The 288358-nt window shown below is 39.9% G+C and overlaps 6 protein-coding genes across 6 annotated transcripts; 4 read left to right on the forward strand and 2 right to left on the reverse strand.

Moving 5' to 3' along the window:
* Positions 1 to 9867: 9867 nt before the first annotated feature.
* On the forward strand, positions 9868 to 14791 carry prdm8b (PR domain containing 8b). The gene is made up of 4 exons (XM_052125671.1): positions 9868 to 10042; positions 11821 to 12045; positions 12382 to 12613; positions 12958 to 14791. The coding sequence occupies exons 2-4, from the start codon at positions 11824 to 11826 to the stop codon at positions 14208 to 14210; spliced, it is 1707 nt and encodes a 568-aa protein (XP_051981631.1). The 5' UTR covers positions 9868 to 10042; positions 11821 to 11823; the 3' UTR covers positions 14211 to 14791.
* Positions 14792 to 30284: 15493 nt separating this feature from the next.
* fgf5 (fibroblast growth factor 5) lies at positions 30285 to 47384 on the forward strand. Its single transcript, XM_052113833.1, has 3 exons — positions 30285 to 30501; positions 32677 to 32780; positions 47022 to 47384. Exons 1-3 carry the CDS (start codon positions 30285 to 30287, stop codon positions 47382 to 47384), a joined length of 684 nt encoding a protein of 227 aa, XP_051969793.1.
* A 7343-nt stretch (positions 47385 to 54727) lies between these two features.
* cfap299 (cilia and flagella associated protein 299) lies at positions 54728 to 216495 on the forward strand. Its single transcript, XM_052123982.1, is given in 8 exon segments — positions 54728 to 54838; positions 56367 to 56491; positions 97812 to 97815; positions 110850 to 110936; positions 196971 to 197021; positions 197023 to 197117; positions 214271 to 214436; positions 216484 to 216495. Coding segments are annotated over 8 exon segments (651 nt in total).
* A 2654-nt stretch (positions 216496 to 219149) lies between these two features.
* bmp3 (bone morphogenetic protein 3) lies at positions 219150 to 226395 on the forward strand. The gene is made up of 3 exons (XM_052122245.1): positions 219150 to 219804; positions 220706 to 221598; positions 222813 to 226395. The coding sequence occupies exons 1-3, from the start codon at positions 219537 to 219539 to the stop codon at positions 223002 to 223004; spliced, it is 1353 nt and encodes a 450-aa protein (XP_051978205.1). The 5' UTR covers positions 219150 to 219536; the 3' UTR covers positions 223005 to 226395.
* A 701-nt stretch (positions 226396 to 227096) lies between these two features.
* Positions 227097 to 243458, reverse strand: prkg2 (protein kinase cGMP-dependent 2). The gene is made up of 19 exons (XM_052125356.1): positions 243309 to 243458; positions 241640 to 242128; positions 240280 to 240446; positions 237725 to 237838; positions 235931 to 236036; positions 235277 to 235340; positions 233566 to 233643; positions 231502 to 231596; positions 231158 to 231226; positions 230981 to 231079; positions 230310 to 230463; positions 230055 to 230191; positions 229523 to 229612; positions 229196 to 229337; positions 228927 to 229090; positions 228648 to 228770; positions 228425 to 228487; positions 227544 to 227610; positions 227097 to 227396 (listed from the first exon to the last, which is right to left on the reverse strand). Exons 2-19 carry the CDS (start codon positions 242119 to 242121, stop codon positions 227301 to 227303), a joined length of 2310 nt encoding a protein of 769 aa, XP_051981316.1. The 5' UTR covers positions 242122 to 242128; positions 243309 to 243458; the 3' UTR covers positions 227097 to 227300.
* Positions 243459 to 248945: 5487 nt separating this feature from the next.
* Positions 248946 to 279430, reverse strand: rasgef1ba (RasGEF domain family, member 1Ba). Its single transcript, XM_052113808.1, has 14 exons — positions 279145 to 279430; positions 274698 to 274880; positions 274340 to 274462; positions 274007 to 274144; positions 267379 to 267591; positions 267158 to 267232; positions 266142 to 266237; positions 265792 to 265894; positions 260357 to 260436; positions 257918 to 258013; positions 253701 to 253796; positions 253310 to 253433; positions 252783 to 252855; positions 248946 to 250433 (listed from the first exon to the last, which is right to left on the reverse strand). Exons 2-14 carry the CDS (start codon positions 274872 to 274874, stop codon positions 250409 to 250411), a joined length of 1419 nt encoding a protein of 472 aa, XP_051969768.1. The 5' UTR covers positions 274875 to 274880; positions 279145 to 279430; the 3' UTR covers positions 248946 to 250408.
* Between the last annotated feature and the right edge of the window lie 8928 nt (positions 279431 to 288358).

Here is a 288358-nt window from a genome sequence, read left to right on the forward strand (position 1 = left end):
CCCAGTACATTCAAGTGTCCATGTTTCAAAACCAGCAGAGAAGGACTACATCGCTTTTGAGCACTGTCTTCCTATTTACCTCCCTATTAAACTGCCCACTTAGAGAAAGAATCTTCCTGTGAAGTCACTAATCGTCCATTAAATCACTTTGACAATAATAGACAATGCGGATGTGTGTTCCAGAGCACCTAAACAAGATTAAATGTGAACACTTATGATACCAGTAAGCACAGGCCAATCTCAGCAATATTTAGCTGGACATTGAGCTGCACAACCACAGCCTCAACCCATATTAGCCTAATATAAAGTGCCACACTCTCTTCCGTTTTCTCATGGATGGTGGAACGGACGTCATGGTTCAGTAGAACTTTGATCAAGCTTAGGACCAATCACTCACAAACACAGCAGTCGATTACAGTTCGAGGAGTGTGGTAGGCCTGTATCTCATTGTAAGCAGGATTCTTGATGATGTAAAATCAGGCTAATTCCTTGAGGCTAAATTCATGGGAGCAATGAGTATGGGAGGACAAGCCTGCCATTGATTCTAGCTGGTCTCCTGGTAACATGTTGTGTACTCTGCTTGGTGTGTTCTGTTTTTATTTTTCTTCCCACAGAATTTCTTCAAGCACTATAGCTCAAAGATGGTTCAAGAGAAGTCAGAGCTGAACTATTTTAAAGACAAACAAATATGCACACTCTTTTAGGGATAGATCTGTTGTTTTTGGCTAAATGAAACACTATTATGATGTTTTTGCTGTTGAACAAAGTTAGGTTTGGGCTTTAGGGGTTTAGGTTGTAATAGTATGGTAATAAAAACATTGTTTGTTAGTTTTTTTAGGAGTAAAGTCATAAAGTTTTGTTCAAGCTAACTCAATTTCTTACGATTTTGTAAAGTGTCATGAGATCGGGTTGGTTACATTCTTTGCACATAGCACAACCAACAATGTGGAAAGATACTTTTTTTTACATTGCATACACAAATTCATTTTAGGTTTGACCTCTATCATTTAACAATGCATTCCTCTGTTATTATGATTAAATGGATAAACCATTCATACTCACCATTCAATTTCACTCTATGGAAAAGGTGCAATGAAAGTGAATGGTAACTAAAAATAACAACAAAAATATAGATCTCCTTTTGTGTTCCATGTGAGAAAGAAAGTTGTATGAGTTTTGAACAGCATGCGGATAAGTAAATGATGACAGGGTTTTAATTTTGGGGTGAAGTATTTCTTTGAACAAATATATAATAAAGAAATATCTCAAAACATCAACTAACGATTAAGCCACTGTGTGGGCATTGCTTTGTTTCCACATCCCTCTCACCTACCCTCTACTCATTGTTATATTGCCAGATTTTTTTCCCGGAGTTCCACTACACAATCCCCATGCTGGGAATCAGAAATGCAGAGGTGACACACAGCACAGATACAGAACACTTGCCATAAAACTATCTCAAAAACACTGCTGATCTGGGGGCCGGCCTGGAGAGTCCCACTGTTCCGTGGATTTGCTGTCTGTCTTTGATTTGCTCTGCCACAGTCAGCATAGGCCAACAGGGTTTCAGAGGTAACTGGCTGTGCTGACAGCTTCTCCTCAAGGCATTCACTATCAACTTACAATCTCTGCCCTCACCTACAACATCAAACGCACACCTTCCCAAAAAATAAAAATAAAAAATAAATAAATAACAGCATCAAATGTCAATACCCCTGAGTGTGCTGCTGTTATCATGGCAGAGTTTAATTTATGGAGAACAACAGCTGCATTCAAACTTTAGTTAGCTCTCAGAAAAATAGAAAAACAGTCCAAAATCGCATGACAAATACTAAGCAAATAGAGAAAAAAATATACTTCTTTAATGTACTAATATGATTTTAAAACCATACTAGTTGTTCCAAGAAACTTCAGAATACAAGAAACTAAAGTGAAGACTTAATTAAATGGTGTACTGTATATTAAACACAACTTAGTCTCATAAAAACAAGCTACAACACCTACATAAAAAAAAATAATTTTACATGGCTCGTTCTACCTATACAGTAGCAGCCATTTCCTAATGAAATTAACACTAGATGTGTTGGAACAACAAGGAATTTTATTCCCTTTGCAAATCGCAAGTAAATGGCTGATTATCTGTTCATTAAATATTTCCACGTATACTATAGCACATGACCTGCAAGTATAGATTGATTATCACGGTCAGGTCACCTTGTCAGGTTTAAGTTCTACCTGATAGGACCTTGCCAGTATTGGCCAGCCTTAGTGTTTTAGGTTCCCCCCTTTGTGATCTCCGGTGATGTCATTCTGTCAACCGGTCAGGTTGTGTTTTGTCTGACGAGGACCATGACATCTTCATCCCCTGTCTGTCTTTTGTTTCGTATTCATGTTTCACGGGTCTGGCAGTGGGTTATCGCTGTATGCGATTTGGCGCCGTGTGCCCTCCAGTGATGTCACGTCATGGCACCTTGCCATGTTGTGTGTAGGAGTGGTGGTGGTGTAGTGGGCTAAAGCACATAACTGTTAATCAGAAGGTGGCTGTTTCGATCCCCACAGCCACCACCATTGTGTCCTTGAGCAAGGCACTTAACTCCAAGTTGCTCCAGGGGGATTGTCCCTGTAATAAGTGCACTGTAAGACGCTTTGGATAAAAGTGTGTTTACATTTTGCCCTTATGTGTTTCAGGTGTCGCTGTCATGCTGTATCAGTGTTTCTATGGGAACCCTGATTGTTTCCATGGGAATGCTGATCATTACAACCTTCAGCTGCAAGCTACACCTGCCCCATGTTTGCTTCTCCTAAATGTCATGTCTGCTGTCGGATCATTGTAACTGTTCTTAACATACATCTATATTTTTCCTCTGCGTTTGGGTCCTGTTCCCCAGCACTGTGACACTGATATATAGGCCAGGCCAATTAATAGGCCAAAATTTTGCCATTTTGCAATTATTGTATAGGTCGATAGCCCTGTTTGCTTAACCGATTTCCAGAAGTGTTAACTTTCCCTCGTATCATTGACTTTCCTTGTCAAGTTTATGCAAATATGAGTAAATATTGCATAAAATAAGTGTTTGTCTTTACTTTAGAAACTTTGAGCACATCTGAATTGCTGTTGTTAAATTGTATAATTTTCATTGGCATTTATATCGGCCATTCTGCTCTCTAAATATCTGTATTGCATCGGCCATTGACATATTGATCGACCACTACTTGCAAAGCGATAATTTTTAACATTTGCATATACAATCATATTCTTTTACAAGCATTTTTGAGCATGAACAAACTGCACAGTAGCTTCACGGATTGCGCATGGCATCTGCGATGCAATGAGTGCAAAAGATACAACTTGTACAACTTGTACAGGGACAAGTCCTGAAGAGCACGAGTCAACACGGCAGCTAAAAGTATGAAATAGCACCTCAAAATGATATGGTTGATTCCGCAATTGCATTTTTCATGTCACATTTGCATAACATATATGACAAATTTGTACTGTGTACGGTTTAGGTTTAAGGTTTGTTGATTTAAAACTGGAAAGATAATTTTTCTTAAAAACCTTGTCTGTTAGAGAGAGAATGTATCACGCTTTTAGAGCCACTATCTGCACATTTCACCTCAGAAGTGCTGCAGTATGTGTCATTTCATTTTGCAAAAATGTTGCCAAAATCACGTAATTTTCATGAAATTAGACTCATTATAGAACAGTTAGTTCTTGTCCTCTGATAATCAGATTGGATAAGCAGAGTTCCAGAAGTACTGATATTTCATATAGCAGTACTGGGATGCATCACTGTTCCCAGTACCGCCGCTCCCTATAAGCAGTCTGCATAGGGCACCAACTCCCTAGGGGGGCACCATCTTACCCTAGGAGGGCACCAGAAAGTCCACCGGCTGCCCTTACTTGCACGTTATATGTTATTCAAGGACCCGAAAGCAGTTGCGGAACACAGATGATTGTTTCACGCGTCCACCTGGAACTCTGCGTAGGGCATCAATTTGGCTAGCGGTGGCCCTGACTGTATCACATCGCTTGTGTGTGTTTGCTGCATTTCAGACAGGCAGACAGTCTGTGTGTTGCTCCATTATAAATAATTGTTGATTCTGTTTTGCTTTTTTTGGCAAAAAGAGACAAAATCATATTGAAAATGTAAATGAAAATGTAAGCTTTAACAGCAGTTAATCACAATTTCACAATTTCACCCTTCAACTAGACTCATCAATGATTACACCATCCACCACAGCCAGAAATCTTGTTCGACGATCAGTTGAACTTCTCGGACCACATTGCAAGGACTGCCGGATCATGCAGGTTTGCTTTCTACAATATTAGGAAGATCAGACCCTTTCTACACAACAAGATCAGACATGCTACACAACTCCTTGTCCAGACTCTTGTTTTATCCAGGCTGGATAACTGGAATGCTTGCAGGTCTTCCAGCATGCAATCAAACCTCTGCAATTGATCCAGAATGTTGAGGCACAATTGGTCTTCAGAACTGACTGTGGGGTCCACCCAAAACCAGGAACATTAAAACTTGAACCCCTGAAGCTATGAACCACGAGCTAGTCTGGCGGCTTGGCTACGAATGAGGATGTGGGCCTGCAGTCAGAGCCAGGGCTGGGCACAGTTTTGCACTCTGAACAGGTACAGTGGATAACAACCAGCATCAAAATCTCCAGAAATATGGATTGAGGGAGGCCTAAAAAGGGGCCACTGAGGAGAAGAGTACACTGTGAGGTCCAACATTTCAGTTAATCATAAAATCAGATTAGAGGGACTACACATGGATGCTCTGGATGCCAAACCAATATTTGCTCCCTTTTAACGTGCATCAAATTTCTCCTCCTCTTCTGAGCAGAGTAGAAAGAACACAAACTCTGAAAGGTCTAAACATTGAGTAAGTGCCGAGAATGGGAGGGGGAGTGAAGGATGAGTCCCCATCAGTTTTTCTGTATGCCCAAATGTTCTCTCCAGCATTCGCTAACTCGTTCTTGATTGTGCAGTGGGAGTTGCAGAAGGACATCAGTGCACTTGTCTGAGGCAATGAAGATCCCCCCCACCCACCACCCCCCCTTCTCTCGCTCTCTCTGCACAGCCCTCGCTGTGTTTTTGGCAGTCACAACTGACCATCACGAGCCGTGGTGCCAATTTTAGTGAAAACTGGCACATATGGCAGCTGAAGTGCCATATGCCATAACAGAATATTTTTGGCGGTTTCCTCCATTTGTATAATCACTGGAACCGATATAAAAGTGATTCATTATTAATTATTCCTTTTACCATTTTGTACCCCTTTAAAAGAACCGTTTTATGCAAGTGCATCTCGGTTTCATATAAATGGTCGTATTTTGTGATCTAGAAAGTGATTGAAGGGGATGTATTTGAAATTACATCCCCTTATTACTTTTGTTAAGTATTGCTAAGGCATCTGAGTTTGCAGAGAGAGAGAGAGCGAGAGAGAGAGAGAACTCAAAGCATGTTTTCCTCTGCTCTAAACACTTGGGCTGCTGTTTGCCTTCCTCTTTCCAGGGTTTAGACTCCTTTCTTTTCCTCTTCTGCCCTCCATTGGAATGACCAAGTTAAGTCATCAGTATAATGCTCAGTTCTTTCTTTCTTTCTTTCTTTCTTTCTTTCTTTCTTTCTTTCTTTCTTTCTAAATGGCTAACTGTATGCCTGTCTGTCTGTCTTTCCTTTTACATTTACATTTACATTTACATTTATGCATTTGGCAGACGCTTTTATCCAAAGCGACTTACAGAGTTCTTATTACAGGGACAATCCCTGTAACCTGGCAGTTGAGTGGAGTAACCTGGAGTTAAGTGCCTTGCTCAAGGACACAATGGTGGTGGCTGTGGGGCTTGAACCAGCATCCTTCTGATTACTAGATTACCAGTTATGTGCTTAGACCACTACACCACCACCACAACACTCACCACAACACATTTAAGTTACACAACCACATCTTCGCAAAATAAATTTTGTAGATAAACTATAAATAAAATGTAGTTAAATGTTTCACTGACTGCTGGCGAAATGAACAGTCAGTGATGAGCTTTGTAGTTTATAAAGTTGAAATCTGTGTCCTCCTGCCAATATGACAATGCCACACCAGATGTATTAATCAAAACACTGATAAATATAAACCTTGTTCCTCCAACAGCCCAGGACTGATCCCTATTGATATATGTTGTCATCCTTAATTTCTAGAAAGAAAATAAGTGTAACACTAAAATGCTAAATAAAAACAGACCCTGGTTATTTTAATTGTGACATCTTTTTGTAGTGTGTTAATGTTTCTCCCTCTCTCCGCTTGTAATTAAGTTGTGTCATTCTAGTTTAGCACACAGCATGAGTATCTACAATAGAGTCATTCTTAAGCTCTTAAAACAGTTTACAATTCAAGACCACAATCTTTCCTTTCTCCTTAAACATAGGATTATTTTCTAACAAACAGATATTAAAGACTCTTTAAAACAAATGAATAACTTAAACTCTAGCAAGTCCCTGTTAACATCAATAGAAAAAAGTATTTGTATCAAAACTTTGCAACACTCTTGTTGCATTTGACATCAGCACACAATAATTAGCATCAGTAAGAGTATATAATAGAGAATTCTGCTCTGTGCTTTATTTTAGACAGAGATAAGGCCATTTGCCCTTGTAATGCACTGGTATTAACAGGGCCTTTATGTATTAGGACAATAAAAAGAGGAGTAGACATTCATTCTGTCTGCCGCACAGCCTCTGCTAGCAACCATGAGCCTGCAGTTCATGAGCTAAGCAGATGGCTACTGATTGAGCAAGCATGCAGAACACTGTATGGGAAAAAGAGACCTTATCAGCTTAGCTGGGCAAGTGTTAAGGGCAAGAAGACATTTACAGTTAAGAGAGTGTACATTTTAATGTCAAAGTCCTGGGAATAGAAAAAAAAAAATTACAAGCAGGATAAGGTGGGAAAGTTCTATAATTTGAAATGCAAAATGTAAATTGCACTGTTTTCTATAAAGAGCCTATTTTGGAAAATAACTGTTTTGAATGCTCAAAATTCTGTGTGAACATGATTATACTGTATGTGCATCTCTAAAACAAAACAAGAACAAAATACATCATGAGAAGAAACAAAAAATAATTTAAGGTATTGTTGATGCTTGAGAATTAGCCTACTATTTTGCATAATTTACAATGTAGGCCTAGATCTTTTGGAAATAATATGAAACCATAGATTGTTATAATTTCACGTCAGTCCTCTCTTTATCAGTATAAGGAGGTAAAAGACAATATCATATATATTAATATATTTATATAATATACATACAATATAGTATTTTGTGTTAAAGAGTAAACATGTCCTTGAAAGATCTTGAAAGAGAGGAGATATTTGTTGATATTCTGTCTAAATGATGGCACTGATAACCTAAGAGACATTTTCTTAGCAAACGTTATGATAACTGATAACTTTTTATTTTTTTATAACTCCACTTTTACAACCCTTTTTTTTTACTGCCACTATATTTAAATATGAATGTATTTGGAAATTTAAAAGCATCAAACACAAAAATGATGGCATTGTCCTCAAAGAGGACTATATTCAAATCTTTTGATAATGGAGCTGATGCAGAGAGTGTTTTTATTTAGGAAATAGCTTTGTAATTTTGCCCATAGGGACTTTATATATTTATACTGTATATTTGATTTAAAAATGTTTATTTGAATGCATTTGACTGTATATAATAAATTAAGTGAATAATTTTTTGTGTGAAATAAAGTACTGGAGATGATGATGTCATGATTTTACCTTTGCAATGCGACCCACAGTCACCCACTTGTGCTCATGTAACCATAGCCCGTAATTTCCTTTTAATATCTTAAACAAATTCCTATGCATTATCAAAAATGTCATAGACTAATGGAATAAAAGAAAATCCTGACCAGCAGATTGAAGTAAACTGATTTTATTTACTAAATGGGCTAATTGTTCTTAACCCTCTTTTTTTATATATGGAATATATATATATCGATTATGAACTCTTATTAATTCGCAAGATCAAGGTTATGAGTTTGCGCCCTGCTGGACACCGTCCAAAGCATGTACCAATTATGGCGTCCCGGTCACTTATAGACCCATAGAGAAATCTATAGATTTTGTGGAGTTCAGTAAATCCTCAAATTGTTAAATGTTTTAACACATACTGTACTGTCATGAAACGGTTAAAAAGATGTGGTGATTTAATTGGGGATTTATCGTACTGTGTGTGTGTAGGCAGAGTTCCAGGTGGACGCGTGAAACACTCATCTGTGTTCCGCAACTGCTTTCGGGTGCTTGAATAACATATAACGTGCAAAAACTTATGTTTTTTGAAAAGGTAAAAATGCAGAAAGTTTTCTGTGAGGGGTAGGTTTAGGGGTAGGGTTAGGTTTAGGGGATAGAATATAAAGTTTGTATAGTATAAAAACCATTATGTCTATGGAAAGTCCCCATAAAACATGGAAACACAACGTGTGTGTGTGTGTGTGTGTGTGTGTGTGTGTGTGTGTGTGTGTGTGTGTGTGTGTGTGTGTGTAGGCAGGTTTAAGTGGTCTATGAGTACTGTTTTTAGGTTACGAACTGGTAATTACAAGAGTAATATGCTATAAATGTGGTTTATAAGGACATTTCTAGTGTCCCCATATTTCAAATCCCTTAAAAGCATACTAAACGATGTTTTTTTTTTATGTAAAAATGCAGAAAGTTTTTGTGAGGGTTAGGTTTAGGGGATAGAATATATTGTTCATACAGTATAAAAATAATTATGTCTATGGAGAGTCCTCATAACGTGTGTGTGTGTGTGTGCGCGTGTGTGCGTGAACTCGCTGCTGTCTCCCACAGATGTTAATACAGACATCATAAATCCAGCCGTGTTGAGGTCATTTTCAGCACGCGGGGCTCTCGCGCTGCTCTCTCTTCGTGCTGGAGAGACACAGCAGGTGTTCACGCGACAAGCCTGCTGCGAGCATTCGCCGTCTCTCAAGCAGCTGGGAAACATTCTGAAGATGCCGATACGTATCAATAGGCTACAGCAAAGTGATAATTATCATAATTCAGACAAAACAGCACTGTGAAGATTTACGAGGATTTTAATAAAAACAATATAATTTACAGTCGGGTGACGTTTCAAGTGCGACATGTTGTGCGTTCATAAGTCCACGTAAAGACAGCAGTCGTCCTTGATTTTATGAAAGCTGTTGAACAAAGAGACTCAATGTACAGTATCCTACCTGAGCTAGTCCGTGGAAAAAAGACGGACATCTACTTTACATTAGTTTATAAGCAGGCCTTGAAAACAGTCAAGGGCTTTTAGTCAAGAGGCTTTTTGTCTGGTAATTAGGCCTACTAAACCTTAAAAAAAAAAGAAAAGAAAAGAATATTAATAATGCTTTATGCTGAAAGCCATCTTAAGAAACAACAAATTCATCACCATAATTTATCATAGGTGTATTCACGTTTTAAGGGATCTCTTCTTGAATTTGAACATTAGCCCTATATATTCTATATAGTCCTATATATATATTCATATATAGCTACGCACACACACATCTGTCAATTAAAAATAAAAAATATTATAGGCTATATAATTTGGTTTTATATAGTCCTATAGGCCTATATATATATAGCCTAGTATTTTCTCAATTTGACAGATGTTTTAGTGGACTTTATAATGTTTCAGCTTTGACTCTATAGCCTACAAGTAAATCGCATCTACTAACTGTCGGCGACCGAAGAGTTAAAGGGAGGAGACGAAGAGCGTCACGCCTCATTGGGCAGATTATGTGCAGCAAACAAAAAGTGTGTATCTGGGTGCCACTCAGTCAGTGAATCGGCCCCATCTGCACGCCTCTCTATACGCTCGAGCATCATAAGACGGTCGGCAACACTGTCACTTTCAACAGAAGGGGAAATGTACTGACTGCACGCACATCACTGGAGACACTGAACACATACTTGAAGATATATTGACAGCAATTTCGAAACCTTGTGGATTATTTTACCGTTGTACCGTGGTAAGTAAACTCAATTTTGCAATATAGCCTACACAGCCGGAGGCTATAAATCGTGGAGTTATGTAGACCGCAAACAGCATCATTGCAGCAATGTAAAAACCACGCAGATGGGAGACGAGAGCGCGCTGACATACAAGTCCTGTCATTGAAGTAGGGAAACGGGTTCAAACGTGATTACACTCCCATAAAGTTGGAATAACAACAAAACCGTTGGTAACAAAGAGCTATACATTTTAATCAGGAGGTTCGTCTCTGTTTTAGAAATGCGCATAGATTCGTGGCTCGATTGTAGTATTTAGTTGAAATGCATATTCATTAGTCCCTTTGTGTGATTCTCAGTAGTGAGAGTGCGACCTCACAGCTACAAAAGGAGAGGATCGTAAAAGGAAGGGCAAACTACACACTAATTCACGCTTTTTATGCATGCAGGGAACTTTAAGCATCTGTGTCCTGAGCCAGACGTGTCTGTTTAAAAAAAAAGCATCCTTAACACAAATAAATTAGGATATTAATTATCAGCGGAATATAATTAAATTCTCTCTCTCGCTCTCTCTCTCTCTCTCTCTCTCTCTCTCTCTCTCTCATCATGCTTTTGGGTATATTTCATGTTATGTGCTTCTATTGATTCAGTTAGCAGATAAATGCGAAATAAAATTAGGATGAACCAGCTTCATAAACTTGGTTTTCAAGTTGCCTGAAAACTGGAAAATATTTCTTTTTAAATTGATATATTTAATAGGCCTATGTGTTGGCAGAAATAACAAACTTGGTACAACAATGTTAAACATTTTCGAAATCACAGTAGGCCTAGCTGTTTAACCTCCAGCTTTAGTTAGCCTTTAATTTTCTCCCAGTGTTGTCGTTATATAGAAATACTGTTTCACTGGACTTTCATTCTTTGACCTCGTCAAAAAGCTGAAGTATCGTTAGAAAAACCCTAGCAATAGTGCGGCACAATATCTATTCCAATTACCTACAGTAAAAACAGGCATTGGCAATACTGGCAAGTAAATAATCAATGTTTTGCATATCAGTATAGCCAGTTTTATATATATAGGCCTATATATATATGTTGCTAAAACGTACTTATCAAGTTGCACGTGTAAACTGCAATTTACGCCTAACAAGATAAGAGAGATTCGCTTCATTTGTAAATGTGCATTAGGCATGACATGAAATCAGTGACTTTGACAGTGCTTTTGAAATCCATTCGATAAGCTCCCAGATTGTAAATAGACCAAACGGTCTCGTAAGGCCGGATTTTCAACTCATATCAAAGCCATATAAAAAAAAATTCGACTTCGCTTCCAAAAGCACGCAAGATATATATATATATATATTTTTTTTGCCGCACATTAAGAGTTATTAGGCTACTTGTAAATTTCTCACAGTCACGCGGGTAAATCGAATCAATGCAACGAATAAGAAATACTCCCTTTTCTTCGACTTTCCTTTTCTTTTCTTTTTTCTTTTTTTAACTACGAAATTACCGAAATGGTCTTTTACAGTTACATTTTGTCATATTGATTATATCTTAAATAATATCCATATTAACCTATATGTCAATAATAGGAAACGAAATAACAGACACAGGCCTAAATGTAATATCAGCATTTGTTACAACTACATGCACTGTGCACAAAAAAAATAAAAAAAATAAAAATCAAATAAAAAAATATATATAGGCCTATCCTTATTTGTCATATAAATGTGGCATAAATTAACTGACTCTATATAAATTCAATCTCATTAATTCACTCACATGTTTTGTTTTACAGCAAATGATGGAAGAATCCAGTTCTCATAAACTGGCCTGGGATGGCGAAGCAAAGGCGATGCAGCAGTGTTTAACGGACATATTTACCAGCGTTTACACCACCTGTGACATTCCGGAAAATGCCATTTTTGGCCCGTGTGTTCTGAGCCACACTTCTCTGTATGACAGCATCGCCTTTATTGCTCTGAAGTCCACGGACAAGCGAACGGCGCCATACATATTCAGGGTATAACCGATATGTGTTGTTTATTATTATTATTATTAGTTGTTGTAGTTGTGGTAGTAGGTAGTAATAGTAGTAGTAATGCTAGTTACCAAGAAATCCCAACAATTTGAAATGTTATAAGTTCAGGTAGCCTATGGACCTAATACATTTAGTAACTTGCGTAATCTCATATAGGCACATTTTCTATATGGAAATTGATTGCTGATAATTATTGTTTATAGATCTGAGAACCACACATGTGTGTTTCTACAGTGATGTTTCAGCTTAATGTTTAAAATAGATAGATGGATTAGAATCCAAGGTCACCTGATGTTCTAACTGCTTTACTGGTTACAGGTGGACACATCAGCTGCCAACAGCTCCTCAGAAGGCCTGATGTGGCTGAGGCTGGTCCAATCGGCGAGAGACAGGGATGAACAGAATTTAGAGGCCTATGTGAAGAACGGACAGCTTTTCTACAGGTCACTGAGAAGAATAGAGAAGGATGAAGAGCTCCTGGTGTGGTATGGCAAGGACCTTATTGAGCTGCTGCTTCTGAGCTCAGGCAGAAACCAATTCAAAAGTAAAGGTACAGTTTGAAGAAGATCAATATACTGTCAAAAATGTCTGTGATTAAATTGTAGGCTAAATGGTTATATAGTTGTTTGACTGTAGGAATAAATTATATAACTGATATATAATAATCTAAAGTAACATCATTAAAGGTCTCACTACGCGTAACGTAAATACTATTTGACAGACAGGAAATTACTTACATTATACATTAATTAAATTAAAGATTTGAAACCTTTTGAATACAAATTATCACTCATTTACTGTATCTAGTATCATTGTGTACCAGTTTGTGGACACTTTTATCTTATCTTATTTCTTTCTTCTTCTTTTTTTTGTTTGTACAATTATCTGTTGCAGGAGCGTCACCCTTTTTGTGCCCAGACTGTAGCCAGCGATTCCAGTTCGAGTTTCCCTTTTTGGCTCATCTTAGATTCCGTTGCACTAAGAGACTACAAAGTATGGCCAGTCCAGAGGAGGAGGCCAAGGATGCCAGTGGCCAGGCTAGTCTACCTCCTGCCAGGTCTAGTCCCAAACTGGGCCGCTCTGATGGCTTCTCCAGCCCACAGGATGGAAAACCATCCACAGACTTCCATAATCTTGCCAGGGATTTGGAGAATAATAGAACCAGTCCACCAAGTGACAAAGAAGCTGAGATCCTCAGTGAAAACTCTGGAAAGCGTAGGTTCTCTGACATGGAGGGCAGCAGGAATAGTGGATTATCTCAGCCTCTGAAATCCAAAGAGGAGTTGGCCAACTCAGCACAGCATTACCGTGGAGCATACGGTCTGGATGAGAGCAGACGGGCTTTCTCTCCTTCTGTTTCAGAGTCAACAGAAACCAAAAGAAGCGCCTTTACAGAGGTCAAGAAGTCACCTCTGAGTTTGAAACACAGCAGCAAAAACTCTAGCTCAAACTCTGAGAACATGGAGGTTGGCCGTCCCACCAGCAACCCGACTGAAAAACATCTAAACATCAGACAGGTTCTCAGCGAGACTCAGCCCCCGCAGTCCCGAATGGAGACCTCGTCAATTGGCAGTGCTTTCACTTCAGTGCCCCAGCAGGGTGGTGGAGGCTCGGAGAGAAAGAGTGCCTTTAGCCAGCCGTCTCGCACCTTCTCACAGCTATCACCTCTTGTCATGGCACCCAAGCTTCTTCCTGCAGTAGACTGCCATCCCGCAGTGGGTGATACCGTCTCTTCCAGTAGACTCTACCAGGCAGACCACCTGGCCGCAAAGCTCCAAGGCTCAGAACTAGGCAGCAACTGCCCTGTGCCAGGTGGGATTGCAAAACAAAACCCTTTTATGTACGCCACAACCTTCTGGCCCAAGACATCAGGCCCCATCCAGTTGCAGATGCCCTCTGCTCTTACACTACTGCCACCTTCATTCACTTCTCTTTGTCTACCTGCTCAGAACTGGTGTGCCAAGTGCAATGCCTCCTTCCGCATGACCTCTGACCTAGTCTACCACATGCGCTCACACCACAAAAAGGAGTATGCCATGGAACCTCTTGTTAAAAGAAGGAGAGAAGAAAAGTTAAAGTGTCCAATCTGTAATGAGTCTTTTAGGGAGCGGCACCACCTTTCCCGGCACATGACCTCTCACAACTGAGTTTTTGAGGATTTATTTGGCATTCTTTCCTCCTTTCTTTTTACTTGCAAAAGGAGAATTTTTTTTTTAATCAATAGGGAATATGGTTAATCTGGAGGAGTAATGGCAATATATTTGCTCTCACGTTCAAAAGACGTTGTTGTTTAAATGGTTTGATTTCTTCAAATGTCAAGTTTTTGTGTATGAAAACGCATTTGACTTAAAAACCTAAAATCTATTTATATGAAGCACTTAGTATTTGAAAAAAGGGACAATTATAATGTAAGTGTACTTTGAATTTGGTATATATTCATGTAAAATGTATATAAATTATGTTAAGATGCAGATCCATTTCATTGAGAGTTATTCAATGAGATGTTATTATGTCTATATGCATAAGGATATTGAAAATTGGGAATATGACGTTGAATTGTATTTAAGAGTGCATGTAAATTATAGTTATTTGTTTAAGATGCAGTCTATTTGAAAATGTAAATACATGTTTTGTTTGAATACAAAGTGTATTATTTTGTGTCTGTGAGGAATAGATACAGTGTTTCTTCATTTTGCTGAAATTTACTATTTGATAGTTTATCTAATCATGTTGAATGCTTTGACAATAAAATAGCTTTATTTTTAATTGACTGTGTGATTAATTCTGCTTGACTATTTAATTATAGGAAATAATTCGGGTAGATATTCAAGATGCATGCAGTGATGCTTTACAGTGGCTAATCTTTTTGAACAAGAGCTAAACAAGCCCTCTTTTAGAATTTCGCAAATAAGCACATGCACTGCTTTAGGATACAGTTTCGCAGACTACAATTACTAATAAAAATCTTTAAAGAGATGTTTTATGGTTAAAAACGCGTCTCGAATAAATGAGCCGTAGGCCTACCAATTGGCAATGTTGCTGAAAATTAAAACGTGTAGAATAAGCGGCAGTCTAATAGACCTACAGCATTAGACAGGATATTCAAATATTAAATGCACAATCCATCATTCTTAAACTTTAATCTATTGTAAAACGTTTACTAAAATCCTTGTATCTATCGGACCCGATAATATTGCCGGAGAATACCGTCGTATCGCATAGGCCTACATATTGTAAGGTTAACTAATTATACTCATTATTTGCTATATCATAATAGAAAAAAAAAAACCATAATAATAATCATGAATAATAATAACGACATTTTATTTATAACATTAGGCTACAATAACATTTTATATATTTAAAACAAATTATATATATAGGCCTATGGGAAAAGTAGGTATATTTAATCAATATGAAATAGCGAGACGCCTTCAGTAAACAGGATCTCTGCAGTAGTTTTTTTTTTAATTATTATTATTCTCAGACGATAAACAGTAGCATATAATAATAATAGTTTTTATTATTTAAAAAAATTCTTAAACATTAAAATACAAAATAATAATAAATCATACGCCGGTGCTACTTTAGACCTTGGACTGAATGGGCACTTGTTAATTCGAAATGACTCTGTAGTGTCACAATACAATACAATAGAGTCAATTGTTTCATTTAATTCACTGTTTGTGTTCGTTTCGTCATCGTGTAAAGTGCACAATTTAGGTAATCGACAAGGGTTAATAGCTACTAGGCCTATTTGATTACAGCCTCATCATTCGTTGCTAAGGTAAACAAGACTATAATAAACTACGGAAAAACTGAAAACACTTTAGCTTGAATGTAGTGGCTTGAATGTAGTGGCTAGGCTAACTGTAATTTTACATAGGTCTACAAAAAAATACAAACGCCCTCTAATAATTAAACATATACAATTACAAATTAGCAATTTATTACTTATCTATCATAAGGGCCACACGTATGACAATAAAACACAAGCATTACAACCTTTGCTCTGTCAGTTTATAGATTACCTGTCACAATCAACTGTGCAGCGATTGTTTTATCATAATAGACAATAAAAATACCATATGATTGTTTTCCTTGCTTTATATCACATAGATATTTATTTATCAAGCATAAATTAATATAATAACTTATACCCTGGCGCCCAAAACAAGGGAGCTGAGGGAGTTACAAGCTGCACTAATAGCTCAACAGTGACACCAAGCGTTTGTGATGAAAACTTCAACCAAATCAGGATTTTTAAAAATTAATTGTGATGTCTTGCCAGAAAAGAGTCTTAGTGCGCCTCCTATTGATCGATAAGTCAACACAGTCAAAGTTAATTCAGCTCCAGCATTCGTTGAATGTATAAAATGTAGCCCATTGTTTTCAAATTAATTTGGTCACGCCCCCTTTGAAACAACACCCCCCCCCACCCCTTAAAAAATAAAAATATATAAAAAAAGAATCGAAAGTGATCAAAATGTTAAAAAAAAAAAATAACAGCATTTAAAAATAAAAAGTCTTATTTAAAAATACTATGAAAACTGAATGTAAAGTTACACTTCACTGAAAAAGAATCTGAATGAAAGAACATTTGTCACAATGCAAACATTGTTCTGTTATTTAGTGTATAATTTCTGTATTACATAAGTGCATAAAACATTTTAATTGTACACTTTCAAACCATACAAAAACAGATAATAAAAAGTAATAATGCTGCAGGATCAACCCCTGGGCATGAACACATTGCAAACCGAATCCTCCATTAATCTTTATTTAAAGGGGTCATATAATGGTACATGCACTTTTTCAAGTTGATTGTACTGAAATGTGTGTTGGCTGTGCCTGTACACAATCATCCTATTATGATAAAAATCCATCCAGTGTTTTTGTTTTAATCTCCTTATATATTTTCCCCTGCCTCAAATCGAGCCGTTCGACCGTGTGACATCACACGGTCGGACGCCCCTCCCAGGATTGTTGATTGACAGCAGTGTTTCAACACAGACTCGCCCTCGCTCGTGAGCGAGCTGTCAATCATAGTCCGTCATCATTGTTGATACACTGGAGCAGAATGTGCGATTGTGGTGTTCTGTTCTTCGGTGTAATAACGAACACAGCAGTCATTTTGATGTTCCTAAATCTGAACCGCTGAAGACGCAGTGGCTGAGTTTTGTTTACGATTGGAATATTCCCCACGAGCAACGTCAATGCGTTCATGTTTGCGCGAATAATTTTTCACCAGACTGCTTTATAAACGAGGGTCAGTATAAAGCTGGTTTTGCTAAGAAGCTGCTGCTGAAAAAAGATTCGGTACCAACTATTTATATTCCCTCTGCACCTCCTGAAGAAGTAAGTGTAACTTTTTATTAACCTTTATATTAATCTTTGCAAATCGCTTGCACGCTTCACAATGAATGTGGCTAATGTTTACACTCAGGGTACATTACGGCATGTTTTCCATAACGTTACGACGTTCTCAATATAATTCATAATCCCACGTTTATAATGAACAACGCGTTATGGTTATTGTGTTATTAAAAACTGTGTACGCAGGTGTTACAGTTAACATGGTAACACTAAGTTACACCTGGTTTACTTGTATGTTACTGATTAAGAAGTAACGTCAAAAAAACAGTTATACGGAGAATAACTCCAGAACGGAGGGGCGGGGTGACCAAAGCTCATTATCATTTAAAGTCATATGCTCTGAAACGGCGTGCTGAAATCAGAGCTGTTTTTGAGCTGGTAAAATTAGTGTTTTCTTAAAATACTAATGAGAATTTTTAATAAAAGTATATTGCAAAGTTTTCATTTAGACCCTAAAGATTCATATTAACTTGTACAAAAATGGCATTATATGACCCCTTTAAATAGCACAACGTTTTTCTCTCAATGGAGTTATTTACACTACATCCTTTTTTTGTTTGTTTTGTTTTTAAAGATAATAATAATAATAATTTGCAAGGATTCACACCTGCCGCCATTGGTGTATGAGTGTGAGTGTGAATGGGTGATTGGGACACAGTGTAAAGCGCTTTGCTAACCTCTAAGGCTAAAAAAAGTGCTATATAAGTGCAGACCATTTACCATTTACCATGAATGTTAATCCACCCCAGTAGTATCTATAAAAGCATTTTTAAACCCCAGCAAATGTCCAGTAAGAATGAACAACTGTGATTGGCCCATCTTGGCCAACGTTGAGAAAAGTAACAGGCATTACTTGTCAGCTATAAGACTAAGGGATGAGAGGATGTGATAGGCTGTCCAAGTTCCAAAAGCACCATACAAGTCGTACTTATCTCTTGTGCCTTATATATCAATTCTTCTGAAGCCATTTGATAGTGTTGTGTTAGGGACCGACCAAAATATCAGTATTAATTCAACATTCCCCCCATTTGAAACTGGTGCATGAGACATCTTTGTTTACATAAGCACAGTTGAGAGCACACCTGATACTATTACATGCTTTGTGCAGTTCGCTGCACACTTATAATGCTACATTTTCTAACCATATATAGAAATCAAAGATCTCAGTTCAAACTATAAAGTTATCAACTGGAAGATGATGGTAGTCACTTATACTTAGAGAGATATTTATTGTCTGACACATGTTTTGTGACTGGAGTCATCCGTCCCTTCATAAGCTCCAGTTACATTTGTCAATCTATCACTCAGCACGCAGGCTCAGTTTACCCTTTTCACATGTGGCCAATGTGGTCACCCTTGGCTAACCTAGCTGGCCCGCTTCTCATACCTTACGTGTGGTTGTATCCTTTGGTGAACCTCTTTTCCCTATATCTGTCCCTTCACTTCATCTTCCTGTTGTTCCATAACTTCTTGGCAACAGGGCCCTTGCATCAAAATAGGTCTGCGTGATCTTCGGAAACACAACGCTCTGAAAGAGATATTGTACGAGAGAGGTTATTTATAGGTTATTCACACTAACAAGGCTGTGACACCTGAGACCATGTCAGAAAGGATGAGAAAGCCAAATGCATTATTTATAACTGATTTACTGTCTGTAGACTATTGTATATTGTAAATCTATCTATCTATCTATCTATCTATCTATCTATCTATCTATCTATCTATCTATCTATCTATCTATCTATCTATCTATCTATCTATCTATCGGCCTATATATACTGTCAAAGTATACATAAATATTACATTTGCTAGAGATTAATTATCAATTGCAAATAAGCATATATGTTTTCAATTTATTAAATTAATCTCTAGCAATTGTTATTCTATTTCAAAGACCATGTTTATTCCATGGATTAAACTTAATTGTCACAGTATTGAGTGAATCTTGCCATCTTTAAACAACAAAGATGAGACAGTCTGCTTAAGTTATTTTAAAGGACTACACACTCAATCTTCCTCTGTGCGGACATGGACAAATTTACACTTAGTGTTCACTTCAGAGATGAATAGATCTGCTTTATAGGCATGCTATTGCACTTAGCAAGCTCTCTATCATCCTCAACTGTTTGTACCTGTCTAATGTGTGTCTCCTTAAAAATTATAAGCATTGCTGAGAGTAATAGACAGATCTGAGAGCAGGCAAGTATTTAGGCTGCACCTGTCTCCCTTCTTCAAAGATCTGTCCTTCATGGGTCATACACTAAAACCTTTAGTAAATAGAAACAATTTATCAAGTGATTTTAACTATCTCAAGATCTTCTGTTGACCACAGCTCTCTGATTTTGGTTATATACTTTGAATACACCTTATAGAGTTAATATATTTTTATACAATAACCATAAGAAATGTTTTTTGTAGCAAGTAGTTTATTCCTGGTACATCTGAAAAGGAGATGCAATTTTAATAAATTGAATTCTCAAGGTAACTGGAACTTTGATGCCTGTGAGACTTTACTTGCTTTTTTTGAAACCATACAAGTAAATGTGTCTTTTGCATGCAAATGAAATCAAAGCAAACAACTCTTGTTCACATTCCATAGTTATAGTTATACTGAGCATGCAGGTGTCAGTAGCTCAGCTACTAACAATGTCAGATACAGTTGTTGTTCACTGTACTAATACTACAAGGTGAAGTACAATCAAACATAAATTATAATACTGCACAAGAAATTTACCAGTCATTCATGAATTACTGTAAATATAGACACCAGCACCACGTAATCATTGTTGTGTCATGCCATGCCATGACATGACATGTTTATACTGAATGTCATGCCTGCTTTCCTAAATCAGTGTACTGGTTTCAAATTTTATCATGACTGCCATCAGGTTTGTTGTTGTTTCCAGTTATAGGTCTTTTGTCACAGTGCAAAGGGTGCTTCTTTCATTTACTTCAAAAGAGAGGCTGTTCTATGCCAGAGATAAAATATTGGCCTTTAGAAATCCACTGTAAAACTATACGGAACTAATCTTTCAATGCTATGCAGGCATTTTGAGTGTCCAGCTCTGATTACTGCGCCTCTGAGCCAGTGCAGTCAGGTAGGCCTGAAGGTGGATTTATGCCACGGGAAGTGCACAGGAAACTCTGTTGATTGGTGAAAGGGGGAAATTGGTGACTGTTTGTTGATTTTACTAGATAGGAATAAGGACTAGAGAGGGAGAAGATAGGGGGGAGGATGGGAACACTTCAAAAGATGCATTTATTTTATCCGCAGTGAGGGATATTGTCCTACATCAGAGAGTCCAGCCATTTCTGTAGCCTCAAATCTGACCTTGAGGAATGAAAGCTAGAGCAAAAGCATAGCACTCAAATGAAGATGTATAGAGTCCGAAGAGGAGCAGATGTGGATAATGTATTGGAACAGGACTGTTGAACATTAGAAGTTTTTCAGAGGCTAGGAGGCCATCGAGAGACAAGCAAAAAAACAATAAAAGGCAATCAAGTCGCACAGATACGTACATGCTACACTGTTCTACTGCATCATGACCTCCAACAAAAATGGATGATGTTTTTTTTCATGATAAGCTCCAATAACCTAAATATTTTAAATTTCTTGGCTGTCTTATGCATATAATTATGCATAAGAATACACATTGAGGTGACAACAACCTGAATAGCCAGCATTCTCAAGTTATGCTTCGAAAATACCAGTGGATGATTCATTTAATCATCCATAATCAAATGATACAGTTGAGCATCTCGCATCAAGGTAAACTTCACTGATGACAATTATTTTTGTATTATTTAACATTTAATATATATCACCATATTCTATATAACCCAATCTAGTTACAGCATGGGTTTAGTATTAGATTATCATTGTAAAAAGCAGTAAATTGTAGTTATTGTCTTAAAAATATATTTTTACCTGATCTATAAATGAAAAGCAATTAAAGGGAATGGTGACTCAGAGTAACATAATGCTCCTATTGTGTTCCACAAGAAGAAAATATGAAGGAAAGGAATTATGAAAGAATTTAAATTTTTCATTTCAAAATGTTAAATTATTAATTAAAAATGACTTGTTATGTTGCAATCATTGGTGCAACTTGTCAGGTTGATTCAGTCATATAAATTAATAGTTTTGACATGAATAAAAACTGTTTATTTAGATTTTACCACATAAAGCACATAGAATTGCAGATAATATATAACAGACAATTATATAAAATGTATTTGAGTGTTTTTTGTTTAGTTTAAGAATTTATTTTAATTAATTGTTTCATTTGAAGTTTATTTTGACATAAATGGATGACATGCTATTTTATGTATTGAATGGATTACCTGACGAAGACCTAAGCGGTCGAAACGTTGTACATATTAAATTCTGTATGATTTTGTTTAGATCAGCAGTGTGCGGTCCATATTTTATTGTTTTCTTCATTGATTTTTGATCTTGTACCTGCGTAAAATATTTTGGATGTGCACATGCTACTCTGGAAAAATATGCCCTTACTAACATAAAAATGAAATCAACACTAGTGGAAAATAATTCTCTTAATAAAAAAGTTATTTTTTGACACTGATTGGCACTTTTTTAAGAGTACATCAGTAGCCTTTTATTTACCTCTGACTGGGCTGTCTCAGGCGAGAGGAGAGGCAGAACTTTCCCTGCTTGATTTTACCCTTTGCCAAAATCTGTCAGTAGGCACTGATCACTCTCCACTTACAGTGTCTTGTCAGTAGTTGCAGTGCTCACTGACAGGCAGCTCTATCTGTAACAAGTGAACAGGTGCTTCTTTGTTCCTTACCAAATGCCCTCGGACAGTTTGCAAAAACACAGCACTGGCTTTCTCATATATGAATGGGGGACAATGTTGTCCAAAGCAAATGTTTAGATCTGTGCACAGATGAAATGCTTGGCTGATCCATGGGCTGTTTTGAAAAGACATGTTTGAAATGTGTGGCCATTTTCATGCTGCCTCATGCTCCGACTCTCAGGAATGGGAGGAGGGAAAAGGATGAGAATCTTTGACCCATGAGCAGAGATTAAAAATATCTCTCTGGTTTAAAGAAAGCTCTAACTAGCAAGCAAAAATACTTACTCTCCTGTTCCGCCTTGCAGTGGAGAAATGTTTTCGATGCATGTTTGCAAGGACTAATGGAGTGGTGGTGGTGTAGTGGGCTAAAGCACATAACTGTTAATCAGAAGGTCGCTGGTTGGAGCCCCACAGCCATCACCATTGTGTCCTTGAGCAAGGCACTTAAAGCCAGGTTGCTCCAGGGGGATTGTCCCTGTAATAAGTGCACTGTAAGTCGCTTTGTATAAAAGTGTCTGCCAAATGCATAAATGTAAAATATAAATGTAAAGCTGAGAAGAGATTCTGGGGTGACAGCACATCAACAACTTGATTGTAGCAATTGTGGAACATACAAATATCATAAGAGAAACACTCTCAAGTCAATGGATGCTATGGGCTAGTAAATACACTCCAAAAAATTAACTTTCTCATGTTCAAATTACTCAAAAAATTAATGTAGCCAAGGGAACTTAAATTAACTGAGTTGATCTAACAAAAAATATGTCTTGTCAGCTTTACTTATTCCATTTGCGTTGGGACTACATAAATGTTTTTTGTTTGGTTAACTGAATCTGGGTAGAGTTCTAGTTCCCTTCATGATTTGTGTAACGTGTGTAAATATGTTAATATGTTAAATTACTGCATACATAGGGACAGCGCCATCTATACGGTGAATGATGGTATTTGAGGAGTGGAATAGGGATCTCCCACAGTAGAGCTAATGAGACATGCTGTGGAACGGATTCATTCTCTGTGCAGCGAAACCCTCATTTCCATTTTGCATTTCCATTATGCAGTGAGCCACACACAGTAAATAGACCCGCCTGGGCAAGACTGTCACATTGGTGCCATGAAGTTGTGATGACGTCGTGTTGCCATGTCTTCAAGCAAGTTGATAGAGATTGCCATGCTGCTAATAAGGGTCATGAAACAGCCGTCATTGTCTGAACAGCTCGTCATCAGTCCAAAGTCTTTCAAATTTAAATAATTCATCGGCTTTATCCTTTTCCATTTATGGGAGTTTTTACTCTGATCATTGACATTGGGTTTATGTTTATATGGGTGCTTATGCCTGTTGCACATTTCTTAGCCCATAATGAGTGATATTTACCTAGATATTTACCTAATCAATCCACTCCTGATTGAGCAGGCAGAGGAAGAGGGGTTTTAGGTTTTCCAATTCACTTCTCAATGAATAGCCCCAATGCTAGTGGTAATGATAGCAGACCTGGCATTGCAAGAGAGGCATGTCCTGTAAGAGTGCCTTATACGGCAGACATGCAGTCAGATGTCAATCATAATTCTAGAGTGGCCAGCACGTCAACCCCAAATGCTGAATATGGTACACCTGATATGCTAAGGCAAATTAGCTCAATTGTCCATCAGCAATTGGCAGACAGCATTATGTCTCATTTTAGTCTATATGGTTTGGGCGCTGATACGTCAAATAGACAATGCCCTGACGATTACAAAGCCGATAGCCCTTCGAACATGGTAAATCTGCCAAGAAACCAAGTTGTCCAACACAGAAAAGTCAAGGAGCCACCTTCATTTACAGGGAATGGTAAGATCTAATGAGAACAAAGGCAGACATGAATGTTGAATAACATGTGGATGAAATCCTTGTACACCTGCAAGGTAAAGCAAAAGATGTAGTAAAATTCTGCAACTTATGCTTAAACTCTGTCATCAGCCTGCTTTGCAAACATTTCAGTTGTAATCATTACTCACCTCTCCCTCTTACTGATTTTTACACTACCTTGCCCGAAGAGGATGATAATCCATATGACTACTGGCTGAGACTCAACAGAGCAGCAGATGTTGCTTCTGAATGCTTGCAAGGGCACAGCGTGGAATTAGTTTGCATATTTATCAGACATTGCCCAAGTAAAATCTAGCCCTGACTTTCAGATCTAAACCGATTGACATGTGGTCAGCACATGAGGTGCAGGCTGTACTTAATGCCTATCAATCTGATTTGAGTTTCAAAGCTACAAACACAGTGAATTGCAACCAAAGTTAAAGAGTTTATGTCAACAAGATTGATATTAATACAGTTCCGGTGTCCACTCCTACGGTGTGCGAACAACAACAGAAATGTGCAGATTACTCTGCTCTTGAAAAATGAATTGACATGTTAGAAAATGTCCTGCTGACTAATGCTAACAGACCTCAGCTTCATCTGAAATGCCAGCCTAATAAAAAACTCCCCAGGATTGAAGGTCTTGATGCTCTGCCTTGTGCTATCTGCAATGATGCTGCTCACTCTGCCTACACACATTGTCATGAACACCAACTTTGTTTCCAGTGTCAGTCACTAGGTCCCTCCAGACATTTCTGCCCTAGGTGGAGAAACCACTAACCTCAATCCAGTCAGGAAAATTATGTGTGTAAGGGAGGTTAGTACATAGCAGATTGACAACCCTCCCATCTATGACACACAAGATTATGAGTCTGTATATGAGCAGTACAAAGTCAGTGTCTCACATAATAAAACCATTGTCTTTCAAGGCACACAATGAGCTCCTAGAGCTGATTCATTAATGGCCCCTCTTTCAAGGCATTACTCGACGGTGGCTCAATGGCCTGCATTCTCAGTGAGGCAGCTGAAGCTAGTTTTTTGGCCAGTGCTCCAACGTTGACAAAGTGCCCTGACGATGGTGTTGTGGTTATTGGATGTGGTGGCCACCAATTCACACCAAAAGCAATGTATGATCTGACAGTCTATGTTTATGGATGCAAAATGATAATTCTTGTGCTGATTGTTCCAGGCCAGACAGATGAGATGATCTTGGGCAGTAATGCCATAAAATGCCTACTGAATCTCTTGAATAATACCAATGACTACTGGAAATTGATCTTATTACCTGCCGGTGATGGAGAGAACGAGACTTTAGAGTCCATGTCCTTACTGCCAATACACAGAGATGGAGAGGTGACCACATTCCTGGAAAAGTAGGTACTATTAAGCTCAAGCACTCTGTGACACTTCAACCTCAGAGTGAACGACTTATCTGGGGCAAACTTCCTGTAAACACGAAATGTCTGTGGGTAGTACAGTGCTTGTGGAATCTACCCAGTCCAAATGTGGTGCTAAACAGATCATGGTAGGCCGAGTCAGTACACCTCCGTGGGGCGATAGTTTGGTACCTGTGAAAGTAATCAATCCCACAAACAACATGTTGACACTAAAAGCAAATGCAAAAATTTACAAAGTTTTTTCCATTCATTGTTGTGGAAGATCTTCCAGAGAGTGTCCATATTAGGTCTAAAGTCCAACACTGTCAGCACAGAGATAGTTGTCAGAGGTCTGAGGACGAGATGGGGAAAATCTTGGAGGACCTGGGATTGAGAGACCAGGATCTGAAAGCGTGCAAATTGTCTTCGGAATGGAAGAACAAATGACTCCATATCATTGAGAAATACAAGTCCATATTCGTAATAAACTAGATGGACCGTGGCGAAACCCTTTCATCTCCCCTACCATCATATACCTCCAAGCCATTATGAAAAGCTGAGAGTAGCAATTCACTGGGTTATGCAATCTGATCAGTATAACTGCCTTGATAATGGCAGTGACTCAGTTGCATTGTCTGGAGCTCAGTGTTCTTTAGAAGTGCAGAGTTCCAATTTGAATGCAGACTCTGATACCTGTAACTTTGATACCTTTAGAGAGAAGTGACATTCCACGTATATTGTTGAATGTAGAAATAACTCCCAGGGATGAGTTTTATTGGAGCTCCTCACAGCACCCATTGATTATGACAGATTTTACCATGCTCTATTGTAACCAATAATACAGTTCCGGATACAGTTGACCCAGTAATTTGCAATCAACCAGAATGCTTTCAAACAGACACAGTCAGAACTAGGCCTGGTAGAACCGTTAAACCTCCACATAGATTGATCTGTGAGATGATTAACCAGACTGTACATGATTCATCACCATCTGTGATTTCTCTTTTTGATTTGGTGATATGTCTTCTTAATGGGTAAACCAGAATTTGTATTTTGACATTGTGAGTTGACATTTTGACTTTTAAAGAAGCCTGATTTTTACTCTTTGAATTGTGTATGTTAAGAGAGGTGTCTAGGGCATCTCTTTAGTTTATGCTCAGTTTGGATTTTGGTACCAGTCCATACTTTCGTACTTCCTATGGAGGAATTTTGTAATTGATATTTACACTAAAATGTGTCAAGGGCATTCACACTATGTCACCTATTGTTTTTTTTTTTTTCATTTTCCTAGTTTTGCATGTTCTCAAGCTTTTCTATTGTTCTAGTGCTTCCCCGATTTAGCATAATTTAAGTGGGGTGTATGTTACGGTGTGTAAATATGTTAAATGTTAAAATGGGGACAGCGCCATCTATATGGCAGTAGAGCAGCACTGCAGAGCTAAGGAGACATGCTGTGGGACTGATTCATTCTCTGTGCCACGGAACACTTATTTCCATTTTTGTACCTCCATTATGCAGTGAGCCACACACAGTAAATAGACCACCTTGGCCAGACCGTCACATTGCATGGGACTCAACAGGGAGAATTAATGTTAAAATTGTATGTGTCTCTGTGCAAGATTAATTTAAAGGGGGAGATATGTTGGTATTTAATGTTTTGTTATGTTATGTTGAGATATAGAAGAATTGATGTTATGTTGTAGTTTTAGGGGTTACCATCATGGTGAAGAGTGGAGCTTGAGCATAGATTGAGGACCAATACATTTTGAGTGATCTGCATTTTGCTTTATCCATTAAGCAATACTTACACTTTCTGTCACTAGCTTGACTGTCACAATTTTTTTTTTTTACATATTACATTTTGTTGAGTTTACTTGATTCAGGTAAGTTCGGTCTACATTAAGTATTTAAGTTTATATTACATTGTAATTTTAATTTAAGAAAACCAATTTCAGACATGCAGAGCCATTACTTTTTTGAGTGAAAGAGCAAGTAAAGATAAATTGCTAAAAGTGCTAAGAAAGAACTGGAATGCCAAAAAGTATGACAAGTAATACATTTCAAATATTTGGCTGTTTGTAATAACTATTGCAGTTACACTGACATTTGATATACAATATACAAGCATAATCTCTCAAGAAAGACACAGCACAATGACAGTACATGCCTGTGCTTCTGTGAGCGAACAACCTTCACCCAGCAGACAAAATTATTGAGTAGCAATCGTTAAATGGGTCAGACAGTTTTAACACTGTCCAGACACTGTCATTTGTGGCAGTACCTGAACATTCACCTCTTCCCCTTTTCCAATTAAGTTTAATTCACAGATAATGATTGCTTTTGCCAAAACAATAATAAATGATTGTTCCCAGGAAAGAAAGATGTGTATGATACTACAAAGTTGGTAAAAGCCAGGATCGTTGATGAATCATTCAGGATCATCAGTGTTTATACACATCTGGGGGATTACCTCACTGCAGTTACTGGAGGGTCCAACATGAACAAATGGCCTTAACAATTTGGGAGGTAAACAGTTCTGCACTGTTTATTTTAAAGTGATCAATCCATATTGTGCAGCAAATAAAACAAAGTGGAGAATACTTCACAGACCTCCACGTCTCAGTCATTTATCTAGTGATTAAGACCATACTGTTTTCAGGACACATTCCTTGGAAACTACTGGAGGCTGCCATAACATCTTAAAGATAACTTAAGATACTGCTTGAGCAAAAAATTTCAGGTCAAAGATCTGAAAATGATGGCCTAAAATCATGCAAATCAGGCCAATGTCACAATATAACACAGAATCACTCAAGTCTTACTACACTCATGTCGTTTCACACCTGTATGAATTTGTTTCTTATGCAAACCGCAAAAGGATATACTGTACAATGGCAAAGTGCAGTGCCTCATTTAAAGCTTAAAAAGTATCATAAAAGTAGTCAATGTGGCTCATGCGTCATTCCAAGTCTGAAGGCATACAATGTGAACAAGCTTCTCTCATGCACTCAAATACACATAAAGATTTTTACTGAAACATGACACATTTTGGGTGAACAAAGCATATTGTATCATCTACAGAAGTCTTGGAATATGATGCACAAATTGCATTTTTTAATACATTTGGGTTCTTTTTTAAGCTTTCAAGTGAGGCACCATCATCTGCCATTGTATTGAATAGATGGACCAAGATATTCATTAAAACATATTCTGTGTTGTGCATATGAAAGAAAGTCATATACGTTTGGAACAAGACGAGGGTGAGTATATTATGATAGAATTATATTTTTGGATGAATTATGCCTTTTTCTTCAAAATTAGAAAAATATTCTCTGTATATTTCAAAGTGTATCTCTAAATGTGCATTGATCTGATTAGCTTTATGGTAAGAATGTTTGATTAATCTATTAATGTAAGTTATCATAAAATGTTACTGAGGAAATCTAGTTTTTTTTTTATATTGGGGTCCCTGTGTTGGATGAGATTCTGGATGGGGTTTGTAAAGATGGAAAATCCCTGCCTTAAAACAATGCTTAAAATTAATTATATCTGTAGGACATAGCAAAACATCCCCAGATATTTCTTTAAACTCCAGTTATCTTGTATTTTGATTTTCTCTCTTTTAAAAGTGAATAATTGTCCACATGATGTTGAGGAACACCACTGTGCCACTATTGTTCCTTTTGCTATACTTTTTCCCCATACATGGACTGCAAAAACGGCAAAGTATTCCTTTTCCATTTTTTGTGAAGGCATGGTTGAGCAGACACAGGCAAGTGTAACTTTGTCTAACTATCCAACTAAATGTGTGCAAATGATTCATTTCATATGTAACATGCATTTAAAAAGGAACAGTGAAATTCCTGCTCTATCATTTAAACAGTATCCCGTACTGCTTTCCACTTATTCATGGCTCACCAGGTAGCTGTACTGAAACAAATAGCCTGGAAACCACTTATTGTTGAATTATTATAAAGAAAATGAAAAATGTATAGAGGCATTCTAAAACCCACGTGAATTTGAAACATGTTGTTCATTTAAATAATGCATTTTTATTCGTTCTTTGCTGTCATTATTATGTGCAAATAAATAAAACTGCATTGCTTGACATTGTTCCAAAGAAGCAAATAGAAAAAAAAACTTAACATTATTCAGTATTCGTATTATTATTGGTTATGATGTAGGCTATTTCTAATATTGAACCGAGGGAAAAATAAAAGTAAGGATTGTTCGTCTTTTCTAAAACAGTCAGTATTTAAGCTCTATTCGGTGAAGGTGTCATGAACAGTGCTTGCTGAATAGATTAAAACTAATTCTGGACAGAAAGTCTCGACTATCATTTCTCAGTCATACATCGGAGTCTATTTGCACCCCGGTATCATAAATTGTTTGCTTGCCCATCCAAATAGAATACATGGCCCACAGCGCGTAAAACGCAGCAAGAGCTTTTATAAAATGCTATGCTATTTATATTTAAATCTAAAAAAGTATGAATGTATGCAACTTCACTCGTGCCCCTGGTGCAAGGTGTGTTAATTTAGTACTAGCAACATCTGTAGTCGTTTAGATTGTTTCGTCCGATATAAATTCGGGATGAGAGTGCGCGTCCTTCAGAACACAGGCACGCATCAACCAGTGAGATCATTTGTGTTATAAATATCTCTTAGCCAGCAGATCCGCTCCTGCTGCTGCTGCCGAGGGTAATGCCCACCAAGGTTGTAATAGCGAGTTACCTCTGCGAGCGCTGGAACGGGCGCAAAATGCTGGAAGTGTCCTAACGCGCGCACAACCAGTTCTCTGGAAAGAATGAACGTTCCTCTCCTGCTTTTACTCTTCTCTCAGTTGCTTCGCTGTGCAGCCCTAACGGGATCTCAACACGTTTCTTTGGAGCACCAACTTGTCGGCGAGGAGCGCATATCAGGGCGCAGGACTGGCAGACTGTACTGTAGAGTTGGAATAGGTTTCCACCTTCAGATTCACCCCGATGGAAGAGTCAACGGGAGTCACGAACAGAATCGGTTAAGTAAGTTATCATTTATGCATGTTTACATAGTTAAAGGCATTTGGTTATGCTGAGAGTTAATTTGAAATCCTATCCCCCTGCTTGACCAAGGAAAATGCTTGTTGAGGCTGCATATTATCTACAGACATTTATTTTAATATGCAATATGTTCAGTATAAACGACAATGATCCAGCAGATCAAAATGCTTTAAAGGCATTCATGTTTGAAGAACCTCATAAGTGTTTGCTTTCAAGGAGAATCTATTGAGGAGCTATTGATGAGCTGTGCTAAAATGCTTGTGTTCTGATGTGCCTGAAACTGGCTAAGTTAACTTTCAATTCCACAGTGAACTGACTCTTCATTGATTGGTAAATTGTAGGGCTGCCTCTGGTCTTGTCTGGAGCTTTTGACATTGTGCAGTTTTTTTATTTACAGGTATGGGGAACAGGTGCAACAGCTAAGATCAGAATGCTGGTGGTTGGAAGATGAAGTGTGTGGCATCATTAACATGCCATGCACTAGATTTCTGTTAATGGTTGAATCGCTTAATGCATACCATAGTACACGTTCTATTTAGAGGGTCTACTGTGAAACAGATGATGTTGCTGAAAATTAGATTAACCTAAAAAGGATTTTAATGAGCTGCAAATTTGGCCATGGGTGTTAAAGAATATTCCTGGTTTAATAAAAGTTACGCTCAATTAACAGCATTTGTGGCATAATGTTGATTACCAAAAAAATTAATAAAAATAATTTCGACTGATCCCTCCATTTCTATTTATATATAAACAAAAATCGAGGGTACAGTGAGGCACTTATAATGGAAGTGAATGGGGATTTGAAGGGATTAAAAGGCAGAAATGTGAAGCATATAATTTTATAAAAGCACTTAAATGGGGCCTGGGTAGCTCAGCGAGTATTGACGCTGACTACCACCTGTGGAGTTGCAAGTTCGAATCCAGGGTGTGCTGAGTGACTCCAACCAGGTCTCCTAAGCAACAAAATTGGCATGTGGCTAGGGAGGGTAGAGTCGAATGGGGTAACCTCATAAGTTGTGCATGGATTGCGGAGATTAGCATGAGCCTCCAGTGCTGTGAGTCTCTGTGGTGTCATGCATAATGAGCCACGTGATACGATGTGCAGATTGACTGTTTCAGAAGCGGAGGCAACTGAGACTTGTCCTTCGCCACCCGGATTGAGGTGAGTAACCGTGCTACCACGGGGACCTACTAAGTAGTAGGAATTGGGCATTCCATTGGGGATAATATATATATATATATATATATATATATATTAAATCACACTAAAATCATAATACGCATATTGGTTACATCTTGTGGCTATACTTTTGATACAATGAGCATTTCAACATTTACGGACAAGCCCCATTCATTTCCATTTTAAGTGCCTCACTGAAACACAGATTTTTTTGCTTCTTTTAAACTAAAAGAGGGAGAAATTACTTAGAGTTGTAATCAACATTATACCATAAATGCTGTCGATTGAGCTTAACTTGTATAAAACTCAGAATATTCCTTTAAGTCCAGAAGCCAGGCAGAATTTAAAACAAGCAAACAACATTCACCTGCAATTGTCACTCTTAACGAAAACACCCTACCAGTCCCTTTAACAATATCAACAAACAGTAACAATAAATAACAAAAACAAAGAATTAATTAACTATAAAAAGATGAGCATTACATCCAAATGTCAATCAGAGTTTATATCAAACAGTAAACTCTTATGTGGCATTATGGCATTGTATACTACACAAGAATATAACCATTATCATTTACAGTAACAAACATGGAATCTTTCAAATCAGTAAAGAAACTATTTGTGGAACCTATGACGACAGAATTTATGCTCACTAAGAAAACCCCAAACCTGGAGGATTTACACTAAGAAAATATTGTTGACTAAACATACAGTATGGTAGTAAATTAATTTTTCACTCTGGATTACTGTAATAAACATATTTTTAGTATGTGCTTGTACTTATTTGTGGTTAATGTTTTTGTATATTGTTTAAATACATATTGAACTAATCTATTAGGCTAGATACTTTGAAATAGCCAATATCCTGTCTAATCAATATGAATATGAAATATTATAAAGACCATTTGAACCTTGACATTTCTGACATAAAGGTCATAAGTCATTGCTTAGATCAGTATGTCTTTCTCTATGTGAAGGTGTGCTGGAGCTGTTTGCCATGTCTCAAGGGGTCATAGGGATCCGGGGAGTTTTCAGCCATCGATTTCTAGCCATGAACAAGAGGGGGAGGCTTTATGCAACTGTAAGTCTGATCCAGTACTTTTTAACATACCATAAATTCATACATTCACTTAAAAAATGTGTTACTGTGAATGCACAAGCAGCAAACCAACTCAAATGTGTTAACATTCAGACATTAGAGAGATATATTAGCTAATTTTCTCTACAAAGAAGTGCAGCACACAGCAGTGGAGCGCCACACTGCAGTTTCAGAGCAATCGGGCTTTGTAGGTGTCTCAGTTGTCTGTTAGAATGCAGAGCTTATTAGCATGTGTTAATGGGAAGAGCAGATTAAAACGAGTCTGGGGTAGTTGATAATCTTGCAAGAAGGCGAAAGGAAATCAATATGTGTGTAAACAAAGTCGGGCAGCTCTAGGGGTACTCAGCATGCAAACAGCAAAATAGGGACTTTGTGTCAACACCAAACACACACACACACACACACACACACACACACACACACACACACACACACACACACACAAACATAAACTCATACATTTAGAATCTGTCGTCATTTTAGTAGTGGGTTTGGTTAAAATGCAATGAGAATTGTTAACTCCCATAACAGTTCTGCAAGTAAGAATAGAAACTGCTTTTTTTGTGTCCTGACAACTTTATCTTGAACATGAGGAAAAAACATTAAATACAGGACTGGTCTACTCCAGGAAACACTATCAGCTACTTTTATTTAACTAGTAAATGAACACTCTGCTTTCAGCTCATGTGGATTACATATTTTTCTCTCTGGCAGGCACGAGTACATTTTCTCTCAGTTATGCTGGGTCATAAAGTCACTTTGGAAAGGATGTATCTGCCCCCCAAAAAAACAAAAAACAAACAAAACACCATAATAATACAATTATTATTACAGTCAGGTAACCAAAAATGTGCTTTATGTGGTAACATCTTAATGAACTATTCAAGTCCAAAATACAATTTAATATGACTGCATCAATCTGCCTACATTATACCAACAAACAAAAAACTTTAAGTATTGCATGCTACCAACTTTTTTTTTTGTGCTCTACTGCACAAATATTTTTAGAAAAATCCCCCACAAGAGCATAAGGGATAAATGACAAACACACAAAAAAAGTCCTCAGATAAATCTGAGGATTAGCCTCCAAACTGCTGCAGACATCATCTGTAATTAAAGCAGCTGCAGAGGCTCTGTCAGAGTTGAATTGGGTTTCATTTCCTCAGAGGAACTACAGTTGCACAGGCTTATTTAATAGGCCTGTCAGACTTGGTTTTAAACCCCAAGCCCTCACTCCATAGACAAGGCGGCCTAACCAAAGGAGTATCAAATGACTTTGTGTCTGATTTAGTTTCACTGTCATTTTTAATATTTAGATATTTTCATAGTGGCAATTTATTGCTGTAATAATGGCAAGGAAGACAGATGTACATTACGCGTTGTGACCTAACCAGCAAGCCATTACTAACATAATCTTTTCATAGCTTAAGAGGTCACTGCAATTATTGTGAAAACAATGTGAGTGAGAACCAAGAGAGAAAAAGAGACATAACCATCTCCTATTCATGCAGATGCACCTTTGAATAGCAACATTCTACACTTAATTGTTGGGATCAAATTTGCAGTGCCATGATGTAATTACTGTAAATATTCTAGTATTATACCACTGCGTGGTGCAAGGCAAAGACAGTACCACAGTATGGGAAATCTTGAGTGAGAATTATTTGTGGATAATATTCAGAAAGAAAGCTGTCAGACATCAGACACAGGTCAAGCAGCTGTGGAAGTTCATGACAATAAAATGTAGTCTACTGCTCTCAAATAATGAACATGCAGACAAAAGTGATTCCTTCTTTCACATTTCCTCTTCAAAGCTGGTGGAATGATCTTACCCATACCCATACAGCCCTTGCTAAATTAAAAAAAAATTAAAGTAAAATAGAAATAAAACATTAATCAATTAAAATATAAAATTAAACTATTCTTTCACCATTGTCTTACTGGATCTCGCATTCATCTCTGTTCTAACTTGCATTTTTCAGAGCAATTTTGCAACTTTGTGGCAGCACTTCCCATTTTAATATTTCTACCTCATCTAATCCATAATATTTGTTGATGGTGTAACCTAATGTATATAGGTTGATCAGTGATGTAAAAGGAACGATCTGGGTTCAATGGAAGCGCAGCGTAGTTCTAGTGGGAAGACTAGCAGCTGTACATCATCACATCATTAGCTGGGTAATTCCTAGCCAATCGCATGTAAGCCATTGCTTTATTGTTCACAATCTATCACATTGCTGTTTCAGTGTGCTAACACTGCAAATAGACACGTTTCGACCTCTCCAGGCCACAGGAGAAACAGTGCACAGAACATCTCTGGAAGCCCGCCTTCCCTTTCCAACGACGTCATCACTTCATCTCAACTTCTGCCAACAACAAACCCATGGGGAGTAAACAACCAGCAAACCTTATCTTCACCCATATATCATTCATTCAGGAGATCTCTCTCAATCAGTGTTTATTGTACGGGGTCCCATTACACCATTCAGTAAGATATCCCCGTTTTGCTGGTCGCCTTCGCCCAAATCACATAATGGTTGCTTTCCAATACAATTTATCATCCCTATGCCCTACTTACTAGGGAAGACAAAGCCCATGATGTGGGCATTCCGAGGGAGCATGGCATCACAGTTTAACCCGTCGATGTGCGATGTGCCCCTTTTTCAGTACAAACCATGAAAATGACATACCTGAACTTAAATGGTTGTATTTACTGGAGCCTTTGGAGTATGGACACAGTTGTAGTATCATTTGAAAGAAGACACTTTGGGCTTTATTTCCCAAGTTTCAGAATTAATATATGTTGTTATTTTTTTATTTAAAGTTGGAGAACTATGAATTTATAGTAATGGAAATATTGTTTTTATATAAACTAATAAAGCTGTTTCTGGAGGATTGCTATCACGCAACAGAGATCGGATATCAATGTTGAACTGTCAGACCTTTGAAAATATGTATAATTGGTTCACATTAATTACATATATAGATGGTAAATTATATATTAAATGTAAGCGTACTTCCACGTTCTCATCGCAAGCACGACAACGCACCTCTGACACCGGGGATCTTCAAGCACTCTGGGCTTTATCCATGTTCCAAATTTCAAAGCCCAGAGTCTAACAGTCATGTCAGCCCAACTACATTACTTTTAAGTATCAAAGCATCTCGATTTGAGTCGTTCCCTTTTAATGGTCAGGGACGTTACATTTTAGTAGCAGGTAAGTAGGTCTGTCAATCACTGGATAAATCCTGTGCCGAGTCAAGCTCATTAATATAATCTGTTACCGTTAAAGGAGACCTAATAAGTCCCAGACATCTCCAGAATGTGTCTGCAAAGTCTCAGCTCAAAATACTCCACGGATAATTTACTATACCATGTTATAAATGTATCTAGTGTATTTAGGGTGGAATCAAAACACGCTGATTTTGTGCATGTCTCTTTAAATGCAAATGAGCTGCCACTCCCCGCCCCCTTTCCGGAAGAGGGACGTGCCTTTTCAGCCCCCGCTTAAGACACTACAGCAGCAACAAATCAGAACCAATATGATTGACAGCGTAAATACCGGAGTTCAGCCATATACGTATGAATATACATGTATATCCGGTCTCCACGAATGCAGTCAGAGACAATGGTAACCTCAGCGTATTAGCCATGGAATCAGCTATCAAGCATATTCGGAAAGGAGATTTGCTAATATTGACAAAATATAAAGCGCGATACTTGCATATTCAGGACGTAAAGCTGGGAGTCGAACAGTTGGTACTGATCCATGCTTGATAATCACATTTTGAATTTCCAGATTTATATTGACACACATTCACAAAGCAGTCCAGTGTAAAATGATTTGCACAAACATACACACATTTTTATGTTTTGGGGCACATTTCCTTTTCCACTGCGGCTCTGACGCTGGGAGTACATGAGACTCCCCATGTTCACTTTTACAGCCAACAACAAAATTCTTACGAAGCGGAGACATAATTCTTCTCACTCTATTTTGCCCCAGCTCGAAAAAAAAAAGGGGCACCTCTTGAATTTCTAGGCATCACGCTCCATTCTCTAAACATGCATCTATTTACACGTCGTTCTCTGGTCAGTTTGTGCCTCATAAGCAATCTCCAGTCCCTACCAGGCCACCTCAATTTTGACATGCTTATCATTCCACAAGGCCACTCTTTCGTTTCCCACCTCCCCATACTAGCTCATTCCATAGACAACCTCTCCTACCTATCAATCGATGATGGCTGCCGCGTTTCTCCGGATGACATGTGCCTATTGCCACGCAATGTTGCCATTATCGTATGGCTTTAGTTGCCCACCTTCGGCAAAGATACCTCAAACAATTCTTCCCTTGTCGGAGGGTTTTCATATGAAATGTCGTCTTTCAACAAAGATACTGCACAGCAACGCCGGCCTAACGTAGGGCCGCATATCACGCTGCTTGCCTCAGATTCTGCACAACCAGGTGTCTCGACGGAGAGCCCAAAATCACACCCAAAAAAAAAAAAAGAGATATCGCAAATTTCATGTCAATTCTGATGCTCATATCTCTTATTTTCTCCTTCTCCAGAAAGAACACAAGACCTGGTTCGTACCAAACTGGATCATCTTTTTTGGGGGTAGTATACTACTTTCTCTCTTTTTGGGGGTAGGCTCCTCGCCCCTGCCTCCTATCTCCGGCAGGACATGACGGTTCCGGGTACAACTCCCTCGGACCGCCGGTCGGGGCCCATGCCAAAGAGAGAGACATTACTTTTTGTTTTACATTTATCAAATAAATGGAATCTTAAACTTCACTCAAGCCTGCGTGTCTTCCCGATAGAAATACAAGTTAACCTGAATCAACAGCATTTGTGGCATAATGTTGATTACAACAAAAATTTATTTAGACTCATCCCTCCTCATCCCTCCTTTTCTTTTAAAATACAAAATATAAGTAAATGTATTCCACTACAGTTACAATTAAAATCATGGTATTTTGAATACAGTTACATTCAAAAAGTATTTCGATTACTGAAGAGATTACTTTGCATTTTATTGTCATTTGTTTAATTTCATATTTATTCCTTTCTGATGGAAAACATTTATACATATAAATGATGAGATCCAAAGTGCATTTGAACAGTGGTGAAACACTTTCTTATAATGTGTTACATTCATACAAGCAGACAGAGAAATACATTTGAAGTAAGTTTGGAGAAGAAGAAATATAAATAAACCTTGTGTAAACTGTCAGCTTTATGCTAAGCTAATATGCTAATTCATGCCATTATTTAATTCAACATGTTATCAGGCACGATCATATGTTTTTATCAAGAAAATTCACGTTCGATCATAATTTCTTTTATTTATTTTTATTTCTAGTAAGACCTATGATATTAGGGCAAAAGTCATATTTTTGATAATTTTTGTATTATTTTCCAGTAAAAATATCAAAAAATCCTTCAAACAAGATCAATTAGATTTAACTTGTTCTAGAAACAACACTGCATAAGATATTTAGGTTTTTCAGAGAATGTATTTTTAACATGTGCATTTTGTCTTACTGTAGCCTACTGGCAGAGTTTTTATAGTCAAAACAAGTGAAAAAATCTACCAGTGCTTAAGATGTAATCCAAAGTATTTAGAATACATTACTGAATTTGAGTAATCTAACGAAATACGTTTCAAATTACATTTTACACCATGTATTCTGTAATCTGTTGTGGAGTATATTTAAAAATGAATCCTCCCAACCCAGAGTGTACACAAATATTATGCATGCAATTTCTTCCTCAAGGTGGCACTAATGTTTCAGTGATTTGACTTGATTTACATTTGACATAGCTATTTGACGAAGAAACAATATTAAAATAAACTTAGCAAGTACAGCACTATTGTCATTTGGGTGTACTACTAAAATAATGTACGTTGTGCATATATTTAGACTCAATAAGTGCCTGAAAAAATACACATGAGTAACATATGTGTAGTTTATGTGTTCCCCTTCTGTCACTCACTCGTTGTGTCGATTGTAGTGACAGAAGGGGCTTCTTTTGGGAGCTTCAGATACCTCTGAATATGAAAAAGTCCAGGAGAGATGTGCCTCTGTTCAGTCAGATTCTTTCTTCGGAGTGGAGCGGTTGTGTGATCAGCGAGCTGAGACACTCACTACTGTTCCACTCACCTCTAACAGCATTGCTGTTGGATCCATGGCGCATTACCAGTGGCTTCCTCCCTTCTCTGCATGCCATTGCAATCCACGCCCCTGGGCGCTTCGACAGCAGTAGATATCTCTCCGCTTCTGACGGTCATATATGCTGCCTCACATGTATGAGCTGTGATCACACCGAGGCAGCATTTATGAATGGTTCATGTTCTCATTGCAAGAGAGTGACCATGGCAACGTTGTGGCCGTAGCTTTCCTTCCTTAAAGGGAACGCCACTCTAGCCGTTATTCCTACGGGATTGAGGCCAACTCGGATGGCGATGAAGGTGATTTGGGAGTCTGGCGGGCACTGTTTCGCCGGGTATATGCTCACGGACCACCATCCCCCCCTGCACGCTCATTTGCTTCCGTCCGGGCTCGATGTGACACCAGCTCGCCCCACGGCCAGTTTGATGTCTCCATCAGACCCCCTGAGCTGGATGAGAATATCACCGCTACATCGGAGAACGTTGTGGCGTCTGACACTGAGGACTCGTCTGGGCTGCCATCTTTGGGTCTGCTTGCCCACTCCGAGACCGGCACGCAGATGTCCGGCACACTTTCCCGGGCCACCAAGCGTTTGGCTGGAACGGAACTTCCATTCCCCCTCAGCCCTCACGGTTAGACGACTGGTTCCTCGGGTCAAGGTGCCGCTCACAGCCACGCCCCGGAAGTGCATGACGAGCTGACGAAGTCTTGGAGGGCACCTTTTACTGCCCGAAATGACCTCTTCGTTCGTCCGCTCTCAATAACCCCGACGGCAGGGCGGTCCATGGGTACACGGAGGTCCCCTAAGTGGACTAAGTGGTTGCTGTGCGCCTGCAAAACATGGCCACCTGGTGGGATTGCCCAGTATTCCCCTCCAAGGCCTGTAGGATGACTTACACCCTTGCGTCCAAAGCCTACAGCGTCACCACATACACTGTGCATGCCATTGCCCTCCTGCAAACCCACCAGACCAAGGCACTTAAAGAACTGCACTTGGTTAGTCCTGATCCCGATGTGCTGGAGAAACTGTGCTCAGCAACAGATCTCGCCCTCCGGGCCACGAAGGTCACAGTGCAGGCACTCGGACAGGCAATGGCCACCCTTGTGGTCCAGGAATGTCATCTATGGCTGAACTTGGTCGAGATGCAGGAACAAATCCCGCTTTCTCAATGCCCCCATCTCCCAGCTCGTTCTATTCCGTGACACCATTTAAGACTTCGCCCAGCAGTTCTCAGTGGTGAAAAAGCAGAGGCCATCCAACACATCCTACCTCGGCGTCGGTCTACACCCAGCCGAGCCCCGTCTGCTCGCCAAGGGTATCCCCCTGCCAGCATGTAGCTCCACCTATACCAGGACCCAGCTCTCAGCCCCGGTGTAGAGGTACCCACAGGTGCACCCCCCCCCCGGTCTCACGAACCTCCCCAAGGACCCGGAAGGCTCCCATTCTCGAGGGCTGGGAGGAAAATCCTTGGTTTCCATTTTTTCATTTGCCACACCCCCTTCTGGCTGCGGTACCCACTTTTTTAATAAAAGAGCCTCAATCCCTGGGTTGCCTAGCCGGTGCCCAGGACCTCCTCCTCAGTCACTAACCTGCCCCCTAACAGGTACACGGAGGGAGGTAAGTGCCTTGAGTCCCTTCTCAGCACACATGCCTCAATTCACAACTTTGCCTTCCGACGCAACACTACCTGCTCCCCACCACTGCGAAGCCCCACCGGGTATGTCAAAAACGATTGTCCCTTTAGTGCCCCTTGCACAGAGCTTGGCTTACGCTTTCCAACCTTGCGTGTGGAAATCGCTACCCTTTTGCAAAAGAACGCGATAGAGCCTGTCCGTCCAGCCGAGATGGAGAGGGGTTTCTACAGCCCTTCCTTCATCGTACCCAAAAATGGAGGTGGATTAAGGCCAATCTTGGACCTGCGAGTTCTCAACTGGGCTCTGCACAAATTCCCATTCAAGATGCTCACGCATTAAGTTCCGGGCAGTCTCAACACGACAGCAGACACGCTGTCGCAACAGGCTCTGCTCAACGGAGAGTGGAGGCTCCACCCCCAGGTGGTTCAGCTGATCTGGGACCGTTATGGCAAAGCACAGATAGACCTGTTCACTTCTCAAGAGAACTCCCATTGCCCGCTCTGGTACTCCCTCAGGTTGGAAACAAGTCCCCTCGGGACAGCTGTGAGGTACACATTTCCCCCAGTGAGCCTACTTGCACAGGTGCTGTGGTAGGTCAGGGAGGATGGGGAACAAGTCACTCTAGTGGCCCCTTAATGGCCCACCTGGACTTAGATCATGGATCTCACACTCCTTGCAACAGCACCTCCCTGTCAAATCCCCTGAGGAAAGACCTTCATTCTCAGGGACAGGGCACCCTCTGGCATCCTCCACGTCTGGCCCCTGGATGGGATGCAGAAGATCTGAGTTGTCTACCACCAGCTGTCGTAGACACCATCAACCAGGCCAGAGCTCCTCCCACCAGGAAGCTTTATGCCCTAAAGTGGCGCCTGTTCGCAAATTTGTGTTCTTCCCGATCTGAAGACCTGCAGATGTGTGCAGTCGGGTCAGTGCTCTCATTCCTACAGGGAAAGCTGGAGGGGCAACTGACCCCCTCCACCTTGAAGGTATATGCTGCTGCTATAGCGGCCCACCATGACACGGTGGACTGTAAGTTCCTAGGAAAGCTCGACCTGATCATCAGGTTTCTAAGAGGCACCTGGAAGCTGAACCCTCCCAGGCCATGCCTGTTCCCTTCGTGGGATCTCTCCGTTGTCCTTACAGGCTTTCAGAGAACCCCCTTCGAGCCTCTAGAATCAGTTGAGCTAAGTGCCCTCTCCCAAAAGATGGCACTCGCTTTCATTGAGAGGGTCAGAGACCTGCAAGCGTTCTCTGTCAGCGACACTTGTCTGGAGTTCGGTCCGGCAGATACTCATGTCATCCTAAGACCACGACCAGGCTATGTGCCCAAGGTTCCTAAAACCCCTATTAAGGACCAGGTAGTGAACCTGCAAGCGCTGCCCTGGGAGGAGGCGGACACAGCTTTATCGTTGCTGTGTCCTGTATGTGCTTTGAGTACCAATTTGGACAGCACACAGAGCTTTAGACTCTTTGAGCAGCTCTTTGTTTGCTTTGGCGGACAGCTGAAAGGGAACACTGTCTCCAAACAGAGGCTCACCCACTGTGTAGTCGATGCCATTGCATAGGCCTATCGGACCCAGGCCGTGCCCACCCCCTAGCAGGTTTGAGCACACTCTACAAGGAGTGTGGCATCCTCATGGGCACTGGCCAATGGCATCTCTCTAGCAGACATTTGTAGAGATTCTACAATCTCCTGGTTGAGTCTGTTTCATTCCGTGTTTTGTCAGGCCGAGCATGTAGAACTTGGTAACACAGAATGACTAACCGGCTGTACTGCTTGCGCTAGCTCCCTTCCCCTTCACTGAGGCAATCACATGCACTGTTTCTCCCAGGAGAGTCCACTAAACTCACGCTCCCTGGATGTCTTTCCTCCCTAGCCCTCTGGTCCGCGAATTCAGCAGAGGAATTTCCGACAAGACCCACTACGGGTACTAATTACTCTGTACTGGACTAGGTGCTCCACAGGGTTCGCCTTCATGGATTAATCCCCCTGTGTGTATTTTCCACAGTACAGTCACCCTAAGGGCGGACCCTCACCTCCCTTGGGCAGTCCCCTCTGCCCCCCGGTCGCTGAGCTTGTAGCAACTCCTTCCTCTCAGCAGATAGGATCTACCACCACGCCACTTCCACATGTGGCCTATAAACCCATGAGGTATTCGCCACATTTAACATCCCCCAGCCTGGGCAGGATGTGGTCTCCGCAGGATCTTTTCCCCTGAAAGAATAGGAGTTGGAAAAGAACGCCTTCCCCGATACATCTTATAGCTAGATGGCCCCAGCCACACCTAACACTCTATGAGGAGAAACATAGAGAAAAGTCTGTGAGGCCTGCTCCCATGCTTGCCACGTTGCTTGTTAGGCCGGGAACCTAATAAAAACAATATGACGTCTTAGTGGGGTGCCGGGGAGGGTTACGTGCAGTCTGATGCTCATGTGCCTTTGGTACGCTATGGGTGACAAAAGGGGAACATCTAGGTTACTTGTGTAACCCCAGTTCCCTGATGGAGGGAACGAGACGTTGTGTCCCACGTGCCACAACAAGCCGCTGTAATGGCCAAACCTTATTCTCGGCTCCTCAGTGCACAACCTGACTGAAAAGAGGCACATCCCACCTTTTATACCCGTATGTCCGGGGGCGGGACATGCAAATTCTGTTCGCCAATTTGGCATTGGCCTTTTTCTTATATGCGAGGCTTCCGAAAAAGCCCCTTGTTTCACTAGAATCGACACAACGTCTCGTTCTCTCCATCAGGAAACGGGGGTTACACTAGTAACCTAGACGTTATGTGTAGCTCAATATGTGTTTGACAGCCAGTTGCATCTCATGAAATTTTGTGTGTGAAAGTAATGAATCCTGTTCTAGATTTGTCCAGATTTGTTGCAATAGCTCTTTGATTTCGTAAAAATAAAACATCAAAATATATCTGTTATTTATTATTATCATTATTATCTAATTAAATATTTTGAAAATTGTACACTATCTGGGCATTTTGTTCCATTTTTGATAAAAATAATATGTATATACGAGTGTTTGGGAAAATTCCCATGCATTTAAGGGTTAAATAATATCTTTGACTAGAATAAAACCAGTTAATTTAGATGTTACCACATGAAGCACATTTTTTCCCTTGTAAGATGGATCACTTATGTTATATACCTCATTTGTAAGTTGTTTTTGATTAAAAGCACCTGCTAAATTGATTGAAGTGTGAATCACACAGATTAAAACAACACAAATATTAGTCATAAAAGGGTGTATCCTCAACAGTTGACTGCTGCTGTTGAGGTCATCAGCCACTTTCAAAAGACAAAAACCATGTACCCTAATTAAACACACATTCAGATGTATTTGGGGCACATTACAGCATTTAGAGCAGAGTGTCCCTTTGATGTTATGGCAGTTCAAGTGGTGACTGGCATGTTTAGAAAATATTGTAATGGCATCATTTTCTGCTTTGCTGCACTCTTCAGCAAACCAGAACAGTTTTATTATTTCAATGTTTGGGAAATTATGCAAGAACTCTTGCTTGGGATTTGCCCTCATTAAATTCATGATATACTTTCCCACCAAATGTATTTTTAGAAAGTAAGGCCAAATTTCATAATAATGGTGGCCATGTAGGGCTATTGGTATGCAGTCTACAGTTTACATGCTACTTACATAGACTCCTTGACAGTAAATGTTTACATTTACTATATAGATAATTAACTTAGAAAGATATGACAGCACTACAAGATATGACAAGACTAGCAAACAATCAAATAGATGTTAGAGATGAAGTCAAATGGGCATAGCAGCCATGGGGATGTAGGGGAATTGTCCCCAGCACTTTTCAAAAAGGTGATTTTTGTCCCCTCGCTTTCCTAAGCTAAACCCAAACCGAGTCCAAATGGTGGATTTGTATACAGTATTCTTTGCCTTTTGTTACTTCTGGCTGATATGAGCGACCATCCAGCCAATCACAGGTGAGTTTCATGAGCCAAAACAACCCTTAAGTAATAAGCCATCATTCAGACAGTCTAATCAACGTGGCTCCGTTCATTTCTACAAAGCTGCATTTTATTTTTTATTGCCATTGATGTTGATCTAATTAATAATCCAGAGATGTCTCTCAAGAGAGACCCCTAGTGTCGCTTCTCCGACACAACGTCGAGAGAGCGACAGACGGGGAACTAATTTCACACACTCGTTGGTCACCACCTTCTGGCATCACCAAAAATGGTCACTGATTCATTAAATGAATCTGAACGAATGTTGGTGAATGTAGTCAAAACACTGGAGCCGCTACATTTAAATCCCACAATGCACAAGCACAGAGTAAAACATAAAATTGTGCACATGCAAAATTGTAATTGATTAAATATTTTTTTCAGGACCAGCTTATGCTCTGGCTTTTATTGTCATGTGTGGAACATAAGCAAATGCTCCACAAGATGCCCTTTATTTTTGCAATTAATATTTGTGAAATTTAGCAATTATTTAGCAATTCTTGGATCTTTACAATCCTACAAATATTAAAAGTAAATAATGCACATATATATTAATATAATACACATATCATACTTATGTATTAATATATACTATAATATATTAATACTGCACTGTAAGTGTTGGGTCTGTGTGAGCCACTCACTGACAGCTGTGTCCCCCCACTTTTAAAATGATTGCTACACCACTGAACTATACACCTATAGAGTCCAAAGTCACATTCAGAGAGCAGTTTGGTCAAATTATAATGTGCATTAATAGACCATTGATGACCATTGATGAAGAAGCTTTATCTTTATGCTACTTCATGACTGCTTTCATTTTCATTTTTTTTGAATATATCAAATTATTGTGATTGTCTGGACTGACTGTGCTTTGGTCAGATCTTTATTTTTTATTTTTTTAAAGAGATCAAATGGAGCTCTGGTCTTTTCAGGATATAGTTGTATTTGTGAAACCCAACCCAATTAGTACATAACCAAAGATTGCCTACAAAACAGCATCTGTCCTCCTCTGTGTCCCCAGGATGGATAAAGTTATTTCATAGCCTAATGAGTTTTCAGCTCACACAAAGGAAGCTCTGCTTCTGTCAGTCACCGCAGTCTTTGATTGGAAAGTCAGTTTTGATGACTTTGAGCTGGGAGATAAAAGTAAGACTTGCAATTATTCTGTAACCCCCTCAATGCTCTTTTGCGTGGCTCATTTTCTGTAATCTGCATGCTGCTTTTCATTAACTCTCTTTATGAGGTGCTAACTCAATCAGGCCACAAAGTGTTCTCTCTCCAGCAGCTGCTAATGTGGCATCCTACAAAGGATGTGCATGGTAACTACTTATTGTGTGCCCAAATAGTTAATGCTTTATTGATGTGCTGTGACTCTGGCTACTGCTGTGGTAAAATTGAAGCACAATGCAAAAGTGGCTTACCTCCATTTAATTGTTATATAGAGCTTGCTTCTCATTTGTTTTAGTTTAGAGCTTCACAGTATATTTTACAATAGGCTACATACAGTCAAACAGAAAAACAGCTCAAATTTCCTGTTCAGTTTTAAATTTGCTATGGGTGGAATGATCCTGATTTGGAAACAAGTTATTTTTAATTATATTTATTAACATTAGATAACACACCAATTAACATGAACTAAAATTGAAAAACATTTTTACAGCATTTATAATTCTTGGTTTATTTTTTTAATTTATTAATTATAATTTCTACACATTCATTTTTGTATACATTAACATTAGTTAATGGATTATGAACTAGCATAACAATGAACATAGTATTTTTAATAGATTAACATTAACCAAGATTAATAAATGCATGAAATACTGTTTAATGTGAAATTTCATCGTTTATAGTTATTTCATGATACCTAATGCATTAACTAATGTTAACAAGTGAACCTTAATGTAAAGTGTTACCACTATTTTTTGTTTTTTAAGTGTCAGTACTATCATTATCATCCTTGAGATACAGAAAAAACTTCAAAAGGAAAAACCTGTGCAAAATTCATGTCATTTTAAATATTAGATTAAACATTGACCCCAGTTTTTATTATCTCATTACTTGATTGACATAATAAAATGGCGATGAATAGAACTGTAGCATTTCTACTACTGTAATGTAAACTATTTATCTGAACTAAGAGTGTTTAATTTTATATTTAGACTCACAAGATTGCTGAATATCTGATCAAATGTGAAAAAAACATTTGTTTTTAAAAAATAGTAAAAAAAATTAAAATAAATGAAAAATGTAGAGAAACCTTGCACTAAGTAAACTTCATTCCATCTGGGCTCCAGCTGAAGTACACAAAAAGATAATTGAAGGGTTCTTGTGTTGAATGCCAAGACTCAAGACATGTCTTGGTTGATGATTAACATACATATTAGTATCAGGCTGATCTTTACCTCTTTTTCCCCAGGAAAGCTTCACAGATGACTGCAAGTTCAGGGAGAGATTTCAGGAGAACAGCTACAACACGTATGCATCAGTGATCCACAAGAACCACCGTACTGGTAGAGAGTGGTTTGTGGCACTAAACAAGCGAGGTAAAGCAAAAATGGGGTCCAGTCCGAGAGTGAAGTCACAACACGTGTCTACACATTTTCTTCCCAGGATGAGCCTGCATGAAAGGACTGAGCAAGGTTTCACAATAACAGACAAAGAGAAGGACAAAGAACCATCTCCACAGCCATCAAAGCTCTCGATATCAAAAGTCACAGTCAACACTGGAAAGAGGAATCGACAAATAGTCAAGTACTGGCCGAAGTTTAGATTTGGATAGGTTGGTGCCATCTTAAACATGGACTAATATTCAAAAAATGTCAAGCAAGGAAAAGTTGATTGCCTGAAATTGCCAAAGTCTTCTCTTCAAAGTGAATTATTTGCTTAACTCTGACATGAGCATTCCAGTCATTATGTACATCATATTTGAGGGCGATATGACCCAATCATGAGACATTTTCAGATGTGGATAAATGGAATAAACTTCCCATGCATCCCAAAAATAATAAATATTTGAACTATATTTGCTTCACTTCAGCCTAATTTACCTCAATGATTTTATAAAATATATCTACAATTTTATATTATACCTCACTGTATTTATACAATGTATGTCTGTATGTACAAGCTTCTTTGCACAAACAGTTTTCTAACTCCTAAAATTATAATGTTTGTGATGTTTATTTGTAAATATGTTTCAAAATATGTAAAGTCAACAACTATACAAGAAAAACAGCATCAGAATGATTTTTTTTTTTTATGTTTCTAAACTGAAACTGCTTGAGAGGGTCCATATTTGTCCATGTTGAACAATGCCCAAAATCTTGTCTTTGAAAACTGCCTTTCAAAACTATCAGTCTAGCTGTCGCTGAATACATTTTTTGTCAGTCTTGTCAATTCCCAGTGAATTCCACAGAAGATGGATTTCTCACAAGGATACATGTCTTGTGAGACTGCTCTGTGTCTTTAAAGAGCCCTAGTTATAAGTGTATCAAATGGCAGACAGTCGTGGAAAGATCCTTAACAAAATATTTCTATAACCATGTCCAGCAGTACCATCTGAAACTGTGTAGAATCCCTCTGTATTGAAAGCTCCAACAATTAGCTTTAATCTATTTCTAAAAACTCATTTCTAAATGTGATCTGAGGTCCTTATCCACTGTATGTCATGAAACAACAATTAGCCAGTGTGGAACAATCACACCAGTTATAAAGGGAATTACATGGTTCTCAGTAAAGGCTCCTGGGCTTTTGTATTAGGAATGACAATACTTAGGATACACTGAATGCTCCTGAAAACATTAACATTAGGGCCAAAATCTATTGTGCCCCATATTGTGTCTGTACAGTATCGGGAGTGTCAACCTCAATGCCAGTCAATCACAAGTCATGGTCTCATATACACACCACAAGATGGCACCACGAATGAACAAGAAAATTGTGTTTTAATGTCAATTATGGCAAAAACATAAAAATTATAATATATATAAAATATATATATATACTGTATATATACACACGTGTTGTATATTGCAATATACTGTATATTATGTGCAGTGAAAACACGTTTTACAAAACCCAACTCTGTGTTATGCTATGCTATGTGTCACCGCCATCTTGGAAATGACGTAAATGACGCTTCTCGACTTCTCAAGTCAGATTTCAAGTGGCGTTACAGACATTATATTAAAGTAAGAGGTGGGAAAATTCTGAATTCCGAGTTGTCTGGACTCTGTAACACATCATGAGTCTGAAGATTTACCCATTACAATCAGGATTGCAGCAAAACCGATACTGGTATCGCAATCGGGTCAGATACCTCGCTCATGTACTGGTACTCTCACTTGTAAAAATGTTCAGATACCAAAAACTGTTACCATCTGACGTACAAATGTCATAAGTAAACATTCAGAACACAGATTAAAATCATGTCATGTCCTAGTGAGATTATTTATCATCAAAAGCTGCGATTTAATGAGAGAAATAGATAGTTTGCATGTGCAGCGTTTTAAATTTGAGTGCTTGTAAAGGTTTTGAGCCGGTGTTGTGCTGACAAAAAAACACAAAGTGTTCATACCTTTTAGAGATCCTTGGCTCATACACGGAAAACACTATTATGAGCATTGCATACTCTGTAGCAGATGTCAGCAGGCAAATGGCTAAATCACTTTTTAGTGAGTAATATACAGACTACATATTTATTTATTTAAATAGTAGCCTTTTGCGGTTTAATAATTACTTTGAGTCACGTAGTGACTGGCTTTTCCTGATTGGAAATCTGCCATCATTATGTCAGAACTCCTTGAACTAACAACACAGAAACACTTCAAAATAAAAGCTAATTTTAAATAAAAAAGCATTACGGAAATAGATAACAACTGTATAGTTAGCACTTTATTTGACAAATTTAACTCTATTTAGGATTGTGCTGTGAGGTTCTGTATAAAATCACTTAATTTGATAAAAAAATTATAAAATCATGTTGAAAATTAATTGTTACACTTTCATTTGATTAAAGTTTAAATTTATTTATTTAAACACAATTTTGATGATAAAATGTATATAAACTTCTGATATTGAGTTCAGAACAAAAACAGGTATCGGACGGTATCGGCGAGTGCTAAAAAATTAGCGGAACTCGTACTTGCTCTGAAAGAAATGGTATATATAATATCGGATATACCTCATTTCAATGGATGTAATTGCTGGCTTCTGGGATTAATCCATTGAGATGATCCAAGTGGTAAAGTCTGAGTTAGGTGGAGGTCACACATTCCACCAGAAAATGATTTATAAAATTGTCTAAAAAATAAAACAGTTCCTTTAATTTTCTGATTTCTTAATAAACTTAACAAAAATTACAGTTCATTAAAGGCATGTTCTGAGTTCAATACAAGTTAAGCTCAATCGACAGCATTTGTGGCATAATGTTGATTACCACAAACATTAATTTAGACTCATCTCTCCTTTTGTCTTTAAAAAAAAAACCACCATTTTTGGTGGGTTTAAACACAGAAATGTGAAGCTTATAATTTTTATAAAAGCACTTGCATGAATTCTTATGTTAAAACGTAAGTTGTTTAAATTGTGAATTTTACAGTAATTTTAGATTTTGTTGGCTCTAACTTTACACAGAAAAGGTTACAATCATTTTAGCATGTATATTGTTTATGTCTTGTGGTTATATATTTTTAAATATATTTTAGAGTATTTTAACATAAATTTATGATCAATATTATGCCACAAACACTGTCGAGTGAGCTTAACTTGTAATAAGTGATGGGCAATAGCTTCACTACTAATATAGCGAAGCTAATAGCTTAGCTGCATTTCTGTGTAGCAAGGTGTTAGCTTTGCTAGTTTTTAAATCAAGAAGCTTTTCAGCAGAGAAGCTATATTTTTGACTAGGTAGCGGCATAGCGTTGATCAAAGCTACACCGCTACATCATGCCTTGTACCCGGTGTTTACTATCGCCAGTTTTGAATCAAAACTAAAATGTCTGATCACAAATTAATTGCTCATCTGTGTCGGTTCTTTCAAATAAATTGGTCGCACGTGATAGGAAAGCAGTCTGAATCGGTTTGCGACTTCTGCAGGTAAATATATTTTCCAACCAACAAAGTATCAAAACATGTATTAGCCTGGTTGGTGCAGCTATCATTATGAGGACTGTACATAGACATAATGATTTTTATACTGTAAAAACTATAGATTCTATCCCATAACTCTAACCCTGCCCCTAAACCTAAAAAGAAAAAACTTTCTGCATTTTTACATGTTTACATTTTAAATGTATGTTTTTTAAGCAATTTGAATTATGGGGACACTAGAAGTGTCCTCATAAACCACATTTCAAGCATAATAACCTTGTAATTACCAGTATGTAACCTTTAAAAAGTCCTTATAAACCACATAAACCTGCCCACACACACACACACACACAATAATGAAGTAGCTTAAATGTAGCAAGGTGTGTAGCTTGTAGTTTAACTTGCTATTTTCTCTGAAATGTAGCTTTTAGCTTAGCTTAACACATATTTCTGTTGAGTAGTTTGTAGCTTAGCTTGCTAAATTGTTTGAGTAGCATGCCCAACACTGCTTGTAATGAACAAAGAATATTCCTTTAAAGTGCAAAAAGATCGGGAATGGAGTGGGACAAAAAATCAGCCCAGCAGATGTCAATGGTGACACCAGAATAGAAATATTAATAATTCTGCTCATAATTTTGTTTCTCTCTCTCTCTCTCTCTCTCTCTCTCTCTCTCTCTCTCTCTCTCTCTCTCTCTCTATATATATATATATACACACACACACACAGTATCTCACAAAAGTGAGTACACCCTCACATTTTTGTAAATATTTGATTATATCTTTTCATGTGAAAACACTGAAGAAATGACACTTTGCTAGTAGTGAGTGTACAGCTTGTATAACAGTGTACATTTGATGTCCCCTCAAAATAACTTAACACACAGCCATTAACGTCTAAACCTCAAAAGTGAGTACACCCCTAAGTGAAAATGTCCAAATTGGGTCCAAAGTGTCAATATTTTGTGTGGCCATCATTATTTTCCAACACTGCTTTAACCCTCTTGGGCATGGAGTTCACCAGAGCTTCACAGATTGCCACTGGAGTCCTCTTCCACTCCTCCATGACAACATCACAGAGCTGGTGGACGTTAGAGACCTTGTGCTCCTCCACCTTCCATTTGAGGATGCCCCACAGATGCTCAATAGGGTTTAGGTCTGGAGACATGCTTGGCCAGTCCATCACCTTCACCCTCAGCTTCTTTAGCAAGACAGTGGTCGCCTTGGAGGTGTGTTTGGGGTTGTTATCACGCTGGAATACTGACCTCTGGCCCAGTCTCCGAAGGGAGGGGATCATGCTCTGCTTCAGTATGTCACAGTACATGTTGGCATTCATGGTTCCCTCAATGAACTGTAGCTCCCCAGTGCCGGCAGCACTCATGCAGCCCCAGACCATGACACTCCCACCACCATGCTTGACTGTAGACAAGACACACTTGTCTTTGTACTCCTCACCTGGTTTCCGCCACACACGCTTGACACCATCTGAAACAAATAAGTTTATCTTGGTCTCATCAGACCACAAGACATGGTTCCAGTAATCCATGTCCTTAGTCTGCTTGTCTTCAGCAAACTGTTTGCGGGCTTTCTTGTGCATCATCTTTATAAGAGGCTTCCTTCTGGGACGACAGCCATGCAGACCAATTTGATGCAGTGTGCGGCGTATGGTCTGAGCACTGACAGGCTGATCCCCCCCACCCCTTCAACCTCTGCAGCAATGCTAGCAGCACTCATACATTTATTTCCTAAAGACAACCTCTGGATATTATGCTGAGCACGTGCACTCAACTTCTTTGGTCGACCATGGCGAGGGCTGTTCTGAGTGGAACCTGTCCTGTTAAACCACTGTATGATCATGGCCACCCTGCTGCAGCTCAGTGTCAGGGTCTTGGCAATCTTCTTATAGCCTAGGCCATCTTTATTTAGAGCAACAATAATTTTTTTCAGATCCTCAGAGTTTTTTGCCATGAGGTGCCATGTTGAACTTCCAGTGACCAGTTTGAGGGAGTATGAGAGCGATGACACCAAATGTAACACACTTGCTCCCCATTCACACCTAAAACCTTGTAACACTAACGAGTCACATGACACATGGGAGGGAAAACGACTAATTGGGCCCAATTTGGACATTTTCACCTAAGGGTGTACTCACTTTTGTTGCCAGCGGTTTAGACATTAATGGCTGTGTGTTGAGTTATTTTGAGGAGACAGCAAATTTACACTGTTATACAAGCTGTACACTCACTACTTTACATTGTAGCAAAGCGTCATTTCTTCAGTGTTGTCACATGAAAAATATAATCAAATATTTACAAAAATGTGAGGGGTGTACTCACTTTTGTGAGATACTGTATATATATATATATATATATATATATATATATATATATATATATATATATATATATAATGTTAGCGTATGCTCCAGTAAAAAAATATATTCAATATTTACAGACTATACTTTGGCATTGTGAGAACTATCAAATATCAGGACCCCATAGCATTACAATACAATCATCTGTAAACGCAGTGCAGATTTACTCTAGCGCTGAAAAGTCTTATCCTGTTGATCATTACATTACATGCGCTTACATGATAAGGGGAAACCAACCATCTAAACACATTAAAACCAGCACATTTTTACCTCTGAGACATCGGTGTGATATCCATGAAAGCTGCACAACTGATTACACTGAAACTAAAATCGAGGTATGTTGCACGATTACTAAACTGCAAAGCACAGTTAATTTCTTTAAGAGTTAAACTTTTATAATGAGACAAAAAGTACTTGTAGTGCATCTTTAACAAATTTAGACTGAAATTTAAATTTAAAATGGATTGTAGTGGGCTAAAGCACATAACTGGTAATCAGAAGGTTTCTAGTTTCACCTCTACAGCCGCCACCACTGTGTCTTTGAGCAAGGCAGGTTGCTCCAGGTGGATTGTCCCTGTAATAATGCACTGTGAGTCGGTTTGGATAAGAGCATCTGCCAAATGCATACAAATGTGAAAAGAGCTCTGCCATCTAGTGGTTAAGTATGATTAACTTGACCCAAAGTGCACTTTGGGCCTGATTTACCTAAGCGTCTGGTTTACCATCTTATGTTTTAAATATTTTTTTAATAAGGTGAAAAATAACAAAGCAAATACAAGCCACAACAGAAACATTTCCAAGTTCGTAAAATAATATTTCAAGACTGCATATTGAATTATAATAAAATTTATTATTAATGTTTGTTATTAATTATGAATTATGCTCACTGTTTTATAACCATTATGACTCTAGAAGAGGGATTAAGGGATCTTCACAAACCTACAATTCGTAACATCATCAAGTATGATGCAGGTACTCTAAATATAATGTGTGATGTTAAACAAGGAAGCAACTGTATGAAATCTACAGTTCCTTTAGAAGGACATGTTTCTGTTTATTGGATGGAAATGCTACACCAGATTTTAGTGTCAGACCACATGAAGCAATTGAAAGCAAGGCTACATGTTGAAAACAGATGGGCATCCATTCTTATAGCACTTGCAATGCTTCCCCTCAAATTATTGTAAACTAATATGTAAAAAAAATATTATAATAATATATGCAGTGCTACCTCTTCTGTAGCTCAATAAATTAAATCATAATAATAATAAAGTTGTGGGAAAATAAGCTTTAAATATTTGTTAAGAGATATTTTAAAGAGACAAATGAATGTTGTTATATGTCGTTAAACTAATGTTGCTAAAGACTAGTTGATTAACAGAAGTAACATTTGTTCCTTTGTAGACACAGAAAACAGTCTTTGGGTTGCATGAGACTAGAGATGAAATACATTTTTTTTAAATAAATAATACTTTAACCTCTGTGAAACAACATTGTAGTCAAACTACAAACAAACTTACAGTTTGGGCACCTTTATCCGGGATTTTAATGATGGGCGATTAGTGATTTACATTGGATTATGATTGGTTTACAGCCGAGAAGAATAGGTACAATTCCATCACATTCCTTCTGTTACCATGGAAGCTTATCATGTTAACAATATGGAGAAATACATCAGCGCAACCTTTCCGGGTAAAATCGTGGAAGAATTTCGCACTTATGAGGACTTCTTGGGTTCTCAAATGAATCCTTCGGATCAATATTACCTTGGGGTGACGTAGCGCAAATTATTGAAATACAACCCACCCAACCATAAACTTTATGTTGTAACGTAAACCAACTGATTCGTTCAACGATTAAATTCCATATGACGTTGTGAAATTCAACTTAAATGCAAAACGTGACCATTTGACCTGTTATGGGAAAATAGTTTATTTACGCTTTTGACCGGTAAAGATAAACATTGTGGGATGTAATGTGCTTGAGAAACTTATATGAGCATCTTTTTATGAGAAGGTTTCAATATTCTGCAGTGTGGGGGAAAAAAAGGCTTAATGTTTACAGACAGACAACAGGGGAAATAGTGCATATGTAGCAGTGCAACGGTAGAGGGCGATGTGGTGCTTCTGTCCTGCTTGTCAGCATCACGGTTTAACACGCATGCTTAAATAATACCAAATAAAACATAGTGCTGTCTACAGTAAATGTGGGAAATCATGGTTTTGCTAGAATGGGAAGTGTTTATTGTATTTATTTATGTATTTTATAATAACATTTTTAGAGATGTGTGCTACACAATGAGTTATAGAATTGATTGAGAAGTCATGGAACAAATATTTTTTGTTAAATAGACCTATAGACCTAAGAAGGTTTTTAAACTAAGTGCTTGCTTACTTGGGATTTGTTAATACAGTTCTCAGAAGATGTTTTCAATAAGCAAACCCATGGTTTCGATTTTGATATCGCCCTGCAGACTATGAGAGAAGAAAAAAAATATATATATATATTATTTATTTATTTTACTCCACATTTTAAATTTTCTTTGACTTTCTGTTTGTATTTGTAAATGTACTCCTATTTTTTCATAATTTACTCACCAATATGTTGTTCTAAACCCCTATGACTTTTCTACGGAACAAATAAGATGTTACTGTTCAATTCCATTGTATGGAAAAATATGCAATGAATGTGAATAGCCAATGAAGCTGTCAGTCCCTAATTTTCTTCGTAACTGTGTTCCACAAAAGAATGAAAGTCATACAGGATGGGCACCACATGAGCGTGAGTCAATTTTGACAGAATTTAAATTTTTGGTTGAACTATTCCTTTTTACAGTGAGTTTAACCCTACACTAATTGATTTTGCCTTTAAGGCAAAAAAATACCTTCCATGCTTTTTCTAGAAAGCAACTCTCTACAAACTCAAAGCCATATTGCCACATGAAAGCAGTTCCTACTTTTCAGGGCATAAAGAATCTCATTAAATCATGTGAAAATTGTGCTATCAACTAACTAGGCTGCAGTGATATCCAAGAAAAATCCTTGATCCTAGGAGCCATGAAACTGTCAGTATGGTTCAAGTCATTTTGTCATATAAATGGCATGATTATTCAAATCAGATGGATACAAATGGAACCTGATCACATAAATGGCACAAATGTTTCATAAATACACTGGCCTGTTCATACAGAAATGCCACAGCAGATTGTTGAACTGCAAATATTTTTATTTTGTTCAGTTAGTTTCAACCACATTGTCGCTCTCTATCCAGCTCAGCAGATCTGTGTTATTGCTTCTCCAGGGTCAGGATCTGGCCCGCCAGCTGGTGGAGCTGGGCCACAAGGGCAGCAGTTTGGAGAGAGAGGAATTTGAGACAACGAAAGCAGCTGCTGAAGCCTCCAGGCTTGCTACAATGAGCCAACAGATGTAAGGTTCTGTGTAGTGACCATGAAAAGGGGACAGATTTCACACCAGCATGTGATCATGAGGATGTGAATTAGCATTTTTCAGTAAATGCATTGGACCCTGGTCATAAAATATGAGAAGAATTAATTTTTGTCTAAATTGTTTATAAAACCATTTTTGCATACAGAACATTGTCTCATGCAATTCAATAGCGAGTCACATGGTAATAGGTTCTTCTTGTGTTTCATGAATGACACCCATTGAGTTTGAAAAATGAATAAATTAATGATGCACTCTCATCATAAATGTCAAAGACATTCAGTGAATGTTACACCATGTCCTAACCAGACGTGATACAATAAGATTACAACAAGCAATGTGTCTGTCCAAGTCTGAGAAGCTCAATTTTGGACCAGTGAGAGTTCACAGTGGGAGGGACAATGTCCCTTTTAAGGCAAGTCAGTCCACTCAACGGCCATCTTTGCAATGCTCTTGGGCAGGCTGGGCAGCTATTTTCTATGTAAACACGTTTTCGTGTTAGCCAACAGGTCGTCTAAAAGGTAATTGGCTCCTTTATTTTTTAATAAGCCCTTTATTATCAGATTTGTGATCACAAATTGACATGCAGTTACAGCCTTGCTAAATTGTGAAATGAAAAAACAAAACAAAAACCTTTTTTGTTTTTATTTACAGAGCAAGGAAAAGTTCCACGGATATCAAAACTATGCACATTATTGGAAACACATTGTTCAGGGAAGTGTGAGTAGCTCTTTTACCTGGAAGGCAGGACATTCTTTTTACTTCAGTTGACCGTTCTGCGTTCCAGTTTCTCCCATTCATTTTATTACCAGTGGTCTTTCTCAGCCTATATAGTCTCTGGTGGGGCTTCCTGGTGCAAAGCCACAGAATAGAAAACAAGCGATCGTCAGGTTATCCTGTCATATATCGTGATTGTAGCTGGTTAGGACATGGAGTAAGATGGTACAAATAATCTTGGATTGAAAGTCCAAGGACACACCAGCCTCTTTTAAGAGTTAAGTTGGCTGAAAGCCCTACTAATATTTGGATGTTGTAAATGCTCTTTATAGATGTACCTGATGGCTCATGTGTTCCCTAAACATATGGCCTAGAGTTGGATATAGTCTTTCATTGCCTTTCCAGTGAAAGAGGCAAAAGTTGTGTTTATGTATGTTTTTGGGATGCTTGTAAACTTGGACTCTATCTTGGACGACGATTGCATAGTTGGTCTGGCGAGGCGAGACATTTTTGGAGAACTATATTTGGGTTTTCTCGGGCTGGTTGTGGCAGCTCCACTGTCTAACCACCTGCAGACGTGTCTTTGTGGCGTTCAGTGCTTGTCAAAATGGTCAGAGATTCTGGGTCTCAGTACAAGTAAAATAAGAAGCAAAAAAGTTTGAAATATAGAAAGGAAATACTTATTTCAGATGAAAATACAGTAAAATAAGAAGTTAGAAAACAACCCTTTAAGCATGTCATTTGATGTAGCCTTTGTAATGTAAATATCTATCAGAGCCAATTTTGATTCCTTCCTGCCAACTATTTTAATGAGCAATCTTATCAACCTTATCAGCGCTTAATGACATGTAAGAAAACCTCATTCAACACTAATACAAAACAAATCGACCAACCTTGAACAGGCTAATAAATAACATAATATGTACTGGTGCTCTTAGTGTATCTTTTTTAGAAAGAGGCTCATATTGTAAAGGCCTTAATTGCACATCAGAGGATTAAGACCTCAAAGGTTTAAAGATTAATTTAAGCTTCCTTGGCTTACTAGTTCTCAAAAGAGAATACCATGTACATGTATGTCTAAATGTATCTGGTAATGTTTCCACATACCCTTTTATGTCTTTTAACTGTGGCTCCCTGTTACTATGTCCATGCTAGTGAAATATGATTCAAAATAAATTTGTGGTTGTCACATCCAACTTTCTCATTTACTAGGTCATCCACACAAGGGCCCTATCACTTCAGTTCTGATCATAGATTACCATATGCACACCCATGGTTATTATACCTATCATGTCCAACTCTGTTAGCTGCACGCAACAAAGTCCTAGTGTTTCTTTTGGAAATTCTGAACAGACTTCTGTAATTGTGGTTTAGGCCTATGCCTGTTTTCTGTATGTCCCTTCATGTTATTTTTTATTTTATTTTTTCAAATTTGATATTTAGATTTATTGGGATCCTCAATCATTAACCTTGGACTTAATAATTGACCAGGGTCACAATACATTTTTAACTATGTATTTGAATCTAAATGGTGCTTTAGATAATGTTGGTAAAAAAAAAAAAAAAAAAACACTTAACGGTAGTACACACACTGAGGGCAAATTCAAAATGTCATTTTTGCAACCTTGAAGACCATTGTGGGGAGGAGTCACAATTTGATGGTTTATTTCAAATGGAATTGAAAAATGGAATCCCTTCACGAAGATATCTTTTCACAGGGATATTAGTGTAGTACCAGACGATTGTCACTTTAAGGAAAACCTTTTACAATTTATGATCACATGATCCTGGATGGGTGTTAGGCTAGGCCATATGATTTTGTTAGATTTGGGATTTTGTTAAGAACGTCAAATTTTCGGCAAAGAAATTTTGGCAGCATAGAAAGATAAAAGACTATTCGATGGCTGAAATACATGAATACTGATTTTGCTAGCCAAGTATGTTGACTTATCCTCGTAGAGCACACTGTTCATTTACCACTCCCTCTGTTGATCAGTTAGAACAATGTGAATTCACAATAGTGTATGTAATGGGGGAAAATCAATAAAGCAGTGCAAAGTAGTTCATGCAGCTTGTGTGTCATATTCCAAGTCTTCCGATGGCATAAGAGAACTTGAGTTGTTTAGTGCTGGAAACAATGCAATTTCTCGTATAAACACATGTGCCATAGTTCTCATAACAGCACAATGGATATCCTAATTTTAATTGAATAATTGCATATATTTCAGATTGTTTCCCTCAAAAACCTATCATATTCCTTTAGACGACTTGGACAATATCGCATGAGTCACATGGATCACTTTTATGGTAATTTTAGGTGCTTTTTTAAGCTTTGAAGTGAGTCGCTCTCAACTGCCATTTTATTGAATAGACTGGAATATTCATCAAAATGTTCCTTTTGTGTTTTGCATAAGAAGAAACTCATACAGGTGTCACAATCCCCTGTTGTCTGCCCCGTGTTTCACTTGTCAACTGTCATAAACTACACTTCCCATAATTCCCTGCCCTCATCACTGCCCATGCACTTCATTGTTCTCACCTGCATATGTTATTATGTTCTGTGCTAGGTTTCTGTTGCTTTTCATTGTCCTGAGTTTTCCTGTTTTTATTAATAAAATCTGCATTTAGATCCACATTCTCTGTCTACCTTCGTCACAGAAGAACTAACCTCAGATGGATCTAGCAGCAATCTTCCTCCAGTTGAGCCGGGCGAACCTCCCTTTAATTGAATACTCACGTATGTTTTGCACCATTGCCAGATCGGCCTCCTTGCCCAAGGATGGGAGGAGTTGCCGGAGACTGGTGAGTACACTTGGATGGCGTACGTGGATATGATTTTGGAGAGGTTTGCTCCTGAGGGTACTCTCAAGGAGCCAACGCTCACGCCTGCCACGGCCAACAAGCCAACGGCCACGCCTGCCACGGCCAACAAGCTGGAAGTCTCGTCCGTCCCAGAGCCAGGGTTGCCAGCCTCGTCCGTCCCAGATCCAGTGTTGCCAGCTTCGTCCGCCCAGAGGAGGAAGAGAGGAGGAAAGGCTTCTGCTCCCCAGTCTTTTGTTTTTGTGGGTTTTCTCTTGTTTTTTTTTCAGGAGTGTCTGGAAGCCGCTCCTTTGAGGGGGTTATGTCACGATCCCCTGTTGTCTGCCCCGTGTTTCACTTATCAACTTCATCACTTCATAACTTATCACGTCATAAACTACACTTCCCATAATTCCCTGCCCTCATCACTGCCCATGAACTACATTGTTCTCACCTGCATATGTTATTATGTTCTGTGCTCGGTTTCCATTGCTTTTCTTTGTCCTGAGTTTTCCTGTTTTTATTAATAAAAGCTGCATTTAGATCCACATTCTCTGTCTACCTTCGTCACAACAGGTTTGAAATGACATGATGATGAGTAAATTATGTCAATTACTTTTTTGGATGAACAATCCTTTAATATATTGCTATTGTTAATATTTGGTAGATTTACTTATTACAATGCACTGCTTTAAAAAAATCCTCAAATCCAATGTTAAAATGTTCAGTGCTCATGTTAGAGTGGGAAGGTGACTTACATTTTTATAATTCAAAATCTCTAATTGGATTGCTGTTGCCTATAGCTGAGCAAAACAAACATTGAATCTCATCCCTGTAGTGGCTCCCTCTCAGTTTCCAAAGTATGCTCTCTCTCTCTTTTCAGCCCTCCTTGTGCTCTCTACAACCTTTAGTTCCTGCAGGTGTATAAATAAAGATGTTTTCAATTAGGACGTGCTTTGCCTGTAGCATGCATTTTATGAATGAATGCCCCTGCACCTGTGGTAATAAAATACCAAAGGTTGAGGGAGATTGTACCATGAACACTAATCAGATGTTGCCCTTTTGTTGCCCTGTTATAGGCTAGTAAATACCATGCTTCATTTGACAGGTAGACATAGTAGTATCCTGCCAACAAATCGCAGTTGTACAAATGAAGGGATTTTGCACTGAGGGGACTTGTGTGAAACTCGAGACTCGACGCAATGGGAAAAACCTGAATGAAAGAGATGGCTGACTGAAAGGTGGCCATTGTGGTGAAAAGAGGCTCTGTTGATAGATTAACAGTAAACGTAAGGTTCTCTTTATGTACCACCTCGGTAGAGTGGTGGTGGTGTAGTGGGCTAATACACATAACTGGTAATCAGAAGGTCACTGGTTCGATCCCCTCAGCCACCACCATTGTGTCCTTGAGCAAGGCACTTAACTCCAGGTCCCTCCGGGAGGATTGTCCCTGTAATAAGTGCGCTGTAATTCACTTTGGATAAAAGTGTCTGCCAAATGTATAAATGTAAATGTAAAATGTAGACCATGGACTGTCTGAATGCCTCCCCTTCCTTTACTCAACATCTCTCTCCTTCTCATTCGCTCTTTCTCTCTGCATCTGTGAATTCTTGAAGATGAATGTGAATTAAACAGATGAGTGAAAGCATTACTTTTCCTTATACATCCTTAGACAACTAATAAATCAGGCACTTAAATCTGAACATGCAGATTGCGCACACACACATGCAAAAAGTTTAGCATTGAGGCTATGTAGAAAGCCAGCTCATGCCCTCTCAGCAAGTTTACAATTCACAGTGTCCTTAAAAATGCTGCACCACTAGGCCTGGATCAAAAGCATAAGGTCATGCAGGTTACGAGCATTCTAGTGTGAGTTTCAGAGAGAGACTAAGGAGCCTGGTGGCTTTACGCAGGCCTGATATGAGGCCCTGGCAGGAACCCTGCAGCCTGGCCTGAGCCCAACAGTAAATGTCAGCAGATGTCCTGACCTTGCATGCTTATGACAGGCTCTGGAGTCTCAAACTAACCTCACCACCAACTCACCTCTTCCCTTGACCCCCAGAACAACCACAGCCATGCTCTTTGTCCATTGTTTGGCTCCTTTGAAAAATGACACTTTCCACAAATTCACCCCTTTTTAAATTGATGGATGGAGCCATTACTCTCTAGCCAAGTAAAACCCTTCTGTGAACACAGACTGTACATATGCACTGGTGTGTTAATCCTTGCTCACTTAGGTTGAAATAAGACCTTTAGCCTTGTTTTTCAGGGCACAGTTGTGTAATATGGGGCTTTTCCACTACATGGTACAACTCGACTCTGCTCGCTTTTTTAGGGTTTTATACTGTGGATAGTACCTGATACTATTTTTTAGTACCACCTTGGTTGAGGTTCAAAGCGAGCCCAGCCGATACTAAATGTGATGTCAAAATCCTGCAGACCACTGATAGGTCAGGGAGAACTGTCACTTCCAGCGTCACTGGATTTCTGACATGCGACATCAACCAGCTAATTTTAAAGTTAGCAACAGCGATAACAGTATAATTTGTTTACGTGACTTTCGAATTGTGAAAAAATAAATGGCTGTCAGCAAAACCACACTGTGGTCAATAAACAAGGTGCAGACGGTCCACCCGTTAGCGATGAGCGAAACGAAACCGTCTCTCAGGAAGTGTCTCAGCTGTTGGCCGCTCACGGCTGCCACCAAACCTACCAACAGTGTAGGGAAAAGGTAAAAAATAAAAGTGACTTCATAATCATCAAGGAAAAGTGGAAGTGGTTTGACCAAATGGACGCTATCTTAACCGTCGAGCAATGGGAGGGAGAGCGCCCTGGACTCCGCCACGATGGAGGATGGTACATTTTCTTATGTTAACTCTATAATCTGCTTGAAAGCTTCACTTTATTTAGTTGACCAGCTTCTGGAAATTTGCTTCTAAAACAACCAGGACATTTTAACTGTTACACTTGTGTAAAATCACCATGCAACAACTGGTATATGCAGCACAATGAGCTATTAGCTAACAGCTAGCGGTTGTGTTATTGTTTTGGTCAGTTTGTTTCGTGTTTAAGATAATGTCACGGCAGTAGATTTGGCGCAACTATGACGATCAGCCTATAATCCCACCCACGTTGAGGGGCACTAAACTGCAGTGGAAATGCAAGCTCTGAAAAGTAAAGCGAGTAGAGTTGAGGCGAGTTTAACCATAACGTGTAGTGGAAAAGTGCCTATGGTAAGCTTGATTGTAGATAACTTGGCCTGTGCTGCTTGTCCCACAAAGACCCCGGAAGATGAGGTGTTAAACGAAGCTAATTGGATAGTTTTATGTAGTCGTATCATTCAGACACACAATAACAGTTCTCAGCAGCCAGCAGCATGCCATTTTAAACACAGAGAATTGTCTAACAATACATCAGCTTTATATATTGTAACAGTGCTGACCCTGACTATTAGCTGCATAGGGCCCCTGCGGCCACCAGGGTCCCCTACCATGGATTCTATATAGCCAAATAATTATTTGCAATACGTTTAATTGGCACTGGGCACACAGTTCTGCTATATTTATGCTAATAGTCTGATAGAACCGGTCAAAACTATTACAAATATTACACACTTTAAAGAAAAGGCATGGAGAGATAAGTATGTGAATTTGACTTTCTCAGCCTAATAACTCATGTTGTGGCATTAGTTGACACCTGAATAATTGCATGGGTGATCCAGGTTCACTATTCTCCCCTTATCAATTCATGTAAGCAAAGACAGTCAGCTGTGTATGCCACAGAAAAGAAATTTCACAAAAGGTGTAAATAAAGCGTCTAAGTTGACTAATAACACTGAAAGTAAATGCGGTGTTCTCATCATGATCGAGGGGCTCACTAAAGGTTCGGCAGTGCAGAGAAGAAGGTGGACTGATGGAACGCATGGTTGGCGGCTTTTTGCAGCGGCTCGGCATCTGGGGCCTGACGAAAAGCAAAGGTCATGAGGCGACTCGGTTACATGCTTGCTGGACCTGAAGAGACTACTCTCTCTATCAATCAATCAATCAATATTTATTTATAGAGCACATTTAAAAACAACCATGGTTGACCAAAGTGCTGTACAAGGTAAAATGTTTACTACAAGAAAATAAAAACATACAAAGTAGACAAAAAATAAAAAGAAGATAAAACCGGTCACAATATTTAAAGAATATTGAAAGCTAAAGAGAAAAATATGTCTATAGAGAAGACTTAAAAGTTGAAATTGAGGGAGATAATCTAATATATAGAGGTAGACTATTCCATAGTTTCGGTCCAGCGACTACAAATGCTCGATCACCAGATCTAGGCAAAGAGAGTAAACCAAAATCTGAAGATCTCAGAGTTCTAGAAGGAATATATGGCTGAAGCAAGTCAAATAATGTGGCGCTTTGTAAACAAACAGTAACATTTTTAAGTCAATTCTGTACTTGACAGGAAGCCAGTGCAAAGCAATTAGAATAGGTGTAACTGACTCGTACTTGCAAGTCCCCATGATAAGTCTGGCAGCAGCATTTTGTACTATCTGCAGACGAGAGAGGGAAGACTGAAAGACACCATAGTAAAGATAATTACAATAATCGAAATAATATGTTACCAAAGTATGAATCACAGTTTGAAAGTTGCGCGTCGATAAAAAAGGTTTTACATTTGTGAGAAGGCGAAGATGATAAAAGCATGACTTTACAACCATACTAATTTGTTTATTAAATTTTAAATTGTTATCAAATTGTACACCCAGGTTTCTGGCGCATTGCGCTTTATATGGGGCAAGAGAACCTAGGTCGCGTTCAGCAGCACAATTTTCCTTAGGCCCAAATAAAATAAATTCTGTTTTACCTTCATTTAGATTCAAGAAGTTATTTGCAAGCCATAGCTTAAACTCTAGTAGACAATCCAACAAGGGTTGTAAGGCTGATTTATCATTATGTTTTAGTGGAAGATAGATCTGAGTGTCGTCAGCATAAAAGTGATAAGCCACTCTGTATTTATTAAAAATAACAGTGAGAGGAAGCATATACAGGGAGAACAACACCGGACCAAGGATTGATCCCTGAGGAAGTCCACATTTGAGAGGTATATTAGAGGAGGAGTGATGGCCAATACGAACACTGAACCACCTATTTGTCAAATAGAAGTGGAACCACTGTAGTACAGTACCACGAAGGCCCACTGCTATCTCCAAGAGAGTCAACAAGATCTCATGGTCGACCAGATCGAATGCAGCACTCAGGTCTAACAGACTAAAACCACAGATTTCCCTGAATCAGTCTCTCTAAAGCCATGCTCAGCAATTAAAGACAACATTGTCAAGGTCCATTACGTGACACATCAGATGTGTTTCTTCCCATTGCCAATGATGTAATTAAGTTCTGTCACATACTACATATGCTGATGTCATTAGATTATATACTGTTTTATTAAACACTAGGGTGCAAATAACCTATGGAACTTTTTACAGTAAGTGTATCATCTACTGTTGCCTACCACACCTTAATTTGGCAAGTTAATTAGAAATTCACAGAATTTCATTAAATATATTTATTAAATTATACATGTTATAGCCTACGTGTCTGTTTTTTTTTTTTTTATACTTCTAAAGAATTTATACCTGTGCTGATAAAGTATAGTTGATTGTTTGGCATTTTTAAGCTTTATCCTTTTGAAATAAATAGACTTGTTTATTTGCTCAATTTAAACTTGCTTAGTTATTGATGTTTGGATTGCTTGGATAGGTGTATTTGTAGGTAGGGGGCCCCATTTTGAAAATCTATTCGGGGGCCCCCAAAATGCTATGGCCGGCCCTGCATTTTAATCTGAATTATTCAGCATAAGCACAGTGAACAGTTCAAGGCCAAGTCCACATTAATATTTTTGGTTGAAAACGGTTTACCCCTGAAAATGTTTGCCTTATACACAGCATTTCAAAAATGTTTTTAATCCATACACAAACACAAAAGATTTACATTCGGCATGCACAAGCCATCCAAAACAGAATGTGTACCATACTCATTACTATGAGTATTACTAATGGAGATGCAAGGAAACTAGAAAGCAAAAATGGCAAAACAAGTCTAAAAAATAGTAGGGTACTACAAAACATTTTTGAATTTCTCTGCAAATTTGCCTTCAAATGCGCATAATTTAGGGCAGTGTTGATGCAAATGAAATGTATTGCACAGGCAAAGTGATCAAGACTGAAAGTCATTTCAGAAATAAAAACTGCAAAAGCAAATTGAAGGCAGGTTTTGATTTGATTTGTGCTGTGCATCATGCTGTCATTGTGGCAAAAATAAACTTTGAGAATGGAGAATACGTGAAAAACCCATTGAAGACACATTAATGTGAAGGTAAATAGTTTCTCATGACAAAACGTTTTATTCAGTTATTTTAGAAATTAATATCATAAATGATAACATTATACAACTCCTATAACTCTTAGATCAAAAAGCCTACTAACAATTAATACCAAAATTATGTTGTTATTTAATGTTTTAAACATTGTTTTTAACTGGCAAAATATTGACAAATATTTTTAATATTGCTTCTATCCAGTGCTCGATTAAAGTGTGTCGGCCAGTGCACACCAGTATGCCGAAAAGGTGTGTCTGTCTCCCGCAAAATGAGCAGCAAGTGCTGGTTCTCTCCCATGCAGCCTCCATGTCTCTTTTGAGCACAACTTTAACATGGTTTGAAATTCAGATTTAGTTTTAGTTTACATTAATGGTGCAATGGCTTAATGTGTAGCTATGATGTTCTTCTTTATGAATTATGAGTAAATGAAAAGAGTGTTGTACATGGTATCCTCATCAACTACTCTTTCTATTGTTAAATAGCAGGGATATTATGATGATATTGCATAATCCTTTAAATAAATGTTTGTATAAATGCCATACTGAATAAAAATAAAATAGTTATTATTATTATTTAGTGAGAGTCGTACTGTAAGAGTGTGAACATTTGGGGTCTTTGTAAATCAGGGCAATTATATCTTATTTGGATACAAGGTAATTTTGCTTCTCTTTGAAATGCATCTTGTTTTAAGGATGTTTAGATATTTTTACTGGAAAACAAGACAAAAATACTGAACATTTGATCGGAGCAACACATAAAACAGATGTTTATTGGGGTCTGTCTTCTGCTAGAGGACCAACCTTTTCTAAGGTCTTTTGTGGTAGTACATGGGATTAAAGAACTCACCTGATGTGTAGTAGCTGGGGCTTTTCTTAGGAGCTAGCTTCAGTCCACGCTGTACCCACATATGCTCCAGAAACATGTTTCACACCATAGAAAACCTGAAGTGATGTACCAAAAAATTAGTTTCCAAAATTTAACATTTGCTCGTTGAACGAGGACTTGACCTGTGCCTGTGGGTCAGCAATCTGTCTGGACTGATTATGTATCTATATCAAGAGTAGAGTCAGAGAAAGAACAACAAGGCAACTTGTGTTACTGTAACCTTTTATAAAATAAGAAGAAATGACTGCTAATGTGTGTGATGGTTGATTTCCACCTATATGAACTCAATTTCACATTGAATATTTTCAAATCAAGTAAAAATCCACACTAGGATTTATAGCCTTTAGCCAGCCAGCAGTAGCCTACTGTATGTCAATGTTAATATGTCTTAGTTAAAGAAGCCTTAGTTTTTATTTTGCAGAATCTTTTGAGTTACCGCAGATGTTATTTCCAAATGATCAGACCCTAGTTTGGTCTTGCAATCACTTATTTTTATGCTCTTGTGATTATTCTCGCCACCACATGACACAACAATGTGGTCAAAACCTTAATGGAGATACATGAATTTGATAATTTAGTCTTCTCTGTAGCTGATTAATATTGAAATCAGCAATAAATTACACAATTAGTCACAGTTACAGCACACCAAATAATTCATACATCAATGGAATATAAATGTAATGTATTTCTCAATTAAGCTTTGTGTATGTTTTTCCTTTTGTGATTAAAGAAACCATCTTTTTTGTTCTGTTCTACTTTTAGCCATTTCCTCTCTGTGTGCTGTTTGTCATGTAGCATCTTTTGTTGATAGGTCCCAATAGGTAGATACCCCCCCAATCTTTTGTTTAAAATAACCTTTTATTATGAGCAGTTACAATGGTTATGGTAACTTTGCGGTGGTGTGAGTTCACCTTTTCCCCATACATCCTTTACCTAAGGCTCTAAGGCCTGTGATGTTTCATGACACATGATTTGGCTTCCAGTATCCTAGTGCAGAGGAGGAAATGTTTTTCACATTATATAGCCCTTTGCCATAAAAATGCTAGACAGTACTGTCATCATCTGCTTTGTAATTTGGCCTCCTCACATGGCGGATGTAAATGATAGATTCCGCAGTTACTTGCAGGTAAATGCTAAATCTATAGTATGTTAATGAGTTTGTCTGTGGTGCAGAGACGGGTTGCACAGGACCACCTTTTGGCTTGTTGACTCCCAAATTAGTGGAAAAGATGGGAAACGTCCCTTCTGCATTATACCTAAAACAATATGAAGGTGCAGTTTTAGAAAAAATAAATAAATATCCAGTTTAAAATTAAATGTTTTTTTTTTCAAGCAAACATTGGCAACAACAAAGGAATTAAAAGAATAGTTCAACCAAAAATGAAAATTGTGTCATCATTCATACTCACCCTTAGGTAATTCCAGTGGCGGATTTAGGCATGAATGACATGGGCAGCCACCCGGGGCACCCCACCCTGTGGCTGAAGGGGGGGGGGGGGGGGCTTGTTCTGCCAAGGTGCCGTATAAGCTAGAACTGCCACTGGGTAATTTCAAACCCGTATTACTTTTTTTCTTCCATGAAACACAAAAGGAGATGATAGCAAGAATTGCATTATTCATTTTTGTGTGAACTATGCATTAAAGATTAATGGAGGGCAGAACTAACTGTAATACAAAGGCTGTGGACAGTTACACAATGGACATTACAAAAACTGTTCTAAGCAGCTAATTTCCACTGGTCACAACATGTGAGATAGAGTCCATATGTTTTTAAAGTCTCTCTGTGTTTAATAGCCGCTTTAGCTTGCTGTATGATTAGAAGGTCTTAAAGACTGATGAGGTTAGAACCACAAGCATAACATGTGCAAAGCAGATTAATCTAATACACCACAGTGCTTTGTAATGGAGGGGTCCTGCAGAATTTCAGAGTGAGATGAAACAACTTGTTCCATTTGGCATATAAAACGACAAATTTAATTTAATTACCATTTCCACATTTTGTACAGCAATGTTGCATGTAAATATCCGAAATGAAGGAAAAACTGTTAGCAGCTGAGACCTGAATCTACTGTTTGTGCAATGCAAAACATTATATGGAACATTATTTTCAAGTTATTAAGCTTAGGCTCTGGATGTTGAGGGTTTTAATATGAAAATTATCTTTTCCACAATAAATTGGTTAATATTAGTCCATAAATGTATAATCGACTAAATGTAATCAATTTTAAAGGACAAAACAACTCTCTAGCATTGAAGCAAATAAATAAAAATGTATTGTTCGATTTTCAGGCTGCCTTGACAGCACAATATATTTGAAATGTAACATTTTGGTGTCTTATTAAATATATCCTCTGTGTAATTTAATGATGCTGCATGTTATATTTATAGGCCTACTTCTACCACAAATGTCAATGGTTAACAATGAGAGGCCTCTGTAAAATAGAGACTATAGCATGTGTAACTGAGTAATGTGTAACATTTTACTCAATATAATCAGAGGTGACAGAGAATTTCTTTAAAAAAGGAGTTAAGTAAATTGTCATGCTTGGTGGAATTTCCCTTGATGTTCAACAGCCCAAAATAATATTTTCCATAAGATTCTTTTTCTCCAAGTACCCTCAGGAAAAAAACACTGTTTTATTGAAAGTTGCCATCTGCCAAGACATAGAGAATATGTTTATTTATTTTTTTATTTGAGAATAATGTTAAGCAACGGAAAGCCTAAGTTCTTAACACAACATCTGTTGTTCTTAGAGCTATATTTATATCTTTTTCAAGGATCCTTTATTGAGGATAATTCACCCAATTGCTGAGTATTTTTGTAAAACGTGGACTAAGCCAAGAATTTGTGATGAATGTCAAAGCTCTTCTTTCCAGCTAAAGTTTTTTAATGACATTCCATCAATAATGGTCAAAATTATTTTGAGTTGAAGACAAAACATCAGCCATTTAATGATAATTAGAAACTGGTACAGATCAAATTAGTTTGGCAGTCGAAAGTCAGAATTAATGTGTGTAGCACTGTTCTGAATGGGATTTTTTTTTATTGTATCCCAGGCGTTAAAGGCTGCCTCTCCTTTCAGCTGTACAAACAGATAGTAAAATTGAGCTTGTTAGCAGCTAGAAGATAAATCATTATTCGAAGCGTTGGTCAGTACATAGTTAAGCGAGTACCACTGGGAGCACTTTGTGTCCTGTGGTTGATAAAAAGCTTTTTATTTTGCAGGGCAGCTTAAGTCCCAGACATATTTTGAGGGAGAGTTCACCAAAAAATTTAAATTCTTTCATAATTTACTCACCCTCATGCCATCCCAGATGTATATGACTTTCTTTCTTCTGCAGAACACAAATTATGATTTTTAGAAGAATATTTCAGCCCTGTAGGTCCATACAATGCAAGTGAATGGGTATTAAAATTGTAAGGCACCAAAAAGCACATAAAGGCAGCATAAAAGTAATCCATATGACTCCAGTGTTTTAATCCATAGCTTTAGAAGTGTTATGATAGGTGAGAAACAGATCAATATTTAAGTCCTTTTCTACTATATATTATTCTCCCTGCCCAGTAGGGGGCGATAACACAAGAAGAATGTGTCTGAAAACATTGATTTAACCGCTGGAGTCTTATGGATTACTTTTATAATGACCAGCAGTGGTTTTAAAAACCACGAAAACCACGCAATTGCGTGGGGCCCCACCCATGCTTACGGGGTGACATGTTGTTTTGGGTACACGAATACACTGTTGTCAGCACTCTTAGTGCGTTTCACGTTAGAGGTCCACTGGGTATTCAAGACTTTGAGTTTGGGATTTAAATTTATGAGAAAAAAATACAGTACTTCCTAACTTGTTTCGCCCACGTGCTCTCAATCACATACTGGATAATGGATATTAATAATGGATGTTTTAGGGGCCGTTCACACCGAACGTGTTTTTGCGTGTGTCTGCTCTGTTTTTCCATTGTTTTCCTTTGTAAACACATGCTGGATGAATGTCCATTCTTTGTCTCACGCAGGACACATTTTTATAATCTGTGCCAAGTTAAAAAGAACGTTAGGTCTCAAAAAAGCATGTCGAGAAACCTGTGTTCTGTTTCATTTGTTGTGTTGCATCTAGATAGTTTTAAGCACAGGTGCCACAAAGATTTAACATTTATAATAATTTTTTTTTAAGCAAACATTTTCTTAATTGGGGCCCCGGACTAGTTGGTTGCTTGGGACCTCAGAAATCGTAAATACGCCCCTGATAATGACTTGTGTTCTTCAAAATTTTGGCACCCATTCAATTGCATTGTATGGACCAAAACATGGATCTTTGGACTATTCTTGCCAGTGGTCATCTGTCCAAAGCAAGCAGCTCCCTCTGAATATTGTTTAAATGGTAAATGGTCTGCACTTATATAGCACCTTTTTAAGCCTTAACGGTATTCAAAGTGCTTTACACCGCATCTCATTCACCCATACACACACACGTTCATACACCAATGGCAGCAGAACTGCTTTGTAAGGTATGTAAGCTAGCCTGCCATTGGGAGCAACTTGGGGTTCAGTGTCTTGCCCAAGTACACTTTGGCATGTGGAGTCGTGTGTGCCAGGATTCGAACCACCAATCCTGCGTTAGTGGCCAACCCACTCTACCAACTGAGCCACAGCTGCCCCTCGTGCTTTCATGCAAGAACAGGAGTGAAAGAGGGAGAGGTGGAGGTGAAGATATGACAGAGAAAGTTGAAAATCTCATGTTAGATCACTCCAAGACACACAAAGTAAAGTCTTTGTGAATTTAACCATGTATGCTGTTGTTCATTTTCTTGCAGAAGTTTTTTTGCGCAAAATAACTCTCTTGTGGAATTTTCAAAACTTTCAATTTTTTTTTTTACATTTCCAAGAAGAAACATTGTCTTTTTAAGAAATTATAATAACACTGAGATTAAAAACATTCAAGTTAAAAAAGAGCTTGCACAGCTCTTGTCATCTGACGCACAAGTGCTTTTGCAATGCAACCACTGTTATGCAGCCCAGTGTTGTACATCAGGGTTGCCAAACCATTCACAGAATAAATTGTTTAAAATATTACGCAAGCCAGACCCATGGATCTGTCTGGGTCCCCATCACTTTGAGTATCTTTCATTAGTAGAGTGTTTACACTGCTGTAAACACACTCAGAGATACTGTAGTTTGTAGATCTTCTGTTTGCTGTGTTAGATCATTTACCCCCAGTAGAGATTCAAGCTCTCTGTGGAGGTCCATGTGAGAACAATTCTTTCTTTTGGCATACTGTATTTTTGGCAGATTTTAAGGTAAAATGTAGGGCTGAAAACCGCTGAACAAGTACTGTAAAGTAAAACTTACATTTCAGAAAACTATTGGTTTCTTTACCTTTTGAGCTAGCCAAAATCATGATCGCAGAACCCTGACACAGTGTTAAAGAAAAAGTTCCCCAAAAATGAAAACACAAGTTTCATGTCTTACTGCACCTGATCAATAGCTACAACAATTGCTGTGTTAATTTAAGAGGCCACATTAATTCTTTCAAATGAGGCCTAATGAAGAGTCATGTCAGACTGATGGAGAACGTTCCATTTGGCACCATTTGTGGGGGTAGTTCTCACTCTCCATTTGTGACTTTTGGTGTTTCTCTAGCTACTGGATTGGGGTTACACCATTTACTTGCCTCCTCAACACCTGTGTTTACATTGGGGCCTCTGCCCCCATGACCTAGCAGCAGTCTCTCTCTCACAGCGAAGATGAAGTGGGCTCCCTGCTCTCAAATATGTGCTGCTCCTGCACTTTCACCACTATGCAATTCCTCTAAGAGTTTCATTGTGGGCATCAGCAATAGAGTGGTATAGGTTACATTCCTCCTTCACACTGGAGTTTATTTGAACACGGAGGGGGTGAAAACAAAGACAACCTGCACCATATTATTGCAATGTGAGTGTGGGAAAAGGCTTCTTTTATTCCTCTCTTTGTGTTTGACCACCCCTACAGGTTGGAGCACACAAACTTTGAATATTGCATTAAAAAAGGAGCTGTTTGTGGGGGTGATGTAAGAATTAAAAAAAGAAAGCATAGAAACAGCACAGTTGTCTATGGATGTATCAGTGGATTTAAATTCATTTAATTCCATTTCAGTTCAACATGCTTCAGTACAGCTTGTTTTCTGCAGATTTAATTCTTCCATCGTTGTTGTCTAATCAAGGGTCAAACGGCAAGTTTACAGAACTTACTTCTCAATGATGATTAGTCTAAGAGATATTTCAGCAGTTCCTGAGACATAAAATATTCATTATGTAGATGGAGAAATCAGCGGTGTTCTGTCACTATCCGTAAACTTGTCATGGAAGCTACACTCTTATGCATGGTGAGAAGTAGTGATAGACCATTTCAAGGACTGTTCCTCTGGTAAGGGATGTGATATCTTTGTCCCTTGAACATTTTTGGCTAGTTGTCAAACTCATTCAAAACAACAGTGGGAGTCACTTCATTCATAGTGACTTTAACAAGATTAACCTTATTAACATTAATGTGATTGTAACAGAATGTCATTATTAAAATGTGGACCATGTTGTTTGGTGACTGGATGCTCCCTGGATGCCTGGATTGAAAGAGCAATCACAAATGGATGCATGAACCGTTGCAATGAAGTGAGATGGCTGGATATGTACAGTATTAACATCTGTAGCAAACATCTTATCTCAGACAGGTGAACAACATTTTTACTAACTTATAGTAAATTTGATAGGTAGAGTTTAGCTGAATATTTAAGTCATTGTATTTCTTTATGGGCTCTAAAAGTGACTATAGATCACTCCATTTTGTAACGAATGAAGCTGCGCAAGTCGTTTAGCAGACACTTTTATCCAAAGTGACTTACCAATGAGGAACATAAGCAATTTGTTACACAAAAGTAAACAATATCTGCAGGAGTATGTGGCAGGGTGGAGGGTGGGGCCGGGTCGTGATTCTACACACCCGGTCCCTTAGCAGGCTAATCAAGCCTCCGAGAGGGATAAAGGCCGACTGCAACGGATTGTACGGGAGAGAGAGAGATAGTTTACGGACATGTCCGTCATGTGTGTGTTTGTGTCTTCTGTTTAAGTTTATTATTAAAATATTATTTATATCGTCTAGCTGGTTCTTGCCTCCTCCTTTCCATTGAATGTTTTACAGAGTAGTATTAAAGTTTCAGCACAATGGAGACACACAAATAAAGTTTTTTTTTATAATAATAAAAAAGGGTAAAAAAAACTGTGCGCTTACACTGTTAACTGCTTAATTGATTATAATAGGAGCCATCCAATATTCCAAACCTAGCTGCTGAGGAAATAATTGTCAGCATCTAAACTACGATACACTTTTATCACCCTTTATAGCACCTCTCTCTGAATATTGTTTACCTTGTGTTTTGATGCAAGAACAGGATTAAAAGAGGTGAATATAAAGTTAGGTGACCATAGATGAAAAATCTCATTATAGATCACTCCAAGACACACAAATTAAAGTCTTTGTGACTTACAGTATGCTGTTGTTCATTTTCTTGCAGAAGTTTATTTATTTGATTTGATTTCTTCTCGCAATATAACTCTCTACTGCCCCATGTGGAATATTACGATATCATCATGTTGTTATTTTCGGTACCATAATAAGGTATCCTGCCATTAGCAAAATGCAATGTAATGTGAGAGTTTTGAGATGAAATCAAAGACCATTTGAAAATAATAATAAAAAAGTCTCGATATGGCCAAGTGTGATTATTAAACAGCAGAAGGATGTAATTTAAAGAAAAAATATAGTCACATGTGTCTCACAGAACAAATGAGAGGCTCTGTCCTGCTCTGTCATCTCCTTCACACACCCACAAGCAGGTGCACACACAATGCTTGGTTTTAAGATCGTGAGTCGCTGGAAGCTTGATCTAACGAACCCTTCTCAAACAGGAAGAAATTCAAATGTCTTTCAAAATAAAAGTCCAGCTGAAATAAGAGCTCTATTCAACCAAATAAGTGAAACTGAACACATTATGACAAGAAAAAATTAGTACTGTATAAAAGCATATTATTAAAAGGTAGTTACAATAATACTCATAATAACAATAATATAATATTAAATTGTTTTATTATTATTATGCAATATCACAAAAGCAAGTACTGCACTGAATATCTGCATGTTGTGATTCAGCCTTGGCAGCCTTTTGCCTCAGGTAATTAGATTGTTTTCATTTAATGTTGTCATTAATACTGTAAAGCTCTGTTGTGGCTCTTTTTTTGTTTTATACCAAAAATTATATATATATTATTATTGGCTCTATATTGTTGAAAATTGTATTTAAGGTGTACAGTATGTATTTCAATAAACACAATTTCATCATAACATTTAATATATATATATATATATATATATATATATATATATATATATATATATATATATATTTTTTTTTTTTTACATGGAATCCAGAAAAGAAAAGGCATAATTTGTATCTATAAGACTTCATGCAAGTAATTTTCTGTGTACCAAGGTACCTGGGCTGGTTTTGTACAGAAGCCAAAATTTTGGTATTGGAATAACAGCTCAGTGTAGTACATTAGGATTGCCAAACCATTCACAGAATAAATTGTTTAAAATATTATTACACAAACCAGGTCCACTTTTATTGCCTCTCTCGCATTCATAGTTTTCAGTCACGTGATTGGTGCGGAGACCTGGAGGGCAAAACATCGTTCCAACATGGCAGCCAACACTGGAAACTCCATAGAACTGCAGCACAGGCCTGCCAATTTTCCATCTGTTCCAAGCCACGAATATTTAGTTGACCTCTCAAAAGAAGAAAAACAAAGATATGTGAATAAACTAAAAGTTTTGAACACTTGCGATCCATATACAGCACTCACCGCAGTATTTCATTCAGTAAAAATAGTGAAGTCCCTGCCAGAGCTCCACTTTGGCAATGTTTACATATATATAACAGTTATACATATTTTCGATCAGGATGGGTGAATAATGCTGGCATTTGGGACATAAATGACAATAAATTCTTCATTGTCAGAGCAAAGGTGAGTGCTAATTAGCTAACGTTTGTGATATCATTACTGCAGACTGGTAAAACCCTATCTCCCTTCCAACAACTGCTGTTAACTCTTCAGACTGAAAACGAACCTTCCCCTTAACTAGATAACTTATTATTGTGCTAGCGTTACCTAACTTTAATGTAACCATTTCCTGACTCAGGAATCAGTTCCGCTAGCAAGCGTAACTCGCCAAGGCCACTGAAGTTGGTTGCGTCGCTCCTCTAAAAAAACTAACCTGTCTGAATGATTATGTAAAGATAGAATGACTAAAAATAGAACAATTAAAATACTCTGTGTTAACTTGAGCTTACCTTTGATTACATTTTCACTGCAAAGACGTGTGTACTTTGATGGTTGCCATTCTTTGTCCTCCCCAGGGACAGATGCACGTCTAATAGCACAAATCCACAGTCTCCTCTCCTCTTTGGATATCGCACTCGATATCCAAAATTGTTTTTAGAGAAAAGTTCTGTTGACTCAAAGTCTTATTTAAATGTTCCAGTAATGACACCTCTTTATTTATTTTCAGTATTTGCACATATGCTGTTTGTCCTGTTTTAACTAGACTCTAAAAGTATGTGCTAGTAATTTTATTTGACAGTTCTGGATTATAAAAATGCAGCTACCGGAAATGATTCAGGGCAAGACATGCACAGTAGCTTTGTAATTCCTTTGTTATTGTTTACGACATTGAATTATCTATATTTGCCAGACCGATATATCAGCCTAACCGATTACTATACTTGGCCAATTAACAGAAATGTTAGCTCCCTTTGTGTCATTTCCAAAATCAGCCTCATCAGTAAATGAAGAACAATTTATTTTAGGGTGGAGGGGGATTTTGAATAAACATTTTGCTAAATAAGTGGACACTTTCTTTCAGAAAATGTGTACATCACAGTTCAATTGTATTTAATAAATATCGGTATTATATTGATCACCATCAGCCACCATGCTCTCTACATTTCTGTACTTTTTGTTTGTGTTACACTTGTGATATAAGATTAAATGATTCTCTTGTCATTCAATTAAATTTGGACTCTTTCACAATGAAAAGTTGTTATGTATGGTTTTCTTCTCTTTAACTTGCCTTGGTATTGACATAGTTACACTTGGGTGCTGTGTATCAAGAATAAAGACCATCTGCACTTCATTTTGGGAAAGATCTTTTTTTTTTATCCTTCACTGTGATTAATTACTACTGTGGGCGCAGGCTAGTCCAAATGATTCCCCTCTTTTGTGGTCATGAATTCAAGTTGACCAACGCATACTGTATGTGCTCACTCATGCAATATAGCACAATATTGCAAATGCTTTACAGGCAAAACATATATTTTTTTTAATACTTATTGAATTAACAGTCAACATACATTAACTCTACAGTGCTTTTTAAGCTTCCAAAAATAGCATAAAGGTGAACACACTACAATGAATTTGAAAACGTTTGACACACACACACACTTGACACACATTGTGCTCTTACTCTTTGACTTGATGTCGAGCAGCTGAGTGTCATGCCTTATGTCCAAATTACTCTTAAATTCAATGTAAAAAAAAAAAAACTCTGTGCATCAACACCATATTTCAAGGGCACTTAGTCTTGTTCTCTAAGGGCCATTTATCATAGTCCAATAAAAATGGGGCTCCGTTTCTTTGAGACTGTGGGTCTAGGCTCCTGAAGCCAAGAGAAACCATTCTTCTCTAAATCCTTTTGGCAGTCCATCCATATTCAAAATAAAAAGACACATGTTTTCCTATATTTTTACTATACAATAATATCCCACACTTCACATGATTTTTTTAACTTTGCACATAAATCTGTCCTGACAACTTTGTGTGAGATTGAGTTGGAATCACAGTTAGATGCTGGGATACAGCCTCTGTCCTCACAGCACATGCCTCTGCCAGAAATGTGCAAATTTTAAACGTATGCCGGATATAGGAAGCTTGTGTGGTAAATTTTGTTGGACGCAATGTATGTTTTCTCAAACTTTTTTAATGTGTGGCATCTGGCAAAGTAGTATATGTGTACTTTCCAATTAGCTATGTTAAAATGTTATTGAGACACATCTGTTTGACAGTCACGCTCACACCAAATCCAGATAACACACAGCTGTAAGATTGTCTCTTTTCTTCATAAGTATGATACCAATTGAAATGCCTAGTGTTATTACAGTGAATTCTTGAGTAATTTGCTGGTGTTCAGGAAATATAGACTTACTGCTTAATAACCCATCAGCAGCAGTGCTCTTAGCTGCATTCAATATGTGACCTGCTCCATCATTTTGAGTATTAATATAGATTTTCCAATTCTATTGTGATTCACAAGCTCTCGATTCGATTTGTTTCTGATTTCAATTTAATTCAATATAGAATCATAGGGGTATATTTAAATTATAATGTCCCTTTTGCTTACGTATGAAATAAATTATTTTCCAGCTATTGATGTTAGTTATACAGGGGACCTTCTAACTAGGTTTATTTCAAATAAATAAGTAAATTAATACTAAATATATTTTATTTGTTTTTCATCAGTTTGTTCACATTTTGGCTTTTTAAAATCCATGTATGCAATCAATAAATAACATATTATATTTCATATATATTTTTTTGTTATATTGCTTTGTTTAATTGCATAATTCGTAAAGTTTTTACATTGAATTGTTGAACACGTGCTAAAACCGGTACTGTCTCTTTAAAAAAAAATGCTATTTCTGTTAAGTTCATCTGTAAATTATCACATATAAACAAGAGAGACTCAGATGGCTTTATCTCATCTGTGGTATGCCTGATTGATGATTATTTTTAATCAGAGTGTAGAGAACAGAAAGTGTATGTAGCAGCGGGGGCGTGGTCGAGCACAAGTCCGGAGAGAGAAAGCGGTAAGTACGCTTAAACCTAAGCTAAATTTATGTCTAACACCTGTCTCTAATTCCAGCGAGCATGAGTAGAGCGGCATTTAAATGGCCACACCACCGTCAGACGGGAGAGAGAGAATGACACGAGTGACCAGTTACTGGCGTGTCTTGTTATTGTGAAGCTGAAGACTCAGAAAAGTTTATGTTGACAAAGTACCTGTTGTGAAGCTGAAGTGTGGAAGGCAGAGAAATAAAGAGCCTTCCTTGACTGCATCACTGCTCTCCATCTCCTCCCTTCCATCTCCGAGCTTGAACGTGTTACACTGGTGCCAAAACCCGAGATCTGGAAGTACGCCCCATGGAGTCCTCCCAGATTGCCGAGATCATCCAGTCCTTTGTCGGCCTACATCAGAGCCACCAACAATCCCTGCTTGAGCTGCGCCAAGACCAGGATCGCCGGTTCTTTGAGATCCTGCGAGCTCAAGCAAAGGACAGGCATGTGATCCACCCACACTCTTGAAAATAGGGGCCTTCCTCGATCTGTTTGAATGGACCGCCGAGATCTGAGGCCGGCCGCGTGACCAGTGGGTGGCCAGGCTCCTTCCATTGTTGTCCGGGGAACCCCAGCTTGCTGCCCGACAATTGCCGGTCACCTAACCTCCTGGCCTTTGACGACCTGAAGAAGGCCATCCTGCAGCGGGTGGGTTGTAGTCTGGAGCAATATCACTGGAGCGGGGAACCGTGGGAGTGCTCGACCAGGTTGTACTGGAGCAGCTAATCCTTTGTCTGTCAAAAGGAACACTGGAATGGGTCCAGTGCCACCGCCCGGCGTCGCTGGAGGAAGCTGTCCAACTCACAGAGGACCATATGGTGGCGTACCCAAGGACGGAAGAGCTTGTGGGGATCCAGGACACTTCCGGGATCAGTGCCCTGTGATGGAGCTGGGGACAGTGGTGCAGATCCCTGACACCCTGACTGGGCCGGAGCATACCAGATACCGGTAAGGATCAAGGGGGGTACTCACCAATCATTGGTGGACACAGGTTGTAATCAAACCACGGTCCACCAATGCCTGGTTCAACATGAGGCATTGGGCACAGCTAAAACAGTGAGGGTGAAGTGTGTGCATGGGGATATTCACAAGTACCCTATGGTGAAGGACCCTGGTGATTAAATTTCGGGGGAACAAAACATGGAGTAGAGGCCGCAGTTAGTTCCCGCCTCACCCATCCGCTGATTTTGGAGACTAATTGGCCTGCTTAAAAGCAATGAGATGTGATTTGTGTGATGCTCTGGCAGGGAAGGTGGAGCCGGGGCTGTTTTCCTCAGCTCCACATCAAGATGACATGAGGGGGGAAAGGCTGCGGCCACTCCCATCCTCTGGGGATTTCTCGAAGGGGCTTTCCCTTTGGAGCAGTCGAGAGATTAAACCCTTAAGCACACCTTCGACCAAGTGAGAGTGATTGATGGTCAACAACTCTGGCCAAGTGTCACACTTTCATATCCCTATTTTATGTGTGATGCTGGATGCTCAAACAAAAGAAGACACAGCCCAGCTTTTAATACAGCAGGTGCTGTACATCAGCTGTAAACTCTTCATGAGGGAGACAAAGTACAGCACTGTGGAAAAGGAGTGTCTGGCCATCAAGTGGGCGGTCCTCACTCTCCGGTACTACCTGCTGTGGTAAGGGCCTTCCTCTGCTCGGATCATGCCCCACTCCAATGGCTCCACCGCATGAAGGATACCAACACGTGGATCACCCGGTGGTATTTGGTTCTCCAGCCCTTTAAATTCAAGGTGGTCCACAGACCAGGGGCGAGGATGGCTGTTGCCAGCTTAGTTTTTCCAGAAATGGGAGTGGGGGGGTGGTAGGCAGGCCGGATGATCCCCCGGATTGAGTCGGGAGGTGAGGATATGTGGCATCGGGGGCGTGGTCGAGTGGCCATCCAGAGCGAGAAAGCGGTTAGGGCGCTTGCACCTGAGCTAAATTATGTCTAACACATGTCTCTATTCCAGTGAGAATGGGGAGAGCGGCATATAAATGGCCATGCCACCGCCAGATAGGAAGAGAGAACGACACGAGTGACCAGTGACTGGCATGTCTTATTGAGGGTTTTATGTTATTGTGAAGCTGAAGACTCAGAGAAGTTTATGTTGACAAATTTTGTGTTACACTGATCTGATTAAACTGAGAAAAGCACAGAGAAGAGTGCACGCAGATTGTTGAAGTCAGAAAAATAAAGAGCCTTACTGGACTGCATCACTGCTCTCCGTCTCCTCCCTTCCATCTCTGAGCTTGAACGTGTTCAATTAAAAATGGGTTGTGTGGATCTTGTCTTTGGACATGCATTACACAGAACAACTTTTACTTTTAACATGCAGTGAAGGATCTTGCTGCTGAATACTGCACCTCTACACTACACAATCACTGGTGAGTGAAATCTGAACATTTACTAGCCAGTGGCCAAATATATAAATTTTAGCCATATACATGTAGCACACAATTTGGTTGCAAATGCGAGCAATTTCATATCATTTTAGTAATTAAAGGGTTGCGCAGAGAGTAAAAGATCGATCTTGAGATTTCAGAATCAATATAGAGATTGTTCATTTGAAGATCATGATATTTTTAGAATCTATATTTTTACTCATCCCTAATTTTGAGACACTTTGTAATGGGGCCAAATTTTGAGTTTTACTGAAGTAAAAAGGAAAGCATCTAAATTATTATATCAGCCAATATTTAAATGATTAAATGTTAATTATATAATTAGAAAGCTTAGACGTACCTTACTAGAGTGAATTAAATATGTTAATATTTTTCTGGGTCAAAGGGACTCAAATGGTGCAGGTCACATATTCAACATACACATTTATAACAACAAAAACTATATGTTGTTCTATTTATCAGTATCAATAATAATAAATCATAATACATAATGTAATAATGCTCAGTAAAAAACAAACTGGAATAATGTTAGTCACATAAAGTACTCTTCTTCAGAAAGCAGAACAATGATTGAAACGCAATGCAAGTGTGTTGAGATGCGTTTATAAAAATGTAAGTTTCATTTTGACACGGATTTCTTTTTTCTTTTGATTAAAATTTTTTACTTAATACAATTGGAATACATGTCCTTGACTTTGTTCACATATGGTAAAAAAAATAATAATAATTATTTGTTTTGTTTTATTTCACTTCATTGCACTTATGTTCTCTCTCAAAAATTAACGACCATTGGAAATGAATGGATTAGACTACAAAATACAGAAATATTAAGTGTTCAGGAACTTCCCAATTCTTTAGATGAGCACATATGTGGTCCTTGGACATGTGCACATACACAACACACACACAACACACACACACACACACTTACTGACTTTCTTTTATTGCAATTAAATTGCATACTTTACCGTGCACATTTTTTACACTGATCATTGCAACAATCTCAATCCAATGGTGATCAGAAACCACCTCAACAACAAACAATTGAACCAAGTCATGGCATCCGCTCATATTATCATTTTGTGCATTGCATGCCACATTTACTATAGCTTCTTCCATCAGCAGTGAGGGATTCACATGTGATAAATTTAAGGAATTAGTCTGGCAACGGAGAAGGTTAATGAGTTTGAGACACACATCCAAAGGCTAGTGGAGGTCAGTGAGATATAGAAGCCAGTAGATACTGTTTAGGATGCGGGTAGTACAGCGAGCAACATCCACACTTTGTTTCTGGTTGTAGAGTCCCCACAGCAGGACATTTGGGTGACGTCAAGGCAGCATACTCGTACGGCAAAGTGACGCCACTCTCCCATTATCCCATTCTCAATCTATTCTCCCCACTCAGTGATGCACCCACTTAGAATCATGTTGAAAGCGCCTTTGTTATTTGTGACTCTTATATTGAACATAGAAATAGAGAGTCACTATTGTTAAATGCATTTTGAGTGCCAGAGCATCTGATATAAGATCAAATTTACAAGTGCTGGCTAATGCTTATTGTAGATTCAGAAATATTGTTATTTGTGTCAGCACTAATTATGTCCGGCTTCATCAGATGGAGACCACTAAAGATAATGTTAAAGAGGTGAGTGAACTAACAAAAACAATGTCAGACACTGTAATATGCTCTGGCCCCCTCCCAGCTCATTGTGGTGATATGGTTTATAGTAGATTAGTGTCACTGAATGGCTGGATGGTGTCCAGAGAATAGCATAGGATTCATAAACAATTGGAGGAGTTTTTAAGGAAGACCTGACATGCTAATGAGATACAGAATCTATTCCTCTAGGGATGGTGCCATTCCTCTTAAGATTACTTTATTGTCATTGTGCAGACTACAGGTACAGAGCCAATGAAATGCATTTGTTTTCGCATATGCCAACTAAGCTGGGGTCAGAGCGCAGGGTCAACCATGAAACAGCGCCCCTGGAGCAGATAGGGTCAAGGGCCTTGCTCAAGGGCCCAACATAGTCTTAATAGTGGTAGTATTTGACTAACTGGGGCCTAGGTCTATATATATGTCTTACAGTGATCATTATGTAGTTTGATTAAATATGATTGTAAAATGTGTATAGAAATTAAATAATTAAATCATAATTGTATTTAGAAACCCAGTGAGCAAGCTGAAGGTGACTGTGGCAAGAAACACAAAACTCCATAAGATGCTGGTTAATGGAGGAAAATAACCTTGGGAGAAACTAGGCTCACTGTGGGGGCCAGTTCACCTCTGGCTAAACAACATGAATACAATGGCAGTATTAGTTATTTGTATGCAGTGCAAGTCCTGGTTTTAAATTTGTGAAGTAATTAAGAGTTTAGGTCCAGTGTTTTAAAATAAAAATATTTTTTTATGAACTTTAACATTATTGAATAATGTCTTCTGAAGTGATTAGTTTTGGATTAAATGCAGTTGGCATTTCAATTTTATTCAGAGTTACAGATCATGATGGATGTTTCTGGTTCCATCAGACCTAACTAAAGCAGCCTAATTGTGAGTTGATGGATAAATTAGGTTTATGACTGACTAAATAGATGAGTATAGACTTAAACTGAGTCAGTGTGTCTGCATCCCAAACAATGCTAGGGAGACTATTCCATAGTTTAGGCATGAAATATGAAAAGGATCTACCTCCTTTTGTGGATTTTGATATTGTGTGGAAATATTAACAAGCCAGAATTTTGTGATCGTAATGAAATTGATGGAATATAGCGTGTCAGAAAGTCATTTAAGTACTGTGGAGCTAGATTCAAAGATTTGTATGTAGTTAACAGAATTTAAAAAATAATAATAAGTCTAACAGTTAGTCAATGTAACGACCATAAAATTGGGCTAATATGATCATATTTCTTGGTTCTAGTCAGCACTCTGGCAGCTGCATTTTGAACCAATTGAAGTTGATTTATTGAACTTGCTGAGGTCATGAACACACAAATAAATCTTTCAGCAGCAGAAAGCATGTGTCATAATTTAGCAATATTCCTCAGGTGGAAGAATGCTGTTCTACAAACATTGGAGTTTTTTTTTAGGTTTTTGGTCCAATCATTAGTACCATTATTTTGTTCAAACTGAGTAGAAGAAACTTTCTGGCCATCCAATCATTGGTTTCATTGATACACTCAGCTAATTTGGAGAATTGTAAATTGTTCACTGGGTTTAGAAAAATATAAAGTTGGGTATTGTTGGCATAACAGCATGACATTATTCCATGATTCCTGATAATATCTCCAGGGGAAGCATATATAAGGAGAAAAGCGGAGGTCCTAAAAGTGATCCCTGTGGCCCTCTATACTTCATTTGTAATACCTCTATACTATTTGTTTGATTTGACAATTCTTCATTTACACATACAAAGTGGTAGTGGTCTGATAGATAGGACCTAAACCATGCTAATGCTAGTCCACTAATGCTAACATAATTCTCCAGCCTATTCAATAGAATGTTGTGATCTATTGTGTCGAAGGCAGCACTAAGATCTAAAAGCACAGAAGAGAAATGCTGCCACAATCCGATGATAAGAGCAAGTAATTTGTAACTCTGATAAGTGCAGTCTCTGTACTGTGATGGGGCCCACATCCTGACTGAAATTGTTCATATATTCAATTTCTCTGTAGAAATGAACATAGTTATGAGGACACAACATTTTCTAGTATTTTCGAAAAAATGGTAGATTTGAAATCGGTCTGTAATTAGTAAATTTTCTAGGAACAAGCTATGGCTTCTTAAGCAGGTTGATAACTGCCATTTTAAAGTTTTTTGGGACATGTCTTAAGGATAGCAACGAGATAATAATATTAAGAAGAGGTTTTGAGATTACTGGGAATACCTCTTTTAAGAGCTTTTTTTGGTATTGGATCTAACATAATGTTGTGACTTTAGATTTTTTAATATAATTTTATTTTTACCTATGACATCAAAGGATTGAAGTTCCTCATGAGCAAAAATATGTGACACTGTTTTCTGAGGTGCTGTGACAGTTGATTGCATAGTTCCAATTTAATTCCTGATTATTTCAATTTTATCAGTAAAGAAATTCATGAAGTCATTACTATTGTACTGCAATGGAATATCTGGCTCAGTCGATACTTTATTCCTAACAATTAAGCCACAGTACTGTATAAAAGCCTAGGATTGTTGGGGTTATTTTTTTATGAGTTTGCTAAAATATGCTGACCTGGCAAGTGTTAGTGCCTGTCTGTAGCTATTCCATGCACTGCAAAATACCTCTAATTTTGTATTCTTCCACTTGCACTCTCTTGAGAGCATGAGTGTGATAATTTTACCATGGTGCAAGGCTTTTATCTTTAATTGTCTTTAATCTAAGGGGGGCGACACTATTAGGAGTGCTAGAGAAGACTATATTTATAGTTTCTGTTATTCAATCAAGTTCTTCAAGGCTTTTTGGTTTACTGAGTATGTGAGACAATTCTGGAAGATTATTAGTAAAGCTGTTTTTAGTTGTATGAAAGAATAGTTCTACCTGAACGATAGTGTAGATTGAGTGGCATTAGCTGATTGCAAAAAACAAGAGATGAGGTAATGATCTGAGATGTCATCACTCTGCTGCAGAATTTCTATAGTATCAATATCAACTCTATATGACAGAATTAAATCTAGCGTATGATTATGGCGATGAGTTGGTCCTGTCACATTTTGTTTGACTCCAAGAGAGTTGGGAATAGCAATAAATGCTAATCCCAATGTGTCATTTCCATTATCTATGTGAATGTTGAAGTCACCATCAATTACAGGTGATCTATATACTGTAGCATGGGCAAAAGACGGCAGAGATTTTTTATTTATATCTGACGGTGTCATATTAAGCATTATTAATTCAAAAGACTTAAATTGATATTGTGTCCTCTGAGTAACACCACAAACTTCACTGTAAATTGTAGCAACACCTCCTTCTCGACCCTGCAGACGAGGCTCATGTTTATAACAATAACCTTCGGGAGTAGATTCATTTAACCTAATATATTAATCTGGTTTAAACCAGGTTTCAGTCAAACAGATTGCATCCAAACTATGATCTGTCCTCATTTAATTTACAATTAGTGCTTTTTTAGAAAGAGATCTAATTTTTAGTACCCCTACCTTTTATATGGTTTATCTTCAATTTTAAGTTTTTTTTTCCAAGTTTGACCTTAATCAGATTTTTTCTAAATTATTTAGTGAGAGTTTTGTGTTTGGTTGTTCAGAGAACAAACACAGTCTCTATATGATATCTAGGTGATACTGTCTCTCTGTTGTAGTTTATGTGACCTACACTACTATTCAAAAGTTTAGGATCACTTCCTCATTCATTCCTTCTTTTTTCTCTTAATAGAATTATAGTAATGTCATCATAACTATGGAATAATAGAAATGGAAATATGGGAATTATGTTTTGAATAAAAATTCCAAAATACATCAAAACTGTATTATATTTTAGCATATTCAAAGTGGCCACACTTCACCTAGATTTTGCTGAAATGCACTCTTGGCATTTTCTCAACCAACTTCTTGAGGATGCTTTTTAAACAGTATTGAAGGAGTTCCCATCTATATGCTGGGCACTTAATTGCTGCTTTTCTTAATTATTCGGTCCAAGTCATCCATTTCAAAAACTTTTCTTTAATTTTTTTGTAGGGTATTACATATATAATTTAGAGATGTGGACGCACTCAGTTAAAATGGGTATTTACCCACATTTTGCCACCCTAATATGTAGGGTAATTTGCATGCATGCTAAATTTAGGATGGAATTTAGGGTCTCGAAATATGTGAGCTAGGAACTAAATTAAACTGTCCTTATTATGTAAGGAAATGTATAATGGAATTAGTCATGTTCGACAACCATTACAAATTAGATAAATGACAAATAACTAGATTATTTGTCTTAATAGATTCTCCACCATTGAAAACATAATACAACATCTTATTCTAGCAACTCACAATTTCTAATGTAAGGAATTAGCTTTAATAAGTGAATTATGATTAATTCACTTATTGGAGTGATTTTATTCTCATGGCTTACTGAAAATAATATCACATGTATTTAGGTACAGCGTTGAAGCTAAATCTTTTATAAACAGGGATGAGATTATTTGTCAAAATATACCACAGTCAACACATCATTAAAAGGGAAACATGAATAATTAATCATAACTTGTTATAATTAATTATAAACATTTGGATCGGTTAATAGAATCAACTGGAGGTAGCTGAATTAACATTGCAATCAATTTATCTGTCCGTCCAGCAAACACTCAGTATTGATTGTCTATCAATTCTCAGATAGGATATTTTTCGTAGCCACACAAAAATAACTCTTTCTTAGCACGGAACTGAGATTGAATCGTTACATTTATGTTGATTTACAAGCAGACCGGAATCAACTCTAATCTAAACAAAAACATACACACAAATCACTCATACATGGGAAAGGGAAGAATGAAAATAAAATGAAACGGCACATAATAGAGGAATAAAAGTCATTTTGACCATCTGAGAGAACCATTGAGCTCTTAATTTAAAAGCACCTTTGTTACAAAGGGGTTTTCATGTCTTATACTAAACTATGTTCAGTTAGTTACTGGTACGATACTTGCAATTGCCTTGGCTGTTGAGAGACCACATGGATGCAGTCACAGAAGAAAGGCTTGACCAAGGTTCCTTGGGTTGATGGTGTGGAAGTTGCAAACAATTTATTTTGTGTTGAATGAAGAAATTAGGATGAACTCTGGTGTTCATTGACTCTATGTTCCAGGTAGTTGCACATGGCTTGAAGTGTTGAGGCCTGCCACCCTGCAACCTCATGATCAGCACGACCATGCAGCAAGGGGGTCAGGGGAAAAGCTAGGGGAAAGAGAGAGAGTAAGAGGCTGGACTTGTCCTTTTAACTCCCGATGCAGGTCCCTCCTCTCGAGTCTGGCTTGACCAATGAGAAAGGTGCAATTCCCAGGTGGGAAATGTTCCTTTGTTTGGAAGCTGAATCATTTGCATGATTGGGGTTAAGTTGTTAATGTGTGCCCCTTAATACTCTGATTAATATATCATATTCAAATATATACCACTTTGCAGTGTGTCACACAAGGATTAATTTGATAGGAAACATGGCAGAACTAATTGTAAATTATCTGGTAGTTCTGTCATAAGGCATGCATAAAACAGTATACAGTAAAAATAGAACACTTTACAAGACAGTGATGATCCTATACACAATGTCCTGGGGATATACATGTGAAATTATGGACAGTTTGTCTATAATTTAATGAAGAAAGGTCTGTTGTTCTGGCCTTTGTGTCCATTTCTTATAGGGGACAGGAGTGAACCATGCTTTCTGCATTCCTTTGCTGATAGCGATCAGTCGGGGAGCAGACATAACAGAGTCGGCTTGGGCCTACTGGGACCTTTACTTGTTACAGTCTAGAGACATCTGTTGACTTATTTATTAAATAATGAATAATTGTGTGTCTGATTTGTCCAGATGCTACATTTTTATAAAATGTTAGTTTTGTAAGTAAATAAATTTATATGTTGACACAATTATATTTTTGTCTACAAAACCAATGAAATTTTTTTTAAGCATTCAGAAAAAAATGTTTTTAGATCATGAGAAACATTTCAGGCAAGTGACCCCAAACTTGAACGGTAGTGTTTGTGACGTCTCAATGCAGCTGGCAGACATTCAGATTCACCAGTTTGTTTGCTTCCTGACCTGGGGCCCAGTTAGTCAAATACTATCATTATTAAGACTATGAGCCTGGGTAGTTCAGCGAGTATTGACGCTGACAACCACCCCTGGAAGATGCAATTTAAAATCCAGGGTGTGCTGAGTGACTCCAGCCAGGTCAAATTGGCCCGGTTGCTAGGGAGGGTAGAGTCACATGGGGTAACCTCCTCATGATTGGGATTAGTTGTTCTCACTCTCAATGGGAAGTGTGGTAAGTTGTGCGTGGATAGGGAAGAGTAGCATGAGCTTCCACATGCGGAGTCTCCTCGGTGTCATGCACAACGAGTCACATTATAAGATATGTGGATTGACGGCCTCAGAAGCAGAGGCAACTGAGACTTTTCCTCTGCCAACCGGATTTAGGTGAGTAATCGCGCCACCATGAGGACCCTGTGGGAATTATCTCTATTGATCTCCGACTGGTGAAGCCAAACATCATTAATGCTGACATGAATAACAATTTTAGAAATCTAGCATTTAGCATTTTTCAGCACTTGTAAAATTGATCTGATATCAGACACCCAAAATGCATTTAACAATAGTGACTGGAGTTTCTCGTTCCACATTCCTTCCAATAGAATCACTAATTATTAGGGCTCTTTCAACATGATTCTTAGTGCGTGCATCACTGAGTGGGGAGAATTAATTGGAAACCCTAACAGGAATAGGATAGTGGTGTCACTCTGCTGAGCTAGTATGCAGTCGAGACATCACCTAAATTCCCTGCTGCATGGGCTCTTCAGCGAGAACCAAAGTGTGTGTGTTGTACTCACTGTACTACCCGCTGCCGAAACAGAATCTACTGGCTTCTCTTTCTCACTGACCTCCACTAGCATTCGGATGCGTGTCTCTAGCTCATTAACCTTCTCTGTCAGCCAGACTAATTCCTTACATTTATCACATGTAAACACCTCACTGCTGAAGGAAGAAGCTATAGTAAACATGTGGCATGTAATGCAGGAAGCAATGGAATATAGTAGTAATGACTATGAATTTCTATACTGATAAAATCATCAGAAACAAAACTGGAATTATGCATCTGTCTGCCACAGCACCGCAGAAGACTAAAATTATTTCCTATGAGCAACTTCAATCCTTCACTGTTATAGATCAGGAAGAGCTAACAAAGATGATCAAAACATCAAAATCAACAACATGTACCCAATACCGACTAAACTCCTAATGAGGTGTTGCTTGTAATCTCAAAAACTCATCTTAATATTTTCATCTCCTCATTATCCTTAAGGCATGTCCCAAGAAACTTTAAACTGACAGTTATCAAACCATTATCAAGAAACCACAGCTTGATCCACTAACAGTTATCAAACCATTATCAAGAAACCACAGCTTGATCCAGGAGAACTGGATAATTATTGACCGATTTCAAATCTCCAAATTATGGTTGAAAATAATAGAAAAGGTAGTGTCTTCTAAATATGTTCATTTTTTCAGAGAAAATGTATATATGAAGAATTTCAGTCAGGATTGAGGCCCTATTGTTGTACAGAGACTGCACTTCTCAGAGTTACAAATTACTTATCATCTTATCATCTGATCACAGCTGCATTTCTCTTCTAGTGCTTTTAGATCTTATTGCTGCCTTCGACACCATAGATAATAACATTCTCTTGAATAGGCTTGAGAATTATGTTGGCATTTGAGGACAGGCATTAACTTGGTTTAGGTCCTATCTCTCTGACCGCTACCACTTTGTCTGTGTAAATGAAAGATCAAATGAAAGTTAAGTATGGAGTGTCACAGGGATCAGTTTTATGGCCTTTTCTCCCTATTTAGGCTCCTCCTTGGAGACATTATCAGGAACCATATCACTGTTATGCCGACGATACCCAACTTTATATTTCTTTGAAACCTGACAAAATGTCACAATTTTCCAATTTAACAGTATATAAATGATATCAAAAAGTGAACGGCAAGAACCTACTCAATTCTGATAAACAGAAGTTCTAATTATTGGAACAAAAATAAGACACTAAAATATAATCAGACTCTTGATGGATGTAGTGTAACAGCAACTTCTACAGCAAAAAAAAAATTAGGAGTTATATTTGATAGCAATCTAACCTTTGAAAAACAAATTTCTAATATTTGTAGAACTGCATTCCACCTCAGAAATATTGCTAAATTACAACATTCTATCTGTTTCTGATGCCAAAAAATAAATTAATGCATTCATGACCTCAAGACTAGATTATTGTAATGCATTACTAGATGGATGTCCTGCAGGTTTAATAAATATACTGCATTTGGTTCAAAATGCAGCAGCGAGAGTGCTAATTAGAACCAAGAAATACGATCATATCAGCCCCATTTTATCGGTGTTACATTGGCTACCTGTTAAGTTTCAGATTAATTTTATAATTATGTTAATTACTTATAAAGCTTTGGTCTAGCTCCAAAGTATTTAAGTGACCTTCTATCATGCTATAATCCATCGCGCTCACTATGTTTGCAAAACTCAGTCCTGTTAACAATACCGAGAATATCAAAATCCACAAAAAGAGGGAGACCATTTTCATATTTGGCTCCTAAACTATGGAATAATCTTCTTAGCAGTGTTCAGAACTCAGACACACTCTCTTAGTTTATGACTAGACTAAAGACTTAACTGTTCAGCCAGGCATATACATAATTTATCCCTCTATTCATAGTTATGCTTCTGTAATTGGGTCTGCCGGAACCAAAAATACTTCTCGTATTCTTTAACCCTGCTTTAAAGTGAATGGCATCTATAAAAATTGTATTCTATTTCTTTCCCTCTCTAAACCTGGGGATTCTATTTTCTGTTTTCATGTAGACCTGTTGTGAAATGCGCTATAAAAATACATTTGACTTGACTTGTATTGAGCACTTTTTGCATTGTCTTTCCATGCACACTCTTTGAGGAATATTTCAAGATCTAATAATCATATTTTGTTGTGTGTGGGCTCATTTGAATCAGGATCATCTGCTGTAAATTACGATATGTTATTGTCTATGTTATATGTATGTTTCAGGGAGTAGTAAGGGGAAAACGTAACAAAAGACACTCCTGTTTATTAAATGTATGTGTCTGTATGAATTTCATACTCACTGTGTTTTGATCTGGTTGGTCTGCCAGTCTTTTCCTGTGTGTCTGTGTGAGGTTGTTTTCCCTTGCATGTTTCCTGTTGCCACGTGAACGGTGCAATTAACGTTTCTATGGGAATGCTCGTTCACACTTCACGTGCTAATTATCGTCACCTACATCATGTTAACCATGTCTATTTATACCCTCTAGTTTCTCATGTCTAGCACCAGATTGTTCGCTTATTCAGTCTTGCAAGTCAGTTGGTCTTGTCCGGTTTGTTCTTTGTTTTAGTCTTCTGCCAGTTTGTTCCTGTTTTGCTGCTCTCTGTTGGATTATCGCCCCGAGGACTGTCTGTTGGATTTACTCACCTTTGGAATACTTACTGTCATCGCTGTCATCCATTCTCTGCCTGGGTGTCCCAAGCTTGCCATCACTGTCATCATCCTCATCTCTGCCATATTATGCTATTATACTGCCAAACTCCAGTCACCTGCAACCTGAGCTGGAACTCTTTAATGTTTACATTTTTTATACTGTTTTTCAATAAACTATTATTTGTTTCTCTGCATCCCTGTGTCCTTCACTTAGTTTATGACAGACTGCTGTTTGACCTCTGAGTGAAATAAATTTACTCATTGCATTCTACAAATTGAGACCTTTCCAATGATAAATAACATTATGAAAATCTCATCTTTTTATGGTTTAACCAACTTTGAATATACATTTTGTGATAACAAATTTGCAAATGATGAGAATTAAACAGTTCTTATTTGTCAGCCAATTAAAAAGCATTATTTAATAATTAGCTATATGCATTGTAAAGTCCAGTTTCTAAACTTTAAAATGACACCTGTTTTGTTCAGATCAACCAAGTGGTTATTAATTTATGTAATTATTATATAATTAGTTTTTTTTGGCAGAGAGTGCCCCCACTAGCCTGGTATGAGTTCAGTTCAATAAATCCTTCTATCAATACAAATATATGTTTTTTTAAATATGTTCAAAAAAAGAGTAATTTCAATGAAAAAGAAGTTGATAAAAATATCTAATGCAATATCTTTTGACAATATATGCAAAATTAGAGATTTATAAAGGGCCTTGGGGGGGAAGGTCATTTTTGAACAGGAACACAAAATGTGTTATCTCCAAACCAATACAGCACAAGGGCTAAATCATACTTTTAGGATTTTGGGGGTTATTGTATTATGTTGTCATATCAAATCGAGTTGTAAAATTGTCTATAACTTTACACAGAAAAGGTTAGCAAGTGATTTTTTCACGCTAAAATCTTGTTAACATGCATTTTGTTTACATCGTATGGCTATACTTTTAACATGCATATTGTTAACATCTTGTGGCTATACTTTTAAAACAGTGAGCATTTTAATGTTTGTCGATCGGCCCCATTCACTTCCATTGTAAGTGACTCACTGTAACCCAGATTTTGTTTCAACGAAAAGAATGGACAAGTCTAAATAAATGTTTGGGGTTAATTAACATTGTGTCACACATCCTGTCTATTGAACTTTTATTGAACCCATAATATTACTTTAAATGATGGACATGTCCATTCAAGCATTTATTTGTTGCCATAAAAATGTAACAGTCCATTACAGCTGTGCACTAAATGATGCAGGACTAATTTAAAGTACTAGCATTACAACATTAGTCTACAGTGAACAATGGGATCAGTATGGCTTGAGTTACAACCCAGAAGTGTTCCAATTTTCTCCTTATTACATAATAAGAACACACACAGCTATTCCCATATTGCTGCATATCACTGACTATTTTGGTTTGCATTATTAACAAAGACTTGCTTATGGCACTGCTATTCCAACCAATGTGTTCCTAATTCAACACAGCCCTGATTGTTGAAGTACATTGACATGTAGCATATACTCTGTAAGTAAACTCATCCACATGTGTTGAGAAATGGGTGTGTGAAAACTTGGAAGACACTGTGGATTGCATTCTTTTAATGGACAGCTAATGAAGTTATTCCTGAGATATACTCAAACGGTCTGGTAATATTTTAACTCCTTATCTTGTTGATAGCATATGTTGTTTTGATAAGAGCCCACTTGGGGGATCACGTAGATCATCATGTAATGTGTCTTATGCATTTTGGTGGTATGACATGCAGGTTACTTTGTGTGGCGAGATGAAACCGCATTAGACTGGCACTAGGGCCTAACTATTTATAATAGAAATAAATGCAGATTTATGAGAACCGACTATGCCACTCTGATATCACACGGAGAATGATTGATACACTTTATCCAAAGGCACGGAAGTTGGTTGCACTAGTAAGGAACAGAGACGTGAATGTCGTACAAAAATAATTCTTTATAACTAAAAGCACATTAAAATAAACAGAGCGTACCAGGCAAGACACACCGCAACATCTGACAATAAAAAGGGGTTGTTATGTTGTCAGAAGAAATACAGTCATTCAAAAGTCAGTCAATACAAAACAAATATAATAAAACATTACACTCAGAAGCTTTTTTTGGCTGAGGGTTAAAGAACAAGGAATAGTACCACACACACTTTGGAGTAAACTCTTATCACTCACTCAAAATCAGTGCGTCTCAATGCACACAGCACCCAGTGTTCAAACCACCACCAGCACGCGGAGAAAACCAGGGAGGATTCCTGGCTGAAGCCCTCAGCATCTAACAAAAGTCACAATTGCTCACGCACACACAGAAACAACAAAAATCAAAATACAATTGGGTCATAAATCAGAACAATATAAACACCGAAGACAAACAATGATAATAATAATAAATAAAAAAAAACACTAGAATTCCCACAACAAATAATCTCAAACCTAATAAACAAATTAATAACAGTCGTTCAACTCACATATAATAAACCATGCATATAACACACAAAAACGTAGGTGGTAGGACAACCGCGATTCCTCGCATTAAATACTGGCAAAAGGCAAAGAAAGATCTCGAACTCCTTAGAAGGGAAACACAATGGTTAAACGCCCGCACGAATGCCCAATGTTCTCAACCCAATCAGGAAAAGACTTATCCGATGATAGAATCGCGTCAGTCTCAATCACAAACCACCGTTTGTTAATTCGTTTTGATCCTGAAGCGCCGCACTGAACTGTTTTGCCTATGCCTGAAATGAGCTAAAAATCACACCCACTCTCCCAATCAATGCCTAAGGACACAGTACCCGTAACTTCCTATGATGACGACTAACCCGACAATAGAATCAGTCAATCACTCTGAACCGTCAATCTTTTAGATCGCTTGGTCTCATTTTGATCCTGCAGCGTCGCATAAACGGATTTACATATGCCTGAAACAAGCTAAAAATCATACCCACTCGTCAGATTAATGCCCAAACACAGTTTCCACAACTTACTGCAGTAACAGCTTACCAAAAGAAAGATCGCCGTTTCAGAAGCAAGCGAAAGCTGGTGTACAGCCGCAGTCAAATCATCCGCACGTTGGAAACAAATGGGAACCCCCGGGTCAGTCGGAAATTACGGGTCTCGGCAGAAATAGAAATATGCTATTTATAGCCGATCGGAAATGACGTGTCAACGATTAAAGAAAATTTGTAGGCGACGAGCTCTAATTAACTTAATTTATTAGTAGACAACATGGGAGGAGAGCATCCGGTCACATTTGCATACTGCATACTGTTATGGTTCGCGTCTTGTGTTTTCCTCTACTTGTGATGACGTCATGACTCTGTGTTTCTTTTTGTGTGTCTGAGTTTACTGATGGGTCTGCACCTGTGTATCATTATACACCTGCGCCTCGTTGGAGTCGTTTCTGATCCACTATAATAAGGATGCTGAAGCGGAGTATGGCAGAGGAGAGAGAACCAGCAAACAAGCCTTTTTTTGTTTTGTCGTTTCTTTTATTTAAATTACTTTTTGGTCGTCATGTTAATATTTGTTACCGTCATCTTATTTGAAGTTCGTTATTTCTCTTTATTTGTGATACGTGTTTTTTGAGTTCTTGGATGTTTGGGAGTAATAAATGTCATCATGAGCGTACTTCGAGTCTCACGTGTCCTTCTTTATGTTGTGAAACCCTTACGTAGCCACTTTTAACAAAAGGGTTCGTAACATAAATTGGGGGCTCGTCCAGGATTTCGGATTACTTTAATTTTGTTTGATGAGCAGGTAAAGATAGTGGTGCTGGGTGATCTCCGGGTAGGTAGAGTAAACCAGGGGGGCCGTGTTTTGTGCCGGTTCTCACTACGGTTTACTATTTATTGTTTTCTTTATTATTTTAGTTTGTTGTGTTTGGAGGTACTCCGGGGGAGAGGCTTGCCTCTCAACTGGTACCCTCTGAAGACTAGAGAGGTTTTAGTTAGTTTCGGTTAGGTAGGTTTAGTTCCGGAGTCGTTCGGAGCCTACTAATTTATTATGTTTGTGTTTTTGCTCATCAATTTATTATGGCGACGTTTGATTTGGGGCAGTTTATAAGTCAACCTAGCGTTGCAGTTTTAGAAACATGTAGAAAGGACGATTTGTTCCTTATTGCTCGACACTTTGAAATACCTGTTTCTAAAACGTGGCTTAAGAAAGACGTGAAAGCTTGTTTGTTAACTGGTTTAATTAATGTTGGGGTGTTGTCTTCGTTGGTGGATGTTCCAGAAGCAGTTGCAGCTGGTATGGATGAGGAACAACTCCCACTGCATTCTTCGACCTCACTGTGTTCTCTCGCTGGCAATCCAGTTACGCCGGGTGCCGGTGGTGGGGCGAAGGTAGGACCTCAACCTTTTTCTTTGCCTAAATTTGAGCCTTTATCCCTCTCTTCCGAAGAATCACCTGTACATCAGGGAGGTTTTCGGTTAAAAGTACGATTAGCTCGCTTACAACTTGAGACGCAAGATAGAGCTCAAGCATGAAAGGATGAGTTGGAGCATCAGCTTGAATTGCACCGTATTGATGAAAGATGAAAGTTAAAATGCGCCAGTTAGAGTTACAGTCTGTTCGAGATGATTCAAAAAGATCTAAAAAATTTGCATTTGAAGATAGACCTAGTTCGGAGGTTGAAGCTGCTGCATTAGTGTCAAATATTCCTGTGATACCTACAGTTAACTCTCTACCTGTGGTAATGGATTCTCTTGATCATTCGACTTCATTTAATGTAGCGAAAAACATTGTAATTGTTCCACCGTTTCGGGAGAAAGAGGTTGAAGCTTATTTTCAGGCATTTGAAAGAATAGCATCTGCTTTGAGGTGGCCAACAGAGGTTTGGTCATTAATGTTACAATGTAAGTTAACAGGGAAAGTGCAAGAAGTTTGTGCATCTCTTCCGTTAGAGGAAAGTGTTCAATATGAGACAGTAAAAAATGCGATTCTCCGTGCTTATGAGTTAGTACCTGAACATTACCGACAACGCTTTAGCTCAACAAAAAATCTGCTTCTCAGACATATGTCGAATTTGCCCGTGAGAAGGGTATACTTTTTGATCGATGGACAAAGGCGTGTAAAGTCGCAGACTTCCAATCTTTATGTTAACTCTTGCTTATTGAGGAGTTTAAAAATTGTGTTCCTGAGCGTACTGCTTTATATTTAAATGAACAAAAGGTTACTACTGTGCAGCAAGCGGCTGTCTTAGCAGACGAGTATGCGCTCATTCATAAACCTGTGTTTTTAAAGCGTGCGAGTGATTCAGGTTACATTCCGCAAAGAGAGAATGAAATTAATTTTTCTGACTCTAAAGTCAGGCCTGGTCCATCTAGTCCAAAAATGCGTAAAGAGTGTGGCTATTGTCACAAGGTTGGACACGTCATTGCTGAGTGTCGAATTTTAAAATGAAAGCATGAACGTCAGGATTTTTCAGGTCAACCTCGCGGGTCAGTTTTGGTGAAAACTGTGTCTCTACAGACCATGATTTCAGTAGCTCCTGATGAGTGTTTTCAGCCTTTCATGTTCGACGGTTATGTTTCTTTGACTGGTCATGTTGAGGACCAGAAGGCTGTGAAGATTTTACGTTATACGGGAGGATCTCAGTCTTTTATACTGTCTGACACTTTGCCTTTCTGTGCAGGCTCCGAATGTGATACTAGCACTATCGTGCAGGGTATAGAAATGGGTTTCATCACTGTACCTCTTCATCGCGTCTGGGTGACGTCTGAATTAGTTTCTGGATGTTTTAATGTAGCGGCTCGTGCTTCCCTACCTGTGAAAGGTATTAATTTTATTATGGGAAATGATCTGGCTGGAGGGAAAGTAATGCCATTTGTACATGTTACTAATATGCCAGTTACTGATCAACAACCAGATGTACTCGCCCAACATTTTCCAAAAGTTTTTGTTTCTAGTGCAGTTACGACGCGCGCTCAGGCGAAAAGTCTCGCTAAAGAAAATGAAGTGAATTTAGGTGAGTCTATTTTTTCAGAGATGTTTGAGAAAAATGTCTTGACAGAGCATATGGATGTTAATTCGATCCAAGAATCTGTTTGTCCTGATCCTGACGTATTTTTGCCTATTTCGCGCAATGTTCTTACTGCGGCGCATAAAAGTGATCATACGTTAGAAAAATGTCGTTTAAGTGCTGACAGTAAAGGGTCACCTTCGTACAATCATCAGTTCTATTGGAACAACACTGTGTTGATGCGTAGCTGGAATGTTCGTTTATCGAATGATGAAAATTTGGATGACTGGAACGTGGTTCATCAGATTGTGGTGCCCTCGAAATTTTGACAGCATATTTTAAGCTTGGCACATGATCATCCTTGGTCTGGGCATCTTGGTATAAATAAAACTTACCATCGGGTGCTCAAGCATTTCTTCTGGCCTGGGTTGAAAGCTGATGTATCTCAGTATTGTAAGTCTTGTCATATGTGTCAAGTGGTGGGAAAGCCCAATCAGATTGTGCCACCTGTTCCACTCCACCCTATTCCGGCTGTAGGAGATCCGTTTGAACGCGTCTTGGTAGATTGCATTGGGCCGTTGCCACAAACTAAATCTGGTTCACAGTATATTTTAACAATTATGTGTGCGGTCACATGGTTTCCAGAAGCAATTCCGTTACGGAATATAACTGCCAAAAGCGTCACTAAAGCTCTAATAAAGTTCTTCACAACATTCGGATTGCCGAGAACTTTTCAAACAGATCAAGGTACTAATTTCTTGTCTAAAATATTCCGAAATGTGTTGAAAGGTTTGAGTGTGTCACATGTCACATCCAGTGCTTACCATCCTGAATCGCAGGGGGCACTGGAGAGGTGGCACCAGACGTTGAAATCCAGTTTGCGGAAATATTGCCTGGAGGCAGGGAATGAGTGGGATGAGGGAGTCCCTTTGATTTTATTTGCATTGCGTGAAGCGCGATAAGAGTCACTTGGGTTTAGTCCGTCGGAATTGGTTTTTGGACATAATGTACGGGGACCTTTAAAAGTACTAAAAGATGAGTTTCTCTCTACTGGTACATCTGAGAAACATAATGTGCTTGATTTCGTTTCTCGTACCCGCGAACATTTGCGAAATGCTTGTGCTGTTGCAAAAGAAGCTCTTTCTCTTCGCGAGGGAAAAATGAAGCGTTGTTTTGACAAACGCTGGTTGTGCGTAATTTTACGCCTGGCTGAAAAAGTTTTAGTGTTGCTTCCTTTGCCCAGTTCTGCTTTAGCTGAGCGATTTGCTGGTCCGTATGTGATTAAGAGCAAGCTGAGTGATACTGATTATATAATCAATACACCAGAAAGACGACGGAAGACACGTTTGTGTCATGTAAATATGCTGAAGCAATATGTAGCTCGAATTGAGAAGACTGATGAGGTGAATGGGTTGTCCCAGAGTGAGGCACAGTCGGTGTTAAATGTAGAACGAGTATCTTTGCTGTCCAGTACCATGGGTGCTAAAGATGTAGATGATGGATTGAAAATGTCCACGGAGATGTTCAGTGGTGGTCATCTAAAGAATTCAGAGATTTTAAGAGTTTTACCATCTCGTTTGTCCTATTTATCTAGCGAACAGCGTCAGGATGTGATTGATTTAGTAGAAGATTATCCTAACTTGTTTAGTGATGTTCCGATTGGAACCTCTGTCATCCAGCATGATATCGAGGTGGGTAATGCAGTTCCAATAAAACAGCATGCGTATCGTTGTCCAGTGGGTAAACAGGAGATCATGAAATGTGAAGTGAACTATCTGGTTCAACATGGTTTTGCCAAAAAGAGTAATAGCCCGTGGAGTTCACCCTGCATTTTAGTACCTAAAGTTGACGGTTCCTTCCGTTCTGATTTTCGCAAGGTGAATTCTGTTACTGTGCCGGATGCATTTCCGTTGCCTCGAGTAGAGGATTGTATTTACAATCTTGGCACTGCTCGGTACATTACGAAATTAGATCTTTTAAAAGGCTATTGGCAGGTGCCATTAACTGAACGTGCTTCTGAGGTCTCCACATTTGTGACACCCGATTCTTTCTTTCAATATACGCGTATGGCGTTCGGTCTTCGAAATGCGCCTGCTACCTTTCAAAGGTTAATGTCTGCAGTTTTAGGTGATGTTCCGAACTGCAATATTTATCTTGATGATGTCGTTATTTTTTCTTCTACGTGGACAGATCACATCTCTACTTTGCACAATGTTTTTAGCCGATTAGCCGCGCCTCTTTAACTTTAAATCTGACTAAATGCGATTTTGCGAAAGCCTCCGTTACATACTTGGGGAAACAGGATGGAAACGGTCAAGTACGTCCGGTTGATGCAAAAGTGACTGCTATTCTTGCATTCCCTGTGCCCACTACTAGGAGAGAGTTGCGACGATTTTTAGGCATGGCTGGCTATTACAGGTGTTTTTGTAAAAATTTCTCGACTGTAGTTGCTCCTTTAACGAAGATGTGTAGCTCTAAAGTTGTTTTTACTTGGACTGTGGAATGTCAAAGTGCATTTTTGTGTGCAAAGTCTCTCCTTTGCAGTGCTCCGGTGTTGTCTGCTCCTGACCTGGCTCGTCCGTTCAAGCTCGAGGTAGACGCCAGCTCGATCGGAGTTGGAGCTGTCCTGCTTCAGAGTGGTGCTGATGGCATATCCCATCCAGTCTCTTATTTTTTCTCAGCTAAATTTAATTGTCATCAGTTGAATTATTCTACTATCGAAAAAGAGACTCTAGCTATGTTGCTTGCTTTGCAGCACTTCGATGTGTATGTTGGATACAGCTCTACTCCCGTCATCGTCTACACGGACCATAATCCCTTGGTTTTTTTAAATAGAATGTACAATCATAACCAACGGTTGATGCGCTGAGCGCTAATGGCTCAATGTTATAACCTTGAGATCCACCACAAGAAAGGAACTGACAACGTTGTGGCAGATGCCCTTTCTCGGGGCTAGGTAAATGTATAATTTAATTTATATGTAGCCTATGTGTAATGTTACTTTTATTATGGTGTTCTTGTTTGCTTCTACTGGTCGCTTCGTCCAGAACCTGTCTAAAAAGAAGACTGGTTCTTTCTTTAAGTGGGGGAGTGTTACGGTTCGCGTCTTGTGTTTTCCTCTACTTGTGATGACGTCATGACTCTGTGTTTCTTTTTGTGTGTCTGAGTTTACTGATGGGTCTGCACCTGTGTATCATTATACACCTGCGCCTCGTTGGAGTCGTTTCTGATCCACTATTATAAGGATGCTGAAGCGGAGTATGGCAGAGGAGAGAGAGCCAGCAAACAAGCCTTTTTTTTATTTATTTATTTTTTTTTTTACGCTGCTTACTATATAATAGTGATGCTATTATATGGTAAAACTATGGCACATACAATGGTATTTACATGGTCTCAAAAGTAATTATTAATCACCATGATACACCATGGTCCAAGGTAGTTCTGGTAAATGTATCAAACATGGTAATACCATGATACCATGCAAAAACACATGGTAGGAACCAGGGGTGGAAAGATTAAACTTTTTTGCACACATACCATAATTTACATTCCTTTTAATGACTGTTTGCCAGAAAGAATACAAAATATAGGTATTTTATAGGTGTTTGTGACTGACAACTTTTAAAATACTTCACTTATGTATGATAATGTAAACACTACATGAATCTGATTTAAAAAATAAATAAAAGGGCGACATGATTACAGAAATTAAAAGATGAGAAGTTATTTTCAATATCATAATGTATGAAACAATAAAATTAAAATCAGTTCCCCTAATGTCACTCATTCGACGTTGTGTCGATTGTGAGAGCCTCTCCTCCTAAAAGAGTTCATTTCCTCTAAAAGAGTTTGAGTTTCCACTCATAAAAGAGCAATACACTGCAGGTGTTGAACGTCCTTTTCAGGACGCGTCTTTTTCAAGTTGCCCTTCCGCCTCTGTGTAGTTCCTGGATGCGGTCGATTTCTCTCCACTTCTGACGGTTATAAAAAGCTGCCTGGGCTGCGAACACACGCACACAGAATTTTATGAATTTTCATGTTCTCAGTGCGAGAACATAGCCATGGCACCATTTCGGTCGCGTCTTTCTTTTCTCACGAGAGAAAGCCACTTCAGCCGCCCCCTGCGTTTTTCCTTCTTCCTAACGGGATTGAGGAGGACCCGTCTGGCATCGAAGGCGATTCGGGGATGATGACGGGCTAGGTTTCGTTGTGTAAAACCCCACAAACCACCTGCCCCCCGGTACGCTTGCTTGCTTCCGTCCGAGCTCGGTATGAGTGCAGCTCGCCTCGCGTCCAGCCGGCATTCTCCTTCGAGCCCCCCGAATTGGATGACGTTTTCACCGCTGCATCGGAGAGCGTCACAGCGCCGTCTGATGCTGATGACTCGTCTGTGCTGCCACCTTTGGGTCTGCTCGCCCAGTCTGAGCCTGATGCACGGATGTCCACTATGCTTTCCCGGGCCGCCATGAGTGCGAGATGGACAGGAACCTCCCCCCCATGGCTACTTGATCAGTTCCTCTCATAGCATCGCCCAGGCAGCTCCGCTTCAAACGGGCCCAGCTCTCAGCCCCAGCGTCGAGCGCCTCCCCAGGCGGTGTACGACCCGTGAAACTCCTAGGCGCCCCTGAGATGGAAGACCAGGGCAGTCAGATGTTCGCCCTGGAGCTGAACACTAAAAAAGCAGGGTCACTTGGCACAATAGAGGAGATAGATCAGTTGTTTGGTACAGGGGCCACATCGGGCTTTAAAGGGATAGTTCACACAAAATGTAAAATGTTAAATAGTCACCCTTATGCCATCCCGAATGTGTATGCCTTTCTTTCATCAGCAGAACATTAATTTAGATTTTTAGAAGAATATACATGGGTGCCCCCCTGCAACTAAACCAGGCAGCTCCGCTTCAAACGGGCCAAGCTCTCTGCCCCAGCGTCGAGCGCCCCGCAGGCAGTGTACAGCCCCCGTCTTCATGACCCCTCTAGGAAACTCCTACTAGGTGCCCCTGAGATGGGCTCTTTCATCTCTTTTGGTCCATTTTGGGAGCCAGAATGTGGAAGCTCTAAAAATCACTTAAGTCAGCATAAAGGTAGCCTAATCCATGTGACTCCAGTGGTTAAATCCATGTCTTCAGAAGTGATATGATAGGTTGGGTGAGAAACAGATCAATATTTAAGTCAATTTTTGCTAGAAATTATCCTCCCTGCTCAGTTAATCTCCACTTAAACTTTCACTTGCTTCTTCTTTTTTTTTTGGTGATTCACATTCTTCATGCATATCAGTGAGCCCCCTACTGGGCAGTGAGAAAAATTTCCATCAAAAATTTACTTAAATATTTATCTGTTTCTCACCCAACTTATCATATCACTTCTGAAGACATGGATTTAACCAATGGAGTCACACTGATTAGGCTACTTTAATGCTGCCTTTAAGTGCTTTATGGAGCATAAACATTTTGCCATCCATTCACTTCTATTGTATGGACCAGAGCTGAAATATTCTTCTAAAAATCTTAATTTGTGTTCTGAAGAAAGAAAGTCATACATATCTGGGATGGCATGTGGGTGAGTAAATGATGAGAGAATTTTCATTTTTTAGTGAAATAAAAATACCAATACAGCACAAGGGTTAAATCATCATTTTAGGGTTTTGGGGGTTATTGTATTATGTTGTCATGGCAATCGAGTTGTAAAACTGTCTATAACTTTACACAGAAAAGATTAGCAAGTGATTTTATCACGCTAAAATCATGTTAACATGCATTTTGTTTACATCGTATGGCTATACTTTTAACATGCATATTGTTAACATCTTGTGGCTATACTTTTAAAACAGTGAGCATTTTAATATTTGTGGATTGGCCCCATTTACTTCCGTTGTAAAAATTTCTTTATGTAGTACATTGGGGCCACATTGTCCTCCTTTTGAGATACAACGTTCAACATTGATTTAGTTCTTGTATCTTCTCAGCCCAGAAATAGTTGTGTTCTCATTCTAATGCATGATGCACAATTTTCTGAAGTTTGTACATTAACATTACATATTTGTATATACTGTATTTTAATATGTACATTAAATATTACATTAATACTTTTACAGCTACTCAAGTTAATCAGCCAAACGTTTTCTCGTTATTGTTTTTTCATTAATAGCCTTTATATGACATAGCCTACTAGACACTTCATGTCCAACATTTGATATGTCCAACAACATATGTTCACTTTAGACCAAACTAACTGCATTTACATTAATGCCTCATCAAGACAGGCATTGGCAGAATTATAAAGTGTATTTGATAGTTTAGGTGCGAACCTGCATTAGAGCACAAACATTAGCGCCTGTCAATCAAACAACATGCAGTGGCAGACATCAGGGAAAAAAAAGTCAATATTTTATATTTTATCTACAGGTGAAACTCGAAAAATTTGAATATCGTGCAAAAGTTCATTAATTTCAGTAATTCAACTTAAAAGGTGAAACTAATATATTATATAGACTCATTACAAGCAAAGTAAGATATTTCAAGCCTTTATTTGATATAATTTTGATGATTATGGCTTACAGCTTATGAAAACCCCAAATTCAGAATCTCAGAAAATTAGAATATTGTGAAAAGGTTCAGTATTGTAGGCTCAAAGTGTCACACTCTAATCAGCTAATTAATCCAAAACACCTGCAAAGGGTTCCTGAGCCTTTAAATGGTCTCTCAGTCTGGTTCAGTTAAATTCACAATCATGGGGAAGACTGCTGACCTGACAGTTGTGCAGAAAACCATCATTGACACCCTCCACAAGGAGGGAAAGCCTCAAAAGGTAATTGCAAAAGAAGTTGGATGTTCTCAAAGTGCTGTATCAAAGCACATTAATAGAAAGTTAAGTGGAAGGGAAAAGTGTGGAAGAAAAAGGTGCACAAGCAGCAGGGATGACCGTAGCCTGGAGAGGATTGTCAGGAAAAGGCCATTCAAATGTGTGGGGCAGCTTCACAAGGAGTGGACTGAGGCTGGAGTTACTGCATCACGAGCCACCACACACAGACGGGTCCTGGACATGGGCTTCAAATGTCAAATGTCTTACCTGGGCTAAAGAAAAAAAAGAACTGGTCTGTTGCTCAGTGGTCCAAAGTCCTCTTTTCTGATGAGAGCAAATTTTGCATCTCATTTGGAAACCAAGGTCCCAGAGTCTGGAGGAAGAATGGAGAGGCACACAATCCAAGATGCTTGAAGTCCAGTGTGAAGTTTCCACAGTCTGTGTTGGTTTGGGGAGCCATGTCATCGGCTGGTGTTGGTCCACTGTGCTTTATTAAGTCCAGAGTCAACGCAGCCGTCTACCGGGACATTTTAGAGCACTTCATGCTTCCTTCAGCAGACAAGCTTTATGGAGATGCTGACTTCATTTTCCAGCAGGACTTGGCACCTGCCCACACTGCCAAAAGTACCAAAACCTGGTTCAATGACCATGGTATTACTGTGCTTGATTGGCCAGCAAACTCGCCTGACCTGAACCCCATAGAGAATCTATGGGGCATTGCCAAGAGAAAGATGAGAAACATGAGACCAAACAATGCAGAAGAGCTGAAGGCCGCTATTGAAGCATCTTGGTCTTCCATAACACCTCAGCAGTGCCACAGGCTGATAGCATCCATGCCACGCCGCATTGAGGCAGTAATTAATGCAAAAGGGGCCCAAACCAAGTACTGAGTACATATGCATGATTATACTTTTCAGAGGGCCGACATTTCTGTATTTAAAATCCTTTTTTTTATTGATTTCATGTAATATTCTAATTTTCTGAGATTATGAATTTGGGGTTTTCATAAACTGTAAGCCATAATCATCAAAATTATATCAAATAAAGGCTTGAAATATCTTACTTTGCTTGTAATGAGTCTATATAATATATTAGTTTCACCTTTTAAGTTGAATTACTGAAATGAATGAACTTTTGCACGATATTCTAATTTTTCGAGTTTCACCTGTATATCAACCAACCAGTGGTGATTTTGCTACCGTGATTGATGTAATGAACACCCCTGTTATAGATGTGGAATATAGGCCAAGTATAGAAAATTACTCAGATAAACATTAAGATTGTTTTATTGCCCAGCCCTATTGATAACATTACATTAACCTCACAGCAGCCCATTAATCTCAGTGACAGATTAAATTACAGCCTACGTTATAGACACAGAATCTAGTAAACAGAAATATGAAATATGAAATTTACCTTGATATGTTTCTTCAAATTAGAGGCAGGATTAATGCTGATATCTGGCTTGAGCAAGTTAAACTCATGACATAGTCAGGCAATTGGCTTTTTTTACTGCGAAAATCCCTTCCAGGTGTCGAACTGTGCTTGAGGCATCCATAACAGATGCCGCCAAATCTGCAGCTGCCGTTCAAGTTTTTTTTATATGTGATTTGATTAGATGAGAGTCACTAGACACTCCCTAGCCAATCATGTTGACAGATAAATATAAAATCAGGCACAGGGAAGTAGCGAACACAGAGAGTAGGAAAATAGCCCATAAAAGTACAGTTACAGCACTTCAAATGAACTAATGTAAAAGTATAACAATTTTAAACTACTTATAAAAGTGCAATTCTTGGGAAAAAGTAGATAATTACAGCAATGTGAGAATTTGTAATTCATTACTTTATACCCCTGGTAGTAACATTTTATTAAAAACATGATTGTACCATTGTCCCATGTCCAAAAACATGGTAGAATATGGTACATATACAAAAACATGGTGATACTATTTCCAAAAACATGGTAGGTAAACGTAAAGAAAAAAATCATGGTAGTACCGTATTGCCATGTCCAAAAAAATTTATTAACATGGTATGTCAAAAACATATTAATAACACAGTACTGTGTAAAAAATAACACATAGTAGTTCCAAGATAAATGTAAAATAAAATAAAAATAGTACCACGGTACCATGTTCTGAAAACATGGTAGTACCGTACATGAAAAGTACATGGTAGAAGCGTGTCTTATAATTGTGTGATGTTAGCTAAAAATTCAATAACCAGAAGTTTTATTTTCATCTTACGCATTCATGTTTAATGTAATTATGTACACTAAATGGTCTAAACTTTTTTTAATATAGTTTGAGGAGATACAGAGGGGAACCTATCAAAGTAGCTTGCAGAAGTTTTGCCTGATAGTTGACATGAGCACCAGATCACTTCTGACAGTGTTATGGCCCAAGTATTGCATTCACTGAGGAACTGTAACAAGGTCTCTCGTGCTAGTATTACAGTGCCTGGTATCCATCTGGACATTTATGAACACGTTTATGAACAGCTGAGTAGTTGACCAAAATAAATGTCATGTGTGTGTTCCATTTACTTCAAACTTTTCCCCCAGTTTCTTTTCATCAACCAGAATAAACAGAGCATGATCCCAAGTGCATCATGGTCTATTAAATCCTTTCTAGCAGTAAGCCTGTTTGTAAGAGCCCCCCCACCCCCCTCCACCTGCTGCAATAACAGTGCAGGCCTTGAAGGAAGGAGGGGTACAGGGACTAATTAGGAAATTATATCTTAAGGCCAACACAGGTGCATCAATTTTTTAATTCAAAGCTATTTTCATAATGACAAATAAAAAATAGGGAATATTATAAAGGGTCACCCTCAAAAATATGACAACTTGTTTTCCCCTTCTGACACTCACTCGATGTTGTGTCGATTGTAGTGACAAAAGGGGCTTCTTTCGGGAACCTCGGATAAATTGGTGAACAGAATTTGCATGTCCCGCCCCCGGACATACGGGTATAAAAGGCGGGGATTGTGCATCTGTTCAGTCAGATTCTTTATTCGGAGCCGAGCGGTTGTGTGTTCAGCAAGCTGAAGATCTCACCACTGATCCACTCACCTCTAAAGAGAGCTTTGCTACTGGATCTTTTGTCGTCTGGGCTCAACGTGAGACCGGCACGCCTCATGGCCAGTCTGACGTCTCTGTTGCTACCATGGAGCAGGATGATGACGTCTCCGCTGCATCAGTTATCAAGGTAACCCCCTGTGATGTATTTTCCGCGGTACAGTCCCCCTGTCAGGCGGACCCGTGTCTCCCTTGGACAGTGCCCTCTGCCCCAGTCTCCGTGATTGTAGAGCTCCTTCCTAATTAGGCAGGACCTACCACCATGCCACTTCCATGTGTGCCGTAACAGGCCCACGTGACGTATTTGCCACATTTTCACCTCTCCGCGGGGTCTTTTCCCCCTGAAAGAATAGGACTGGAAAAGAACGCCTTCCCCGATGTGTGTTTTAACTAGATGGCCCCGGCCGCATCTAACACTCTATGAGGAGAAACATAGAGAGAAAAAAGGGCTGCGCCCTGCTCCCCTGCTTGTTATGTCTCTTGTTCCCACCTCTCAAGGGAAATCCTTGGTCGGGTGCCGGGAACCTAATAAAAACAATATGACGTCTTAGTGGGGTGTTGGGGAAGGTTACGTGCAGTCTGATGCCTATGCTCAATGGCATGCTACAGCTTGCTGCACCAGCATCAGCAGATCACGTAACACGGTTCAGTGTAGGTAACGCTATTGAATAGGGACCCCTTGTGTCACTACAATCGACACAACGTCGAGTGAGTGATAGAAGGGGAACATCTAGTTTACTAGTATAACCACCATTCCCTGATGGAGGGAACGAGACATTGTGTCCCCCTTGCCACAATACTGTACCAAGCCGCTATAATGGGCGAACATTTTTCTCGGCTCCTCAGTGCAGAACCTGACTGAACAGATGCACGATCCCCACCTTTTATACCCATATGCCTGGGGCCGGGACATGCAAATTCTGTTTGCCAATTTGGCATTGGTCTTTTTCACATTCAGAGGTATCCGAGGCTCCCGAAAAAGCCCCTTGCATCACTACAATCGACACAACATCTCGTTCCCTCCATCAGGGAACAGGGATTTTCACTAGTAACCTAGACGTTTTCCCTATCCCTGTTTCTATGCTAATTGTCATGGTCACAGCCGACTAACTGTAACTTAACTGAACTGTACTTAGCTTTTTTACAGTTAAGTACTTAACTGTAATTACTGTAACTGTTTTACAGTTAAGTCTAGTGTATTTAACTACACAACTGTAAAACTGATTTTTTTAGGAGGCAAGCAGAGTTTGAAAGTGGCCGTGTTATGTTTTTCTATATTATGGGGAGAGGTTACCCTCTGCTGTTCTTAGTTACCCTTTTCACCTGCTGCTGCTCCTGGTAAAACACTGTGCAAACTTGAAGAAATAAGTTCTCAAATACATGTTAACTGGCAAGCAGATGATTCTACAGGTATACTGCAGACATTATGAAATTTGAACAAATTTGAGGTGAATGACAAGGAGTTATTGCTGGTACTGCTCTGTGAGATGTCTGAATGCCAATGAGTGTTAAGTCAGGTGTAGTCTGAATTATGCCAAACCTTTGCTTTCATGTAAACGTGCCAATGAGCAAGGACAAAAAAAAAAACCTTGTGGAATGACAGAGATGATCATTGAAGTGAGCAAAAGGAGTTTTGTTGGGGTGGAGACTTATGAGAGTGTGATTTAATTTTGTGAAGATATCATTTTGTCTATTTAAATCTCATGGGATTATTAAACATTTCAATCATGGAATGTGAAAGTATTTCTGGTTTAATCTGCAACATGGGGTTTTATGAAAAGCAGAAATAATTATTGCACTGTATCATTTTAATTTTGCATTCTTTTTGTCTTTTATTTTCTTAAATTATTTTAAAATGGACAAGCACTTTTATTTATTTCTCGTTATCACTACCATTTAAACCACTTTGAATTACCATTGTGTATGAAATGTGCTATTTAAATAAACTTGAATTGCCTTGCCTATGATACAAGCATGCATGCAGATCAAAAACAGTAAGCTTCAATGTACGTCTGTTAGAACAAATAAACAGAGTACACTTTAGACATGGAAGATATTTTTTAAGGGACATTTCAACTGTTTAAATGTTGTCTTTTCTATGAAGCTGGCAAATGCAGTAAAATAACTCAAAGATAACTTCCTGAGAGCCCTGGCAGAGCAGGAGGAGGCCAACCGCAGTGGGGAAATGACTGCAAGTACATTATTACAGCACTCCATTTGTTACGTAATGGGATTCCCCCAGAATATTTCTGCAATTCCATTAGAACAAGAACAAAATCCACACTGTGTCAAATTCAGGAGGGCAACCCCCCTTCTAACACACACCTTCAAACCTTACCTACCATCTGTACCAGGGTCGATTGAAAGGATAAATTTGTTTTTATATTTGTAAATATGGCATTAAAGCTATAATGTAATTGCCCCCTAAAATCAGTTTTGTCCTGATGTCTGCAGTGTTTTTTTCTTTATTAATAATCTTGCAGGTCAGTTCGGCATAAATTGGCCCAAAACAACTGTACTTTATTAATGCACTTTCTATTTATTTCTTATTGTTATCAGTATATCCGTTTCTCATTCAATACATTTATCATTGTTCAGATGTAATATACAGTATATATATATATACACACACACTGCATTTGCATGTGTGTGTCATTTCCAAGTGGAGGGCACACAGGTAAATTTTACAAATTAAAGGCAAAGAATTGAGAGTGAGTGAGACATAGGAATCAATACAAAAATTTTATTTTATTACAACACTTCAGCATCATTAAAAACATATCTTATAATTATAGATTCTCTCTCTCATGAAACACCATAAGAATTAAATAAAACTAAGAATTCTCCAGGGCCAGGTTTAGCGGGGACAATGCAGGCCAGCCACAACTCGGGAGGTCATCCAAACCCAACTTCTACACACCAAATCGTCAAACACCACACACACCATAAGGAAGTTGTGTCAGCACATGATGACATCAAATGAAGGCAGCTAGTCTCCCCTAATCCCCACAAACACCTCCTGGCTCCTGTAGAGAGAAGATACAAATTAATCCGGGATTACACTAAAATAACACTAAACAATAAATCAAAGAAAGAAAACCAAAATAAATTTCAGACACCGTGATGTGGTGGTACGGATACCACCACATGCAGCAGAGGCGGTTAAACAGTGCCTGAGTAATGCCAGAATGATGAACATCAGTTCCCTCATCAAGAAAGCACAACAGAGGATGTACTTCTTGCGGCAGCTGAAGAAATTCAACCTGCCAAAGACAATGATGGTGCACTTCTACACAGCCATCATCGAGTCCATCCTCACATCCTCCATCACTATCTGGTACACTGCTACTACTGCCAAGGACAAGGGCAGAATGCAGCGTGTCATCCGGTCTGCAGAGAAGGTGATTGGCTGCAATCAGCCGCCGCTCCAGGACCTGTACGCCTCCAGGACCCTGAAGCGTGCTGGAAATATTGTGGCTGATCTCTCTCACCCCGGCCACAATCTCTTTGAGACACTCCCCTGTGGCAGAAGGCTGAGGTCCATCAGGACAAAAACCTCATGCCACAAGAACAGTTTCTTTCCATCCGCCACTTGCCTTATCAACAAGGCCCGGTACCCACCCTGACACTCTCCACACTCCACCTCTGGCTTTACATGCCACTGTAATTTGCTGCTCTTTTATTTTTATTCTTACTTTTAAGATATACTGTGTGGACATATTTATATTAATATTGCTTATATTTTAATACTTGTTTTTTTATATTTAGAGAATGTGTGACACACGCCTACAACACCAAAACAAATTCCTTGTAGGCGTAAAAAACATACTTGGCAATAAAGCTTTTTCTGATTCTGATAAATACCCCCCACAACATGCAACCTCAGATTTTAAGAATATAAAACATACCAGAAAGCGACCTCCACCGCCAACTCACCACAATGCACACACCACAAGCTCCGCTCTAATAAAACTGTACAGAAGCATATTAGCCTTGAGATGTTCACATCATTATGCCGTGAGCAAAGCCTCAACGTACCTGCATGAAAACGGAAATGCCAGGAAGTGAGGAACCCAGAATCACCAGGACACATATACACTCATCAAAATAAGGGTCCTTACATAGTAAGGTAGCGCTCATCTCATTGGTCTGCCAAAACCATATACCAAACAGGCTAATAGGATGGTTAATCACTTAAACTGCCACATAAATATAAAAATAATAAGGTTCAGTTGTTTTCAACTGAAATCCAAATGTTATTGTAACTGCTTATCAGGAGACATGTAAGGAAAAGAAGTATCCAAAATAGCCAGTCCATATAAATGCACTAATCATATGCCTAATTTAACAATATGATGATTATGTGTGGCCTACATATGTGTAATAATGTATGTAATAAGGTTTGTAATATTTTGATATTGAAACTTCTAAAAACATCACCGATAGACATCAGATCACCACATGTGAGACTTTTGTCCAAAAAGGCCTTGTTTAATTTAATAAGTCTGGGATGAAAAGATCTTGTTGGGGGATTTTACCTCCTACGCAGAAGAAATGGTTTATTATAACTGTTTCACAGGTCAAATTTTGGAAGCATTACAGAATTCTAATAAATCTGTGTCAGTGCAACTCAAGACCAGAAAAATAAATGAAAAGTGGAATGTAAACTCAAGTCATATATCTTCTGGCTAGCTGGGGGCTAAATGTTTATCTGTGCTTACCTTGACACAAACAGCTCTAAAACAAAGGTTTTACCTGACCCTCTTGTAGCAACCCCAGTGGGATGTGTGATTTAAGATCAAATGAGGAGCACACGGCAGACTGAGCCAGTGTCTACTGACAGAATTTCCCACAAATGTTTAACTTTGAATCGGGGCTCTAAAAGAGCACTGTTTACAGGGTTATAAACCAGTATAATTACAAGTTGTTCCTTTCGTGGAAAAAAATCTGTAAACAATTTTTTTTTTTTAAATACCCTTTCCTGTGTTCATAAATGAAAAGATATATACATAAACTCAAGACATAAACAGTATGCTGGAACATCATCACACCCCTTTTACTATTTTTTTTCCATTCTCTCTAATATACCACATTTGACAAAAATTACTTTGAAATAGTGTTTATTTTTTCTGCTGTTTAAAAGTAAACCCACCTGCCTAATACTTTTTACTCTTATGAGAAATTAATTAATGAAGCTTTACATTCATGCTACTGTAGGATCTTATGGGCAGAAGAATTAACGATTTCTATGCAAAATTATTCAAATCCTGGATGTAAACTGATATTTTCCTTCCAGGTTATTAACTAAGACACAGAGCTGCTCTGTTGAGTGTCTGAACCATCTTGAGAACAAAGAGAGTTCTGTGGACACACCAAAATGTTCTCCTCGTCCAGGTTGTAAATCAGGAATGCCCTGAACATTAATGGTCATCACATGACTTAAAGACAACTCTTCTGAAGAAACCCACATGTCAGAAATCTAGAAGAAGTCCCTTTGTTTCATTCATTTAGTAACACATGAACACTTAAAAATTTGATATTTTATATGTTTCATGCTAAAACCTAATTACTAAGACACAGAGCTAAAGCAGACTCCCTTATGAGACCCTCATGTTTGCAATAAACAACACAAGTCTAATACTAAGACATCTCATCTTAATCCATGAACATTTCACACACAGTCACAGTATTTTGCTGACTTAACCTTGTAAAATGCATATAACCTACCTTTTTGTACCAAAATATAAGCAATGCTAATTCTGAAAATGATGTTGTTATGACCTGAAATCACTTTGCTAACTGATGAATTGATGATGATAATCTGTAATCTTGTTTTATTAATTTTACTGGAATGGTAAACATTCATGACAAGCACATCACTATCAGTAAGATTTATATATTCAGTTGAATCCAAGATATTTTAAATGTATAAATAAAGCATGTACTTTTGGATCAGCAAACGAGGGTCTTTAAAGACAAAGGCTCATCAATCATCTTCAGAAGTAGGGACAGAAATGACCGTGTGAACCCACAAAAGACACTTCTGACTGGCTCAAGACACTTTTGGTGTGCGGCTAACCACAATAGTACAAATCCTCCCCACCAAGGAAGAACTCTCTCTTACTTCTTACTCTTATGCTCTTCTCTCTGGGCTCTTAGCCCTTCTACGGCCAGGATCCGCACAATGTAAACTCCAGGAAGACTAGGAATGCAAAGTTCAGTGGAAGCTTTTCTCTTCTCTGCGCTACAACTCACAGACGTGATGGGGAGTCACGAGTTTCCCTGGCGGGAGGCCTTGCTCCAAAGCCTCACCTCATCATTCCAATCCATGATCTAAACAGAGGTCCAAAACATTGATGGAGTAACAGAACTTTCTACAAGATCCAAAGAACCAAAGCAATGTAAGGAAACGCAAGTAAATCTCAAGACTTTTGCTGAAAGTGTCTCTTTATTATAATTTGAGTTACCAGATCGCAAATCGAGTTAGACTGAAATAAGTATTAAATGGTTTTCAAGACATTGTCTATAGACTCCATAAAGTTCCATTTCTCTGGACAGATAATTTCATTCACCTTCTGTTACAATTTACTCACCAACCTATTTGTCAGTTTGTCTATATGTATAGATTAGCAATGAAGTCTTGTTTGTATTCAAAATTAATTTGACTGTGGTGTATTTTGATAAATAATCTCATCACTTGATTGTTTAAAAGATCTGTGCTCCAAAGCTTGAACCATATTTAAACATATTTGAGATATTATTTTCAATAGCCATGAGAATAGTATTATTCTAAGTTAATTCCTTACATATAAACTGTGAGTGGATGCAATGAGCCCATTGTATTACATATTAATGGTGGAGAATTTTATTCAGATTTATGATCTGATTATTGTTATTTATTCTTCTTATAATGGTGGTCGAATGTGGCTAAATCCATTATACAATTTCCTACATATTATTGGTGAAGGTAGGCAGGCACTTTAATCCATACTGTGTACATTTATACTACCAAATTTCCCTACATATAATGGTGTAGATATGCAGACAGTTTAATTTAATTCCTTACACATATAAATGTCCTACATATTAATGGTGAAGTAATTAATGGTACACTATGGACTGTAATTTTCTTGTCATCTGCAAACAAATAAAGACTTTTCATGTAAGCATAAATCTTTCAAATTTAAAAGAGTGGTTAGGTGTTATGAAAACTTTATAAAGCATGACTTGTATAATGAGCAACAGCCATTCCAGGAACAGAATTTATGGATGGTAGCAGGTTTATGTTTGTGGCTTCCTGGGTTGTGTCTCAGTTGCAATTTGTAGTATACATAATACACCTACAGTGTAATTGCTACTCTAAACCAGTTTGGTTGCACCAAAGCTTTGAAAGAATAGAATAACCTTGAAAAACGTCATGACAAGGGAACTGCGTCCGGGGAGCCGGGACTGTAGAGTTTTGGTACCGTGAGAACGGCGCACACTGGCTGGATGACCTAGGGTGTGAGGAAATCGCTCTATTGAGAATTTGGGTGCCGCAGCCCGAAGGCGGTGCGACAAATGAAACAAGGATTCTCCTCCCGGCCCTCCACCGGGGTACGGAGTGGTCTTGGTACCACATCCGGAGCGAACGTCTGACTGCCTGGGTCACCCGTCTCAGGATCACATCGGAGCTTTCCTGGTCCTGGAAGGGGTCCTGGAGACGGGGGGCATATGCCGCCTGCGAGGTGCTCGACGCTGGGGCTGAGAGCTGGGCCTGGTTTGAGGCAGAGCTATCTGTTGTTTAGCCGCAAGGTGACGCCCTCGGCGAGCAGGCGGGGCACAGGGCGCGCTGGCTTGGTCCTTAAGTATAACTTGATTTGTATCCAGTATGTTTTAGCCGCCTTGTGTTGTGTTTTAATAACACATGCCAGTTGTGCCAGAGTCCAATTAATGTCTCAACTTGTTTAAAATCTGCCGACGGTCACAAAAATAGTGTTTGGTTTTTTTTTTGTTTTTTTTTTGGTCAAGACCGGTTACAATTGAACTGAAATAAATAAAATAAAAAACACAACAACAACAAAAATATAGGGGCAAAAAATGCTACTGTCATTTAACTTCTTCATCCACTAGAGCTAGATCATTTTTTAGTCTTGTGGTTTGTCTTATCTCTCCAATCAGCTGAGCTCATAAAGCACTGGGCACAGCCTACATTGTACTTCTCATCTGTGTTGCGAAAGTTGCCCTGCTGCAAAAAGTCACACACAAACAAAAGGTGCACCTGGACAGTTTTGGCATTATTTACTCAGGATAGGTCGCACCTGTGCTGGATGCCTGAGGCGCTCCATTGTTGGGTGGTACACATTTTAAACTGAATGCGATCTAACCCCTAACCCCACCCTCCTGTTATTTGTTTTTGCTCTTTCGCCATGATACAATGATGTCATCATTTGTGGCCTCTTCAATTTCACAGCCAGTGGAACTGTTTTTTTTTTTTCACTGTTCTTTCTCTATAGTTTGAATTTCATGATGGCATTAAGTCATCCTTGTCCATCCTGGGTGATTCTGTGAAATAAGCAAGCTCATAGTCATACTGTTGATAGTGTGTGAACATGCATTTACATTTACATTTATGCATTTGGCAGATGCTTTTATCCAAAGCGACTTACAGAGCCCTTATTACAGGGACACTCCCCCGGAGCAACCTGGAGTTAAGTGTTTTGCTCAAGGACACAATGGTGGTGGCTGAGGGGATCGAACCAACAACCTTCTGCTTAACAGTTTAGTGCTTTAGCCCACTACGCCACCACCACTCTAGCTTTAGAGATAATATTTGAATACACAGTCACACATTGTAAATGAGTGTTGTTTTGTGGCATTATTCCTTGTGTAGTTAGTTGTGCAGAGGAGATAGATATCCTAGTCAAAACCTTTTGACTAGTAAGTTTTAAAGCTAAAGTTCTTGTTTTATTGAGATGTTTAGATTCTGATTCATATCAGTCATCTTTAGGATTTAGAAACTTCCAAAAAAACAAAATATTTTAGTTGTAACGAGAATGAAGACCAGGAAAGGGAACATAAAAGTAAATGTGATTCATTTAAGTAGGTAACAACTTCAATCAAAAAGACTGTACTAATTGAGGGTAAAAAAAATAAATAAATAAAATAAAATAAAATAAAAAACTTTGATTAGAGAGAGTGAACTTGCACACTTGTGAATGTTATGTATATTTTCTCATTTTCAGACATACATATTTATAAAAAAATAATTTATTTAAAAAATCATCTTTAGATTATCATCATCTCTTCTCCAAACATAGGTAAATGTATTTTTCAACCCAGTCATATGACAAGTCATTTCAATAGAATGAGACAGCAAAATCGGACGAGTTTGCTCGTACAAAAACTTTCAACATTTTCACCCATGTAAAAAAGTGAACAAACAAACTAACAATGTTAATACAACTTTTCCTAAATTTAAACCCTAACCCAAAACTAAACTTAACCATGAAGTGTAATCTCATGACCAAACTCTAAACCTAACCATGACTGCAATAGGAAAATAGCATTTGTTTACCAACCGAAGAAAGGGGTTTGGAACGAGAGAAGAGAAGTGTATTGCAGGTTCTTGGCTAATATCAACCATTTGTATTGCATTAAATATAGAATGAGTAGCCAAATTGGTATTTTTAATTAGGATTTGTAAACAAATGTACAAAGCAGTTTTTGATATGTTACTTTGATCAGTTTAAACAGTTTGAACACTTAATAGGTAGCACTTAGGTAACATACAACCATTGTGATTTTATCTTCAAATATACACTTTATCTGAGTCTATTTTCACCTCCTAATGAGTCTCTAATTACCTCTGAACAGACGTTGTTTTCTTAAGTAAACATTGCTGGCATTGCTCGGGAGAGATTGGAGAATGTTTTCTCCTTTTGAAAACTGCTATTTCGTAAGATGAAAACATTGTTTCCAAATTCTTCTACTGATTTGTGTTCTACTGAACATTGTGTTTTTTCTTGTACAAAATAGGTGCTTGTCCTCTGTCGACAGACCCAGCAAGTTTTGCATTGATAAGTTGTGTTCATATACGTATAGATGGTAGTGTGGTCAGTCATTCAGTTCAAAGATCACATTAAGCATAGAAATTTCCCAGCTATATACCATTACAGTGAGTGTGTGTCCCAGTCAGTCGACCCTTTTCCTTGTTATGGCCAGTAAAATAACTATAGCATGTTGTTTCAAAGCACTTGACCAGACGTGGAGGTCCCTTAGAAAACAGTCATGCAGAGCTATCACGTGACCTCGCCTTGAAAGCCACACAAAGATTTTCAAAAATGTAATGTTGGGGTATCTGACCCCCCTAAGTATGGACTCATTGATAGAATAAACAAAGTAAAATGAATTTATAGATACTTGGTATTCTGTTAAGGATTTTCCATTTTTATACACTGCTATAAACAAAATACACATAATGCAATTCATATGCAACAGAAACTAAAATAATTGATTGTATTTAAAGGGATAGTTCACCCAAAAATTTAAATTCTGACATCAATTACCAACCCATATGTCTTTCTTCCGTGAAACACATGCTAGGCAGAATTTTTTGGGCTATCAGTCACAACATTTCTGCCTAACACCTCCTTTTGCATTCCAGAGAGTCAGTCATACAGTTTGGTTTGTGAGTTAAATTAGTAAACTGAGTAAATAATAATTTTAGGCTGAAATATCCCTTTAATATCTAAAATCACAGAACAGGCAGAATAATGTCAGTTTTGGTCTGTTAGCCAAACTACAAATGGCATGATGTCTTTTCTGCTAACTGGATGACTGGAAGAACCCTTACTTAATGGTTTCCTGTCGCCAGCCTCTCTAATGAACAGCTGCAAGGGCTTCTGACAGTCTTCTCAAATATGTGCTAGAAGATTTTTAGAGGAGATGAAACGGGATACAGTTAATCTAATTTCAAAATTTTCTGGGCTTTGTTCCTCTGCTTGATGCATTCACCAAAAAGACACTGACACAAGTGTAGTGTTTTTCATCTGGATTCACATTCTAGAAGATATACACTGGCGGCCAAAAGTTTGGAATAATGTACAGAGTTTGCTGTTTTGGAAGGAAATTGGTACTTTAATTCACCAAAGTAGCATTGAACTGATCACAAAGTATAGTCAGGACATTACTAATGTAAAAAACATCATCACTATTTGAAAAAAACTCATATTTGATCAAATCTATACAGGCCCCATATCCAGCAGCCATCACTCCAACACCTCATCCTTGAGTAATCATGCTAAATTGCTAATTTAGTACTAGAAAATCACTTGCTATTACATTAAACACTGCTGAAAGCTATTTGGTTCATTAAATGAAGCTTAACATGGTCTTGGTGTTTGGTTTTGAGTACACAGTATGCAACAGACTGGCATGTCTTAAGGTCAATATTAGACCACAAAATTGCCAAAAAAAAAAAAAGATACAGCTTTCTCTTGAAACTTGTTAAGTTTATGCAATGCTTGAAATTGCCAAAATGCTGAAGATTTCATACAAAAGGTGTACACTACAGTCTTCAAAAGCAAAGGATAACTGGCTCTAACAAGGATAGAAAGAGATGAGGATGTTCAGATGTACAACTAAATAAGAGGGTATTTTTGGTTCATTAAATGAAGCTTAACATGGTCTTGGTGTTTGGTTTTGAGTACACAGTATGCAACAGACTGGCATGTCTTAAGGTCAATATTAGACCACAAAATTGCCAAAAAAAAAAAAAGATACAGCTTTCTCTTGAAACTTGTTAAGTTTATGCAATGCTTGAAATTGCCAAAATGCTGAAGATTTCATACAAAAGGTGTACACTACAGTCTTCAAAAGCAAAGGATAACTGGCTCTAACAAGGATAGAAAGAGATGAGGATGTTCAGATGTACAACTAAATAAGAGGGTATGTACATCAGAGTCTCTAGTTTGAAAAATAGACGCCTCACATGTCCTCAGCTGACAGCTTCATTGAATTCTACCTGCTCAACCCCAGTTTCATGTAAAAAAGTAAAGAGAAGACTCAGGGGTGCAGGCCTTATGGAAACATTGCAAAGAAAAAGCCACTTTTGAAACAGAAAAACAAAACGAAAAGGTTAGAGTGGTCAAAGAAACACAGACATTGGACAACAGTTAATTGGAAACGTTTCGGTTACTGTTGTAACCTCCGTTCCCTAAAGGAGGGAACAAGATGTTGTGTCATTGTAGTGACACTAGGGGTCGCACTTGGGAGCCCCAAACACCTCTGATCTTTGAGAAAATGCCAATGGGATTTGGTGAGTGGAATTTGCATGCCACTCCCCTGGACATTACAGGTATGAAAGGAGCTGGCTTGCAACCACTCATTCAGATTTTGTGCTAAGGAGCCGAGACAGGGTCCTGGATATTTCAGCGTGTAGTACAGCATTGTGGCAAGAGGGACACAACGTCTTGTTCCCTCCATCAGGGAACGGAGGTTACAACAGTAACCGAGACATTCTCTATCTGTCACTCACACGACGTTGTGTCGATGTGCCACTACTAGCTGGACCTTGTTACGTGGATTGCCGGTGCAGGTACAAGCAAGCACGTCTGCACGTAGCATCCCCCAATGCCCCAAGAATGTTGCATAGTTCCTCACACCCTGGGTGACACCTGAGATGTATCTTCTATGAGAACTGGCCGCATCAGCTACAGCCTTTTCTCTTTTCTCACTTTTTTCTCCCCACAGAGTGAAAATGTCAACCGTACTCCTGTTCTTCCAAAATCCACACTTCAATTTAGGCAGCATTGACTCAGTGATGTTACTGATGAGTCTCTGATGCAACACCCTAGACAGGACCTTACAGCAACAGAAAGAAGTGATATGTCCCTACTATTGCCGCAAATGGCCTTGTCACCCCTGTTCTTATAAATGACTACAATGTTTGCAACTCTGCATTGTTATAGGATGTTCTCATCAGTCCAGGCCTTGGTAATGCACTGGTAGAGGGTGCGCATACACATGTACCCTCCTTCCTTTAGTAGCTCAGCAGGTATATTATCTGCACCAGGGGACTTGTTGTTCTTAAGGGAACGGACAGCTGATAGAAACTCCTGGAAGGTTGGTGTTAGACTGAGGTCATGGATGGAAGGATGTACAGGCATTTCGTCCAGGATGGTGGAGTCTTCATCAGAGTCCTGATTAAGCAGGGTGTCAAAGTGTTCAGCCCACCTCAGCAGGATACTATCCTGATCCTTCAGAAGCTTTAGACCATCTGCTGTCTTCAGAGATGTGACGCAGCGATTTCTTGGGCCGTATATGGTTTTGACAGCATTATAAAAATTATGCATGTCATTTTTATCAGCAAAGGACTGGATTTCATGTGCCTTTTCAGTCCACCACTTATTCTGGTTGGCCCGTGTTGTTTTTTTTTACTTTTCTCTGAGCTTCCTGCCAATGCTGCCTGGTGCTGGTGGATGTAGGGTAATCTTAATCTTTATGCATGTCCTTAAGCAAGTTATGGATGGTGTCTGAGTTATCGTCAAGCCAGTCTTGGTGGTTCCTGCTCTTATGGCCGATGGATTGGGCTGCTGCATTGTAGAACTCAGAGCTGATATAGGTCCACTGTTGTTCCATGTTGTTTTCTGGGTTCCAGCTTACTTTGTTTCTCAGCTAAGAGGTGTCAGAACTCACTTCTGGCTTCTTTGCTTCAAGTGGTTGCAATTTAGCTTCTTTTTGTTAAGCTTTTGCAACCACAGAGGGGGATGCACTTTCATAAGGAGCTTGGCCACAATCATACGGTGGTCAGTCCAGCACTCTGCACCCCTCATGGCACAGGTGATGTGAATGTCTTTGATGTCACTACGCCTCACAATGATGAAGTCAATCATGTGCCAATGTTTAGAGCGAGGGTGCATCCACAAAGTCTTATACTTGGCCAGCTGCTGTAAGATGGTGTTGGTTATGGTAAGGTTATGCTCAGAACAAAGATTAAGTAGTCTCATGCCATTTGCATTCACACACACACACACACACACATACACACACTCACACACCTACCTTCCTCTCATGTGTTATAGGCTTATTTTGGTTACCATATCTAATCATGTCACTGTTTATTTTGTAGATGTAAGTCAGAAGTTTATTGACAGCATTGTATTGATTATTAATTGATATTACTGCATCAATAAACTTTGTTATATTTTAAGAGAAGTGTTTTGATGTTCTCCGGACGTCGATTTTCCTAAAAGAACAATCTAATATTGAGACTGTTATACTGTCTGGTTATTAGTCCCTGATTCCAGGGTGGTGCTCCAGCAATGTTAATCCTTATTTATATTCTATTGACTTTGATAATTGTTAATTAGTTTTGATGATTTTGAATTCAATAGGATCAATAAACTAGTGTTAATTCTAATACATTTTCCTCTTTTATCTTTGATAATAATTAATATCCTATTTAATTTGATAATTGATGGTTATCTTTGGTGATGTTGATTTAAAGGATTAAAAAGCTAACATTGATTCTAATCAATGTTCTATTGATTTTAATAATTTATAATTATCTTTGATAATTATTAATTATTGCTAATAACCAAACCCGCTCCTGAATGTAGTGCACTACAAGGGAGACGCTGATCTACCTACAGGAAAACCGTACCGTAGAAAATACATCACAAGGGGTTACCACAGGTAACCAGCCCATGTGGAGCACCTTCCCCAGTAAGGGCATCTTAGCACACGGACTGGGCCCTCTGCCAAATTTGCTAGCCACAGGACTAGGGAGGAAGGACATGCAGGGTCCACGTCTCGTGAACTTGCATGGGGGGAAAGCGTACGTCTTCCCCTCCTGGAGGGGAAAGGCACTGTTCACAAGCTGTACACCCAGCCAGCTGCCACTCATACTTACCTGTTGGCACCTAACAACACACAGGACAAAACTGGCTCAACCCGGAGATTATAAAACCTTGCAAAGGTATTGGGTGTAGCCACTAGAGAGGCGCCATTGGCTAGTGGACAAAAGGATGCCACACTCCTCGTGGAGTGTGCTCGGTATCCCAAAGGGGCAGGCACGCCCTGGACCTGGTATGCCAACGCAATGGCATCCACGATCCAGTGGGCAAAAATTCTGCGTACGATCCAAGTAGATGCGCAAAGCACGCACTGGACACAGCAATGATAAGGATGGGTCTGCATCTTCCTGGGGAAGCACTTGCAGGCTCACCACTTGATCCCTATAAGGGGTCATGGGAACCTTGGGCACATAGCCCCGTCAGGGTCTCAAGACCACGTGAGAGTACTCCGGACCAAAATCCAGGCAGGTGTTGCTGACAGAGAACGCATGCAGGTCCCCAACCCTCTTGATGGACGTGAGCACAGTCAGGAGGGCAGCCTTCAATGAGACCGCCTTTAGCTCAACTGACTCTAGGGACTCAAACGGGGCTCTCTACAGGACCAGGAGGACCATGGAGAGATCCCACAAGGGAAAGAGGTGCGGCCTAGGAGGATTCAGCCTCCTGGCATCTCTCAGGAACCTGATGATCAGGTTGTGCTTCACCGGGGATTTACTGTCCACTGCATCATGGTGCGTCACTATAGCGGCCACATACAACCTCAAGGTGGAGGGGGACAGCCACCCCTCAAGCCTCTCCAGCAGGAAGGAAAGCACTGACCCAACTGCATCTCTGGGGGTCTTCGCTTCGGGAAGTACACCCATCAGCTGTCTCCTCAAAAAACACCATTACGAGCAGTAGCAAGCCACCTTCCCCTGGACATCTGATGAGTTACACCATGAAGCGCACATATACACAGTTGTCATTCACTCTGCTGTGCATAATGGCACCAAAATAACAAAACATAATAAAAAAGTATCATGAGCCGCGTTATGTTCACCATGCGTGTTTGTGATGACATAAGATGAATGCAAATGGACCGGGGTTTGATAGTACTTTTTTGTACACACTTCACATTGCATAGGTTTTTATTGAGCTTTAAGTGAGGAGGAGAAGGAGTGAGATGAAGAGACTTTAGAAGGGAGGTGTTAGCAGCACAGTTTGTTGCATCTCGGATGTTGCTGTTACATATGCAAGAGAGAGTTCAGATGTTAATTCTCATGAGAGCCTTTTGTTTTCTCGAGGAGTAGCCCAGACTCACTGGCATCCATCTTACACCTAACTAAAGCAGCCTAATTGTGAGTTGATGGATAAATTAGGAGAATGCCTGGCTAAATAGATGAGTCTATAGTCTAGACATAAACTGAGTGAGTGTGTCTGCATCTCGAACGATGTTAGGGAGACCATTCTATAGTATAGGAGCCAAATATGAAAAGGATCAACCTCCTTTTGTGGATTTAAATATTCTAGTAACTATTAACAGGCCAGAATTGTGCAATCATAATGAACGTGATGGAAAATAGCGTCACTTAAGTACTGCAGAGCTAGACCATTCAAAGCTTTGTTTGTAGTTAACAGAATTTTAAAATGAATATGAAATTTAACAGGTAGCCAATGTAGAGATGATAAAATGGAGCTAATATGATCATATTTCTTGGTTCTCGTCAGCACTCTGGCTGCTGCATTTTGAACCAATTGAAGTTTATTTATTGATCTTGCTGGACATCCTTCCAGTAATGCATTACAACAATCTAGTCTTGAGGTCATGAACGCATTAATTCGTTTTTCAGCATCAGCAACAGAGAGCATGTGTCGTAATTTGATTTTCAAAGTACAGATTGGTATTAAATATAACACCTAAGTTCTTCGCTGTTGAAAATTATGTAACAGTACATCCATCGAGAGTCAAATTATATTTTAGCGGCTTATTTTTAGAGGTTTTTGGTCCAATAATTATTACCTCTGTTTTGTCGGAATTGAGTAGAAGGACATTTCTGGCCTTCCAGTCTTTTATTTCATTGATACACTCCACTAATTTGGATAATTGAAGAAATATAAAGTTGGTATCGTCGGCATAACAGTGGAAAATGATTACACGATTCCTGATAAATCTCCCTAAAGGCCCTAAAGCCCTAAAACTGATCCCTGTGGCACTCCATATTTATTTTTGTTTGGTTTGATAATTCCTCATTTACATAGACAATGTGGAAGCGGTCTGCTAAATAGGACCTAAACCATGCTAATGCAACTCCACAAATGCCAACATAATTCTCTAGCCTATTCAAGAGAATATCGTGATCTATCTTGTCGAATGCAGCACTAAGATCTAAAAGCACTAGAAGTGAAATGCAGCCGCGATCAGATGATAAGAGCAAGTCATTTGTAACACTGATAAGTGCAGTCTCTGTACTGTGATGAGGCCTAAATCCTGACTGAAATTGTTCATATATACTATTTCTCTGTAGAAATGAACATATTTTGGAGGATACTAACTTTTCTAGTATTTTCGAAATAAACGGGAGATTTTATATCGGTCTATAATCAGCCAGTTCTCCAGGATCAAGTTGTGGCTTCTTAATAAGCAGTTTGATAACTGCCATTTTAATGTTTTTTGGGACATGTCCTAAGGATAGTGAGGAGACAATCATTTTAAGAAGAGGTTCTGAGATTACAGGGAATACCTCTTTTAAGATGGTGTTGGATCTAACAAACTTGTTGTGGCTTTTGATGTTTCGATAAGTTTTGTTAGCTCTTCATGAACTATGACTGCAAAGGATTGATGTTACATGTGAGGAAAATTATGAGACACTGTTTTCTGAGGTGCTATGGCAGATGATTGCATAATTCAAATTTTATTTCTGATTATAAAATTTTTATTAGTAAAAAAATTAATGAAGTCATTGCTCTTGTGTTTCTGCAGAAGGGTCGTGATTTCCGCACGCAGGGATGTATGAACCCGGATGGGTGCCTGGAGAACTGAATCACAGTGCCGAGTCGGATGCTCCTGGCCAGCCAATGCGACGGGTTGTAGAGCACCAGCCATGCCTCGAACCTTGAAGCACTTACCTCCCTCTGCATACCCACCATGGGAACGGTCAGCAATCGGGGAGGAGGGAGACCATCACAACCACCTGGCTGTGGGTGTGAGTGTGCCACGGCCGGCTGCTTGAAGGAGGGAGACCTGCGTTCGTAGCACCCTGGCCACAAGTGTTTGTTGTCCGGCTGTCATGATAACAACGACCATATACACCGGCTGTGTGACCCATGGAGTGAGGAAACCGCCCTTTTTTGAAAATGTGGCTACCGCAGCCCCTTGGACATGCAGCGAAAACGAAACAAAAGTGATCACAGGATTCTCCTCCCGGCCCTCCACCAGGTGAAGGAGTGGTCTGGACACCAGCTCCAGGGTTCCAGCGGACCACTTCTTCGCTGGGTCGTCAGCTTCCTGCGGGGGGCTCAACGCTAGGGCCGAGCGGTCCTTCACTGCTGAGAACTGCTTGGCAAAGTCATCACTGGTGTCACCGAATAGGCCGATTTTGAGATTGGAGCATCAAGGAAGCGGACCTTGTCGGCATGTCCCCAAATCACTGGTAGAAGTGGCTGGAGTGGCTTTCCCCTGGAAGAAGGAAAGCCACATCCGCAACATTGCCATAGTCATGTTCTTGCAGTGAGAACGCGAACCATCCGTGAATGCTGCCTCAACGTGACTACGGTCCAGGTACGTGAGGCAGCGATCTTGCTGGACATCCTTCCAGTAATGCATTACAACAATCTAGTCTTGAGGTCATGAACGCATTAATTCGTTTTTCAGCATCAGCAACAGAGAGCATGTGTCGTAATTTGATTTTCAAAGTACAGATTGGTATTAAATATAACACCTAAGTTCTTCGCTGTTGAAAATTATGTAACAGTACATCCATCGAGAGTCAAATTATATTTTAGCGGCTTATTTTTAGAGGTTTTTGGTCCAATAATTATTACCTCTTGGCTGTCAGAGGCAGAGAGATAGCTACCGCATCCAGGAACTACATGAAGTGCCCAGGGGCGTACACTGCATCAATCGCTCAGAGGGGGAGAAAGCCATTGAAATGTGCCATACATCCAACAGCATACACTTCTCAATGAGGTGAATGGAACAGTAGTGGAACTCGCTGCTTGTGCCGAGTTGCTTGACACAACTCGGTAACAAGAAAAAATCTGAATGAGTGGTTGCGAGCCAGCTCCTTTTATAGGCGTATGTCCAGGGGAGTGGCCTGCAAATTCCACTTGCCAATTCCCACTGGCCTTTTCTCAAAGATCAGAGGTGTTTGGCGATCCCAAGTGCGACCCCAAGTTTCACTACATCAACACAATGTTGAGTGAGTGACAGATAGGGAAAGAGTGTTATGGATCTTAACCCCATTGAGCATTTGTGGGATCAGCTAGACTGTAAGGTGTGTGAGAAGTGCCCGACAAGACAGCCACATCTATGGCAAGTGCTACAGGAAGCGTGGGGTGAAATGTCACCTGTGTATCTGGACAAACTGACAGCTAGAATGCCAAATGTCTGCAAAGCTGACATTGCTGCACATGGAGGATGTTTTGATGAGAACTCTTTGAAGTAGTTTAAAAATCAAATTGTAAAAGTAATTTTTCACGTTATTAATGTCTTTACGATACATTGTGATCAGTTGAATGTCCCTTTGGTGAATAAAAGTACCAATTACTTTCAATAAGAGCAAAATCTGCACATTATTCCAAACTTTTGGCCACCAGTGTACATGACTGATAAGTCCTTCAAGATTTTACTAAAAGTATTTAGGGTCTTGGCTCAGTTCACAATACACATTTCTATTCCACTAATCATAAAGATTTGACTTGTCCCCATATTCTGCATAAAACATCACAAATGGTTATCCTAGGTTCACTGGATATGCTTCACTGATTTTAATGAAATGCAGCATCATGCAGTTTTACAGTTTATGGCTGTATTGCCGTGACAGCGTGATCTAATTCCTACAGCATTATTCAGAAGACTCCTTAAGTGTTTAGCAGCATTATGGAAGACTCATGCCATTTTCAAAAGTTATTTCTATAATTTCCGAAATGCTCCTTTTCACATTCAACAAAGAGCCTCTCCTTGCACCTGTTTATCAGCCATGGCAATGGAATTCTGTCTCATTCACTTTCTGACATTGCGATGTTGTTATTCCTGATACTCCTATCCACAGACATAATTTTTCTGCATGACACATGACATGTGCTCTCTTACTTGTAAGGAACCATTTAACCTCTTTGTGCTGAAGGGTTCTTGGCTCTTCTTTCCAAGGAATGTACACCTGCTCTATCAAGGCCTTCTTTTTCCTTTCCGTAAATTTATAGTGTGCTTGCAACAAATATGAGCTCAACATAAGCTGGACATTGATTCAGTGGTGAAGAATTCTGAACAATAAACATAATAGATGGCATGTGGAATTACTTGGGTGAGAATACTTGGCAGTATTAGTAGTGACTTATTTCACGTTGAGAATTTTGAGAGTACAAGCACTTTCTCATGCTATCACATCCCAGTCATTACATTTACATGCACTTTGAAAGTTTGATGTTAGTCAGACTTAAACAGTATTTCATCTTTTTAAAATGTCATGTTTCGTGTCAATGCTTTAGTCCGACTGAATTTGTAAAAGTCAGATCTATAAAAAATGTGATTGTATCTTGACTTCGTCCAGCATGTATACACGTTTATCAGACCGCAGTTGACCTCAGAGGTAACACATTACATAGATGAACATTCTTGGATACATGGACAGATGGAAAAAGTAATATAATTTTTTTTTTGAAGTTGCCAGAAAACTAGAAGAGTAGATCTGTGTATGTTGGAAGCACCTCAAACAGATCTATGGTAGGGTAAAGAAGATGACTGGAAAGAGCGGAAACAATTCAGTCATGTGCCCACTCATGAAGATTTTGGAGGAGCTTTACTTCCTTAGCTGACGTTCTTCCTTCAAATATTCAATTATGCATTGTATCATGTATATTTGGACAGACAGAAGAAGACTGTAGCTTGTCTACACAAAAACCTGCTGCAGCTTGAATATAACTGTGCATGTAAATATGCTGTGGACGTGTGGCTGAGGCTTTGCGTGAACTTCGGTCGTTGGTAATGGCTGACCATCCAACTGGGAAATGCAATCACACTCGAGCAGGCTTAGGAGCTCACAAAGCACATTCTTTGGAATCGTTTTTGTTTTATCAATACATAGTGGCCTGCTTGGATGTGTATTATTCCACCTGAGAAAATACTGCACACCATTTCTCCCACAAAGCACTCTCTCTCTCTCTCTCTCTCTCTCTCTCTCTCTCTCTCTCTCTCTCTCTCTCTCTCTCTCTCACTCATTCTGTAACCATATGTTAATGTCACTAAATCTTCTAAATCTATGCAATTTTAAAGAAACTAAAGTAATGTTCTTGAAATGCATCTTTGCTGAGTTCTTTCCTTAAAAGGTATTTTGAACTTTGTGTGATGACCTCACAATGAGATATTGGCATGGTACATGTAAAGAGTGATGAATTTAGTTTATTGTAAGACATCTGACATGCCAAATTCTTCCCAAATTTTATTTTGTTGTACTATATATGAGCAGGTGCACCAATGGATTGCAAGCTTCAACTATGCTTTGATAAAGAGTTGTTTCACCTGCCAGAAAGCTGAAGGGTATTAAATTAATGTATTAAACATAATATTTTTTCCAGTGGAACATGGAATTTCTGTACATTCAAATACACCAGGCAGAGGTCAGATGTGGATTTGTTCTTGCAGTCATCACATAAATCATATATTGGATAGCTATAGCCTTGAATGTAGTCACAAATAACAAATCATACTTACATTTAGGCACACGACTGTTTTGTTTTGTTTTTCCTGATTTATTTTGTACCTCTGGCAGGCTATTTAAATTTTGACTAATCTAACATGTCTAAAAAACGATCTGGTGCTACCAGGGGATAATAAGTAAATGATAAGTTCAATGTTTTTTAAAGATATATCATGTTGTGAGTAATTGATGTTTTGTCAGAGCAAAAATAGTGATTATGTTTGATTAAGTTGGCTGCCTTGTTAGTAAAATGTACACTTTGACACAACAATGTATTATGTTGTCATGATAAGTCTCAGTTCACATATTTGGTTTTGGGAAAGACACACTGACCATACCCCCAAAAGTTTTAATTAGACACTTTAGTGTCTACTGTAGTTGTTATTTCACAGTAGTATTTTCAAGTGTCATCAGCCATCTCCAAAATCTATGGATTTTTTATTATTAATTTGAGGGTTGTTCTATAATTCACTCACCTATCCTGTATTCCCCAGATTTAAAATTTCATCATTGTCTTCTTGAATTTCTCCTATCAACTTCCTACTTCCAGCCACCATCTGGCAATGTTGATATCAGCATGCATTCTTGCTCTCATATATCTTCACTCTGTGACAAACTCGAATCTGTTCGTCTTCTTCAGACAGTGGAAGACCTGCAATCTTGTGTAGGAGACTGGCAGGCATTCTAATGTAAACATATTCTGACTGCCTTCACTCTGTGGTGCTCACTCAACAAGAATGTGAGCACAAGGCTCTATAGGATCCCATTTCTTCAGCACCTTGCTCTCTGCCAAAGTACCTTTTGTTTGTTTGCTGTCTGTAAAGGTTTACTTTATTCAGCATGACTTGCAGTATGTAATGAGAATGATGTGGAAAAGAAAGAAAAGATAGAGAAAGTGACAGAGTAGTGTCCAAACAAATGGATATTTGTTGGTGAAGTGTTTTAGAATGATAGGCTGGACTGTGTTTATGCCATGCAGAAATAAATGTGTCATTATACTGATATGATTAAATAGTAGAGGTCAATGTAAATCAATATACAGTACTTCAGAGTATGGCCCTAGTTGATTTCTTTTGCAATACTTTATTGATATTCTCACAACAAATATCAATATTTTTAGATTCATATTTTAGCAAAAAGTCTAAGAGAGGGCAAAACATGATGTGGCTTTGAGGTCAACTTTGGTCAATGCATATTTATTTCTATTAGACCAATCTCAGAAGAAGAGATATATAAAAATATTATTTAGCAAAGCACTGCTCAGATGAATAAGAAATGTCCTGGTTACTTTCGTAACCTCCGTTCCCTGATGGGGAATGTCGATGTAGTGACACTAGGGGTCACTCTTGGGAGCCAGAGATGCCTCTGATCTTTGATAAAAGGCCAATGGGAATTAGCGAGTGGTGGTCGAACAGCCCTTTGGGGATGAGTCAAGTACTCAAAAGGATGGGGACAGGCTTGTCCTAGTCGTGCCTCTTTTCCCTCTTTTTTCTTTTTCTCCCCAGATAAAGAGAATTCGCTAACCTACCGGGACGCCAGTGTCGGGGGGTGTCACTCCCAAGGGGAAGACACCGCGGAGACCACACCCCGCAAAGAGAGGTGGAATTAATTAAGTGGAAATACGTCACATGGTCTTGCGAGTCTAATCGGAAGTATGTCATGTGAAGAAGTCCCATGGTAGGTCCTACCCAATGGGGAGGAAGCTCTACGAGCATGGAGACTGGGGCAGAGGGGTCTCTGCCCAAGGAAGATGCAATTTGCCAACCAGGAAACGTAAGGGGTTGCCTATGGGAAACAAGCCCAAATGGAGCACCTGTCCCAACATGGGGCTTAATTAGCACAAGTACTGTGCTGGCAGTGAGTTTCTCAGCAAACTCATCTGCCACAGGGCTAGGAGGAAATAAAACCTTGCTGGGAATCAGCAACGCACATCTTCAGCTCGAGGGAGGTGAAAGGTGCTAGGTGCAAGCAGTATACCTGGCCGGTCGGTCCGGACTTACCTGTTTGTTCCTGCTAAGAAACAGGACAAGACCGGCTCAACCCGGAGATTGTAGAATCTTGCGAAGGTGTTGGGTGTAGTCCAGCCCCATGCTCTGCAAATGTCAGCTAGAGAGGCACCACTGGTCAGAGCCCAGGAGGCCGCCATGCTCCTGGTGGAATGGGCTTGTAGCCCAGCAGGGGGTGGCACATGCTAGGCCAGGTAGGCAACAGCTATGGCATCGATGACCCAGTGGGCGATCCTCTGTTTGGAGACAGCACTTCCTTTTCGCTGTCCACCAAGGCGGACAAAGAGCTGCTCAGAGATCCTAAAGCTCTGCGTGCAATCCAAATAGATGTGCAAAGCATGCACCGGACACAACGCTAAGGGCCTCCTCTTGGGGCAGCGCTTGCAGGTTCACCACCTGGTCCCTGAAAGGGGTCGTGGGAACCTGGGCACATAGCCCGGTCGGGGTCTCAGGATTATGTGAGAGTAGCCTGGACCGAACTCCAGGCACATTTCGCTGACAGAGAACGCTGGTTCCCAACCCTCTTGATGGAGGTGAGCGCCATCAGGAGGGCAGTCTTCAAGGAGAGTGCCTTAAGCTCTATTGACACTAGGGACTCAAAGGGAGCCCCGAGCAGGCTTTGCAGGACTATAGAGAGGTCCCATGAGGGAACTAGGCGAGGTCTGGAGGGATTCAACCTCCTAGCACCTCTCAAGAACTTGATAATCAGGTCGTGCTTTCCTAAGGACTTGCCGTCCACTGTGTCGTGGTGCGCAGCTATGGCCGCTATTACACCTTCGAGGTGGAGGAGGACAGCCGTCCCTCCATCCTCTCCTGCAGAAAGGAAGCACTGAGCTGACTGCGTATCTTTGGGTGTCTTCATTTTTCGGGAAGAACACCACTTATCGAACAGACGCCGCTTCAAGGCATACGGGCGCCTCATAGATGGGGCCCTAGCCTGAGTGATGGTGTCTACCACGGTAGGTGGTAGGCCACTGAGGTCTTCCGTGTCCCGTCCAATGGCCAGACATGGAGGTTCCAGAGGTCTGGTCGTGGGTGCCAGGCGGTGCCCCATCCCTGAGAAAGAAGGTCCTTCCTCGGGGGGATTTGCCAGGGAGGGGCTGATGCGAGGAGCATGAGGTCCAAGAACCAAGTCTGTGTGGGCCAGTAGGGAGCCACTAGGGTGACCTGCTTCTCATCTGCCCTGACCTTGCACAGGGTCTGTGCAAGTATGCTCACTGGGGGGAACACACACTTGTGTAGTCCAGGTGGCCAGCTGTGTGCCAGCATGTCTATGCCGAAGGGGGCCTCGGTCAGGGCGTACCAGAGCGGGCAATGGTAGGATTCCAGGGAGGCGAACAGGTCTACCTCTGCCTGCCTGTATCGACTGTACCGACGAGTTGTGACATGCGAGGGGAGCGTAACCCGCCTTGGCTGTTGATATATGTGACCATCGGCGTGTTCGCCCAGGGCGAGCAGTATTGCCAGCAACTCGAGGCAGTTGATGTGCCAACGTAGCCATTGCATGTGGCGCCCCAGCCTGTCTTGGAGGGATCGGTTGCAACCACGACACACCAGAACTGAATCGTGTAGCCGAGTCAGAGAGTCCTGGTCAGCCATCGTGACGGGTTGGAAAGCGTGAGCCATGCATCCAAGCTCCAGGCGAGTGAGTGATAGATAGGGAACAAGTGATAAATATTGCTATATTTACTTATTACATTGTGCTCTGGAATGTCAATTGTGGTACTCAGATTTGAAACAAATTTTTAACTCATTGACTGCACATAATCTTTTACATTTATCACAGTTTTGAACTTAAAGAACTGTAAAATTATGTAATTGTGACCCAAATATCAATTGAATATTGCATCACCACAGTGATTCCCATAGGATTTTGTGAGACTGTTGTGAGTGGATCTCGGACCCTCTAGGGGGGTCTGGGTGCATGCTCCACTGTAAAAACATTTTGTACATTTTATACATTTTAAATTTGAATGCATCAATCTGGTGCACTTTGAGAGCAAAATTAAGAAGCTAGATCTATGAAGATCTTTGTGCCCTTGTAAACAATTTTGTGCTCTAGTAGTAATTTAATCAGAAATGGTGATGACATGGAACACCCACAAAGCATGGTAAATGAGACAAATGGTCAAAACACAAAATTGACTAGAGCATACATTTGAGCCAGGCCTCAACATTAAGCATTGTCATGTGCTTGTCCAGTAAATTGGTCATTCACTTGAGTAAGTCTAGTTACTTAAAGTAAAAAAGAGTCAAAACGTTACTTGTCCAGAGAGAAAAAGAACATTTAAGTTACATGCTCAAATGTCAAAGTTTATGTTGTATATTTTTCAAATGCCCAACCTAATCGTGTACATATGCAATCAACTCAATTCTCTGCAACAGAATTTAAACTGCACTGGTAGGAGAGGAGTTTATTGTCATTTGATAATTATTTGATGTTATGTATGGTTGTCAAATAAAGAAAAGCCTACATCACCATCATTTACAGCAGGGGTGCTCATAGTTCTATAGAAAGAGATGTACTTTTTCATCATGTTATTGCAGTCAGATCTACCATGTACATTAAAGGCTATACATTATCACAATACCAGAATTTCAGTAGTCTGCAGTGAAATTTGACAATCCTCAATACCAGCTTCAAAACCACAACAAATAATAACACTAACTAATGTTAATTATGGAAGAATGGTTTCAATGTCTTAAGTAAATATTCAAGACTAGTAAACAGTCAGTAATAAAATTACAATAAAAAAAATTCAGTGCTTTTTAACAGCTTTAAAAAAAATTTAACAGCAGGAGGCTATCAAGTATTCAAGGAAGCAATCAAAATGAAATGCAACATAAAACTACTTCTGGACTTCACTGTATGATTATAATACATTAATACTTTTTAAAGCTTATAAAGTTACCCAGTCAAGAGAAGTGAGTATTTTCTCCTTTCTTGTTCCACTTGTTTGATTATTATTGATTATTATTATATTGATTATATGCCACACTAGACAGCAGCAGGTCTATTAGCTTACATTTATACTTACAAGTCCAACAATTTAATAAAAATCTGTTTTTTCTCCACTGTTTATGTTCACTTTAGACATCACTCTCTGTGCTTACATGAATACCTTATCAAGACGGGCATTTTGACAGAATTTTGAAATGTATTTGACCTTTCAGGTGCACATTAGCGTGAGCATTTTCAGCACACACACATACGCCACTGTAAAGGTAATCAATGGAAAGGAGGAGGCGAGAACCGGCTTGACGATATGTCCTTTAACGATCTCTCTCTCCCGCACGATCCTCTGCAGTCGACCTTTATCCCTCAGAGGCTTGATTAGCCTAATACGGGACCAGGTGTGTAGGATCACGACCCAGCCCTGCCCTCTGCCCTGCCACAGCCACTTTTCAATCAAACAGGGCACAGCTGTTACAAGATCGCTTGCAAATTATAAAATGATGTGCTCTGGATTACTTTCAACAGCAGAATAAGAATATGAACTTCTTAATAAGTGACACAGGCTTAGGCTATCACAAAAATAGCTGGTTATTTTAATTTTATTTTTTTGTTATTGACTTAATATTTTACTGCTCAATATTTTTTCAAGTAGTGCTGAATATTTTATTTAGCCTCTGAAGTATTCAACATAGGATCAGAAAGTGTAGAGAAAACACTAAACCCTCTTCCACATAGTATATCAGAAAAACTCCTATTGGGTCTCATGGGCAGTTTGGAGGGAGCTTCTTCTGGAGGACCAGATTTCCTGGCCAATGTAAACAGTGTCATGTTTGTACACCTATTTCCATTGGGAGTAAGGGGAAAAGGCCTGCAGGACCTCTTAAAGTAGTCGGGCCTTTGATAACAGCCATAGTCTTACATTTATCTTAGTAATGGCTTATGTCACCACTTTGATCCTGCTTTAGAAACATGGTGTTGGAGTGCTGCTGCAAATAACAGTGGTCAGCTTGTGTTGCAAAGTTGGCTCAAAAATTAGAAGAGCCCATAATCCTTGACTTCTCATCCAGCTGGTGTGAGATAAAACGGGGAAACTAATTGGAATATCTTTTTGGACGTTTTCCAGTGTGGGTGAATGCAGCATGCCATTTATTCTCCAACCTCTTGTCAAAATAGTCATAACCCCTCTGCTTAAAGAGGTGCAGGGATACAGCAAAGTCCTGCAAAGTGGTGGGGCAATAATGTTTATAATGGACAGGCTTCTTGCAATGAGGCCAACAACAGCAAAAGGTCTCTTGACTGCTGTCATGGATGAGAGTTCTTAGAATAACACAGTTGCAGAGTTTTGCACCAGAGAAGGTAGAAGGAAATTAGAGAGTTTACCGTGCAAAGTAATATCCTGCTTACTTTGGCATAAATTACAATTAAAGTGTAAGGATAATTAAACATGAGTGAAATATGTCTCGAGTATTTAGCCTGCAAAACCTTTAACTGCGGTTTCAACAGAGTAATTAGCTAAATTAGACATTGCAAATTAAAGTTATGCATGAATTTGCTGTGTATTGAGCAGTTATTTAAACATACTCTGTAATCTGAAAATGCACCTTAATAAGCATACATGTACATATGATCTTGTTTGAACAGATATGTGTTCATTTAACACTATCATACAGAGGAGACCAGGGCTAGTTGTTACTCTTATTACTCAAGTGAATATTTCTCAGGGTAGATATATGTATAAAAGTCAATTTCACGTAACCACACAACAACACCACAAAAACAAAATCTACATCACTCTTTAAATGTATGGCTGCTTTAATATTTTCAGTGAAATTTTGTAAATATTTATGAAGTTATGAAGCACAATACTTCCAGACAACTTAGCCCAGTTTCCATTTTAAACTGAAAAATTACATATTTAAAATATTTACATTTTAAAATATAAAAAATGTATACATGATTCCTGCTTAAAGAGCATGGGAGAGGACATTGAGAAGTGGAATTTTGATAGACAGGACGGGGGCTAGCAACATTAAAGTTCCCATTTAGCACATGATCAGCACAAGGAAACATGTTATATTTACATTGGAATTTACATGATCCTTGGGAAGGAAACTCACACAAGCAGACTACAGAGCATATTTGCTTTGCCCTGTCATATTCAGCTGCTACTTATTCAGATTGAGTCCAGCACTTCATTAGGTCAGGCTCAAGCTGAAAAAAAAAAACTGATAATGAAAAAGATATCATAAAGGGCAATTCATGTTAATAGGTTGTGAAATAGCTTTAAAATGACACTTGTTAAAGGGATACATCTTTTCAGATTTGTTTGGTAATATTTTCTGTGAAGCCTCACCCATAAACATATTTGGAATCTTACAAACTGTTTTGGTCTCAGTAATCAGTATATTGTAATACAAATACAGGAAAAAAAAGTGTGTGCGTGCATGTGTGTGTCTTTTTCAGTTATATCAGACAGATATTTGCTCAAGGATATTGTTACTCATTTGTGTTCCAGGAATGTGTTCTGGCAGCTACTTCATCTTGTATTTAAATTTCAGTCTCTGAATAAATTTGAAGCCAGCAACTAAATAACTAGAGGCTTCACTTATTTCTAAAGTGAAATCAGAAAGCCTGTCACTTTACTTTGAATACAGTCAGCTGCAAGCAGCAGCCCAGTGTGCTTTGATGCTTTTAGAAGCCATTATGGATGAGATGAACAAGATTAGCAATGGAATCATCATAACTTGTAGTTAAATTACCAAGGAAAAAGTTGTTTTGCAGCACCATATACCAGATTGGCACAAGTTATCAACAAATATACATTCTTTAAAGGGATGGTTGACCCAAAAATGAAAATTTGGTCATTATTTACTCAACTTCATATTGTTCCAAACCCATATGACCTTCTTTCTTCTGTGAAACGCAAAAGGAGATTTGGGCTAACATTCTGCCTAACATCTCCTTTTGTGTTCAGCGTAAGGAAGAATGTCATACAAGTTTGGAGCAACTGTGGTTGAGTAAATGACAACAGAATTTTCATTTCTGGATTAACTACTTTTAAAGATTCCATTTCTGCTCTTATTTTAAGTGATAGTTCACCCAAAAATGAAAATTCAATTATTATTTACTCACCCTCATGATATCCCAGGTGTGTATGACTTTCTTTCTTCTGCAGGACACATTTGTAGAAAAATAGAAAAATATCTCAGCTCAGTAGGTGCTTAAAATACAAGTGAATGGTGATCCAATCTTTGAAGCTTCTATACGAATCCAGTGTTTAAATTAATATCATCTAAAGCAACACAAATGCTCATGGTGCAAAAAAAAAGATAAATATTTAAGGACTTTTTAACAATAAACCATCGCTTCCGGCATGTTTCATGAGAGTGCGAGATTTCACGACAGTTCATGTGGTCTCTCAAGTGACAAATGCACACTGGTATGTTATGGATGTAATCTAACATTCTCCTCTCTGATAAGACATCCAGGATGAACACACAAATGCACCATTGTGAGTAAAGAAACATAACTACAGTTCCCCGTCTGTCGCTCTCTTGACGTTGTGTCGGAGAAGCGACACTAGGGGTCTCTCTTGAGCGCCGAATATGCCTCTGATCTATGAAAAAACGCCAATAAGAAGTTGGCAGACAGTATTTGCATACCCCACCCCCGGACATACCAGTATAAAGGCGAGGAAATACCATGAGTTCATTCCGAAATTATCTTCAGAGCCGATGGTTGTGCATGCTGTTTGCTACGAGTCACACCTGTTCCTGTATTCCTCTGACGCTCTGCATGCTGCTGGATTGGCGCCGCATTACAGCGGCTTTCTCCTTCCTTGCACGCAGTGCAATTTGCCCCTGGGCGCTTCGACAGCACAGAGAAAAAACTCTAAAAGAGTTATTAAAAGAGTGATTTTCGTTTAAAGAGTATATTTCACTAAAAGAGCAATACACAGTGGCGTTGAACGTCCTTTTCAGGACGCGTCTTTCTAAAGATGCCTTTCCATCCCGTGTAGTTCCTGGATGCGGTACAGTCCTCTCCGCTTCAGATGGCCACAGGCGTTGTCTCGTGTGCCTGGGCAGCTATCACACCGAGGCTGCGTTTGTGGATGGTTCATGCTCTCACTGCGAGGGCATGACCATGGCAACGTTGCGGTCGCGGCTCACTTTCAATAGAAACTACGAAGCCCCACCGGGTACGTCAAAAATACTCATCCCTTTGGTGCCCCTAGCACAGAGATTGGATGCGTGGCTTTCACTTCCCAACCTGTCACGCTGGCTGGCCCGGACCATCCGACTCTGTTATGCAATTCAGTTTGCCAGGCCCCTGCCCCCCTTCGCAGGCGTCCGCTTCACTGCAGTACAAGTCAAACATGCCAAATCCCTGCGCACGGAAATCGCTACTCTTTTACTCAAAGACGCGATAGAGCCTGTCCCTCCAACCGAAATGAAGAAGGGTTTCTACAGCCCAAACTTCATTGTACCCAAGAAAGGCGGCGGCTTACGACCGATCTTGGACTTGGGAGTTTTCAACCGGGCTTTGCTCAAACTCCCGTTCAAAATGCTCACGCAAAAACACATCTTAACTTGCGTCCGGCATCTAGATTGGTTTGCAGCAGTAGACCTGAAGGACGGGTACTTCCATGCCTCAATTCTGCCTCGACACCGACCCTTTCTGTGGTTCACGTTTGACGGCAAGGCGTATCAGTACAAAGTCCTCCCCTTCGGCATGTCTCTGTCCCCTCGCATCTTCACGAAAGTCGCAGAGGCAGAACTTGCCCCGCTCTGAGAAGCCGACATCCGCATACTCAATTACCTTGACGACTGGCTCATTCTGGCCCACTCATGAGAGTTACTATGCGCTCACAGACACCAGGTGCTCAGGCACCTCAGGCGCTTGGGGCTTCAGGTCAACTGGGAAAAGACCAAGCTCGACCCGGTTCAGAGCATCTCTTTTCTCGGGATGGAGTTAGACTCTGTCTCAATGTCAGCATGCCTCACCAACGAGTTGCGCAGTCGGTGCCGAGATGCCTTGCCAATTTCAGACCAGGCACAACGGTCCCTTTAAAACTCTTCCAGAGGCTCCTGGGGCATATGGCATCATCCACGGCGGTCGCACCGCTGGGGTTGATGCATACGAGACCGCTTCAGCGCTGGCTTCAGACTGGAGTCCCGAGACGGTGGATATCTCTCCACTCCTGACACTGCATCGTGTGTCTGGGCCGCGATCACACTGAGGCAGCATTTGTGGATGGTTCTTGTTCTCACTGCGAGAACATAACCATGGCAACGTTGCGGTCACGGATTTCTTCCTAAAAAGGTACACTCACTCTAGTGGCCCCCTATTGGCCCACGCAGACTTGGTTCTCATATCTGACGCTCCTCGTGACAGCCCCTCCCTGGAAAATTCCCCTGAGGAAGGACCTTCTTTCGTTTTATGGGGTGTTAGGGAAGGGTACGTGCAGTCTGAGGCAGCTTGCTGGGCTGGACTAGGGGTCCATATTCAATCACACCATGCACTGCACCATGCTTCATTCGACACAACGTCGAGTGAGCGACAGACAGGGAACGTCTAGGTTACTGTTGTAACCTCCGTTTCCTGATGGAGGGAACGAGACGTTGTGTCCCCCAGCCACGAACCTTATACTCGGCTCCTCAGTGCAAAACCTGAATGGACAGATGCACGATTCCCTCGTTTTATACCCGTATGTCCGGGGGAGGGACATGCAAATTCTGTCTGCCAATTTCTCATTGGCCTTTTCTCAAGTTCAGAGGTAACCGAGGCCTTCAAGAAAGACCCTTAGTGTCGCCTCCAGGGAACGGAGTTTATAACAGTAACCTAGACGATAATATAATTTATCGTCTAGGTTTTGTTATTTATGTTTTACCATCTACAAAATATGTTAAAAAGTTGTTACTATGCCTTATGTGTGTTTGTTTAATCAGTTGTATTGACTCAAATAGCATTTAACCAAATAGCAAAAGTGATATTGTGTCTTGTGAATTGTGTAGTGTCCTTTTACTAATCATTGTGAATTGAAATTATGTTGTAAATCTTTCTTCTGAACAAAATAGCAATTGTAAATATTCTTAGAATAGACATACAGCATGCATATGCATCATAAAGTTACTGGTCTAAGTCTAGCTGTAGTCCAATATTACTATATGTACATATGTAGTCCTTTGCAGTGGGTGGTGGTGGTAAATCTCTGCTGTGGTTGTGGTGGTGAGGTTTGTCCTGGTTTACCCATTAGTTACGGTGCTTATGAAGTTATGCATATATTTCTGCCTTCTATTAATTGCATTGAACTAATTTTATGCCGTATGGCCCATTAGCCCAGTTGTTTCTTACAATTTACTGTATATGTTTGAAAGTGATTTCTTTCTACTCTGAGGAAGATGCCAAGTTGAATGAAGTAATGGATTCTGTCTTAAAAATAGGGCAAACTTGCCTTCCTGCTTAAGCCTATCATGCTTTTCAAAGGTCTAATCATAACCTCGTCTCTCTACTGTTTATTTTTGTCTTCCCAACCTTTAATTACCAAGCTAAGAATCAATCTTTAACAGGTCTTTAATTTGTTAAATTGTTTTTGACCACTGAAATTATTATCTGTATTTAGCCTCCAATATAATGTTACCACATTTGCAAGCACTTCTGCAGACAAATAAAGTTTATTTTGCTCAGTGAGTCACATGCTTTTGATTTAAATAGTTGCAGTATAGTAAATAATTTATAAAATAACAATGTTTAAATTGAAATAATGAATGGGGCCTCGGTAGCTCAGTTAGTATTGATGCTGACTACCACCCCTGGAGTCACGAGTTAGAGCGCTGAGTGACTCCAGCCAGGTCTCCTAAGCAACCAAATTGAGCCGGTTGCAAGGGAGGGTAGAGTCACATGGGGTTTCCTCCTCGTGGTCGCTATAATTTGTTTCGCTCTCGGTGGGGTATGTGGTGAGTTGTGCGTGGATGCCGTGAAGAATAGTATGAAGCCTCCACGCATGCTATGTGTCCGCGGTAACAGGCTCAACAAGCCATGTGATAAGATGAGCAGATTGATGGTCACTATGCCCCCACGAGGACTTAAAGTGCAGGAGAAATTGGTGAGAAAAAGGGGAGAAAATGTTTTAATAATTAACTTATACTTACATCATTAGTGCCTATGAAACCTGTTCAATATCTACACAGTAGGTGAAATAAATGTCTGCCAGTGTAACTCCTTTTTTGCGGGCAAAATCGGACAAAAACTTTTTAAGGTCCCAAAAGTGGTGGGAGTCACGTGACGCCATGCGAGGAACGGACATGTGAACGGCGAGCTCTGCACACTTTGCAAGTTTTAATACCTTTTAATGACTTAAACCGGTGAGATTCGATACTCTCTACTCCATAACTGTTCTAGGAGGACAATATGTCAAATAATTCAAAATCCTCGGGCTCTGAAGACATTAAAAGACACCTACGTGCTCAGGCTGCAGACCAGGGAGTCGATTTGGTTTGAGAGATGCGGGAAATGCGGCGAGAGATGTTGAACATGTTGTCAATGCTGATAAAGGTCATTGCTGACTTGGAGGATCTTGTGATACGTCGATCGATTACTGCCATGGAGGTGAAATTTATTGATGTGGTCACAAGAGTGTCAAGAAATGGTTCGATTATCTGGAGTCATCGGAGAGGGAATTATCTGCCAATCTGTTAACGACCAAGATGGATTTGGAGAGTGTCTGGGAGAAGTTGGAGCACATGGAAACCCGTAGCCAGCAGAATAACATCCGTATTGTGGGTGTCCCGGAGGGATTGGAGGGACAGGATATGGTGGAATTACTGGACGGGCTCTGGACATAGCAGGCCATAAGCTGGAAATCGAGCAAGCTTGCTCGATTGGTCTTACAGATATTTTGAGGCTTTTGAACCCATCTGGTAGGGACTAAACATTTTTTTCATCAGTCCATAAGATTCATTCTAGAATATATTTTTTATATATATAAGTCCCTCATTTCATCTGTTGTTGATTGCTCAATTGTAAACATTTTAGTCTCAGATCACACCCTGTTGTGTTTAGAGGTTTTGCCACATATTAAGAAAAGGAAATCATGAAGTTGGCGCTTTAAGGTATCCCTCTTGGAAAATCCTGAATACCAACAAATGCTAAAGGCTGAAATCAATGTCTGTATGGAGACCAACTGGTGCTCAGTATCCTCTGTGGGCATGGCTTGGGAGGCACTTAAGGCTGTTCTTAGGGGCCAGATTATTCAGTATGCCACTTTCATCAAAATATCCAAAGCACAAGAACTCATGGAATTGGAAGGGAATTTTAAAAGTGCAAAGGCAGAGCTGAAGCACTGAATGTCATCTAATGGCCACAGAGAATTTACCCGATTTAAATACACATATAATTTTTTCGCGGAAGGTGGAGTTTTTGCTATTCAGGGCAAACAGTCATACTTTGAGTCGAGGGACAAATCAGGAAAACTTCTGGCTAGATATATAAAACAGCGAAAGTCTTTTTCCACCATTCCCTCAGTGAAATCTGCTAGTGGTGAAATTTTTACCTCGGCCACTGATTTTAATAGCCTTTAGAAGTGTTCCACATCTTCATCTACTGAAGAGGATATTAGAAACTTTGTGGAACAATTAGAACTTCCTAAACTGTTGGCTGAGCAAAGAAATTCTCTTGATTCGGAGTTAAACTTGGAGGAGCTTGGTGAGGTGACAAGGCTCTGGGGCAAGACGGCTTTGCCACTGAATATTTTAGATCTTATACTGCAGAACTGGCTCCAGAAAGGAGGATGATTTTCCAGAGGTGATTGCGGGAGGAGTGGAGATGATATTTTATTATTTGTCTCTGACCCCACTAGATCTATCCCTTGCCTCCAGAGAATTATTAATTCCTTTTCTAAGTTCTCAGGATACAGAGTTAATTGGTCTAAATCCAAAGTTTTGGCTCTGACACAATAGTGCCCGGTAACGGCTTTTCAGCCAGGCGCCTTCCAGTGTTCCGAATAGGGCATTCAGTATTTGGGTATTTTATTCCCAGCAAATTTGTGTTATTTAGTTAGTTTTTACCCAAAAAAGGTTTTTTAGTGATGTAGGCAATTGGGCTTCATTACATTTATCTATGATTGGGAAGGTTAATGTTGTTAAAATGAACTGTATTCCAAAATTCATCTACCTGCTACAATCTCTCCCTATAGATGTCCCCTTCTCTTATTTCAAGCAATTTGATAGCATAGTGAAGTCATTCATTTGGAATGATAAATGTCCCAAATCACATTTCAGTGAGATACTTTGGCCTATTGACTAAGGTGGGCTAGTCTTACCCAATATTTTCTTTTATTATTATCCATCCAGTCTCAGACATTTGGCTCATGGTCGCTTCCACTTGAGAGAGCCCCTCCCTGGTTTTGTATTGAACAGGAAGTTCTTACATTTACATTTACATTTATGCATTTGGCAGACGCTTTTATCCAAAGTGACTTACAGTGCAATTATTACAGGGATAATCCCCCCAGAGCAACCTGGAGTTAAGTGCCTTGCTCAACAGCACAATGGTGGTGGTCGTGGCGTTCGAACCAACGACCTTCTGATTAACAGCCCTGTGCTTTAGCCACTATTTTGCAACTTCACTTTCTATCAAACTAACCGGAGAAGTTAAGTTACACCCCGTTATCTCTCATTTGCACTAGGTTTGGACAAAAGTGTCCAGTGTTTAATTATTTATTTAAATTAGCCTTGAGCACATGGCTGAACCCAAAATTATGTCCCCTTTCTACTGGACAGAGTGGATTGAGAGGAAGGTTAATATGCTTGGTGACCTATATGAGATTGGAGTGTTGAGATCCTTTTAAAATATGGTTCAACATTTTGGGATTTCCAGGTCTCAGCTCTTTAGGTATTTACAGCTGTGCCACCTGCACTGTACTATTTTTGGGAGTAGCATACACCCCCCTAAAGCGGCAGATACTCTGGGAGTGGTGATTACTGCTTTTGGAAAAGGTCACGAGGCATCAGTGAATTACTCCCTGCTAATTCAGAGTCTTGGGGACAGAGCTTCAGCTTCTCTCAAGAGATTATAGGAGGAAGATCTAAACTTAATATTGGAGTGTGGTCTAGGATTAAAAAAAATTTGAAGTCTACAGCTAGAGATGCAAGGGTGTGGCTTATTCAGTTTAAGATTTTCATCGATTCTATTGGACCCCTTCTAGATTGTATAGGCTTGGTCTGAAAGACACACCCACCTGCTGGTAATGCCAATCAGAAGATGGAGACACAACCCCTGTTTTTGGGGGTATATTAAGATCCAAGAATTTTAGTTGAGGGTTCAGAGTTTTGTGTGTGACGTGTTGGGAACTCAAATTTAATTTTGCCCCAGACTCTGTATTTTAGGTGATGAGGTGGTTATTAATATAGGGGATAAATATATAACAAATTGGGTCCTAGCAATTGTTATGATTGACAGACAGATTGTTTTTAGGGGATGGAAGTTGGCTGGATCACCCTCATTTCAAGAGTGGTGCACAGAGATGGGTAGGGTAGTGGCCTTCGAGGAAATGTCATGTAGAAGGCTAGGCAAGTTAGATTAATTTAATAAAAAAATCGGGGTGGGGCAGTGGAGAGAGAAGTGTAGTTTTAATTATGTGTAATTATTTTTATTTATTTATTTATTTTCTTTTTCTTTTTTTGTGTATATTCAAGTGTGAACACAGGAATATTTTTTGTGGGTGAGGGTGGGGTTTGTAATTGGGAGGGGGAAAGGGAATAATGGGGGTTAATGCTGATTCTGTGAATATATGTTTTACTTTTCTTTGTCAGTTGTGTGAATGAATAAAAACTGTTAATCAGAGAAAAAAGTTTCCAAATGTGAATAGATTTTGTCCCATTTAAGTAATGAAACTTGCTCATTCAGTGCTCATTACTCAAAGTAAATATTTTCTTTTTCAAAATTGTGTGTCTGCGAAAATGTTAAATCTCATCATATTATTTTTTTGACTAACTCAAAAATTAACATTAACAATATCAAAACTATCAATTGCCAGAAGATTAAGTATTGTCATTTTAATATATTCGTCCCTGCTTCCATGGCTATTTGTAATGTTTGTTTAAAGAAAGCATAATTTCTGCCCTTTCAGAGATGTGAAGACTCATAGAGTAGTATAGCATAAAAGTAACATGTAAGTCTACTGCTACATACACTATCTGCAAATGACGCTATTCAGAGCATGGGTTTGTACTGAGGGTTTGTGCCATACAAGAGGGTATGGGCATTAGTCATCACATGCTGCCCTGCCAGCCTTCACACTGTTATGCCACATGCTCTGTTACACCAAGTAAATATAAATAGCACAACTGACCACATGCAGTCCAGTGAAAGTAAATCTAATGAATTTGAGTTTTATGACAAAAGTCTGCAGATGTGCTGCAAATATACTCAAGATAAGGAGCCTATTCTGACTAAAAGGAAATTCTTGAAACAAACTTTGTCAGTTTGATAAAGGAGAGGTCTAGTGAAAATAATTGATCACACAACATTGAAAACATCCCTGAGGTAATATTATTTCAGGCTGCATTTAAGATTTGGTCATTTGAGCTTAACACTGTTGTATTGGGAGATTAAGAAAATTAATTGAGTAGATTGATTTGGACATTAATAAAAAAAGAAATGAGAATGGGGGAGGGGGGAGGGGGATAAATACAAGATTTTCATTCAGTTGTAGCATGTTGCTAAGTGCAAAGTGTAGTGGATTTCTGCTTAACAACAGAGTAACAGCTCAGAGTTAATTGATATCTACAGAGAATGGCAGTAATGAAAAGGAAAGGATGAAAAAATAAAGGAAATGCATTTGTGCCTACAGCACTATATACTTAGACACTATTTCATACTTTTTCTATGCAGTAGTACCTGAACCAGTATAGAAAGTTGGCTTTTCTAGCACAATTTTGAACTAGTTCAACAACTGTTCAGTGAGGGAAGTTTGAAGCAGGGACTGAAAACATTCCAAGGAACGGAAACGATTATTTTAATTTTTTTTGCAGAACGTGACCAAAGTCCCTTTCAATTGTTCCGAAGTGAAACGTGATTTTGAAATGGTTGTAACCGGTTAAAAACATCCTGGTTACTTCCGTAACCTCCTTTCCCTGATGGATCAGCATTGCGAGACAGGCAGACTACTGTGTGCCACATAGCCAGCACACCAAGCTGGCACGTAACCTCCCCTGACGCTAGTATGAGTGTCAAACAGCCCTTTGGGGATGAGTCGACCACCCAAAGGATAGTGACAGGCTAGCCCAGTCGTGCCTCTTCTCTCTTGAAATATGTGAGCTATAAACTAAATTAAACTGTCCATATTGTACATTATTGGGTAATGAAATGTATAATGGAATTAGTCGTATTCGACAACCATTATAAATTAGACAAATAGCAAATAACTAGAACTATTTGTCTGAATACATTTTTCAGAGTCACACGGTCAAATGTCTTTTCCGACAGTTGATTTATGGTCCTTTGTTTCAGATTCTTACAAATCAACAAAAATAGTGCATATTTAATCATGAACTTTATATCTTAAGAATGGTACAAGAGACATGATATTCGTTGTCATTGGCTTTCTCTTCATACGCTACCGAATGCTTACATACTATACGTGACATTTCTTTCATGGATATTATATGTGCAGGTAATAAAACATGAAAATCCCTGGTTACAAATCATACTGGTTAATTCCTTAGCTATACCACATGGATAAAACATTACACACATTTTAAAGAGGTACATCAGGCTATAATCATTAATTTGTCAGTTATACAAGTTACCAAGTTCAAATACATTTTCAGAATTACTTAGCAAGACTAGGCATTGTGTGTGGGTCCATGCGGTCTTGTATATTTTATATGATTGATTCAGCAAAGTGACTTTGTGTGAGATATTTCTGGATTAAGGAATGTCCTTTTAAGATGCTGTTTGCTGAACAATGATCACGATGTCACGTGATCTGATGAGCCCAAGTGTAGCAAACTAGTTTATATCGGAGGACAGAATCTTGAGTGTCCTGAGTCTCTCGGGAACTTCAAGAGTGTGTGTTCTGTCTTTTATTACTTCAACCTTTGAACTTAGAGCCTCTTTGCCGAGAAGATTTCAAGTCATATGGGATCTAGACAAGTCTCTTTTTTAGTTTTATTGGCCAGATGTGAGATTTACTGGCACCTGAAGTTTTTCATTTATGACGTTGTGGAATTCCAGGATTAAGATTGGGTAAATCCTAGATTCAAATCATGTTGTTTCAATTCTTCTGCATGTATAATCCAACAGATATGTCACATGGTCTTGCCGAGTCTAGTTGGAAGTATGTCATATGGAGGAGTCCCATGGTAGGTCCTACCCAATATGGGAGGAGGCTCTACGAGCATGTTGACTGGGGCAGAGGGGTCTCTGCCCAAGGAAGACGCAGTTTGCCAACAGGGAAATGTTCTCAGTGGAATATATGTCGCAAGGGGTTACCTACGGGGAACCAGTGCTACCAGGGAACACATTTTTGAACACTACTGGGAATTAAGAATGCACATCTTCAGCTCAAGGGATGTGAAAGGTGCTATATGCAAGCGATATAACCGGCCAGGCAACCCAGACTTACCTGTTCATTCCTGCTTAGACATGGGACGAAACCTGCTCAACCTGGAGTTGTAGAATCTCACAAAGGTGTTGGGTGTAGCCCAGCCCAATGCCCTGCAAATGTCTGTTAGAGAGGCACCACTGGTCAGAGCCCAGTCATCCCTACAAACTCTCCTGCAGAAAGGAAAGTACTGAGCCGACTGTGCATCTCTGTGGGTCTTCGCATCTGGAAGAACACCACTTAGCAAACAGACGCCACTTAGGAGCCTCTGAATTAGTTGAGAAGAAGAGCTTGCTCTTTTCCCAGTTGACCCGAAGCCCTAGCCGGCTGATGTCCAGGTCCCTGTGTATCTCAAGAGTGAGATATGATTAGCCAGTCGTCGAGGTAGTTGAGAATGTGAATGCCCACTTCCCTTAACAGGGCAAGAGCGGCCTCTGCGACCATGCAAGGAGACAAGGACAGGTTGAAAGGGAGGACTTTGTACTGGTACTCATGGCACTCGAATTCAAATCGCAGGAAAGGTCTGTGTCGAGGTAGAATCAAGACGTGGAAATACGCGTCCTTCAGGTCTACCGCCACAAACTAATCTTGATGCTGGATGCTCGTTAGAATGTGCCTTTGCGTCAGCGTCTTGAACAGGAGACTGTGTAAAGCCCATAGGTCCAAGATTGGCCGCAACCCACCGCCTTTTTTGGTACAATGAAGTAGGGGCTGTAAAACCCCTTCTTTATTTGGGTTGGAGAGCGCGAGCCACACGTCCATGCTCCGGGCGAGGGGGACAAAGTGGACAATCCCGTCGGACGTACCGGCGGGTGAGGCCTCGCGGTGGAGTGGAGCCAGGGAGGCCACATTGTCGGGGCTTGAGCCCTGTGGCGGTGTTGAGTCGAGAGATATTGAAGCACTAACCAGACTCCTGATACTTACTAGCAGATTGGTCGAGGAGGGGGGAGGAGGTGTTTTGTCCCCACGGTCCATCAAAACCGTCCGGGGTTGAGCATGTTTGTGCCACAGCTTGGTGTGCAGGGGTGGGGAAACCACCGCCGGGGCGCTGAACCTGCCAAAAAGGAATGGTGGACGGTGGTCGTAAAGACGGCCGTACACACCTGTTATGTTACCCAAGGAATATGGAAACAGCTCTTTTGTTAAACTTTTGGGCAGGGGCGTCGGACTGGGGGGGTAAAGGGTACCGAGTACCCAGGGCCCGAGGCAGGGGGGGCCCCTTAGAAGTCAGTGTTCTATACATACATATTTTGTACGGGGGCCCAGCAAGATGGTTTGTACCCAGGGCCCAAAATTTGGTGCTACGCCCCTGCTTTTGGGTACCACAGCTACTTGAGAGTCCCTGGTTTTGTATTTAACAGGAAGTTCTTGCCCCTATTTCGACATTGCAAAGCCTTTCTATCAAACTAACCAGAGTAATTAAGTTACACCTCGTTATCTCACATTTACATTCAGTATGGACAAAAGTGTCCATAAAATATACATATAATTACTACATATACATGCACAGTTAATCCAGATACAAGGAAAAATATTGAGGTAAAGGGTACATTTCTCATTTCTAAATTATTGTTAGATATTATAACGAAGGCAGACGAGGAGTGGGTATCTAAATGCGGTTTATTGAAAATAACTAGACAAACAAGACTGGAACAAACAAAACATCCATGATGGGAAACAAAAGATATAAACAAGGGAAAACATCTACGACGGGCTCAGGCAGGAACACATACCAGAAACTACCAGACTTTAACATAGCATTTTAACATAGCATTTTAACATTGACATTGACATTGACATTGACATTGACATTGACATTCACATTCACATTGACATTCACATTCACATTCACATTCACATTCACATTCACATTCACATTCACATTCACATTCACATTCAAACATACAAACATCTACATTCAACGACCGACCAAGACTGACCAAAAAACCAGGGTTTAAATACAGAGGGATAATGATGATCAAATTAACCACAGGTGAGAGCAATGAAGTTCATAGGCAGTGATGAGGGCAGGGAATTATGGGAAGTGTAGTTTATGACAAGTGAAACATGGGGAAGACAACAGGGGATCGTGACAGATAAGATGCATTAATACAGATTTTGTGCTGCCGAGTTCTGATACAGTATATTTAGCTTGTTATGATTTCTATGCTGATAATTGCACATGTTGGGCCTCATGTATTCAGATACAAGACAAAGGCAGGTCTAACACAGTCGTAAAGCCTGACTGAGGCCTACAAAAACAAAGTCATAAATCTTGCTGATAAAAACCACGCCAAAATCAAACAAAGGGAGTACAAAACCGACTACAAATCCCAAGAAGCCTTGCTCACTTTACAACTGTGTGAAATTCCAAAGGATCAAACTCTCAACTCCTATTGGATGAGGCACTCAACAGAACACACCTCAACTATGATGTCATCAGGATTAGAAATAGAAATCGACAATACCTTGCTTCCAGTGACTTCGCTCGCCATGCATAGACGCAGTCAATCGCTGCTCTCAGGTGTTGCCTCGTTGCACGGACGTAACGTGCAACTTGAAACTGCGGCCATACAATCTCCATCTCGCTGGACGAGTTGAGATTACATTGTGTTCCACCAAACACTTGAAACACAATGTAATCTCAACTCGAAACGCAAGAAAACCGCCGAGCATTCCGCATCTTCATCCATTTGCCTGCAGAAGTGAAGAAAGAAGGATACCCTTCCCCCTTCAATCAAGTTGATGTCGCTGATTTCTCCGCCAAACCTCCGAGAATCAGCAGCCATACCGCCCGCCAACAGAGCGAGGAAACGGCCCCCATCATCACCCGAGACACGAGCAACCGAGTCGGAGTCAAACGATGGATGAACACATGTTCTAAGTAAGAGGTTAACGTCTGGGCAGAGATAGGATATTTAGGTGTGTTATTCTTGTGGATCAAGATTATTGTTTGTATAGTTTACGGACCGTGGAGTCCACTCATTTGTTGCTAATAATACTCAAGCTTTTGATGTAACAAACTGTTGTCACAAAAGAGAGTTTGCTGTGTTGTAATCCAACCATGTTGGACTGTTGTGTATTTACGCCATCGCGGATGAGACTGGCACACTGTGTTTATCCATAACAGTTGCCTTCTCTCCCATGATCGCGAAACCGGCTTCGGTGCCGCCACTTTCACTCTCTCTCTCTCTCTCTGTCGTACTAACCACACACACACAAGTCGTACAAGCGAAAGACACGCCACACACAGGCAGACACCATTAACAGGCTTCTCTCTGCCCACATTCGCGGCCACACTCTCTGGTGGGAAATCTCACGTGATGTACTCGCCACGAGAGTCACATCCACCATTTTCGTGTGCGTCTCTCACACACACACACACACACACACACACACACACACACACACACACACACACACACACACACACACACACACACATACCGTCCTCTCATTTGTTATAGGCTTATTTTGGTTACCATATCTATTCACGTCACTGTTTAGTTTGTAGATGAATTGACTGCATTGTATTGATTTATTAATTGATATTATATTTTCAATAAACTTTGTTATAATTAAAAGAGAAGTGTTGTGGTTTGTTTTGCATACACATGTGTCAAAGGCTGGCAGGGGAGCTCGAATTCAACCCTTCATTGTTCCCTTTTTAATCTTGATGAACTACGGATATCAATTTTCCTAAGAGAACAATCTAACATTGAGACTGTTATACTGTCTGGTTTAGAGTCCCTGATTCCAGGGTGGTGCCCCGTCTACATTAATCCTAATTAATATTCTATTGATTTTGATAATTGACAATTATCTTTGATGATTGTTGAATTTGAAGGATCAATAAGCTAGTGTTAAGTCAAATCAATGTTGAATACATTTTTATAATTAATTATTACCTTTGATAATAATTAATATTCTATTAATTTGATGTTTGTTGATTTAAAGGATTAAAAAAAATAACATTGATTCTAATCAATGTTCTATTGATTTTAATAATTGATAATTATCTATGATAATTATTAATTATTGCTAATAACCAAACCCGCTCCTAAACTGTGAGCCCTACACACATATGGAAAAAAAAATGTAATTGCTTATTTTCACAGTCCCTTATTGTGAGCTTGTTTTTCATGACCAGGTCCCTTTTTTGGAGAGATATCTGATAACACAGCAACTGGTATTTCACCCAACCCTAGCACAAAGTACTGTCATTTAAAAAAAATGGTATTAACCATTCTTTAATTTAATTATAACCGGTTACCAATTGAAAAGGAGGCAAATGACAGACAAATGCCATTTCTGCCCAGAGTGACCGAAATGAAAAACATTTCGTTATTTAGTCCCTGGGTTGAATAATAATAAATAGGAATGTGTTTATGACTTTTAAGTTGTAAGGGAAATTGTAATAATAAAGAGATTTAGGAAATCTTAGCTCTCCTACATTGTTTTTGTATAGAGGAGTGTTAATGGTATATATATAATGATATATATATATATATATATATATATATATATATATATATATATATATATACCATTATCAGATCTTCATGTCTTATCAAGACTTTTCAACATAATGGGTGATGATGCTTGACATAAGCGGATATATATGCTATTATGGTTGCAATGATATAAACATTTTAGGCTGGAAATTACACATTACACTCCACCCAGTACTTTGAATTCATGCATCATTTGTTTGCTTCAACAAATTTTTCTTTCTTTCTTTCTTTTCTGACTTACACAGTAGTCAAGTCTAGTCATTTTTAGTTGTATAGCACCTTTCACAACACACATTGTTTCAAAGCAGCTTTACAGAAGCTCAAGCATTAACAGAAGATAAAACTGTAATATCTATAATGTCTTAGAGTCATCATTGTGAAGTTTTATAAAATGTGATTGTGAATTGTGTTAAAAAATAAGTAATTAAGGGATCACGTGACCCTTCGGCAGCAATGCATGCATAGTCCTTCGCTCTGCTCACTTTGTCAAATATTGTATAATCCTGTCAATACATTTTGAATCACTCTTTATCTAGTCCATTATGAGTACTACAGCAGTCAAAGACAGTCGTAAAAGAGAGGTTGAGCAATCGCCAATAAAGAAAACATTTAAAGATTCCGCCATCTCCAGAGAGGATCTAAACGCTGCAAAAGCTAACGGTATCAAGCTAGCGCTCAAAGAGCAACAAAGCACTCTGGATTCGGTTGTGGCTTCGGCAGTAAGAGAAGCGATTGACTCAGTATTGACCCCAGCACTGCGTGACCTACATTTGGATATGCAAACGACCAATGATTCTGTTAAAGAGCTAAAAGCATGACCGGGTCGATTCTGTTCAGGTAGCTGCACGTGAGTATAGGAGGACAGTCACAAACGTAAGAAATCAGCAGGAACAACTTACCGAAAAAAATGACAAACATTGAAGACAGGAGCAGGAGAAATAACGTACGACTGGTGGGGTTGCCGGAGGGGCGGAGGGCCCAGATGCAGCCGGCTTCCTTAGAGCTAATCTTTCCAAGTGGATCCCTTCACTGAAGGGCCGCGACATCGAGATTGACCGTGCCCATCGCGTGTATGATGGAAGAAAAAACTCCAATCGGCCACGTACTCTCATATTCTGTGTACTAAGATGGCATGACAGATCGGCGATCCTGTGAAAATATAAGCAGGACAATGTCACGCTATTATTTTTTCCCGACTTCAGCCCTGCCACAACTACCAAGAGAAAGAGCTTTAATCCAGTCTTGAAGAAGATGACGGCACTCGGTCTCCAGCCCTTCCTCACCTACCCGGCGGCAATTAAACAACGGCACAAGGGTGAGCAGATGATGTTCGACTCTCCTCAAAAAGCGGAGGATTTTGTCAGCTCATTGTCACAGAAAAAGACGTATTCTGCAGCTCTAAAAAGCAATGGGAATACAACGGCTATCGTCTCCATTCCTTCAGCTCAACTAGGAGAACCTAACGACGAGGTTTGTGGTGATCTTAAATGCACTGAAGAGGACAACAGCAAGCTGGCCATGGACACTTGTTCATTTTATTTTATTTTGAAGTCTTGTCCTCCTTGTCTTGTACGCTTGTCCGTTGGCTGGTAAACAACAATGCAACAATTTTATTTATTATGATTATTATTTTCTTTTCCTCTTTTTATCTTCTCTAATGGAGAGTAGGTTCGATCATTACGGTTTTGGCTCTGTGGGCCTTTTGGGGACATGTCTTGCGTTGAAGTGGGTTGGTCACGTATCAAAATTTGTTTTTGTTGTTCATGCAGGCCTACATTCTTGGTAATGTGCGGTCTGTTTTGGTTTTTGTACATAGTTGTTTGTCGTTCCTTTCTCTTATTGTTTTAGATTCCCTCCAACAGACATAAATCTTTTCAAATAATTATGCATCTAGATGGATTGGAATCTAGGATACGTACTAACGTTTACATGTCACTTACTGTATGGCATTGCTTTCGTTTCTCTTCACTTAGACATAATCTGCTTAGCATTGCGAATATACAATGCAGGTTCTGAATATCTTATCACTGAATGTGAATGGTCTAAATTCTCCTATTAAACGTACCCGTATATTAGAATATTTGCACTGTAAATCGATTTCCTGTGCCCTGATACAGGAGACTGATTTAAAACAATGCGATGTGGCACGGTTTCAAAACAAGTATTATAAATTGGCAGCCTTCTCCTGTGCTCTTAATAAAACTAAGGGGGTGCTTATCTTAGTCGAAAGGAGGTTACATATAACTATTGAGCTTACCGGGAATGATGATGAAGGTAGATTTGTTTTTATACGTTGCAAAATACATAATGACAGGTTAACACTGGCCTCCATTTACTGCCCGAATGAGGCAGACAGTGCATTTTTTGTAAATATTTCCTATACATTGCTTGAGCAGACTGATTGTCATTTAGTGGTGGGTGGTGATTTTAATGCCGTCTTAAACCCTGCATTGGATAAATCTCACCCGGATACAACAGCTAACCCATATTCTAAGTTATTGAATAAATGTATCATTGAACTTAATATAATCGATCTTTGGAGAATTCAAAACACTACATCTAAGGACTTTACTTTTTTTTTATAACAGACATAACACTTTCTCTAGGATAGATTACATATTTCTCAGCCCATCTCTAATTTCATCTAACTCCTCTATCTCTATATTACCAATTTTATTGTCTGATCACTCTGCAGTTTTGTGTAATGTTCACCTTTCCAACAATAAGACCAAAGCCCCTAGATAGCGTTTTAACACATCGATACTAAGTAATCAGATGTTCATTAATTCGATAAAAGATCATATAAAGGAATTTCTTGAAATTAATACTTCTCACGATGTAGACCCTCAAATACTGTGGGAAACAACTAAATGTGCTTTACGAGGATTCTGTATATCTTTTTCTTCTACTCTTGCCAAAGTGAAAACCCGCCAGTTTACACAATTAGAAAGTAAGATCCAATTATTACAAAACTTACAAAAACAAAGTTTTTCTGATCAACAAGCTACACCATTGTCCTCCTTAAATGAAGAATATGATTTACTTTCACAATCAAAGGCAGAGTTTATTTTACATAGAACTAGACAAAAATATTATTTCGAATCGGAGAGTCCTAGCCACTTATTGGCCCTCAGCTTGAGGGAATGTGAGTCTAAGGCATTTATCAGTGCAATAAAATCTTCGGATGATCAGGTCACCACGAATCCTGTGATAATTAATGACATATTTCAAGATTTTTACACAAATTTATACAAAGCCGAAACCAATTTGGATGAGTCAATCTGCAAAGAGTATCTAGGTAAATTAGAACTGCCTCGGATCTCACAGATGGATAAAGACTCTTTGGTGGTCCGTTAAATTTGGAGGAGCTCCACGAATCACTAAAAAGTCTTCAAAAGGGCAAGTCACCAGGCCTAGATGGCATCCCTCCTGAATTGTATTTAGAAATATGGGAGTTGGTAGAGACTCACATGCTTGATTCGTTTAATTTTGCAATTGAGCACGGGCATTTCATAGGGATCAAAAAACATCTTTGATATCATTGCTTCTTAAAAAGGGGAAAGATTGCTCCAACTATAGACCAATATCACTCATCTCATGCGATTTAAAAGTGTATGCTAAATTTATTGCCTCTCGCATGGAGAAAGTAATCCATAGCTTAATTAAGGAGGACCAAACTGGTTTTATTAAGGGGCGTCATGCATCCGATAATATGCGTCGACTTTTTCATGTTCTGGATTTTGCAGACGCCCATCCGAGCCCTTGTGCGGTTTTTTCACTCGACGCAGAAAAAGCCTTTGACAGGCTAGAGTGGGACTATATGTGGGTAGTTCTGCAATGTTTTGGTTTTGGTGAACATTACATCTCTATGATTAAGACACTTTACCACTCGCCTGAGGCATCAGTCTTAACTGGTAATATTATCTCCCCCCCGTTCCCTCTACAGCGAGGAACGAGGCAGGGATGCCCACTTTCCCCCTTATTGTTTTGTTTATCCCTTGAACGACTACCGCAAACCATTAGGAAATCTGAAGTAACACCGATTAAGATTCACAACCATAATCATATTATTTCGTTATATGCGGATGACATTATTTTATATTTAGATCATTTTGATATGTCAATAACCGGTATAATTAAGGAACTCGACCGCTTTAATGGTTTATCGGGATACAAGATAAACTGGACCAAATCTGCTTTAATGCCAATTAACAATGTTAAGGTTAATTATCCTATCCCCTCATTCATTCCTATTAAAGATTCTTTCATCTATCTGGGTATTACCATATATAAAAACATCCATAAGAATGCCAGGGACAACTTTAATAACACTTTAGGCAAGATCAAGAGTGATACTCAAAGATGAAATAATCTTAAAGTCTCTCTTCAAGGCCGAATCTCCGCAGTCAAAATGAATTTATTACCTCGGCTTAATTTTCTTTTTTCTATGCTGCCGCTTTCCCCCCCTTCAGGTTACTTTAAGGAGATCAATTCCATACTTTCAGTTTATCTGGAATGGTAAACGACCCAGAATAAAACTAGCCACATTGCAGCATCCTATACTTTCAGGAGGATTGGCTGTGCCAAATTTTGAATTATATTACTGGTCATTCCATCTTAAGGCTCTTCATATTTGGATTGATTCTCAATCCAAAGTTCCATGGAGAGAAATTGAAGCTGACAAGGTCAAACCACATAGGCTCCAAGATATTCTATTTGCTGGTACAGGAAATAAAAATAAGTACAAATTCAGCATGGTTGTGGCCAATTCTATTAGGATCTGGAAAAGGGTTGAACGTTTGATGGGAGGACCTTTCAAATTTTGTAGCAACACACCCTTATGGCACAATTTTAATTTTTTATGTGGAAATCAGCCATTTGTTCAGCCTTCTTGGTCTTCATTTGGCATAAACACATGCGGCGACTTATTTGATAACCAGGGACTCTGTGCACTTCAGGAACTAAGAACTAAGTTTTGTTTACCAGCATCCCCATATTTTGTCTTTTTTCAGCTACGCTCGGCTCTCAAGGCATATGGAGTTCCCTGGGCATCCCCCATTTCCTCCCATCCTATGTGGGATTGGATCGCACCATCCTCTGGTCGGCCTTCCATTTCTTTAATATATAGTAAACTTAATGATCATATTGCAAAGCCTCTTTCTATTAAATCTATCTGGAATCGTGAATTATCTGATTTTAATTTAACTGTCGACTGGGAGAGGGTGTGGGCTAATCTAATCTTAACTTCTAAAAACTTGGCCCATCGTCTTATCCATTTCAAAGTCATCCATAGATGATCTGGAATCGCTTCCGGGAGTCATCGGCCACTCTTTCATCGTGGGGCTCTATATTTGGCATATATTTGGCTGAGGAGCGAGAGACGGGTCCGTCCCTATCACTCGCTCTCTCCCCAGATCCAGCTGATCCTTCTCGTAATCTGAAGCGTGCCTCGGCACCTCTTCGTTTCACGAGGGGGGCGCTGAACCTCTGTACATTTCACGCATAATAATAAAGCGGCTCAGAAATTACTCGAGGTGGTTACTCTGGCTGTGGCCAGACTACAGCTAGACTGGCCACGCGAACAAGAGAACCCCCCAAACGCTCCAAACTATAAGAAAGATTTCTGTCTGGTTGCCAAAAAAAAAAAAATATATATATATATATATATATATATATATATATATATATATATAAAGAAAAAGGGAACGCTATATTAGTCCCTTCCTTTCTTTGATGAACTCCATTACATTTAAACTTTACATTTACATATTACATATAATACATTTAACTTTTCTGCCAAGGATATCTCATTGTCCTTCATACCTTGTAATACACTTTGAATTTTAAATCATGTAGGTCAATTAAAACTGTATAGTTTTTGAGAAAATTAAAGGCAAAAACAACTTTTTATTATGCCGAGATCATGAGAAAATTAAGTAATGATCACAAGAAAACAACCTTTGTTATGTCGAGATCACAAGAAAACGAGACAGAAATATAATAATAATGCAAGGCCTCTTTGAGCTTCCGTACGAAAATGGTTTCATTTAATTATATACTGCATAGATCCCAGCACAGATGAATGAAACTTTTTACTGTAGATTGCCATACATTTTCCCTCTGGTCATAGTCTACGATTACCATAATCAGACAGGACTTAAACCATGCCATAGCTTGTAATAATTTTTGCTCACAGCCAAATTACTTGACCATTCTGAATGCAGTCTTAGCATTCCCCAAATGAATCCCCCAGGCCCAAATGGGCAGATGAAAAGCATTCCTTAACCTCTAAAATTACAGTAAATATCACAACACCTAACCTTAATTCATCACTATTGTGTCATTTGCAGTCAAGAACATCAAGGATGAGTTTAACCATGAATATGGTTAAACATGGATAAACTTGCATGTGGCTTATTTTCAAACTAGAATGACCATCCCAAAAATGACTTCACACTTTCCAAATTAAGGCTGATAGTTATGCACCATTAAGCTGGACAGTTCAGTGTTAAAATAATTGTCCTGCAATTGTTACCTTAAGGAGGTATTTCTACCTGATATAACCCATAGAAATTAGTTTTATTGATGTAACCTTAATATTCAGGTTGATTCAGACATGTTAATTAATATTCTTGAATTGATTCAAGCCAGTAATTTAGATGGTACCACATAAAGCAAATTTTTAAGGTTAACCTTTTTTCAATGTATGGTGTAAAATGTGGTAACCTCCATTTTTTTACGTGAAGGTGCTATTTCTACTATCCATCCTTTCATTTTGATGATTTTTTTTTTTTTTATGTAACCTAATGCTGTCAGGTTAATTCAGTGTGGTTAAATAATATTCTTGATTTAAATCAACCCAGTTAATTTAGATGTTGCTACTATACAAAAGGCAAATTTTTAAGTTAAATCTTTCAGTTACAAAGTTTACAAAGCTGTTTACAAAGCTGTTTGCAAAGCTGTTTACAAAGCGGCCTGTTACAAATACCTATCTATATATGTATGTATATCTGTATTTGTTTCAGTTTGTATAAATTAACTCACTGTTTTGTTCATCAAAATACATTAATAGCTATAACATTCTGATGAAGTATAAAGTCATGTTTTCTTAACCAGTCATTATTTCCATGTCCTTTTGTAGCCTTTTCCCTCTTCAACTTTGCTATGACTGAATATCTCTCAAAACCGATTCAAATACTCCAGTGGGTGGTTTTGAGCAGCCGTGAAGTCAGTTAAAATGTGGGAATTGGAGGAATATTAAACCCTTTACACAGTGCTATAGTGCAAGGCACAAGCAAGGCATTATCCAAGAAAAAGAAGGGAAAATAATTGCTTCTCTGGGGTTTTTTGTGTGTACTTACAGAGGCAGAGAAGACAACACCCTACTACCCCTTATTGTTTTTTCTTTCTTTCTCACCCTCTCTTCCCCTCACTCCTAGAAAAAAAGCTGCATGCACCTGTGTGGGCTCTTTTTTAACACCTCCCAATGCATTGCGTAATCACACTTCCCTCTGATCATAGTGTCCAAGAACTTGAGCAGAGATATTAGATCTCACCTATGATAGAGACAGTTGGTGTTTACTTTAAGAATACCTGAGAATAATAAACTAACCGCTGTTATGTGAGACAGATGAAGTGGCCAGGGGAAATTCATAGTGTAAACATTATGTGTAGCTTCTGCCTAAATTCTCTCTCTCTCTCTCTCTCTCTCTCTCTCTCTCTCTCTCTCTCTTTTTTCTCTCTCTCTCTATGTCTGTCCCTCCCTCTGCCTGCTAAGCATACACAGTGTTGGACCAACTGTAGGTGTGGTATTATATGTAAACACTCCAATACAGGAAAACATTATTGCAAACGAACAGCAAACCCACCCAGATTGAGCCAGTTTTGTAGCCCTCACTGTCATTCCATGTGAATTGTGAATAATCCAGTCTTCAGGGCAGAGAAGAAGAACGTGTTTTGCACACTGGCCAGATGAGAGATTTTAGTGTTCACAAGGCAGGAATGTTATCACGGTGCATTTGGGACTGGCCCTCCTAATTACAGGAGGATAAGTTTGGTTAGGCCAAAGGCACTATATAATTACGATGATTGCAATGCCTTAGACCTTAGTCTATCTTGGCCCTGCTGTTTCTTTTGAAGAAGGAGGCCCAGAGAAGACATGCTGTGTGTCAAGTATGTTAAATGTGTACTTAGTATTGTTAAAAAGGACATGGGATGATGAAATGCAATGATCTTTTAATGGTGGTGATTGACAGTTGCCCCCAAAAAGACACCAAAGCTGTGTGCCAAACGACACACTATACACATAGCCATGTAGTGTGTGAATTTTCAAAGTGTTGTATCATCCCAAATGGAACACTTAATGTTTTTTTTACTACATGGATGCATTCACCGTTTAACAGATGACAGAAGTGACGTTTCAAGCATACATGATGTGTTGCCACTAGCTTTAGTGCTTTAGCCAACCTCAGTTTAACATTTGTATCTTAAACAACGTACATATTCATACAGCTTGGGGTGATGGTAAAACATTCAACTCACATTTGTAAGGTGTTATATCCACTGAAGTTTTGCTAGCTGCTACATTCTTCATTATTTAACTGTTTTGTCTGAACAGCAGCGCAGCTATGTAACTCCGCCCCTACCACTTTGTACAGCAAGCCTGAAGTGTTCAGCACACAATTTATATGGCTGAAAAAATCATCACACTTCTTTTTGCTACATTTTCAGTGTTAAAATGCTACTCGCACTATTTACACAACAAAATGACATAGAATAGTGCAGAAGTGTGCAGTTTGGGATGCACCTCAATATCCATAACCTGGATATATTTCCAAGAGCTTTCTAATGTGTTATAAAACAGCTACGCATTACTGTGTCAAATGTACAAACTAATACAATATTGGCGTGAGTAAAAATCTAATTATGATAAGTAAACTGTACATTCCAGCATATCCCCAGCAGCCAGGCTTTCATAAAATATTCCTGCTTTGCACGGAAAGCTGTTCTAAATTGCTCTCTCTCTAAGCAAGTCACTTTACCTCATCTCCAGCTACATTAAATAGTTGACTGCACTCTTTAAGATAAAAATGTACAGATACAATTTTGAAATGTGCTCTTTAATGTACAATTTGCAAGCCTAAATTAGTTTATATAACAAAATACATTCTTAGGCTATTTACAGTTGAAGTCAGAAGTTTACATATGCCTTAGCTAAATACAGGTAAACTCAGATTTTACAGTTCCTGACATTTAATCGTAGAAAACATTCCCTGTCTTAGGTCGGTTAGGATCACTACTTTATTTTAAGAATGTGAAATGTCAGAATAATACTAGGCAGAATTATTTCTTTCAGCTTTTATTTCTTTCATCACATTCCCAGTGGGTCAGAAGTTTGCATACACTTTATTATTATTTGGTAGCACTGCCTTTAAATTGTTTAACTTGGGTCAAATATTTTGGGTAGCCTTCCACAAACTTCTCACAAAATTTTGCTGGAATTCTGTCCCATTCCTCCAGATAAAACTGGTATAACTGAGTCAGGTTTGTTGGCCTCCTTGCTCGCACACGCTTTTTCAGTTCTGCCCACAAAATTTCTATCAGATTGAGGTCAGGGCTTTGTGATGGCCTCTCCAATACCTTGACTTTGTTGTACTTCAGCCACACCGATTTTGCCACAAATTTGGAGGTCTGCTTGGGGTCATTGTCCATTTGGAAGACCAATTTGCAACCGAGCTTTAACTTCCTGGCTGATGTCTTGAGATGTTGCTTCAATATATCCCCATAATTTTCCTTCCTCATGATGCCATCTATTTTGTGAAGTGCACCAGTTCCTCCTGTAGCTAAGCACCCCCACAACATGATGCTGCCACACCCGTGCTTCATGGATGGGATGGTGTTCTTCAGCTTGCAAGCCTCACGCCTTTGGTCATTATGGCCAAACAGTTGTGCACTTGCAAACTGTTGTCTGGCTTTTTTTATGCTGGTTTTGGAGCAGTGGCTTCTTCTTTGCTGAGCAGCCTTGTCGATATAGGACTCATTTTACTGTGAATATAGATACTTGTCTACCTGTTTCCTCCAGCATCTTCACAAGGTCCTTTGCTGTTGTTCTGGGATTGATTTGCACTTTTCACACCAAACTACGTTCATCTCTAGGAAACAGACTGCGTCTCCCTCCTGAGTGGTATAATGGCTGCGTGGTCCCATAGTGTTTATACTTGCATCCTATTGTTTGTACAGATGAACGTGGTACCTTCATGCCTTTTGGAAATTGCTTCAAAGGATGAACTAAACTTGTGGAGGTCCACAATTTTTTCCGAGGTCTTGGTTTATTTCTTTTGATTTTCTCATTACGTCAAGCATAGAGGCACTAAGTTTGAAGGTAGGCCTTAAAATAATGTAATGTAAATAATATAAAGTAGACATTGAAGTTTTTTATGGAGATGGTCAGATGCAGATGCAAACCACAGTGTGACATCACAATGTGGAGGAAGTAGAGAACGAGTCATTTTGGCAGCTTGGTTTCAACAAATGAGGAACACTGAGGAAGAAGGTTTGAGTTCTGAAACTTACTTACATTAAGTAAACTGCAGCTAGCTACCTGTTGCTCGTGCTCATGCTCGTGCTCGTGCACACACTCCATAGCAGTGCTAGCTCATTCTCGAGAGGCACTATGAGCTCACAAGGACCAGGTGCTCAGGCACCTCAGCCATCTAGGGCTTCAGGTAAACTGGGAAAAGAACAAGCTCTCCCCGGTTCGGAGCATCTCTTTTCTCGGCATGGAGTTAGACTCAGTCTCAATGATAGCGTGCCTCACAAACGAGCACACACAGTCAGTGCTGAATTGTTCTCATCATTCAAAATAGGCAATGCGGTCCCTCTAAAACAGTTCCAGAAGCTCCTGGGGCATATGGCATCCTCAGCTGTAGTTGCTTCACTAGGGTTGATGCATATGAGACCACTTCAGCACTGGCTTCAGACTCAAGTCACGAGATGGGCTTGGCGCCGCGGCACATAACGTGTGATCTTCACCCCCCCTCTGTCGTCAGTTATTCAAGCCCTGGACAGACCTCTGTTTTCTGCAGACAGGGGTCCCCCTGCAGCAGATGTCCAGATGCATCGTGGTCACCACAGATGCCTCCAAACAACGGGCATGCTGCCGCCGGTTCCTGGACTGGCCCATGGTTATGTTAGCACATCAACTGCCTAGAGTTGCTGGCTGTATTTCTTGCCCTGTGGAGGTTTTTCCCGCTGATCCGAGACAAGCATGTCTTGATCCATCTCCTCCTTTGGAGTCAACACCGACTGAGGTCGCTACACGTCACTCATATCCCAGGCAGCCTGACATGCAGTCGCGAAAGACTCCACTCAACGGGGAGTGGAGGCTCCACCTGCAGGTGGTTCAGCTGATCTGGGACCGTTATGGCAAAGCACAGGTAGACCTGTTCGCTTCCCAAGAGAACTCCCATTGCCCGCTCTGGTTCTCCCTCAGGTCGGAGGCAAGTCCCCTCAAGACAGATGCACTGGCACACAGCTGTGCAAGTACGCATTTCCCCCAGTGAGCCTACTTGCACATGTGCTCTGCAAGGTCAGGGAGGTTGAGGAACAAGTCACTATAGTGGCCCCTTACTGGCCTACTCAGACTTGGCTCTTGGATCTTACGCTCCTCTCAGAAGCACCTCCCTGTCAAATTCCCCTGAGGAAAGACCTTTCTCAGGGACGAGGCACCCTCTGGCATCCATGCCCAGACCTCTGGAACCTCCAAGTTTGGTCCCTGGACGGGATGCAGAACACAATCAATCAAGCCAGAGCTCCCTCTACCAGGCAGCTTTACGCCATAAAGTGGCGTCTATTCGCAAATTGGCGCTCTTCCCGATCTGAAGATCCCCAGAGGTGCGCAGTCGAGGCATTGCTCTCATTCCTGCATTCCTATAGCGGCCCACCACGATGCAATGGATGGTAAGTTCCTAGGGAAGCATGACCTGATCATCAGGTTTCTAAGAGATGCCCGTAGGTTGAATCCTCCCAGGCCATAACTGTTCCCCTCATGGGATCTCTCCATGGTCCTTACAGGCCTTTAGAGAACCCCCTTTGAGCCTCTAGAGTCAGTCGAGGTAAGTGCCCTCTCCCAGAAGATGGACCTCCTGATTGCGCTTGCTTCCATCAAAAGGGTTGGAGACCTGCAAGCATTCTCTGTCAGCAACACTTGCCTGGATTTCGGTCTGGCAGATACTCATGTCATCCTAAGACCTCAACCAGGCTATGTGCCCAAGGTTCCTACGATCCCTATCAGGGACCAGGTAGTGATCCTGCAGTGATCCTGCAAGCGCTGCCCCGGGAGGAGGCAGACCCAACCTAATCGTTGCTGTGTCCGGTACGTGCATTGCGTACCTATTTGGACCACACACACAGCTTTAGGCTCTCCTAACAGCTCTTTGTTTGCTTTGACAGACAGCGAAAACAAACAGATTCTCACCCACTGGGTAGTCGACGCCATCGCATTGGCCTTTCTGACCCAGGCCGTGCCGCCCCTTGCGGGTTCAAGCACACTCTACAAGAAGTGTGGCATCCTCGTGGGCACTGGCCATCTACATCTCTACATCTGTAGTGCAGTGGGCTGGGCAACACCCAATACCTTTGCGAGATTCTACAATCTCCGTGTTGAGTCGGTTTTGTCGGGTATACAGGGTATACCGCTTGCACTATCGCCTTTACCCTCCACTGAGGCGAACACATGCGCTGTTACTCCCAGATGAGTCCTCAAACTCCCGCTCCCTGGATGTTCTTCCTCCCCAGCCCTCTGGCTCACGAATTCAGCTGAGGAATTCCTGACCAGACTCACTGCAGGTACTAATTACTCTGGAGTGGTGGTGGCGTAGTGTGCTAAAGCACATAACTGTTAATCAGAAGGTTGCGGGTTCGATCCCAAATGCATAAATGACATGTAATGTAATGTAAATGTACTGGAATAGTTGCTCCATAGGAGCCATTTACACAGTAACCCCCTGTGATGTATGTTCCGCGGTACAGTCCCCCTGTCAGGCGGACCTGCATCTCCCTTGGGCAGTCCCTACTGCCCTGGTCGCTGTGTTTGTAGAACTCCTCCTCTACCACCGCACCATTTCCATATGTGGTGACGGGCCCATGTGACGTATTTGCCACATTTTCACCTTCCCAGCCTGGACAGGATGTGGTCTCTGCGGGGTCTTTTCCCCTTGAAAGAATAAGACTGGAATAGAACGCCTTCACCAATGCGTTTTATAGCTAGATAGCTGCAGCCACATCTAACACTCTATGAGGAGAAACATAGAGAGAGAAAAGGCTGTGGCTGGCGCAACCTGCTCCCATGCTTGTCACGTCACTTGTTCCCACCCCTCAAGGTAAAACCTTGGTCGGATGCCGGTAATGTAATAAAAACAATATGACGTCTTAGTGGGGCATCAGGGAAGGTTGCTTGCAGTCTGATGCCCATGCTCCTTTGGCACGCTACAGCTTGCTGCATCAGCATCAGCAGATCACGTAACATGGTTCAGTGTAGGTGGTGCTATTGAATAGGGGCCCTATAAATGCAAATTCTGTTTGCCAATTTGGCGTTGAACTTTTTCATATTCAGAGGTATCCGAGGCTCTCAAAAGAAGCCCCTTGTGTCACTACAGTCGACACAACTTCTCGTTCCCTCCATTATTTAACAGTGGTTAAACTAGTAACTAGACAATTTCTTTGAGGGGAAATTGTTGCCGCTCCACTCCACTCCTCTCACATGCTCTGCTCCATCGGGATGCGAGCGAGCATCCAAAACAATGACGTAACGTACAAAGAGACTGAACGTGATTCACTGGCATCATGCTGACAGATGAGGTAGCATAATTACAATCACACAGTTATGATTGTTTTACTACAAACAAGACTAAACTAAAACTACTTATCAGCTAACATAGCATACTGATACACACATACAGCTACATACTACCGAACTATACCAGACAGTTTACTGTTGCACTGCACTGTTATGTGGCACTATTGGATGACTTTTATGTAATTTGTTGTACTATGATCATGAAACCAGTGTATTTGCTTAAATTTATCCTGTACACCTGACTTAAAGTATAAAGAGAATATCGTTGAAATTATTTGAAAGTTGCGAAGCAAGGTAGCTTGCAATTCGTCAGCGTTAGCAGGCAAGATCAAGTTAGTTAAATTACACAGATCAATCCTTATGGCACTATATTTCACATGCTTTGCAGTTATTTCAGCTTAATGTATGTAAGCCTTTCCAATAAGATGAATGCCAAATCAGGGTCAGTTTTGGTCAGGGTTGATCGATTCCCAAAACCAGTTTTGATCCCCAAAACCGAACAAAGGTCAGTCCAGGAATCAAATACCCTGCCGATGTTCACTCTAGTTTTCACTCAACCGTGATTACATTCCCGCTTAGACAGATGGGATTCAGTAGATAAATGTTTGGTTTTTGTTTTGTTTTTTGGCTTACTCTGAGTTAGTGTAGGAGTCGGTGTTGTGCTGGGAGCTGGATGTTTGCTGGATTCTTTTAGCTAAGGAAGTTAAACTTTAAGATATGTTGTTGTATTTTGTTTTTAATTAATATGATTTATTTTCGACCATCTGAGCATCTTTTGTATCTTTTGTTTTTTGTATTTCAAGTTGCTGTGGGAAATTAAATGAATCTATCACCTTATTTCTATAGGGCTCATAATAATGTTTATGAGAAAACCATTTTACTGATTTGGGACTGTGCTTCTATATTAAATATGTTTGTTTCCTACTTCATAATAGATATTGTTTTTCTTTTATCAGACTCTTATGAATCATTGTGATTCTAGGAACATCTGAAGACAAGCCAGGCCAGTTTGTTTCCCAATATCAAACATCATTAGAAAAGAAAACATATTACAATAGTACACATCATTTTCTTCATAATTTATAAAGGTCCAGACTTTTATTCTACATTGTAGCCTACTTGCCCTTGTGTTTACCATAGTTGGCTGTTCAGTGATAGTCTTGCTTTAAAAAATAAACTAGTTATTTGTTATATAAAAGAACAACTTAAACACATTTAAAATACAGCTGCCACAGTTGTAATGAAAAATTCTGTTACAGAATACTGTGATAAATGTTACTGGTACCGTTCAGAATGTCAGTTCTGTCTTTTGAAATGGTTGAATTTCTCCATAGCACTTTAAAGAAAATACTTGTGTAGAAATCAAATGAGTCGCATAAGTTTTGCCATCTACACCACTATATCGAGGGAGGCCCAGTTTAGTCATGCATGTGATTTACTGTGTGCTTTCCTGTAACCAGCGCTCACATATCAAGGGAAGCCCAGTTGACACATGAGCGCACCTGCATGCAATTGAAAACGGTAATAAGATAAAGAAGAGTACCTCAATTGCTTGAGAGATTCTCAGTGGAATGGATTGCGTTACACTCACGCAATACCAGTCTTCAATCATTTCACGCACATCTGTGTACCACATGAGAACCATATTTTGCACTTATAAAGCGCCAAAAACAACACAAATGTCATAAAATTTGCTTCGATGGCCTGAAATTTTGCTTTGGTGGCCGGTTAAACATTTTCAATGCAGGAAAAAACCTTATATGTCAAAAATTATTATGAAAAATTTGATTCCGCATTTCATTGTGATGCAGACTCAGGTTGGTTGGGATCCATCAGCGGTTTTATTGAATAGTCAGAACACAGGTAGTACAGGCAGGGTCTTGGGCAGGCAAACAGTGTGTAGAAGAGAGGCAGAGACGTTGTCAGAGCAGGCTAAGGGTCTGGGCAGGCAGCAAACAATCGTGGTCAGTAACAGGCAAGAAGTAAACGGAACAGGTAGCTAACAATCGTAGTCAAGGTGAACGGGCTAGGTTGGTACACAGAATATCTCGAGGTAAGGTTTAAACTTGCTTGGAAATGTCGCCGGGGCAAACAAGACTTTGCAATGGAGAAATTCGCAGACACGGTTAAATAGGGCAGAGTAACAAGAAACAGCTGGGGAATAATCAGACCTAGGTAATCAGTATTCGGGTGAATGCGATCTCCGAAGGCTGGAGGAGGAGGCGCCTTCACCGGTGTTCGTAACATTCATAACCCCTTTAAGTTTTAAAAAGATTATTGACGTTAGTTTTCAGTTTCCTAACGTCAATAATCTTTCAAAGCAAATGTTATGGAGAGCGTTTTAGAAAGTCTTTTTCAGTGGAAGAAAACTGCTATTCTGTATCGATGAGAATCATAAATGTAAATCATAAAATCAATGTATTTGATTTTTCCCCTTTTTCACCCAATTTGGAATGCCCAATTCCCAATGCGCTTTTATGTCCTTGTGGTCGCGTAGTGACTCGCCTCAATCCGTCGAGTGTGGCGGACATACCAGCTGCCTCCAAGTTTTAGACCGCCAACCTGTGCATCTTATCACGTGGCTTGTTGAGCGCGTTACCACGGAGACATAGTGCGTGTGGAGGCTTCACGCCACCCACCGCAGCATTGACTCACCACACTCACCACACGCCCCACTGAGAACTAACCACATTATAGAGACCACGAGGAGGTTACCACATGTGACTCTACCCTCCCTTGCAACCAGGCCAATTTGGTTGTTAAGGAGACCTGACTGGAGTCACTCAGCACGCCCTGGGATACTAGCAAACTAGTGAACTCCAGGGGTGGTAGCCAGCGTCTTTACCACTGAGCTACCCAGTCCCCAAATCAATGTATTTTCAAACTAAAATGGATTTGTGTGGACATGGCCTAACATTAAATTGTTCTTTCCAGCATCATAAAGGGTTATATTGCTCCTTTCATGTTTGGAACTTATAAAACACTCTTAGAAGAACCCTATCACTCGCTTCACTAAAGTGTGACAGCACATTTGAGGTTAAGTCATTCACTAAATGGAGATCAAGGGAGCATCCTATAGCTTTCTTATGCAGCTAAGTGCATTAACTCCTTAAATCCGGCCAAAAGTTGAGTTTTAAGCTGCTGATGATGTTTGGACCACTAAAAATGTTTGGCAGACATGGGACAATGGTAATCAGTACATAGATTCATAGAATGTGTAAAGTATAATTTTATTTTAACATGGTTGGCAGTGATTGGATGAAGCTGGCCATTACATTAAATCAGAATGATATTTACTAATTTCTGTAATGTCTTTAACGTCTCAAAAAACATGAATGACCAACACTCCTGGAAACATAATAAACCCTTATTATACTATATTTTATTTGGATTTTATGGATTTCACTTTTGTTTTATTGCCAGAAAATGTGAATTAAATAGTTCACATCAATGGATAATGTATCGATAGAAGAAATTTAATTGACCATAGCCATAACTCATTAGTATGATTTGATAAGAGCATTTTGAATTATATAGTATTTAGAAATATTAGCCGAAAGAACTGTTTTGTTCCTAAATGTTCCTTGTTTTAATATAGAACTTTGTGGCATAAAAGTTTCAGAAGTTGAGTAAAGGACCCTAGGTTTTTGTATAGAACCTGGTTTTCTAAGAGTGTAAATGAGCTTCATTTCTTTGCTCTGCTCTCAGTTTAACACATCCTTAAATAACAGGAAGGGAGTGCATTCCAAAATAAAGTTGTTTGCGGCCACCTTTTATGTCCAGCTGAAGAATTCAACAAGCTTAATTTTTACACAGAATTTCCTGCTACATCCAGGCAGGGGACAGATGGCTGCTGTGTGTGGTTTTAACCCAAGAACATTACACTTTAGTAACATGTGACTCATTTATCATTATACACCATTCATAGAAACCTTGAGGTCAGTTGCATCAGATTTTCCTCCAGTTCTTTGATTCTACAGAAGTGGAAACCTTGTAATACTATAACAAGTTAAAACTTTAGCAACAGCCCTGCAGATGTCTGAGACGGAAAGGTCAGATTTGAACTAATCTTCAGCTACTTGAACTAAACTCAACAAAAGTGAGTTTTTAAGGAAATGTTCAACAAAGATCTGTTTAACACACAGCAATCCACTGGAAAAACAGAACACATTTGGCATCATGATCTGAAAAATCAAGAGGGAGTTTGATCAGGTGTACAATTAGATTCACAAGCTTTCCCATCTTGATAAAAGCCACTTGATAATTCCCAGTGCTACTGCTGGTCATGTGCACCTGAACTAGCAAGGACAATATATGTTCAGTTTCCATTTTGCTGTTAATCTATCATGTAAGAAAGAGTCTCTGCCGTCACATCTGATAAATCTGAACAAAAAGAAATGGTAGAAAAAAAACTTCTAGGTCACGGATGTAACCTCCTCCCCCTGATGGAGGGAACGAGACGTTGTGTCGAAGAAGTGACACAAGAAGCGACACTAGGGGTCTTGAGAGCCTTTTGCATCTCTGATCTATGAGAAAAGGCCAATGAGAAATTGGCAGACAGAATTTGCATGTCCCGCCTCCGGACATACGAGTATAAAGGGAGGGAAATGCGTCTGTTTCGTTCAGGATTTTTCTAAGGAGCTGACAATGAGGTATGGCCACAACAGTGGCTCAGTTCAGCGATGTGGCCGGGAGGACACAACGTCTCGTTCCTCAATCAGGGAACGGAGGTTTACGTCCGTAACCTAGACGTTCCCTGTCTGTCACTCACTTCAATGTTTTGTCGAAGAAGCAACAGGGGTCCAATTTAAATCACGCCATGCGCTGAGCCATGTACGTGTACTGCTGACACAGGAGCGGGCAGGTATATTACGTGCCAGCTGTGCCAGGCTGCACGTACCCTTCCCCAACGCCCCATAAAATTGTCAAAAGTCTTATGGTTCTTTACCCCCAACATGGGGGAACAAGGCGACATGCCAAGCATGGAAGCAGGCCACGCCAGCCTCACCTTTTCTCTCTCTATGTTTCTCCCATAGAGTTAAAGCGGCTGGGGCCATCTTAACGCTATCATATGCATCGGGGAATGCGATCTTTCCCAGTTGTCCTATTCTTTCAGTAGGGAAAGACCCTGCGGACACCACACCTGCCCAGACTGGGGGAGGTAAAGAGTGGTGAAATACATCACATGGGCTTTTAGGTCACATGTGGAGAATGGCGCAGTGATAGATCCTACCTCATTGGGAAGGAGGAGTTGCAACAAACACGGCCCAAGGGAGACGCTGGTCCGCTCGCAAGGGGACCGTACCGCGGAAAATACACACAGGGGGAAAAGTCCACGTGGGAGCCCGTCCTGTGGAGCACCTATTCGAGTACAAGGTAAATTGAGTACCCGCACTGGTCTTGGTCGCCAAATTCCTTCACTGAATTCGTGGACCAGAGGGCTAGGGAGGAGTCATCCAGGGAGCCAAGTTTGTGGGATCACCTGGGGTAAAAGCGCACTGTATTACCTCAGCGGAGGGAAAGGGCTCTATGTGCAAGCGGTCCACCAGGTCAGTTTGTCAGCGTGTACCGAGTTCTACCGGCTCAGACCTGAGAAAACATGGGACGAAACCGACTCAACCCTGAGATTGTAAAATCTCGCAAAGGTATTGGGTGTTGCCCAACCTGCTGCTCTGCATATGTCTGCTAGGGAGGTGCCCGTGGCCAGTGCCCATAAGGACGCAACACTTTTTGTTGAGTGTGCTCGGACCCGCAAGGCCCCCTCCCTTGTGGGTCCGGGCACGGCTTGGGTGCGATAGGCCAACGTAATGGCGTGCACTACCCAGTACGAAAGCCTCTGTTTGGAGACAGTGTTCTCTTTCCGCTGTCCACCAAAGCAGACAAAGAGCTGCTCAGAACATCTAAAGCTCTGCGTGCGGTCCAAGTAGATACGCAAAGCACGTACCGGACACAGCAATGAAGGGGCTGGGCCTGCCTCCTCCTTGGGCAGCGCTTGCAGGTTCACTACCTGGTCCCTGAAGGGAGTGGTAGGAACTTTGGGCACGTAGCCCGGTCGCGGTCTTAGGATCACGTGAGTGTCTGATTGATGGAGGCGAGTGCGATCAGGAGGGCCGTCTTCAAGGAGAGGGCCCTGAGTCCGACTGATTCTAGCGGCTCAAAGGGGGGGTCTCTGAAGGCCCGAGAGGACCACTGAGAGATCCCAGGAGGGGAACAGGCTCGGCCGGAGGGATTTAACCTCCGAGCGCCTCTTAGGAACCTGATAATTAAGTTGTGCTTACCCAAATACTTGCTGTCTACTGTGTCGTGGTGGGCCGCGATAGCAGCTACATACACCTTCAAGGTGGAGGGGGACAGCCTCCCCTCCAACCTCTCCTGCAGGAATGAAATCACTGACCTAACTGCGCACCTCTCTGGGTTTTCAGCCCGGCAAGAACACCAATTTGCGAATAAGTGCCACTTCAGGACGTAAAGTTGCCTGGTAGAGGGGGCTCTGGCTTGGATGATCGTGTCTACGACAGCAGGTGGTAGATCAGCTAGATCTTCTGCATCCAGTCCAGGGGCCAGACATGGAGGTTCAAGAGGTATGTGTGCAGATGCTAGAGCGTGCCCCGTCCCTGAGAAAGAAGGTCCTTCCTCAGGGGGATTTGCCAGGGAGGGTCTGTCGCGAGGAGTACGAGATCCGAGAACCAAGTCTGAGTGGGCCAATAGGGAGCCACTAGAATGACTTGTTCCCTGTCCTCCCTGACCTTGCACAGCACCTATGCAAGCAGGCTCACTGGGGAAAATGCAACCCCGCGGGCCAGCTGTGTGCCAGCGCGTCTGCCCCGAGGGGAGCCTCTGTTCGGGCGTACCAGAGTGGGCAGTGGGAGGTCTTTCGGGAGGCGAACAGGTCTACCTGGGCCTTGCCGAACCGTTTCCAAATCAGCTGAACCGACTGGGGGTGAAGCCTCCACTCTCCACTGGGCAAGCATTGTCATGATAGCACATCCGCTACCACTTTGAAATTGCCCGGGATGTGAGTGGCACACCGCACTTGAATTGCTGCTGGCTCCAAAGGAGGAGACGACAGGTGAGCTGTGACATGTGACAGGAGTGTACGCAGCCTTGGCGATTTATGTAAGCTACCGTTGTGGTGCTGTCTGATTGGATCAAGACGTGTTTGCCCTGAATTAGCGGGAGAAACCTCTGCAGGGCAAAAAGTACAGCCAACAACTCTAGGCAGTTGATGTGCCAGCACAGCGGGGCCCCATTCCAACGGCCCACGGCTGCGTGCCCATTGCACACAGCACCCCAACCCTATTTGGAGGCGTCTATGGTGAACAGGATGCGTCGGGACACCTGCTGCAAGGGGACTCCAGTCCGTAGAAAGCAGGGGTCTGTCCAGGGTTTGAAAGTTTGTTAGCAGGTGGGGGGTGATGTACACACGGTGTGTGCCGCAGCGCCATGCTCGTCTCGAGACTCGAGTCTGGAGCCAGTGCTGAAGCTGTCTCATATGCATCAACCCCAGCAGCGCAACCGCCGCGGAGGACGCCATATGCCCCGGGAGCTTCTGGAAATGTTTTAAGGGGACTGCCGTGCCCGGCCTGAATGCGGTGAGGCATTTCAGCACTGACTGCACGCGCTCGTTGGTGAGGCGCGCTAACATTGAGACAGAGTCTAACTCCATGCCGAGAAAAGAGATTCTCTGAACCGGGGTGAGCTTGCTCTTTTCCCAGTTGACCTAAAGCCCTAAAAGGCTGAGGTGCTTGAGCACCTGGTTCCTATGGGCACATAGTAACACTCGGGAGTGGGCCAGAATGTGCCAGTTGTCAAAGTAGTTGAGATTGCGGACGCCTGCTTCCCGAAGCGGGGCAAGGGCTGCCTCTAACAAGTCCCCCTTTTGCTGGAAAGAACGGATTGAGATGGGGGTTGCTACACCTGATGACCTTTATAAAAATTGAGCTTTGAGATTATTCAAAAAAATAACACAGCAATTTGGGATTTCTAGGTCTCCATTTTTCAGGTATTTACAGCTGCCCCAATTACTTTGTTCTATTTTTGGTGGTAGTACACAGTCCTCTAAATCTCCTGACACTCTTTGTATGGTGCTCACAGCCTTTGTAAAGGGTCATGAAGTGTCAGTGGATTACTCCTCGTTGATTCAGAGTCTGGGCGAGTGAACCTTAACAGCTCTTAAGAGGTTATGGAAAAGAGATTTGAACTTGATATTGGAGGATAGGGAGTGGGAAAGAATAAAAAACTATGTCTAGGGATGCAAGGGTACGCCTTATTCAGTTTAAGATTTTGCATAGTTTCTATTGGACTCCCTCTAGATTGTTTAGGCTTGTCGAACAATGTCGCCTATGGGCACAAACCCACCTTCACTGGACCAGACAGGACAAGCAAAAAGTGCTCTTCACTGACAAGTCGTGGTTTTGTCTCACAAGTGTGATAGTCGGACTCGCGTTACACAAGGCCTGTACTCTGGAACGGGATCGATTTGGAGGTGGAGAGTCCATCATGGTCTGGGTTGGTGTGTCACAGCATCATCGGACTGAGCTTGTTGTCATTGCAGGCAATCTCGATGCTGTGTTTTACAGGGAAGCCATCCTCCTCCCTCATGTGGTACCCTTCCTGCAGGCTCATCCTGACATGACCCTCCAGCATAACAATGCCACCAGCCATACTGCTCATTCTGTGCATGATTTCCTGCAAGACAGGACTGTCAGATTTCAAAATCCTGAATTTCAACAAATATTGAATGCTGAAATGAATGTTTATGGAGACCAACTGGTTCTCAGTGTCCTCTATAGGCGTGGCTTGGGAGACACTTAAAGCAGTTCTCAGGGGCCAGAGCATAAGATATGCTTCATTCACTAAAAAATTGGAAGGGAGTTGGAAGGGAATATTAAAAGTGCCAAGGCAGTGCTGAAGTGCCAAATTTCGTCTGACAGCCTCAGAGAATTGACCCGATTGAAATACAGATATAATACTATTTTGTCGCAGAAGGTGGAGTTTTGACTATTCAGGGCCAGGTAGTTGTACTTTGAGGGGGACAAAGCGGGGAAGCTTTTGGCTAGATTTATAAAGCAGAGAGAGTCTTTTTCTACCATTCCCTCAGTGAAATCTGCTGGTGGGGAAATATTTCCTTGGCCTTTGATATTAATAATGCTTTTAAAGTATTGTATCTTAATCTTTATAGTTCCACATCTTTGTCTACTGATGAAGATATTAGGAACTTCGTGGAACCATTTGAACTCCCTAAATTGATCACTGAGCAAAAAAATTCTCTTGATTCTGAGATAACCTCGGAAGAGCTTGGCGAGGTAATTAAGCCCTTGCCTACAGGTAAGGCTCCGGGGCCAGATGGATTTGCCACTGAATGTTTTAGATCTTATGCAACCGAATTGGCTCTACCTTTGTTAGAAGTTTATACGGAATCATTAAAATATGGAAAGCTTCCGCCAACCATGACACAAGCCCGGATCAGTATGATCCTAAAAAAGCACAAAGATCCAAGCGAGTGTAAGAGTTACCATCCAATGTCAATGATACAGCAAGACGTTAAAATATTGTCCAAAATTCTGGCTAACCGATTAAGTAGTTATGACATCTCTTATACATATAGATCAGGTGGGGTTTATTCTGGGACACAGCTTTTCTGATAACATTAGGCATTTCAATATTATTTGGTCAGTGGAGAATGATCAGACTCCGCTCGCTGCCATAGCACTTGACACCGAAAAGGCATTTGATATGGTAGAATGGGATTATCTTTTTAAGATTTTAGAAATATACGGGTTCGGTAATACTTTTATTGGATGGATTAAGTTACTTTATAGACACCCGGTAGCGGCAGAACAAACAAATGTATTCATTTCAGATAATTAAACTCTGGATAGGGGTACCCAGCAGGGTTGCCCTCTTTCCCCTTTATTGTTCTGTCTTGCATTGGAACCATTTAACCAAATTTTGCTTAATGCAGAATATATTTTATTATTCATCTCTGATCCCATTAGATCTATGCCTTGCCTCCATATAATTATTCATTCCTTTTCTAAGTTCTTGGGATACAGAGTAAATTGGTCTAAATCTGACGATTTGGCTCTGACAGCGTACTGCCCAGTAACGGCTTTCCAGCCGGCGCCTTCCAATGGCCTAAACAGGGCATTAAGTATTTAGGCATTTTGACCCCTTAATAAAAAGGTTTTCGAGCGATGTGGGAAGGTGGGCTTCATTACATTTATCTATTATTGGGAAGGTTAGTGTTATTAAAATTAATTGCATTTAAAAATTCAACTACCTGCTGCAATCTCTCCCTGTAGATGTCCCCCTCTCTTATTTCAAGCAAGATGATAGCATAGGGAAGTCCTTCATTTGAAATGGTAAGCATCCCAGATTACATTTCAATAAATTACATGGGCCGATTGACAAAGGTGAGCTAGGTCTACCCAAGATAAAATAAATGCCCTGCCTGTATGAGAGTGGAGTGTTGAGATCTTTTGAGAATTTGATTCAACATTTTGGTATCTCCAGATCTCAATTTTATAGGTATTTACAGCTGCGCCACCTGCTCTGTATTGTTTTTGGGAGTAGCACACATCCACCTAAAGTGGCAGATACTTTGGGAGAGGGGATTATTGCTTTTGGAAAAGGTCACGAGGCATCAGTGTATTACTCCCTGCTAATTCTGAGTCTCGGGGACGGAGCTTCAACTTCTCTCAAGAGATTATGGGAGAAATACTTAAACTTTGTATTGGAGGAGGGAGTGTGGGCTAGGATTCTAAAAAATGTCAAGTCTGCAACTAGAGATGCAAGGGTTCGCCTTATGCTGTTCAAGATTTTACATAGATTTTATTGGACCCCCCCTCTAAATAGGCTTGGTCTTAAAGGCAAACCCACTTGCTGGCGATGTCAATCAGAAATTGGAGACACAACCCATGTCTTTTGGGGGTGTGTTAAGATCCAAGATTTTTGTTTGAAGGTTCAGAGTTGTTTGTGTGATGTTTTGGGAACTCAAATTATACTTTTCCCCAGTCTATGTATTTTGGGTGATGGGGCTGTCATAAATTTGGGGGAAAAACGTATAAAAAATTGGGTTCTGACCAGTATTATGATTGGCAGAACCAAGACAGAGCACCATAATTTCCAGAGTGGTGTGCGGTGATGGGGAGGGTGGCAGCTTTTGAGGAGGTGGCAAGCAGAAGGCTGGGGTTTGGGGACTTGTTTGTCCAAAAATTGAGTAATTATTTAGTGGTTTTTGGGGACTCTCAGGGAAGGGATGTGGAGAGAGAAGTCTAGTTTAATTATATGTTTATTATATATTGCATTTTGTTTGTTTTTGTATAAGTGTGTGTATTATTTTATGTGAGCACAGGGGTATTCATTGGGGGTTAGCGTGGGGTTGGTGATTGGGAAGGGATATTAGTGGTGGTTAAACGTTGATTCGGTGTGTATGTGCTGTGTCAATAAAATAAAATGTTAAATACAAAAAAGAATCAATAAAACACTTTTGATCACAAAATGGTGATGATCCATGTGAAAATAATGTAAGTTGTCACACAAAAATATTATTATTCCTGTCCTTGTTTTGTACTATCCCACAATGTGTAAGAAGCATACAATTTTATGACTTAGGAAAAAGAAAGTGTCTGATAAAATTTATGAGCTCTTAATCCATAAATGTCAGTCGTTGGAATGGTTTCTCACATCTTCACAAATATGGAAGTCCCTGAGTTCTGCGCTGCTCTGCACGTGTTTCAGATAAACTTCAAATTTCCCAAAAGTATCTCGGAAGACAAAAGAATGTGGAAAATGGTGCACTGCTGAGGAAAGCTGTCTGTGTGTAGTCACACTGGTGTAGCAAATCTCAAAAGAGACTTTAACTTGACTGATATGTGTGCTGCCACTTTTGTTGACTTGAAGTGTTAAGTTTTTTAAGTTGTAATTCTACTCATAACTTAGCTGTGCTCTTAGTTTAAGACCATTTTCCCTTAACACTTCCTCTCATATTCATCTGTATGTTGCATTCAAATTTATTGCACTCTATCTGTAAAATGTCTCACCTGCTGCACGTACCTCTAACAAAATATGCACAAGTTCTTTCTTTAAGAAATGCATGAGAGTTGGCATGTTCTCAGATTAGTTTTAAGTATTGAATCAAAGTATTTTAAAATAGATTTGAAACTCTGTGTGTTACCTATCCCATAGCTTCAGACTTTTCTCAAATAATAAAAAAAGTCCTCTGGCCAGTTTAAATATGAACAGATATTTCAAAACCGTTATTCCCCATATTATTGTTTCATAATTGTGTCGTATACTGCTGTATATTTGTCTAACGTTGTGTACAACTGATATATCTATTAAGACCTCATGCTAAATAATACACAATGTTTCAAATAATCATCTTACAGGGCATGAATAGCAGAAACAGTCCTCCTAAAGTATTTTTCAAGATTACAAAGGACAACACAATCCCATAATTATTCATACAAGATGGTGAAACCTTAAAATTTTATAACTTTTTCCCATAGAGACCAACCGATCAACAAAAGGGTTTAAAATTGATACAAAACAGGCATCACATTTTATCTAGCCTCTTATCCAACACTTTATCCTAAATACAAAAAACCTCAGTAATTTACTCATTATTCCAATATTATTCTTGCAATACAAATAATTGATGTATGTCGCTAACCTGTAACACACTTCCCTCTTCTTGTTCCAAGCCCTTTTTTTTCATTGGTACACAATGTTATTTTCCTATTAAAATAATAGTTAGGATTAGGGTTTGGGTCAAAGGTTACACTTTATGTTTTGATTTTGAGTTTGGGTTAGGGGATAAACTTTGGAAGACACCTAATATCATTGTTCATTATTTTGTACATTTTTATCTATTGGAGTAAAAGTTAGACAAATTTGTGCAAGCCAACTTGATTTCACCATCTCATAGCATTATAACATCTAGGTTGCTATTGTAACCTCCGTTCCCTGATGGAGGGAACGAGACATTATGTCGAATGAAACAACACTAGGGGTCTTTCTTGAAGGCCTCAGTTACCACTGAACTTGAGAAAAGTCAATGAGAATTAGAATTAGTAACCTAGATGTTCCCTGCCTGTCGTTCACTCGACATTGTGTCGAATGAAGCGACACTCAGGGTCCCTATTCAATCACGCCAAACGCTGAACTGTGTACTTGGACAGGCTGTGTCAGACTGCACATACCCTTCCCCAACGCCCCATAAAAACTTCATAAACTTTTTAGGTTCCCGGCATTCCTGAGGGGGGTTGCCGGGAACGTGTCAAGCATGGGAGCAGGCCGTGCCAGCCGTGCCTTTTCTCTCTCTATGTTTCTCGCATAGAGTTAAAGTGGCTAGGGCCATTTAACACTAAAACAAGCATCAGGGAAGGCATTCTTTTCCAACTCCTATTCTTTCAGGGGGAAAAGACCCCACGGAGACCACATCCTGCCCAGGCTGGGGGAGGTTAAATGTGGTGAATACATCACATGGGTTTTCAGGCCACATGTGGAAATGCCGCGGTAGTAGATCCTATCTAGCGAGGGAGGAGTTGCTACAAACACAGCGACCCTGTGGAGCACCTATTTCAGTACAGAGTAGTTAGTATCCGTAGTGGGTCTGGTTGGGAATTCTTCCGCTGAATTGTTGGAGCTGCCTGTTGTTTAGAAGCTGCAGGGGGACGCCTTCTGCCAGAGCATGGCTCGCACTGGAACGACAGCGAGGCATGATGTGGGAGGCGGCCTCCATCTTCTTCCTCACTGCCAAAGACTGCTACGCAAAGTATTAATCGCCGTGAGAGCCGCCCTGACCCGAGGAACCAATCGTCTAGGCGTGGTGGGGGGGGGGGGACGGAGGATTCCAGTCCAGCCCCGCTCTCACGGTGGCCTGGGTAATCATAGCGGACATCTGTGCGTCAGGCTCAAACTGGATGAGCAGACCCGAAGGTGGCAGCCCAGTCGAGTCATCAGCATCAGATGCCGCTGTGACGTGCTCCAATGCAGTGGCAAAATCATCATCCAGCTCGCGGGGTACGAGGGAGACATGTCGGACGGAAGCAAACGAGCGTGCTGGAGGGCGGGTGATTCTTGGGGATTTACGAAACTGAGCACACTGCAGTCCCAAAATCTCCTTCGACACCAGCTGCGCCAGTCCCAATCCCGTAGGAAGGAGGCACGGTGTGGGGGCCGGCTGATGTGGCTTTCTCTCAGAGAAAAGAAAGCCGCGACTGCAACATTCCCATGGTTATGTTCTTGCAATGAGAACATGAACCATTCATAAAATGCTGCCTGCGCATGAACGCAGCCCAGAAACGTGAAGCAGCTCTTATGACTGTCAGAAGCAGAGAGATATCTGCCGCATCCAGGAACTACACAAAGGCAGAAAGACATCTTTTTAAAAAGACGTTCAACGCCAATGTGTATACTCTTTTAGAGAAAATATACTCTTTTACAGGTCTATTTGCTCTTTAAGGAAACGTTGTCAAAGTGTCGCCTTAGAGGCATGTGGAACAGTAATGGAACACCAGCTTGCTGAACACACAACCGCTCGGCTCCAAAGAAAACATTTGAATGGACAGATGCACTATTCCCTCCTTTTATACCCGTATGTCCGGGGGAGGGACATGCAAATTCTGTCTGCCAATTTCTCATTGGCCTTTTCTCAAGTTCAGAGGTAACCGAGGCCTTCAAGAAAGACTCCTTTTGTCGATTCATTCGACACAACGTCGAGAGAGCGACAGACAGGGAACGACTTCTCTTGAGATCAGCAATTAACCAAAATATGAATAACATTGCATTCTTGTGCTTATCTTGCATTCATGGGCATATTCACATATTTGTCCAATAAAATGCTCTCTAGAATAAGAATGCCCCCTCATCCTAATACCACCTATTTCTAACTATTAATAGCAAGTAGCAAATTATGCTTCACGGCTGTAAGATAATCTTAAAGTCTATTAGCTCTTTATAATAAGGGAAAAGGCTTTGATGTGTCCTGCCCCACTTTCGGTTTCAATAAATAAAATGTCAACACAGGAAATAAAACTGTGCTAGTCGAGCATTTTCATAGGATCTTTCATCAGGCTTCCACTAACCCAGCTGAGGGATACTTCTTTGATTATTTTAGTGTTTAGGGTTTGTATAGGACTGTCTTTATTTTACTGTACTGCAGAGGCTTTGTACAGGTCTTCAAACTCTCTGCCAAATGTGTTGCATACTCTTTTGTGAGGAACACAGCATTACTATTAGAGTACTTATACTGTAAAAAATTCAAGCCATCTCAATTATTTCATATTTAGTAACTAGTTCAACAGAATTTTTACTTTCTCAATTTCTTTCTTTAAAGTATTAACTGAATTATTCTTGATTAGTTGGCTCAAACTGATCTCCAATTTAAAATAGTATGTTAGCTCAACTACTTTCATTGTTCACTCAACTAAAAATGTTTAATTGGTGAAACATTTAGAAAACGTCTCGGGTTATGACTATAACCCTTGTTCCCTGAGAAGGGAACGAGACACTGCGTCGTTGAAAACGACTCTTTGGGGAACGCTCCTTAGCGTGCGCCTCTGAATTATGAATGAAACTATTCCAATCTTGATTGGTGTGGCGTCATGACGTAACATGTGACGGCATAACCGGATGCATAAAAGTGACGCCGGTACACATACACATTAGCCTAGCGATGAAGCAAGCCGCTCTCAGGCCTTGAGGGCGTGGCAGGGCGGCGCAGTGTCTCGTTCCCTTCTCAGGGAACAAGGGTTATAGTCATAACCCGAGGCGTTCCCTTCGAGGAACTTCGCACTGCGTCGTTGAGCATGACTCTTTGGGGAGCGAATGCCCACTAGGCCACGCGCGAAAAAAGGCCTGCCCTAGGGTGAAACTGAACTCAGGCACTCAGCTAGGGCGAGAGCACATGTGCGCCAGGCGTACTAGGGAGGTGCAGACTGTAAAACCTGATGAAAGTGTGCGGGGTAGCCCAACCGGCTGCCTCACAGATCTCCTGGAGGGTACTCCCGATAAGAGAGCCCTAGAGGGCGCCATGCCTCTAGTTGAATGAGCCCTCACGGCCAAAGGTGAAGGCAAATTACGCACCTTGTAGGCCGAGATAATAGCCTGAACAATCCAATTACTAATGGTTTGTTTCGAGGCAGGAGCCCCTTCTTAGGTGACCCAAAACACACTAACAGTTGGTCCGACCTCCTCCAAGAAGTGGACCTCTCGAGGTAAACACTCAAAGCTCTGACAGGGCAGAGCAAATGGAGCCTCTCTTCTTCTGCCGACACATGAGGTGGAGGATAAAAAGCCTGCAGGACCGTGGGCACGTGCCGTGTTAGGCGGCACCTTAGGCACTATAGCCAGGTCTCGGGTGTAAAATGGCTTTAACTCCGCCAGGGGCAAACTCCAAGCAAGCTGGCGTCACTGCCAGGGCTTGAAGATCACCCACCCTCTTTAGAGAGGTAATAGCTAAGAGAAAAGCCATCTTGAGCGTCAGGTCCTTGGTGAAGCCGACTGAAGGGGTTCGAAGGGGGCCAGGGATAACCCTTCGAGAACCACCGCCAGGTCCCAGGCAGGAACCCTGGACCTGGTTGTCAGTCTCATCCTCCATGTACCACGGAGAAAGCGAATGACCAGCTGGTGCCTCCCCAGAGGCCCATCACTCAGTGGTGCATGGAGCATCGAAATGGCAGCCACGTACACCTTAAGTGTGGAAGGGAGAGACCCATGAAAGCGATCTTGAAGAAACTCCAGAACTGAAGCCACCGGGCAGTTAACTGGATCTAATTCATGTTCTCTACACCAAGTGGAGAACACATTCCACTTGAGGCCATATAATCTCCTAGTAGACGGAGCCCAAGAGCTAAGTATGGTTTCAACCACCCCGCTGATAGACCAGCATTTAGGTACTGAACCCCTCAGGGGCCAGACCCACAGTTTCCACAGCTCTGGGCGAGGGTGGAAGACTGTGCCCCCGCCTGAGACAACAGATCCCTCCTCAGAGGAATCTGCCATGGCGGAGCTATCAGGAGTGAAATTATGCCTGAGAACCATACTCGGGCCGGCCACATGGGGGCAACCAGAAGTAGACTGATGCCCTCTTGGCGGACCCTTTCCAGGACTCCGGGAGCAGAGCGATCGGGGAAATGCGTACAGGCGAAGCCTCGGCCAAGCCTGTACCATGGCGTCCAACCCCAGTGGGGCTGGATGTGAGAGGGAGAACCAAAGTGGACAGTGGGGCGTCTCTCGAGACGCGAATAGATCCACTTCTGATGGTCCAAATTTGTCCCATATCAACTTCACCACCTCTGGATGAAGTCTCCATTCCCGGGCCTCAGCCCCTGCCTCGACAGGATGTCTGCTCCCTGATTCTGAACCCCGGAATATACATGCTCTGATAGACAGTATTTTCCCTTGGGACCAAAGAATTATCTGATCGCCAGTCTGCACAGAGGGCGATCTGAGTCCTCCTTGTCGGTTCAGATAAGCTACCACTGATGTATTGTCCGAGCGTGCTAGGACATGGTAACCTTTGATGTCTGGAAGGAAGCTCCTCAGAGCCCTGAACACAGCCAACATCTCTAGACAGTTTATGTGCCAAGAATGATGATGGTCCTGCCACAGACCCCTGGCAAGCGGCCGTCCATGACCGCGCCCCAGCCAGTGAGGGAGGCGTCTGTCGAAAGCGGTTTTCGGCGACATGGCGCTCCCAACACTGGCTCTAGGGACAGGAACCAAGGTTTCTTCCATATTAGCAGAGAGCGAAGGCATCTGCGCGTTACTCTGATTATACTGAAATGGATTCCCCTTGGGGAAAACACCTTGGCTTTCAGCCACCACTGGAGGGGCCTCATGTGTAGAAGGCCCAAAGGTATCAAGTTGGATGCCGCTGCCATGAGGCCCAGCAGTCTTTGAAACTGCTTTACAGTGATGGCCTGGCCTAGTTTTAACCCGGACACCATCAGCCAGAACGGACTCGATACGTGCAGGAGACATGCGTGCCTGCATCGTAACCGAGTCCCACACAACACCAGAAGCGTTGTGCACTGGGATGGTTGTAACACACTCTTTTGTGTTGAGTCTCAACCCCAAACTTCGAATATGGCCAGGGCGACATCTCGATGCCGAACGCCATTTCTCGAGACTGGGCCAGAATGAGCCAGTCATCGATAAAATTCAGTATCGCGGATGCCCTGAAGTCTCAGAGGAGCAGGAGCTGCATCCATACATTTGGTGAATGTCGCGGGAGAGAGTGCTAGGCGAGCGGAAGAACCCGATATTGGTAAGCTTCAGCCCCGGCGAACCTCAGGAACCTCCTGTGACATGGAAGGATGGGTACATGAAAATAGGCGTCTTTTAGATCTATCGTGACAAACCAGTCCTCGGATCTGATCTGACTCACGATGACAGGAATGGTAAGCATTTTGAACCTGAACCTCCTCAAAGGCGGTTCAAAACTCTGAGATCTAAAATCGGCCTCAACCCCCATCCTTTTTTTTTTTTTTTTTGGAACTATAAAGTACCGGCTGTAAAGACCGGACTCCTGTCTGAATGAGGAACACATTCTATGGCCTCCTTCAGCAGCAGAGATTGCACTTCTTGTTCCATCACCTGAGCCTGCTCGGAACCACTGTAGTCTGCACCACCCCAGAGAATTTGGAGGCGGTGCCAGAACTGCAGTTTGTACCCTGATTTTATTATATGCAGGACCCATGCAGATATGTTGGGAAGATGATTCCATGCCTCTACAAAATCTACTACGGGAACCAGCCTCTCGAGGCTGGTCTCGAGTGTTTTTCGAGCACTGTTCTCGACTTCCTGAAGCGAGATACCGGCAGGATTTAGTCGATACAGTCCTTGTGACCACAATTGATGTGTGTTTTTATTTTTTGACGCTGAGCGGCACGGTGTGCGTTCAGCTGGAAATTGATGTGGCCCGAGCGTCAGAGGCGGCGGGAACCGACACCGATTTCCTGAGGACTCCGCTCGAGAGCAACCTCGGTTGCTCTGCAGCGGAGAGGGACAGCCCTCCGAGGTTCTACCACCTCGGTAGGACCTCTTTCGAAGCTTCCACTAAGGGAACCAGCCTCTCGAGGCTGGTCTCGGGTGTTTTTCAAGCACTGTTCTCGACTTCCTGAAGCGAAAGACCGGCAGGATTTAGTCGATACGGTTTCTGTGACCACCACTGATGCTTGTTTTTTATTTTTTGACCACGAGCGGCGCGGTGTGCGTTAGCTGGAAATTGATGTGGCCCGAGCGTCAGAGGCGGCGGGAACCGACACCGATTTCCTGAGGACTCCGCTCGCGAGAGCAACCTCGGTTGCTCTGCAGCGAGGGACAGCCCTCCGAGGTTCTACCACCTCGGTAGGACCTCTTTCCTGAAGCTTCAACTAAGGGAACCAGCCTCTCGAGGCTGGTCTCGGGTATTTTCGAGCACTGTTCCCGACTTCCTGAAGCGGGAAACCGGCAGGATTTAGTCGATACGGTTCTTGTGACCACAATTGATGCTTGTTGTTTTTATTTTATTTTATTTATTTATTTTTTTTTTTGACACGAGCGTTAAGCTGTGCGTTAAGCTGGAAATTGATGTGGCCCGGCGTCAGAGGCGGCAGGAAACCAACACCGATTGTGTCGCGGCCATGTAAGCCCTACTTATTAAAGCAGATGTATCTCTGCAGGGCTTACTAGGCAGCGCCGGGGTTTAGCCCATATACCGTGCCCCAAAACATCATCTGTAATCAAACACTGGGGCTGGAGATCACGGGACGAATCGCGGTTTACCCCACGATCTCGTTTTAGATATCTTTGTGGAGATCGGGGAAAAGCGGCAAACCCGGCGCTGAGTTTGTGATCTGTGCCGCAGGAAGCGCACGTCTAATTGCTTTCAACTTGCGTTCCCTGCTCATTTTGTGGCCAGCTGATATTCAGTCTGGCCACGCGCACGCGTCACAACCTCAATCAGCTCCTCATAAGCTTGGCCAAAAACTGGCGTGCTTGGCTCACGGTCGTCCGCATCAATGCTGAGCATATCCACTTCCTCGGAAGCAGTGAGCTCAAGCAAGGGGACCTGATCATGGGCAGAAGAAGCCGCGACGCGGGCTTCTGCACCACTCACAGTAGGCTCGGGATCCTCAAGCGAAGAATGAGAACGTGCCGCAGCAGTCTCATTCTCATCTGCAAAATCCGCTGCGAACCCCGCGATTTCAATCGCCGCGCTGCCTCAACAGACGCGGGACCAAAACCGTGGGGAACGCGAGCCTGACCGTGCTCATCGAAGCACGCCAACCGGGGCGCAGCACTCTCATGGGTAGTGCTTCACAACTTTCACAGGCAGATCCCTCGAGAGCTGCCTGTGCGTGCTATGCTCCCAAACAGTTCACACATAAAGCGTGCGTGTCCCTACCCGTAATGAAGCGAGGGCAGGAGTGCACGCACTTCTTGAACTGTTCGGTGGCCATAATATTTTTAAATCAGACAAACAACACCAAATAAGACAAACAATTTCAACATAGAGCGCTTGCTGAAGAGCGAAAGCTAATGTGTATGTGTACCGGCGTCACTTTTATGCATCCGGTTATGCCGTCACATGTTACGTCATGACGCAACACCAATCAAGATTGGAATAGTTTCATTCATAATTCAGAGGCGCACGCTAAGGAGCGTTCCCCAAAGAGTCGTTTTCAACGACGCAGTGCGAGTTCCCTCGGAAGGGAACTAGCATAATGATTCTTTCAATTAAAAATAGTGTGTTTACTCCACAAGTCATATTCATTGAAGAATGTATTATTTGGACATCTCAACTAGAAATAGCTGTGGAACTAGTTACTAAACAATTTTGCCACAAAGAATTAAATTAACTTTAAAGCGCCTAGTAACACACAACCTGAAATGCAGATGCGAGCAGGCATGGCCAGTCGCTCATTTAAACAAAATAATATTATTTAATCAGTTATTACAGAGTGAGTTTTTAAATTCCTTGAATTAAATAAATTATGAAAATAAATTATACACTTGACCAAAATATTTTTTTTTTTATTTATGCGAGTGGCATCTGTATCATGATACTGACCTTGTATTTTATTTAATTATTTTAATTAAAAAAAAATTGTGAAACTTACCTTGTCCTTAGGCCTCTCAGCCTCATCTGTTGACTGGATTTAGACATTTTAGTCAACATTGACTGGATCTGAATATGGCACTTCATTAGATGTTATTGTGATATATTTCTGCAAGCAGGATATAATACTGTATGTCTTCTTCGCTACACCCTCCAAAAAATACTGATTCAACTTATATATATTTGCTCTTCCAACATTTTATTAGTTGGAGTTTTTACGGTGTAGATATTTACTGCCAAAATTCTACGATTCATCCCTGGCAATTAAAATTTGACCAAAATTGTAAAGTTGGATGTACATATATAATGAATGGAATTTAAAGCCACTTATTTTGTGGTTTGTATTTCTCCAAAGTCGGGTCCAAGGCAATCATTCTGTTTAGATTTTGCCCAACTGATTGTCTGCTTCACTTCCTTTACTCTTCACAGTATCGTCCTGGTTACTTCCTTAACCTCCATTCCCTGATGGAGGGAACGAGACATTGTGTCGATATAGTGACTATAGACACTACAAAAATGATACAACTAGCTGAACTGGGTTACGTGGATCGGAGGTGCGAGACGGGCAGACTGCTGTGTGCCGCATAGCCAGCACATCGGACCGACACGTAACCTCCTGTGACGCTAGAATGAGTGTCAAACAGCACTTTTGGGGACGAGTTGACTACCCAAGGGATAGGAACAGGCTTGTCCTAGTTGTGCCTCTTTTCTCCCCAGAAAAAGAGAGAATTCAGTAACTGACCGGGATGCCAGTGTCCATGTTGGGGGGGGGGGGTGACCACACCACGGAGACCAAACCCCTAGCCTATGTGATGGTGTCTAACATGGCAGGTGGTAGGCCACTGAGGTCTACCATGTCCTGTCTAGGGGCCAGACATGGAGGTTCCAGAGGTCTGGTCGTGGGTGCCAGATGGTGCCCCATCCCTGAGAAAGAAGGTCCTTCCTCAGGGGAATTTGCCAGGGAGGGGCTCATGGGAGGAGCGTGAGGTCCAAGAACCAAGTCCATGTGGGCCAGTAGGGAGCTACTAGGATGACCTTCTCCTCCTCCTCCCTGACCTTGCACTGGGTCTGTGCAAGCAGGCTCACTAGGGGGAACGCATACTTGCGTAGTCCAGGTGGCCAGCTGTGTGCCAACCCATCTATACTGAGGGGAGCCTCGGTCAGGGCATACCAGAGCTGGCAATGGGAGGATTCCGGGGAGGCGAACAGGTCTACCTGTGCCTTCCCGTATCAACTCCAGATTAGCTGAACCACCTGAGGGTGGAGTCTCCACTCTCCTTTGCGTGTGACCTGTCGTGACAGCACATTTGCCATGGTTTTGAGGCTGCCCGGGATGTGAGTGGCTCGCAGCGACTTGAGACGTTGGGCGAGTTGTGACATGCGAGGGGAGTGTAACCCACCTTGGTGGTTCATATATGCTACCATCGCCATGTTGTCTGTGCGAACCAACATGTGGTTACCCTGGATCAACAGCTGGAACCTCTGCAGGGCGAGCAGTATTGCCAACAACTCAAGGCAGTTGATGTGCGAACATAGCCGTGGGCCCGTCCAGGAGCCAGCGGCTGCATGCCCATTGCATATAGCGACCCAGCCCGTCTTGGAGGTGTCAGTTGTAACCACGATGCGCCTGGAGACCTGTTCTAGGGAAACCCCTGACCGTAGAAATACGAGGTCGTTCCATGGGCTGAATAGGCAGTGACAGATCAGCATGATGACCACGCGATGTGTCCCGTGGCGCCATGCCTATCTTAGAACTCAAGTCCGGAGCCAGTGCTGAAGCGGTCTCATATGCATCAACCTGAGCGGTGTGGCCACCGCTAAGGATGCTATATGCCCCAGGAGCCTCTGAAATAGTTTCAGTGGGAACGCTGTCTTCTGTCTGAAAGCCTTCAAACAGGTCAGCACCGACTGGGTGCGCTCATTCGTGATGCCCGCCGTCATTGACACCGAGGCCAACTCCAAACCAAGAAAAGAGATGCTCTGAACCGGGAGGAGCTTGCTCTTTTCCCAGTTGACCCGAAGCTGTAGCCGGCTGAGGTGCGTGAGCACCAGATCCCTGTGTGTACACAACACATCTCGAGAGTGAGCTAAGATTAGCCAGTCGTCGAGGTAGTTGAGAAGTTCCCTTAACGGGGCAAGGGCAGCCTCTGTGACCTTCATGAAGATGCGAGGGGACAAGGACAGGCCGAAAGGGAGGACTTTGTACTGGTACGCCCGACTCTCGAATGCAAATCACAGGAAGGGTCAAGGTAGAATTGAGACGTGGAAGTACACGTCCTTTAGGTGCACGAACCAATCTTGATGCTGCATCTTGAACGGGAGTCTGTGTAAAGACCGGTTCAGAACTCGTAAGGCCATGATTGGCCACAACCCACCGCCTTTTTTCGGTACAATGAAGTAGGGGGTGTAAAACCCCCTCTACATCTCGGCTGGAGGGATAGGCTCTATCGTATGCTTACGCAGAATGGTGTCGATTTCTGCGTGCAAGGTGGCGGCGTTGAAGTGGACGGCAAACCTGGGCAGGCGCCTTGTGAACAGAATCACATAGCCGAGTCAGACGGTCCAGGTCACCCATCGTGATGGGTTGGAAAGCGCGAGCCATGCATCCAAGCTCCAGGTGAGGGGGACCAGGGGAACAATCTCGTCGGACGTACCGGGTGGGGCCTCGTGGCGGGGCGAAGCCAGGGAGGCCACACTGGCGGGGTTTGAGCCCTGTGGCGGTGCTGAGTCGAGAGACATCGAAGCACTTACCTGACTCCAATATTCACCAGCAGATCAGTCGAGGAGGAGGGAGGAGGTGTTTCGTCCCCGCAGTCTGTCGAAACTTACAAGTTTGAGTATGTTTGTGCCACAGCTGGGTGCACAGGGGCAGAATGACTGCTGCTGGGGCACTGGACCTGCCAAAGAGAGAAAGAAGATGGTGGTCGGGGTGACGGTCAAACACGTTATGTGACCCAGGGACTGAGGGAACTGCTCTTTTGTTGAATGTTTGGGTACCGCATCTACTGGAGCATGCGGCAAAACAAAATGTAAGTAAACAAAAGATTCTCCTTCCGGCCCTTCACCGGGGGATCCACTGCCTTGGAGCTGCTTACCAGCTCCAAGGCAGTGGATCCTCGCATCCCTGGGTCGCCCATCTCAGGGGCGCTTCGAAGTTTTCTTCTTAGCGGGCAGCCATGAGAAGGGTTGCGTCTGCTTCCTGCGGGGGGCTCGATGCCGGGGCGGGTCGCAAGGGCAGGTTGAGACAGAGCCCATGGAGCAGCCACAGGGAGATGCCCTTGGCGACGAGCAGATGGGTTGTGGGATCTTGAGCCACACCGGCGCAGGATGTGCTGAATATTCTCTGTCTGCTGCTTTAATGCTGAGAACTCCTGGGCAAAGTCCCTGACGGTGTCACCGAATAGGTCAGGCTGGGAGATGGTGGTGTTCAAGAAGCGTGTCTTGTCAGCCTCATGCATCTCGACTAGGTTAAGCCACAGATGGCGCTCCTGGATATGATAGTTGCCCGGAGGGAAAGGTCGGTCGCCGAGCATAGCTCCTGCATCAATCCTGGGGCGGAACTACCCTCGTGCAGTTCTTTCAGTGCCTTTGCTTGGTGTACATGCAGGAGAGTCATGGCATGCCAAGGCTTGTCCAGCGGCACCGTAGGCTTTGGCCGTCAGGGACAATGTAAGCCTACAGATCTTGGACCGGAGCTTCGGGCGCCCGTTCCAGCTGGTGGCGTTTCGCGGGCATAGGTGCACCTTATCCACTAGGGGCATCGTAGAGTAACCCCTGGCCGCTCCGCCATCGAGGGTAGTGAGATTGGGGAAGCCAAGAGATCGGGACTGGCAGTGAAAGGGGCCTCCCACGAAGTCGTCAGCTCTTCGTGCACCTATGGAAAGAAAGGCAGTGGGCGGGGTGTTGCTGCGGAAAGCATGTCCGTCATCTCAGCGTCTACCTGTGACTGGGCGACCACACCCGAGGGGGAAGCTCAGCGGAGGTTTCCGCATCAGACAAGATGAGCACGCTCTCCCGCTCCCAGTCGTCGGAAGGTGAGAGATATCGACCGCAACCAGGAATAACACACAATCGGAAGGGCATCTTTAAAAAGTTGCGTCTTCAAAAAGATATTCCGATGTGTGCCATTCTTTTAGAATATAATCTTTTAGGAGGGAAAACACTCTTTTAGAATATACTCTAAGTGATCTGCAGAATTGTCCAGGGGCGATCTCTGCAGTGCACCCATGCAGAGAGGGGAGAAAGCCGCTGTAATGCCCCATAAGGATACAGCAGAGGTGAGGGATGGCAATCGCTTGACTCAGCTTGAACCATCGACCGTTCAGCTCTGAAGAGAAAATCTGAATGAGCTGTATGCATGTCCCCCTCCTTTAAACTCCGGGGGAGAGGCATGCAAATACCACTCGCCAATTCCCATTGGCCTTTTATCAAAGATCAGAGGTGTCTCTGGCTCTCAAGAGTGACCCCTAGTGTCACTACATCGACACAACGTCAAGTGAGTGACAGATAGGGAACCACCGTTTTTGAGCCACTCATCAGAGTGGAACACCACATCACTTCTCGGTGTTTTGTAGATGGTTCAGAGGACACCTGCTAAAGCTTTATTTATTTTCTTGCACAAACACCCAAATACTATGTTTATGACAGGAAAAGTCGAGCACATAGGTAAACATTTGCTTAAATCCCATCTCCCTTTCATCCTCCTCATAAACAACCTTTTTTATCTTTTTTGGGCATTTTGAAGATATTCTTTTCTTCTCATGTCCACATAGCTGGACGTTATCCTATTTCCATATTTCCAAAAAGTCCTGTTATAGTTCCACCTCCTGCTTTAAATTTGGTGTCTCACAGTTGCATTTCTTGATTACTATCTTTTCTTTTCTTACTTTAATTTTTTTACTGAATATATTTCACACACTATTTTTAAAACTCATATGATCATACAGAGCACAGTAAATCCAGATTTGAATGTCCAGCTGACAGAATTAGCAACCAGTCTTTCAGTATGGTTAAGTTGTACTTTTTGTGTTCCTTGTGCCAGGACATCTGTCTTCTGACACACCCTGTGATTATAAGAAAAAGGAAGCAGCATCTTTTGATTTTTTTTATAATAATTTTTTTTTTACTTCATATTGCACACATTTTCACAGAAACTGTCTGCCCAAGAGATTAAAAAATATGTTCACAAATTTGATTGTTTTCTTTTTCAATGTGGTTATATATCCTGCATTGAGATAATGGCCACAAACTGTGAGCCTTTTGAACACTGATTCTCTGGCAGCATAATTAGGTTAGAAATGGCCAAAAACTAAAGCTTTGGCACATAAAAGAAAGAAAACACTAGCTCTATCCAGTTTTTAAACACATTAAAGGAATAGTTCAACCAAAAAGAAAAATTCTGTTATGATTTACTTAAATAATAAATTATTAAAACTTAAACAAGTGACTACTGTCTGTCAAAATAAAAAAAAAATGTTGATTAAACATCTTTTCCGTCTTCAACTGGTTCAAAATGCTGCAGCCAGATTTTTGACATCATCTAAAAAAAGGGATCATATTACACCAATCCTGGCCTCTCTGCACTGGCTTCCTGTTTATTTTAGGATTCAATTTAAAATACTGTTGTTTGTTTTAAGGCTCTTAATAACCAGGCCCCGTCATATATTAGGGATTTAATACAGCCATACTTACCAACTAGGTCTTTAAGATCTGAAGACAAAATGTTATTGCATATTCCTCGGTCACGTTGTATACGCAAGGGTGATAGAGCATTTGCAGTTGCTACCCCTAGGCTATGGAATCAGCTACCACTTGACATTAGACAAGCTTCATCACTGTCTACTTTTAAACGTAGGCTTAAAATGCATTTTTATTCTCGAGCGTTTTGCAGTATTAAATGAGATTGTCTTTTTATTTTAATGTATTGTATATTCATCTGTACAGCACTTCGGTCAGCTTTGCTGTGTTTGAGTGTGCTTTAGAAATAAATTTTACTTACTTTACTTACTACTTACTTAAACAGTAAAAGCAATCAATACAACTCATGTACTGTCTTCTCAAGCCATATCATCACTTAGTGTGATGAACAGAATTAAAGTCTTTATTTGATCTCAAATCAAATTATTGATAAAGCACTGAAATCAAGCTTGGCAGCTACATCGATAACATCAAACCTCATTGGTTTTCATTGTGTCTCCTGATCAAACGTCATGATGTCATGTCGCAAAAAACAATGATGTTTGAATTTATTGCCATATTTACTTTTTTTATAATTTGATTTTGAAGCGGTTAACAAGTTAACTTCCAAATGCATATATTGGCCAAATTTGAATTACATCTACAGAAGTCAGCTATCCATCTTCCATGCAGTTTAAGAAAATTCCTTAGTGTGTATACAGTATGTGCATTTGCAAATTGTGCATCCTTAGCCCTAGGATATTGGCAGATGGGTGGTTATATGCATTCAGAAGCAAAGGAGTATCAATGTTTTACTGAATAGGGGGAAAAAATATGCATCATGGTGCCAGTTTAGAAGATGTTTGTTTGAAGTTCTATGACCCTATAGAGTACTTACAGGCCCTCTAAGGGATTTTTCTAGAGGCCATCCTGGGCAAATGCAATTCTGTCCGATCCCAGCAGAAGCAGAATACCTCAGCACATCTGGACTCACCACTGCATCTATTGCACAAGCCCCATGTGAAGTCACTTCCAAGTCAAATAAGCACCCCCCACTCCAAAAAAACACTTAAAAAGGGACAAGAGTAAGTCTGCTGCCAAAAAAGGACTCCGACCTCAAGCATTCCTCTTATCCAGGTCATGTTTTCATTACCCCAACAAATTTACACAGTTGTTAGTGATGGCCTGGGATTCCTCCTTAAGCACAGCCCACCAATAATAAACAGATGCCAGCTGACACCCTCAGACACCTGCAAGCCTCCCTGACAGTGCAGGATTGTTCCCATACTGGAGAGCACCAAGAGGCCCAGCTTTTCTCTGAAAGTGGTATTCATTTGATAGGGTGCCACAGTAGCACCCTGACACACACATCTGACCCCTGAAATGCATGTGGCAATGGTAAAACCTACCAGACTAAACTCTCTTGTGAATCAGGCAATTTTTTGCTCTTCATTTAATGCCACACTGCTTATGTGTGTGAGAGTCTCTGCTTCAGCAAAGCCATTGGGTTCTTCTCAAGTCCTTCAAACCAGAACCTTTCAAAAGAGTACAGCCCACCTTGTGGCTCCCTGCTGAAAAGGAAAAAAATGAACTTAAATCAACCTAATCTTGTCTTTAGCTGGTCAGCTGGCTGGATTTAGAGGGGTTTTGGATCCGGCTGGGTGTCCAGTTTGCTGATCAAGCTGGACTCCCACTCTAGCACGATAATCTTTTAGATGTTGATTTTGCCTAATTTAGATTTTACAAAATGAATATTAAAAGTGACAGAGAACCAGATAATTACCTCTATCCAGAGTGCAGTATGTTTTTATAATTGGTTGTGCTCTTAGCACAACTTTGGCCTCTATTTTAATAATCAATATCAGTCCATAAGTAATGTTTGCTCATTTGAGATTTGTCCTAGATCAGATACAAGAGGCTACAGTAAAAGTGGGAACTTCTTGAGGGGAAAACACCTGTTCTTTGAAACTACAGGAAGCTGATAGAAACAGGCAGTTCCACAGATCTGTTTTTATCACTCCAACTGCTGATTTATGAGTGCGAGAGGAAAGCTTTCCACCATAGTATCACTGTGGGCTAGAGGGTTTGATTCCTCTTCGGTAATTGAAAGATGATCTGCACATTTTGCTCTGCCTACTGTAATTCCTAGCCGTCACATGATGATTTCTTTTCCAGGCTGAAAGGGGAGTGCAAAAGCCACAGATAAGGTAGCTGGATCAGCCCCTGGCCAGCTGTGAACCTGATGACATCTGTTCCTTTTAAAGTCTGCCGTACTGGTTATCTCACTTTTTTTCTGCACATGTAAAAGAAATCCACAGATGGCCAGGGATCTGACAAAACTACAAATGTGATATCAGTGACTGTGCTAAAAAAAGGAAGATTTCACAGAAGATGTGTGATCTCTTGCAGGTAAACAGACAAGCCTAAACAAAGATACACTTCACAGCAGATGTTGTTGGAAGTCATTATATTATCATTATCATCCAGACAAAACAACTGCTGATTGTGTTCTAAACTTTACAGTGTTTGTATTCTGTCTTTAAATCTCTGCCTATGTCAAAAGGACCCTTGCACACTTAGCAGACCTTTCTTCATAATTTTTGTAATCTGATTCATTTTAGGGATTGTGTTACACATTTTTATTAATAGTTTAGTCATAACGGAAAAAACTCCTATCTTCCTACATCTACTACTCCTTTGTCTAGTTCCTCAAGACAGCATATTCTGCTCCAGATTATTTATACAGTTTGTCCTCCTTTTTTTCTTGCAGTCCATAATTTTCATAAGAGACCAAATTTCTTATGGACATGAAATATCTGGGTATATATATATACTACACCCACAGACTAAAATCTGAAGACTTTGAACCATATTTCAATGGAAAGAGAAGGCTTCTGCCAAAACCAACTGACTTAAGGTTACGTCCGGTTCTTACCCAGTTCCCTAATGTAGGTAAGCCTACTTATATTATGACCCATCTAACATGATTTCAGCTGTTATTATACTGATGTTGTCACAGTCCTGTCAATCTGTCTGCCTAGGTTTTTGTCTGACAGAACTGTGGATTTATCGACCCATGTCTGTCTGATTTTTTTGCGATTGGGTTGCGAGCTGTCTTCATGTTGTTCTGAGGTTCGGTCACTTCGGTCTGAGGTGTCGGGTGTGTGTGTGGCCGAACTCTCGCACAAGTGTCCTGTCTTGTTTGTGTCACCTGTTGTGGTCGTCAAGTGGCATTTGCCTTGCATTGTGACTCTGGCTTCATTTAGTGTGAGAATGCATGGCATCGCTTTGTTTAGTGTTGCTACGCATTCTCTCGTCTTGTTTGCTGGCTGGCATGGGCGTATATCGCCTTATTGTCTTGGCGATGTGCACTCATGCCATTTGGGTGTTTTGTTGTCTTGTGAGATACCCCGCCTCCTTGTTTTCCCATGATAATTTTATTAGTCACACCTGGCCTGTCTTGTCAAGTCATTTTTACTTGTATAGCACTGTAAGGAAGTCTACTCACTGAAGGAGGCGGGAGCCAACATAAGACACTTTATTGTCAGCACTTTTCAGTGTAACCAAGACATTCAAAACCACTACTTTTCAGCACCACAAACACACTAACAGGGTGCTTTTCAGCTCCACATAAACACACATTAATAGGGTGCTTTTCGGCTCCACATGAACACACAGCTTCATTGGTCTCTCTCTCTCCCGGAGTCTCTCCCCGACTGTCGCTTTAATCACGGCTTTATCTCTTCTCATTAAGGCTGCAATCACCCACAGCTTGGTGAGATAATCCACTGCAGGTAACTAACCCGGCCTCACTCTGCACAGTTGCCACTCGGCCTGTCCTGCTCTCCACAAGCGCTTTTCACAACACACATTGTTTCAAAGCAGCTTTACAGAAAATCATGATATAAAATTAAATAAATATATAATAATTGTATTTAGAACCCCTGTGAGCAAGCTGAAGGCAACTGTGGCAAGCAACACAAAACTCCATAACATTTTGATTAATGGAGAAAAATAACCTTGGGAGACACCAGGCTCACTGTGGGGGCTAGTTCCCCTCTGGCTAACCAACATAAATATAATGCAAACATTAGTTGTTTATATGCAGTGCAGGTCATGGTTTAAGATTAGTAAACTAAGTAAGTGTTCAAACAAATAGTTCACATAGATGCATTGTCCTTTGTTAGTTGGCTGATGAAGGCTTTTGTTGGCAATTAAATGACAGTCTATATATTCCATTTCAATAGTGTAGTCCATCAATAGACAAAGGTGATGCAGGCAGAGATCAATGAGGTGCATCGCAGTTCAAACTGCAGGTCATTTCGGTGAGGTTTTGTGGGGTCCATCCTAAATCAAAGGTTCAGGCAGTGGCATATGAAGTATCCAATGTCTTACAGTTGGAGATGGCATCAGTTCATCCTCTGAAGTCCATTGTAAAATACTGAAGTGATGTCTGGCTAGTACCAGCTGCATTTAGTCATCATCACGCAGAGACACATAGCAGTGGAGTCTGGCACCAAGCATGAATGGAGCTGGATCTAGCCTGCTCTGGTAACCTTGGGATATGAATCCCGAGATTGAGACATAGAAACAAATAGAATAATGTTATCGTAATATTAGAGCTATAGATCATGATAGATGTTTCTGGTTCCAGTAGACCTAACTAAAGCAGCCTAATTGTGAGTTGATGGATAAATTAGATGTATGCATGGCTAAATAGATGAGTCTTTAGTCTAGACTTAAACTGAGTGAGAATGTCTGCATCCTGAACAGTGTAAGGGAGACTATTCCATAGTATAGGAGCCAAATAGGAAAAGGATCTACCTCTTTTTGTGGATTTTGATATTCTAGGATTTATTAACAATCCAGAGTTTTGTGATCGTAATGAACGTGATGCAATATAGCATGTCAGAAGGTCACTTAAGTACTGTGAAGCTAGACCATTCAAAGCTGTGTATGTAGTAAACATAATTAAAAAATTAATATGAAATTTAACATGTAGCCAATGTAACGATGATAAAATGGGGCTAATATGATCATAGTTCTTGGCTCTAGTCAGCACTCTGGCGCTGCATTTTTAACCAATTGAAGTTTGTTTATTGAACTTGCTGGACATCCTCCCAGTAATGCATTACAATAATCTAGTCTTGAGGTCATGAACGCATTAATTAGTTTTTTTGGCATCAGTAACAGAGAGTATGTGTCATAACCTAGCAGTATTTCTGAGGTGGAAAAATGCTCTTCTACAAACATTGGAAATTTGATTTTCAAAGGACAGATTGATATCAAATATAACAAACAAGTTCTTCGTTGTAGAAGATGACGTAACAGTACATCCATCGAGAGTCAAATTATATTTTAGCGGCTTATTTTTAGAGGTTTTTGAGGAAATTTCTGGCCATCCACTCTTTGATTTCATTGATACACTTTGCTAATTTGGAGAATTGTGAAATTTCGTCAGGTTTAGAAGAAATATAAAGTTGGGCATAGTCGGCATAACAGTGAAGACTTATTCCGTGATTACTGATAATATCTCCCAGGGGAAGCATGTATAAGCAGAAAAGCAGAGGCCCTAAAACTGATCCCTGCGGCGCTGCATACTTAACTTTTTTTATTTGATAATTCCTTGTTTACACATAAAAAGTGGTAGCGGTCTGATAAATTGGACCTAAACCATGCTAATGCAAGTCCACTAATGCCGAATTTCAGAGATTCCGCTTGTTCCCTATCTGTCACTCACTTGATGTTGTGTCGATGTAGTGATACTAGGGGTCACCTTTGGGAGCCCCAAACACCTCTGATCTTTGAGAAAAGGCCAATGGAAATTGGGGAGTGGAATTTGCATGACATACAGGTATAAAAGGAGCTGGCTTGCAACCACTCATTCAGATTTTTTTCTTTGGAGTCGAGCAGTTGGGTTCAGCGAGCTGAATTCCTCTGCAGATCCACTCACCTCTGAAAGTAAGCTGTTGGAATATATGCAGCATTACAGTGGTTTCCCCTCTTGCACCGGTGGTGTGCAGGGAATCCCCTGGGCACTTCAGCAGCTGAAAGAGTATATTCTTCCTAATAAAAGAGTATATTTTCCTACTAAAAAGTCGCACTGACGTAGCGTCTTTTTAAAGATGCCTTTCAGTCTGTGTATAATTCCTGGTTACAGTCGCAATCTCTCCGCTACTGATGGCCACAATCGCTGTCTCACATGCTTGGTCACTTCCCACGTGGAGACGTCTTACGTGGATGGGTCATGTCCTCATTGTGAGAACATGACCATGACAATTTTGTGGTCATGGCTTTCCTTCTTCAGAGGGATGGCCACCCCAGCAGCTCCCCACCTCGGTCCTTCTACCTACGGGTTTGAGGCTGCGGCGGTTATAACTTTGAGTGATTTGTGGACCTCAATGGGAGCTTCTATGCTGGGAAACCCCCACGGATCTCCCATTCCCCAGCACGCTCGTGTGATCTGGTCAAGTTCTGGGATGAGACCGCCGGCACGTCTCAGGGTGAGTTCGCGATCCCATTTGGAGCTCGCGAATAGCTCGTGAACCCTCTCAATCGCAGCATCGGATAGCGTGCTCCAGTTTGATGCCACCCTCACCCCGCCTCGGTTCCTTTCTTCCTGGAGGTGCATTATAAGCTCACAAGATTGTGGCAGGCACCTTTAACTGCCCGGAACCGATTCCTGTGCTCCTCCGCTCTCACTACCCTCTATGGTGGGGCTGCCATGGGGTACTCGGTGATTCCCCAGGTGGATAAGGCGGTTGCGGAGCACGTAAAATGCCACCACCTGAGGGAACCGTACGAGGCTCCCGTCCAGGGCCTGTAGGCATACATCGTCACTGGTGGCTAAGGTCTACGGTGTCGCTGGACAGGCTGCCTCCACCCTGCATGCAATGGATCTCCAGCAGGTGCACTAAGCAAAGAACTGCACAAGGGAAGTCCTGGCCTGGGATTGATGCAGGAGCTACGCTCAGGGACCGCTCTCACCCTCCAGGGCGTCTAAGGTCACGGCACGTTCTCTCGAGCAGGCGGTCCAGGAATGCCACCTGTGGCTTAACGTGGTCAAGATGGAGGATGACAGGGTACGATTCCTTGACGTCACCCTTCTACCAGGTTGGCCTATTCGGCGACACCATTGAGGACTTTGCCCAGCAGTTTTCGATGGTTAAGAAGCAGATGGAAGCTATCCAGCACATCCTGCCCTGGCGCAGCTCAAGATCCCACACCCTGTAGGCCGGCCACGTTGTGGAGCCACCCGTAGGAAGCAGATGTCACCCATCTCATGGCTCGCCGCTAAGAACCCAAGAAAGGCTTCAAAGCACCCCTGAGACGGGCGACCCAGTGAGACCCGCTACAGACCTGGAGCTGGAAAGCAGACCACTCCATCCCCCGGTGGAGGGCCGGGAGAAGAATCCTTGTTTTCCTTTTCTTTTGATTCCACCGCTATGGAGGCAGGCCCCGCACACCCAGCTGTGGCACAATTGGCACAACCCACCTGCTGGTAGGTCTGATGCGATTGTCCCCCTCGCCCGGAGCTTGGGGGCATGGCCTCACAATTTCACAATTTCAGAGGCTCCTGGGGCATATGGCATCCTCGGCTCGGGTTGATGCATATGAGACCTCTTCAGCTTTGAATTCAGACTCAAGTCCCGAGATGGGCATGGCACCACGGGCACATCGTGTGCTTGTCATGGCTGTCTGCTGCTGTCTGTTCAGCCCTTGGACAGACCTGGCATTTCTACAGGCAGGGGTTCACCTAAAGCAGGTCTCCAGGCAAATTGTCATCACGACAGTCACCTGCAAGTCGGGCTGGGGTGCCACGTGCAATGGGCATGTAGCCGCCGGTTCCTGGACTGGCCCATGTCTGCATTGGCACATCAACTGCCTCAACTGTGTGCTCTCGTCGCATGTCGCAACTCACCAGAAGCGGCTCAAGTCGTTGCGAGCCAATCACATCCCGTGTGACCTCAACAGCATTTCGGACATACTGTCGTGGCAGGTCTCGCTCAGGGGAGAGTGGAGACTCCACCCCCAGGTGTTCCAGCTGATTTGGTGTCAAGCACAGATAGACCTGTTCACTTCCTGGGAATCCTCCCTCTGCCCGCTCTGGTATGCAGTGACCGAGGCTCCCCTCAGCACAGATGCGCTGGCACACAGCTGGGGCTACACAAGTATGCATTCCCCCGAGTGAGCCTACTTGCACAGACCCTGTGCAAGGGTCAGGGAAAACAAGAAGAAGATCATTCTAGTAGCACCCTACTGGTACACCCAGACCTGATTCTCGGACCTCACACTCCCCCCTGGCAAATTCCCCTGAGGAAGAACATTCTTTCTTAGGGACGGGGCACAATCACTCAGGCTAGGGCTCCCTCTACAAGGCACCTGTATGCCTTGAAGTGGCATCTGTTCACTAAGTGGTGTTTTCACGACCCCCAGAGATGTGCAGTCAGGTCAGTGCTTTCCTTCCTGCAGGAGAGGCTGTCCCCCTCAACCTTGAAGGTGTACATGCCTGCTATAGCGGAGCATCATGATGCAGTTAATGGTAAGTGTCTTTGGAAACACAACCTGGTCATCAGGTTCCTTAGAGGCGTGAGAAGGTTGAATCCTCCCAGACAGCATCTCATCCCCTCCTGGGACCTCTCCATTGTCCTTTGGGGCAAACGGGGAGCTCCATTTGAGCCCCTAGAGTCAGTCGAGCTAAAGGCACTCTCCTTGAAGACTGCCCTCCTGACTGTGCTCACTTCCATCAAGAGGGTAGGGGGCCTGCAGGCGTTCTCTGTCAACGACACATTCCTGGAGTTTGGTTCTGAGACCCAAGGTTCCCATGGCCCCATTTCAGAATCAGGTGGTGAACCTGCAAGCGCTGCCCCAGGAAGAGGAAGACACAGCCTTGGCGTTGCTGTTTGTCTGCTTTGGAGGACAGTGGAAAGGGAGCACTGTCTCCAAACAAAGGATCGGCCACTACATCATTGATGCCATTGATTTGACATATCACGCCCAGGGCACACGCCCCCCTTGGGGCTACGAGTACACTCTACTAGGAGTGCGGTGGCCTCCTGGGCTCTGACCAATGGTGCCTCTTACTCGAACATCTGCAGAGCAGCAGGCTGGGCAAAAAGTCGATCCTGCTGATATTATTAAATCTATGGTTTAAAATATTGGTTTTCTATAAAAGCAGTTTGTATTGTTTATTGCCAAGGATTTGTTTGTTTGATTTCTTTTGTGTGACAATAATTTATTTATCTAAACAAAATCGAGAAAAAGCATTTGATATTTTGAAAGACTATTCTCGTTTAAAAATGATTCAAGCACATTACTGTAAACACTATGTTCGTAAATTTTTACAAACTGAGGTATGGTCAAAATGTATTTCTGTGGACATCAGCAGAACCTGTCAATAGAGCTTAAGTTGTACTTAACTTGGAATATTGCTTCAATTCATCTATACTGAAAAAGGCCATCAGAAAGAAATGTTTACAAATACTTTCTTGAGTGAACATAAAAATTTCATTTATTTAGGACTCCATAAACTAAAGGTCAAAATCTGAACAATTATATATAATCCACCAACAAAGCAGGTAAGCTGCACAAATGCAGAATAATAAAACACAACCCCCCACCAAACAAGCAGATATACCACCAAAACTTGTGTTCTATTGCTATGGGCATACATGATAAGTTTGCCTGGCTAGCATGGAAACATTGTGTAACGCTAATGAACTTAATGTTAGTGTTATATAATCTTGTGTTTGATATGAGAAACAAAATGCATTCAATTAACTGGAATTTTAATATGTATAAAGCTGGTATAGACAGTTTGTGTTTATGTTTGTATGTCCACATCTAAACTGCCCCAGCACTTGATGTCACTCAAGATTGCTCTAATCAGAGTAAGCAAAGGAAGTATTGTACACTACAGCATAAGCATTCTCATTTCCTCTGTACTCTCAAATTCCCTCGTCCCTCTTTCTCTCCTATTTCTCTTTCAGTGCCTTTCTCTCTCCCTTTTTGACTCTCTTCTCTCTTTCCTCCACCACCATCCTTCTCACAAGAACAATAACAGGCAGTGCTTGTGGTTGCCACTAAGGTGGAGCAGATGCTGTGTTCTTCCTGTACAGATGCAAGAGTCCACACCACAGTTGACAGACTGTGACTGCCTCACCACAAAAATAAAGAGTAAAAAAGTCATGGCCACCAGCTGAGGACACACATTCTTGTCAATATGGAGAGTTCAGAAAAGACTGTCCAAAGATATGAGAGAGAAATTCAACTAACATTGACTTAACCTTTTATTCTCTGGTTGTAATGAAACCGATTGCCAAACATTAAGAAATACAGAATAAATGTCCAAGACACTTTTCTTTTAGAATGTGACTCTTAGACGACAATAAAAATGTGATGGATGGATAAATGAATGGATGGATAAATGGATAAAATACCAAAAACGTAAGACTCATGCCGTGTAGGACAAATTTCCAATGCTCCCGTTAGTTTAGCATAGTTCGACTGTCAGCAGAGACGTCGCCTAGCAACCCAACTGATAAAAATGCTGCAAAATTAGCAGCACGTTGTGCTACATGTGTACAATTATGAAAGGAGAGTATAATTTACCATGTTTTATACACCTGTTTCTGCAGACATTTAGGTGGAATACATACACGGTCTTACCGGTTAGCAGCGGAAGCACATCGTGTGGAACAGCATCGTGGTAGACCCTACCCAAAGGTGGGGAGGGGTTACTACAAACACGGCGACCCAGGGCAGAGGGCCCTTTGTCCAAGGAAGACGCAGTTTACCGGTAGGGAAACCATTTTGCGGGATATACATCACACGGGGTTGCCGAAGGGGACAACCAGCATATGTGGAGCACTTACCTCAGAACGGGGGCCTAGTGACGCCCGTACCGGGGCGGCAGCGAGCCTCTCAAAGACTCGACGGCCGCTAGGCTAGGGAGGAAGAACATCCAGGGTTCACACTTCCTGCGAACGCAACTGGGAAAAGAGCGCACGTCTTCACCAGGAGGAAAGTATGCACCAGCTAGGTGTATGCACAAGCGATACACCTAGCCAGCTGACCCGAACTTACCTGTTTGTGTCACCTGATAACACATGGGAGGAAACTGGCTCAACCCTGAGGTTATAGAACCTCGCAAAGGTGTTAGGTGTTGCCCAACCTGCGGCTCTACATATGTCTGCTAGAGAGGCGCCATGGGACAAAGCCTATGAAAGGGCTCATAGGCCAGCGGGGGGTGGAACGTGCTGGCCGTGGTATGCCATCGTGATGGCATCAATGACCCAGTGGGCGATATTCTGTTTGGAGACAGAGCTTCCCTTACGCTGTCCGCCAAAGCAAACAAAGGGCTGCTCTGAGCTTCTAAACCTGTGCGTGCGGTCCAAGTAGATGCGAGAGCACGCACCGGACACAGCAACGCCAAGGTTGGGTCTGCCTCCTCCTGGGGCAGCACTTGCAGGTTCACCACTTGATCCCTAAAAGGGGTCGTGGTAACCTTGGGCACGTAGCCCGGTCGGGGTCTCAGGATGACGTGAGAGTAAGCCGGACCGAACTCTAGGCACAGTTCGCTAACAGAGAATGCCTGCAGGTCCCCTACCCTCTTGATGGAGGTGAGCGCCGTCAGGAGGGCGGTCTTCAGAGAGAGCGCCTTTAGCTCTGCTGACTCAAGGGGCTCTAAGGGGGCTCCCCGAAGGCCCGAAGGACCACGGAGAGGTCCCACGAGGGAACGAGGCGCGGCCTGGGGGGGTTTAACCTCCTCGCGCCTCTCAGGAACCTGATGATCAAATCGTGCTTCCCTAAATACTTACCTTCCACTGCATCATGATGTGCCGATATAGCGGCTACATACACCTTCAAGGTGGAGGGGGACAGCCGTCCCTCCAACTTTTCCTGCAGAAAGGAAAGCACTGATCCAACTGCGCATCTCTGGGGGTCTTCACTACGGGAAGAACACCACTGATCAAACAGACGCCACTTCAGGCCGTAAAGACGCCTCGTTGAGGGGCTCTCGCCTGAGTGATCGTGTCTACCACCGCGGGTGGTAGGCCACCTAAGTCTACCGCATCCCGTCCAAGGGGAATTCGCCAGGGGGGGGCTGTCGCGAGGAGCGTGAGTTCCGAGAACCAAATCCAGGAGGGCCAATAAGGGGCCACTAAGGGGACCTGCTTCCCGTCCTCCCTGACTTTGCACAACATCTGTGCAAGTAGGCTCGCTGGGGGAAACGCATACTTGCGAAGCCCCGGGGGCCAGCTGTGTGCCAGGGCATCTGTGACAAGGGGGGCCTCAGTCAGAGAGTACCAAAGTGGGCAATGGGAGGATTCCGGGGAAGCGAACAGGTCTACCTGCGCTTGGAAGCAAGCATGTGTTGTCCATCCGGAGCAACACATGCTTGCCCCGGATCAACGGCAAAAGCCTCCTTAGGGGTAGTAGTACTGCCAGCAACTCAAGGCAGTTGATGTGCCAATGCAGTCGTGGGCCCGTCCAAGGGCCGGCAACAGAGTGCCCGCTGCACACGGCACCCCAGCCCCGTTGGGAGGCATCTATCATGACCACAACTTGCCTGGAGACCTGGCCTAAGGGAACTCCTGCCCGCAAGAACGCTAGGTCTGACCAGGGGCTGAGAGAGCGGCAACACGTCTGCGTGACAAGGACGCGGTGTGTGCCGTGGCACCATGCTCGTCTCTCGACTCGGGTCTGCAGCCAGTGCTGGAGTGGTCTCATATGCATCAACCCAAGTGGTGTAACCGTGGCTGATGATGCCATATGCCCCAGGAGCCTCTGAAAGGATTTCAGTGGGACCAACGTGTTCCGTCTGAACGTACGCAGACAGCTCAGCACTGACTGTGTTCGCTCGCTGGTGAGACGCGCCAACATTGAGACCGAGTCCCACTCGGAAAAGAGAAAAGAGATGCTCTGAACCGGGACGAGCTTGCTCTTGTCCCAGTTGACCCGAAGCCCCAACCGGCTGAAGTGCCTGAGCACCAAGTCCCTGTGAGCACCCTCACAAGTGAGCTAAGATTAGCCAGTCATCGAGATAGTTAAGGATGCGGACGCCCGCTTCCCTCAGCAGGGCAAGGGCTGCCTCTGCGACCTTCGTTAAGGCACGAGGGGACAGGGACAGACCGAAGGGGAGGTCTTTGTACTGATATGCCTGACCCTCGAAGGCAAAACGGAGAAAGGGTCTGTGCCGAGGAAGGATCGAGACATGAAAGTACGCGTCCTTCAGGTCCACCGCCACGAACCAATCCAGATGCTGGACGCTCGCTAGTATGCGTCTCTGCGTGAGCATCTTGAACATGAGTCTGTGCAGAGCCCAGTTCAGAACTCGCAGGTCGAGGATTGGCCGCAACCCGCTGCCTTTTTTGGGTACGGTGAAGTAGGGGCTGTAAAACCCCTTCATCTTGGCTGGAGGGACAGGCTCTATCGTGCCCTTCTGTAGGAGGGAGGCGATTTCCGCACGCAAGGCAGCGGCGTTCTTGCCTCTCACCGTGGTGGGGCGGACACCGTTGAACCTGGTGCCTGGTGAACTGAATCGCACCATTGAACCTGGCGCCTGGTGAACTGAATCGCATAACCAAGTCGGACGGTCCTGATCAACCAACGCGACAGGTTGGGGAGCACGAGCCACGCCCCCAAGCTCCGAGCAAGAGGGACCAAAGGGACTATAGCGTTGGACATACCGGCAGGTGGGGCCTCACGACTGGGCGGAGCCCGGGGTGCGTTGTCTAAGGACATCGAAGCCTGGCTCCTTGTGAATACCTGGCTCCTTGTGACCTCTCCCGGAACAGCCTGGGATGGGGGAGGAAAAATTTCATCCTCGTAGCCTGCAGAGACCGTCGGCTCGGGGGCGGGGTTGTGCCACGGCTGGGCACGTGGAAGCAGAAGATCTGGTTCCAGGGCGCTGTACCTGCCAAAGAGAACCGGTGGCCGGCAGTCGCGATAATGACGGCCGGGGAGATCGGGGCTGAGGAAACTTCTCTTTTTTTCAAAATGTGGGTACCGCAGCCCGTTGGGTATGCGGCGAAATAAATTTCAAAAGGAAATAAGGATTCTCCACCCGTCCCTCCAGCGGGGTAGGGAGTAGTCTGCTTACCAGCTCCTGAAGTGCAGCTTCCTGAGTCCCAGAGCTGTCCGTCTCAGGGGCGCTTCGAAGCCTTCTTAGGGTTCTTGGCGGCTGGCCGTGAGGCGGGGGGCGTCGCCGTCCTGCGGGTAGCTCTGCTTCGGGGCCGGCCCGGACAGGAGGGCTGTGTCGGGGCTGGTGTTGGTCGACGAGCAGACGGGGTGTGGGGTCTGTAGCTCCGCCTGGGCAGGATGTGCTGTATCGCCTCCATCTGCCTCCTCACCTTTGAGAACTGCCGGGCGAAGTCTCCAACGGTGTCGCCAAACAGCCCAACCTGGGAGATGGGGGCATCAAGGAAACGCACCTTGTCAGCCTCTCGCGACTCGACCAGGTTGAGCCATAGGTGGGAGTTCAGCCGAGTCTTCAGCATCAAACATGACGAACCCGCTCTCCAATGCCGCGATCGAGATCTCATCGTCGTCAGGCACTCCGAACGAGATCGCGGGTCCGCTATGAAGCGAACCGACAACCACGCCCCAGTGCTCGGTTGGAGCATACGAGCGTGGCGTGGAGTGGGAGGTCCGTGGGGTTGTACCCGGCAGAGAGGCTCCCACTGAGGTCCCCATATCGCCCCCAGCATTAGGTAGACCCGTAGGTAGAAGGACCGAGTCGAGGAGCGGCTGGGGTGGCTCGCGCTCTTACGAATGCGAGCCGCGACCGCAACGTAGCCATGGCAATGCTCTCGCAGTGAGAGCATGAACCATCCATGAACGCTGACTCTGCGTGGGTAGCACCCAGACACAAGAGGCAGCGATCGTGGCCATCAGACGGGGACAGAGAACGACCGCAACCAGGAAACACACACAAACGGAAAGACATCTTGAAAAAGACACTTCACCGTTTGTGCCACTCTTTTAGAGAAATATACTCTTTTAATTGTGTTTTTATATATATATACCCGTATGTCCGGGGGAGTGGCATGCAAATTCCACACGCCAATTCTCATTGGCCTTTTCTCAAAATCAGAGATGTCCGGGCTCCGCAGGAGCGACCCCTAGTGTCAACTCAGCGACACAACATCGACTGAGTGACTGACGGGAATCAGAGTTTAACATTTTCACATGAGTTTCCAAGTTGGAATTCCGACTTCAAATGGCATTCCATTGCACTTTTCCTAGTAGGTAGTTGGAAAATCCAACTTTCCGAGTTGAATGGAATGCAGCATTAGTAAGACAAGATGTAATACTGACATAGATGTGCTTGTTGATACTTAAAGTAGGTTCTCAGTAGGCTTTCTGGTTTCTCAACATCTGCACAATAACTGTTAAGCATTTTGTTGCTGGGTGACATCTTTTATTATTATTATTATTATACATTTTATTTATAGGCGCCTTTCTTGACACTCAAGGTCACCTTACATCATCATCAACAATAACAAATTTAAAAAGCAATGAGACACAAGACAATTAAAAAAAGTGCAGTTATGGTCAAAGGGAATAAGCTATTCTAAACAGATAAGTTTTGAGTTTGGATTTGAAAAGTGGAAGAGAGTCAATTTTACGGAGGTCTGGTGGAAGCGAATTCTAGAGCTGAGGAGCAGAGAAACTGAAAGCTCTACTCCCCATAGTAACAAGACGGACACGGGGAACAGTAAAATGAATAAAAGAAGAAGATCTTAGAGTGCTGCGTGTGTGTAGGTATATGGAGGAGATCAGAAAGATATGAAGGGGCTAGATTATGAATGGCTTTAAAAGTAAAAAGAAGTATTTTGTAGTTGATACGATAAGTAATAGGGAGCCAATGCAGCTGTTGTAAGATCGGCGTGATGTGAAAAATAGAAGGGGTGCGAGTAATGATACTGAGCTGCCGAGTTTTGAACCAGTTGAAGTTTATGAAGAGTTTTATGTGGAAGACCAAACAAAAGGGAATTACAATAATCTAAACGGGAGGTGACTAAGCTGTGAACAAGAATGGCAGTGGAGTGCGGCGTGAGAAAAGGGCATAAGCGGTTGATATTACGAAGATGATAATAAGTAGACCGGATAGCGTTGTTAACATGAGATGTGAAGGAGAGGGTGCTATCAAAGATGACACCCAAACTCTTAACCTGAGGGGAGGGGAAATGGAGGAGCTATCAATAAGAATAGAGAAATTATGGATTTTGTTTAATGTTGATTTTGTACCTATAAGAAGCAATTCTGTTTTATTACTATTTAATTTAAGGAAACTTGATGTGAACCAGGATTTTATGTCAAGAAGGCAGTTTGTAAGGGAAGATGGTGGAAGTGTGGAATTAGGTTTAGTTGAAAGATAGAGCTGGGTATCATCTGCGTAGCAGTGGAAATTAATATGATGTTTACGGAAAATATAACCAAGGGAAGAAGATAAATAATAAACAATAAGGGCCCTAGAACAGAGCCCTGGGGCACACCTGTTGTGACAGGAACAGAATGAGAGGTAAATGATTTTAACTGAATAAACTGAGTGCGGCCAGAGAGATATGAATGAAACCAGTTAAGAGGTATGTTAGTAATTCCAATAGAGGAGAGTCTGTCAAAAAGTATGGTGTGTGAAATAGTATCGAAGGCCGCACTCAGATCAAGCAGAAGAAGAATGGAAAGTAAACCAGAGTCAGCCGCTATAAGAAGGTTGTTAGTGGTTTCAAGTAGTGCTGTTTCCGTACTATGATGCGGACGGAAACCAGACTGGAATTGTTCATATAGATTATTGTAAGAAAGATGAGTATGGAGTTGAGCAGCCACTATTTTTTCCAAAATTTTGGAGATGAATGGAAGATTTGAAATAGGTCGGAAATTATTATAGTCGTTGGGATCTAAACCAGGTTTCTTAAGAATCGGAGTTACAGAAGCTGTTTTAAGAGAAGAAGGAACAATTCCAGTAGTAAGTGAAGAATGAATGATGTTAGTGATTAGGGGGACAGTAAAGAAACAGTGGCTTTCACAAGCACAGTTGGAAGAGGATCCAATCTACAGGTTGAAAGTTTGGATTTTTGAATAAGTTCATTAATTTCATTTACTGAAGGTAGGGTAAATGCTGAGAAAAAACAAGTCGGAGCAAAGGAAACTGTGACCGAATGAGTTCGGACCAGAAGTAGACATAAGGTGCTGATGAATATGTTCAATTTTCAAAGAAAAAAATGATAATAAGGAATTACAAAAATCAATCGAATACAAATGAGGGGAAGTGGATCCGAGGTTTTATGAAGTTAGAGATGAGTGAGAAAAGGACCTTTGAATTTCCTTCACTTGAACTGATTAAACCAGAATAATAGGTGGTTTTAGCTTTGGAAATCGAATTTTTGTAAAAAAGAATGTGATTTAAGTACATGTCCTTGTGCACAGTGAGATTTGTTTTCCTGTATAGTCTTTCAAGTTGTCTTCCTTTTGTTTTTAACTTTCTAAGAGTATAATTAATAATAAGCATTTTGTTGCTGGGTGACATCTTTTTAAGGACAATGCGGGGCCAAATGTGCCAATGAACATGTCCGAATTACACATGTTTTGCCTTGTGTGTTTTCAGTCAAAAGCCCAAATGTTCAGAGAGCCCTGGCTCTGGAGCATTTTTCTTCCCATCTTTTCATGTTCTCTGTTAAAATATCTCACATCTGTCCTGTTTCTTCGACCAAAATTAAGCGGTTTACCATTGCGTAAAAGTGGTCAACCCAAAAATGCTAATTGCTATATGGCATTTCAGTATAAATAGACATAGAAAATGTTGTCAAACTTTATTTTAAATAGGAGGAAGTGAATATGCATCCTTGGTTCTAAGTCCCTAACAAAATGTTACATTATGTATATGTTAGAAATCATATGGAAACAAGAGAAGAGAATACTTACAGGCTATTTATTTATTTATTTATGTGAAGAGCTGTCCATTTAATGTCCAAAACAGAACATGGACAATACTTGTGATTTTATGTCTCACTGTATTACCCCAAAGAATCTGGCTCTTTGTGAAGGTTTGCCATGTTTACTGTAAATGCAGTCACTCCAATGGCAACAGAAGGATCCTGTGATACAAAATGGCAGGCAGAGACCCTCCAAGGATGTTTAATACAGACCATTACTTTTTGTTTATGTCTTATTACCCGGTCTTTTCATTTCTAGCACTATTATTTGCTTTGGTGACCAGCACCATGGTTTCTGGTCACCTTCACAGGAAATGGTGGACAGGGAAGTTTGAGGTGTCTTTCCATTTCTTTCTTACACAAAGAGCCATGTGTAATAAATTATGATAATTTGGAGTTATTTCAAGATGTTTCAGTAATAGGATGAGGCCTACTGCGCAATGGAAAAATGGACTGTCCTCTCTGTTTGATTTTTTTACATTTGGTGTGCAAAGAAGAGAGGATCCAGGGCATTGCGGGCATATCAGTGGCAAACACTGTCATTACTGTCTTCCTGTAATTTTGAAGACTCAAGAGTGTGAATTAATGAACCTTGAACATATGTTAAAATTTTAGCCCCAATGACATTTTTCCCTGATCTAGTCAGTAGTTTTATTGATAATTTTATTGAAAATTATCATTTTGCAGACTGTTAAATCACATAGCAGTATGTATCGAGTGCTGGCTCATGTCCAGAGTGTTATCATTATGGAGAATAATGTGCTTAATATTCCATAGCACTTGCGTCTACGTGCTTCTTCCATTTAAAGAGATCCTCTCCACAAAGTCCAACTTTGTTCTTGGACCGCACACTACTACATTTAGATATATTCTCACTGCCATTTTGAGTGGCCTGCTGGGTATCAATCTTAACACTGATCAGTGCAGACAGAGGAATTTTTGAGGAGATTTGTCTTGGCTGTAGCTGTGAGAAAGTGTTTTTTTTTTTCTTTAGCATGGAGTGTCTTAAAAATTTGTTCACACGTGAGCTCTTGCAAATTTTTCAAGTACATTTTTAATTCAAATATATATCAACTGTAAGTGTATATTTAATTGTGGGAAAGTTATGCCTAAGTGAAACTTCTGTCGACCAATCACATCAAATGCTAAAATACTCAAATGGGTACTTTCAATGTAACAAACATGGAAAATGGTTGCATTTTGTTCAGATCTGCCCAAGCAAACAAACTGTTAAAATATACAAACTGTTAAAATTTTTAGATCTACAACACTATCTCGCTATTTAAAAATAAAATCCTATTTGCATTTTCATTGTTCAGGTGACACTGATGTCCTGATATGCTGCGATATCACTCTTTAGATTTGTGCTAAGTAAAGATTTAATAGTTGCCATCACCAGTGAAACTTTGCCCTACTGTTAGTTTTGTTTTCCTATGTCCCCGTTAAAACTAATGTTGTTTTTTTCTGGTTGTGTTTTTTTTTTATTATTATTGAAGATGCCCTGCAGCCATTAAGCTAACATTATTTCATTAAATTGGCATCTTTTAATTGCTTTTACATTGTAATTTATCTCTCTTTACTGTATACAACAATTGTTATAATCCATTCAAGACATGTTCCAAAAATTTGTAAATGGTGCAGCTGAAAGGCTCTGTTGACATAAAATGTGTAAAAATGTACACATTCTTCTGAATTATATTGAACATATGAAGCATATGGAATTGAATTTAAAGACTCTCTAAATGCTCTCTAAATGCAATTTTTTTAAACGCTTTTTTGAATGTCAAGAGCAGAATCATTTTCCTGTCTTCCACTTGTGTCAATAGCAATAAGTAGAACAAGAAACAAAATGAGTTTCATTTAATAATTGACTATTTATTTTGGAATCCAAAACAATGAATTGATTGAAATCCCTCAAGTTTTAACACTTTGGCATTTTGTCTGTGCAATTTTTTTTACCTTGTAGCTTATGCACTTGTAAATTATTTAAACATTCCATTCATCTGAACTGCAGTGTTTATGATAAAGCATTCTTGTATTAGTCCGAACTATTATTTGAGAAACATTTACATTTCTCTATGAACACATGAACTTATTCAACCCCATAGTTACATTTTAACTTTTTCTTCAGCTTCTTCAACTGGGAAACACAAGTGGCTAAAATACAATGCCAGCTTAATGAGGTGATCAAAGATAATTGAAGTGGTTTGCTCTTCAAGAACAATCACAACAGAAAAATCTTGAATGTTGATCCAGAGGTGAGCATGTTTAATATGAACAGGACTGGTGAGGCACAGGTAAACAGAGAGTGGCGACCTCTACAGTTTGTCGTTTTAGATCTCATTTAACATCCATGCGTAAATAAATACCTTAAAGTTCTGTTAGAGTATTTGATAAAAGAAAAAGATAAAAAATCAACTACAACCAATTAGGGCCTAAAGACTGTAAATAAACTAGAACATTATAATGTCCCTGTACTCCTATTAAATACATTGATGGTACTGCTATAGTTGCTAAGTGCTGGAGGTGTGTAATCATACTACAGAGATAAAAACATAAAAGCAATGTTCAAGCTTTTAGCAATTCCCATTGTAATGTCATTTTAAACATACTATAATGTGCAATATTATCAAATTTCCCCTATGTGAAGAGGAGAGATTCTTGTATTGTTGCACCTGGGCAGCAATTGTGTCCCAGTATCTTGAAATATCCAACAGAGCGGGTTAGAATGAACCACAAATTCAGTGCTAGAACCTGTGTGCCCAGGGGCTATGAGTGCATGCTATTTTGGAAAAGAGGCAACGCTGCAGACCGGCCTCTTTGAACACAAACTCACCCATACTGCCTCGTTGAGGGTGAGATGGCAGAGGCGAGTATTGCCTGTGGTCGAGCACACCCCGACCAGCCTGGCTATTAAAAAACAAGGGGAGGCTAAGGAACCCAGACACTGAAACCACCCATGCACCCAGAATCCAACCTCAGGCCCCCACCAGGCATGACCTCATTGCCCATGTGGATGCATTCCTTCAGATAAGCTGGCAAAATCATGTCCAGTTACATTAAACATTGGGTTTGATTCGTTTGCTTGTTTGCTTTTTCTCTTAAAAATAAAAAAAGAGTTGGAAACATTTCAAAATTATAAACCCAAATTTTTGGAGGTTTTGTTCCCCTTTGATGGAAATATGCTGGCTATCCCTCCAAAGTAGCAGTTGGTGGTTTAGTTTGATAACCAATCTGTATAAATCAACTGCTAATGCTTTCTGCTGGCTTTATTTCACATTTCTGGGGATGTTCAACACGTCTTTGTCCTTGCTGTACTGTTAAAAGATTATGACTTAAATGCTCAGACAAGTTGTAAATGTATAATATGAATGGAAAAGGCAAGTTAACTTCAGCCCACCTAAATCTTTTGACACTGTTACCCTTTAATAATGGATCACAGCTGACTTAAGATCCTATTTATTCTAGGTGGAGACACCATATAGAGTCCATATTTTAAAGTCACACCCAGACTGATGTTTGAACACCAAATCACACTTCAGATTACAAGAGATGCTTTTCCTATAGTAACTTTAGTATGTGCAATCAAATGCACCCAAAAACTGGCTTTTTGAACTAAATGAACAGTATTGCTGTACTACATTTAATTAAATATCAAAGTATCACAATATCTGTAAAAACTGTTGAAATACTGGTAAAAGACAGTGTTATCAGTATTTTGGAACAATGTTTGTCTCCTAAGTATAAATGTCATGGTTGATAGTCTGTTTCTATAGGAAAAGAGAACATTATATCCGTGCAATTGTAAATGAAGTTAGAAAAACATCTGACACAAGTTTGATATGCATTTAAACTTACTACACTTAAGAAAAATGTTAGAAAACTTTCTTCCGCTGCAATAGATATGATTTTACAAAAACTAAACTATTATTTTATAAATATATTGTCTCACAGTCAATTGAATAAATCAGCCTAATTACTGTTTTACTAATGAATTCAGCCTTAAATATTTATTTAAAAAAGAACACGTAGCCTCTAATTTAATCAGTTTTTGTGGTCTATCCGTTTAACTTCATATTGTGCACAAAATCTGGAAGTGTAGATTGGCAGAGCTACATGCTTTCCAGTGTTTAGCGTACACAAGACAGATTTAAAAAGAAAGTTGCTGTATTGGTACAATTATTTAGTCATTCTATAAGTTTAAAAGTATTTAGTAACATTTGAATGAGAATATCTTGATTTATTTTATGTGTTGTATTATGAATTTCTTATTAATCATTGTTTAACTTGTTTTTTTAAGTTTATTTTAACTTTTGTTGATCTCTAATTGTCCATATTTTGTAGGCTATTGGCTAAGCCATTTTTTCGGCTCTGAGGATGTCTGATGATGCAGCAACTATTGTACTCTTATCTAAAACAACTTCACTGTTTGTCTGTACAGATCAAAAGTAAAGGTCGTTAAAGGCATGGGGGTTCTTTCATGTCCACCTTTTGTAGCTTAATTATGACCTAAATCACTCATTCCATGTGATTTTAGATCTAAAGCTTCTGCAGAGATTGCCGGAATTTAGATATCCAACAGTCAGTAATGCCTTTTGTCTTAGAGAAGTTTTGGGAGTTTACAAATAGGAGTCTGCAAGAAACTGCTATATTGGGGTCTCATGGTACTTGTTGTTGGTTCCATAGTTTGAACGGTACTAGTTGGTTTTATTACATTTTGGGCAAAGTTTGCCCAAGGTTGATTAACAGATAGGGACATCACATTATGAAAAGCAAACAAAAAGTAAGGCCTTCTTTTCCTTAATCCATGTTAGAATGAGCACAATAACAGAATCAGCAATCAGTGACTAATTTGAAAACGTACAGCTTAGATTTGTTGTATTGATTTTGCATTAACAAATATGTTCTGTATGATAGTGTCTTTAGTAAATTTAATCTACAGTATATATTCCATATGTAGACTGAAAGAAATCCATCAGTCTCTTGACAACTCATAATAATTCATATGAGATGGTGAAATCGAAGGATATTGTATTGCCACTATTCTCATAGAGACTAATCAGTCAACAAACAGAATTTCAAATACATACAATATAAACCTTAAATTTTACCTAGCCTCCAATCCAACACTTTATTTTAAGAATGGAAAAGTATGTTAACAAATGTAGTTACTCGTTCCATGTATTTATGCAATACAAATTAACAATGCATGTCAATAATCTGTAATACACTTACCTCGTTCTAAATAGCAATGTTTCCTTCTGTGGTATGCAACAATTTTTTTTACTAATAAAATCATGGTTAGGTTTAGGACTTGGGTAAGGGGTTACACTTAATGGTTATGTTTAGGTTTGGGTTAGGGGTTATACTAGTTATAACATTGTTCATTAGTCATTCGTTTTTCTCGAAGGGAGTAAAAGACAAGCTTTTTTTGTACGGGCCAAAATGTATAATGCAATTTCTTAAAATCTCGTATTAATTATTACATCTTGTTATGAGACTAGATTGGAAATGTCATTGTTTAAAACAAATAAAAGTTTATATTGAGATTGGAAATGTACAATGACATTTCCAATCTCGTATTAATTATTACATCTTGTTATGAGACTAGATTGGAAATGTCATTGTTTAAAACAAATGAAAGTTTATATTGACCCCAAAAAATCCAAAAGCAGTAACTACACTAACACTGAGACAGAGAAAATTTGCATTACATTTTTTTGCATTGTCGATTATAAAATTGCCTTACTCTGTTTTCTCTGAATGTGAGCATAGTTGAGCCAAATCTGTCTGCCATAGGGCAGATAGAAGACCTGATTTCGGTTATGACTCACTTTTGACAAAATGTGTAAGTACTGCATTTTGGCTTTGTAGGGCAGTATAGTACAGTAACAGACTTTGTTCTGGCCAATGAACTCAAGTCTCTTTAATGCCTGCGATTCAAAAGCAAATCAATCTGACAGAACAAATGGATTTACAGTGTACATACCTACAGAAAGTTTCTGTTTAATCACCAGGTGTTTCACCCACATTCATAACTGTTTAACCTAACAGGCCACAGTCCTCGTTCGTGTGGTGGAATGACAGTGAAGAAACTGCCCACTTCAGTCCCTAACAACGCCACAGCTCATTCAAACACCTACAAACCAAAATAGCAGATGGGCTTGCGTAAAGCAGTGAGACAAACATTGGTTCCTATCCTAAAGTGGGCTAAGAGAGTTAAGTGTGAGGGAAATGACACATGATAAATATAAGCTATTGATAGAAGGCCACTCACTGAAGCAACTAACAAACCATGGACAGATCTGATAGAAAAATTAAAACAAACATACTATATCTTTAAAATATCTCCAGTGGCATCAGATGTCTAGGGGGGTGGGGAGAGAGGGGTCAATCACTTCCTCCTCAATGATCCTGAAAGAGAGACTGTGACAGAGGATATTGAGCAGTACACACGGGTCTGGTATACTGAGGGGGCGAGGTTCAGCATCCGGATCAGACTCTGCTGTGCAGGATGTGTCTGCTCATCACCATTGAACACAAATAAATGGGACAGAGAGCCTTTAAAGCTCCACATACATAAGCCATGTCATTCAGTGCTCCATCCCAGACACACGGCTTTGCTGAGAGACCTTATACAGTTCTCACTACTGAGCAATACAAAACAGACCCAAATGTTTCATACAGTTGCTCACAGAGGCAGTTGAGAGTGACAGTGTGTGTAGTGTACGTTGATGACGTAAAACTTTGTTGTGTTTGTTATGACGCCCTTAACCTGCGTTTTATATTACGAAGACTGGATTTTTAATGTCATGTTGTATTTTTACACGAGTTTATTTTCATCCCTGTTCTATTATTCGATATTAAGGCATAGTGTATTGCAGTAAAATAGCAATATATATATCACGAAAAGTACTTGTACGCCAGCTCTCGCGCACTCTTCCTCTCTCTTTCTCAAACACATGCACGCACGCTTTCCTCTTTCACTCCTCCTCTCCGTTGCGCTTGTCGCGTGAAGAGTATCCTACTGCTCCCATAAGCCCTATATATTACTAGCGCAGCAAGCTTTACCTTCAATGAAAGCAGGGAAGAGGAGCGATTGGCTGCGAACAGCATCGCCGAGACACAAAACATAGAATCAAGCCTGACCCTCATAGCCGCGGAACATTTATTTCCCACAAGGAGTGATATTTGCTGCATGAACGTCGATCTTTGGAAACGTGCATTTTGGGACCACCAAACTGGCACCTTGTTTGAGTTCTTTCTGCTTGTTTTTTGGAGGGTAACTGCGTCCATGTGATGCTATCCCTCTCGAGAGACAAGAGTTTGGAAACGCTTTTAGCACTAATAATATACTACTACACATAGATCACCTTTACCAGTCCTGAACCTCCAGCATGGATCGCTGTCAAAGACTAGTTATCCTCCTATTGGGATGGGGTTATCTGTGCTGTGGATACAGTGCTGTGCTCAAATCACCCTTCATGGTATTCTCAAAAGATGTGGAATTTGGACAAAAAGTGGTCGCGCAAGATAAGCAGCATGTGAAGAAAACCGAGCAGGACACACTGTCAGAGCACATGCAGATGCTCTACACCAAATACAACAACGCGGGATTCCCTCTCAAAGATGGAAACACTGTGCGCAGCTTTAAAGGACATTTGGGTAGGTGTATGCCGTTAATATAGACTGTTTTGCTCAAAGGGACAGAACGCGTTCTTGCGCTAGAAAAGTTAGACGCAGAGCAACTCATTCAGAACGCAGGTGTCTCGAGACGCTCTTTTGACAATCAAAGCTATTCTTTTTTACCTGACACGACGTATAAAAAAAAACTATCTTGCGAGACGCTGAGAAAACAGCTGGAGGCAGCGCGACGGTCAAAGACGTCCGTGCAGCGCATGTTTACATAAACAATGGAAAATAGCGCAGACGAACAAAAACGCATTTGGTGTGAACGGCCCTTAACTCTGTTACGTTAGCTTTGGCGGTAGTTGGTGCACCTGTTGAAGAATTCGCACGCGGTAGTCAATTTTCTTCAGACAACTGCTCGAGATAAACACTGCGACCTTTTATGCGTTATTGTGTCAACGTTTTTTTGCCAATTGTATGTTTTACGAAGGTGTTGCCGGTTTGTTTTCAAGCTGCCGAGCGTTCTTCGATACTCGATACCTGTTCGTGTCCAAATGAGTTCTTTAGATTATGTGTGTAAACTACTCGTTTAATAAACTTGAATGCCTGTCTGGAAAAAAATAATCTCAAATGATTTCGCTTACGTTGAGAAATGCGCTTCTTGCCCGCTTTCAGAAATTCAGATGCTAGTCATTCTTCCATAGACATACACTTATACCGCCCCCTTGTGTTCAATCTGGACCTTACTGTGTTTTATTACAGTGTTATAAAACACAGCAAGGTCCAGATTGAGGATACTGAGTATGTCAATGAGACATTTTTTTGTCAAAGCTTGAGATCTGTCGTGTTCAGTTGAAAATATGATATGAAATTTAGAAAAGAACCAATAATTTGCTAATTTATTATGTTTTTCTTGAATATTTGTTTCTCCTTTTAGGCAAGGTCAACAATAAGCAGCTACAAATTTTCAACCTCACTTCCCTCACCAAGTCAGAAGATGTTCTCTCAGCGACCCTACACTATTACATTGGTGACCTGCAGAACAGCAGCAACAGATGCATGAGATTTAAGAGCTGTGCTCACCATAACCTCAGAAGACAAGGGCACATACACCTGAATATCTGGAGCTTCAGCTTTGTGGAGAACATCACCAGAACAATTGGCCATTTCTCCATTAACGTTTCCACAATGTACCAGGACTTCATATCGTGGCAGTGGAAAGACATTACTCGTGTGGTCAATCAAGCCAAGCATTACGACCAGCTTCTAATAGGCATTGACACTGAAGGACGCCAACCTTGGAAGAAGCTCTTGTCAGATAGGTCTCCTTATATTCTGGTCTACGCCAATGACTTGGCTATCTCAGAACCTGAGAGTGTTGTATCCACTCTGCAGAGAAACAAGAGTATACTGGTGCCAAATCTTCATTTGCTTGAAAAGCATAATCGCAGTACCTCCACGCAACATCGGACCAGGCGGTCAGCCAACATCCTACTACCACTACAGAACAATGAGCTTCCAGGCCCTGAGTACCCTTATGAGATTGAGACTTGGGATGAAACCAGCCCTTATGATCCAATGGAGAGCAAGCCAGTCAAGCGCCCTCGTAAGAAGACTCGCAAAAACCCACGGCATAAAAATCCACTGCTACAATTTGATGAGCAGACCATAAAGAAATCACGTAAGAAGCAATGGAACGAGCCCAGGAACTGTGCTCGCAGATATTTAAAGGTTGATTTTGCAGATATTGGCTGGAGTGAGTGGATTATCTCCCCCAAGGCGTTTGATGCATACTACTGCTCAGGGTCTTGTCAGTTCCCCATTCCAAAGGTATGTTATTTACTTATGGTTGGTGACTTAAAGTTTTAGAATCAAACAGAAGCTTTTCTCTAATTCCAGAAAGTCTTTACATCCCCACATTTTTTTTTTTTTTTTTTTTTTGTGGAAATATGGAAGCTTGACTGGTTTTATTTTCTATAAAAAGGTCTCAAATGAAATTATTTTAGATGATTTTGTGCACTCTCACAACATTTGCCTAATTTGTTTTGATGCAATCGACCCAAGATGCAAACCAGTGCAATGAGTAAAAGAACAGAGGACAGGTGTATAGAGTAATTGTGAAATGTAAGCACCACCCAGTGTCAGTCAAGAGAAAATTTGGTCTGTAAATCTGTAAAGCACTCCATTCTGCAATGTGGACTGCACAGCAGTTCCTTCAGGTTCCATTAACAATCCATGAACATTGACATTACTCATCATTAAACCTGCTAGTCACTCCTCCAAAAGACCTGAAAGAGATGCCACTGAAATATTTTGTTACATAAAATATTAAAATAAAGTGACATATGTTGAGCTATTGCTACCAAAGGATTTTCCTCTGTGGTATTTGTGTGCTGTAATGCAAAGTTATAAAGACAGTCTAAAAAATATACTCTGATTCAGAAAATCTATGAAATGACAGTTTAAGGTCTCTGTGGTAAAGTTAATAATAGAAAACCAAGATCCACTTGCTTAATTTTCTTTTTAGGAGTTGTTATGGTGTACTCCTTCCAGTCCCTCCAGTTAAACTGACTTTAGAATTTGTCTTGTCTTTGCAGTAACATGTTTGTCTTTATTTTTATACATTTTTGTGAATAGTTTGTCTTTTAATGTTTCATCTTTTAATACCTCAGAGACCTCCAGTGCATTTCATATTTACATTTACATTTATGCATTTGGCAGACGCTTTTATCCAAAGCGACTTACAGAGCCCTTATTACAGGGACAATCCCCCTGGAGCAACCTGGAGTTAAGTGCCTTGCTCAAGGACACAATGGTGGTGGCTGTGGGGCTTGAATCAGTGTCCTTCTGATTACCAGATTACCAGTTATGTGCTTAGACCACTACACTACACCACCACCACTCATTTACGCATTCATGTGGATGCAGTAGATGTACTGTCCTAACTGGAGAATTCTCCACCTGTATCTAGTAATGGTTTAGGTGGTCCCAGACTGTTCTGGAAGACTTTGCTAACCACCACTTCATCTTTTCACCTCTTACAGTCTTTGAAACCTTCAAACCACGCCACCATTCAGAGCATTGTGCGGGCGGTCGGTGTCATCCCTGGCATCCCAGAGCCCTGCTGTGTACCGGAGAAGATGTCTTCCCTCAGTATCCTCTTCTTTGATGAAGACAAGAACGTGGTCCTCAAGGTTTACCCCAATATGACAGTGGACTCCTGTGCCTGCCGGTAAAAAGTTTCGGTCTTTTCCACCAGCTTCCCACCCCTTAACCCAATTTTTGCACTGGAAGAAAGACTACATCCCAGTAGCTGACTGAATATATAAATTTTATAACTCTTGAAGAACTATTTTTAGTTTTTAGGATTGTTAAGTCCTAAATGCTTTTCCAGAAGAAACTCATTACTCTTAGCAGGAGGCTTCATTTTAACAGGCTGTCTCAAACAAGCAGCTTCTTCATCAGGATGTTCTCTCAAATGATAACCTCAAGCTTAATCAGCAATTAAGCATCAAGGGGACGAACATTAGCTGTCATTCATTATGAATCTGATTCTGTACAGTTTGAATTATCTGACATTATAATAGCTATATTTTTGCTACATTGGCATTGATTGACTCTCAATGTCCATATTCAATGGCTGCTATAAAGAGGTATACTTTACTCCAAAGCCCAGGTGTTGTGAAAAGTGTTTTTTTGGAAAGAAAGAAGAGGATATAGTTTAGTTACTTTTGTCAAAATATCAAATGATAATATAACTACAATACATATTCAGTTTTCCACATTATGCTAAAGGTGGTGTTTGATATCTGAGTGACCATGTTTTGAATGTCTTCAACTTTTATAAAACAAGAACATTTTTATTTTCTCAATCAAAAAATTTGCAGATTGTAAGTCTGTATATCATACTGTTACATAACATTTTATGAAAATACGGATATCTTGCATTTGTAAATATATTTTCAATGTAGTATGCATATGTTTCCATCTGACCTGTTAAAAAAAGTTGCAATGAAAATAATAATAAAAGCTGATCTAAACTGATTAGCCATAACATTAAAACCACTGACAGGAGAAGTGAATAACATTGATTATCTTGTTACAATGGCACCTGTCAAGGGGTGGGAACAGTCAGTTATTGAATTTCATGTGTTGGAAGCAGGAAACTGGACAAGCGTAAGAATATGAGTGACTTTGACAAGGGCCAAATTGTGATGGATAGACGAATGGGTCAGAGAATCTCCAAAACGGCAGGTCTTGTGGGGTGTTCCCAGAATGCAGTGGTTAGTACCTACCAAAAGTGGTCCAAGGAAGGACAAACGGTTAACTGGTGACAGGGTCATGGGCCCAAGGCTCAATTATGCATATGGGGAGCGAAGGCTAGCCTGTCTGGTCCAAACCCATAAATGAGTTACTGTAGAACAAATTGCTGAAAAACGTAATGCCACGATATAAAGGTGTTAGAACAAACAGTGCATCACAGCTTGCTGCGTATGGGACTGGGTAGCCACAGACTGGTCTGAGTGCCCATGCTGACCCCTGCCCACCACTGAAAGTGCCTACAATGGGCACGTGAGCGTCAGAACTGGACCATGGAGCAATGGAAGGAGGTGGCCTGGCCAGATTAATCACATTTTCTTTTATGTCATGTGGATGGCCAAGTGCGTGTGTCATTTACCTGGGGAAGAGATGGCAGCAGGATGCACCACGGGAAGAAGGCAGGCTGGCGGAGTCAGTATGATGCTCTGGGCAATGTTCTGGTGGGAAACCTTGGGTCCTGGCCTTCATGTGGATGTTACTTTGACACATACCACCTACCTAAAGATTGTTGCAGACCACATACACCCCTTCATGGCAATGGTATTCCCTGATAGTGGCCTCTTTCAGCAGGATAATGTGCCCTGCCACACTGCAAAAATTGTTCAGGAATGGTTTGAGGAACATAGCAAAAGTTCAAGGTGTTGACCTCCAAATTCCCCAGATCAAATTCCCCAGATCTCAATCTGATTGAGCATATATGGGATGTGCTGGACCAACAAGTCCGATCCATGGAAGCCCCACCTCACAACGTACAGGACTTAAAGGATCTGCGGCTGATGTCTTGGTGCCAGATTCCACAGTACAACTTCAGAGGTCTTGTGGAGTCCATGCCTCGATGGGTCAGAGCTGTTATGGTGGCACAAGTGGGATCTACACAATATTAGGCAGATGGTTGTAATGTTGTGGCTGATCGGTGTATATGTTGGCATTCTGCCGCAAATGTGTTTCATGTGTTTCATTCATCCACAACATGTTACATACTGCAACTATAGCTGTTAAAAACCCACTATTTTAACCAGGTTTCAGGTTTTTTAGTAATTATCAAGAAAATTCTTATAGACTTTAGTTATTCCTTGAAAATAAATGCAGGGATAGGATATGAATTTGCATTATTGTTTGAGATATTAAAAAAAAAAAATGTTTTTACTATCTGTGTCATTCTCATTTGAAAATATGCAAACTAAAAATGCAAAAATCTTAAACTTATGAGCAACATTTCAAATAATAACATGTTAAGAAGTTTTTATGTAAATTGTATTTAGCCATACTCTCTTTAAACAGTGCCTTTATAAAGTGCCTTACCACATTAAAAAAAAAGTTGTTTGATAATAAAGGTATTCCATAAACAAGCAGGTATATTCATTAAAGATAAATTAACATTATAATATTTACATTTCACAAAGTTGAGTGATACATATGATGTCATAAGGGAATGAATTAGCAGTGCCGTATTGTATTTTTTAGTGATTTTTTTTTTTTTTTTTTTTTTACTGAATGTGATATTTTGAGAACAATGTTTTGTGCAAACATTTTGTACTGTTTTTACTTCTACTTTGAAATTAGCATAGAGCTAAGGCAATGACATATTAAGCTGCATGTTCATAAATGGGGTGTGTTCCAGTTGGATTTTCCTTGTTATTCTTAATGTATGTTAAACCTATGAACAATAGAAAAAATGTATACGTATATGTAAAAGTGGCTATTATCTTAATATATAACACATCAATTCCAAAAAAGACACACAGTATGTAAAGCACACCTTTAGCATTTGTGTAATATATATATTTTTGGAAGGCTTCCATTACACTGTGTGTTTTGTAAATGTTATGATGTAGGTGAAAGGATGTGCTTGTATGATAAGCTTTATAAGAAATTATATTTGTATATGGAAATGACCTTTAAAAGCATTTATTTATTTTCTTTATGATGCATTCTGTATCTTGTTATATTGTGGGGCAAGAGGTCCATCATTAAATATTGATTCAGAGCTTTACTGCAGAAAGGTTAGACATATGTACAAAAGGATGCAATCACATGACTTGAGTCAAATTAGTTAGAATACTTATTTTTTAACCAGATCTCCCTAGTTACAGGACTCCCTATTGACAAACCAAAGAAAACTCAATAAAGTTGGATAATTTGAAGAATTATATAGCCATGTGTTCATTTGCCATGTGCTAATGTGGTAAAGGATTGAACACACAGCCCTCTGGCCATAAAGCAAAACATTGCTGTACATTGAGTGCATTGTGTAATCAAAAATAATGTTGAAACTGTGTTGCATCATGGAACATGATGTCGTTTTCTTAATGGGTCAAAAAGTCACTCCACAGCCAAAAATGAGTTCATTATTTAATAGATATTCTCGTTTACAAATCACTAATATACACAAACCTCTAAACTAAATAAATTATAAGTGCTGAAAAAATTACAATTTTGACACAAAAGTTTAAGATGTATTTTCTCCTAGACAAGTAATGCGACTATCTAAAATATAGATAGAAAATTTCAACTTGACTTAAATGAAAATTATTCTACATTAAATATTAACATATTTTTATTCAAAAGAAGAATAAAAAAAAAAACAAGCATTGAGCATTACATCAGCCAAAAAAATTTATTTCCCAGGTGCAGAGATGAGGGTTACCTGAAAAAGCACTTCACAGGCTCTAGGAAAAGTCACTAAAAATACTACTTTTCACATACCTGCTTGAATTACACAAACTGCAGTGCAAGTCACCCTTTGAGGTTAACATTTGAAACCTCATCAGTAGCATTCACACTCACAGTTGGTTTCTAGCCTCAAGAGTTCAAATACATTACATCATCAACACATCTAAAACAAGGCACATCTCACCTTCTTGCCAGACCACAAAATGTTCTGCTCGTCTGAAGGTAAATATTACCAATGGTTTCACACCATTCTCTATGATGCCCCAGCTACATCATTTTCACATACTGAATCATCTGGGGGGCATAGTGATGAAAACATTCCTTTCTTATGCCTCTCCTCCTCTGCTGTGCCTACGACTCCACCACAATAGCAGCCTCCAGTCAAGGAGTCCTTTGTTGCAGCACACACACACTGATTCTGTTGGCTTCATTATCTGAGTTTCCTCGCAAGAAAGGCTGGCATGTTGGAGATGTGAAATGGCAGAAGAGTTTTGTTTGACTCATACTGTTTGACACACAAGGGTGTATAGAGGGGACACTTAGAAGTCCGTGTCCCAACCAGACATTTCATCGGGAGGAATTTCTTCATCGGGAGGATAACTGTCAAAGTAACTGTGGTCAGTGGGACCCTTCACCTGCAGAGAGAGAAAGAAAGAGTGAGAACATTGAAAAGATCGAAGACAATCAGATCAGATTTTTGAGAACATATTATATTATGATACATGATCCCATAAGGTTAAATTTAAGAAAATAATTAGCTGTTTTGTTGTTGTTTTTTTTACCTCTCTTTTAAGTGGCGATATCAGACTTCTGGATTTCAAACCACCCCAGCTAAAACCGGTAAACCATCTAGAAAACAAATAAAAATCCATAGAACAACATATCATGAATTATTCAACTTTTAATTTATAGAATCTTAGTCTTTCTAAGTTGAGTGTAAAGTTAGCGTTTATGGATGCCCACTCTAAAATGTTACATACAAATGTCATTTTTGTATAAATTTTTTTCAAAATCAAATACATTTGTCTGAGAACTTCTTTAAAGGAATGAAAGCACCTATCTCCTGTAAATGAACCAAACCAGGTTGGACCCTTACCCAACACTAAATGTCAACAATAACCCAAAAGATAGGTCAACGTTAGCATCTGTCCATCTGCTCAAGTTTACTGATTAATTCGATTAGACATCCTCAGAGTGGCATGTGTTATGGTGGAACAATAAATAAAGAGATTAACCAGGAAGGAAACCTCTAACTTAGTTGACCCCAATAACCAAGCAGTCTGCAACCTGTGTTAGCAGAGCTGAAACTTTCTGAAATCTTTCTGTAATTAATTGCAAGAGTTGCAGTTGTATAAAGTGAGAGTGGTTTATTCTAAAAAAAAAAAATATGAATTCTTACTTTCCCATGGATATGGTATCACTATTTCAAATTAGACAGTCAAATTTATTGATAACATAGGATACTCTTTAGCAAAGCAACCTCTGGTTTGAAATATTATTATGAAAGAAAATATTCAGATAAAGGTTTTTAAAAACAAAGGCTCTCACATTCTGACTCTCAACAGAACCCAAGTTCAGAGACACCGATATAAAACTTCAACATCTTTGAATCTACAATGGAATTTCTGTTCAACCAAGACCTGTTAATTTTTTGTTTTCTCACCTGTGTTTTTTAATATCTGTTATTCCATTCTTCAGATTGCCCAGTCGCTCTGAAGGGTTTTGCCTTCATAATACAAAGTGGACAGAAAAATACTTTATCATATTATGATCAATGGTAGTGGGATTTGAACAGTTTGAGAAATATGGCAAAAGACAAAGTACTCAGTGATGTCTTGACCATTCTCTTGTCTAATACATAGAAAAATAACAATGGATGATCATACCTGCACAGCTTGCGAATAAGGTCGCCTGGCCTTTTGCTGATTTTTTTAGGGAAGTCCATCTTCTCAATTCCTTTCAGAATGAATGTGTATATAATCATCTGATCTGAGCCAATAAAAGGAGGGCTTGGGGAACAATCAAATCAAATAGATTTTCATAAGATACTCAGAGTCAGTCATTCACCTGAAGATCAAATGCATCTATGCACCTTTGCATCTCTATTAAGAAATAAGTGAATTCTGCCATATATGGTTTAAAATGAGAACTGAATCGATACAAACCTTCCTGTGAGGAGTTCAAAGATCAGGATTCCAAGAGACCAGAAGTCCACACTGAGGCCATGGCCTCTATTGAGAATGATCTCTGGCGCAACATACTCTGGAGTCCCGCAGAACGTCCAAGTTCTCTGACCACATTTGAGCTTCTTAGCAAAGCCAAAATCCACCTGAGAATATTTATATTGCATTGCTATGCTACAACCAAATACACAGGCTTCTTGGGTTTACTAAATTAATTCCCTTAAGCGTGCTGACTTTGCAGAAGAGCTCACCAATTTGACGTATCCATCAGCATCTAGCATCAGATTCTCAGGCTTCAGGTCCCTGTATATGATTCCATTGTTGTGGAGATAGTCAAAGGCCTCTGTGACACAGCCCACACAGAACTTGGCTGTGTACTCATCAAAACTCCCCCTGTATTTAAACATTCACTTACTGAGAATGAGATAATCTACTGCTGTTGATGGTTTTGTATAGAACTGTACATAACAAACAGTAAAGCAGACAGCCAACAATTTTAATAAATATTTTTAAGCATCAAAAGCAGAAAAACTTTCTTGCTGAAAAAGCTGTACTGGCCGCTTGTTCTGCAAGCTAACCTGTCTCGCAGAAGGCTCCAGATCTCTCCACCGAGGCACGCCTCCAACAGCATGTACACATACTTGTTGTCTTTGAAGGTACGATACATTCTAGTAGCAAGAAAATACAGCCAGAAACAAAAATAAAAGGTTGGTTTTAAAATAGGGGTTTAGAAATCAATTTCCATTCTCTATATCACATTAACTTTGGTCTGGCTGTTCTTTAAATATTTAGTTACCAGAAATGTATATTTTTTAATTAATCATGTAAGCATTGAGGGGATTCATGGATCATTTCTTCAGAAAGTAAAGTGAAGTCAAATTCAATAAAGACTTTCATAAGGGGTGTCTTTATATATACATAAATCACATTTGCTTGTCTTCAGGATTCACTTTTGATAAACAGGTACACTCATTACTGGCTACTTTTACTAAGAAATGTTCCACTGAAAATGAATAGATTTAATACATGCTGTATAAAATGAGTACTATGGTAGATACAATTTAAAATATGTCCAACATATGTGGCTATTGAATACAAAGTTGAACATACTTAACAATGAAAGGAGAGTGTGTCTCAAGCAAAATCCTCCTCTCGGAGTAAATGTGCTCTTCCTGTCTATTATCCACAATGTGGCGCTTCTTGATACATTTCAGAGCGAATGTCACATTTTCATTCTTTACTTTCACCTAGAAGAAAGCTGGCATCATTATTGCTCATATAAGTCCATCATCTTGTGGACATGATTTATGTTTGCAATTTATTATATAATAAAGAGGAAATGTCATTAGGGTGAATAATACCAACCAATTCAACTCTCCCAAAGCCTCCAACTCCAAGTGTGGCAATAACTTCTAGGCTGCTAAAAGGTATAGCAAAAGCAAAGCTGCTTTCTCTCTCTTTCAACTCTATCATGTCATGCGACAGTGGTGGGCCAGGTGGGGTGCTGCTTCCTGACCTCCTAAAAAATAAGTGAGGATTTACAGAACACTGATCACTGTTACATACTGTACGTGACAGGGCAAATATCACTATTTGGGTCATTGTGGTTTAAATAGCCATTGAGGCCAAAATTGTAATTATACTAAAATAATCATTCCTGCAGGGTGCAACTTCAGCTGTTTTTGCACAGAACTGGCTTGCATTATTTAAATATATAAGGCCTGCATTGGGGATCCAAATGCTCAACTATTAAAAGTACAATCTGTCATTTTCAAAGCAGCTCTTGACAAGTACTGTAACATTCTATATGTTAACCAAAATATGTACGTGTTATAAATTACGGTGATTGTTCAATTCATGATATCATGATATCTGTCAGTTGAAAAATCTAAGTGAAAATGTGAATGAGAACACCTTTTTGTTTATTATTGGAAAAATTTTGATATTGTGCCTTTAAAATACATAGGCTGTTTCAGACAATAGACAATAGAGTGATAACTAGTCAAGAAGTTAATAGGCAAACAGTTTGCACTTACTTTGCATTTCTTTTTTTATCATCACGTGATAAATTATCAACATAGCTTTGGAGGTACTTCTTCAGCTCATCAAAAGTTCCAACAGTCTGACTGAAAGTTCTGAGGGAATTTTTATTGTCAGTCAGAACAAAAATCAAAATCATTTGAATGAGGATGAATGCTGAAGTGCAAACTCACTCTCGATCAATGACAAGGCATTCCACTCCATCCTCATCTGCGATTATATTTGCTGATCTGACATCATCACTGTGAAATGACAAAGGAGGAATCCATTAAGTGTATTAATCTTGAACTGAGCTATAAATTGGTTCCTAAAATAATATATGTTTTAGGGAAGAATGGAATACATCATAATATAAATGTTTGTGTATTAATATCCTATACGTAAACAGAAAATGGACAGTTTTTGGACATTCTCTGTTATTGGTTATACTACAATACCCCTGTACTGAAAGGTTATCACACGTGGGATTAAATTGAGAAAATGAGAATTGATGCTGGCGATTGAAGGAGGACTTCACCTGATGAGAGCCTTCTCTCCAAAATAATCCCCCTTCCCCAATGTGTTAATGATCTGAGGCTCTTCATGATCCTGTGTGCTTTGAGTGACTTTAATCTGGGCAACATAGAAACACAGGGGTTATATTTCAAATGCTTATGGATCATATCTGATCACAAAGCCTTAAAATGTAGCACAGAAAAAGACTTTGGCTTGCTCAATGTCTGTTTTTTTTCTTCTTCTTCTTCGACCTAAAATTTTTTGTATATATATATATATATATATATATATATATATATACAAAAATTTAGTAATATATATATAGATATATATATATATCTATATATATATATATACACATTACATGCAATATATATGTTATGTAATGTATTATGTAATATATATATATACAATACATTACATATGCAATACATATGTAATGTATTGTTCCAATAGACATAAAGCATGAAATTAGTTTAAATCTTTATTATATATATATATATATCTATATATAGATCTAAGTGCAGGGTTAGCTTTATTGAAAGGGTTGAAAACTAAACAAACACAACAAAAACATGGAAAACATACAATGGGAACAGGCAGGATAAACATAAAGAAACACGAAAACAAGCATCCATATACATCAACGATCGACAAGGGAATGGAGAACAAACAGGGTTTATATACACTTGGAGACATGATGATGACAAACTACAATCAGGTGAGCACAATGACACAGGGCTGGCAGTGATGAGGGCCAGGGAAGTGTAGTTTTTTTTAACAAGGACAAGTGAAACCCAGGGCAGACAACAAGGGAATCGTGACACATATAATGCAGTTATATTAACTTATACATTTTAATTACAGCAAATTATATGTACACACTACATTAAAATAAAAAAACAGCTCTTATGCAACATTTATACAATTCATTAAAAATATTTGAAAAATAAAAATATGAATAGAAAACAGAAATTGTTTAATGAAGCCTGTTTTCTTCCAAGGGTTTTTCACCCTCTCCATTAACTAACATCTTGTGTAGTTTTGGGTTCCTTGCCATAGTCCCCTTTGGCTTGCTCACTGGGGGTCTAAAGATAAAATATTTTTTAAAGCATGATTTTCAATCATGTTTTTTATTTAAAATGTTCAATGAGGACTTTAATACATAGACATTACAACATAATTTTCTGTTACATCAAAATATTCCTTAAAGCTGCTTTGAAACCATGTGTGTTGTGAAAAACACTATACAAATAAAAATGACCTTACTTGCATTATCTATTGACAAGGCTGTTGGTTAATTATAGAGAATTAACGCTTCTATTAATCTGCTAAGCGGGCACGGTTATTGGCTAATGCCAATAATCTCAAAATTGACAAATATCGGCCTGTTATATTAGGACTAGCCAATTCGTTTTTTTGTTTTTTTTTATCTATCACTAGTCTATAGAGCATTTTAATGCAAGGTATCTATGCAATCAATAATAATGATCTTGCAGAAATTGAAATATTTCATAGACTTGGATTCATCCTTGTGTAAAATGATCCACTAAAGTGTGTTGACACTATTGACCTTTCTGTTAGCCAGTTTTTGGTGACTAATGGCCTTTCCCAACACGCTATCGGACACAGTGGCGACAGACAGATGTGAACCATAATTTCCGGTAATTAAATTCAAACCTCCTCCCTCCCCCCACACTACAGTGCAGCAGGACCCAACAGGGGATCCAAGGCTGTTGCTTCCCAGTGGAGAGTCCTGTCTCTTAACCACTTCAGTGTCAAATTACTGATTTATCTCAGCACACTCAACCTCTCACAGCCCCACATCAGTGTCTCCAGTGAAGTCCATGAGGATTACTGGTGTGGAGCAATGGTGCCTCAAGTGGGTTATATCATTTTTGTTTTGATTATTGGAGTACACAGGTAAACCTCTATACCAGGCATAAATAGAGGCCTTAGAAATGTTCCTAAAATGTTAAAAAAAAAATACTGAATTATGTGCCCTGTTGATGAACTGTATCATACATTAAAAACTGTAAATATATACAACATTAACATTAATTGATAATAATGTATTGTAAATTACCTTCCCATTGGCAATTATGTAGAAGGTGTTTCCTTCCTCTCCCTCCCTGATGATGTAGTCTCCTTTATTATAATACTCCTGGCGAAGAAACATAAGAAAAAACTCATTTAGCTATTGATTTTGCATCAAGCCACTGCTGTCATGTTCCCACAGGGATGAGCCCGAGGGAAACAACAGGAAGACTGCAGTATTTTACTCCATACTGTTCTATGAGGTTATGTCTTCATGCACTGCATTGAAAGCACAGTATTACTGCTTACTTATTTCATTTAATACAATGTTTTATAAGGTGGACATGAAGTTCTGATGTATTTAGTGCCAGCTTTCTCAACAGAGGCAGTTAAATCTGACTGTTGTCACCAATTTCCCCTCTAAGCTGCGTGATTCAGCTGAATAGAATTGAAACAGAATTCCTGTTTCCTGTATTTCACTGTAAGCCACTTTTGAAAACAAGCCAAAGTCCCTTTCAAGGCAAGTCAGTCCTCTCAGCGGCCATCTTGGGAATGCTATTTTGTATGGATGCAAGTGGCATGAATGTACAGCTCATGTCTACTTTTATGGGGAAAGAACAAAATTTCCAAAATGGTTGGTCAAGATTACGATCAAAGAAGTAATCTTTCAGCAGTAAAATCTGATGACAATGGTATCATTAATTGTGTTTAAAAAACACTATTTCAGGCTGGTCCAGCTTATGAGCATCCGCATTCTCAAGTTGACTGACAGGTGATGTCTGACTCTAAATGTCACTGACTCTTTGACCTGTTATGTGTGACTTCTTGTTCTTCATCTGCCATTTATAGGGTTCCAATCTCTCATATTAATTTTAATCCAAGTGCTCCTGCTCGGGCTAAAAGTATCTGACAATAGTGTCTGCCAATTGTACTCATCTAAAGGTTTTCAGAAAAGATAATTTCAAAACATTGCTAACCATGCTATCGCTTTATGCTGACTATCTGAAATCTCAGTTACAGCCCACTCTGAAGGAGCTCCATTTCTCTGGTCCATGTTCTCAACAGACCTCCATCCCCAACTAAGAGCTCTGCTGTTTCATTAAAGAAGCTCTTTAAGCATGCCAGGTTCCTCTCTAGGTCTCAAAAACATTTGTCTGATCCTACCATTACACTCTGCATTCCATTCCCCACTGTTTAATGATAGAGTTCCACATTATCTGCATTCGGGCTGAAACATCTGGGCCACTATTGGGTTCCATTGCTTCCTAACCCCTAGAGAGGAGAATATAGTCAACTCCATCGCAGTGATTGAATAACGACATTCTCCCATTCAACCCCAGGGGCCGACAACTGAGAGGAATGTCCTTGATGTTTTTTCAGCATAGAGGAACCCAAGGAGGGTTATTTGACATTGAGTTGACAAAGCCCACACTCTTTTAGAAAAACTAACTTTGGCCCCTCGTGGAGACGTGGAATATATCAGATTCCAAATATCTTCAACAAATCACTCGTCCCCTCAATAAGAGTGAACACTTAGCCTTTGTCAAATAACTATGGTAACAATATACTAGGACAAGTGATGACAGATGCAATATCGTCACTTTTTGTCCAAAATAGTCACTTTCAGTTTGGACGTCTGAAGGCAAGTATTAACAACAGATGCTTGGACAGGTTTGAATTGGCAAATGTTTTATAGTATATTGAATCAGATGGGGCTGCCTAGTTTCTTTTGAATCACAAGAAAAAAAGCTTTTACTTACCACCTCTAAGCAGTCAACAATCTTGGTTAGTTTGTCCCCAGGCAGACTGGCAAGAAGTGAAACACTAAAACAAAATCAAATCAAATACAAAAAGTCAGATCAACTGCATGAGGCATCAGTCATCATTTGACTTTTTAAACTGGATTTATGCTTTTGGAATTTATGCATTTGTTAAACTCAGTAAATTGTCTTGAGTTATATAATCAAGCAAGCATGTCTACCCCTTTATCTCTGATTGAACTGATGGTTGTTTTTATTTAAGCAAGTTATTTATATGTTTGCTGAAGGTTATGGAGAACAGTTGTGTTGATATTTCATCTTACATAAGATAATATCTCTCATTTATATTTTCTTATTAGAATGTCTTCAAGAGCTCTACAATTTAATTACATCATTTAGTTCCTTTCATGTTTTCTATTTAAACTAATAGTTATGTAAGCTATGAGGTCACGGAGGTCAATTCAACCAGACCATGAAGGCAACCAAATTGAACTTAATTATCAATAACTAGGCTAATGTCACAGAAACATTCCTAGCTATGCTTTATTGGTTTCTTTGATCTTCACAATATTTCATGCAAAAACATATTTTGATGCAAACATTGGTGGTAGGACACCACAGTAAACATCAGGAGGGATGAGCAGCTTGGATTACCTCCTCAGGAAGTTGCGGTACTGCTCGTGCCGAGCCTCAGCAGTCATACGCATGATGTTGTGAAAGACTTCTCGATCAAGGGCCCATGTCTTCACATTGCTGGCAGCTGCAATCATAACAAAACAGCATGTAAGAGAAATACAAGGAGCTTCCAAGTTTTTTCTCATCCTCGCTGAGTGGTGTCCATTTATGCCACAATGGTTTAGAGAACAGGAAACTACAGTTGCTTTCAAAAGCACAATTGGGAAGTGGTTTCATTTTATCATGGTGACTCACAAGAAAAAAGGCAACTAGATTTACAGTCTCAAAAAACAATACAGATTTTGAAGAAGAAAAAAACATTTTCATTTTGATTTGGTTTGGGTGAGGTGACTTTAAAACTCTTAAAGGTGAGGCTAAGGACTATAAACTGAAAAAGTCCCACCACACTGTTTTATTATTTTATATTATGGGTAATGCATTACAGCACATCAGTGGTCCTGGAGTAAGAAATGTAGAAATTTAGTATAGCACTATACAAAATAACGGTAACACTTTACAAAAAGGTTATATTTGTTTAGGTTAACTACATTAATGAACGTAATGTTCCGGGTTCAGTACAAGTTAAGCTCATTCGACAGCATTTGTAGCATAATGTTGAGTACAACAACAACAAAAAAACAAAATGACTCTTTCCTCTTTTTCTTTAAAAACAAAATCAGAAATCGAGGATACAGCGAGGCTCTTACAATAGAAGTCAATGGGGATAATGAAAGTGAATGTGGTCAATATATTTATATACAGAAACATGAAGCTTGTAATTTTATAAAAGCACTAACATTAATTCTTCTGTTGAAACTTAAACTTCTGGTGTAACATTGTTTAAATTATTTTATTTTAGCGTTCTAGTGTTTGTTGACATTACAACATCATGGTAACGAAGTTGTTAAATTTTATAGCTATAGCGTTACACAGAAATGGTTAGTAAGTAATTTTATCACACTAAAATCATGTTTATACGCATATCTTTTGCATCATGTGGCTATAAGTTTAAAACAGTGAGTATTTTAACATTCACAAATTGGTTACAGTATCTTACTGTAACACAGATTTTTGCTTTTTTAAAAGAAAAGGAGGGACGAGTCAAAATTAAGTTTTGTGGTAATCAGCATAATGTCACAAATACTTTCAACTGAACTTAACTTGTATTGAACCTGGAACATTTATTTAACATGAACTGACAATGAATAATAATTTTACAGCATATATTAATCTTGGTTAATGTTAATTTCAACATTCGTTAACATTAATGCACTATGAATTAACATGAACTAACAATCAACAATTGTATTTTTATTAACAAAATTAACAAAGTTTAATAAATGCTGTAAAAAATATATTGTTCATTGTTTGTTCATGATACCTAATGCTTTAACTAATGTTGACGAATAGAAACGTTTTGTAAAGTATTACCAAAATTACTGACAAGTCAATGAGATTAACACTTCAAAACCAAAACAATGTCCAAGCTATTGCTGTAGGGTTTGTTTGTTTGTTTGTTTTTTGTCTTCAGTTCTGTTTGATAGCCTGTTGTCAATGTGGCCAGTCCATGGTCACAGCAATTTTAAACACAAAGACCTGTCATTCAGGGACAATTTGAATTCTGTGTATTCTAAATAATTTTGTTATTTATTTTTTGAGCAATCTTTAGCATATATGACTAAATTACCAAAATCAGACATACAGTAGAATTGTACTACTCATAATCGCATCAAAGATTAATAAAATGATACCAGCGCATATTAAATACTTCACCTTTCACCGATGCAGTCCTTGTGCAATTGTATAAAATGGCTAATTCACCAAATGTGGTCCAGACTGCTATTGATGTGAGCAGTTTGTTGTGCTGATAGACATCCAGCTTGCCCTCTGTACACAGGAAACAGCACTTAAACACAAAATTCTCACTCTCACTCATTTAAATTGGTTCTTGCATTTTAAATGAAATTGCACCTTAGTTCTCTTTGAATGGTTAAATCATATCCCAAAATAAAATATTTTTAACAAGAGTGCAGATGTAGGTGTCAGAGTCATGGCAGTAACTTATGACACCTTCAATTGTCTCAAAAATGTATTTGTATACAGTCAGGTCCATAAATATTGGGACATCGACACAATTCTAATCTTTTTGGCTCTATACACCACCACAATGAATTTGAAATGAAACAAACAAGATGTGCTTTAACTGCAGACTTCCAGCTTTAATTTGAGGGTATTTACATCCAAATCAGGTGAACGGTGTAGGAATTCCAACAGTTTGTATATGTGCCTCCCACTTTTTGAGGGACCAAAAGTAATGGGACAGATTAACAATCATAAATCAAACTTTCACGTTTTAATACTTGGTTGCAAATCCTTTGCAGTCAATTACAACCTGAAGTCTGGAATGCATAGACATCACCAGACGCTGGGTTTCATCCCTGGTGATGCTCTGCCAGGCCTCTACTGCAACTGTCTTCAGTTCCTGCTTGTTCTTGGGGCATTTTCCCTTCAGTTTTGTCTTCAGCAAGTGAAATGCATGCTCAATCAGATTCAGGTCAGGTGATTGATTTGGCCATTGCATAACATTCCACTTCTTTCCCTTAAAAAACTCTTTGGTTGCTTTCGCAGTATGCTTGGGGTCATTGTCCATCTGTACTGTGAAGCGCCGTCCAATGAGTTCTGAAGCATTTGGCTGAATATGAGCAGATGATATTGCCCGAAACACTTCAGAATTCATCCTGATGCATTTGTCAGCAGTCACATCATCAATAAATACAAGAGAACCAGTTCCACTGGCAGCCATACATGCCCACGCCATGACACTACCACCACCATGCTTCACTGATGAGGTGGTATGCTTTGGATCATGAGCAGTTCCTTTCCTTCTCCATACACTTCTCTTCCCATCACTCTGGTACAAGTTGATCTTTGTCTCATCTGTCCATAGGATGTTGTTCCAGAACTGTGAAGGCTTTTTTAGATGGTGTTTGGCAAACTCTAATCTGGCCTTCCTGTTTTTGAGGCTCACCAATGGTTTACATCTTGTGGTGAACCCTCTGTATTCACTCTGGTGAAGTCTTCTCTTGATTGTTGACTTTGACACACATACACCTACCTGTGTTCTTGATCTGGCCAACTGTTGTGAAGGGTGTTTTCTTCACCAGGGAAAGAATTCTTCAGTCATCCACCACAGTTGTTTTCCGTGGTCTTCCGGGTCTTTTGGTGTTGATGAGCTCACCGGTGTGTTCTTTCTTTTTAAGAATGTTCCAAACAGTTGATTTGGCCACACCTAATGTTTTTGCTATCTCTCTGATGGGTTTGTTTTGATTTTTCAGCCTAATGATGGCTTGCTTCACTGATAGTGACAGCTCTTTGAATCTCATATTGAGAGTTGACAGCAACAGATTCCAAATGCAAATAGCACACTTGAAATGAACTCTGGACCTTTTATCTGCTCCTTGTATATGGGATAATGAAGGAATAACACACACCTGGCCATGGAACAGCTGAGCAGCCAATTGTCCCATTACTTTTGGTCCCTTAAAAAGTGGGAGGCACATATACAAACTGTTGTAATTCCTACACCGTTCATCTGATGTAAATACCCTCAAATTAAAGCTGAAAGTTAAAGTACATCTTGTTCATTTCATTTCAAATCCATTGTGGTGGTGTATAGAGCCAAAAAGATTAGAATTGTGTCAATGTCCCAATATTTATGGACCTGACTGTATGTATTTGGACACTAGTGCACACATAAATATTACACTTAAAATTGTCTGTTATGTCATTGCTTAGATAGAAAATATAAAACCACATGGCATCTGCAGACAACTGATGCTAGACTTTTTTTCAGAAATACATTTTTAGCAATTACTTGCAAATAACTGGTGTCAGCTAGATTTTTAAAGGAAGTATAAAGTCAGTTCACCTCAAGTTTAAACTGGTGTCCTACTTTATCACATTAACTATGGACATGTTCCATTAATTTTTAATTACAAGAAGGTACCCAAATTTATCTCAATAGTCTTAATTTTGAACAATATATGTTTTATCATTTCAAACCTAACAAACCTTTTTAACAAGCAAATGTTTGAAGAACAGAATGCTTGAAGAGTGTGTTTGTGCTACATTTCTGTAAAATAAATGCCACATTGTTTGGTATTTTGTTATATAATGTAAAGGCATATATAAATTTTGAAGTGTGACTTACATTTCCATAAATATTTGGGAGCAGTAAGCAGATACAGTTTCCCTTATATTTACACATCATTAAATTAACACCAAATTAGTATGATTAGTTCAAAATACTACATTTACTATTTTCGTACCTGCAAGCACAAACAGGTGGTTGCCCAGCTCTCCCTGTTTAATTACATATTCTCCCTGCTGGTACGTCCTCTCGTACATACACTCCACCATGTCTTTCAATTGCTGCACTTCCAGTCTCCTCAGATATTGGTTCTTATTCAAGGCATCTGTGAGGAGCTTTTTTACACTGTTAGAAACAAGCACATTCATAAGCAAAATTGTGTTGTCTCAATTGTCAAAAAGATAATAAATGTATGAATGCAATGTTACTTCTTAGAAAATACTGTTGTTCGCTTGATTTTGGTGGCCAATCTAGAGAAACTGTGAGGTATCATTACTCTGGGGGTGATGGACTGTCATAAAGAATGACCAAGAACAAATGATTCAAGATGAACTAATTGGACAGTTCTGCACTCTATCTCTTTCAGCTATCAATTGCACCAGTTGTTTGATTTTCAATGTTAGAGACAATATAATGATTCTCAAAACTGGTGTTCTGCTGACAGATTAGACCAACTTAAGCTTCCCAACATAATGAGTATCTACGCAACATGGTCTCTTGAAAGTTTAGCATATGAATAGAACACATGCTAATTACCAACATGCAAAAATGGCAGATCTATTTTAGCTCTTTGAGGATCCTTGACACTCGCTGAGATACAATATTGAATATTCCTGTACAATTGCACTGATTTACAAAAACATAAGCACACACGCACACATGCACACACACACACACTCACATGTCACATGTCCTGCTCAAGTGAGGATTTGAAGCCATAAGAGTTCTTAAGAATACAGCTTTAAACCAAGTTACTCCTTATTATATCTACCAACATTTAATCAAACCCTTATTCACAAGATGCCTTGCACAAAGCCAGCTGTTTACCATTGAGAAGAGGATGCACAATTGTTCTATTAGACTCCCCTGCTGAAAAGACCAGCATTGCTGATCACCAGCTTATGTTGTGTGTTGAGCGCTGGTCCACCAACATAGGATGCTGGTGTCCCCACCCGGCTTTCAAAATAGCTTAGTTAGCTTCATCAGAAAGACCGTCTGGTCAACCAGCTTCACCAGCTAAGTTTTGCTGGTGAAAAGCAAATATGCTGGTCTATCAGCTAGACCAGTACTAGCCAGTATAAACCAAGCTGGTCTTTTTTGCGGGGTCATTGTAATTTAGTGTGCTGTTATGTCTAAATTTACCTCCAATTTATAGTGTTCAAATATTCCTGCATAATAGAGGATGTTAGTTTTTACGTGTGTCAAATACTAACAACAATATCCTACTACCTAGTCCCAACTTTTACCATTACTGACAACTGAAATCTGAAAGGCACTCCTGTTAGATAGAAATTTAGAGAATTTATCAAACAGCTCACCTTTGCTCTTTCCAGACTCGTGCACTCTCAAAGTAGAATTTAGGTATACCGCTAGAGTCAAATGTTCTTGATGAAGGCTCTGCAGACACCCCAGCTTTTGCTCCTTTCCTCCTGTTGAGGGTATCTCTGAGTAGGCCAGTGAGACACTGACTGACCTTTTCCTTGATAGGTGATGGCAGAAGACCCAACTCCTCTTGATTCTTCAGTGCATCCTGGAGCTTATTGAGTTGGAAGCACTTGTTCCTCAAAGCATCAGAGATCTCTGAGATTGCCTGTCTCTGCTGGGCCAGCTGCTCCTCGAGATGTTTGATCTGAAGCTCCTTGGCATTCAGGTCTTCATTTTTCTTCTTCAGCTGGTTCTCCAGCTCCTCCACCCTGACTCTGAGGACCTGAGGAGCCGAGCTTGATTCCCCATTGTTTTTGGACTTGCCTGAGCCACCGACCTGCTTGAGAGGGTTTAGTTTCATCGACCCATTTCCCATCTTGGAACTTGAATAGTGCAATAAAGACGGTCAAAGTAAGTTAGCTAGGTGGCATTTTTATCTCAAAATTTGTTTCAGACTTATTGGCATATTTACTTGTGCAGACAGTTTTCATTTGATTAAATTAGATTTCTTTATAAATAATATAAATAATACTGATGGATAATCTGTGTGTGTGCTGATCTCTTGTTTTCGGGTTTGGTGCTGGCATTTGTCTCCTAGAGAACACACCTTTGATAGTAAAGGTTATGGCATCCTCCCAAGCTTTTCATCTACCAATTATGGATCTGCATCTCATTATAAAGGGCTTAGACACTGACACAAAACTATATCATGTCATACAAATAGCAAATATGATAGAGAGAGAGAGAGAGAGATGAGAGAGAGAGAGAGAGAGAGAGAGACAGAGAGAGAGAGTGAGAGACAGCGAGAGAGAGAGAGAGAGAGAGACAGACACTTTTGGCCCCAGTGATTTAGACCTAATCAATAATTTAGAGGCACAGTAATACCGGATGGCACCAGCACACCATGAGCTCTTTCCTGGACTAACTGGTGATGTCATTCTTTGTGGGCATTCATTGATGTAGAAAATGAAATAGGATGTTTTGTAATTCACTTTGGGTTAGAAATGTACAATAGACACTGGACACTCCCACCACAGAGAAAAAATGTCAGAGTACAATCACAGTATTTACAGTGCAAGACCTCAGAGCAAACCAGATACAGACACCCACAATTTCATCCATAAACTTGGTTGGAACACCAAGTATGCAAACTCAATTAGAAAGTTATTTTGTTTGTATTCAATCTGGATTTTAAATTAACAGGAAATGTGATTATCTTTATGTTCTTACAGAGATTCATGTTATTTAATTTAGAGAGGATGTTTACAGTTAGAAATGTATAAGCTAATTAATAACCCTCCCTTGCTAATTAAGCTCAATATAGGCTAAAATATGAATATGTAGAAATAATAAAGATATTTTGCTCTAACAAAGTAACAGAGATAAAAAAATGTCAAGATTCATATTAAAGTGAAAGGCTACTTTTAACTGTAGTCCACATTAATAGTGCGTTGTTTTAATGGTACTACAAACGTTACACCTGTTCTTCCTTTTTGTCATCTAACTAAACAATTTTCAAGTAGCAGGGTTTATGAATGGTGTTTAAATGTTTTGAAAGCCTACCGTTTTCTTGCGCAGGTACTCCTATGCAACTTTGCTCAGTAAAGTAGAAGAAATGAATGGAAAGAACGTGTTCTGTTTGGTCTCCAGCAGTCCCTGTCAACACAGTGTTCACCATGTGTCATTTCTCCACAATAACTACACCTCAATCCCTTTAGCAGTCGTGATGGGTTCATGACAGCAGGATATTTTATTGATCTCTCTCTCTCTCTCGCTCTCTCTCTCTGTGGTATACTCCTGTCTCTCTCGCTCTCTCTCTCTCTGTCGTATTTTCCTGTCTCTCTCGCTCTCTCTCTCTGTTGTATTTTCCTGTCTCTCTCGCTCTCTCTCTCTCTCTCGCTCGGGCGCGCGCTTTCTCTGTCGTTATCTCTGTGTCCTTCCGCAATTACTAATTAATTGCTAGATTGTTTGTAATTCTTTCTTAGTACAATTGTAATTCTTTAAAACAAGCCTAACACACATTTTTCCATTTGTGCAAAAATCCTATAGTCTGTACTTGGCCAGTATGAAAGTTATAGGACATTTTTATCCATATTTCTTGGATCAGGATTTACACTAATGATTTTCATAGTGCTGTTACACTTATCCCAGAATCAGCTGAATTGATTTAAATGCATTTACGTGAATCCGAGCCAATGAGTTACATCAGAGAGTCTGAATAGCCCCTGGCTATGGAAATGACCAATATCTTTCAAAGCTTTCAGTCATACGCACTGTGCATCACATACTTTAGGAAATATTACAGCGAGTGCTCTGCTGAACCACAGCATCAGTGTCGAAATATGAAGATATTTCTAAGCACGTAATCAGGAACTCCACTAACTCTAGGCCTATATATACATAGTTTGGTGCTGCCTGTAAGGTTAATAATATATCTGATGATGTCACCGGACAACCAGTAGATGGAGACAGGTCCATTTCTATTTTTTTGTATTTAAGCTTATACATATTTCCTGAAACCTCACATTTTTCAAAACCACAAAATCAAAACTTCAAACTCAGCTCAACTTGCAAACCTCTAACTTTATGGCAATATCAAAACTCCGTTTAACACATTCTTTTTAGAGTTATTGTCATTCAAATTTAAACATTTCCTTCTGATGGCACACAGTGACATTACATCAAATGCTGATATCATGAACAATCATTACATTCTTTTATTTTTTTTCTTTGAAAAATTTCAAAATGGGTCAGGCCAGAGAATCTTATCAACATCCCAATCATTGTGATTTTTGTGAGTGTTTCATTTGGAAAATACCATTAAAGGTGCTATGTATATGTAATATTTTTATTGTACTAAATCATAAAATTACCATAATTGTCATTAGAGAATTAGGAAACATGCTAAAGTGAAATACTGGCTTCTCTGATAACAATGCTACAGCCAGTATATTCTACTTTGAAGTTTCCATTCCAGGCCGGAATATCTGTTTATGTGGCCTGTGTGATCCCGCCCACTGCCCACTAACCAATAGTATTTCGACATAGCCGGGTTGCCAGATTTGAAGAAGCTTGCAGGCAAACAAAAAGTATAGTAACGAATTGCAAATACTTCGTTACTGTACTAAAGTACAGTTTTTAAAATGTTCTACTTCATTGAGTATATATATTTCTTTGGAATTTTATTTTTACTTTACTATATTTGGAAGAGAAAATTGATACTTTTACTCCGATAAATTTCTCCATACACTTTCGTTACTTTTGCAACTAAAAAATTAAAAATAAATAACAGCTGTATGTGTAAAAATGCATGCTGATTGGCGATAGTGATGAGTGATTCGTTAAAAGAATCAAAAGAGTCGAATCTTTTAAGTTTGATTATTTTGAATTGAACAAAAAGATTCAAAAAGTGGTCTGAATGATTCATTCGTGAATCACAAATCTGAATCAAAATCACAAGATTGCTTGTTCTGTCGTCTGTCTCCTCTGGGGAAGACAAAAAACTGATCATGTAATTAAAAAAAAAATTTTTTACTAATTAATTTGATAATTTAGGATTCAAAAAATTAAGCTGTGCGATCAGTCTCCCTCCTTTCCACAAGTGGCTCGCTGGGTGTCTAGCCATTCACCAACACCTGATCATTTAAAAGTTTTCTGCAGAATGTGTGGGTGTAATTGCAAAGCTTCAAATCAATGACACTGTTTTGATTTCCTTTCTCCTAAATTTGTCGTACAGCCTACTCCTGGTGAACATGGTTTGAAATGAACACCCGCCAGATACAAGTAAGATGGCCGCAACCGGAGTCTGATCATTCGCCACTTACCACATGATGTTGATAAAACGCCTAATGTTATCAGAAGAGCTGCGGCTTCTAATAAACCCCACCTGATTTATATGTATAAGTGATGTCATAACTTTATTTAATCAGTTAGCCAGAATTTTTGACCAAATGTTTACATCTAGCTGGATCAGGGAAATTGGACGGTAACTTTTACTATCACTTGGATCTTTGTCCTTTTTAAGAATCAGACTGATCCAGGCTTTTGGCATGGTTGGAGGATGCTTTCCATTCTTTAATGATTTTGTATAAACTTCTAACATGAGTGGAGCCAATTCTGTAGCATAAGATTTAAATAATTCAGCTGCAAATCGTCTGGCGCTGGAGCCTTGTCAGTAGGGAGGGCCTTAATTACCTCGTCAAGCTCCTCCAAGTTTATCTTATAATCAAGAGAATATTTTTGCTCAGTCGTCAATTTAGGGAGTTCTAATGGTTCCACAAATGTTCTAATATCTTCATCAGTAGATGAAGATGTGGAATTATAAAGATCAAGACATAACTCTTTAAAGGCATTATTAATATCAATGGCCGGGGTAAATATTTCACCACTAGCAGAGGGAATGGTTGAAAAAAACTCTCTCTGCTTTATTTATCTAGCCAAAAGCTTCCCTGCTTTGTCCCCCGACTCAAAGTATGACTGTTTTGCCCTGAATAAGACAAAACTCCACTTTCTGTGACAAAATAGTATTATATCTGTATTTCAAACGTGTCAATTCTCTGAGGCCATCAGACGACATTTGGAGCTTCAGATCTGCCTCTAGACTTTTTATATTCCATTCCAACTCCACGAGTTCTCGCGCTTTGAATTTTTTGGTAAATGAGGCAAACTGTATGATCAGACCCCTAAAAAAACACTTAAGTGCCTTCCAAGCCACGCACACAGAGTATACTGGGGACCAGTTGGTCTCTATGTAAACATTTATTTTAGTCTTTAACATTTGTTGGAAATCAGGATTTTGCAAAAGGGATACATTAAAGCATCAACTATATGATTTCTTTTTCTCCATGTGGCAACATCTCTAAACTTACCAGGGCGTGATCTGAGATTAAGATATTTCCAATTGAGCAATCCACAACAGATGAAATGAGGGACTTAGATATAAAAAAATATATATATAATAAATCTTATGGACTGATGAAAAAATGTATAGTCCCTTCCAGATGGGTTCAAAAGTCGCCAGATATCTGCAAGACCAAGATATTTTTTACATCCTGTGAAGTGTCAATGCTGCTCTAGGGGGTTACACACTTTTGCTTCACTATAACCAGGGACTAAGTCCATCAAAAGTTAATGTCTCCTCCCAATATATCACGAAGGGTGCCAGAAGCTTGCAACATCCCTACAAGATGAATAGAAAAGCCATGGTCATCAACTTTAGTGGCTAATTATTTCTGCTAAAACAATAATGATTCCCCCTAATTTATATTTAATCTGTCTGAGACATTTGAATTGTAGATGCTTGCTCATCAATGTAATGACTCCCCTGCTCTCACTTGAGCCAGCACTAAAAGAAAATATGTCCACCCCATATCTTCCCAAATTTTTCAGCTTCCTGCGAGGAAAGATGTGTTTCTTGAAGAAACACTATATCACGTTTGTTACGCTTAAGAAAATAAATAACTTTCATTCTTTTTATGTTGTGCCCCAACCCTTTTCCGATGACTCCAGATAATCAATTCATTTCTCAACATCTGCCACTCTTGTATTCAACTCAGAGAAATTTGTTTCCATTGCCATAAGCGATCAACGTATTACAGTGAGATCCTCCAAGTCAGCAACAACCTTTGTCAGCATCACAGACATGTTGGACAGTTAATGCTGGAATTCTTCTCCTGCCGTGCCATCCAAATCGAGTGCCCGGTCTGCAAGCCCCTCAGAGGTTTCATCTTGAGCACATAAGTATCTTTTAATGTCTCCAGCCCGAGGATTTCGACTTCTTTGCCATGTTTACCTCAAAGAACAAATATATAACTGGGTGTATCAAATATCACCGGATTATAACATAAAAATAAAAAATAGCAAAGTGCGCAGAGCTCGTCGCTCATATGTCTGCTCCTCGCATGGCATCACGTGACCCCCCTACATTTCCCATTCTTAAAACTTTGTGATCCTAACTGTCACGAACTGTGAAAAACTGGTGGCCCTTATGGAATTTGTTTTCTTTTATTCACCAAAGTGGCATTCAACTGATCACAATGTATAGTCAGGACATTAATAATGTGAAAAAGAATTACAATTAGAAAAAAAATTCAGAACTTCTTAAACTACTTCCAAGAGTTCTCCTCAAAAAATCCTCCATGTGCAAGAATGACAGCTTTGCAGATCCTTGGCATTCTAGCTGTCAGTTCTAGCGCTTCCTGTAGCACTTGCCATAGATGTGACTGTCTTGTCGGGCACTTCTCATGCACCTTACAATCTAGCTGATCCCACAAAAGCTCAATGGGGTTAAGATCCATAACACTCTTTTCTGATTTTCTGTTGTCCAATGTCGGTGTTTCTTTGCCCACTCGAACCTTTTATTTTTGTTTCAAAAGTGGCTTTTTTTATTTGCAATTCTTCCCATAAGGCCTGCACCCCTGAGTCTTCTCTTTACTGCTGTACATGAAACTGGTGTTGAGCATGTAGAATTTAATGAAGCTGTCAACTAAGGACATGTGAGGCAATGTTGGCAAAATTGTGATGCCTTCAGTTTGTAAATTTAAGCTTGTGATCCTTGGGACTTTCCAGCTAGACAAGAACACCAAGGATACATCAAAGGTGTCCAAAATCTGGTTCAGGGATGGGTCGTGGAATGTCCTTGAATGGCCCTTTCAGTCCATCATTAAAATCACATTGAAAAACATTGTTGGGATTTCAAGGAAGCAGTGGCAGCATAGAATCCAAAGAATGTCAAAGCACTGGAAGCTTTTGCTCATGTGAATTATAAAAATTACAATAAATGTGTCCGAAGCCTGAGAATACTTACCTGAAACATTTATTTGATGTTATTAAGGGTAAAGGATGCTCCACAAATTTGGGGGTTGAATATTTTTGACATGACATTTGTGGAGAGAATTATTTTTTTCATTTTTAAATTTGGGTAAACTGAACTCTGTTCGTAAAATGACTCAAATGCGTATTTTAAAAAAAATAGTTTTACTGTTTACCGAGGTTTTAGTTGATGTGTTTTAATTCTCATCACCAGAACATTTTGCTGGTCGGGGGGTTGAATAATTTGTTTGCAACTGTATATAAAAGGATTATTGCCCATTTTTCAGAGCTCATTCCACCTTAATATTTTATAGTAACACTTTTTAAATCGTATTTAGTAACTGTTTTCTTACATAAAGCACAGAAAACATCCAGATATCTTAAATTGATTGGCATTCTTTTATTTAATTACTCTTTTCTTGTTCACTCCATACCACAACTTTTCATGGGGTTCAATAATCTGCCTGAAAAGCCAATATACACAGAAATATTCACAGTGATGGAAAGGCATGATATTTACATGATAGTAAACTAAAAGCATGTGTTTGTGTCAAGGTAGTAAGAAAAGAAAATCTAGAAGACACCTGTCACCATAAATTAACTTCATTTGCTTGTACCTTAAAATATTAGTTTTTCCTCAAAGTTTATAAACATTATAAAATATTACGGCAATATCCGAATCTATAAATCATGTACCTGGTACAAAATAACAATACAATAAAGCCAGTAAATATCTTTCAAATATCTTAAAACAATGAAAAAGATAGACAAGACAGATATTAACAAATAGACAAACAAATTGAAGGAAATGTAATATAATAAATGGTAATAAAAACTAGTATAGGTACAGTATAATACATCTTCATGTAGTTGCTTACAAACAGCTTCATTCAAAAACACTATGCCCAAACAGAATTGAGTATTCACCACCAGAGGACAACATCACATCACCATTGTCATCTATGGTACAAAATGACGTACAATTGTCAATTGTCTGACAGTGAGCTGTCCTTCTAAAAATATTTCCTTCACTGTGTAGAAAACGGCATGACGACTGTAACACTGACATCAATATGGAGACACTGTCCTTCCTTCAACAGTCAACAAACGTCTACAGCAAAGCCATGACAATATGAAGAAAAAAAAAAAGGATAAAGAGAGTTTTATGCTGGTGAGTTTTCACAAAACTGGTTCCATAATAAAAGGAATAGACAACTATATTCACAAAAGCATCCAGTGCATTCAGGAACCCTTGGCAGGTTTATTACACAAAAGTCAAATGTCACTCGCAGAGGTTACTCACATTTCATACGCATAAAACAACTGACTAACACAATATCAAAAAAGTGACAACATAAATATATACTTAAATTAATGCTTTAGGTACAATAAAAATATACAGTACTGGAACCCAGTACACAATGCTGGTTTAAACATTTTTCCTTCAACCTGTTCTAATTGAGTTTGCCAACCAGCGGCATACTCTGAGTCAATAGAGAAGTATGACACAATGTTTGTGGACTGTTTGCATTAACAACGTCTGGATTACTTTCAAACAGCGTTGATTGGAATTGGTTTGCAGTCAAGGGACAACCCCCAATTCATTTTCTCTTCTGCTCAAAACAACTCTTCATTTTAAAGAGGGAAAAACGAGTAGAAAATTCTACACAAAGTGATGACAAAGCCTGAAATATCCAGTATGAAAAAGATGCTGCTCTTTCCAACATAAAAATGCATCATTCAGCAAAATATGGATTGTCATCTCCCTTGAAAAATAGGGATACTTCTCACTTTTGGATGGGGCAAAAGTGGGACACAGCTTGCTTGTCAGAAGGTTCACTTGTTTCACAGGATTATGTCCGGTTCAGCAAAGTTGACCTACAAAGGGAAAGAGTTGTCAAATGAGTAGAAATTAGGCAAATAAAATATACAAATAATCTTTCCTCCTATGTTTTGTGCTTATTTTCTATTACAAGTTTAAATGTAAAAGCCTGCCTATTGACTGATATTTTTTACTCTTCATTTAGGTAAAGTAAAAAAATAAAAAAGTAATCCATGGGGGAGGACTGCTTGGACTAGGGATGTGCAAAACTCTGTACCTTCAAAATCAACTCTCAGTCTACTAATATGTCTTAAGCAAGCCCTGAACAAAAAAAAAAATAAAAAAAATCGAACACCAACCAAACTCATTAATTGACTAGTCGACCATCACAACCTATTAATGATGCACCGAAATGAAAATTCTTGTCTGAATCCAAAAATTCATTTTCAAAAGATATTCTGCCCATACAAAAATCGCATTTTATGCATATTTTAAGCCATTTTTGGCAAAAAATATTCAGTGGCCGAAATTTGGGTGCACCCCTACAACCCATGTATCCTTATTCCAGCATTGTATACTTAATTAATCATGCCCAAACTGGTTTCAGAAGAGCAATAAAAGGCAACTTTTCCCAATGAATATTCTTCCTATACAGTGGAATTGTGTTTTCCTGGTAGTCTGCCTTGTTTCGTGGACTGTGGAGGTTTACTATCCTCTGGCTGAGTGTCATGATAGTACTGAGCATGGTTGAGCACGATCTGCTGATGCACACAGAATCTGGTGCTGTGACAGATCCTGTCGCAGTGGAAAGAAAAAAACAAAAAGGCCCACTGATAGCCTCCGCAATCTGTGACAAAGCAACAGCCAAGAGGTCTCACCCCTTTCCAAGCACATGTGTATCTATCAGTAAAATGTATCTTTGGCAAACATTCTTGGAGGATGCTTTTTTCCTTTAATAATTTTTTTTTTTAGATAAACGTAAGACCAAAAATACAACATATGTCCCTTCATACTGTAGGAAGTATAAGCAATGCTACTAAATACTAAAACACTGATGTATTATAGGTGAGGTGAGTAGTTCAATATAGTACAATCATCTGTAAACTTTACTTTTCTCTCACGCTGTGTAGGTTCACTCATGCATTTAGCACATGAATTAGTTCTCTCATGCTGATAACATGCCCGATACATAAAAAACCTAAAATGCACTATAACCTACAGATTTTCACCTCTGACACATCGGTTTGATACTGAAATCAAGGTTTGATGTTACACAATCACTAAACAGCAAAGTGTAACACCCTGCCTACACCGGATGCGAGCGTTGCATCAAAAGCAAAGAAAATCTATCAATCAATTAAGCGGTCTACACTGGATGTGTAGCACCGCATCGCGTTGTGCCAACAGTAAACAGATGCCCTGTTCCATTTTGCGCTTCACACCAACAAGACAAAACAGTTTCGAATGTTCGCATTCAGTGTAGACAGCCTCAAGACACTTCGTCAACAGACAGGGTTTAATGTATTTGATTGCTCGCTCCCTTTATCTGTTGCTGGTTAGATTGAGTGACGCGGGGGGCGTGCTTGTTCATTTATTGACATTTAACAGAGGTTTGCTTATGGCAAAGACAAAACGTTTTGCGTAATGGAAACGCATGCTTTGAAATCATTCATTCGTTTTGCACGCTCACTGAATTGCTAAGCACAATTTAATCTAAATAATGGAGTGCACCATTTATCTGTTGCTTTCGGTTTGATTGATTGATGCTCATTCATTCAGTGAAGTTTTACGGAGACTCACTTTTGGTAAAGAAAAACGAAATGGAAATAAGTGCCTTGAATTCATAACATGTATAGATTATAAAACAGAAAATAACAGTAAAATGTGAGTGATGCTCTGGAGAGAAACTCACGCCATGCCACCTACATCAAACAGCTCAAGCACTGTCAAACATACCTAATGAAGCACAGCCACCTCTCCACATTAAACTGTATGCTTTTATGATCTTCTTTGAAGTGTTTATAAAATGCTCTCATGCATTATCGATTAGTTGTTGCAGCACTAGTGTCTTGTGTTCAGGACACCTGTTTGAAAGCAGGTCATTTATGAAAAATTCTGTTTGGTAACACTAATGCCGCTTTGCAAAACTCAAAGCCTAAAAAATAAATCTTGTTCAATCCTTTGTTCTTATTAAATGTTTTAGTTAGCAAATCAACGGGCAAGTTGAGGAGCAACATTAAAAACTTGAATGGTTATGGTTCAATAACAGGCAGTATCAGGCACATTCTATCAACCAGTGTCACTACTCTTCAGACAAGTCAAAAATAGTCTGTCTCAACATTTGCTAAGAGAACTGTCAATCAACAGTCTGTCTGAAAGGCCCTGATGAATGATATCATACACACCTGAGAGATTTCCATCTGTCTTTCTCAATGTTGTTCTCTGGTCCTTCACTCTCATATGATGCCAGATACAAAGCTGTTGAGAGATGATCAAGATGAGATGGGTGTGACAGCATCCGAAAAACAAAAAACACCTGTTTTCTTTCATGAGAAATGCTCTGAAGTCATGTACTCATCTTTAACTTGGCTATTTGGCATTACAGCATTTTTCACTTGAGTTAATCATGACAAATGTGACTGTCTTTGTGTCTGGCATCTTGTACGCCTATTGCGCAACTATCTTTAGAACAGGTTTATGACACAAGCAAAACAAAGCTTGGCAGAAAATGAGTAAGCAGAAAACCTCTAGATCAAGCCTTAAATGGAGAATGTGGATGTGAGATTCATGTTTTATCAGCAGTAGAATACACAGTCTGGTTTGGAACATCATCCATGTGAATAAATGTTAAAAACTAAAATATCTGGGTGAACTATGACTTTAATAATCTGGTTTAATAACCACAGAGTGCATCATACTGTAACATTCGTACCATCTTCACTGAAGATTGGTGCAGTGAGGAGATACTGCAGAATCTTGCGGTCTCTCTCAAAAGGACACTCCACCTCCTTCCATGTCATAAACTCAGTCACTTGCTTAGCCAGCTCCCAGAATTTCTGCATCACAGTCAAGATCATTCTGTTAGCAATAATTTCTTAATAACTTTGCACATGATTACCTATCACATTAAACTCACTGAATTGATGCCCTTGAAACTTCTTCATTTTAAGAGTTGCATACGTCAATAAACTAAAAAGGGATCTTTCAGTTGCTATGAAACAGTGATTTCTCAACCAGCCATTGTTATTCAGTAGATGTCACGGCAGTTGTTTCCATGCATCATCTCAACTTGCCTGTATGCCAAGCAAAACAGAAGAAATTACCTCAAAATTTACATGTCCGTTGGGTAGCCTGTTGGCACATCCTTCATTGAGAAAGTAAATGTCTTTAATCAAGAGGCTGAAGAAAGGAATGACAATCTGAAAAACAAAAAAAAAGAGAAACTTTCTATTACAAAACAGTTAGACCCAACCAAAAACCTATAGCAAAAGCTCTGTAGTCTGTAAAGTAGAATGCTTTTGCATTTAGGTAGCCTTATTTGAGGCCATCAAAGGGTTACCATCACAGCAAGAAAGCATTAGGCCTCTAAAAGCCTACAGGACAAAGCACAACTGGATCAACCACATTTAAATGCAACGACAATGATTAATGTCATGAGTTATTGGCATTTTCTTGAGGAAATAATCTCAACTCACATGCATAAGCAAGTTCTTCAACACGAAATGCTGACAAACGAAGGTGGCTCTAAACATAAAGTCAGAAGTTTACATACACTTAAGTTGAAGTCATTGAAAAAATTTTTTTAACCAGGTCACCGATTTCCTATTAGCAAACTTTTAGCAAGTCATTTAGGACATCTACTTTGTGCACAAGTAATTTTTCCAACAATTGTTTACAGCCAGATTGTTTCACTTTTAATTGACTATTACACAATTCCAGTGGGTCAAAAGTTTACATACACCAAGTTAATTGTGCCTTTAAGCAGCCTGTAAAATTCCAGAAATTTATGTCAAGCCTATAGACAATTAGCTTCTGATAGGTGTACTGAATTGGAGGTGTCACTGTGGAAGTATTTCAATGCCAACCTTCAAACTCAGTGCCTCTTTGTTTGACATCATGGGAAAAATCAGCAAAGATCTCAGAAAAAAAATAATTGTGGACCTCCACAAGTCTGGGTCATCCTTGGAAGCAATTTCCAAACACCTGAAGGAACCACATTCATCTGTACAAATAATACTACACAAGTATAAACACCATGGGACCACACAGCCATCATACCACTCAGGAAGGAGACACATGGTCTCATAGAGCTGAAAGCATTACGGTGCGAAAAGCGCAAATCAATCTCAGAACAACAGCAAAGGGCCTTGCGAAGATGATGGAGGAAACAACAGGAAGACAAGTATCTATATCCACAGTAAAACAAGTCCTATATCAACATATAACATGAAAGGCTGCTCAGCAAGGAAGAAGCCACTGCTCCAAAACCACCATAAAAAAGAGACTTCAGTTTGCAAGTGCACATGAGGACAAAGAGCTTGTCCTCAGAAATGTCCTCTGGGCTGATGAAACAAATTGGCCATATTGACCATGTTATGTTTTAAGGAAAAAAGGTGAGGCAAGCTGAAGAACACCATCCCAACCATAAAGCATGGGGGTGGCAGCATTATGTTGTGGGGGTGCTTTGCTGCAGGTGGGACTTGTGCACCTCACAAAATAGATGGCATCATGAGGAAGGAAATTATATGGACATATCGAAGCAACATCTCAAGACATCAGCCATAAAGTTAAAGGGGTCATGACATGAGAAACCAAATTTGCCTTGATCTTTTGGTATATAAGAGGTCTTTGTATCATTAAAACGTCCTGCAAGTTTAATATTTTAAGACGTCCTCCCCATTCTAAACGAATCATTTATTTAATCAAGCTCAAAATACAGCTCGTTCTGGATTCATGGTTAGAAGTGACGTGTCGGTTAGAAGTGACGTAACAGCGTTTGCATATGACCGCCTCCAGCACAAGATAACTACGATTTAAGCGCAAGACAACTACGCTCATTTCAGTATCGCCGTGCGCCTCACAAGTGTTCAGTCGATGGACAGCGAGCTCTGACAGAGACTACTTGTGCACAGGAAAATTACGATGCCACACAGATGTGCTGTTCCTGGCTGTGGTCAAACAAAACCTCTGAATAAGCTGCCGAAAGATCCAGACGTCAGGGAAAAATGGATGCAGTTTATTTTTTGCGGACGTCCCAGTCACGGCAGTGTTAACTTAAGCGTTTGTTCTGTACATTTTAAGGATGACTGTTTTGAGAACAAATCTCAATATGATGCTGGCTTTTCCAGAAAACTGTTGCTCAAAGATAAGTCCGTGCCGACTATTCTGGGAACAACGACGACGCAAACTGTAAGTAATCTATTTTAAACTTTAAACTACTTTTTAAAGCGCAATTTCATTCATTATGAATAATCACAGTGTTTTTACTTAGTTTACTTGCATATTGTTCTGGCTGGGGCGTCAATAATTGATACATAGGCACTGACGTTAGCCAATCATAACAGTGGGCGTTAACACTGAAGTCTTAAATGGAAACGCCCCAAAACAGACTGTTTGAATCAGAGGATGAGAAACAGGGTGGGAAAAGGTCATAAATCACTAGATTTTAAAAGTTTTTCTTAAAAAAATATATATTAATACTATAATTGCACCTAAGGGAACATAATAATACAATAAAAAAAACCATGTCATGACCCCTTTAAAGCAAAATGGGTCTCCCAAATGGACAATGACCCCAGCATACCTCCAAAGTTGTGGCAAAATGGCTTAAGGACAACAAAGTCAAGGTATTGGAGAGGCCATCACAAAGCCCTGACTTCAATCTTATAGAAAATTTGTGGGCAGAACTGAAAAGGCGTGTGCGACCATAGAGGCCAACAAACCTGACTGCATTACACCAGTTCTGTCTGGAGGAATGGGACAACATTCCAGCAACTTATTGTGAGAAGCTTGTGGAAGGCTACCCAAGACTTTGACCAAAGTTAAACAATTTAAAGACAATGCTACGAAATACTAACAAAGTGTATGTAAACTTCTGACTCACTGGGAATGTGATGAAAATTCTCTCTACTATTATTCTGACATTTCACATATGTAGTGATCCTAACTGACCTAAAACAGGGAATGTTTTCTATGATTAAATGTATTTGGCTAAAGTGTATGTACATTTCTGACTCCAACTGTACATATATAATATTTATATTTTATTTAGCATATTTTGTAAAACAGATTTCCAAATTTTTTCACTTTCACACATTATTTCAATGCTCTGATTAAACCCACGAGCCCTTATTCGTCATAAAGCAAAACTTTCGAGATTTCGTTTCATCATTTAATCACTCCATTGAAACAGAGTATGTGTGCGTCTCCTCCTCTGTAACACTGTGTGTCATTAATACAGCATGTATGAACCAGGAACATTTGCCATTTCATGATCTTTTGAAACCTGGAGCGCTTTTCATTCACTATCAAAGTTTATACTAGTTCGTATATACTTTCGCAGGAGTTTGTCACGAGCCTTTGCTGACAGCGCGTGCATCAGATCGCTTCACGCGCTCTTTAGGACAGGAGCTTTTTGACTTTCACAGTGCGGCTCAGAGACGCTCGGACACGAATTGCGCAGTTCATGCAATTTACATATGTACACATTATAAATGTTATTGGATTTTTAATGCCCAATAATTGTAGTTGTCTTAAATAAACGTGATCAGACGGTTATTTAATAATCACAACAGGCCTAGGGAACATGATGTCTCACCACCCAAATGCACACAGCTAAGATCTCCTTCCTGTTCCTAACCTAAAGTAGTGTCTGGTCTCTTTGGCTTAAAGTTATGTAATTGCAAGTTTGGAGGACAGCGCGCTATGCAAAATGTCAAATGGGACATTCTCTTCCTCTGTGTAATATGCTCTGTTCTCTTGTGCAAAAACATGGCAGCTAGTCTGCTAACAAAACGTTCTGAAGATCGTCAGTGTTTTATGTAAGCAAACAGACCCAACAAGAACAATCTCTGAATATTGAGACTGACTACAGAAATCTCAACATTGTGGATGTCTTGGTAAAAATGTAAACCTGTTAGAAGTTGTCATAATTTTGGATGTGGTGTCTGTTGTTAAGTTTTGTAAGGCATGTTTTGCATCTTGGAAAGGTCAGTGTAAATACAAGGCTTCTGGTCTGGGGTGATAACATGGTCCACAAGAGGCAGCATTTAGATTTAGACTTTCTCACAGTTCAAATAATTTTACAGCTACTTTAAATCACTAATCTCTGCCATCTTCTCACTTTTATGTAACAAATCAGATTGGATAAATTTCAATAATTGTCCTCATTATGTCATTTCCAATTTGTGGTCAGTCCACATCAAAAAGTGTTTTGGTATGCATTCAAACCCAAACAGTGTTACGAAACCAACATTTCTACAATTTGCGTGAGAAAACTCCTAAACTAAGAGAATTAAGAGCAGAAATTATGTGAATTTACCTTCTCTCTGCTACTATGAGCAGTTATGGATCTTTGCGTGGCTCCTCGCAGTGCTGTTCTGTAGTTGTAGAAATTGCTAGAAGGATCCATCTGGTGCTGTGAAGAGACAAGAAAAAAAATAAAAAAGGTTTATGCACCAACTTCAGGACTTGGACTGAACAGTGTAAATATTTAAATGAACTGAAGTTTCTTATGATCACAAAATCTAGGATATTCGGCATGGTTGTTTCAGTTAACTACTGATTTAACCAAAGGCAGCATGAGTCACTCTTGCTACTATTCACCATTGGACATTCCATTCCACGAGAACAGATTAAGATGAACCATTTCATGTACTTTTAAACATCATGAAACTTTCTGCAGGTGAGACCTTCACAATAAGTACAGTCATCTTAAAGCAGTAGTGTTATTTGGGTTAGATTGCACATTCTAGTTGTACAAGAAGCCCAGAAGAGTAGGGCTGGGTAACGGTATACAGATTCCTGATTTGATTAGATTCTGATTCACAAGCTCTCGATTAGATTCTTATTTATTTGAGTATATTTCAGTTATAATGATAAATTTACAAACATATGAAATAAATTATCTCTCTGCTAATGCTGTAAATTATATAGGGAAACTTTTATATGGTGCATTATGAAAAAAATGTAAATAAATAAACTACATCAGGGCCCAAACTATGCAATTCAATTGGTATTATTTGAAAGATATAATAGATCAGCACAATCAAAATGTTAAAGTAAACAGATCGAATGATATTATGATTTTAAGAATCTATATCAGGATCATTTAAATGAAGATCTCGATTCATAGGAAAAATCAATTTTTTTTACCAAGCTCTAAAAAAAGGAACGAACACTAAAGTTATCTTAGGTAAGCAAGTTTTATCTTAGGTGAGCAAGCTTATAGTGTGGACTAGGTGGATATCAGCAGGTTTAACATTCAAGGTTTTGATTCTACAGGGAAGGCAAGAGGCCCTCTAAGCCTTTTATCCTTCCATTGTCTGAGTGAGGGTTGTCGTGATCTAAGTGGATACGGAGCTCACAGGCTCAACCTCCCTGAAGACCAAGCATACAGTCCCCATTTACACATCAAAATGCTGTAAGCCCCAGGACTAGACTGAAACATGTGTAGGTGTGTGCACACTGCACAGCATACACAAGTCATGTATTACGTTTAAGGCCTTTGCCTGTCTAAATAGAAGATCTAAATAAAATCGTCTCTAGACAGAAAACACAGTGAGTTGACTCAAAATTAAAGCCTGCACTGTCTCAACTCCCCTGTCTCAACCCCTTTCAAATGTTGCCTAAAAAGCTTTAGAAAGCATTTTTACACCTACATAAAAGCAGTGTTTTAGAAAAAGTAATGACACAAAAGTGACAATTCCTGCCCACTGAAGACTAAAATTGGCAAGAACTGGTCTCCATATTGTCTAGGGTTTGGCCAACATGCATGCATGAGTCAGGGCTGGTCACTTAACGCAGCATTAGTCCAAAACATTGGTGTTATGCCACACTGCATGTTTCGTGCAATGTCACACTGTATTCACCACCATTAATTCTCACTCATGTCATCACATTAGCCCTTACACATTTAATACAGTGCATACAATGTTCTGCAGAGATAAACAAAACAGGACAACTAGGGATATGCAAAACTACATATGTTAGTAATCAACTACTCAGTTGTCAGTATGACTAGTTGACAAGATGGTCTTAAGAAATCCCTGTAAATTAAGGCTGATGCACGAGTCACGTCCACCGTACTTGCGAGCGTGATTCTAATGGGCGTTCACATAGGATGCAATTTGTTAAAAAACAGCAAAACAGACCACAACGGAATGGAACACAAGGGCTTTGTTTGGGATTTCTTTTTTAAATATAACATGGTGTCTTAAAAACACATATGTGGTGAGATGTGACAGTCTGACCGCAGCTAAAGTGTTGCACACTAGAACCTCTGAAAAGCTGCATCTCTAAATTCATCCCCTTTAAATGGAACACAATACAGGGCCTGGGTAGCTCAGCGAGAATTGACTGACTCCCACCCCTGGAGTCGTGAGTTCGAATCCAGGGTGTGCTGACTGAGTCAGTCAGGTCTCCCAAGCATCCAAATTGGCCCAGTTGCTAGGGAGGGTAGAGTCACATGGGGTAATCCCCTCATGGTCGCGATTAGTAGTTCTCGCTCTCAATGGGGTGTGTGGAAAGTTGTGCGTGATCACAATCCGCCACGTGGATTGAGATGAGTAAACGCGCCACCACGACTAAGTAGTGGGAATTGGGTATTCCAATTTGGGGAGAAAAAGAACACGATACAACATCTTAAAGCAAAGACTAAAAAAAATCTGAAAATAAAATCAAGAAATTCAAGAGTTGTTTGGTGGATGACTAGACAATAATCCGGACCCATCCCTAATGGAGATGATGATGAAATACAAACCTCTAGTATATCAAACTTGGCGGTTTTGACTTTGCCCCAGGTCTTCTTTAGCCGCGACACTGGACTCATGTTCATTCCGGCTGTAAGACACACACAGAAACAGACACAGGTCAGCACACAGTGACAGCCAGCTTCCTGCAAGAGGTGCAGTTTCTCAGTAGCCAATAGTGCAGTTAGGCCCATGAGCCTACAGGGACAATAGCATTAGTAGGATCATCATTTCCCTCCGACAATAAGGTCAGCTTATATTGCAGAGGGTCACGGTGGTCTTGTGTGCTAAGCACTAATGACCATATGAGGTCATAGTGTTGACTGAAAATCATTAATGATAAAAATCAACCAAACAGATTAATCTGTACTGATGACAGTGAGCATCATTTGTCACTGGTTCTTGAAAATTAATAGGTGAAAAAGTGTATACATTTAAGCAACATTTTATCATGATGTTTCCAGTCTTTTGTGATTATTGGATAAGAACAGAGAATCACAAAAAACAAATTTTCACCTGAACATAACTGGTAATCATGTATATTCGCTATAGAGATCTCTTGATTTTATTTTTACTATTTTATTATTATTAATGGCTTCTATAGGTCTGGAAACACACATTTTATAAAGGTACACTACAGAATTCTGGGCTCTATATCAATAGCTGTGGAAAAACCCTGTTGACATTCAGTCACGAGAAGCACAATCATCAATCAGGTTTGATATTATTGGAGTGCTACCACATTGGATTCAATGCTGTTTACATGACTTGACATCAATAATTTGATTTTGTAGTGAATAATGACTTGAATTATGGTCCGTTCATTACACAAAGTGATCACGTGCTTTCAGAAGACTAGGAATATAAAGCACAAGTCGCTTGGACTAATTTTACTACACTTTTGGGTGCTTTAAAGCTTAAACAGGAGTCCCTATCAACTGATATTGTCTTTCAAATATATCCTATTGTGTTCTGCAAAAGAAAGATTAATGTGGGGAGTAAATTAGGGGTAGAGTAAATTATACAACTAACGATTATTTTGATAATTGATTAATTAATGATTATTAAAACATTAGGCGATTATTGCAACAATTAATCATTAGCTCTTAACCGATTATTCAGCTTGTGCCCCGACTTAAAATGTTGTAATAAACATGCTTACTAACAATAGAGGACAAAATAATCTTTTAAAAATGCCTCTAAATGACATTCACTTAATTAAAGGGGGAAAAAGTTTAATTCAGTAAAGAAATTCACTGCAAAAACTCCTAATGTTATCACGTGTTTTTGTCTTGTTTTCCATTTAAAATTGTCTAAAAATCCTTAACAAGATACATTTATTTGAGAAGCAACATATAAGATATTTAGATTTTAAGATATATTATCTAAAAGCAAGTCTAAATATATTACATGCTGCTTCTCAGGTGAATGCATGTTTTTTTTTTAAGGATTTTAAGATTTAACATTTTTTGTATTTTAATATTATATTCAACATTCTCAGATAACAATTTTGACTTCTGCAGTATAGCTGCTTAAGTAAATGTATGTTGTTTTAAAAGGAGTTTTAGATATTTATATTGGAAAACATGCCAAAACAAAAACAGTAGAAAATGTATGTGATGAATGTGGCGAAGACTACCTCTCTCAACTTTCTTTTCAATTCAATCCATCTTTAACTCACAAAAAAACAAACTCTTTTATTAGTAAAGCTCCATTAGATCGGGCATTCGCACAACTCATAGAAGAGGCACTGACCGCACAGAGAAATGCCAGTTTCAGAGTTTGTAGTTATTTACATGATCTGCTTCTGTATTATTTGAACTTTAATAAAGCTATAATGCAATAAATATAACTGCATTTAAGATGTAATGCTGGGGTGTTTCCTATAAATGCTCTCGACACGCAAGTTTTGCTTCAGCAGAGCGACAGCTTCACTTATTCCACACTTCCACAGTGTGCTTGTATATTTACTTATTTTGTATTTTTGCCTCATACTTTGTGGTCTACATAACCTGAAAATGTTTGCATCTGGACTGTGATCAGTGTAATTCTTCCTCTCCTCGGTCAGGTGCGAACTGCAGTGCATCATAACGGGATCTCATTTTAAGTTAAATGAGAAAACGACTATGACAACGAACATTTTTGTTGGCTATTTTTTTTTATTGTTGACGTTGTCAATAACGTCAACTGATCGTTAAAGCCTTAGAGTAAATAATGACATCGGACCTAACTTTCAGTTTTGGGTAAACTGTTCCTTTAAGGAAACATGGGAATGAACTGATGGCCAAGGCAAACTAGTATCTCTGATACATGATGTTTGTAGTTTATGCATGCAAATTTAATTTGCCTATATTACTGTACTTGATCTAGATTATTTCAGTTATTTTATACACCAAATACAACAACATTAAGCATGGACAATCACAGCAACACCATCTACAAAAGACCCATCTGACTCTCCAAGCCTTTTGTAGCAGTAACAATTTGTCTGTACTATTTATCGGTCGGCCGATATTAGCCTTCCACAAATATAACGGTATCTGTGTATATGTTTTCCGATATGAAAACTTTTTTCAGAACATCTAACGCAGAAAACAATGCTTGGGGTGATTTAGTGTTTCATAATGTAGTTTGTCCAGAAGAGCGCACTCCGACTCAGGAAATGTATTTCAATATATCTAATATAACATTAACCCTGTCCCAGACAACCATGTCCCTCATGTTTATTAAATCTGCTTGCCGTGTTAGCCAGCTATAGTTTGTCAGTGCAGTCAGTAACGTTGCAGCTCAGCAGACAATGGATTGTGTCTGTTGAGTGTTCATTTCACACTACGTTGTTACCTAGTTGGTGAGACGCAATACTGGAAAGTAAATAAAGTCCATCTTAAACTCTTTGTGACCATGAGTTTATAGCTAACTAGCTAACCACGTAGCTACTTTCATTACTTGTCAGCTGAGTGGAAGCTAATCTGTAAACATGTATTCACCAAACTTTTTTGTTCAGGATTCGCAGTTTGTCAGATTTTCCACCATTGAAAGTTTCCCCTGAACTTGTATAGCAGAATACAGTGTAACACTGCTGCTGCTGTTTATCTCTTGACTCGGCAGGTGTAAATGCTTCAGTTTTACAACCTGCCCCTAATTGACTTGCAGTATTTAAATGGTCAGCAATTGACTGATACTAAACATACAGGATTTATGTTTATTTAGCCATTTACTGTATTTTCATTTATTCTTTATTTTCTCAATGTTCATTTCTAGGATTGGTTGACAATGTATAATAATAATGTCAAAAATTCTTTGATAAAAATATTTGTTTAAGAAAGCAGCCTTCGGAGTACTTTGCATAGTCATATCAGTGCAAAATCGATGCACAATCCACAGAAAAGGTCCGTTTTCATTCCAGCTCATAAATTAACTATATAGGCCACCATATCGATAATCAGTGAATTTTCCCCCTCTAAATCGGTCGGGCTCTAGTACTAACAGGTGTCAGGCCCAGAGCTAAAGCACCACACATGATATCATGAAACTAGTGAGAATGATCTTTCAGTTCTAGTCACGTGCTGAAGCTTTATTCACGTCACACAATGTACGCTGCCTCCAAACAAACACGAGCAGGCAGTGATCAACCTTTCCCATGACTTGTTTGTTCTCTTCCAGTGACTTTAATATCTGCCCTGCATCTCTAGGGAGAGAGGCTTGTGTAAGAGCCCCAGCCTGTGAACTTGTCCCCAGGGAATGACCAGTAAAAGGACAGCTGGTTCCACTCCCTCCCTCCCACTATCCCTCTCTCACAGAGTCTCTCCCTGGCTCAGTCTATTGGATTGGTCAGTACTGACCATCTGCCTGAGGGACGCCTCTCCCTCATTCCAGCTCACACTCACATAGGCTGAACAGCTGCCTGCTCTCTCTGTTCCTCTAGCCACAATGCCTAAGGCGCAGGACTGGGTGGGCTTACGACAGCAGAGGACTCGGTCCAATAAATGAGCGACTTATTAACACAGCTAAGGGGTTAATCTCACGAAACCACGTCCGGATCATATTTCAACCTAAAATCAAAATGTTTTTTTTTTTTTTTGCATAAACAAAATTGAGCCTAGGAAAATTACAATCTTTACAGAAATGCATCTGGATGTTTTACATAAGTTTTTTTTTATTTTTTTTTTTATTCTAATGATTGTCAAATGGCGATTATCATTAGATTCTAATTATATTAACGCTGCTTTACTGTATTACTTGTCAAAATTAGAGTAATACAATTATATTTTTATTAAAATGTAGATCAAATATTACCACAATGTATAAATACTTGAATATCATTATTTTTTCATATTACAGTTAAGAAAATTACATGTTTAATTTCAGTAATGATAACAAATCCATGATACTGGTCACAAAAAAAATTATTTTCTTTGTTAAATATAATTTCTTATTTCTTTGACTTGGGGGTGAAATGTGAATCCGTACATGTTCTTGACAAGTTTCATCAAGTGCATCCTATTATTTTATGTTTATATTATTGTTAATTACTGATTAATAGGGATGATCTAATAAAAAAAAAATTGAGAATGAGTAGGAGTACCGATACTTAATTTTTGGTACTTGCCGATACCAAGTCCGATACCAGTTTTTTTTTTTTATTTTGGTGTTTAAATGAACTCATTAAAAACTTTAATCAAATGAAAATAATAAACGTTCAACATTATATTGTATTACTTTTTTATTAAATAAAGTGCTGCATAACAGAGCATCAGATGTTAGATACTGCTTAAAGGAATATTTCACCCACAAATTTTAATTTGCTGATAATTTACTCACCCTCAGGCCAACCAAGAGTTTCTTTCTTCACCAAAACAGAATTTAAGATTTTTAGGATTTCATTTCAGGCCTCCTACTTTAAACAATGCAAGTGAAAATACAATCATATGAATGTACATATTTAGGGTGCATCAAAATAATCCACACGACTAAAGTTCTTCTGAACCCAAACGATTGATTATTTTTAGAAATAGAACAATACTTATATATTTTAAACTAAAAATCTTTGCTTCCGTACATCTCCGTGACGTGCGCTCATGAGAGGGATGGCGTAAACTCATTAGTAATGTCACGCATCACGTGGAGGAGGAGTCAGAAGTGTAATAATGGATGTATAGTAATATTTAGTTAACTAAAATCCCAGATTCATCAATGTAAATCTTGAGGCACAACTAAACAGAATAGTCTGCATGATAAATATCCAGTGAAAATAAATGCTCACAGCGTGTAAGAGGTTTTACATTGCTGTGTGTGCCAAGCATACAAGATCAGGGATTAGAAAAGCAAACCAAATCCTGCCAAAACAGCAAACTGTCCTATCCAAACAGATATGTAGAGAACAAAAGGGCTTTCTGTGGCTAAAGAAACTGGAGCAAAGTGTTGCAAGTGACGTCAAAGCACTCACTAATGATAGCCATGAGAGAGTTGAAATTGCCAATGTTGAAGCATTCTCGTGCCACGTCGATGAAGAACTCAATGACTCTGGCTCGATGTTTCTTCTTCACAGGCTATATGAAATAAAAAATAAAAAATCATAAACACCAAATTACTAACATATTTATCACTTATGATTTCAATGCTCATTAAAAACTAAATATGTTCTTAAAACTTCCTTATGATAAAAATCTAATCCAAAATATGCATTTTATAACTATGTAAAATCACATCAGAATCTCTAACTGTACAACACAACTTGTTTATTTACATGCAGTTGAAGTTGTTGGATGAGTCCAGGTAATCAAAACAGATAATTACCATGCAGATTTCTGTCGCCACCAGGTAGCTGAGCCTGTTGAACCACTCCACATAGGCCTCCAGATTACTTGCTTTCTTGTGATCACTAAAACATCTCTGTAAGAATAAAACATTTATAGATCAAGCAACATCATTTTGATTACAAGTAGCATTCATGTTTAAGTTTGTTCAAGAGCCTAATTTATGACGATGTGACACCTCACACTTGAGTGTGAATCCCAATTTGATATTTAATTGGTTTTAATCTTAAAATCTGAGCAATAAAAAAAAATGATGGCATGTATTGACTGTGTCGGACTGGAATATTGTTACTTAAATGATCTCCAAGAACTTCACATACTGTGATTCTTTCATAATGAGCAGTGCATTCCCAACCCAAGAACAAAGGCATCCAAGATGACTGATGATCTCCAGCAATGCACATTCAATCAAAGAGCTTGTTTGCCTTGGAGACCCACCATGCTCAGTGGGCCCTTGCCCTATTGTCCATTTGTGGAATGTGTGCACACATTCGTCTGAAAGCTTGGGTCATTCTAACCCTCTCATTCTTTGCATTCCAATGGTCTGACTGCACTGTCCGTCACTCAAAAGCCCAATCCACCCTGCTCCATGTTAGACAGACAACATCAGAGAACTACAGTCGTGCACAAGGACCCTCTGGAGCGACGACGACAAGAACAAAGGAGAAAGCGCACCAAAAAAAAAAACGCCCTTCCATAGGCTGTTGCCTAGGCAGCTGAATAGCAATAGGTTTTCTCTAGTGAGGCAGGGCTGTGCAAACTTTTGGCGGGTTATTGTGAGAAAGCTAGTTGCTAGGATTTTGCCACAAAAGGACACAGTGTTAAACATCAGGAGGGAAATTTGGATGGTGATATATTGGACGTGGGTGCAAGGAATGTGCCGTGAGCACTGTGTGAAAAAGGTGACAATGTTGATCCTGGGGGTTAGCATAAATATTTTGAGTATTGAGTATTTTTTGATGACCTTGTTGACCATAAATAGGAAGGGACTGTTACCTTGTCATTATCAAGAGGGTCTTTCTGAACAAATGCCTGAACAAACTCATCTGGTCCGATGTAGCTCAGTCTTTCCTGCAATATAACGTTGATATCAACTTAATCATTGAAGTTAATCAAAATGGTCACGTTGAAAACATACATTATTATTGACGGAGTAAATAAATACCCCACTGTTAGGTTAGCAGAGAGGAATGTAAGGTCATGCAAGTTCATCTCACCAGTTCTATGTGTGTGAGTTGTTGTGCCAGGGTGAATGGGTCACTACAGATGGTCAGAATGTCCCTTTGGATGGACTGAGGCTTGGTCTTCAGCACGGTTAATCTATCGGTCACAGAGGAGTTGATCTTGGCCAGGGCCTCCTCATATTGGCTGAGTGTGGTAAGCTTACGGATCAGTGTTTGTGTCATCTGTTGCACTGTTTTACGATAGAGCTGCAGAGATAGAAAGGCAGAGAGAAGACGTGATTTACAACAATAATTTTATTATACAGTGTAAAATATCAAATAAAATAACCATTTATGTAAAAAAAAAAAAAAAAGGACAAATCATGTCCTACACTAACAAGAAATCTGAGGGAATGCATGGAGTATTTGCTCTGCAAACATTCGATGACATGACGTTGTCACTGAAAACATATGGCACTTTTCCACTGGAAGTTACGGTTTGACTCTACTCGCTTTTCGGAGTTTGCATTTCCACTGCAGTTTAGTGCCATCTCTATGTGGGTGGGATTATGGGTTGATCGTCATAGTTGCGCCGCCTCTACTGTCGTGACATCATTTTAAATATGACACAAACTGACCAAAACAATAACTAGCAGTTAGCTACTAGCTCATTGTGCTGCATAAAGCAGTTGTTGTGTTTTTACACAAGTGTAACAGTTAAATTGGCCTGGTTGTTTTAGAAGCAAGCTTCCAGTAGCTGGTCAACTAAATAAAGTGAAGCTTTCAAGTGGAGTATAGAGTTACAATAATAAAACATACCATCCTCCATCGTGGATCAACGCCAGTCCAGGGCACTCTCCGTCCCATTGCTTGCTGGTTCTGTAGTCACTTTTAAGTGTTTTTAACTTTTCCCTACACTGTTGGTATTTCTGGTGGTAGCAGTGTGCGGTGAGACACTTCCTGAGAGACTTTTTTGTTGTGCTCATCGCTAACGAGTGGACCGTCTGCACCTCATTCATTGAACACAGTGTGGTTTTGTGCACAACCATTTCTTTTTTCACAATTCGAAATTCGCATGAACAAATGATACTGCTATTGCCGTTTTAACTTTAAAACTAGCGAGTTGGTTTCACATGTCGGAAATCCAGTGACGCTGCTAGTGACAATTCTCCCGGACCAATCAGTGATCTGCAGGAATGTGAAGTCACATTTAGCATAGACTAAGCTCGCTTGGATCCTCGACCGAGGTTGTACTAAAAAAAAGTATCAGGTACCAGGTACTATACACAGTGGAAAACCCCCAAAAAGGGAGCAGAGTCGAGTTGTACCGTGCAGTGGAAAAGCCCTAATACAGAGGTGGCAGCACACAAAGCTCTAGATTTTCAGGTGTATAATGGTGGAACAAAGCCTTTTCCTCATGACTGTTCAACTATGATGGCACATCTGCTGAAAGGATCTACCATTTCAAGAGAGGGTGTTGAGTGTTAAATTAAAAGTTAATGCAGGATTATGAAAGAGCAGCACACTCCAATCACGTCCTTCAAAGATTTGCAAATAGGACCAAGAGTTTTGCATGCTTCACACTTTCCATTATAACTCAACCACATCATCTTGTGTTATCTAATAACAAGGGCATGACAGAGTTCTGGACTTCTGTTGCATTAGAGGAGAGCAGCGGTCATGCCTTATTGCTCAACATGGTCATTAGCCGAAAACATCCACATCTTTTGCCAGTAAACAGCCGTGTGCCTTAAGTAGGTCCCATAAATGCTTCCTTGGATTTGGATAAGACTGGAATGAGAGCAGGAGGAATTTCTTCTCATGAATGCTTTGCTTCACAAATATAGGACACTGATGTAATTTCAAGACTGCAAATATATAGTTTGCTTCTCAAACTTTTTTCATGATGGGTTTGGAACGTTTAAAGCCAGCAATAAACAGTTATTTCAACATTTCTCTCAGGCTGCTGTACAATGCTTGGAAGCACAGAATATTAAAAAAAAAAACTGGCCCATCAATCTGTCTTGTGGGTGGGTAATGTTAAATATTGTTAAAGCATGTTAATAATGTGCTTTTTCACTTCAGTGCTTTGTTTTTAACTGAAACAAGTTACTATGAAACATGAAAAACATGTACAGACAGAGAACAAAGTTTTTTTATATTTGCTTCGAGGTAGCGTAATTAATTATTACTGATTTGAAACAAGGTAGCACAGACAAATCAGAACCACCAAACTAACTAGAAACACCAACAAATTTGTTCTAAATAATATACACACAAATTTTGTTTCTGTGCATTCTTAAAGTATTGATGCCTTGACAAGAGACTTTTGCCAAGAGTACTGAAGGAGGTGGCAAGAACTTGCAACATTTTAAGAGATCACAGAAAATATTTTTAACTTATTCAAGGTCTATCATATGCGGAAATGTCTGCCACCACACAAACATAGGAAAGAACAATTATTTTTAGCAAGAGTTCTTGGCAATAACAGGCTGACATTTTGAAGCAGCAAAGGGGTTACACACTTGTTGTGGTTAAAAGAAAGTCACTTTTGTAAGTGTGCTGCCTCCACATTTTTAATCCTGGCACAAGCATACAACAGTCGGCCTCATGGCACAGCCTCAGATTGAGTCCAGATCTCTCTGGCATGGAAACACCACTTCCAGGTCAAGGGTGAAGACTGAACCAAAGCACATTTACACAAGTCTCAGCCTTTTCTATAAAGCAGCCCACATGCATAATGCCAATCTAAGCTGACCAGAAGCCTAAGGATCAAACTGTGGTCTGGAGACCGATGTTACGGCATCTATTCTCAGCTCCTCCACCAAAAGCTAGAGATGTAACTACCAGCAAGAAGCCAGCAAAAGGCAGGTCACTCAACTGCTGGCAAACTCGTCAAGACAAATGAGGGTTAGCAGAAGTAAAAAAATAACGCCCTAACTGGATTCCAATTCATAGTAGCCTTGTTACTGTATGATGGGCTCCTAGCACTGGAGTTGACATTTTAAAATGTGCCACACTGCTCTCAGTTGGGCAAATGTCTGGCTATAAATACATCCATTGTGTGGATGTGCCTGCTGTGAATCTCCAGTCAGATGCAGAGTCAGTGCTTTACTGTAATAGACACTCATGAATACCATTCACTTGCGAGTACATGCCATTCACATGGTGGAAAAAACAATGAGTTTCTGAATTGCATAAGGACAACACACTGATTCATGGTCTAAACGAATATGTTCTTCATGCTGCGAGACAGTTCTTGTGTACGCATAGACACAAATCTATATACAACAATGTACAAAAAGACTATAAAGACTTGAGACTGTTGAGTTTATTTTGAACCGAGAGGACATGAAATGTGTACAACATAATAGGGTGTTGTGATGGTATTTTATAGTATTGTGATACAGTATCATGAGTAGGGTTGAAACGGTATGAGATTTTCACAGTATGATAACAGTCTCAGAAAATATCACGGTTTCACGGTATCATGGTATACGGTATTACACAATTACTATTATCAGTGAAAACAGAAGGATTATTTTATTTAATTATTTATGAGCAAACACTTTATTATAATTGAAACTTGAAAACATTTATTTTATTGAAGTATGTGTAAAAAAAGTCTCCCTTTTGAAAATAAAATAAATAGAAAAAATAAGAAAGCTAACAGAATTATAATAATAAATCGATAGCATATAACTATAACATATTATATAACTAAAGCAAATTAGTTTATATGTTAAATGAACTACTAAATGAAAAATAACATCAGCTGTGTGAGCTTTTGAAGTAATGTCCTATGATTATTAACAGTTAACATACTGTATGTGTGCGACAGTGAGGCCAGACTGTCTGTCCCTTTAACTCTGCTTCTCAACTGGTTTTGCTTCAGGACAGATTTTACATTGGACATCAAGTGGCGACCTGCCATAGATTAAACATAACCTGTATTTAATGTATCTTGAGTTGCATTTCCTTTTATGTTGCATAGTTTTGTTCATGGTTTTCCAGTACAAGGACACATGCATCAAGTGACATTATTTTTGTTGTTGATGTCAACGTTTGACTTTCAGCACACAACTGAATAACACAGACTGCATGACTTCGATAAATGAATACTGCAAGAGTTAGATTAACATACAGGCGCGAAGGGAAATTGCACAAATAATAAATACAAATACATATTTGTCTCTGGCTTGCTTTTGCTCGCATGTCAATGATGCCAAGATCTACTATTATATTTAATCACCGAGAAGGATTACCTGCAAAATTAGTAGCACCAAACATCACAAGCAGCCTCAAGAATGGACACAGAGTAGCCGTATAACACTTTTCCTTGAGCAGAATATTGCACTACAGATCGCCAAGTTTGTTCAAAGGGATAGATATGGCCATTTCTGCCAGATAGAAATAGCGCACTGGTGTGCATGGTTGCCAGATTGCACAAAATAAGTATAACTTTAGGCGGAATATTTCCAATTTGCGCTAGTATAAATCTCAAACTGGGGGTGTTGCGTCTCTTATCTGGCAACCCTGAGCAAGTAAACGCTTGTGGAAACAATGCAAGTTAACTGAAAAATCCAATGAAAAATAAAAACGCTTTTACGATAAATTAGCCGCGGGCCACATTAAACCATGTGGAGGTCCTGATCCAGCTAGGTTATAAATTGCCTATGTCTGCTTTAGCTGTTTGTGAGATTATCATTAAATCTGCCACGGCAGTCCTAAATAGTCTTATCACTTGGGCGGCCGCCGAAATATCTTCCATGGGAGAACCATGGCATTGCGCATGTGACATTCTCCGTCCGGTTGCATTATTTTCTCAATACCGTAGATAAGAAAATATACATGCGTATGATAACCGTCAATTTTCAAACCGTGGTATACCGTGAAACCGTTATACCGCTGCAACCCTAATCATGAGGTATATGAAATATACCTCATGATAATGTATTAATATTCAAACAGCAAGAATCAATATTGTTAATAACTTCAACAATTTGTCAAGCATTTTTTTATTATCATTTATTTTACTGACATACATAACATCTGTGGCTCTACGATGAAGTAAAGCAAGCATTTTAGCACTTGCAGCACTGAAGCCCAATGAAGATAAATGAGAAACTAAGGAGTTAAAGACCACAATATCAATTTTGAAAGGCAATACACTAAACAAAGAATGACAAATTTAGTTGTATTGCAACACATACAAACAATATATTATTGTATTAACAGGTCCCTGCTGACTCCCACCAGCAGTACAACGTTAAACCCCAAAGAAAACTCGACTCTCATTATTCAGTTAGAGCTTTCCATGTTGTCTTTTGAAAGTACATATGGTCTTATTAGCTTATTGCCCCCTTTCACTTGACTGAGGAGGTGGTCCAACAATGTACACATTTCCCCTATGAGCTAAGCTGGGCCACAGTAGGTCATCGATCTTCTATGCCAGGATATAGCAGATCAATAATCACACATGCATTTACTCCACAAGTCACTAGAGGACAAGTGTCTGGTTGTCTTTTCAGGCTGAACATTTGTCTGAACTTGATGGATCAGTGTTCTCCATCTTCAAAGGTCTATTCTAACTACCACCCTGCAGTTAATCATTAGGCTAATGCTCACAAACCATGTGAAATAAACAGAGCTAAATTTAGCAAATATCTTTTCATTCAGTCTCGCTGTACACTAACAAAATAAGTGTTCCTGATAGAAAAGGACTGGACTAAAGAGCAAAAAGCCCAGAGGGATGTTTGAGTACAAAGCTTTGAGAGCTGCCAACTTTAACCATATTCAAAAGGAAGTACAGCCTCGGCTGTGGCTGATAGTCATCAAAAGGACATGAGCATAAAGGATGTACAATAAATCCGTTACACAAACTGATGTACTAAATAACAGAACACACAGAGTGCTGTTTTGTTCCTTGTGCCCAGCAAGTGTGCTCTACGCAGGTTTAAAAAAAAAAAAAACCTGATGGCATAAATTATTAACCAAAATGTGGTGAAAGAAAATACCTTTGAGAAAATTTACTAAGCCAGTAACAGAGTAACATACAAGTCAGCACTAATGAAACCATTTAAATGCATCCGGTGAAGAACACCAGTGGAGACAAAAGTGACTGCACAAAAGAGCTTTCTTGCTCCTCTTTCAATCTGCTTTGGGACTAAGCCCCACGGATGCCTTTTACTTTGTCTATGCTAACAGTAGAGCTGAAGTCATAAAGACATGCTAATGCCTTTGACGTGAGCATTCACACCTTTCACCTTTTCTTAATTAAGACCACAGTAAAAAAAACATTGTATCCTTTAGTTCCTATTTCCTTGAGAATCCAAATACAAGGGTGTGATGAGTGACTCCAGCCAGGTCTCCTAAGCAACCAAATTGGCCCATTTGAAAGAGAGGGTAGAGTCACATGGGGTAACCTCCCCCATGTCGCTATAATGTGGTTCGCTCTCAGTGGGGTGCGTGGATGTCACGGTATGTCCCTGTCATAATGCGCTCAACAAGACACGTGATTAGATGCATGGGTTCACAGTCTCAGACACAACTAAGATTCATCCTCCACCACCCGGATTGATCATCACTATGCCACCACGAGGACTTACAGGACTTACATTGGGGAGAATTATTATTTTTTAAATCACTTTGTTTCCAATGTATCTGGCAAAGGCGGACTTACTTCATCTCCAGTACTCAGTCGATGTGTTAGTTCTTTCAGACTCTTCATCATTCTCTCATCCCTAAAGTCATAGGGAAATGTCTCAGTCCACTCAGTCAGCAACTGCAGGATCTTGGGAGCAATTTTCCTGACACTTGCCTGCAGATAAAGATCATGAACATTTATTTGTTTGTCTTAAGGAATATTCTCAGCCTCAGAGTTTAAGTTTATTGTTAAAGTTAGAACATCTTTAAGTCTGTCTCTCAGAATTTGACAAAGTAATCTATGAAACTAAAACACAATCCATGAACTGAATCTCAGTGCAATAATACACTCGCATTTTTTGTGTTGTACCTTGTCTGCCTGAGGATCGCTGAGTCTCTGCTGGTCCACACACAAATGGCACACTTTAGACATCAGCTCATATGGGTGAATGAAGAGACGGGAACTAAGCAGGAATGTGAAGATGTATGTCCTCTGTGAGTCAGTAAAAATTAGAACAGTTAGTAGGTAAGAAATTAACAAATACACATTTGCATAGTCTTAATCTGTGACATAAAAATGTAGTTCTGAAAGTTAGATCTGACAGAAATATTGCTGATTACAGGTAGAGAACAGATTTGGTCTAGAGATCGACTGATATTGGTTTTTAATGACCGTTAAGATGGTATTTCAGTCAAGTTTTCAATGCAACATTTGTCAGAAAACTCACATCAGGATAGTATTCCACAGTTGGGACCAAGTGCTCAATAAGAGCTTCCAAGGATCCTGACACCAGGTTGTTTTCATGATAATACAGGCCCCCATAATCCTCTTCCTTGGTTTTATAGAGATTCTTGTTGTAGCCAGTCGACCCATACACCACTGGAAACGGTGGTGTTTGAGGCATTTTGTCCTGTTGAAAGACAAAGAAACATACCTATAAGTGTGAGGAGCTACAGATAAGCCCAAATACAATCATAAACAGACAGTGATGCATGAACTGATTTGTTAATGGTAAGCCTTGGTTCTCATTCAGAAAATGTTGTTTACCTTTGTGTAAAACACAAGGTCCCCAGTATCATTATATGAAGCGGAGTAGAAAATTACTCCACCGCGGATGGACGACTCGTGGGGATGAATATTTTGCGATTAATCTCAATGTGCAAACACCTACCATGATTGAGCCTGTGAGAAATGTTATGCTTAATCTCCATTCAGTGGGTTTTTCAGAGAATGAGAATGCCTACTCACACCCACACTTGCTATTATCCGCCATAAAAAAGCTGAACATACTGCCAGCAAGTCTCACACTGCATGAACCAACATGGTGCCTTTACCTCACGTGGACATAAAAAACAGAGCTTCTTTTAACTGTGGATATGGTACAAAAACACAATGACCTATGAGAACTGATGCCTCTGAAAAGAATGATTCTTGTGTTTCCCTCAAAACCAAAAATGTGGACCATCACAGATGAGAGTCCTATGAGCCAGTCAGTATTAGCGAAGAGGCGAAAAGCAACCAAATACTGGCCTTTACCCACACAAACAGTTCTGACTCACATTTCCTCCCTCCTTTGACTTCTGTATCTTCCAGGCTCCACAAAAATGTTTGCACATGTGGACGGATCACCTGATCATTCTGGAAAATCTAGTGTACCAGCATGAGCTTTGATGCCATTTAAAAGTTTAATTTATGACTTTATGTGAGCAGGCAGATTCCAGGAGACAGCCGTGAACACCAGAGCACATATGGGCCTCTCAATGGAGGCTTTCAGAGCCTTGGCATGGGTACCAGGGGACACCCCAAACAATGTGCAGCACCAATGGCCGCCTGCATTTAGTTATGGATATCAGAGTGTCAGGGTCGGACAGGAGTGTGCAGGGGGAAGGGTAGCTGTATGACGCAGTTTATCCTTTAGTCCAACGCCCCCCACAAGGAGAGGTCCTTCATGAAACCATAGGAATTAGCATCAAAATGAAAGACCAAGAGGTCAAAGCTGCAATTGCATGCACCCCCCACCACACACACAAAGCATCTGCTTTACCATGTGTTATATCATCTGAACATGTCAATGACATGAACTGAAGAAGACCAAATAGTCACAAGTGACTTTCATAACCTGTAATTGACAATTTGCCTAGCTCTGTAAAATCACAAAATCCACATCCGGTTTCATTCTCTGGCTTATAAAAAATGAGAGAAACTGACAATATTTGACAAACCTTCTGATTTTAGAAAAAGAATCCAACCACTGTTGACTTATTCAGTTCTCTCATTTTATGTCCAGAAACCTGCACATCTGTTTGTGTAACCCTAATAGCACCCAGGCAAAAATGCAAATCTGCAAAAACTGCAGCAGAAAAAGCAATGCTGTCAAAAAGCTTTTGAATCGGGCTAGACGACATACCAGCTGCAGCTCAATCTAATTCGGTGAAAGCACAAAACAAAACTGAGGCTGATTAGAAATAGCACGGAATCAGGATTTATTTACTTTTTGGTTGCAGGTGTCAAGTATGGCCAGCCACATGTCCGCTCCCTTCTCTTGCTTAAACAATCACTGTCGCTTTGCTAAGAGATTACACTTCACCACAGGTTGTGTAAAGCATAAGCAAACAAAAAATATCCATGCTCTCACAGAATTACTGCGCTGTCTTGGTTTCAGCTTTTATTGTAACTATGAGAGCATTTTGCATACATGACTGCGTTTTAGATAGTTGTGACTTAGAAAGCTGAAAACATTCAGTTCCACCCATATGTTGACTGTACTGTTAATATCTCAATTTACTTCCTCAAGCACAGAAATGCTACATCCAGTGAGATAAGTAAACTGTATAAACTTCTAATATGAACATGAATTGTGAAACAACAAAACCCTGATGTTCTGGGCTGTTTTGAAACTGGTTTCCTAACACAGTGTGTGAAACTTGAGGTGGAGAAATATTTGATATGATAAGCACAAAATATGATGGAAACATTTACTGAGTAAACTTATTGAATTTAGGAATTTAAACTGTGCATCAAAAAGGCATGTGGCTGGAAAAGTTGTTTATAACTGGACTAACCATCTAGTCCAGTTATAAACCATAACCACCGAAATGTTTCTAGTCATCCTGAAATACCGGTGACCTGAAAATCCAAAGCCTGCAAAGAGTTTGCGGAGCAAATAAGTCAGATACAAATTTAAACTGTGCCGAGAGCAGGTTTATTGACACATTTCCTATAAATCTGCATGGTAAAGTCCTAAACATGGAGTAACACACACAGTGCTTCCCGAAATGTGTCACGTGCGGTCTCTCCCAGACTCGAGACAAGGTCTTTAAAGTGTTTTGTCTGTGTGCTCTAAATCAAGTCACACAGAGTATTTTACTAATGAAAAAGTCACAGTGGCTACAATTTATCTGGATGATTTTGTTCTTTTGAACACATTCTTTTTTGCGATATTATGGTTTATCGCATGAAATAAATTCATAACTTGGATGGAAACATAGCTATTTACTCACCCATATGTCCTTCCAAACCAATCTCACTTCTGTGAAATATTAGGCAAAATGTTAGGGACAGAGCGCCTCAGTCACCATTCACTCTCATTACATGGAAAAAAAATGCTATGAAAATGAATGGTGACTGAGGCTAGCATTCTACATCTGCTTTTGTGTTACACAAAAAATAGAATTAATACAAGTTTGGAAAACACGAGTGTTAGTAAATTGTGAAAATTTTATTTTGGACATTTTAACTAGGTTATCCCGTTAAAGTGTGCTGGCTTCATGTTATATAATGATAAGGTCCTAATAAATAGGGAGGCATGAAAACTGCTGTGATGACAAGAAATGTAGGCCTTTTCCCACTCCCCCAAGAGTAGTCATGTCAAAGAACTCAAAAAGATCCAAACAAACATCTGTCTGCTGTATTCACTGTAAATGAATTTAAGAGCGAATTGTAACCGTTGTATAGACCATAATAAATAGAGTTCAGAGGAAAATTTTATGTTCAAGACATCACGGAAAGAGGAAACAGTCGAAGGCGCTTTGGAATAAGGCAATATGACATGACAATGTCTTCTCTCCGTGTATTTAGAAATTGAGTCTTATGGTTTCTGTCCAAGTGGGTTATGTTAGCCTTGGGAAATGAACAGGTGTGTGTGTGTATGTGTGTGTAAGAAGGTGGGGGAAGGGAGCTGTAGCTTCACTAAAACTACTCAAGTGTGTTTGAGTAAATAATGGGTTGGCTGGCGAAACAAATTGTGTTGTCCTCAATGTAAAAGCACTTCGAGCTACCTGCAAGACTGGTATTACAGAGGAGTAATCTCACTAAAGGGCAAAGTGCATCCTAATCACAGAGACCTGATCCAGATCAAAGCAGGATCCAGCTACACAATATTGATCCACAAACACTCATTTCAGATAAAGTCTTAAATAAATTCTGGCATGTAGGCTACATAGGTTCTTGTGTCACGATAAATTATGTAACCTGTAAGGCAGCTGATGTGTACACAGATTAGTGAAAAGAACCACCATTAAACAATTTATAATGAAAGAATACTGTATATACATAAAAGATAGATAAGCTCAAAAGTCCAACTTTACACAATCTAAATGCTATTTTCCATTGAATACAACATTGAAAAATCTTAGTTGCAATGTTAATTTTTGTAAAGATAATGGAATTAATAAAAGCCCAGGAGACAAACGTTGGTGCACACACTAACTTTAGTGCGCATCATGCATAAACATAACATGCTATATAGAACGTTTTACTCCTATATGCTCTTAAAGCAATGCAAAGGTTTGCATTTGTTTTCTACTGTGAAGCACACCAGCAACTGTGATAACTTGCACACAAACCCTCAACAGTTAATTAACAGAACAGGGTAGAGTAGAGACTGTGACAGTGTCCATAAATTTGAATAGTTGAAATAAGAAATCTGTATTTCATACAATGCGGAATATTTAGTAATCCTGCATTTTGTTGATTTATTGGGAATGGTTGACAGCCACTTTCCAACACAGCGATTTTAAGAATTGCACATTATCTATTCTTATTACTGACGGACACATAGCTGGTCCTAATGTGCAAAACAGCATTCATTCATTCATTCATTCATTCATTCATTCAACGCATCAATCTAGTGCATCTCTTGCTCGGCCGTCTCAAACAATACTCGAGTTCCTCACCTAGAAATGAAGTGCGATTCCGCTGTAGATCAGCCCTGCACAAGTTTGCCTTTGAATGGGAGCGCGAGCTGAACCTCCGGACACGCAAGCACACTCTCCAAAAGAAACAAATCTCAAAACAATTTATTTCTTTAAAATAGTCTTAAACAGCGTTGCCGAAGCGTGCGTATTCCCAGGTCATACGGATACAGACTGTGGCATGCAAGCGCATGAGGCGTATAAATATATCCATGCAGTATGTGTGAGGTGCGCTTTCAGTCCACGAGCTCAAGCGAGTGTGCCAAGACTGAGCGCGCGAATAGTATGATAGCAGTAGGCTGCCTGGAGTATGTGAGACAGCCAATCAGTGGAGAGCACCAGTCATCTGTCTGCAGCACCTAAAAAACAGAAATATAAAAATGTTCCCACGAAAAAGGCAACTGAAAAAAGAACTAAACGCCTACTCTATCGAAACTAGAAAATCCCTGCTATCACCACGAACTATTCTGAATTTATAATTTCTCCTAATTCACAGGTGAACTGGGTATTTTTTTATTGGAAGTATTATTGTGAGCTTGTTTGGCTAGTGTGAATGGGAAATGTTCTGAAGAATAGGGAACTTCCCTTGTGTCTTGCTTTGAAGATGGTGATAGATCAACTAATACAGACCGTAGAACAAACTTCCACTCATCTTTAGTTAGATCATGTTTTTAAACAAGGTTTTTGTAGTTCTAATAGAACTAATAAAAATCTGTAATCTTTTTTTAACAGGTTAAATTAACAAATTATGTTAAACACAATGCATTGTTAATGACTTATATGCCCATCTAGTCTCATCGAAAAAGCCAACATACTATTTTACGCTATAAAAAATTTGTTATTTCTTTTTAAATCCCTAAACCAAAACCAAAATTTCCAATTGTAACTGCTCATAAAGCATCCAGCAAATTTGGCACAGAACTTTAGACTGTTCTGACTCTGGTTGCTGTAACTTTTCAAACTGAATTTTCACAACGCTTCTCCTCATGTATTTTGACCTACTGGAACTACCGTCTATAATGCCTGCTGTGTGCCTTTCAATTTGGATGTAGGTTTTTCTGATCAATTACGTAATGTTATAATTTTATAATTCACAGATTTAGTATATTTATAAGTATTGTTTATTTCAGTGGGTTTATTATAAGCAACCACTTCTTTAAACTCGTGTAGTTTATTTTAATAGGCTTTTAAAAATAAGTAATTTATAATGTGTAATTAATACATTAAAATTAAATCAATAAATTAAATAATTTTGTAATATTAAACAAAGTTTAACAGAAGTAAATTTTCTCACCTAAATTAATTCAATGTGTTAAACTTTCTGTAACAACCACATTTTGGAAAGAGACACCCCCACCTCTGTAATAAACACAGCAATTTTAGTCCTGTCTGAATCAGTACATGAAATCACAAACGTTGTTTGATTACAACTGAAAATCAAGCATCGTTTAGAAAACTAGTCCCGTACGAATAGGACTAAAGGCACTGGGACTCCAAAGAACCACAATGAGAGCCATTATCTCCAAACGGAGAAAACTTGGCACAGTAGTGAACCTTCCCAGAAGTGGCCGACCTTCCAAAATTCCTCCAAGAGCACAGCGATGACATCCAGGAAGTCACAAAAACGCCAAGGACAACATCAAAGGAAATGCAGGCCTCTCTTGCATCAATAAAGTTCACTGTTCATGACTCAACTATCAGAAAGACACTGGCCAAAAATGTCAAAGAGTGGCGAGGCGAAAAACACTGCTACCCCAGAAGAACATTAAGGCTCGTCTGAATTTTGCCAAAACACACCTTGATGATCCTTAAAGCTTTTTGGAGAATGTTCTGTTGACTGATGAGTCGAAAGTTGAACTAATTGGAAGATAGGGGTCCCATTACATCTGGAGTAAATCAAACACAAATTTCCACAAAAAGAGCATCATACCTACTGTCAAGCATGGTGGTGGTAGTGTGATGGTGTGGGGATTCTTTGCTGCTTCAGGGCCAGGGCAACTTGCAATAATTGAGGGAAACATGAATTCTGCTCTTCTACCAGAAAATCCTAAAGGAGAATGTCCGGTCATCAGTCCGTGAGTATAAGCTCAAGCACAACTGGATTATGCAGCAATAAAATAAAATCCAAAGCATAGAAATCAACCTCTGAAGTTTTGGAGTGGACTAGTCAAAGTCCTGACTTGAACTCAATTGAGATGCCTTGGTAGGGCCTTAAATGGCAGTTCATGCTCAAAAACCCTCAAATGTGGCTGAACTAAAGCAGGTCTGCAAAGAAGAGTGGGCCAAAATTCCACCACAGCATTGTGAAAGACTGAAGTTTAAGGGGGCAATTCGTTTTCACATGGGTTATATAGGTGTTGGATAACCTGTTTACTAAAATAAAAAAATATATGGTTTAAAAAGCGAGGTATAAAGGTGACCCGAGATGGCAGTTTGAGAGAGAGAGAGAGAGAGAGAGAGAGAGAGAGAACTACAAGCATCTGCCCTGTATGTGTTTTTGTTTAAGTTTATAATTAAACTTTATTTATATAGTTGGTTCTTGCCGCCTCCTTTCCCTTATAACCCCTTTACAATCTCGTTTGAAGATCTAAAACAATTTGGTATGAAAAATACACAAAAATAGAAGTCAGGAAGTGGCCAAATACTTTATAATAGCACTCCATAGATGGTTCTTTATCCCTTTGACAACACAGCCAATAGTCACTCATCTGAATATGGGTGGCATAATGCCTGTTCACAATCTTAGATATAACACCTCCACAATAGGCCCATAGTTATGTAACCTAGACACATTGAGAGTCATTGTTCATTGAATTACTGAAGTGTGGAGGTGTTCATAAAGAAAAGAAGAGCTAACACTCTTGAGCTCTCTGAAACAGTTTAAACTAAAGACAAAAGCCAGGATGGAGGAGGTGGTGTAAACAAAACATTTTCACATTTTGTTGATGAGAGAGCTTTAAGTCCATTCACAGACCTAGCTAAATATGCATTTAAAACATTGGCCAGAACAGACTGTCTAACCTTGCTTCCCTTCTCCTCTAGAAGTATTCACACCCTTGTTTTGTAGTCATTGGTGGAGCATTAAGAATGCGAAAAGTGAGAGACAACCTGAATTATTTGGATGCTTTAGATGTTTGTGAAGAATGCAAGATGGCTGTAGTTCTGTTTTCAGATTTGTCTGTTTTGGTAATGCATTAATGCACCTAACAGAAGATATACAGTTTTTTGAATATATGCAATAAATTACATTACTGAAGGTTAACTTTAAGTTGCTTCTAAATAAAGCATTTTTAATGCTAGAAAGTTATTCAAAATGTGGCATATTTTACCACTCAATTTTACAAAGGATGTAATGCGAGACATCAAAAATCTAGATCACGTATGGCATACATAATGACAAAATCTATCTACAGAAATTAATTTATGGTACATTAATTCTGGGGAAATCACATTCCATAGCATCCCTTAGAATGAATAGCACTGAGGCACAGTAGCAAGTTGAGATGCAGAGAAAGATGATCAGGCACTCTTGTGAAATAAAGAATTACACAGTAGCCTGAAGACTAAACAACTGTAGTAGTTCAAGAATACCTTTTGATTAAATCACTGTAACTTGGGGGCAAGGATGTTACAATCAGTACTGTCTTTTGTTCTCCAGTGTCACTCTGTAATCATGGTCACAAACTTGGTGTTTTATGGCTCCTTCATTCCACAAGTGCATCCATTATAAAATTTGTGTTTCACAATGATGCGCCATATTCTCCCATTATAAAAAATAACACTTGAAAAGAAAGACATTCTGTATACAAGAAAACCAACATGGTACATCAACAATTATCAAACTCACGTAGGCCAGCTGAAGAACAAAGCAGCCAGATACAGTCCAACAAATCAAGTGTGTGCTCCAGTTATAAAAGCACCAGATTTACCCCAGTCTACATTCTCAAGGCAAAAGCTACACATTTGCAATGATCCCAGTCTTGCCTCCCCCAACCTAATCTTGAAAAGAAATACAAACTGGTCTAAAATCAGGTGCAAAGTGTAACAAGCAATTCCACACAAAGGCAAAATCAGGTCAGTACAGTAAGCTGCTGCTTTACCTGGTCATTATTCATAGACCCTTATTAGCAACTTAAATATTACATCATGAGGTCACATGCATGGAAAAGTCAAGGCATACTAGCTGGAGACCAATGTGACTCAAAATTAGCTGCAAAATGAGGAAAGAGATATTTCTTCCTGATTTTTAAAGTGTTCCTAAAAATCTGCTTGTAAAAATGTCAAAAGATCACTCATGTACACAGGATAATACGTGGCTTTAAATAGTTGATGAATTAGGATTTTCCTATTGAGACGCTGGGTAATTTGGTCCAGTCTGCTGCTGTGCAATTACCAGCCTGTCCTGCAGGCAATATAGGCTCCAACATGCCCGCACAGACCTCAAAACAAGCAAAAATGTAATTAATTCTGCAAGACAAGCCAATGGCTTTTATTTTGTAATAATGTAATGGCATTTATTTTGAGATTGCTTACGCATCGGAGCTCATAGACATAGGAGCATAATTCCGTACCTCGTGTGGAGCTCATTATTTGTCATACAAATCACAAAAATGGTGACAACTAAAATAACACATTAAGTACAAGATGAGCTCTGAATAATCACTAAATGACAAATGACTGCAATTAACAAAAAATACAATAACAGCAGTGTAAATAAAATCGGCAAACAGTAAAGCTACGAGCAGTGCATAGTCATTTGCATAATTGATTCATAATACAAAGCTTTTCTGGGAGCGGAAGCACGGCTTGCAATGCTCACGCTTGATAAACATGCAGAAAAAAGTCATGAAAAATATTACTTTGTGGCTATTTGAGTCTTTGTTTCTGCATTCCTTTAAACAAATTAAGCCTCCATGCTTGCCAAAGCATTGGTCTTTTCACTATTTCTCAAGAATAATCTGGGAAAGGAATTAAAACATTGCAGATATAAAGATGCAACAAACTCACACAGAGTGAAAATATGAGCAAAATATCTGCAAATATCTATACTTTAAGAGGTATGTTAATTTATTTATTTTACACATATTAATATTTGTATATTTATGCAGCTCCAGGCGGTCAGTTAGGAGCCCCTTCTCCCCTCATGGTCGGTGGCCGTTCCTCCACTTCCAGGCGGCCGGGCTCCTCCGTCCCCTGGTAGATGGCCGTGGCTGCTACGTTGGGGTGGATGGTAGTGGCAAGAACTCCACTACGGCGTATCCCTCCTCCTCCCCGGGTTTTCGGCACCAGTGTAAAGCGATTCAATGGAAAGGAGGCGAGAACCGGCTTGACAATATAAATAATAGTTTAATGAACCAAAAGATACAAACACACACATAGGACGGACAGCTGCCCGTAAACGTTCTCTCTCTGTTGCACCACTGTCCACAGTCAGCCTTTATCCCTCTCAGAGGCTTGATTAACCTGATAAGGGGCCAGGTGTGTAAAATCATGACCCGGGCCCGACCTCCGCCCTATCACAAAGTGGTTTAAGATGTTAGCATAGCATATTATGTTAAAGACAGTGCAATAAAAATGGGAGTTTTGTGACTACTCCTTTTACTCCTAAATCTTGATGAAATTTATTTTGAGCAGCAATGCATTAAAATTAAATGTTTATTAAACTGAAAAATGTAAGTTTAATATTTAGAGACTCTCTCTCTCTCTCTCTCTCCTGGTAATGCGGACCAATAATCAAGCTTATACAAACTAACACTAATGCGCTACTCATGGCTATAATGTAACTAAGTTAACTTTTCTTTTTTAAAGGTAGGCTGGACTTTAAATCAAGATCTAAACATTTCATTGACTCTAAATACAAAGTAAAATGACAGTAACCAAAAATAAAGCATTTGATGTGAAACAAATAATTTCTCTCATGCTTTGTCTATTTTGGAATAAAATAAAAAAAAACAAGTGGGCTTATGTAATGTGGGTTTATTAAAGTCACTTTCACAACATGCAACACACTCACACCCACACAGACATATGCACACAAACACACTCCCAACAGGTGTGTGGCAGACTGCCTCCCATGCAATGAAATGAACAGGAAACATGAAAATACTCCATGTTCTCTCTGTTACCCCAATGATGTACAAAGAACATGATCTTCCACCCAAGAATCTCAAGGGAAAGAGAATTAGCCTCAGAGTTTACAGTAGGTTGTCTATAAGCAATTATACAAACACATTTGAATTGCAGTGTTTAGCACACACCATTGTTTATGCAATATCAACATTCACATTAGGATATATGCCATGAATTATGAAACTCTTTTTTTTCTTTTTTTGTCAATTACAACACATAATGACATTAACACCGGCTACTCCCAGCCCTAACCTTACCAACCACATTTAGACATATATCCCTGAACTTCATATAAAGCATCTTATTTATTTAACTGCTCCATTGTCTTTCTTGTTCCCATCTGGATGCTATAGTGAGTAGGATGTTCTGCTGTTATAAGTCACTCAGGGGGCAAAAGGACTGTCTTGTGTCCATCTGTGGCTTGACTGTCGGAGGGAGTGCTGACATTTTAATTATCTTTGAACGAGGGAATAGACTGAAGGATTTGGTCTGGGAAAAAAGTGCTTACAAAAGTGGATGGGTTTTAAAACTGTCTGAATGAGACACATGACATGATATATATATATGATGTCCAACAAAATGTCAAGACATGAAACCTCCTATTAAATAAATACAGAAAAAACATAGTCGTGCAAAAATACACATGACTTGAAGAAAATGTACAATGAATATTTTTCCCCTCAAAATAACTAACTAAAACTATTTAAATAAATAAAATCCACAAATGTAGAGCCATTTTTGTCTTTACGCAACATTTTATAAATCCACAAGTTTACCATTCTAGATGGATTATCTAGGATTTATGGGATACTTGGAAATAAATTCAGCAATATAACTAATATAAAAAATATATTTATACCCCTAAAATTTAGAAAAGTGGACAATCAATAGGAGTTTTCCAGGGATTGATTGTTACACTTATACATTTGTTCTCCTATCCTAAATATTTAGTTGCATCATTGGATATAACAAATGACAGAATTACTTTAATCTACTAAATACCACTAGTTCCATCAAGCATCCTGGAGGAAAGCTGTTCTAAATCGAGTCCTGTGCTAAGGGAGGGGCGCTAAGGCATGATATAGAGCAGCTGGAAGACATTGCGTGTGTGAATTCGTGTGTGTGGGGGGTGGCATTGGTGTATAGGGGGAGGTTAGGAAATGGAGGAAACTAGAAGACAACACCCAGACAAATTCCCTCTGACCCACATATACCTCCCTTTTCCTCCTCAGTCACCCCTCCACCTTCTGGATAGAGACGGCTTTAGAGCTGACATTCCATCCCCACCCCCCTCTGTCAAAACAAACAAGAAGACCACCTGAGGAAAAGGAATTGTGTTGTCACATTTTCAAGGGACTATTCTGAACCAGTCAGGGGCCCACATTATAAATATACATACTTATAATGCAAGTATACTAATGTATGTAATGTTGAGCAAGTATGTGTACATTCCTCTATACTATATTTAGACCTTTGTGTATAAGATATGCTAAGGTTTAGGGCTAGGCAGGATAATCAGAATCATATTACAGTAAGGATAATTGTATATCACGGTAACATGATATAGATATTTTTGGAAATTCATCCTAAAATGTTTTATATATTACATGTTGATATGCCTATTTTTGATAATCCAGTTATTAAATACAAAATGTTAACCTAAAATGGGTTTTATTTGGTAACATCTTAATTAACTTGTATGATTCAAGACAAAAATATTATTTTATGTATCTGAATCAACCTGAATACATTAGGTTACACCAAACCCATTTTAAGGGTTAGATCAGGTAGAAACGGCTCTTTAAAATAACAGCTGCAGTTTACCACTATTTACACTTTCTATTCAAATGAAACATACTTTTGCATCTCATACTAAATGTATCTAATTTGACTTTCTTTTACTATACTTGATAGATGAAACCACCAGGAAAAGATTATTCAAATTAATAACACTTCGTATATACCACTTAAGCAGAAAACAAAGAAACAGTAGTCGATTATAAATATCATTGGATAAGCCACATTCAAAGCTGTGGTATAAGTGATATAGCAGAATCTCTACCAGTTGATACATATTTTCTGTAACACTATACATCATTCTCCACAAACCTACATGGGATCTATATGTACTATTAATAAATACAATTTTGTGTGTAAGACACTACTGTATTGCATTGAAGCATGCTGGAAAAAGTTTGTTTGCTTTGTCTTGCTTTTGCATGCATGTGTATGGGTGTTGTCTTTCATCAACAAGGGCTGTGATGATTATGCAGTTCATAGAGCAGGATAACATAAATGTTATGTAATGGGACAAAATGTCACAAACATCAGTAGTTAATTTAGTCTAACTAATGTTATTGTCAAATTATTTTGAGGTAGCCAATCACAACATATATTCCACCGAACCTACTGTACATAACCATGATATTCCACCCACAGGTCTCCGAGAATGCTCAGTGGCTAGATGTTGTTGTGAACAGATATGGTAGCAAAACAATCATAATGATGTTCCCAGTAAAGGGTGTGGGGGTAGTCCCCTTTCGTTCCCTACTGAACAGCTGAACAGGCCTATTTGTGCATTTGCACCCTTTCATTTATTCCATCAATGCAGAAGATACTTGCTCACTCAAGTGGCTGCATACACTCTTATAAATGCTGGGTTATTTTTTTTTTAGATCTAAACACTAGGTTGAGGCTGTTGAGTGAAGAATTTGGGTTGATTTGACCCAATCTGGGTTGGTAAACATTTTTAACTTATAACCCATTACTGCTGTGTTGAGATAGCGGACGTGAAAGAATCCATATACATCCTACGTCGTTACGAACAGTTTCAAATCTTTGTGAAGGCTGCCGAACAAGAGAAAGAGCACAAACTCTGGAAAATGGAAGATGTAAGCTATAAGTCTTAAATTTAATTGTGGCAGCGGGGGCGTGGTCAAGCGCCCGTCCGGGAGAGAAAAGCGGTAAGGGTGCTTACACCTGAGCTAAATTATGTCTAATTGCAGCAATTAGACAAAGGTGTTAGACACAATTTAGCTCAGGTGTAAGCGCCCTTACCGCTTTTCTC

Source organism: Xyrauchen texanus, chromosome 4, assembly GCF_025860055.1.
Source record: "Xyrauchen texanus isolate HMW12.3.18 chromosome 4, RBS_HiC_50CHRs, whole genome shotgun sequence".
Lineage (NCBI taxonomy): Eukaryota > Metazoa > Chordata > Actinopteri > Cypriniformes > Catostomidae > Xyrauchen > Xyrauchen texanus.

What these genes read in the sequence shown, in the direction of transcription:
- fgf5 (XM_052113833.1), top strand. Translation starts at nt 30,285, where the DNA reads ATGAACGTTCCTCTCCTGCTTTTACTCTTCTCTCAGTTGCTTCGCTGT. An exon ending in TCACGAACAGAATCGGTTAA is followed by an intron (nt 30,502 to 32,676) that starts GTAAGTTATCAT and finishes CTCTATGTGAAG; the next exon opens with GTGTGCTGGAGCTGTTTGCC. An exon ending in GGGGGAGGCTTTATGCAACT is followed by an intron (nt 32,781 to 47,021) that starts GTAAGTCTGATC and finishes CTTTTTCCCCAG; the next exon opens with GAAAGCTTCACAGATGACTG.
- rasgef1ba (XM_052113808.1), bottom strand. Translation starts at nt 274,874, where the DNA reads ATGCCTCAAACACCACCGTTTCCAGTGGTGTATGGGTCGACTGGCTAC. An exon ending in AACTCACACACATAGAACTG is followed by an intron (nt 267,233 to 267,378) that starts GTGAGATGAACT and finishes GTTATATTGCAG; the next exon opens with GAAAGACTGAGCTACATCGG. An exon ending in GACAGATGGAAATCTCTCAG is followed by an intron (nt 250,434 to 252,782) that starts GTGTGTATGATA and finishes TTCCCTTTGTAG; the next exon opens with GTCAACTTTGCTGAACCGGA.
- prdm8b (XM_052125671.1), top strand. Translation starts at nt 11,824, where the DNA reads ATGATGGAAGAATCCAGTTCTCATAAACTGGCCTGGGATGGCGAAGCA. An exon ending in CGGCGCCATACATATTCAGG is followed by an intron (nt 12,046 to 12,381) that starts GTATAACCGATA and finishes TACTGGTTACAG; the next exon opens with GTGGACACATCAGCTGCCAA. An exon ending in AAACCAATTCAAAAGTAAAG is followed by an intron (nt 12,614 to 12,957) that starts GTACAGTTTGAA and finishes TATCTGTTGCAG; the next exon opens with GAGCGTCACCCTTTTTGTGC.
- prkg2 (XM_052125356.1), bottom strand. Translation starts at nt 242,121, where the DNA reads ATGGGAAATGGGTCGATGAAACTAAACCCTCTCAAGCAGGTCGGTGGC. An exon ending in AAGGACTGCATCGGTGAAAG is followed by an intron (nt 236,037 to 237,724) that starts GTGAAGTATTTA and finishes TTATGATTGCAG; the next exon opens with CTGCCAGCAATGTGAAGACA. An exon ending in ACAGATATTAAAAAACACAG is followed by an intron (nt 227,611 to 228,424) that starts GTGAGAAAACAA and finishes TTTGTTTTCTAG; the next exon opens with ATGGTTTACCGGTTTTAGCT.
- bmp3 (XM_052122245.1), top strand. Translation starts at nt 219,537, where the DNA reads ATGGATCGCTGTCAAAGACTAGTTATCCTCCTATTGGGATGGGGTTAT. An exon ending in CAGCTTTAAAGGACATTTGG is followed by an intron (nt 219,805 to 220,705) that starts GTAGGTGTATGC and finishes TTCTCCTTTTAG; the next exon opens with GCAAGGTCAACAATAAGCAG. An exon ending in GTCAGTTCCCCATTCCAAAG is followed by an intron (nt 221,599 to 222,812) that starts GTATGTTATTTA and finishes CACCTCTTACAG; the next exon opens with TCTTTGAAACCTTCAAACCA.